The 230,292-nt window shown below is 45.6% G+C and overlaps 2 protein-coding genes, 1 long non-coding RNA gene and 1 pseudogene across 11 annotated transcripts; 1 reads left to right on the forward strand and 3 right to left on the reverse strand.

Moving 5' to 3' along the window:
* Window positions 1-80,422: 80,422 nt before the first annotated feature.
* Window positions 80,423-198,890, reverse strand: LOC136792522 (uncharacterized). Its single transcript, XR_010836431.1, has 4 exons — window positions 198,839-198,890; window positions 196,881-197,007; window positions 82,491-82,653; window positions 80,423-81,470 (listed from the first exon to the last, which is right to left on the reverse strand). It is a non-coding gene; the product is annotated as an uncharacterized lncRNA (long non-coding RNA).
* Window positions 172,866-182,435, reverse strand: TMEM114 (transmembrane protein 114). Its single transcript, XM_059038445.2, is given in 5 exon segments — window positions 172,866-173,169; window positions 174,650-174,731; window positions 174,733-174,785; window positions 181,818-181,898; window positions 182,216-182,435. Coding segments are annotated over 5 exon segments (669 nt in total). The 3' UTR covers window positions 172,866-172,936.
* LOC131741477 (NADH dehydrogenase [ubiquinone] 1 alpha subcomplex subunit 1 pseudogene) lies at window positions 194,033-194,245 on the reverse strand (annotated as a pseudogene).
* Window positions 198,891-198,934: 44 nt separating the features above from the next.
* On the forward strand, window positions 198,935-216,908 carry METTL22 (methyltransferase 22, Kin17 lysine). 9 transcript variants are annotated; one of them, XM_067012623.1, is made up of 12 exons: window positions 198,935-199,034; window positions 200,465-200,610; window positions 202,078-202,244; window positions 203,835-204,203; window positions 208,471-208,511; window positions 208,600-208,744; window positions 211,437-211,508; window positions 212,878-212,931; window positions 213,942-214,022; window positions 214,194-214,296; window positions 215,394-215,562; window positions 216,798-216,908. In XM_067012623.1, the coding sequence occupies exons 3-12, from the start codon at window positions 202,091-202,093 to the stop codon at window positions 216,861-216,863; spliced, it is 1,254 nt and encodes a 417-aa protein (XP_066868724.1). In that variant the 5' UTR covers window positions 198,935-199,034; window positions 200,465-200,610; window positions 202,078-202,090; the 3' UTR covers window positions 216,864-216,908. The 9 variants fall into 9 exon arrangements, with proteins under 9 accessions (XP_066868724.1, XP_066868723.1, XP_066868722.1 ...); XM_067012622.1 differs by lacking the exon at window positions 200,465-200,610; XM_067012621.1 differs by lacking the exon at window positions 200,465-200,610 and having other exon boundaries at window positions 198,939-199,030.
* Window positions 216,909-230,292: the final 13,384 nt, after the last annotated feature.

Raw genomic sequence — 230,292 nt, forward strand, 5'->3', positions numbered from 1 at the left:
GGGACCTCCAAGAAATGGGGTGCCAGGAGCACTCAAATCTCCATCCTAGCAATGCTGAAATTCTTTTGTAGGTGACTTTTCAGCTCCGTATGTGTCATAGAGATGTGTTTGCTTATTTATTTAATGTTTGGGTTCAGAACACATTTCTTGGCCCTTATGTTTGTGTTCAGTGTGGTTCTGGGGATCTGACATGAACACAACACAATCCCTTGCCTCATAGGGTTGTGTTGGATTTTACAAGTATTGGCCTGGGTAAGGCATGTAGTACTGTGTCTGGTTTGCAGTCGGTAGATTTCCTAACTAGCACCCTCTTCTCTCCCTCCTGCAGATTCTGATTGATGGTTCAACCCACCATCTTCATTCATTCATTCACTGCACAGTCTTTATTTGTTTGCTTGCTTTTTGGCCGCAGCGTGCAGCATGCGGGATCTTAGTTCCCCAACCAGGGATTGAACCCATGCCCACTGCAGTGGAAGTGCAGAGTCCTAACCACTGGACTGCCATGGAAGTCCCTGCACAGTCTTTACTGAGCCTTTCTTATGTGCCCATCCCAGAGGCAAGCACTAGGGATACAGTGGGGAACAGAAGCCACTCCAGTGCCTTCCCTCATGGAGGCTCCAGGCTGCTGGGAAAGACAGACATTAAATAATTGTATGAGCAAATGTCCAACTGCCATTGTGACAGGTATCAAGAAGTGTACTCAGTACAGTGGGAACTGGTAAGAAGCCGATATGCCCCAGCCAGAAAGATCAAAGAAGACTTCCCATGAAATAGCATCTGCTAAACCAAGGGTTCAAGAGAGCAGATAGAGGTTACCAGGTCACTGAGGGTGAGAGGAGAAGGTGCATATCTCAGTTAACTTCACAACACTGTAAGGGAGGTCCTTTAGAGATGCAGAAATTGAAACTTAGAGACTTAAGATTAATTTGCCCAAGATCGCACAGGACATAACAGTGAAGCTAAGATCTGGAGCCAGCAAAGGGTCCCATTTCAGATTGTGGCCTCTTTCTGAGGGATATCGCTCACTCTTTCGGGTCCCTTTGACAGTTGTCATCTGACATGCAAAGTAGAAAAAACAGAAAAATGAAAGTAATCAAGACTTTACAGATGGTCCCTTAGACTTAACCCAAGCCTGCACATTGCCGGCATTACCTTTTGAGTTCACACCCAGGAGTAGAAATAACGAGCCGCTGAGTAATCCCTACACCGGGGGGATTTATCCACTGCTGTCTGTGCCTACATAGGAGCAAGCAGAGCGCTCAGTGAAAAAACAAATTGTCCAATAACTGGGGCGGGGGTGGGGGGGCGCTGGGCGTGGTGGGGATGGAGCAGTATTCAACCTTCCCAGAGTGCCTGAGAGATGTCTGACCTTCCAAAGGCCTTGGCTTTGAATATGCTTCAGAGCTTCGCCAGTTCCATTTTCTAAATAAAGGCTAAGGCCAAGTTTGAGCCCCTGGGTTATTTATTAGGCAAAGCGAGGCATTCAAGGTTCCAGTCAGTGAACAAAAAGACTGCAGTGAGGAGCTGTTCCCAATGAGATGTGCTCAAAGGAAGCCTTGTAAAACAGGAGCTTGGCGCTGTAATTGAACAAGTGGCTCCAAGCAGAGCCAAGACATTAGCAGTGAAGGAGAAAGGGCATTAGCACGGGCAACATTATCTTTGCAGAAAAAGGCCCCTGAGATCCCACCCGCATTTATTGCATTTATTTATTTATTTAGCCCCATCCCAACCCCACAAAGATCTGAGTCACTTAGAGAAATGAAATAAAATAAATCCAATTTTAAAAAATCAGAGTAAACATAATAGAAGGAGTAGAAAAGAAAGATACAGTCAGGGACAGAGTTATACACAAAATGCGTGGCCGAAGTTCTGTGCACTTGCTCAAAGTGAGGCTTTCATTTGACTTTGAGCCTCCTGGTAGCCAAAGCAAAGAGGGAAACAGTTTCCAGAAAATTAAAATGTAGCTTCTTGGGTAAGGTGCACATTTCCCTGATACTGAAGCCTGAGAGAAGTTTGTTCTGATGGGAACACTGTTTTATGACCTCAACCACATCCCACAATAAATACATTAACTGGTTTTAAGTCTAGGTTTCATATCTTACAGTGAAATGTCCATCAAAGAGAAATTCAGTACAAATAGTGAGGAGGGGCCAAAGAAAGATGCCAAGTACAAAGCTCCCTGGTCTCCCTTTCGTTAGAATTTAGACTTTACAATATAGAAAACAAGCTTCTAAAACTGGGTCATGTAAAACACTATTATCCCAAGTGGATCCATCCAGGTTAAAATTTATTTGGCAATTGATTTTGGATATTCATGCTAAAGACTCTGAGTAGTCCTCTAGTAAAGAAACCTGCTTAGTTTGCACACACATATATGAGCACTGGACCTTTCTTATTTACATCCCTTGCTACATGCTCTAGGGATGACTAGCTCAACAAGAAAATGCTTATTAAGTGTCTAGTGTCTACCGTTAGTGACTCCCCTATAAGTGCCTATTATGTGTATCATTATTTCATTTCATCCTTAATGGTCCCTGTAAGATGAATGGCATGCCATCCCTTCCACATTTGGAGAATCTAAAAACCAGAAAAGTTAAGATCATTGCCCAGTCATACCACCAGGAAGCAACAGATCCCTAATTTCTCCACTTCCTGTGGTCCTGGCAGAACTGCCAATCACACTCCCTTGGTGTATGACACAGGCCGGCCAATCCTTAATCCCTCCCACAGCTACTGTGATTGGCTCGAGGTTGGGCACATGATCCCAGGCAAGGCCAATCATTATTTTTGTCAGGGATTATGAGGGAAGGGCACTTTCTACTCCCTGGCTGCCGGCAGCCATCTTGCCTACCATGGAGTGATTTCCCCTGCGAAGAATGATGTCAGGCTGACACAAGCAGATTTGTGAAATACGGAGTCAGAGGGAGAAAGTGCCAATAACGTGTTTGAGTTTCAGGATCAGACAGTCTGATTCACCCTTGGACTTCTCACTTGCACAAATCCATACATTTCCTTTTAGCCAGTTTGATTTGGGCTTCCGTCACTTACAACTGAAACCATCTTCAGTGAATACGGCATCCGTGTTTGTTTGTTTTTTAATGAGTGTGTGTGGTGTGTGTGTGTGAAACAAATTTGCACCTGAGCCACACAAAAGAGTGGTGATAAAGTCCATTTTTCTAAATATCAGAACCTATAATGGAACTAGATTCAGAACCTAGGAGAATAGTAATAAGGGTGGGAAAAAAGATATTTAAAGCAGAGTCTGAAATCCCCAAAGAACTCAGTTTAGCCTGGAAATGCTGACATAAGCTGAACCACAAAAGCACAAACAGCCCCACTATAATTAGTTTACCTTTCAGTTTTATCCGAATTCAACTGCTGAGGACTTCGAGCGTTCTGAGAGGAACAAAGTCTCAGCCACCGGTGTCACCACCAGAAGTCCCTGCAGACGTCCTATTGACTTTGCTCAGTTCATTCTGAATAACCTCAGAGCGGCCTAGAAGATTGCTAACCGCTGCCTGGAATTCCTTATGGGGCCCAGACTCTGGATCGCCGTCTTGGGGAGACCAGTCAGCAGGCTCTGAAACATTCCAGGCGCAAGGATGTTTAATGAATACAGAGCACAGAACTAGAGGGGCATTTGTAAATGGAGCCAGGGAGAAGATCTGGGTACAAAGCAAGGCTGAACGCAGTATACTGCTGCTGTTTAATTATATCCAGCTCCTGAGTCCTTTGCTGGTGCAAAGGCACCTGCACATACACACACAAACACACACGCGCACACCCCACAAAGAAGAAAGAAAATCCATGCCAAGCATTCACAATGCAGCTCTGATTGATTAGCTAGCAACCTCCAAAGTCAGTGATGCCAGCAACCCTAGTTTCTGCAAGCTCTCAGCTTCTCTTTCAGGAAAAAGAAAAAAAGAAAAGACAGAGGAGTGCTAGCTCTCCTCTGTCTTTGAAATGGTTATGAAATAAAATTATAGGAAGATAAGAAAACGTCCTAGTCACATATGACAGCATAGGAGAACTGAAGAAAAGACAGTATGCCACCAACCATCAATGCAAACAGCACCCAGTGGAGTTGTGGAGGGCACAACAGTTCACTATGTGTGGAGAGTCTGGATGAGAGTAGAGTCAAGATATTCTGCCTGCCCATTTCCCTATTGCTCCCAATGTTATTTCTGAAAAAAAAAAAAAATTGTGTTTGTATAAAAATCCCTCTCTCATGGCCCCACGTCTTTATCTGCAACATAGGGTGTTGTACCAGAAGCTCTCAAAGGAATTGTCTAACTCCAAGAATTATCAGTTATATCTTTGTGATGGGAAAGATCTATCAAGGTTATCTGGTCCACTACCATGTATTTCAAACTCTTAAGATTAATGTAGTTTATTGGTTAAGGATGTAGACTTTGGTGTCAGACAGAACTGAGATAGAGTCCCATTTCTTCCAATTCCTAGATGTAGGTAATTAAATGAATCATCCCACCTATTTCCTTGTCTGTAAAATTGGGTGATAATAGAATCCCAGATCATAGAGCTATTTATTCCATAAAATACAGCACATAAAGCTATGAGCTCATGGCTGGCCCATGGTTAGCAGTTTTTAAATGTGGCTCTTGTGACCATCAATATTATAATTATGCTCATTTTTCATATGAAGTGATGTGGGTCCCCCGGCTGGTAAGGAAATAGAAAGGGGAGAACGTCTCCCACTTTAGTGTTTCTTAAGCTCATCGTTGTCACAGTGCAACAGCAACAAGGAGGGGAAATAAAATTTCTTCAATGGGAGAGGTGAAATGGTACTGCCTTCATCTCCATCCTCACCCCTGCAGCTCCACAGTGCTGTACATGGAATCTAAAAGAATAAATTCAGAATATATAACTGAATTTTCAGGGCTCTGAGAAGTCCCTGAGTCCTCAAAAATGTTTCCATCGAAAGGAAAGATCTGAAGTGTCACCATGAAGAGTTTCACCATTTAGGTAAAGACTCTGATCTCCATTAAAAGCCAAATATCCATGGGAGAGAGTTGAGTTACTAGGAATGAGAAAAAACCAAAAGGCAGTTTTTGACTGAAGGAGGAAAACTGAAATAGGAGGAAAAGGAGGAAATAAGTAATGCATCACCAAAAGGTGAGAATAAGAGGTAGGAACTCCAACTTTACCCAATTTCCCCCTTACCAAGGGCTGGTATGAAGCTGTAGAGAATACATACTAACGTTCACGTCTTTGGGTCTCGGGCTGAAATTTAGTAAAACTTCTGAGGATTTAGAGAAACCTAATCCTATCCCCCGAGAAAACCAAGTCATTGAAAGGGTAAAAGAACTATCCGAGGTCACGTAGCAAGTTGGGTCGAAGAGCTTACCCCTCCAACTGCCCAACCCTTGGTTCTCTGCACTAAATCGTGCCACCTCCTCACACCATCCTTCCCATAAAGGAGAAGCAAAGGGACAAGCTAGATTAATTCAAGTCTTCTGGTGCTGCAGAGAGTTAGGACTTCAGAGCTATTCCCAAGAAACCCCAACCCTGAAAAGGCAGTTCCAAGGACAAAGGCAATGCTTCCAATGATGGATCCTGCCACGTGGAGGTGGAGTTTGCAGATTCAAGTCCTGATGGATATGTGACCTTAGCCTGGTTATGAAACCTCAATTCCCTCCACTGAGAAACAGCAGTAATGGTCCTCCTTATTTCATAGAATTGCTGGAAGATTCATGAGATGCAACATGAGAAATATTCTGTCAGCCTCTGATGCATTGGATCAATGTCTCTCCTTTCTGTTTTTCCAAAATCCCTTTAGATCTGATTCTTGACCTTATACTTAGAGTAAGCCCACATTCAACACACCCCCATTACCTTTTTTCAATTTTCACCGATATCCAGTGCTCCAAAATTCTGATTAAATGCGGAGACCCACACTTAACTGTATTTTGACAAATGTGTCTATTTATTTTCATTTCTATTCTGCACGATGCGTACCAGTCTGCAACTATCTTCACAATCATATCTTGTGAAGAATACCTGAAGGTACCTTTCTGATTGACTTCCTCAATCTATATGCAGATTTGTGCTAAGCCAGTAAATAATTTGTAACAATTTGCATTGACTTTATGGTTTCTCTAATCCAACCCTGATCATTTGTAAATTGTTTCTATTCATGTGCAGATCAACTGTAATAAGATTGCTAATAAAAGAGTGGTTAATAAAATTTATAATGGGAAGACAAAGCATAATTTAGAGGCGGGTATTTTTGACATAAGGACTTTTCCAGGCTGTAAGCGAAAATAGATTAATATTTGTTTTCATTTTACATTCTAAAGAATACTTCATGGTGAAATGTGGTCTTGAATCTTATTTCTTCCTCCTAGCCTTGACTGCTGGTCTTGAGTGATTGGGTTTTCTCATGTCTTGAAAAACTTTTCCAGTAAGGGCTCAGCCTCTCAGCAACTTCGTTTTAGTGGTTAGAGAGATGAGTGGTTTGTACGCATTTACCTATTCATCTGTTCAGGAAACATTATTTGAGTATCCACTGTGTTGCAGATACCATGACAGGTCATGAAATGCCAACGTGAGTGAACCAGGGCTATCCCATCAATGAACTGACAAACTGCTGACAATCAAGACTTTATATGTATTGTTTACCATTAGGTCCCTGGTGCCTAGGAAAATACCCAATACCTAGTTATGTGACCAATAAATGTTTGTGGAATGAATAGATCTACTGGAAAAGTTAGGCAATAAACCAGGCTAAAGCTATCAAACCTCATCCCATTCACCCATTACTCTGGGATTTTAGGAAGGAAGGCAAAGTCCATTTGGCTGAAAGAATCATAAAATATTTTATAGTCACATGACATGTGTCAGAACATGGGAATCAGGTAAAACCCATACCAAATCTGACTCCACAAGAGAGGTTTTCTTCAAGACTTCTGAATTCTCCTAACTACTATAGCAGCCCTGCAAGATTGGTGCTATTGTTTTATTTTGCGAATGAGAAAACCATGATTCATAAGCTTGAGCAACCATCTAAGGTCACAACTAAAAAGTGGCACATCTGTCAAACCAGAGCTCATGTTTGTGAAGAGCCGTATTTCTTTAGGTGTGTTTAGGGGGATAGAAAGAGAGAGAGGAGAAAGTCCAGGCATGTTATACTAACAGAGATTCTTCCACGTGGATGGAAACATTATGAGGATGGAAGATGCCCCACTTCCTCACAAAAGTCTCTTCTGCTGTACTTTGAACCTGTTTCTTCTTATTTGATCTTTTGTTACCAGGCCTAAAAATTAATGCCCCATCCTCCACCCCAGGAAAAACAGCCCTTCCTGTGTCTGTACCTGTCATCCTAGACTTCTTTTACAAAACCAGCTTAGTTCTTCCTTTTAAATTATCCTCCATCAGTTCCCCAAAAGGAAGGGTGGAATCCCCATGGAGGAGAAGTCAAAGGGTATATTCTTGGAATAGAAAAGCCATTGCCGTCGTGCGCCAGACACATCAAGTACTTCATGGGACTACAGCACGACCAAAGGCTGTGGCGTGGTCCCAAGTGGCAGCTGCCAAAGGCATGTTGTAAGAAGATGACCTCAATTTCCCCTTCGGTCAGTCAGGCCATCTTCCCAGGCCCTGTGTCTAATTCTGTGCACTTCAAATTCACCCCGTTATGCCCCTGGAGCTCAGGGACTCGAGCCCATGGCTTCCATAGCTGTCTTTCTCTTTCAGTGCTTTTCTAGAATAAGGAGTGATTGAGAGTGGGAATTGCAGATCAAAAGGAGACAGTGAAATGTCATCAGCATTACATAATTTGTACTATCACTTGTCAACATTGATCCCCTTAATACTATCCCTTTGGCAGATGAACGAGGCAGGATTTTAGAATACTAAGGAGTGAAAGAGGGGGATAAAAAGACAACCATGTTTGATTACCCTCTGCAGTCCAAAGGATTTGAAAGTCATGACACTGGTTATTACTACAATCTTTGGAGAGATGAACAGAAACTTAATCTATCTAATAAAATTGCCTCGAGAGATAAATTTAATCTAAACTTCCTTTCAGCTATCTCTCAGTATAATCTAATGGATTTTTCTTGGTCTCCATTGCAACACAAGACAGCTGGGTAGAAGATAGACCCACCACGTTAATTAATCCACTTCACTCTTGTCAAATGGACATGGTGTGTGGAACAGAGGTTGGTGCTTCTGAATGTTTTGGGGTCTCATATTTAATAGAACTCAACTGATGGGACTATCACAGCCTTTCAGACCAGGGAGACTGCCAGGGTGCTGGTGAATGTAGCTTGCAAAACTTTTGGAGGAGGATGATCGGGAGAGGGGCGATGGGGAGTCGGGGATAGCCAAATGCATCCATTTAAGAATTTCTGAGCTGTCACTATAGAGAAGGGGGGTGGGAGAACTGGCTGGTCACCATATGCCAGGGGTAGTACTGGACCCTGGGGAAACAATGGTGTATATAACAGACAGCCTGTCCTCACAGAGATTATAGTCTGGCACAGAGACAGTTGATTTAAAAAGCACATTTCCTGGTACAGACTGTATGCTGGTTGACACCTGGCTGGAAGAACAGGTTGGGAAAAGATCTTGCATTGGCTCAGGCACCTGTGTCCCTGCTCAAGAGGAGAGCAGACCTTTCCCAGGAAAAGCTTGATCATGCTAACTTCTCCAAGCCCTGTGAGATACTTTCTTCCCTTGCTTAGGTAATCAGGCCAGAAATCAAAATCAACCAGCATGCACTTGGACCGAGAGTGTGTAACTAGAGGACTAACCAGTCTCAAAATTTATGTAGCAGGGTCCAGTGTGGGCAATTTCCATCAGCCTTTCTTCCCCAGATCCATTTCCTCCCCTGAAGGCTGAAGAGAGGTGATTGGAATGGAACCAAATCTTATTTTAAAGCCTGTAGCCCCCACTGATAGAAATCATGCAGGACTGAGTGACAACAGTTCATGTGCAAAGCAAGTAATTTCCTTGTCCATCCCTGGAGAAGGGGGTCCCCACTGCTTTCTGATGCCTTCTCTAATCTCTGTTTTTAATTTTTTTTCCCTTCTACTGCATGCCTTCCTATATGGGTTAAGGGAATTGATATTTATGCATACTTAATATGAGCCAGACCCTTGCTCAGTGATTTGGGTAATTATGAAGACATTGTCTTTTTTTTTTTTTTTTTTTTTTTTTAGCAGAAGGGATGGAGAGAGAGTCACCATTATTGACATAATTTGATAAGCCTGCTATAGGTTAGATATAAGTGTCTACGGGCTGGCACCAGGTCTAATAAGAGAGAAAGAAGATGCCGTGTTTGATTGGCTTGGCGGGGGGTTGAGGGGCATGGATTTAACACTCCAGGAGCAGGTGAAAAGCAGAGTGCAAAACTAATCACTCTGTAGGGAAGGACTGAAGAAGAACATCTCTCCTGATGACCTCACTAAACAGGGACTTTGGGATGAAGGGAAATATCAAATAGGGAATAAATTGTGTTTTGTGATGTGTGCAATGTCAACACCCCCTCTGGCTCCCGAATAAAACATTCAGAAAAGGCAGCATTACTCTCTAACACATCCTAAAGTAAATTCATTGGGAGAAGTACAATGGGAAGTTGAGGAGTTCATCCAGGTTTTGCCAGCCCCATTTTACAGATAAGACTAAGTGAGGGGAAGCAATTTGCTCAAGATGCTGATTTTTTCACCCAGGTCTGTCGAATTCCTTGTATCACACTACGCCATCTTCTTGAAAATGCACATTTGTTTTTTTTTTTTAAGTTGTCTATTGCTGACTAATAAATGACCCCCAACATAATGGCTGTAAACAACAACATTTATTATCGCACAGCTTCTGAGGGTCAGGAATGCAGGTATGGATTTGCTGGGGCCTCTGCTTCAGGGTCCCTCACAGGCTGTAATCATGATGTGTCAGCTGGGGCTGCAGTCATCTGAAGGCTCGACTGGAGAAAGGTCCACTTCCAAGCCCACTCCTGTGGTTGTTGGCATAGTTCAGCTCCTCACTGGCTGGAGGCTGAAGGCCACCCTTAGTTCTCTGCCAAGTGGGTCTCTCCTACACGGCAGCTCACTTCATTAGCATGCACACTGAGAAGGCAATAGGAGAGAATAGGAACAAGAAGGAAGTCTCAGTCTTTTGGAACCTGATCATAGAAATGACAGCTCATTACTTTTTCTGTGTTCTACTCATTAGAAGAAAGTAATCAGGTCCAGCCCACACACAAGGGGAGAGGACTACACAGTATGAATACCAGGTGGTGGGAATTATTGAGGCCACATTTGAAAGCTACCTGTCATATACACATACAGTGACTCATCCTGTTCTCAGTGTTGTTTTGTTTTACTATTGACGTATAGTTGGTTGACAAGTGTTAGCTTCAGGTGTACAGCAAAGTGATTCAGTTATATACATATATATATATTCTTTTTCAGATTGTTTTCCATTATAGTTTATTACAAGATATTGAATATAGTTCCCTGTGCTACCCAGTAGGTCCTCATTGTTTATCTATTTTATATATAGTAGTGTGTATCTGTTAATCCCAAACTCTTAATTTATCCCTCCCCATCCCCTGCTTTCTCCTTTGGTAACCATAAGTCTGTTTTCTATGTCTGTGGGTCTATTTATGTTTTGTAAATAAGTTCATTTGTATCATTTTTTTTTAGATTCCACATGTGTGGCATATGATGTTTGTCTTTCTCTGTCTGACTTACTTCACTTAGTATAATAATCCCTAAGTCCATTCATGTTGCCATAAATGGCATTATTTCATTCTCTTTTTTGGCTGAGCAATATTCCTTTGTGCATATGTACCACATCTTCTTTATCCATTCATCTGTTTGTGGACGTTCAGGTTGCTTCTATGTCTTGGCTATGCAAATAGTGCTGCAATGAACACTGGGGTGCATGTACCTGCTCTCCGTTTTTATTAAAGTTATGTACAGTCTTGAATCTGGATTATTCCTCTATAAACTGGAGATGAAATGGAATAATATTCATCTAGCCCAATGCCTGGTCCATAATAAGAACTCAAAACGTAATAGCTACCTGCAAGTGGGTTGAACTCATCCCGTTTCACCTTTATGACCCTGTGGCTTTTCCTTTCTGACAGATACTTACCTTACAAATTCCTTTCTTAGACCACTGGCAAGTGATTTTTCCAGATCCCTTGGGTAGCATTTCCTCTGCCCCTTTCCAAAAGTTCTGCCCCTTTCCAAAAGTTATGCCTTTCCAACTGAGATAAACCCATCAGGTGACAAGAGAATGTTTATCTTTAAAGAAAACCTTCTAAGCATATGAAGGCAAATCCATTAGACCAATGTTCCTGCTAATAGATCTCTTGAATCACCTCAACATCCTGAGTCAACATATGATGATTGCCCTTTCCTAGTTTCACCAAGCAAATGGCAAGTTGTTTTTTTAAAATTTATTTTATTGAAGTATAGTTGGTTTACAATGCTGTGTTAGTATCTGCTGTATAGCAAAGTGATTGTTATATATATATTCTTTTCCATTCTGGTTTATCACAGGATATTGAGTATAGTTCCCTGTGTTATACAGTAGGACCATGTTATTGATCCATCCTATATATAATAGTTTGCATCCGCTAATCCCAAACTCCCAATCCATCCCTTCCCCACCCACCTCCCCCTTGGCAAGTTGGTTTTTATCGAACCCTTTCAAAATCTCCAATTTCACCCTCCAGTCTGTTAGCTCCCTTTCAAATACCCACTTTCTGATGTTTTTCTACCTCAACATCCATAAGTGAACATGCTCTGGGTCTTTTGAAGATAAAAACAAACAAACAAACAAAACAAACAAACAAAAAACATTAAAGACAAATATCAAAGCTCACTTTTTCCTTGGAAAACAGGTAGCTGGCTGGGCAGCTGAATTCACTGGGCTCCCAAGATATGGTTTTCTTGAAGGTTTGTCAGAGAAATCCATTTGGCAATAGGGAAGAAGTGGTTGCCAGGCATGAGGACAATTTGGGGTAAATGTGCAGAGGACCACAGGGCAGGAAACTCATGAAGGAAGAGAAGAAGGTCATGCCAATGGAAAATGACCTCTCAGAACAGCCATTCTAGACAAACAGACCCACAAGTACAGGGCTTGCTGATTCATTTATTTATTTAATTGTGCATTTTCCCCTTAAAAAACAGTTCTCATCAGTGCTATTGGCATGGCCTCAAAAGGACTTTCCTATTATCACTTATAAACAAAACCTTTATCACAGGTAGCTCACCTGCTGAATTAAGACAGTGCGTTAAACGGTATATTGCTTCTGTCTGGCAGATCAGCTATTTGTAGGAAGATAATAATACCAAAAGCAACCACAACCATCAGCTACTGTAAATTAACTTAACTGTATGAAATAATGCCTCCCCTTTCGGATTAGCTTTCTGAACGACTTTATCTTAAATTAAAGCTTGCTAGGGGTGAAGAGTAAATCATTTAAATGGTGCCGGGTTTTTCAGGTAATGTCTTCATATATTACTGTAATTTCAATCCACCAAAGCATGCAGATGGCTTTGGTCTCTAGCTGCTTGTCTCCAGGAACCCTCTCCTGCACCGCCATTTTGTAATTACAGTGTGGCTCGGCGCCTGCCGCTGCTAGATTTCCCAGGGTGCACCAGCAGCCAAGGCAATGTATCTTAAAATTATTATTCTTGTGTGGCCCTTGTAACATAAATGTAAATCTTTTATGCTAACGCTGTCAGAGGGTTAGCTCTGGGGCTCCAAGGTGTGCTGATGTAGAAATCACCCTCCATCCATCAACTGTGGACCATTTGGGATCTGGAAAATAACCCACTTTTGGAGGAGGGGAGAGGATTGTAAATTGAATATTACTTTGGAGTCCGAGTGGTACCAAACAAGTCGCTGCCTTTTTTTTTTTTTTTTTTGGAAGGGGAGGGTGTCCTAAAAAGCCATCTGCGTGGAGGAGTCTCATAGCTCACCAGTCCTCTCCTGGGAGGGTGGGAAAGTTTACCACCAATATAGGTTACTGTAATATCACAGTGATGCCTTCTCCAGATTACATTTTGGAAAGAAGATGGTGAGGTAGCATCTTCAGAAAGCTGCCTGGAAATTAACCTTCTTTTTGTGCTCCTGCCTTGGGGAAGACAGTGCTGAGGAGAAGCACCTCTCTCCTCCAAAGAAAGAGAGCTCATTGGTATTTGATCTTCTTGTCTGAGTGTGTCCTCTCTTCTTCCATCCCCTCTAGAAGAGTCCAAAGCTCGGTTCAAGAAACTCAGGTGAGGGAGGGATGGTTCTGCCAGTTGACATGGGAACAGGGAGAAATCAGGTGACAAGGAGACCACAGAGGCAACCAGGAGATCGGAGCTCAATTGCTCATGAGACAGAGTGAGCCCTAAATCCAGAGGATCTAAAGAAGCAGTCAAGAACACGCACCTGGGAGATGAAACTGTGTCAGATAGCAGGGGAAAAAGTAGATCATAAGACCTCAGTAGATAATAATATTAAGAATAATGTAATAGTATTCATAATAATAACAATAGATAACAACAATAGTAATGTAAAAATAGGAAAAATAATAATAGTAGCAGTAATAGTAATAACGATAGTAGTAATAATAAGAGCAACTGTAATAATAATTATAGTAACAATAGCCATACTTACATAAGGATTACTACATGCAAGGCACTGTTCTAAGGGATTTATATACGATATACCCTATCTTTACCAGCCAGTCTTTGAGGCTTTTCTTTACAAACTAATAGGAATGATAGGTAACTCAATCTGGATTAAAGACAGGGCTCATTGCTTGGTAGGCATTTAAATTGGACAGTGGGAAATGAGCCTCATCTACTATCTGGCATGTGGAGGGCAGTAATTAAATGAGTGTTGGGTTGAGTTAGAGGGTGTGTAGCTTGCCTGAGACATTTCCAGAATATGTGTCCCTGGTCGATCTGGTGGACCATGGCTGCAGTGGCCAAATTTCATCAACATGTGATACGCGGGCCTCTCACTGTTGTGGCCTCTCCCGTTGCAGAGCACAGGCTCCGGACGCGCAGGCTCAGCGGCCATGGCTCATGGGCCTAGCTGCTCCGTGGCAAGTGGAATCTTCCTGGACCATGGCACGAACCCGTGTCCCCTGCATCGGCAGGCAGACTCTCAACCACTGCACCACCAGGGAAGCCCCTCATAAGTTTATTGATAAGAATAAAAATAATGGGGCTTCCCTGGTGGCTCAGTGGTTAAGAATCTGCCTGCCAATGCAGGGCACACGGGTTCGAGCCCTGGTCCAGGAAGATACCACATGCTGCAGAGCAGCTAAGCTCATGCGCCACAACTACTGAGCCTGCGCTCTAGAGCTGGCGAGCCACAACCATTGAGCCCACGTGCCACAACTACTGAAGCCCACTTGCCTAGAGTCCATGCTCTACAACAAGAGAAGCCACCGCAATGAGAAGCCTGCTCACCACAACGAAGAGTAGCCCCCATTCACCTCAATTAGAGAAAGCCCACGCGCAGCAATGAAGACCCAACACAGCCAAAAAATAAATAAATAAATAAATAAAATTTATAAAAAATAATAATAATTAATAAATAAATAAAAATAATGGTTCCACCTTAGAGTGCTTTATTCGTGCCAGGCAGCAACAAAGCACATTACATAAATCGTCTCATGTATTCCCCCCAATAACCCTATCGGAGAGATACCATTATTTTCTTTGTTTTACAAATGAGAAACCTGTAGCACAAAGAAATTAAATTACTTGGCCAGAGTGTAAGGGATGAAGCCAGAATTTGAGTCCTAGCAGTTTGAACCTCAGCCTTTTTAATCTATACAACCTTGGATGTAAAGAATAACTGATATGACACTGACATAGGGAGAAAGGGTACCAACATTTGTAGAGTGTCTCCTAATGCCAAGTCTCACTTTAAACTCTATTTATTATTTTAATTCAACCATGTAGAGACTCTACCAGGAAATAGTAAGCATCTTTATTGAAAATGTTTGGGGTTACCTGTTTTACCTTGTCCTCTTACCTGAGAATCTGCCCCCATCACAGACTCTAATATGTACATGATACCCTTGTATTTGTCAGCTTTCTCTAGGTTATGCTTCAGTAACAAAACACCCCCGAATCTCATTGACTTTTGATGACAAAGTTTTATGTCTCACTCGTGTTACAAGTTGGTGGAGGGCCAGCTGTGGCTCTACTTCCTCATCTGAAAGAGCAGCCCTGTCTAGGACATTACTACTCTCATGACAGAGGGAAAAGAGTGAAGCCAGAAGGCACTTAGAACTTCCTCTGAGATGTCCCTCATGTTAATTCATTCATATATCATTAGCTGAAGCGAGTGACATGGCCAAGCTGCTATCAATGAAGTGAAAATAAGAACCGCCCACAGACACTCAGTAAGAAGGAGCTGTAGGAGATGGAGGGTGAGTATTTTATAATAATGCTGCTACTCCCCAGCCCCACCCGTGAGATCTGCCACAGCTGATTAGACTACAGATACATATTCAATGCAAAGAGAGCTCATCCTTGGCTGAGGCCAAGGAGATTCATCTCCTCAGAAATTGGAAGGACACCCAAAGCTGGAACTTGAAGCAGAAAGATCATGATGTAGAGTGTGGAGAATATAAGCAATCAAATATGCCAGCTGATGAGGAAACAGAGAACAGTCATCTTCAGGACAAGGAGCATAAGACAGACACATAGAAAGAAACAGAAAAGGGAGACACCCTGAAGCCCTGGGAGAGAGGGAAGACTTCCTTTCAGTAGGTCTTTAAGTTTCATCTTCAAGTTCTTATAGAGTCATTAGAGCCAATTTAAGTGGGTTTCTTTTCCTTACAAATGAAGCTGAGGACACAGAGAGATTAAATCACTTGCCTATAGCCACACAGCTCTGAAGTGCGAGAGTCAGATTTCAGGTGTACCTCTCTGAAAATGCCTCATGTTTTACATTTATTATGAAAGTTTTTTAGCTCCAAAAAACATAACGAACAGCAAAAATAAATATCCACGCACTTATGACTCAGACTATGAAATAAAATTTCACCAATAAAGCTGAAAACCCTATGTGCCCCTCCTAGACCCTATTTTTCTTTCTCTCAACTACCTCCCCACCTCAAAGGTAAATATTTTTCCAAATTTGGCATTTATCGTCCTCATACATTTATTCATACATTTTCAAAAAGCATTTCAGAAAGCATTAAGGATGCTTCCACGTGTTTTTAAATATTACAAAAATGGTATCAATCTATGCTTTCTTCTAAATTTCTTTCTGACCTTCTAAATGCTTCTAAAGCATCTTTCTCAAAGACAGTGGTACGTGAAGGTCTATCTCAGGATGTGTTCCCCGGAAAACACTCTCAGATTCTCAGGAGGGAGTTTTATTGGGGGTGCCAATCCACACCTTCGGGAGAGTGAGGTGTGGAGAGGGAGGGGCAGTGCATTCATGACAAAGGCCTCGGCTGCTCCCTGGGGAGCTCTGGAGCTGGGGTGGCCCTCAGAGTCATCCCAAATTGAGGCAAAAAGGCCAGACCTTTAATCCCTATTCTGTCCAATTCATACATTTGGGCTGCTCCTGGGAAGATGTAGTGACCTTGGGTGTTAACAGCTTTCTGGGGCCAAAAGCGTTTCCAGGAGAGCATCTTGGCTGGGCCATGTCAGCCACCAATGCTCTCGGCCCCAGGAGAGATGAGAGCATCGGTTCTGAAAAGGTATCTGGGCAGTGCCGCCCACTGGCCATCACAGGTCCTGGTCTTTTCGGGCTCCAGGACTGATCTGCTCTGTGCTACCTCCAGATCCCCCCATCTGGTCTGTTCCTTACCTTCCAAGAGAAGTTGCTGCCTGCTCCTTTTAGATACATCCAGAGATCAGGTGGTAATCCCCTGTCCCAATTATAATGTGCAGGCCTTAGAGGGAATGCCTTGTTCAAGATTTTTAGAGTAACAGGCTATTATTTCTAAGAAGAAAAGATCATCCACTGGATGACCTGGATCATCCAGGTCAGGGGGCCACTGACTTGGAGAGATTTTCTATTTTTCTCCTTCTTTTTAAAGCTTTTGTGACCCGAGGTATCAGAGCTGCAGCGTTATGTAAGAAACTCCAAGCAAAGAGGTTTGAACTTGACTTGAAGTCTTTCTTTAATATTCAGTAAAAAGCTGGAGGTTTATTGGCCGATGGCAGAGATGAATTTCCTGTTATGTGGACCAGAGAGGAGTTTAAAAAAAGATTTTTAGAGCAGCACCCATATTTCTTAAGAGAGGCGAAGAACGGAGCTCACCTAATTTTGCGAAATGGACTTCTAGCATCGGTCTTTTCTCTAGGCCTATCTGAAATTAGAAGGCTGGAACTAAAATCCTGCAGTCTCCCCACAGGGACCATTTCAATTTTCCTCTGAGTAACAGCCCCAGAAGGATCGTCTTCACAGCTTTAAGGTCAAGGTTGGAAGTGGCTGAGTGTGGAAAAGATTGAACACCATGCCACAGGCTTTCAGAGATGTACAAGGCATGCTCTCTGCAGCCAGAGGAGGGAGGAGTAATTCCAGCAGCCTTCTGAATTTAAAAGATCTGCTGCAAAGATGTGGAATGGGGCCGCAGGAAGTATGGCAGAAAGTACTGACAACAGGTGGCTATCAATTTCCAAAGTGTACGCAGCTTAGGGTCAGAGTATTTGAGTTTGAATACTGGCTCTGTGACCCTGAGCAAGTTACTTAACCTCTCTGGGCCTCTGGTTCCTTGTCTATAAAATATAGACACCTATAGTACCTACCCCACAGAGTAAACAGGTAGGTAGATAGGACAATATATGCCAAACTTAGAAACATGCTGGCATAGAATAAGTACTCAAAATGCTATAGTAGTACTACTACTATATTTACCCATTGGAAAGCCCACTAAAACTTACTTGAGCCTGGTGGGCTCTGAACTGATATATCGGGGTAGCCTCAGTGGAATTAGGAAGCAAGGGACTTGGTTCAACTGGGTAAATGTTTATGGAGCCCATGACATACTGGGATCTGAGCTAGGCCCTGGGCATCCACATATGAAGAAAACATAACTCCAGTATTGGAAAAATCTATAGTCCCAAAGAAGGGACGGACACAAAAAGAGCAGTACACAGACCCAACTGCCCCACTTGAAATTATGTTCAAAGCACAGAGGTAGCCCAGGAAGTAATTAAGCCTGCTCAGGAGTGGTCTGCAAAGACATCCTAGAAGGGTGATACTGGAAAAGGGTTTTGAAAGATGAATAGGAGTTTGACAAGGTGAACAAGATGGGGAGAAATGGCAGGCAAGGTGATAGCAAGTGAAAAGGCATGTCTGGGGACTTCCCAGCTGGTCCAGTGGTTAGGACTCCGTGCTTTCACCACAGGGGGCCTGGGTTGGATCCTTGGTCAGGGAACTAAGATCCCACGTGCCCCGCAGTGCAGGCAGAAAAAAAAAAAAAGAAAAAGAAAAACATGGCTGTCTGAAAGAATATAACTCGTGCAGCTGCAAAACATCAAGCTTCCAGCGTGAATGTGGAATCGTGGCAAGAAATTGTAGGCAGAGCGGTAATCAGGGGCGAGAACACGAAGGACCCTGAAGGTCATGATAAGGAGTTTGAACATCCTGCAAACCACAGGAAACTAAGCCTACATGTCACCTCCAGATTCCTCCACTTAGTTCTGTTCCTTGACTTGTCACGTTTGCCAATTCTTCCTTGCTGCACCAGCTCACCCTTTCATTCATCACACTTTAATTGAACATTTTCTGCATGTCAGGGAGAGCGCCATTCACTGGGAAGGCTTCAAAAATAAGTAAGCGGGCAGCTCTGTCCTGGAAAAGCTCAAACTTGAGCAGGAAAGACACAATCACAATGCAACCTGAGCGGTCTCACGATACAGATAAGTGTGGGATATTTCAAGAACAGAGAGGAGAAAGCCTGGGCATGTTAAAAAAAAAAAAAGAGGGACTAGAGAGAAGTGACATTTTCATGGGATCTTGAAGTATGGGCTCTCCATCAGCTGGAGAGCATCAGGGACAACATTCAAGGTCTGGGAAAGAAAGTATTTAACTGTACAGAGACATGAAAAGTTTCAGGATACCTGAAATTATTGGGTGTGAGTGTGGGTACTGCTCTCTGTTTATTGGAGTGGAACATCTCTCCCAGAATCCCCAGATTCCTTTAAGACCCCATTGGCCAGAATTGAGTCACATGTTCATCCCTAAACCAATAATTGGCAGAGGATAATGAGGTTACCGTGATTGGCTTAGATTCCATCATGCACCATCTGCTAGGAATGGAAGCCCACTTTCTCTGAACCTATGCCTGCCCAGACTTAAACCGAATGGAATTTTGTTAACAGAGAGGAAGCGGGGATGACTCTCAGGTAGGCGGCCAGTAGTCTCTACCACAGGGAATAGAAGACATCTCATTTAGGGGGAGCCCAGATAGAGTTGAGAAGAAGACCCAGGACTGCTGCCTGAAGATCACCAATATTTTGAAGTTAGGGAGGGGAAACATCAGCAAAGAAGCCTGAGAACGAATAGCCAATGAAGTAGGGAAATAAATGAACTGGTTGTGGCATCATGGAGATCCAAAGAAGAGGCAGTGTTTAGAAGAACGGATGTAAGAATGTAAATCACAACAAGACATGAAGTTTGAGGCATTTCTGTCTTTCAAGAGGAGTAGGCAGAGGAAACTATAACAGTTGAAGACCTCAGGAGTCATTTTTGACTGGTAGAATTCCAAGTACCAAGGCATCTGGCTGAGAACCCTTCCAATCACAACACGGCACAGCAGTGCCCTCCCTGTAAGCCTGGCTCCGGCTGGAGCTGAGTCCAAGGGATTTCTGTCCCAGAAGGGCTGGCAGTGATCAGCTTCAGGGAAAACGCTTCTCTGGGAGGCGGAGAGTTCTTTATCTTTCCAGAGCAGAAAGAAGACAATCTCTTCTGGCAGTGAGGTGACAGGGTTGTGATGGATTCCCCTCTCCCAGATCAGAATGAAACTAAAGGCTGTCAGCCAACCTGCTGAACACTCAGTCTTCCATCTTTATGGGTCTTGCCGTGACATTATTGCAGGAGTCTTTCAGCAAGTGAAAGGGAGGTCAGCCTGGAAGAATATACGAACAGAGTCTTCCGAGTTCTGAGGGCTCAGAACGTGCATCTGGGCTTGGGAGGTACCATCTTGGACAGACAGACGAACAGAGGAATGGACAGAACTCACCATCAACCCTAGCCAAGACTAGTGCCAACTACGTCCTTAGATCCCTTCCTTGCAAGAGCCAATACATTTTCTTTTGTGGTTGTGTTAGCTGGAGTGGTTTTCTGTCCCCCGTTTCAAAATGATCTGGTCTACTACACTCGCTGGCTTACTCTTTCTGAGCCTTGGTTATTTTCATTCACAAAATGGAAACAAATAGCGTCACTCGTGCCCAGCTTGTAAGGTGGATGTGAAATTGTTTTTGCAAAATGTCAAGTGTTGTAAGGATATGAGTCATTCCTGGATACATGGCCCTCCTTACATGGAGGGCTGCTGAGCTCCTGACCCAGCAAAGTCTGCTCTTCCCTCAATGGTCCTTATTTCTGTAGATGACAGCACCTAGTTGCTCTGGCTAAAAATCATGGAGTCGTTTTCGATGCCTCTTATTGTCCCAAACTCCACATACCATCCCTCAGCAAATTATTTTTATTCTAACTTCAGAATATGTCTCCAAATGTACTTCTCACCTCCTCCACAATGATCCTCATCGTTGGGCAATTACAGAAACAACACTGACCTTTCTGTTTCCACCTTTGCCTCCCAAAATCTCCTCCCCACAGAGCAGCCAAGGCAGGTGGTCCTTCTGAAATGAGAATCAGATCATGGCCCCTCCCTGCTCTCAATCCTCCAATCACTTTCCACTGACCTCCATCAAATAGGGCTCCTTCCCCTGACCTGCTTCCGGGCACCGTTCATGAGCTCACCTCCCACATCTCCCCTTCAGCTCAGCCTGCCCCAGGGACACGGGTCTCTCTGCTTTTCCCAGAACATGCCAAGTAACTTCCTACTCCAGGACCTTTGCACGTTTTCTTTTCTCTGATTAGAGCAATTCTCCCCCCAAATAGCAGCATGGTTCAATCCTTCTGCATTCAGATTTCTGCCTAAGTGGTACCTCCTCAGCAAGAGCTTTCCTGCTCATCCTGTTTAAAGTTACACAGAGACCCTTGGACACCACACACAGCTGCACACTGCTTCCCACATCATGTAAACACTTTGCCCTCCCTTTTTTATTCTTCTTCAAAGTTATCATAACCTAACATTATATGGCGTTTTTATTTGTTTACCTGTTAAGAGCTGTCTCCTTCTCCAGAAAGTAAGAGCAGGGAATTTGTCTCAATTACCACTTTTTCTCCAAATCTTGGATCAATGACCTGAGATATAGTGGGAACTCAAGTATTTGTTGAATGAATGAATGAATGAAGTTAGCTTTAGACTAGCTTTAGAAAGCTAAAACCAATACTGAGGTGTGAGTGTGTGTGTGCATATCTACAACTCTAATTTTTACTAATTTTGCTCAGTTTAACTAACATTCCACTAAGACTGCTATTTCCAGCAGAGGTGAAATCCCGCCCTTCCCAGGGTAACCAAACAGTGTTATGATTTGGGCTGCTTTGTGTTTCTCTCCCTAAGCTGTTGGAGAACACAAGGTATAGATGGTTCCTGAACACTGAAGTATCCCCCAAGCTTTGGAGTTCTCAAGCACAGTGGTGGACCCACTGTTTTCTTTATTGGAAAGATATAAATCCTAACAAAATTCACATGATTCAGAGATCTGCTCTAGGTTTATAGCACTGTGGTCCCACGCAAACACAGGAGTGACTGTAAGTTGAGTATGAATATGTAGGCGAGCAAACCGTGTGCTTAGTAACATCAGCTCCAGGTCAGGAGGAAACCAACAAAAATGTGTGTAGAGTCAAGTGGTTTTACTAGAATAACCAAAGTTAGTCAAGGTACAGGCAGACGTCAGAGGTATTGTGGGTTCCGTTCTAAACCACTGAAATAAAACAACTATTGCAAGAAACTGAGTCACATGACTATGTCGGTTTCCCAGTGCATATAAAAGATATATTTACACTATAGTGTAGTCTATTAAGTGTGCAATAGCATATGTACACACCTCAATTTTAAAATAGCTTATTGCTAAAAAATACCACCATATGAGCCTTCAGCAAGTCGTAGTCCTTTTCAGTAGTAACATCAAAGATCACTGATCACAGATCACAAATGCAAATTTTTAAAAGCTGGAAATATTGCAAGAAATACCAGCTATGACACAGAGACATGAAATGAGCAAATGCCATTGGAAAAAATGGTGCCAATAGACTTGTTCAAGGCAGGGTTGCCACAAACCTTCAATATGTAAAAAAAACTGCAGTATCTGAGAAGTACCATAAAACAATGTGTGCCTGTAAATCATTAATGGCTGTTCCCATTGTTTCCATGGTTCCACTTGTTTCATAAGAAAAAGAATTATTGCTGAAGTCTTTAACGACACCTTTTTCTATGCCAGGCGCACTGTGCTAAACACATTCCTTCCTTGTCATCTAATTTGGGGAGAGAATCCCTTTCTACAGCCAGGAGGGGGGAGTAGGATGATGGCAATCTCCAGTTTCTTGCTGGGCAGCTACTTCCCCAGTTGCCTACCGAGGTACCTTCACCTCATATCCCACAGGCACCCCAGATTCACTTTGCCCTGAATGAACTCACCATCTTACTTCCCAGCCTCTCCTCTTGGGTTGTCCATCCTCAGTGAATGTCATCACCAGGCACCAAAGCATTAAAGGGAGAAAACTGGAAGTCCCCTAGACTCTGCCCTCTCCTCCTCTTTCTAATGCACTGTCTCTCTGGAATGGCTAGAGGCTAAGTCTCCATATCTCTGTTAATTCTACTACCTTTGGGGCCCATCCCTACTGGAGGATTGTATATTCTTGTCCTGTTGCACCCAAGAGTAACAAGACCTGCTTTGGCAAATGGATTATCAGTGGGAGCATTGTGTGTCCCTCAGGCAAAACCTTTAAGAGCCAGTAAGTGACTCACAATGTCCATTTTTCCATCTGCCGCAATAGCTGGAATGTTCCAGGAAGCCTCTCTCTCAGCTTGGATCCTGGAATGAGAGTGGGATGGAGAAGAAACCCAGATAGCCTATGATGGGGGTGCATTTTTAATGAGAAACCAGTCTTGAAAACCATGGAGACTTGAGGGCTTGCTTGTTACCACAGCACAACCTAGCTTATCCTGACTGATACATTTCCTTCATAAATATCTTACTTGGATACCAATGGTTTCCACCTCAACTTCTAAACTTCCAGGTCATCTTCCAAACCTGGGAGACGTGATAGTGATTTCTGTAGTGTGATCACGTCATCCTCTATTTTCTAACTCAGGCATCCACAAACTTTTTCCGTCAAGGGCCATATAGTAAATATTTTAGATTTTGCCAGCCATATGGTCTCTGCCACAACAATTCAATTCTGCTGCTGTAGTGAAAGCAGCCACAGACAATAAATATTTCAGATTATATATAAAAATTTAATATAAACATACCTGTAACCCAACCAGTTAGCTTTTTTAATTATTTTTTTATCTTTTTTAAATTTTTTAAAATTTATTTATTTTATTTATTTATTTTTGGCTGCGTTGGGTCTTCACTGCTGCACATGGTCTTTCTCTAGTTGTGGCGAGCAGGGGCTACCCTTCGTTTCAGTGCACGGGCTTCTCCTTGCAGTGGCTTCTGTTGTTGCAGAGCACAGGCTATAGGCACACGGGCTTCAGTAGTTGTGGCTCATGTGCTCAGCAGTTGTGGCTCTTGGGCTCTAGAGTGCAGGCTCAGTAGTTGTGGTGCATGGGCTTATTTGCTCCACGGCATGTGGAATCTTCCTGGACCAGGGCTCGAACCTGTGTCCCCTGCATTGGTAGGCAGATTCTTAACCACTGTGCCACCAGGGAAGCCCTCTTTTATATATAGTAGTGTGTACCTGTTAATCCCAAACTCCCAATTTAACCCTCCTCCCCCTTTCCCCTTTGGTAACCATAAGTTTGTTTTCTATGTCTGTAATACCACATTCTTCATAAAAACTTTCCCCATGCCAGAGGCCAATTTAGTTGCTCTCATTCTGTGTTTCTATGTGTGCCTTTGCATGTGCCTTTATGGTAGAACTCATTAACTAAGATTCTGAAGTAGGACTTCTCAACCTTAGCACTACTGGCATTTGGGGCCAAATAACTTTTTGTTCTGAGAACTGTCCTGTATACTGTAGGATGTTTAGAAGCAACCTAGGCCTCTACCCGCTAGATAACACACTCTCCCCAGTTGTATCAGCCAAAAATGTCTCCAGATATTGACAAATTCCCTTTGTGCACCCCCACCCAATGAGAACTGCTGCCCTAAATATTTACTTGGGCATTTAAACTCGTAGCCCTTTGAGGACAGGGCTCAATATTCTTCTTTATTCTCATAAACACCAAGCATCCAGGCTGGCATATAGCAGACCTTTAGTAAATATTTGATGCATAGAAAAATGAATAAGACATTGAAAATCATTGACTCCATTAGCATCAATCTGAACAATCTTTTAAAAGATGTAATTCTAGTCATTCTGCTGTTATTTTTTTCTTTACCTTTGCAGGAAAGCCAGTTTTGTAAAATCTGAGCATCATAAAAGGATTTTCTAGTACATGTATTGTTTTATTTATGCTGCTCTCACAAGTGCAATTAACACTGCATCTGTTTTACTAACAGTTCCCTTTGTTTTATGTAGTGCTTTTTATTTTTCTGAATGTGCACAGGCCTGGGCTTTCCACAATCTGCAAGTGGGAAAAAAATCACTGCATGTGGATCGGGGGTGGGAGAAGACAACCAAAAATCTTCTAGAGCCATTTCCCTATTCACTGGCATATCCCAGGCTAAATGTGCTAATTTGTTTACACATCCCATCCGACTTCCTGTAGATCAGAGAAGAGATAAGAGGAAATAATGCTCTTCAGTGAGAGCATGGTATTTGGAGGCTTGTGGAATCTTCCCTTTAATTGATGTTTGGATGGGTCCCACTGGAGTATCTTTCCTTTTCACAGTCAAACGTGCTCAAGTAACATCCACATTAAACCCAGTTGTAAAGATGCATCCAGTGCTCATAGGCTCTAAGGTCCATTTGGTCGAAGGAGATCAAGCTTGAAGATGTAAATATGTTCCTCTCCAATGTCCTAGATTGGTCAAATTGAGGCCAGAACAGATCCCATTTTCCTGGTTTGGATATTAAAGACGAGAGGTGAGTAGTTGAACTAATAATGCAAGTTCTCCCTTTAGGAGAATTAGGATAATAACATTTTAGAGGGACGGAGCAAAGACGAGCAGTGTGGACGGTTGAGCCAGGTCCCTTGGGCTGCTACCCTGACCCTGCCCTTGCCCTTGCCAGTTGGGGGACTTTGGACGTGCTTCTTTTGTTGTTGTTGTTTTTAATTTATTTTATTGAAGTATAGTTGATTTACAATGTTGTGTTCATTTCTGCTGTACAGCAAAGTGATTCAGTTATACATATATAATATATATTCTTTTCCATTATAGTTTATCACAGGATATTGAATGTAGTTCCCTGTGCTATACAGTAGGACCTTGTTGTTTATCCATCCTGTATATAATAGTTTGCATCTGCTGATCCCAAACTCCCAATCCATCCATCCCCCTCCCCCTCACCCCCTCGGCAACCGCAAGTCTGTTCTCTATTGGACATGTTTCTTAACCTCTCTGTAGATGGTTTCCTCTTTGGCAAAAAGGGATAAGAGTAGTACTAACATCCTAGGATTGTTATGAAGATTAAAAGATGAACACATAAAGAGCACTTAGCAAAGTGCATGGTAAACACACAATAAATGCCGTCTACTATGCATAAGATCCCATGGAGCCTGGCACCATGAAAGCAGTCAGTAAATGTTAGCTATTATTATACCAGGAGTTAAAATTGTTCTCTGGAGATCATTTGGTTCACATCTTTCCTTTAAGAGATAAGGGCCCTTAATGCCTACACCAAGAAAAAAAAATTTTTTGAGTGGTCAGAGGTGCTGTGACAACTATCTAACAGATGAAGGGAATGAAGATAAACTTGAACTTCCACGTTTTGAGCACCTACTATGTGCCAAGCTTTCTGCTTTAGTTGTATATTTTCCACCAGAGAATGTAAACTCCGTAAAGGCAGGGACCTTGCCTGATCCATACAGTAGAATGTGGTAACACAATGACAGAGGAAATCACAGGATATTGGGGGGGAATAAATATCGAGGTCCCAGGGATGAAGCACTCATAGAGATGGCAACTGAGTCGAGTCTTAAAGAGAAAGTAGGCAAAAGAGAAAAGGATTGTGTGTATGTGCTGCCCTTTTTTCTTCTTCTTTTTTTCCAAGCCTGAATCACCAAACCCTCCCTCTACCCATACCCTGGGGTGATATATGTGCAAGACACAAACATTAACATTGGAGACCATTTTTCATTAGTATGTCTTTACCTCTGCACTGAGGGGGAAATATATTTATTCCAAGCTTTAACAAAAGCTTGATTCCAAGCCTTGATGAAATGTTACTCATTCCTCCATGAGTAACCTGTGTTGATAATCCTCCCCTAGAGATCAAGCCATGTCTGAGTACAGTGATTGCCATATTCTAAATTTAACTGACCACATAGATGAATTACTTGCAAGCAAAAAAGAACGGCTCCCTTCCTGACCTGGAGAAATGGGATGTTTATGACCTGTTTAAAAAGTCTGCATAAAATACAGCTTCAGAGTCTTGTCTGTGAGTATGCTACCTGGAGTCAAGTGTGTCTTTTAAAATATGACGCATCACTTGCAAGAATGGTTTCTCGGTCTCTTCCCCCCACCAACCTTTGGCCCCCTCAAATCAATTGCTCTCCCATAAATAACAATGTGAGGTGATGGCTTGACCACTACTTTCATTGTGCCCCCACCTGTATGGGATGTCTTCCCTGGTGGATTTTTGTTAAGAAACAAAATACAGCTTTTATTGAGATCAATAAAAGATTAAGGTGACAAAGTGATTTATTGACTACAGAGGAGGCTCATTTTCCCCTCACAACTGCAATAGCTACCGGCAAGGATGTTTTTTTTACCCTGGGTCTTTAGGAAAGTTGGGAGAAGCCAAGGCTCATTTATCAAATCAAAAGAGAAGGATTCAAAACCATAAGGAAACAGACAAAGAAAACACATGAGCAAAAGTTGGCCTTTCATGGGTTACTTCGCTGAAATACCAGGTCATAGAGTGTGAAGGGAAAGAGGAATTACATGGGGTATTATGTAGAACAAAGCTCCGTGGCATATGGGGAGCAATGGGTCAGAACTGCTCAGGCTGAGGTTGGAGCAAAGAAAAAACTGCACATTGGGAGATAAGACACCAGACTGAGAGCATGGAATCCATCATTAATCATGGTTGGGGGCAACCTAGAGATCTAGGAACAGCATGACATCGGGATGGGAGGGTTACCCCCTATGCTTCATTTGGACCAGATTCTTCAGGTTTGCAAATGCCCCAGCGTTCCGCCTCCTCCATCCCTTTTCTCATACTGTCCCTTCTGCCTTGAAAGTCCAAGCACCCGACTCCCTTCCCTTCCTGAAAACTCATGTTCTCATCCTTTAAGGCAAATTCACATACCTCCCCCTCTGCTCCAATCCCCCCAAATAGAATGAGTCTCTCATTACACTCTGATGAGGATAAATGCAAGAAACACCCACGCACTAGAGCCTCTAATATACACCAGGCATAATGCAGAGCACTACACGTGCTGATAATGTCCAGGGAGTCAAGGAGTTGTGTGAATCGCTTTTTAAATCTACATTCCCTGAGCCTCAGCATGGTTGGTATTTAATGAATATATTTTAGCAAATGACTACATGAGCTAATTAAATCCTCAGAACAGTCCAGGAAGGGTAGATATTATGATCCCCATTTTACAGAAAGGGAAACTGTACCATCCAGAACTTCACTCAAAGCTTAAACATGGCTGACTTGCTGCGAGAAGTAGCCCTACCAACCACACCCCACCCTATGCCCCTAATCTAACAGCACAAGGGGAGTAAAAATAAGCTCTGAGACCATAGACAAAGTCAAAATTAGAGGTGTTTATAGTATAGAAGATAACCCTGACTTCAGGGCTGCTTTTAAAGAAAATTAGGTCTAATGCTCCTGTTAATGGAAAATCATCCTATGAAACTCTCTGCCATGTGTGGCCTCTGAGACCCCTGGCACCTTCTCAAGGTGGAGAGTGGGGTAAGGGGTTAAGGATGGGCTTCCAGCTTAGCAGTCATCATGAGTTCTCCATTAACTATATAATGAGTTGATTTTTAAAATTTATTTTATTGCACTATAGTTGATTTACAATGTTGTGTTCATTTCTGCTGTACAGCAAAGTGATTCAGTTATACATGTATATACATATTCTTTTCATATTCTTTTCCATTATGGTTTATCACAGGGTATTGAATATAGTGCCCTGTGCTATACAGTAGGACCTTGTTGTTTATCCATTCTATACATAATAGTTTGCATCTGCTAACCCCAAACTACCAGTCCATTCCGCCCTTACTCTCCCTCCCCTTTGGCAACCACAAGTCTCTCCTCTATGTCTGTGAGTCTGTTTCTGTTTCATAGATACGTTCATTTGTGTCACATTTTAGATTCCACATATAAGTGATATCATATGGTATTTGTCTTTCTCTGACTTACTTCACTTAGTATGATCATCTCTAGGTCCATCCATGTTGCTGCAAATGGCATTATTTCTATAATGAGTCCATTTAAAATTCTGACGTTATGAAACCCAGTAGCGCCACTAGCCTCTAGATCAGCATTGCCATGAACACCCCTCTCAAGAAAACTGAGCTTGCCAAGCATTGATTTTTTTTTTTAATAAGCCAACACAATTTCACTTCTAGGAATCCATCCCACAGATATAGTCGCATTTGTGAGAAAGTATGTAAGCACTGTGTTATTCATTGTAGTCATGTCTGCAAGAGCAAAATATTGGGAACTGCCCAAAAGTCCGTCAGTAGAGGACTGTAAAAGAATATATGTGTGGGCTTCCCTGGTGGTTAAGGATCTGCCTGCCAATGCAGGGGACACAGGTTCGAGCCCTGGTCCCGGAAGATCCCACACGCCGCCGAGCAACTAAGCCTGCAAGCCACAACTACTGAGCCCATGTGCCACAACTACTGAAGCCTCCTCGCCTAGAGCCTGTCCTCCGCAAAAAGAGAAGCCACCGCAATGAGAAGCCCGCGCACCGCAACGAAGAGTAGCCCCCACTCGCCACAACTAGAGAAAGCCTGCACGCAGCAATGAAGACCCAATGCAGCCTAAAATAAAGAATTTTTTTTAAAAAGAATATATGCGTGCTCAGACAATTACATAATAGGCAGACATTAAAAAGATCAAAGCGATTCTTCACATCCTGATGCAAAAGGATTGCCAAGATCTTAAGAAAGAAGGATGAAAACAGTCTGTATATGATGCTGTGACAGATATAGATACATAGGTAGAGGTCAAAGTAGAGACGATAGAGCCAGGGATAGGGATAAGGATAAGGATGGAGAGAGAGACAGAGATAAAGACATACAGACACACAGATGTTTCTCCGTATAGAATACCTCTGGAAGGATTCAGGATACAGGATAATCAGTCATTGCAGTTGCTTTCAGGGAGTGAAAAGACATGTCTAAAGGACAGTAGTAGGAAAGAAAAATTTCCTTCCCCTACCCTTTTAATTTTGTGTTACATGCATGTGTTGCCATATATATGTCATTCAGCCAATCTAAACTAAGTACCTATTATGTGCAAGTGCATGGAAGTAATCAACAGACAACAATCCCTAAGCCCTGCTGGCACGGAGATAGAAAATAAACAAGATAAATAAATTAAATATGTCATCACATATGCCAGTCATACATGTAAGGAGAAAAAAAATAGAACAAAGTTGTGGGCCATGCATTGGTGAAGAGGGGTTGAAACTTGATGGCCAGTTAGTGTTGAGTAAAGAAAGTGAGGAGACAGAGTCAGATGGGTGTAGGGGGAGGCAGTCCATCCAGGAAGAGCTGGGACCACAGTGTGATAGATCGTGTTCCAGGCGTGTCTGAGGATGAGTGAGATCCATGTGGCTCCGGAGCGGGGCAGGGGGCAGGCATGGCTAATGAGGTCAGAAAGGTGCCATGGGTCAGATCATTTGGGTCCTGCAGGAGGGAGTTTGGCTTTTACTTTGGGTGAAATGGGAGCCACGGAGGGCTTGGAGGAGCTAAGTGATGTGACCAGACTTAATGCTTTAGCATCAGTGGTCACTCTGGCTTCTGTGTGGAGAATGGAAAATAGGGGGAACGCCAGGACCAAGATGACCAGTTCAGAGGCTGTTACCAGAAGAGAGATGATGATGGCATCCAACAAGGTGGTGGCCATGGGGTGGAGAGGAGTTGTTGGATTCTGGATGTATCTTGAAGGTAAAGCTGGCAGGATTCGATACTGTACCAGATGGGAGATATCAGAAAAAGAGGCGTCAAAGGTGACACTGAAGTTCTGGACCTGGACCTCGGGAGAGGGTGGGGGAGAGAGAAAGAGGAAGAGAGGGAGGAAGAGGGAGAATGAATGGGTAAACCGACAGCCAATCTGCAAGAACACGGAGGCATCTGGGAAGAAAGTGCTTTGCTGGACCAACAGCCCAAACACTACCCAAAGCTATGAGACAACACTCGGTGATACAGGTCCCAAGAAAGTCAAGGGAGAAGGCCAGCTACAACCCAGGAGCTCGGCCAGATCGCAATCTCTATACTCCCAAGAGGTTAAGAATATGGGCTCTGTACCTAACATGTCTGGGTTCTTTTCCTAGATCTACCATTTGCTAGCTGTGTGACCTCAGACAAATTACTTAACCTCTCTTGGTATCCTTTTTCCTGTCTGTCAAATGGAGAAAATAACAGTAACTGCTTCCTGGGGTTGTGGTCCACGTGAAGTAGTTTAACTCATGTAAAGGGCTGAGCATCACATCTGACTCACCCCGTCAATACCAGTTTTGCTTCTGGGAAAATGGAAATTCTTTTACTTGGGTCATGGGTTTACCTCGGGGATTAAAGGAGGTAATGGGTAGTAAACGCTAGACCTTTGTACTCTATACAGTGTCACTTATACCTAAGTGGAGATTGCTGATGATGGTGATGATGGTGGTGGTGATGATGTCACCATCCTCTTGACCCTTGATAATAGGATGGGAAGATTAAACCATCCAAGGGGCCTCAAAGGGGAAAACCAGGATAACAGCAGAGGGAAAGCTGGTTAACAAAGAGACAGGAACTTGGGCAGCTGAAGGAATAGTGCTGTTTTTCAAGGAGATTTCAGGGCGGGGAGCCACCCGGAGCTGGCAGAAGAATGGATTGTTTCAGCCGCCTCCAAACCCCTTCTTTTGTGGGGACTAGTGTAGGTGTTTGCGAAGGCACCTGTGTGGGGGCCTTGTTAGCAGCAGAAAGAAAAGAGGCATTGATTTCAAAACAGGTAATTCTGCCCCATTAGTGTGTTTTCGGCACACGGCTGAACAGAGCGGAGGGTTGGAGCCTTCCTGAGCGACCCAGCAGGCCAAGCCTCAGACACATCACAAGGATGGCTGCCTGATGCCATAAAGGTCCAAGCCCATCATTCTCCTCAAGCTTGAAAACGAATGGTCTGCTTCTATCCACGGACAAACAGGGATGATGCAAAAAGAGAAAGGATTCAAGTCACATGGATACACACACACAGAACCCATATACCAAGAGAGACCCCCAGAGGCAGCCTATCTCAGTTACAAACAGACACGCAGGCACAGAGAGACACAAAGACATGCAGTGAGACATACAGACACCAAAACACCACGCAAAATGCATCCACAGAGAAACCCATACACACATGCAGGAGACGATGGAGGACACAAATATACAAAAGCGCAAAATACAGACAGACACAGTGAGAAATACAAGATGCAGACATGCATAGACCCATGTGTGTACGTTTGCATGGACGCACGCACACACACACAAATACGCATCACACAGTGCAATGATTAAAAACTGAACTTCAACTAGAAATCAGGATGGAAAGAGTACGAGAGAAGGATGGTGAGAATTCTATGAGTTCGCATGTTCAAAGAGGGTGGATACTCTGCCCTCTCCCTAACATGGGTCCTGTGGATCTCTATCTGCTGCGGTTTGCTCTGCACGTAAGCAGTTCTGATTTAGATGATAGATAGAAACTATTTATACAGTTAAACACGGTAGGGGTCTAAACTCTGTTCCCCGCAGAACACCAGATGTGAATAGATGAACATTTGATAGTCCTCACGCCTGTTTGTGACAAGCTAACAGATAAGAAGCCATCCCACTGAATTCCCAGAAAACTGGAGACCACGAATACAGATAGCGACATGCGGGAAGAGCCAGGATTTATCAAGGCAGATTTCGAAATATTAAAGAGAAGGCAGCTGGCCATGCTTTCCTCGGCAGACTTTGTAGGCAGGATATCAGTTGAAAACCAAGATAAATGAGCCGAGCATATACTGGGGAGTTTTCAGAGCATCGGAACGACCTCATGCAGGCAGTAAACAGGCATCATGTGCACGTCTGGACGTAGGGGTATTTGGAAGTGGGGAGGTCTCACTGTCTCAAATTGTCTCTTCCTTATAGCTGCCTGAAATTCCAGTAGGAAGTTTTCCAAATTCTTTGTTAAAATATAAATGCAAACATGAAAATAGGTTCAATATCACTAGTCATTAGGGAAATGCAAACCAAAACCACGAGGATATGGAGAAATTTGAACCCTTGTGCTTGGCTGGTGGGAATGTAAAATGATGCAGCTGCTGTGGAAAATGGCATGGTGGTTCCTCAAAAAAATTACACATAGAATTACCATATAATCTAGCAATTCTACTCCTGGGAGTATACCCAAAAGAAGTGAAAGCAGTGACTCAAGTATTTGTATGCCCGTGAAAATAGCAGCATTATGCACAGTAGCCAAAAGGTGGAGGTAACCCAAGCGTCCATCGACAGGTGAATGGATAAATAAAATGTGGTCTATACATGCAATGGAGTAGCATTCAGGTTAAAAAGGAAGGAAATTTTGACACATGCTACAACATGGATGAACCTTGAGGACACTAAGCTAAGTGAAAGAATACAACCACAAAAGGACAACTATTGTATGATTCCACTTATATGAGGCACCTTAGAGTGGTCTAAGTCACAGAGGCAGAAAGTAGAAGTGTGGTTGCCAGGAGCTGTGAGTGGGGGATGGGAGTTACTGTTTAATGGGTACAGAGTTTCAGTTTGAGGCGATGAAAAGAGTTCTGGAGATGGATGGCGGTGATGTTTGCATGACAACATGAACCCACTTAAAGCCACAGAACTGTACATTTTTAAATGGTTAATATAGTAAATTTTATGTTGTGTGTATTTTACTACAATAATACATCTCTACCGCAGTATGAGCCAATGCATGAAAATACTTACTCCCTATCAGTGGGATCATAAAGATTAGTTTGCATCCAACAGAAAGTGAGATCTCTTAGAAAGAAAGGAGGGAATTCTTAGAAATGCAATCCCAGAAAAATACCCCCAGCGATAGAGGGTATCTGGATATCTCATTGACTTCCCCCAAACACACCTCCTCTCCCCATCAAAGCTGGCCTGCCCTCTGTCCCAGTACCTGCCAATCATCATCACCTGAGCAAGGTAGCTGAGCCCACAGTTTACACTCTTCTGTTTCCATTGTTTTATCCCAATGAGATCCTAAATCAGGAGGGAACGAAGGAAGAAAACAGCCAACTGAAGAAAGCCCAAATGTCTAAATATTCTAAAGGCATTCTATGGAATAAGTAACACATTGTGCTTTCTTCTTTTTTTTTTTTTTTTTTTTTTTGCACATGACCCCTGTACTGGGGGTTTTACGTATATTACGTATACTCACAGCAGCAGCTAGAGGACTTATCATCTCCATTTTGCAGATAAGGAGACCAAAACAGAGGCCATTTTTAAAATTTGCCCCCAGTCACACAGCCTGTAAGCGGTAGAACCAGGATTCAAAACTAGAAAGTTCACGTCCACAACTCCAAAACCCATGTCGTTATCCAGCTACTGAGTCCCAACAAGAGGGAGCATTCCATGAGACACATGTAGCATTTGTAAAAACCTAAGCATCTCTATATTGGTCCGGGTAAAACAACTCAAGCCCCCTAAAAAAAATCAGTGTCATTTACTTTGTGCTAGAATTATATCAGGGCATCTCCAGTGGGGGAGATTTTGCTCTCCTCCCCAAGGAACAGTTGGCAGTGTCTGGAGAGGGTTGTGGAGTGTGTGCTAATGGCACCTAGTGGGTAGAGGCCAGAGATGCTGCTAAACATTCTAATCCACCCCCCAACAAAGAATCATCTGGCCCCAAATGTCAATGGAGCCGAGGCTGAGAAACCCTGAATTTTATCAAATGCATGTGAGAAGGTTGGTTGTGCCTCTCCCTCCATCTCTGTCTTCACCTGTGCTCCTCACCTGCTTCCTCATTCATCTGCTCAGTTACTTACCCAAAAAGAAAAACACCTACCCCTGCTAATTCCCTGATCATTTATTTAGGAGTTGCAATGTTCTAAGTGCTCCTGAGAGTTTCTGATCCGACACGTGCAGAGTGGGCAGGCACAGAATGATTGCCAACGAGAAGACTATTCCAAAAACGTGGATTGGGAGACACAACTTTCCAGACCACATAAACTATGTAGAAATCGTAATGATAATTGCTCAGTTTTAAAGGTGCAGAGTAGCTTCCCTAAACTCAGGGAATCTCATCAGATTGGCTTGGACACCTAGAACTGATCATCTCATTCATCTCATTCATTAGTATATAAACTCAGAAGTAGACCTGGCCCAGAAAAGAATTTCATTTCTTCTTGGACAGTATTCTAAACAGGACCACTGCTTACTTATGTGTTCAAAGCACCCCATAAATATGCCTCCCTCCCTCCATCTCTTCCTTCTTTCTTTCTCTCCCAGCAGCTCAGGTGAAATATAGTCAACTTGATCAGCCCATGGGGGTGGGTCAGGGAGGCAAGGTGGACAGACTCCAAGGAGAACCCCACGATTCCTACCTTCTTGTATCCACACTCTTGCATAATCCCCTCTCCCTGAGTATGGGCAAGACTGTGACTTGCTTCGAACCAATAGAACATGGCAGAGGTGATGGGCCATCCCTTCCGTAATGATGTTACATCATGCAAGACTGCATCTTGCAAAGCAACTCACTAGGGATTCTTCTTTCTGGCTTGATGACGTAAGTGACCATGTTGGAGAAGTTCGTGTGGCAAGGAACTTTGGGTTAAGAGCTGAGGGTGGGGCTTCCCTGGTGGCGCAGTGGTTGAGAATCCGCCTGCCGATGCAGGGGACATGGGCTCGTGCCCCGGTCCGGGAAGATCCCACGTGCCGCGGAGCGGCTGGGCCCGTGAGCCGTGGCCACTGAGCCTGTGCGTCCGGAGCCTGTGCCCCGCAACGGGAGAAGCCACAACAGTGAGAGGTCCGTGTACCTACCACAAAAACAAAAAAAAAGAGCTGAGGGTGGGTGGCCTCAGAACAACAGCCAGCAAAGAGCAAAACAGAACAAAACAAAAAAACTTAAGCTGCAATATCAACTAACTGAATGCTGCCAACTACACCACTGATGGGGAAATGACCCCTTCTCCAGCTGAGCCTCCAGATGGGAACTCAACCCTGGTTGGGTTGCAGCCTCATGAGTTCGTAAGCAAAGGCCCCATCCCAGTTGTGCCTGGACCCCTGATCCACAGAAGCCATGTGATAATAAATGTGAGTTGCTTTAGGAGGGCTGCCTTAGTAAAGCAGTTCTTCCTGCCCTCTAATCCCTCCCACTAATGCAGAGCCTTCCAGAAACAAGGACATTTTCCTCAGCCCTGAGTGCAGTCAGATGAGAAGTTACAGAACCACCATTCTGTCCGAGCGGCCATGGATTTATGAATGGCTTGCACTTCCATTAAGCTGCGGGAAGGGGCCGGGGTGTCTCTGCTTGTGTTTAGAAGTCCATTTGTTTCCATTCCTTGTCAGCAGTTTGCATAAGTAAGTGGTTTTATTTCCTCTGCGAGAGGAGGGAAAATGCACGAGTTACCACAGCAGTGGAAGATTTGTCAAATAAAGCTTTTAATAATGGGACGGTTTGACAGTTTTATAGTTCTTCAACTTCCTGGCCATTTGAAGGTGGTAGGTTTTCAATAAAAATTAAGTCTTTTTCCAAGAGAAACTCAGTCCCCTGTTATTTTAAAACAACTAGTCCAGGGTGCACTGAAGCACCTTAATTCCACTACCGAAAGTAAATCTCCCTCCTTTTCCGTATTAATAACTCGAGCAATCCATCAGCCTGAGACGGACTCTGAGCTTTTTGCACTAGTATATCCAGGTGGCCTGATGGACCACATCTGTAACGAGACTTGCTGGGTGATCATTAGGCTATTCCTGAAAATAAATGGCCTGGCCTCCTCCACAGCTTACTTAAGTACACCAGGGAGGGGCCAGTGACCTGGACTCCATTCTTTAATTTCCTTGGACTCTTCTAAAGTTCTTCTGGATCAAAAGAAGTGGTTCAGAAATTAGACTCTGATGAGGGAAGTAGCCTGTTGGAAAGGACCCCAAATTTGGAGTCTGAAGACCTCTGTTCTAGAATGAGATCCATCACCCCCCAAGTTGTATGAACATGGGCTCATCACCTGACTCCTCAGACTTTTTTTCCATTTGTCAATTGAGGAGTGGTGAAAGAAGGATGTAAATGGGCTTAGAAGTCAGGATTCTGGGGCTCAAATCCTGGCTCCATAATCTACCAGAGTGATCAGGGAAATATATCCAATCCCTCTGGGCCTGAACTCCCTCCTGTGAAAAATATGATACTAATTTCTGGCAGTTCTTAGAGGCTCAAAAAGTCAAGAAAAATTTTAAGCCCAGTAATCAGAAATTCATAGTAATTATAGGGTCCTTCCTTTGCCAAGGCCTGTTCTTTCTGCCCCCCTCAGAGAGAAGAGCCCATGTCCAATGGACCCTGTGTTGGGTCCAGTGTCTCCATAAAATAAGTGCCATAGCAACTGGCATCTCTGAACATCAAGCAATGCTCCAGACCCAGGACAAACAGCCAAAGGAATGGTTGGCTCCAAAGATAAAGACTCAGCAATGGAAAGGGTTGGGGGAAGGATCATTGTCATTCATTATAAGCCTTGTGTATAATTTGGATTGTTTTGCAATGTGTGTCTACTGCTTTGATTAGAGATATACTTTTATTATAAATACAAAACAAATGAGATAAAGGGTATGCACTTGAAGGCACTAGAGGGATGCTACCTGTTACTTGGGTTCACCCCAGGCCTGGACATTCAAGGGCATCTTTCACCAGGCCTGAGTTTTTCCTTATCTTCTAGGGCTGCCATTGATGACCACACAGCAGTTCCCCAGACCCAGTTTCTAGGAAGCAAATATGTTCACGTCCTGTCCCCTCCAAAGCCCCAAAGGCACCACTCACCATAGGCTCTGTTGCCTCCTGACTTCTACTCTTCGTATTGGAAACTCCAAGACCCATCCTTACTCATCTGTACTTGGTAACACAAGTCTCTGAGCAGACTCCATCAGTGCTGATGTTCCAACCCCGTGAAGACTTCCAGGGACCAAGATATGCTCCCCAGTAATGGTCTCCTACCTACAGCCTGTTGTCCTGAGAGCCTCTTCCCACGGCATGAACACCTTGTGTCCTACGGCATCCAGAGCCCCCAGCTAAATCCCCATCCATTGCCAAGTGCACTATCACAGGTGTAAATTATTGTCATCATTTGCTTCATCATCTCCATCATCACCCTCACTATCAGTTACTCTCCTTAATAAGTCAGAAATCCCAGGAATTCTCTGACAGTCCAGTGGTTAGGACTCTGCGCTCTCACTACGGAGAGGCCAGGTTCAATCCTTGGCTGGGGAACGAAGATCCCACAAGCTATATGGTGCAGCCAAAAAAAAAAAAAATCAGAAATCCACCCCCACTCATAGATACCTGTGTCCTTGCTCAGAAATCACTTATTTTCTTCCTTCAAGTTTAAATAGTTCAGAGTCCTCCATTCCTAGCCCTTGTCTTTCCAGGCTGAACATGCAGCATCTCCACAGTCTAAACTATATTAAAATCATTTTTTACACTTAAGTTTCTGAATCTCATGTCTTTTTTGAAACATGGCGACCCTTTGCCAGTGTCGTTCCGAATTCAGTCACTCCCTCCTCTGAGTGGCCACGATCCCCGCTGGCTGGTCTCCTTCCTGGCCACTTTCCCTCCATCCCCCACGGTCTACAGATGAGTTAGCTCTGCCCAGGGTCTCCGCTCTGGCAGGGGAACCTGCTTGGAACAATATGGCTCCATTACGATCACTCTCTGTCATTCCTTCCTGGAATTTAATTGGATTTTTCTCTTCCCTTTGTTAGTCGAAATCACATAATAAAAATCTCTCCGAGTGCAATCACTTTCCATCGGCACCATTCCAAGGCATGTCATGATGAGGCTTAATAGAAAAGAGGCTCTCTACTAGTCCACAGAGGACATAAATATTTGACTTGCAACCAAGGCTTTATTTATGGGATGGATTAACTCACCTGACTCCCTAGAGAGGAAGCGAAGAGGGGGTTTCCAACTCCCTACTTAACGGTGAAGGTCAATTCATCAGCTGCTTTCACAAAGGAATCCTGCACATGAAATTGTTTTGGGATTCCAGCAGGGCAGAGTTTCATAAAGTGTTGTCCACAAACTAGCTGAATCAGAATTTCCCAGGGTGCCTGATAAAAATTCAGATTCCTACGCCCAGCCTCAGGCCTACAGAGCCCAAATCTCTGGGTGATGGAAACTGAGAGTCTATAATTTTAACAGTAAGGCAGTTGTTCTCAAGTTTTCGCATTCATTGATCAGTTAAGATGCTGGGGGGTGAGGAAGGAGGAGACCCCAAAGTAGATATTTCTGGATGAAATCAAAGAAGAGGAAATATTGGTATCCCATCAGACAGTTGGGTTACAGCACTAGAAGCAGGCGTGAAGACATTTCTTTCCTCCCACATGGAGAACCTGTTCATTTAATTTACCCTTATTACTGCCAAGCCTTCATTACACTCCATATCCTATGCCTTGAGGGTGAATTTGGAAAGAACTTTTCCACTTTGTGGAAGCTTGGTTGGCCTTCTCAAGAGTTGGGCATCAGACTCAGAAGAAGGACTTAATAATTTGTATTTTGTTTGTTTGTTTGTTTTGTTTTTTTTGCGGTACGCGGGCCTCTCACTGTTGTGGCCTCTCCCTTTGTGGAGCAAAGGCTCCGGACGCGCAGGCTCAGCGGCCATGGCTCACGGGCCCAGCCGCTCCACGGCATGTGGGATCCTCCCGGACCGGGGCACGAACCCGCGTCCCCTCCTCGGCAGGCGGGCTCTCAACCACTGCGCCACCAGGGAAGCCCAATAATTTGTGTTTTTAATACATATTTATAGTATATATATGTATGTACACACACCTATATATAAATAAAAACATTGGTTCTGAAATATTTAAGCAATCAATATTGCAGATTGATATTGATGTGCAAAGTCGTTAACTATGCATCATTTCAGTTATTATTCATGTGGATCTAAAGCCAAAATGTACCCTGCATTTTCAAAGATAAGGACCTATTTCAGGAGCAGTCAGATCTAGTGAAGGAAACCACAAGATAGAAAGTTGATGAAAACTCCTCAGGATGAGGCAGAGAGTCCTGAAAGTTTTAAGAAGAAAAAGTTCGTCTTTTTCCATCACTTTGCTATCCTTCAGGATCACCTCCAGACCTGTGCAGGTGTATTCACGGTATAATTTGAGTCCTACAGTATGTTCCCCATCCACAATACGTCCCACCCTGTTGGCTCTGAAATGCTTGACAACATCAGATTCAACTTGGCTTTCACAATTAACAAAATTTGGCTAGAGAATATTTTATTTAGAATATCAAAATCATGCTATAATCCATATCAAGCATGTAGCTTTTTCTTCCATTATTTCCTTAATGATAAATGTCAGGTGTTGGCCGTACTTGGGTACATAACTGAGGGGTAAAAAGTTAGAACTATTTTTATGACTTTTGATGCATACTCTCCTTTACCTTTCCAAAAAGCGTCATACCACTTGTAGTAATTTTCTATCGCTGTTGTGACAAATTACCACAAACTTAGTGGTTTACAACAACATAAATTTATTTTCTTACATTCCTATAGGTTAAAAGTCCAGCATGGGTCTCGATGCACCAAAATCAAGGTGTTGGCAGGGCCATATTCCCTCTGGAGGCTCTAAGAGAGAAATCTGTTGTCTTGCTTTTTTCCCAGCCTCTCAAAGCTACCTGCATCCCTTGGCTCATGGCCACCTCCTGGCCAAAGCCAGTAGGGTAGCATCTTCTGACCCTGTTTCTATCCTCCTCTTCTACCCTCTGACACTCCTCTTCTACCTCTCTCTTCCGACTTTAAGGACATTTGTGATGACATTTGGCCCACCCAGATAACCCAGTATCATCTCTCCATTTTATGTTCAGTTGGTTTGCAAAACTTAATTTCTCCTCCAACCTTAATTCCCCTTTGCCATGGAAGGTAACATATTAACAGGATCGTGAGTATGCCTACCACACCTCTTATGATGTCCATCTATAGTGGGATGCATTCACCAAGAGCTCAGCATCTTTCTTAGCATTACTTTTAGAAACTAGGTACCAAGTAGAACCTTGTCACAGGTGGGGTCCTGAGCAGCAGAGTCTAGGACGGGGATCAGTGGGAAGTACATGTATCAGGGGGTGCTCTAGGGAGCAACACCTGCTGAAAGGTGGGGAAAGAAGCAGGACCTGGACAGAGGGAAACTCGAAGCTGTGATGCGGGCCCAACAAAGGCCTCAGGCAACTCCACTCTGGAACTGGGATGCCCGCCAGGTGTGTCCCAAGCTAGGGGAGGGCAGCGGGCCTTAATATCTGTGCCTCGACGAGGGAGTCCCAGGGAGAGGGTGTCACCTTGGGTGAGGCGGTTTTTTCAGCTGAGATGATCCTCAAAGAGGGCTGACAGCTGAGGGTCACCCCGGGCAGCACCCCCAGCCGCCAGGAGAACAAGGCTTCATGCCAGAGGGGGCGTCTGAGCCAAGCACCTGAGCATCCCTCAAAAATACAGGACGCATCTTAATTAACACTGAATGCAAAACATTGTACCAAATCTCTTCTTGATGAGACCTTGGCCCCTCTCATCAGCCTTTCCATTTCAGCTTCTGGCCCCTGACATCACCTTGGTTCTGTTTGGCGGCTCTCAAGTTACCAAGTGCCACAAACATTTTTCTTTATCAGCTTCCGGCTCGTTTTCCAGAACTTCTTCCACATCCCAGGTTTCCTTCTTTCTGGACAATTTTCCCTTCTCTGGCTAGCCTTCCTCCGCCTTTTGCAATAAAGGCCTATTATCCCACTTGGTTCCTTTTTTTTTATTTTTTATTTTTTTTCAAACTGACACTGAAAGCATAGCCTGCCTTTTCCAAAGCAAGGCAGATGATTTCGAACTACAACTGACGTAGGTTAAGCTCTGCTAAACTCTATGACACGGGGATTATAAATTAAAGGTCAGCCCGTTCCTTCACATGGTTGCTATTGAAAAAACCCTCGAAATGAACTAAATTCAGATGAACTGGCATCTTCTGTCAAGGCTACAGAAGAAACGCCAGTGTTGGAATAAAGTTCTATTTCCAAGAGTGTATTTAGACAGAGCAGGAGTGATTCCGACCCGGAGTCCACTTAAGCAGACATTTGTTCACCCTTCCTGCCTGCAGCCATGGATGGTCATCAGAGGGCCTCACCCCAAACTAGCTGCTCAATCCTGTGGCAGGCAGGGTCTGTTTGACTCAGGGAATTTTGCAAAGCTTCACCAAGAAGTGAGTTTCCATCTCCCCAGGGCTGCAGCTCTCAGAGTGACAAAGGACTGACCCTTAGGTCAACAGCCAAGAATGAGTGCAGCCCTGTCAGCCCCAGAAAACACTAACGAGGGACCTGCCTCTGCTAAAACAAGGGACATTCTGCCACCCTGGGTTAAGCCACTTGACTGACATGCTGCATAGACCCAGCCAGGAATGCATGACTCACAGTTACTCCTATTTGCATATGACACAGCACCAGCAGGTGTGTTATCTCATTTGGGTTAATCCACAGCCCTGTCAGACGGGTAGAGCAGCGATCATTATTTGTACAACAATTTTATTTGTTTCTTTGTGCGAGACAGCAGGTACCCAAGGCCACCATGCTGCACCAGGCTGTCCAGAAGTGGGTAGAGACCCAGGCAGACCGAAAGAACCAGCTCTGACCCTCAGACCATTACAGTTACACTCAGAACCCAGAAGGTGGTGCAAAATAGGCCTTTCCTTCTCCCATCAAGTCTCCTTCAGTCTTAAGCGTCCACCTCTAATGGAACTGCTGTCATCCTGCACCCCTTCCTCTTGGACGAGGCTCTCATTTCCCCCAGTCTGGGCTTTTATCCCACCTGTGCTATGGCATGGAAATTGGTTTTGTTCCTGGAAGCCAACGCAAGCAAAACTCACTTTCCCTGGATCTTCAGTGATCCTAGAAATTTAATAGACAGAACTACAGATTCCCAGGGTCCTACTCCAGAGACTGATTTATGTGATCCAGAATCTCCATAGATCCAGAACTCCTCTCCCCCACCCCACCCCCCAGGAATTCTGATGCAGGTAGTGCGGGTGAAACTAATAGAATCCATATACATCCCATTGGTCTCATCGGTGTGAAACTACAAAATTCAGTAACACCTCGTCTTTCTCCCTTTATTTTAAATGTGCATGTTATTTGAATAGATCTCCAATTACAAAATATATTAACAAATACAAGTACATAGAATAAAATTGAAAAGTTCCCTCACCTTTTCTCTAAACTTGCTCCTCCCCAACGGGAAGTGGTTAAAGGGAGAGCAAAGTATAACTTGACTTTGTAAATCGGGACAGGAGGTCAGATTACCAAGAGCTTTGTAGGTTGTGATGAGGAGTTTGGATTTCATTCTAAATGTGATGAAAGCTTGAGAGAATTTCAATGAGGGGGTATTGTGATCTTCCGAACATTTTTAAAGATTGTTTTAGCTGTTTTGGATAACGGATTCAGAAAAGAGATCCATAAGAGTGAGGCAGAGGACCAGTAAGAAGGCTCTTGAACTAGATAAGTGGTGACCTATTTAACTGTACACAAGCCAAATTCCACTTTTACGATCTATGACATCAGCGAAGTTGGGTGTGCCACCTGCCCTTTAATTTGACTCAAAGTGCTTTGTTGCACAAAGTTCTCAGATTTTTTTTTAACCATGCGATACATTAGATCCCCAGAACTTATACAAAGTTCTCAATTTTTTAAATTGAATCTATTAGTATTTTTCTTGTAATTTCTTCTATGAGTTTCATGCTTGGAAAAATCGTATCTCAAAATGAGATTAATATTTATCTGCATTTGATGCCAATTTTTTTCAGTTTTTACAAGGTTTTTTTTCACATTTACCACTTTAATTCATTTGGAATATATTTGGGAGCATAATATAATTGTGAAGATCTAACTTGCTTTTTTTTCCCTAAACAACTGTTTCTCCTAACAGGAGAAAGTACTTGTTTCCCATTGGCTTATGATGCTTTCTTTGTTGTATTTTTATATGATACGTATGCTCAGGTTTTAGTCGGTAGTATTTCTTTTATTCCATTGATTGTTCCTTGTACCAATACCACCATGTTTAATTATTACAGTTCTATAAAACATTTTAAGACCTGGTCAGGCAAGTACCTTTGTTTTCAAAATGTCATTGGATCTTCATTTTTCTTCTTTCAAAATGTCTTTAGATAATCTCACCCATTAATTCTTCCAGATGGACTTTAGAATGATTTTTGAAAGATCTTTGAAAGTCCCTATAGGATTTTGATTGGGATATTGAGAACCTATATATAAATTTTCAAGTAATTGACACCTTAATAAAATTTAATCTTCTCATTTAAAAACACGATACATTCTTTCAAATATGCCCCTCAGTCAAGTTGGGTCTATCATAGTATTTATTTGACTTCATTATGTGATGCATTACATTTAAGTTAGTTAAAAACATACTTTAACTTTTTTTTTTTTTTTTTTGGCTGCACTGCATGACTTGTGGGATCTTAGTTCCCTGACCAGGGTTCAAACCCGGGCCCTGGCAGTGAAAGTGCCGAGTCCTAACCACTGGACCGCCAGGGAATTCCCAACATATATTTCTTAAATAAGATTTTGCTTGTGAAATATTTAGCATAGTACCTAGAACACAATAAGGATCTAATAATTTTTATTTGTAAATTACTATTATTATTAATATTATTTATCAAAGACTAGAATGAAATGGTATTTGTTGACCTCCTCTGTGTAGGAAAACTATTAGCATGCTTTTCATTCCCATCATGCTTCTTTTTGTTTTCTCCAATACATCGCTTGTCTTTCAATAAGTGTATCAACATTTATAATCAATTTTATTGCCAGTCCTTTTATACCGAAATATTCTCAGTCTTTCATTTTCTGCTTTAATTACTCTCCCAGTTGGCTAGAGTGTATCTTGAAGTATTGTTTTAAAGAAACAGACAGGGCTTCCTCGTGGCGCAGTGGTTAAGAATCTGCCTGCCAGTGCAGGGGACACAGGGTTGAGCCCTGGTCCAGGAAGATCCTACATGCCGCAGAGCAACTAAGCCTGAGCGCCACAGCTACTGAGCCTGCACTCTAGAGCCCGCGAGCCACGGCTACTGAGCCCACATGCCACAATTTCTGAAGCCCACGTGCCCCAGAACCCGTGCTCTGCAACAAGAGAAATCACTGCAATGGGAAGCCTGCACACCACAACAACAAAGAGTAGCCCCCGCTCACCACAGCTAGAGAAAGCCCGCGCGCACCAACGAAGACCCAATGCAGCCAAAAATAAATAAATAAAATAAATTTATCAAAAAAAATAGATTTATTTTTCTAAGCCATTGCATAACCAAAAGTAACCAATTACTTTAACATAAAATATAAAAAGATTTAAAATAAGAAAAATTTTTCAACAATGTTCTGTCATGACAATCAGCATTCACAAAGCAGAGATCAGCCATTGTCATGTAGTCATTATGCTGTGAAGTAGGAGGAAAAGATCATTTCTCCTTCACTGTGTATAGATATCAAGTTTGTCCTGTTCTAGATATCAAAATATGTGTCACCCATAATTATGTATTTCCCAATTTGGCTCCATAAGTCTTAGCATTAGTGGAATGTTCTTGCAGGTTTTGACAACATTTTCAGTATCAGCCTCGGTGGGTTTTTTTTAATATAAATTTATTTATTCTGGGCTGCATTGGGTCTTCATTGCTGTGCGTGGGCTTTCTCTAGTTGCGGCGAGTGGGGCGTACTCTTTGTTGTGATGCGTGGGCTTCTCACTGCGGTGTCAGCTCTTGTTGCAGAGCATGGGTTATAGGCGCACAGGCTTCAGTAGTTGTGGTGCGTGGGCTCAGTAGCTGTGGTGCACGGGCTTAGTTGCTCTGCAGCATGTGGGATCTTCCCAGACCAGGGCTCAAACCCATGTCCCCTGCATTGGCAGGTGGATTCTTAACCACTGCACCACCAGGGAAGCCCCAGCTTTGGTTTTCAGGGCTGTGTGAATTTCCATTTTTGTATGTCTTCTAGCAATTTTTTAATATGAAATTAGAACTGATTGTGTATAATACAATGTTTAAACAGAAGTCCATTGATCACGTTCAGTCTGTTACCATATACTTCTTGGCAGTTTAGGTATGAGCATTGAATTCAGAAAGACCTGGGTTTGTGTGTCAGTTATGAATTTTTTTGTTTTATGGAACAGAAAATCCAAACTAAAGTGTATTAAGCAATAAAGAGAATTCATAGATTCAAGTGACTAAAACATCTACAGGAGGGCTTCGGGTAAGGCTTGTGCTAGTGAGACCAGCAATATCACTAAAGACCTTATATCTCTCAGTCTTTCTTCTCTCTCAGATGCTGTAGTACCCTGTACTGGACACTGCCTCATGGCAGCAAAATGGCCGTAGCAGCATCTACCCTTACACCCTCATACCACATCTTCCTTTCCTTTCCTTCCAGGGAAGGAAAGCAATTTTATGAAGGCTTCTCCAGAAGAGAATAAAAATTTCCCCTGAAGGTTCAAAAAGTATCTCCTTGCATCTCATTGGCTTTTTGGGGATGAGGTGCCCATCCCAAAACCAATCACTGTAGCCAGGAAATGGAATGCATTTGCTTAAACCAATCACAGACAACCCCTAACATTAGAGTCAGTCCCACCCAAAGTGTACAACTGAGAACAGGCAAGATGCTAATTTACCCAAGGGAAAGTCACAAATCTGTGACAGAAAGGGAAATAGATATGGATGAAACAAACAATAAGCGTCCATTTAATCCCTTCCAACTTGTCTATTTTAAGTAACAGAAACCCATTGCATTAGTTATCTACTGCTACATAACAAATTATCCTGAAATTTAGCAGTTCAGGACAACAAGCATTTATTACTTCACAGTTTCTATGGGTCAGAAATCAGGGTCTCTCATGAGGTTGCAGCGTGGGTGTCAATGGGGGGCTGCATTCATCTCAAGGCTGGAAGATACACTTCCAAGATGGCTCATGCCCATGGCTGTTGGCTGGGGGCCTCAGTTACTTAGTGTGTGGCCCTCTCCACAGAGCTGCTTGAGTGTCCTTACAACATGGAAACCTTGACCTAAAGTGTGTGGTCTAAGAAAGAGAAGAGCAAGGAGAAAGCTGCAGTGCTTTTACGACCCAGTCTCCAAAGTACACCATTACTTCCACTTTACTGTATCTGTTAGAAGTGAGTCACTAAATCCATTCCATAGGCAAGGAAAAAAAGAATTAAACTCTACCTCTTGAATGGAGGAGTATCACTTTGTGGATATTTTTAAAACACCAAACCCACCTCAAGCATGCTTGAACCACAAAGGGGATTTGTTGGCTTCAGTGTGGACTGAAGTACTCCATAAACGAAGTCCTGGGAAAGGAAGTGGGGACTGAACACTATACTACTCTGATTCTCTCTCCATCTGTTTCTCATCTTTGTTTGCTCTGATTATCTTTGCCTGTTGGTCTCTTCTTTCCCTAAGGCAGAAGGAACATCTCCACATGCTGAGCAAAATAACCACTGGCATTCAGCTTAGCAATCCTAGAGGGAAAAGACTCCTTCTTCCTCCCAGCATCTGAACCTTAATCCCAGAAACGGATTGTCATTGGACATACTGGGCCAGTGTACGCACCAATCAGCCAAGATTGCCCAGAAGATGATGAGTGTGGCCTACATCACCTGCCCAATCCTCAGGTCCAAAGGCGAGGCTCATTTCCAAAAGAAGGGGACATGGAAACAAAGAACTCTCACTGTCCACTATGACCACTCACTACATATGTGACCTTGAGCAACATACATGAACTTTCTGTGCCCAGCTTCCTCGTCTTCAAAATGAATAATAATGCCTCCCTGTAAGATTGGTTTAATGTTCAGTGAGATGATGCATGTAAAGAGCCTAACTCAGTGACTGACATTCAGTAAATGCTCAAGAAATATAGCTCTTACTGTTACCAAAAGCGGGGGTCTGTCTGCTCACCCCTCAAAAGCCAATAAAGAGGCAAGGTTGGTGGAAAAGAAGGTTAGCTTTATTTCAGAGGCTGGCAACCTGTGAGGCAGGGCAGACTCCATCCAAAGGCTGACTCCCCCGGCCCCCACTGACAACCAGTGAACAAGAGCTTTTAAAGGGGAGTTTCAGGGGTGCACAAGTGAAGGGAGGGGGCTACATGCAGAAACAGCACAGACAGCTCTGACGGTCATCTTGAAATTGGTAATGCAGTGGTCTGATCAGCATCACCTTGATTGTTTTAAGTACAACTGAAGATTAACTTCAGTTCCAGGGTCGCTTTGTTCCCATTTCTTTGAGGCCAGTTCTCGGAATTGTGGCAGCTTATGTTGTGGCTACAGTCTGGTCATCATGTAGTTAACTTCTTCCACCTGGTGAGGGTTTCAGTATCTATAAAACAGCTCCCAGGATATGGCTCAGAATATTATCTATAGCCCTTGAGAGGGAACTAAAAAGTCCTTGACTTTGCTTACTGACTAAACTATTATTATTTAGTCTTGTTGGACTGTTTTCCTTTATTTCTGCATTTTCTCACTTCTCTGATTAAACTTATTCTTTGGCTAAAGTTTTTCCACAGAAACCTAAGGCTAAAGCTTTCCACAGGCAGGTGGAGGACATGGGAGGCAAGGACCATAAGGTTCTGCTCCATTTCAATACCACTCATTATCTATTTCTTGGTCTTGATGCCTTTTGTGAAAACAAGCTCCTAGAAGACATAGATCAAGCCTCCACCACCACCATAATAACATTAGTCTTTATGGGTTTGCCAGAATGGGAGAGGAAAATGTGCCACCCATGGGTTCAACATGGAGTATCAATGTGGTTCATTACAAAAGTGAGCAGGCCTAGTGGAAATCTCTGTGCACTCTTGGAGGCCAGCAGAAACCCGTGGAGACGCTCTCTATAATATATTCTGCTGGTGCTGTTGGTAATAAAATAGCAGATGTTGAACAAGGAGCCTGCCCCTGGCAATATTTGTTAATTGATGTGATGCGTGTTTTTATGGAAGCTTGATCAGGTATTTTATCTCTGGCTATAAGGGAAACCCTAGAATGGGAAGATTCAAAGCATTCTTCTAAAATAACTTTTGGGAAAGTGATTATCAAAAATATTTATCAAAATCCCTACACCAGCAGAGAAATAACTACCTTATTTAGTCCTTAAAAAGATGAAGTAGGTGGCAAAAGAAATGAATTTCTTTCTTTTTTCTTTTTTTATTATTATTTTTTATTATTTATGATTTTTTAAAAAATATTATTTTTATTTTTTATCAAAGTATAGTTGATTTATTTATAATGCCATGTTAGTTTCAGGTGTACAGCACAGTGATTCAGTTATACATATAGGTATATATGTATAAGAATATATGTATATATGTATATTCTTATACATTTTTTTCAGATTCTTTTCCCTTATAGGTTATTATAAAATATTGAGTATAATTCCCTGTGCTATGCAGTAGGTCTTTGTTGGTTATCTATTTTATATATAGTAGTGTATATATGTTGATCCCAAGCTCCTAATTTATCTATCCCCTAACCACCCCCGGAAGTGGAAGCACAGAGTCTTAATCACTGGACCGCCAGAGAAGTCCCATGTTTCTTTAAAAATGAATAGAGAGGGTACTAGGTTCTCATTTTGGATAAGGGTTTTATTTTCACAAGTCTGATGTGATCGCCATAGGTAAACAAAGAATCTCACACACTGAGACATATACACATGGACACAGACACACTCAAGGAATAGTCACGAGCCCACCAAATGGACACAGGAGAGACAAAGAGAAAAGAGAAAACAGACACACATAGAGACATGAGAAGAGATACAGAGATAAACAAATGGAGAGAGACATACACAGCTACAAGCACACTTTTCTTACAAACACATCCACCTGGCCCGTCTGCTCTTCTTGGGAAATAGCTGATTCAGTGCAACAGGGAGCAGCTGAATAACTGACCTTGAAAGATTCCTTGGCCAGAAGGCTTAAATATATGACCACCTCCCCAGGCAAGGAGATATAAAGCCTCATGTCAGGTTCCAACTTGTGGGTCCAGTTAATCCTCAGCTTTGGAAATGGGACAGACAAAATCTACCAACCTGGTCTATCCATCAATCCTCTATGCTCCCTCCTGGCACCAAAACAGTGGGGAAGAATGATCTGTGGTGGCAAACCTGGGGTGTCTTCTTTGTGGCCTCACCTAACTTAACTTGTACGTGGAGTTCTAGTCCCATAACATCATAGCCTCATTTTAGAGATTCGGAAACACGAGAGTCAGACGAGTTAACATCGTGTGATTCATGATGTGTGAGTCAGCCACCCACAAGGTATTTCTACAAAGAAATTGCTAATTGGCCACCAGGAGGGATTAAAGTTTAGGAGCATCCAGCTGTGGGGTCAAGTTGGGTATTTAAACTTTACAGATTGGAATAAATTATGAGTCAAACCTAATTAGCCTCTTAGGCCAAATCAAGTGACTTCTGGTTTAAATCTGCATTGCAACAGAGTCCACGACTGCAAGGGCACCCCGAATCTCCAGTTTTAAAAAGGGGCCCCCAGTTTCCCCAGTTTCTTTACTAAGAATACCTGCGATTATTGAGCTACTCTGCAAATCTATAGTCAGTCTTCAGTAGAGGAAGCAGCAAAGGTCGCGCTTCTGGGAATGAGTGGAGGTCATCTCAGCCTGGTCAGGAGGGTACAGAGGAATTCTAAGTCTGTGCTCTTAAGTTGCAGAGAACAGTAATCTGGTCTATCTCATTGTGCAGATAAGAGGATGAATAAATGATAGTCTTCATACCCATCAAGCAAAGTTTTACAAAAGTTCAGTAAAGAGTCATGATGGAGGGACTTCAGTCAAATGGGAATGTATTGTATTGTAAGTGCTCAGGGTTCTGCTATAGGATCAAAGGGCAGGAATCTAGTGAGGCCACAGGAAGAAGCTGTAAAATGAAAATCCACCAGTGAGGAGGCACCTTCAAGATGGCAGAGGAATAAAATGTGGAGATCACCTTCCTCCCCACAAATACATCAAAACTACAACTACATGTGGAACAACTCCTACAGAACACCTACTGAACGCTGGCAGAAGACCTCAGACCTCCCAAAAGGCAAGAAACTCTGCACATACCTGGGTAGGGCAAAAGAAAAAAGGAAAAACAGAGACAAAAGAATAGGGATGGAACCTGCATGTCTGGGATGGAGCTATGAAGGAGGAAAGGTTTCCACACATTAGGGAGACCCTTCACTGGCAGAGACGGGGACATGGACGAGAGGAAGCTTTGGAGCCACGGAGGAGAGAGCAGCAATAGGGGTGCAGAGGGCAAAGCGGAGAGAATTCCTGCACAGAGGAGTGGTGCCAACCAGCACTCACCAGCCCAAGAGGCTTGTCTGCTCACCCACGGGGACGGGTGGGGGCTGGGAGCTGAGGCTTGGGTTTCGGAAGACAGATCCCAGGGAGAGGACTGGAGTTGGCTGCGTGAACACAGACTGAAGGGGGCTAGTGCACCACAGCTAGCCAGGAGAGAGTCCAGGAAAAAGTCTGGAACTGCCGAAGAGGCAAGAGACCATTGTTTTGGGGTGTGCCAGGAGAGGGGATTCAGAGCACTGCCTAAATTAACTCCAGAGACAGGTGCAAGCTGCGGCTATCAGCACAGACCCCAGAGACAGGCATGAAATGCTAAGGCTGATGCTGAAGCCACCAAGAAGCCCGTGCGCAAGCACAGGTCACTATCCACACCACACCACCCCCGGGAGTCTGTGCAGCCCGCCACTGCCAGGGTCCCATAATCCAGGGACAACTTCCCCAGGAGAACACACAGCACACCTCAGGCTGTTGCAAAGTCACGCCAGCCTCTGCCACCGCAGGCTTGCCCAGCATTACGTACCCCTCCTTCCCCTGGCCTGAGTGAGCCAGAGCCCCCTAATCAGCTGCTGCTTTAACCCCATCCTGTCTGAGCGAAGAAGAGATGCCCTCAGGCAACCTACCAGCAGAGGCGGGGCTAAATCCAAAGCTGAACCCCAAGAGCTGTGGGAACAAAGAAGAGAAAGGGAAATCTCTCCCAGCAGCCTCAGGAGCAGCGGATTAAATCTCCACAATCAACTTGATGTACCCTGCATCTGTGGAATACCTGAATAAACAATGAATCATCCCAAAATTGAGGCGGTGGACTTTGGGAGCAACTGTAGACTTGGGGTTTGCTTTCCACATCTAATTTGTTTCTGGTTTTACATTTATCTTAGTTTAGTATTTAGAGCTTATTATCACTGGTAGATTTGTTATTCATTTGGTTGCTATCTTCCTTTTCTTAAAAAAAATATTTTTTTTCCTTTTTCTCTTTTTGTGAGTGTATGCTTGTGCTTCTTTATGTGATTTTGTCTGTATACTTTTGCTTTTGCCATTTGTCCTAGGGTTCTGACTGTCCTTTTTTTATTTTTTGTTTTTGGAAAGTTTTTAGCACTTGTTATCATTGGTGGATTTACTTTTTGGTTTGGTTGCTCTCTTCTTTCTTTCTCTCTTTCTTTTTTTATTACTTTTTTATTTTTAATAATTTTTTATTTTAATAATGTTATTTCATTTCTTTCTTCCTTCCTTCCTTCCTTCCTTCCTTCCTTCCTTCCTTCCTTCCTTCCTCCTTCCTTCCTTCTTTCCTTCTCTCCCTTTTCTTCTGAGCTATGTGGCTGACAGTGTCTTGGTGCTCTAGCCAGGTGTCAGGCCTGAGCCTCTGAGGTAGGAGAGCTGAGTTCAGGACATTGGTCCACCAGAGACCTCCCAGCCCCATGTAATATCAAACAGCAAAAACTCTCCCAGAGATCTCCATCTCAATGCTAAGACGCAGCTCCACTCAATGACTAGCAAGCTACAGTGCTGGACACGCTATGCCAAACAACTGGCAAGACAGGAACACAACGCCACCATTAGCAGAAATGCTGCCTAAAATCATAATAAGGTCACAGACACCCCAAAACATACCACCTGACGTGGTCCTGCCCACCAGAAAGACAAGATCCAGCCTCATCCACCAGAACACAGGCACCAGTCCCCTCCACCAGGAAGCATACACAACCCACTGAATGAACCTTACCCACTAAGAGCAGACACGAAAAACAATGGGAATAATGAACCTGCAGCCTGCGAAAAGGAGACCCCAAACACTATACGTTAAGGAAAATGAGGAGACAGAGAAATACACAGCAGATGAAGGAGCAAGTAAAAACCCACCAGACCAAACAAATGAAGAGGAAATAGGCAGTCTACTTGAAAAAGAATTCAGAGTAATGAGAGTAAATATGATCCAAAACCTTGGAAATAGAATGGAGAAAATACAAGAAACATTTAACAAGGACCTAGAAGAACTAAAGAGCAAACAAACAATGATGAACAACACAATAAATGAAATTTAAAACTTTCTAGAAGGAATCAATAGCAGAATAACTGAGGCAGAAGAACAGATAAGTGACCTGGAAGATAAAATCATGGAAATAACTACCACAGAGCAGAATAAAGAAAAAAGAATGAAAAGAATTGAGGACAATCTCAGAGACTCTGGGACAACATTAAACGCACCAACATTTGAATTATAGGGGACCCAGAAGAAGAAGAGAAAAAAAAGGTATTGAGAAAATATTTGAAGAGATTATAGCTGAAAACTTCCCTAATACTGGTAAGGAAATAGTCAATCAAGTCCAGGAAGTGCAGAAAGTCCCATACAGGATAAACCAAGGAGAAACATGCTAGACATATATTAATCAAACTATCAAAAATTAAATTCAAAGAAAAAATGTTAAAAGCAGCAAGGGAAAAGCAACAATTAACATACAAAGTAATCCCCATAAGGTTAATAGCTGATCTTTCATCAGAAACTCTGCAAGCCAGAAGGGAGTGGCAGGACATATTTAAAGTAATGAAAGGGAAAAACCTACAACCAGGATTACTCTACCCAGCAAGGATCTCATTCAGATTTGACAGAGAAATTAAAACCTTTACAGACAAGCAAAAGCTAAGAGAATTCAGCACCACCAAACCAGCTTTAAAACAAATGCTAAAGGAACTTCTCTAGGCAGGAAACACAACAGAAGGAAAAGACCTACAATAACAAACCCAAAACAGTCAAGAAAATGGTAATAGGAACATACATATCGATAATTACCTTAAATTTAAATGGATTAAATGCTCCAACCAAAAGACATAGACTGGCTGAATGGATACAAAAACAAGACCCACATATATGCTGTCTACAAGAGACCCACTTCACACCTAGGGACACATACAGACTGAAAGTGAGGGGATGGAAAAAGATATTCCATGCAAATGGAAATCAAAAGAAAACTGGAGTAGCAATTCTCATATCAGACAAAACAGACTTTAAAATAAAGACTATTATAAGAGACAAAGAAGGACACTATGTAATGATCAAGGGATCAATCCAAGAAGAAGATATAACAATTGTAAATATTTATGCACCCAACATAGGAGCACCTCAATATATAAGGCAAATGCTAACAGCCATAAAAGGGGAAATCAACAGTAACACAATAATAGTAGGGGTCTTTAACACCCCACTGTCACCAGTGGACAGATCATCCAAAATGAAAATAAATAAGGAAACACAAGCTTTAAATGATACATTAAACAAGATGGACTTAACTGATATTTGTAGGACATTCCATCCAAAAACAGCAGATTACACTTTCTTCTCAAGTGCTCATGGAACATTCTCCAGAATAGATCATATCTTGGGTCACAAATCAAGCCTTCATAAATTTAAGAAAATTGAAATCATATCAAGTATATTTTCTGACCACAATGCTATGAGACTAGATACCAGTTACAGGAAAAAAATCTGTAAAAAATACAAACACATGGAGGCTAAATAATACACTACTAAATAACCAAAAGATCACTGAAGAAATCAAAGAGGAAATCAAAAAATACCTAGAAACAAATGACAATGGAAACACGACGGCCGAAAACCTATGGGATGCAGCAAAAGCAGTTCTAAAGGGAAGTTTATAGCATTAAAATTCTACCACAAGAAACAAGAAAAATGTCAAATAAACAACCTAACCTTACACCTAAAGCAATTAGAGAAAGAAGAACAAAATACCCCAAAGTTAGCAGAAGGAAAGAAATCATAAAGATCAGATCAGAAATAAATGAAAAACAGATGAAGGAAGCAATAGCAACAATCAATAAAACTAAAAGCTGGTTCTTTGAGAAGATAAACAAAATCGATAAAACATTAGCCAGACAAATCAAGAAAAAAAGGGAGAAAATTCAAATCAATAGAATTAGAAATGAAAAAGGAGAAGTAACAACTGACACTGCAGAAATATAAAGGATCATGAGAGATTACTACAAGCAACTACATGCCAATAAAATGGACAACCTGGAAGAAATGGACAAATTCTTAGAAAAGCACAACCTTCCAAGACTGAACCAGGAAGAAATAGAAAATATAAACAGACCAATCACAAGCACTGAAATTGAAACTTTGATTAAAAACCTTCCAACAAACAAAAGCCCAGGACCAGATGGCTTCACAGGCGAATTCTATCAAACATTTAGAGAAGCACTAACACCTATCCTTCTCAAACTCTTCCAAAATATAGCAGAGGAAGGAACACTCCCAAACTCATTCTATGAGGCCACCATCACCCTGATACCAAAACCAGACAAAGATGTCACCAGGAAAGAAAACCACAGGCCAATATCACTGATGACCATAGATGCAAAAATCCTCAACAAAATACTAGCAAACAGAATCCAACAGCACATTAAAAGGATCACACACCATGATCAAGTGGGGTTTATCCCCGGAATGCAAGGATTCTTCAATATATGCAAATCAATCAATGTGATACACCATATTAACAAATTGAAGAATAAAAACCATATAATCAGCTCAATAGATGCAGAAAAAGCTTTTTACAAAATTCAACACCCATTTATGATAAAAGCCCTCCAGAAAGTAGGCATAGAGGGAACTTATCTCAACATAATAAAGGCCATATATGACAAACCCACAGCCAGCATCATTCTCAATGGTGAAAAACTGAAACCTTTTCCACTAAGATCAGGAACAAGACAAGGTTGCCCACTCTCACCACTCTTATTCAACATAATTTTGGAAGTTTTAGCCACAGCAATCAGAGAAGAAAAAGGAATCCAAATCGGAAAAGAAGTAAAACTGTCACTGTTTGCAGATGACATGATACTATACATAGAGTATCCTAAAGATGCTACCAGAAAACTACTAGAGCTAATCAATGAATTTGGTAAAGTATCAGGATACAAAATTAATGCACAGCAATCTCTTCCATTCCTATACACTAATGATCCAAAATCTGAAAGAGAAATTAAGGAAGCACTCCCATGTACCATTGCAACAGAAAGAATAAAATACCCAAGAATAAACCTACCTAAGGAAACGAAAGACCTGTATGCAGAAACAATAAGACACTGATGAAAGAAATTAAAGATGATACAGACAGATGGAGAGACACACCATGTTCTTGGATTGGAAGAATCAACATTGTGAAAATGACTGTACAACCCAAAGCAATCTACAGATTCAGTGCAATCCCTATCAAGCTACCAATGGCATTTTAAACAGAACTAGAACCAAAAAGTTTCACAATTTGTATCAAAACACAAAAGACCCCGAATAGCCAAAGCAATCTTGAGAAAGAAAAATGGAGCTGGAGAAATCAGGCTCCCTGACTTCAGACTATACTATAAAGCTATAGTAATCAAGACAGTATGGTACTGGCACAAAAACAGAAATATAGATCAAGGAACAGGATAGAAACCCCAGAGATAAACCCATGCACATGTGGTGACCTTATCTTTGATAAAGGAGGCAAGAATATACAATGCACAAATACAATAAGTGAAGTAAGTAAATACTTACTTCAATAAGTGGTGCTGGGAAAACTGGACAGCTACATGTAAAAGAATGAAATTAAAACACTCCCTAATACCATACACAAAAATAAACTCAAAATGGATTAAAGACCTAAATGTAAGGCCAGACACTATAAATAAACTCTTAGAGGAAAACATAGACAGAACACTCCATGACATAAATCACAGCAAGACCTTTTATGACCCACCTCCTAGAGAAATGGAAATAAAAACAAAAATAAACAAATGGGACCTAATGAAACTTCAAAGCTTTTGCACAGCAAAGGAAAACATAAACAAGTCAAAAAGACAGTCCTCAGAGATGTTCTTTCCCTGCACACCTACAGTACACATTACAAACGATAATAATAACAACAATGATGGCAACAACAACCATAATAATAGGTACACCTCAGCCCCTGAGTTTCTATAGACCAGCTTGATAGAGACTGTAGCCTTTTTAAGTCCAACTCCAAATTCCATGTGAAGAGTCCATGATTGGCCTAGCTGGGATCAGGTGAGCCCTCCTGGTCCAATCAGCCACAGCCAGAGGGCTCAGATCACACAGCACCACCACCAGGCTATTGGAATTTGCCCTTGTGATTCTCTGGATGGAGATGGGAAGTTTTCAGAGGAAGAGCAACTTTTGTCAACAGGTAAGACCCACCAAAAGGTGTCTGCTACAAAAATATAGGAGAAGGGGACAGTGAACAAGCTGTTACATAACATTTTTGAGTGTTTCTGTGTATCAGGAATTGTGCCAAGGAAGGACTTAAAATAGGTTACATCAACTCTTTCTTATTTTTTCAACTTATGCATCTAAACGCTTCTTTCCATAGAGGTTCAAAACAAGCCCAAGGGACTCCATGAAGAACAAACATCATTCTATACCTCTCATTTCTCCTTTCCAACACTATGGCTCTCTCCCACCAAAAAAAATATTTACTCTCCCACTTACAAAACTGCCATACTCATAAATGGAGACAAACAATGTCTAAGGGGGATATTATTTATGTTAGCAACAACCAGTCGAGAATGTTCAATTATGTTTATTTTGAGCCTAATCCATCTACCTCTAATTTCCACTCATTTAGCTCAGTCCTATGGAAAACAAGTTGAATCCCTCCTGAACAAATCATCCATTCAGATCTGTATTTGTTTCCTAGGGCTGCCATAACAAAGTACCACAAATTGGGTGGCTTAAACAATGGAAATTTATTTTCTCATAGTTCTTTAGAATAGCAGCCTGAGAGCCAAGTGTCAGCAGGGTTGGTTTCTTCTGAGGCCTCTCTTCCTTGGCTTAGATGGACAGCTTCTCCCTGTGTCCTCACATCACCTTCCCTCTGTACATGTCTGTGTCCAAATCTCCTCTTCTGATAAGGACACCAGTCATATTGGATGAGGGCCCATCTATATGACCTCATTTTATAAGGAACCTGTTTCCAAATACAATCACATTCCGAGGTACTGGGGGGTTAAACCTACAACATATGCATTTGAAGGGATACAATTCAGCCCATCACAAAGTCTCTGAAGACAGCTCCTCTTCTGCCCCCAAGCCTGTAGTCTCACCATTAGAGAGTCATTCCTCACACTAAGACTCTTTGATTTCCAGGGTGTACTTTATTAAGATGTAGGGTAAAAGTGTGTAAGACTTCTCCCATGGGTGGATGTATGCTTTAAGCTAATGCCTCATTGGAAAAGAGCTGGCTGCTATCTTAGATTAAAAAACAAAAACAAAAACACCACTCCAGAGAATGTAACTTGGTGGTTGCCTGGGTTGGAAGAAAGAAAGTGTCATGGAAACAAAATCAGAAATAAAGAAGACGGACTTCGGGCAAATTCCACCTCCTTCCAGCTGTAGCTCTAGAAGCATCTTGTGTGACACAGTTTTGACTCCTTCCACAGCAACTTTGAAGACTTAAGGAGGTGACTCAGAAGGGTGACCAAGTCCTTTCACCTGCTAGGCACATGCCACATGGTGTTTAAGACCTCAGCATCTTCACAACGCTCCTTCACAACAAAAGCAACCTGCATCTGACTGTGACCTTTGTCCCTCGCCAAGGAGGACATACCCAGGTCAAGATTCACCATGTTTCTCCTCAACCGAGTATTCAAGAGTTTTGTCTGTTTTCCTTGGGATCCGGGAAGGTGGTTGAGTTCCAAGTTTAAGCTTCACTCTTCCAAGGAACTTCCACAGGCAAAATTTCAAACTGCTGGGTCCACAGAGAAAGGGTTGGTGGTTGGTGAAGAGCTAATTTAGTACCTGCTGCCAATGCACTCAGCAGTTAAACAGACTAAGTTAATCCTCCTCAGAGCAGCAGTTTTCCACCCTAGCTGCACAATGTATTCACCTTGGGAGCTTTAAAAAAAATGACTGAGTCCCACCCCTAGATTCTGGCTTAATTGGTCTGGGGTGCAGCCTAGGCACCAGGATATTTAAAAGCTCTCCAGGTGGTAGAACTTGCAAGCAAGCTGAGAATAGTCGCCTTAGCAACTCAACATGGTTCTCAACATGTGATTCTCAACATGTGGTCCCAGGACCAGCAGCAGCAACCTCCCCTTGGTGCTTATTTGAAATGTACCTTCTCTGTGTATCCGAGACCTAGTAACTCAGAATCTCTGGAAGTGGGACCCAGCAATCTATTTTCACACACTCTCCAGATCACTGGAGTATATGCTGACACACAGTAAAGTTTAAGAACCACTGTTCTGGTGGTCCTCAGTGCTGGACCACACTCAACTTGTTAACAAACATTGGTCAGGTCCCACTCAGCATCCTCTGACCAGCTCTGCTCACAGCTAAAGTTCCTTTGCTTCACCTCTAAATTCAGCCTCACCTTCATCTTCAGATCTAGTTCTCACCTGAGGTATAGGAAGGATGTCAGGCATCCAGGCTCAATGCTCTTAACATAGGTTTCATCTTCCTGGCACACTTGTTCTGATCTCTTGGTGCCCGTCTCTAAGGGGTGGACCTGGCTTCACAGACCCAGTTCTGATAACCATGTTGTCATTCTTCAGGATAAGAACTTCTTATCTTAATCATCTGCCTCATACCCCCAATTCTCTCTAGAACTGGGGACCCTAATTGTATATACTGATGCCATCATCCCCAGAGACCAATGCGTTCCTCTGAATTTCCTCTGAAATAACTGCTTATGTCTCTCTGCAACTACCTTCCTACATGGACTTCTTTAAAGGAAATAAAGAATTATGTAGGTGTAGATTTATTTTCTAACTTTTGTTTTGACTTTTTTTTTTTTTCGGCCGCACCATGCAACTTGCGGGATGTTATTTCGGTGACCAGGGATCAAACCCAGGGCCCCCGCAGTGACAGCACTGAGTCCTAACCACTTGACCACCAAGGAATTCCTTATTGTCTGACTTTTTAAAGTAACACCTACTCATCATAGAAACTTAGAGAAATCAAAAGGACAAAGAAGAAAACAGAAACCATCTTCCATCCCCCCTTTCTGTAACAACCATGGTTAACATCTTGGTATGTTTACTTCCTTTTTTTTTCCTTCTTGCACTTTATGTTTGTATGTATGTATGATCTACTTTGTTCCAACAGTATATATATGATACAAAGTATATGATACAAAGGGGCATGATACAAGACATAAAGATTTTGAAATATCTTATTGGTCGAATTATTGGTCTCAATGCTTCACTCCTCAGTAGTGGATTATATATACACATCCTTAACATTGTGGGTGGAATATATATCCCTACACACACTCCTTGGCTTTGGAATTGGCCGTGTAACTTGCTTTGGCTAATGGGATGTTAGCAATAGATGATATAAACAGAGGTGAAAAATCTGCTTATTTTGTTGACTCGCCCTTTTATACTCCAGTGATCTGCCATTGCCCCTTCAGCTAGGGCCGCAAAAGGGCAAACATGGAGCAGACTCCTTCCCACACCCAAGCAAACCAGCAGATGCTCGAGCAATAAAAATTCCTTATTATTGTATGCTGTTGAGTTGAGTTTGAGGTAGTTTTTTATGTCATTTTATTGTGGCAACAGTTGATTGATATATAGCCTGTCTCACTTATTCTTCGATACACATGTTTTCACATGGTAACATCCGTGAAGTCAGGATATGTCTTATAATCAATGGTACGCCATAAATTTTTGGCAAAGGTTTTTCTTTTTTAATTTCTTAGTGGTGTGTAAAGGAATGATATTTATTATACTTGATAGTATCCTAGATTTTATGAAAACTAATAGGTGAAAAATCAGTTGTAAATTAATACATATAGTGTTTGACCATTCAAATTCATTTATACACATATATTCTTTGTATATATATCTTACATATGTGTGCATTTTATAGATATATATTTTATGTGTGCCTGTGTGTATACAAGTATGTGTGTATATATATTCATATATGTCACTTCAAAAACTAGAGTACATAAAAATAGATATTAAAGAACTAATTTCTCTTTAGGGTGGGAGTACAGGTGGATAGTAATTTTTGAATCTGAAATTCAAGGCTCTTTATATATGTCTAGATGAAATGAAATGACAGGAGAATTAAACCGCTGAATATACTAATAGGATTATTTAATTGAATGCTAGTTGATCAAGATAGTAGTTGAGACGGTGGGCGCCTGGAACTTACAGAAGAGCATGACAGTGAGAAATTCCCAGTGGTACAGAATTGTCAATGAATTCCGAGAAGAGTGGTGTTTAGCATATTTTGTAATCAACCCCAGCTTATCCAAGCCCTTTTTCACACCACAGCCTTTTTGAGAAGATACACGGAAAGGGGCCAATGTGTCCTTTGGGATGAGAGATCCCTGAAGACAGCATGGGAGAAAATAGAGTGAATTCACTAAATCCCCAGATATCTTTAAAAGGCCCTGGACTGCCCCCAGATTAAGAAGTAGAGATTCAAGCTATGTTCATTGCAAAGGCAAGAGTGTTTCCAGAAATTCTGAAGATATGAAAAGTCTAGGGTAACACATACAGGGAGAAAAAAAGAAAAAAAATAAAAACCTTAAAGGAAATGCTCCAAAACATTGGCAAGAGATGTCACTATCTCTTGATAGTGGGTCCTTTTGTTTCATACTTTTTGATACTTTCCAAGTTTCCATGATGTAGATGTATTGACTTCAGAAGCATAAAAACAAAATATGTTTCTATTAAGTATATGAGAATGAAGAAAATGGTGGGACCGTAAAGTGGGAACAAGAGTGTGATTGAGATGATGTTCTGTTGTGTACCCTGCTCATTTTTCACGGATCAAGAGTAATTCCTCCATTTTATTGCAAATTCTCCACAGTGTTGTTAGTGATGGCTATATAACAGCCTATAAATGAATGAATCATAATTGATTTAATCCTCTATCATTATATAATCGAGGAATAATTGAGATATTTCCATTTTTCATGCTATTAGCGGTAACTGTGCTAAACATTTTTGTATGGAAATCCCATCCATCCCCATCAGCATTTTTACATGCCTGGTCTTCTGATTACCTAAATGTCTTGCCGTTTACTCTTCTCACTTTCTGGAACACTCCATAACCAGTAGCTAAGTATCCTCAGTGCCTTTTGCTTACCCACCTGCTTTCCATCACTGACTCCACATAATACCGTGTTCTGATTCCTGAGCTGGAGTCCCTTCCAGTTCCAGCCCAGCACCAGCCTTCTGGTGCTTCATCTTGAAACAGGACTGCCACCACACTGCTCATTTCTTTTTAAACAGGGCCTCATAAAAACATTTCTAGCAGCTGTGAACTTTCATCATTGGAGCAATAAATGCTGCTGCTGCTGTGATTGATCAAATGTGCAGAGTAATCGTGTCACTTGGGTACTCCCAAGTTCTTAATGATTCTTCTGAAGTCAGCCCCAGTACTTCCCTCTGTCTCTGTCTGTGTCTCTCTCTGTCTCTCTTTTTCTCTCTCTCTCTCTTACTTTGTTTTAAGATCCACATGAATCAGGGACTTTCCTGGTGGTCCAGTGGTAAAGAATCCGCCTTCCAATGCAGGGGACGTGGGTTTGATCCCTGGTCGGGGAACTAAGATTCCCACATGCCGCGGGGCAACTAAGCCCATGCGCCCCAACTAGAGAGCCCGCGTGGAGCAAACTACAGAGCCCACACGCCCACAGAGCCTGCGCTCATACCACAACTAGAAAACCCACATGCCACAACTAGAGAGGAGCCTCAATGAAGATTTGGCGTGCCACAACTAAGACCTGATGCAGCCAAATAATAGCAATAATAATAATAATAATTTTTAAATATATAATGAAAAAGAAAGATCCACATGAATCAGCAGCATTCCCAGTAGGTCACATGGGAGATGGACAAGATTCACTGATTTCCATTCACTTGATGGGGCCTTAATGCCTTAACTAATTCTAGTTTTATGGGGAACTACACACACACACACACACACACACACACACACACACACACACACACACACACACACACAGAGAGAGTAAGTAAACCTTGCTCTAATAATGTTTGAAACCCCATCAGAAAATGTCTCCCAGGACTTCCCTCGTGGTGCAGTGGTTAGGAATCTGCCTGCCAGTGCAGGGGACACAGGTACAAGCCCTGGTCCAGGAAGATCCCACATGCCACAGAGCAACTAAGCCCGTGCTCCACAACTACTGAGCCCACGTGCCACAACTACTGAAGCCCATGCGCCTAGAGCCTATGCTCGCAACAGAGAAGCCACCACAATGAGAAGCCTGAGCACTGCAGTCAACAGTAGCCCCCACTCACCACAACTAGGGAAAGCCTGCACGCAGCAATGAAGACCCAATGCAGCCCCCCAAAATTTTTTTTTATTAAAAGAAATGCCTACCTTTGGCTCCTTAGCTCTGTCTTGGCACAGAAAGGTGCGGTGCCTGGACTGATGGCTTCTGGACTGATATGATGGCATCCTAGACCTGATGAAGTGCTTCTGTGAGCCCCTGGGGAGGTAGATTTCCAAAGTCTTGGGCAGGCAATTTGGGAAAAGATGGGAGCTTACTAATGGCTGGTCCCTTCCCTGACAGCCAATCCTCTCAAGAGTAGGTTTTCAAAGCTTAATCAGACCCCTCCTAGTCCAATGTCTCAGGCACTATTGTCCAGCCTCTCTGGAATCAATTTGTTGACAGCATCCCAACCCCTACTTTCCTGGAAAGGAGCCTCTCCTCCTCATCTGGCATCCATGTGGTTTGGTAGCTCTAACACTGCCATCTCTTGGGTGCCAATGCAGTCAGGTGATTCAAATGCAGCCAATGAGACAACTGCATTCCCTTCCACATAATGATTGATTCAAGGACAGGCACATGACTCAAACCAAGCCAATCTGAGCCCATGAATATCAGTCCTGAGCCCATAGCTAAAACACAAGGAAACCAAAACAAGAAATGGGGATAAGTAAGACTCCTTATTATAGGATTTGAGCACCTAGATTCAGGATACTTAGACTTAAAAATGATGTTAGCCAATATACTCTTTTTTAGCTTAAGGCCATTGAATCGAAGTTCTCTTTTATTTAAAACCAACACGTCTGATGAGCATAAGCAGCGCTTTTGTGTTTATTTGTTTATTTAACAAACATATCAAGCAACTGATATAAACAGGCACTATGAGAGCTCCAGCCATTGATGTGTCACTAACTGAACCCAGTGCAGGAAATCCCAAGATGCCTCTCTGTGAACAGGATTACAAAGAAATTCCAGTGACAGTAGACACAGAGAGGTTTAAGGAGAAAAGCATTATACTGAGGATCAGGAAACAGATGTGTGTCCCAGTTTCTAAAAATATGATCTTGGATAAGTTACTCAGCATTTGTGAACCTTGATTCCCTTGACTATAAAATAGTGGGGGGGGGGAATCATTAGTTCATTGTAAGGACTAAATAAGAAAATGTCTTTGAAGTACTATTACAGTGCCTTGCATGCAGGGCGCTGAGTGTGTAATTTCTCAGTATAACATTAGTCAACCAGTTAGCCCTTCTAAGCCTCCATTTTCTCATCTCTAAAGTGAGGCTTTTTCACCCCATCAGTGGTTTTCAATCCTGGCTGCAAACTAAAACCACCAAGGGAGTTTTAAAATATACAGATGCCCAGGTTCTATGCCCAGAGATACTGATTTAATTGGTCTGAGTAGGGGCTTTTGGCACTGACATCTTTTAAATGCTCCCAGGTGATTCTAATGTGAAAACAGAGTTGAGAACCACTGCAAGAGATGAGGATCACTTTACAAGTTAGCAGTCTAAGGCTTTTATTAAGAAAAGAACAATTTAAGTAATCATTAAAGCTATAAATTTTCCTGCAGAAATATCCCAAGATGATGCCTTTGAAAGTGGGCAATTAACCCTTCAGCAGAAAATGTTTAAAAATTTAAATTCAAACTCGGCAAAGTCAGTCTCTGTTTAAGGAGAAAATTAATTAAAAGAGGAAAATTTTTATCACTCTGAGATAGTTCAGCAAAATCTTTTATTGCCTCTGTCATGCTGTTGGCAGGACTCTTGTCCCTAAGTAAAAAAAATCTCAGGGAAGGGAGATATCAATTTTATTCTGTGAAAATACTTGGAGTTAATGAGTGTGTGTGTTTTTAATAGTTCCCTTGGGAAATGCTATACAGTAAATATAATTGAAAGTGGGAGGTAGAGCTGTTTATTCATCAAGCATCTATTTTAAAAATGCAATTATGAAAAGAATGCTGCAACATGGAACATGATATGGCAACTAAAAATGCAGCATAGTTTTCTAAAGTGTTTTAGAGACCTCTCAAATCATGGGGACTGGTAAAATTACCACATTGATATCTTACTTTGTCCTTGTTATTTGCATGGTCACATACTTATAAAACAGGATGGAATATATCCTCATCTCAAAATAAAATTCTTGTAGGAAAAAATAGATCATATTCTCTAAAAATATGAGCCAAAAAAGACCATAGAGAAATCACATTGGCAGAAATTTTCAAAAACAGTGGGATGAGAACTGAAATATGACATAGTATACAGAGATTTGATTCCAAGTGCTAAAACAAGTTAACTGCATGGCCTTGGGAAATGATTTAGCCTGTAGAGGACATCTGCTTCCAGCAAAGATGAAGTAAAAGGGACCTGATTTACATTCCCCCCCAAACAACAACAGCAACAAATACATATAACAATTTTCAGGACACTGGACATCACGCAACAAAGGACAGTGATCCCTGGAAGATTGGAAACAAACGAGTGAGCCATAGGACTTCCCAAGAAGCTAAGAGATGCTCCAGGCCACAACACAGGACAGGGGAGTCCAGGAGTAGCCCAGTGGACTTCCTGAGTTGAGGAACTAAGTTCCAGGGAGACCAAAGCGGCTAGGATTTGCACAACAGAGTACTGGAGAGTAGAGACCTGCACACAGAGAGAACCCTAAAGATCTGCAAAAGGTCCTCCTTGACTACTCAGCAGGGAACTGGTTGGTACATATGTATGAGGAAACTAGGACAAAGAAAGAGCCATTTGATGGATTAAAAGGGACAGTAGTAGGTGTTCACAAAGGCTAGGAATAATGCCCCTTCCTATAAGCCAGACTGAAAGCCTTGTAATTCAGAGTACTCAGAAGTATCTTGCCTCAAAGGTAGGGAACAATTAGCCCTAGACTAAGCAATTCTCTCATCTCACCTAACAAATCTTAAAAGCAAGACCCAAAAGAATCTAATTGTTTCCAGATAACAACTATATTCCAGATAAAAGCTCAAGGATTATTGATAGGGCTATAAAAATATCCAACAGCCAACAATGTGTGACATCCTATCAAAGGTTACCAGGCATGTAAAGAAGAAAAATAATACAGCCCATGAGAAGAAAAATTCATCAAAACTGACCCAAAACAGGCACAGATGTTAGAATTAGAAGTCAAATACATTAAAATAGTTAATATAAATGTATTTTATACATTCAAAAGGTTAAGTACAAACATACAATAAAATACCCAAACAGGGACTTCCCTGGCGGTCCAGTGGTTAAGACTTCACCTTCCAATGCAGGGGGTGTGGGTTCAATCCCTGGTTGGGGAGCTAAGATCCCACATGCCTCAGGGCCAAAAATCCAAAACATAAAACAGAAGCAATATTGTAACAAATTCAATAAAGACTTTAAAAATAGTCCACATCCAAAAAAAAAAAATCTTAAAAAAAAAAGACCCAAACAAAACTTTGAAAGATGAGAACTACAATGTTTGAAATGAAATGTACACAAGGTAAAAAAAATTCATGAAAAGTTCAACAAAACTGAAGTACAAAAAAGTGAAAGAAGAAGAACATAAACTACCACAAGATACATCATAACCAAATTGCTCAAAACCAGTGATAAATAGAAAAATCTTAAAAGCAGCCAGAGCAAAATGACATGTTACATAAAGAGAAACAAAGATAAGAATGACAACAAGATTTATCTTCAGAAACAATGCAAGCAAAAAGACAGTGGAGCAACATTTTTAAGGTAGTGAAAGAAAAAAAAAAAAAGTCAAGTTAGAATTCTGTACCCAGCAAAAATACTTTTCAAAATGAAGGCAAATGTCTTCAGACATTTTTCTTTTAAGTTGAAAGAACTTATCTCCAGCATTGCTGCACTCCAAGAAATGTTAAAGGAAGTCCTTTCAGAAAGAAGGAAAATGGCATCAGATAGAGACATGGATCTACTCGAAGAAATGTAGAGTACTAGAAGTAAATCTATAAGATTTCCTCTTGTTATTTAAATATTTTTCAAAGATAATTGACTTTTAACAAACTCAAACATGTATTTTGAAGTTTAGAATATATGTATAAGTAAATTATATGATAAATATAACATAAATGCCAGAGAACCCTATACTCTATGTGAAGTAGTATAATATCCCTTGATGAGCGACTGTGATAAATTAAACATATACACTACAAACCCTAAAATAGCCACTAAAATAACAAAACAGTCATAGCAAATCAATCAGCAAGGGAGATAAAATTAAATCATAAAAATTCAATTATCTAAAAGAAGTAAGAAAAAGAGAAAAGGGGAACAAAGAACTGATACAACAAATAGAAAACAGTAGCAAAGTGAAATACTCAAACTAAATTGTATCCAGTCACATTAAACTCAGATGGGTTGAACATCACCAATCAAAAGGCAGAGTTTATCAGATTGGATAAAAAGCAAGACCCAATTATATTCTGCTGACAAAAAAAGAAAAAATAAGGCACTTCAAATATAAAGAAAAAAACAGGTTTCAAGTAAATGGATGGAAAAGAAGATATACCATGATAATACTAGTCCAGAGAAAGCTGGAGTGGCTATATTAATATCAGACAAAGTAGATATTAGAACAAAAAACATGACCAGAGAAAAAGAAAGTCATTTCTTAATGACAAAGGCATCAAATCATCTAGAAGACACAACAGTCCTAAATGTGTATGCACCTAACAGCAGAGTTTCAAAATATGTTAAGCAAAACATGATAGATTGGGAGTTTGAGATTGACACGTACACAGTACTATATTTAAAATAGGTAACAAACAAGGACCTACTGCATAGCACAGGGAACTCTGCTCAGTATTCTGTAATAACATAAATGGGAAAAGAATTTGAAAAAGAATGAATATATGTATATGTATAACTGAATCACTTTGCTATACACCTGAAACTAACACAACATTTTTAACCAACTATGTGCCAATATAAAATAAAATTTTTTGAAAACAACATGATAGAACTTCAAGGATAAATAGACAAATCCACAATTACATTCAGAGACTTAAATACCTCCTTTTCAATAATTGTTAGAACAAATCTCCCCCAAATTCTCTGGCCAGAAGTGCAGAACACACACAAATGAACCAGACGGCGAAAGAGGCCATGTGCTCTCAGGTGATCTCTCCAAACTTCTGCTTCTAAACACCCTGCCTTGCCCGGGGCAGTGTTGCCAAAGTGCAGGTGAAAAGAGCCTATGAAGACATCTCCTCCCATCTTACTACCAGGACCTGCTTCCAGAACAGAAATTAAAGGGAGAAACTCTAAGCTATCAGTGGGTTTAAAAAAGAAAGAAAGAAAGAAAGAAAAGAAAAGAAAAATAAAGATCAAAGTAGCGGTGGTGACTGTACCCCCACACACAGGTGTTTATGACTGTAAATTTTAAAAAATGTCTACAAGGACACATCAAATTCCTAATGCTGGCTATCACTGAGAACGGAGTCAGAACATGTTAGTGTAAGTCTGTATTCCCTCTATAGTAATTATTATAGCTCCCAATTATTAAAGTATTCCCAGCTTCCAGGCAGCATGCTGAATGCTTAACTCACATCACCTTGTTCATCTTCACATACCAATCATACCATAAGGTAGATATTTTACCAATGAAGAAAGTAAGGCTCGGAGGTAAAATGACATTTGAAGATCTCATAGCAGAGAGCAGCACACACTTTAGTGCTGCATAATTCTGAAGACTCATGTTCTTAACCAACGCACAGCACCCTCCAATTCAAAAGAGTGAATGAGACTTAGACTCACAGTGTGCTTAGCACATGCTAGGAGTGATGTATTGAATCCTTCCAACAACCCTGTGAGGTTGGTATTAACTTGGTTCCCCTTTAACAGGCAAGGAAACTAAAGGGCAGAGAGGTTAATTAACTTGCCCATAAGAGATGCATCCAGGATGCAAACCCAGGTTGCCTGGATTCACAATTGGTGCTCTCACTACTAATCTACACCACCTCTAAACTTAAAGGGGTGCCTCTTTTTGCACAAGTCACTAGACTGGGGATAGGAATATAAGCTTGTCCCTTCCTTCAAGGAAATCAACATTTAGAGGAAATCTTATGCTAACAGGATAAGACAAAGTCAGAATACGGCATGGCATGCCCGGTGTGTTAGCTGTGTCTGCTGTGTAAAAACATGTGCAAGAGAAGTCTATAAAGTGTTCATATACTTCCATCCATGGGCAGCAACTCCACTTCTAGCACATGATTTCCTGAAGAAATCACCAGAAATGTGATCAAAACGCATGTGTAAAAGCGGCACTATTTACAGTAACCAAGACATGGAAACAACCTAAATGTCTATTGACAGATGAATGGATAAAGAAGATGTGGTATATGTACACAAGGGAACACTACTCAGCAATTTAAAAAAAGAACAAAATAATGCTATTTGCAGCAACATGGATGCAACTAGAGATGATCATACTAAGTGAAGTAAGTCAGACAGAGAAAGGCAAATACCATATGATATCACTTATATGTGGAATTTAAAATATGACACAGGTGTACCAAAAAAAAAAATATATGACACAGGTGAACCTATCTACAAAACAGAAATAGACCCACAGACATAGAGGACAGACTTCTGTTTGCCAAGGTGGAGGCCAGTGGGGAAGGAAAGGATTGGGAGTTTAAGATTAGCAGATGCAAACTATTATATAGAGAATGGATCAACAACAAGGTCCTACTGGATAGCACAGGGAACTATATTCAATATCCTGTGATAAACCATAAAGGAAAAGAATATAGGACTTCCCTTGTGGCACAGTGGTTAAGAATCCGCCTGCCAATGCAGGGGACACGGGTTCGAGCCCTGGTCCGGGAAGATCCCACATGCCGTGGAGCAACTAAGCCTGTGCGCCACAACTACTGAGCCCACGTGCCTATAGCCCGTGCTCTGCAGCAAGAGAAGCCACCACAATGAGAAGCTCCCCCACCATGGGGATGTTGAATTAATTGTGACACATGTATTTGAAGGGATAGTGTGCCATCACTAAAAGAATATGTTGTAATATTTAATGCTTTTTAAAATATCTTTTAAAGCTTTTAATCACAAGGAGAAATGCTCGTGATATGGTATTAAGCAAAATAAGAAAAAAAAAGAATTGGCAGGTCTAGCACTGTCTCAGTCATGTAAAATAATAATTAATACTAATTATAACAATAATAATAATGTGAGAAAATAGGCAAGGAGTTAATAGTGATTGCTTCTAGCTAGTGACTTATGAATGACTTCTGTTCCTGCCTTTTTGTTTCTGTGCTTTCAAATTCTTAGAAAGTCATCATATGTTACTTTTATAGTCAGGAAAAGGTGAGCCTAAAATTATGTGTGGGAGAAAAAGCTAGAAAAAAATACAGAAAAATATTAGCAGTTGTTATAATGGTGATGGGTGCGTGGTATTTTTTGTTCCTTTTTCAAACTTTATGTACAGCAATTTGTCACTTTTGTAATGAAAAGATATATTAGAGTAAAAACTGGTTAATACCAGCATTATTTATAACAGTGAAAAGCTGAAAACAACATAAATATTCAGCTGAAGATTGGTCAAATAAATTACCTGCACAGATGTTACCTGTGTAAGAGAGTATTATGCAGCCACTGGAAATAATGTTTGCAATGGGATTTTAATGGTGGACAGAAATGCTTATGGCATGTGTTTAAGCCAAAATTTTGCATCAAAGACACCTCCCAATTTTGTTACTACTACTACTAATAATAATAATAATAAGGAAAATAATAAGACAAATGCACTTAAGTATTACCAGTTGTTATCTATTGGTTATAAATTATTTTCATTTTACTTGCTGTGCATTTCCCTCTTGCCATCATATATAATGAACATATGTAGCTTATGTTTTTTTTAACTTTTTTTTAATGGAAGAAGAAAAAGCTGGACTCATTTGAGTCTTTCAAACCAATCACTGTTACCTTAGTTGGCATTACTGTGTCTTCTCTCCCAGGGACAATGGTTTTGATACTCTGATTTTAGTTCGGGATCGAAATGGCTTTGGTCCCTGGATAAGAAACTCCAGGCCTTGGCTAATAGGTAGGGGAAAAGCTTTAGGTAATAGATTAGGAGACCCCTACCAAAATTATGCACTCAGAGAATTCAGCCCACCTGCGTTCAAAGCATAGCTCTGTGTAACCCTCAGCTCTTCCCTTAACTTTTCAGAGACTTGATCACCCAGTGGCTCATTTATACAACACAAATTTATTGGGTACTGTGATCAACTGCAACGATGACCCCTTCCTATAGGCCCACTCTTTACTATGTAATTTTGCAATGTCTTCTCACTTTGCCCTTGACCCTGGGCTCAGCCATGAAACTTGCTTTGGTCAGTTGGATGTCAGCAAACAAGATGCAATGCAGAGGCTTGAAATGGGCGTGTGCCTCTGGCATCACCATGAGAACACACCCAGGGTAGCCTATTGGAGGAAGAGAGACACGTGGAGCAGAGTCACATTAATAAAGCCAGCCTAGATCAGCCTATGCCCAGCACTGATCCCCAGCAAAAATCACAGAGCCACCTAGCCAACTCCTAGTTGACCTCCAGATGTCTGAGAACTAAATCCTTTTTTTGGTATAAGCTGAGTTTGGGGAGTTTTTTTGTGCAGGATTATTGTGTCAATGCAGGTACCATTACATGCTAGCTACTTCTCCAGGCACTGATCACAAAGTTATAAAAGGATAATACCTGAAAGGCCTATCATGAAAGGTTTTTTATGACTAAATAATAGAATGCATGTAAAGTGCTTATCTATTAATAAATGCAGGCTGCTATTGTGTTTAGTCACATGGCTACAGATCAAATGCTCATATCCAGAATGGCTGATGTGTGAAGAAGAGGTGTCACTTGGCTGGATCCTGACTGCTGCAGTAGAAACCTTGGCATGCATGTCCATCATAATCACTGCTACCTTCAGAAGCAAGATATACCATATTTTAATGTAGACGTTCTAGTGCCAAAAAAGGGGGAAGACATGACAGGCAGGTAAAATTACAGATACCCACAATGGGAGGTAAAGATAATGAGGCAGGCACAGCTAGCTGATCCCCTAAATCTGTTCTCCCCTTTTTCATTTCCTGGATGAAATAGATAGACCATATTTTCCAACCTCTCTTGCAGATAGGATGGTGATTGATGGCTAGGTCATGTAATAGAAGCAGGAATAATGAAGGCCCTTCTGAGCCCAGGCTTTTAAGAAGTGATGTGTAACTTCTCCATGCTGTCTTGCCCCTTCCATCAGCTGGATGAAGATGATCATTAGGTCCTAAAGGACAGAGGAGCTACAAGGTAGAAGCAGCTTCAGCCTCCACTTCTAGAAGAGCTGCCCTTCAACTTGAATACCCACCAAGGACTACTACAGAACAGGCCCAGGCTTCCATTGTGTGGTTCCATCACATGTCTGGAGCTATTTGTTACTTCAGTCTAGCCTACCCTAACTCATCCAAGTAGTAATATGTGAACTGTACATAGGGCTCAACTCATGAAAGGTTAAAAAGTCAAGCCTAGGGGAAGAGATTAAGTGCTCATTAAATGTTGGTTGAATGACTAAACGCTTATGATGCTGAGCAGATCGAACAAAATCGAAGATGAAGGCAAACTTCATTCCCTCCACGCTCCCAAAAGATGCTGAAGAGGATCTTGAGTGATGCTTCTGAATCTCTGCTTTTGCTGTACTGTCTTTGATAAGAGCCTCCCTCAAGTCAGCTCAGATGCACATGGCCACCCCGGGGCCTGGGGATTTATTTCAGAAAAGAATCTGTGAGGACGTACCTGCTTCATTAGGCGCTCATCCATGTGGAAGATGGGCCGAAGAAAGATGTACTTCCCAATCTCTCCAGAGAAAGAACCCAAGCGGTTTTGATGGATATCCCCATAGTCCATGTCTGCAGCTTTTAAACACTTGACTTAACAACTTCCTTTAATTTCACTGAACATAAGTTATTGATCCTCATCTCTGTTGCCTGGAAGCCCCAATCCTGATTGTTAATTGAGCTATTGATTTTGGCTCACATTAACCGTTCCTGAAGGGGTGAATCCTGGGTAACGTGGGCAGGTGGGCAAGCGAGGCAGAGGAGGTGAGGGCTCTGCTGGGAAGTGATTTTAATTAGTAATAATAGCTTCATACTTAGCCGGCTGGTTTGTAATATGCATGGTGACATCCCTATAGATCAAGAGACAGACCAGCAGTGGTCCTTCTATAGGAAAATTAAATTGGGTCAATTATCTGACTGTTGGGTGATTTCAGATTGCTACTGAACTCAAAATGAATGCCTTGCCATGTGCATCGAAGCCATAGCTCAGCCCCCAAAGCTTACTCAAGTTTGGAAGTATAATTAATCAGGTTGGCCTCTCCCCTGCTTTTCCGACATACCATTTTAATGCTCAGAAATTTCCAGCAAACAAAGAAAATGGCCATGAATAGGGGAATGGTTATATAAAAGCATTTACATCTCTGCCATGGAATTATTATGAAGTCATTTGTTGATACCCATTTACTGGGCAGAGCAGATTCCACAGTCTAAGTATTGTAAGTAAAAAATGTCATGTTCTAGAAAGGAGTAGATAACATGAACACATTTTTATAAAATAAGCAATTACCAACAACCATATACATGATTTATGGGCCAGGAAAAAAAGTATGAAGGATCCACAACCGATCCTAATATTAGCTAACATTGAGGTGGGCATGTGGTGGGCAGGGAGAGCACACATGTATTTTTTTTAGATTTAATACTTATTTACATAATGCTTATTATGTGCCAGGCATGATTTTAAGTGTTTTATAAATATTAACTCATAGAATCCCTGACAACTACCTGATACGTGTTCTGTTATTATCCCCACTCTACAGATGGGAAAACTGAGGAACAGAGAACTAAGTAATCACTAGGGCAGGCTGACTGAGTGGTAGAGCTGAAATTTGCCCCCAGAGTCTGGGCTCACAAGCACGATGTCTGTATAAAAGGGGATAGTGGGACTCCAGGTAATTTTTACTTTGTTCATGTACTCTTATGTATTATTGAAATATTTTACGATAAACGTGAACTGTTTATTCTGTTGAAAAGAAATAAAATATTCAGCCCCCTTCAATCAGACCAGTGGCCTAATTTGATCATTTAACAAGCATTTGCTGAGTTCCTACTTTGTGCCAATCAGTATGCTGAGAAATTCACATGCGTTATTTAATTTACAGAATGTTTCTGTGCTGTCTTATTATTGCCTATATTTCGCAGATGTGGAAATGAGCGCATAGAGAAGAAGTAGCTTGCCCGAGTCAATGCAAGATTGTAGTAAAGAGGGAAATGAACCCATAACTTCCTAGACTAGTGTCATGACATAGAAATAGAACATGAGTCAAAGGTGTAATTTCAAACATTCTCGTAGCCACATTTTAAAAGTGGAAAAGAAATAGGTGAAATTCAAATCAATAAATTTTACCCACTATATGCAAAATATTGTCATTTCAACATGTAGTATTTTAAAAATTAATAATGAAATAGTGTACAACCTTTTTTACTAAGTCTTAGAAATGTAGTGTGTATTTTACACCAACAGAACCTCTCAATGTAGACACAAAATTTTCACTGGAAATGACCAATCTGTACTTAGATTTAATAAATTTTACCATTGAAATGATAGATTCACAAGATGTTGCAAGCACACTTGCAAGTTTTGTTTTGTTTTGTTTTTTATTTTTTTCATTTGGCTGCATTGGGTCTTCATTGCTGCACACGGGGTTTCTCTAGTTTCTGTGAGCGGGGGCTACTCTTTGTTGTAGTGCACGGGCTTCTCATTGCAGTGGCTTCTCTTGTTGCGGAGCACAGGCTCTAGGCGCACGGACTTCAGTAGTTGTGGCTCACGGGCTTCAGTAGTTGTGGCTCACGGGCTGTAGAGTGCAGGCTCAGTAGTTGTGGTGCACAGGCTTAGTTGCTCCATGGCATGTGGACTCTTCCCAGACCAGGGCTCGAACCCGTGTCCCCTGCATTGGCAGGCGGATTATTAACCACTGCACCACCAGGGAAGTCGTTGAAAGTTTTTTAATAACTGAGTTGTGTATCGGTTTTTAAATTAAATTTTAAATTAAGTAAAATTAAAACTTCCATTCCTCAGTCACACTAGCCACATTGTAAACGCTCAAGAGCCATATGTGGCTAGTGGCTACCTTATTGGACAGAGCAGATCTAGACTATAAGCATCACATAGGCAGGGACCCTCTTGTCTTCTTCACCCAGCAGGGACCATAAAATATAGTAGGTGCTCAATAAATACTGGGGAAATGGAAGAAAGAGACAGTTTAAACCAACATATCATAACTTGGCTTGCTCTTCTTTTTTTAAATTATAGCCAATTCAGTTGGTATACTAAAAAAGAGAAAACCCAAGAAGATGAATGCATTAGTGTTTATGGAGCATCTACTCAGAGTCAAGGACTATGTCCTCTGCAGTTGATCTCATCTCCAAATCCAAATCGTACCTCCACCACTTGCTAGCTGCAGACCTTCCTTAGCCTCTCTTAGGGTGGGGATGGTGATAACTCCTTCCTCAGGGCATTAATATGGGGACTGATGCAAAATTCCCCACACAGAGCCTGGCACATTGCAGACACTCAACAGAGAGAATTCAGTTCCTTAGAGAGGTGGAAAAATAAACCTACACTTGCCTCAATTTTTATCTTCTTTAGACTGGTGTCTCTCAGTCTTTTTCTTTCATTATCACCTCCCTAAAAAGTCTTTTTTAGACTTTTTTTTTTCCCCTAACCAACACCCTCCCTGAAATTTTAACACCACAGATATACTGTATATCTGTGCATGTACCGTAGGATCTCTGCACTTTATGCATAGAAAGAACAAGATATTTCACCACACGAAGACCAATTTGTCCCCGGATGGGCGCCATATCACCCCCATCAAGAATGTGTAATTAAAACCAGTGGTTCTCAACTGAGGCCTTTTGGCAATTCTGGAGACACTTTTGGTTGTCATGATTGGAGGTGTGGGTGCCACTGCCATCTAGTGGGTGGAGGCCAGAGATGCAGCTAAACATTCTACAGTGCACAGGACAGGCACCCACAGCAAAGAATGCTCTGGTCCCAAATGCAAATAGTATGAAGGCTGCAAAACCCCAGCTTTAGGCCAATTCGTACTGCACAGATGAGGGACCTATCCCGTGGCTACTTGTCATGGCCACTGGGGTCATCACCAGACAGGCAGCATGGACACAAAATAGTCGTCCTCCCCATAATCCTTCACTGAAATAAAATGGGGAGTTGGTAGGGGGAGACCAACAGCCCAGACCCCTTTCTCACATCCAAGCCCCTAGCTGTAGCTCAGCAGGGAACAGAGTCTGTTTGACAAGTGTAAGCTTCTTGTCAGTGCTGTGAATGGTTTCAAAGCCTCTCCAAATTGGAGGTGTTGTCTGAAGGAGAAACATCCCAGCTTGGCGGGGGTGGGGGTCAGGCAGCCCCAGTCAGTGAGATTCAAACACTTGGCTCCTTCCTGGAGAGAAGGCTGGCCTTGCAAGGGCCGGCAGCTTTGGTTGAAGAGGGAACAACGTTGATTTCTGAAGACTGTCAAGCGAGAGCTACTTTGGGCTGAGTTGTAGGGAACTGGAGATCTATAAACCTTTTTATGTGTGGGGAGAAAGAAGCCAGCATTGTTTCTAATGAGTTTCCCAGGTAGGGGGAGACGAGCCGAGGCTGAGTGACAGTCAGGCAAGGAGCAAGTTTTCTTTTTATTAACAGGCTCATAAAGCTACTTTAAAATAAATTAAAGCTAGAAAAATATCCTTGGATCTACTGCCGGAACGAAAACGTGATGGAGGCTGTGCTGATCGGCCTGGCTGTGACAATGCAGGGACATCCTCCTGCAAGATCAGCTGGATGTCCAGAGGCTACAAAGCACACCCCAGGGTGAGCTGCTCTTGAGCTTTGGCCCCTCGTAATTAACACAGGCAGCCTGCAGCCTCAGGTGCGCCTTAAGACAGGAGCCTATCCACAGATCCTGACTGCGCAGTCTGGGGGAGGGCACCTCTGAGGGTTCCCTCTTCCCATTCAACCAGGCAATGAGATGGAGACCTGTAAATCACCATGACAACTCCCCTTCCCCCTCCTCCAGCCCTGGTACCCACCCTGAGATGCCTGGATAATCTAGATGCAAGCCCTAGATCCTGGCACCGAACTGATGCTTCCACCATTTTTCTTGCCTTTCCTCTACTCTTCCTCCTCCCCATCCACTGGTTTCCTTTGTCTTTTCTTTCTGACTTTTTTTCCTCCTTCCTTCTCTTCTCCCTTTCCTTCTGCTCAAAGAATCCCTATTGCCACTGCGTAGGGTAAGACAGTCCTCTTCTCTCATGTGGACACACATAACCACGTCACTCCACCATATGTAACCCTCAGTGGTTCCCCATTAAGGTCAACCAAGCCCCCCGGCATGGAAAACATGATAGCTTGACCCCTGCCAACTGTGCAGTCTCACCCTCTAATACTACCATTATAAACACACACACACACACGCATACACTCCCCTCTCTGCCATTCCCAAGCACAACATATCATTATGAGCCTCTACTCCTAAGCTAACATTTAACAAATGACTCCCTCTATGCTGGAAGCTTTGGATTGATTAACTCTTTGAATTCTCACACAAATCCAATGAGGCTAGTTCTGTTACCATCCCCATTTTCCTGATGCAGAAAAGGAGGTGTAAAGAAATTAAAGTGATTGTCAAAGATGACATCATGCTAGAAATGAGACTTGAACGGGGGCAGAGCCAGCCGTCTAAACACAGTGGCCCTGCTGCCTCCACACCTGTGTCCCTGGACCTGCCTTATTCTCCTTTGAAAACCCTAACTCCTTCTCTAGGTGAAAGGCCATTTGCATTTTCGGTATAAGCACACTTGGATGTGTGTGTGTCCTGAAACCGTTTCCTTTTTTATTTTATTTAGCATGTTTACTGAATGCCAAAAACTGTGATAGACACTGGTGATCCAATTGTGAATAGAAGCCACCCCCAAAAATAAGCCCCTGGGTTTGAAGTTTTGTGAAGCCAGGCACCAAATCTGTCTTGTTTGCTGTGTCCCTGCAGCCCAGCGTAGCTCTTGCTACAGAGTAGGTGTTCAAAATCCATTTGATTTTTTTTTTAATGGAAGAATGAATGAATGAGGGCAAAGTCAGAGGGAGGTGGCCTCTCCTTACTGAGATTCCATCTTAAATATAACCACAAGGACAGATTCTCAGAGGGATTGTCCCGTAGCCACATCCATTACTCCTGTGGATGACATCATTCATTCATTCAACAAACGTTTGTTGGGCTCCTGCTACACACGATGCCTTCTAAGGGAGGGGAGAGTGCATGTGTATAGAGGGAGGGAGGAATATATGAAGGTGGATAGGTTCTGATCCCAGTGGATCTGAAATACCAACTCAGAGTGTTTTCCATTGTGTTGTTAATGGCAGAAGAGCTATACGAAGGCACTTACTGCCTGAACTTCTATTTCTCCAGGAAGCATGAAGAATAGATTCTAGTTATAGGCTGAAGGAGATGGGGGGACAGTAAGAGGCCAGTGTGACAGCCCCAGTTCGAGGGACCGGATCTAGGGCAGTGGAGGTGAGTATGGAGAGAAGGGAACGGTAGATGAAGTCACTACTGATGTCCACCGACGGACGTGGTACGTGACTGATGGTAAGTCAAAGTGACCTTCTCAGAATACGCCTCCACTGCCCCAGGGGACACTTCTCCCACCTGTGCTCATCAGCAGGAAGGGTGACACGCGCATGCGTGTCCATCTCAGACAAGGAATCCTCCAGCGCTCTGTATTCCAGGAACCAATATCAAGAGTTTTTCTTGTGCCTGCAAAGTCCTGCACCATCTGCCCTGCCTGCCTCTCTGACGGGGTCTTCTACCACCCCCCTGCCCCCTCCCCGTTCTTGCCGTGCCCGAGCCTCCCCAGCCTCCCTTCTGCTCCTCAGACACTGCAAGGACAGTCTCACCTCATGGATTTTACCCCTTATCCTCCTCCTGCCTTAAATGCAGTTTTCAAATTCCTTCCAAACTGCTTTCTTCCCATGATCCCCGTCTCAGCTGAAATTTCACCTCTGTAGAGAAGCTTCCCTTGAGGTACCCCTACACACACCCCCAGAGACCTGGAGAGAGAGAAAGAGAAGACGGAGGTGGGAGACCGTTCTGTATCTGATACTATGGGAAACCCTTGGATGCTTTAAGACCAAACATCCTACATCTTAGAAGTACCAAGCGCAGAATGTGATTTCCATGTAAATGACCCAGATGAGCAAAGCACCTACTCACCCCAAGAAACATCTACCTGGGGAAAGAAATGTTGTTTACACGAACAATACCAGATGTTGGACCCAGAATGCCCTGCCTTGACATTTGAAGGCTACCAAGGGAGATACAGGGACAGGCAAAGCCAAAGGAGCGGAACTGAGTTCATTTAGAAGTGACTTTACATATTAGGTTAATTCCAGGTATAATTCAAGAGTCTGATGGGGGATGGAGGAATAATGGAAAGAAAGGAGTCCTTTAAAAGTGCTGAAGAGAGAGCAAGACCCATCATTCCATCTACAAGTAATGGTAGTTGAAATTGGTTGGCCCTGATTTGAATAATCTTGATGGCATCGTTATTTCTAATTGTGATTAGTGGTCGTAATGTGCTAATAAATAAGACTCAAGACAAGGTACAACCTTGCCTTGTCCCACAAACGGTTTGGAATCAGGCCTGTGCTCTGGACAGGAGGAAACACAACCTGGAGAGGCGCTGAAAGATGATTTTGGGGAGCTTTTGAGGCAGAAGGCTTAGGAGTAAATTTCCTCCACTCCTAGGTCAAGCAGTTCCACACAAAAATAAGGAAACATTGGGCTGGCTTCTCCTTATGGTAGCTCTTTGGTTGAAGAAGGTCACTCATGAATCCCAAGCACTTCATAGGAAAGTGTCGCTCTGAACATCTTTTCCCTGGTTTTGTTACCTAGTCCAAGCTCGCTCTACTAGACGCAGGACAGGACAATGAATCTGAGACAAGGTGTTGAAGCAAGCAATACGAATTTTATTCGGAAAGCTGGCAGACTAAAGTCTCAAAATAACCATTTTATCAGGGTTTGGATGCCAGTTTCTTTTATAGCACAGACAGGGGGAGGAGATGAAGTAAAGTAAAAACGCGTTAAGTTTTGCAAATAATCCCCTGGAACTGCCAGCCTCGGGGAGGGGATGTGTTAATTTCTCCTCTCTTGCAGCCATGCACACGTGGACAGGGTCGGGAGGTTTCCCTGAACAAAGGCACTTCAACATTCAGGCCGAGGGGCAGGGTTCCCCGAGGCAGACCATTAAGGATAGACAGTATCCTTTTAGTGAACAAATGCTGCAGAAAGCAAAGGGTAAAGTAAAAGAAACAGATCCAGCGTGTAGTCAGATTTGGCTCTTCCCTGTTACAGTTTGTTAATATCATCCAGCCCTGGAGCAAGGCGCGAACACAGTGGCCCACTGGAAGTTTCTTCTCTAGGTTCTGGTGGTGAAGCAGGTAAGAGACCAACCCCAGTACCAAGACGGCAAGCAAGCCAAGCCTCCAGGATCAGTATTGTGTGGGTAAAAAGCTGCCTGAGGGGCGGGTGTTAGTTTCCTAAGGCTACCATTACAAAGTAACACAAACTATGTGGCTTCAAACAACAGAAATGTATCCTTTCACAGTTCTGGAAGCCAGAAGTCTGATATCCAGGTGTCAGCAGGGTCATGCTCTCTTTCTAGCTTCGAGTGGTTGCAGGCTGTCCTTGGCCTTCCATGGCTTGAAGCTGCAAAACTCCCATCTCTGCTGCCGTTGTCACTTGGCATCCTCCTCTCTGTATGTGTCTGTCTCTGTGTCTCTTCTCTCCTTATAAGGACACCAGTCATGTTAGATTAAGGGTCCACCCTACTCCAACTTGACTTCATCCTAATTTATATCTTAATTACATCCCAAAAGACCCCTTTTCTAAAGGAGGTCACGTTCACAGGTACGAGGGATTAGACTTCAACATAGCTTTTGGAGAAGACATAATTCAGCACACAACAGGAAGTAGATTGTTATGGTGAAGGAAAAAGCCTGGTTGCAGAAAAAGAAGTCAAGAGAGGAAGGGAGGGATGGGGAGGGAGGAAGGAAGGAAAAAAGGAAGGAAGGGAGGGAGAAAAAGATATTACAACATGGATGGGAGTTTAATTTATATAAGATTTTGTGGACATTTACTACTTTGACAGTACATCTATTTCCACCCAGTAAATTATTCAGGGATTCGAAGTTGGCAAGCCCTGTGGGTTTCTGTCTTCCCAGCCCTACCCTAAAATCCCAGGTCAGAGTCACTGGCAGTGATGGGAGGCAGGCTGCCTTAATTCACCCCAATCAGGGCTCAGAGAGGTTAAGTGGTTCCACCAAGGTCACATGGCTAGCATATGGCAGAGCCAAGATTTTAATCCAAGGACGTGCTCTTTCAGTGACGCTACAATACTGTTCTAAATGTTTATTTCAATGAATAAATGGGTGAATGAATGAATGAGTGAGTGAGTGAAGGAAGGAACTATCCAGTCACGCATATAGTAGCCTCCAGGGCTTCCTGGAGATGTTCTGGCGTCTGGAAAAACACAGAAAGACTGTCTCACTCACCCATACATTCCAGGGCTTGGCAGAAATACAATCACAGTGCTCCAAGCTAGGATCCAATCTCATCAAATGTCAAGCCACCTGATTAAAAACAGTCCTTCTGTCCTATCTTCTTCTTCCCCAAACAGATGCCGGGGCTCAGCCTTGCCCTGCGACTTATCTAATCTGCCTCTTGTCATTCACCCACCTTGGCTGGTCCACAGTAGTATTCTACATTTAGGACCAGAGAAACTTGTGCTGCCATCAAAGGAAAAGACTATGAATAAATGGGCTAAGATGTATAATACAGCAGCCCATGTGATAATAGAGCCGGCTGTCAAAAGATAATGCTATTAATAATAGCAGAAGTCTTTATATTTATTGAAATAGTATTACTATTTATTTGGCTAATTGTATTTGTTTGCTAGGGCTGCTATAACAAAGTACCACAGAGTACATGGCTTAAACCACAAAAATCTATTTTCTCACAGTTCTGGATGCTGGAAGTCCGAGATCAAGGTGTTGGCAGGATTGGTTCTTTCTGGAGGCCATGAAGGAAGGATTTGTTCCGGGCCTCTCTCCTTGGCTTGTAGATGGCTGTCTTCTCCCTGTGTCTTTCCTCTGTGTCTGTGTCCAAATTTCCTCTTATTTCCTTATAAGTAAGGACACCAGTCAGATTAGATGAGGGCCCATCCGAATGCCCTCATTTTAATTTAATCACCATCTGTAAAGACCACCCTCTCCAAATAGTCACATCTGAGTTACTGGGGGTGTTAGGACTTCAACATATGAATGGGGGGGGCAACACTATTCAATTCATCCGTATACCGCAGTTGTTTCTACTGGCAATATGGGGACCTCAGGCAAAGATTTCAAAATCAAGTTCTGGACTTCCCTGGTGGCGCAGTGGTTAACAAATCCGCCTGCCAATGCAGGAGACACGGGTTCGAACCCTGGTCCGGGAAGATCCCACATGCCGTGGAGCAACTAAGCCCGTGCGCCACAACTACCGAGCCTGCGCCCTAGAGCCCGCGAGCCACAACTACTGAGCCTGCGCTCTAGAGCCTGTGCTCCACAACAAAAGAAGCCACCACAATGAGAAGCCCGTGCACCACAACGAAGAGTAGCCCCCGTTCTCTGCAACTAGAGAAAGCCCGTGCACAGCAACCAAGACCCAGTGCAGCCAAAAATAAATAAATTAAATAAATAAATTTAAAATCAAGTTCTAAGAAAAAATTCCAATGACTCAACAAACTTCAGCTTCATTCGTTGGAATCCCTGGGGCCTCTCTGGGCTCAGATTCCCCTATAGAAAAGTAAAGAATTTGGGGATGGATTGGGAGTTTGGGATTAGCAGATGCAAACCATTTTTTTTTAACGTCTTTATTGGAGTATAATTGTTCTACAGTGTTGCATTAGTTTCTGCTATATAACAAAATGAGTCAGCAAGTCAATGCCACTCTCTCACTTTGTCCCAGCTTACCCTTCTCCCTCCCTGTGTCCTCAAGTCCATTCTCTACATCTTCATCTTTATTCCTGTCCTGCCTCTAGGTTCTTCAGAACCCTTTTTTTTCATTTCTTTTCTTTTTTTTTTTTAGATTCCATGTATATGTGTTAGCATACGGTATTTGTTTTTCTCTTTCTGACTTACTTCACTCTGTATGACAGATTCTAGGTCCATTCACCTCACTACAAGTAACTCAATTTCGTTTCTTTATATGGCTGAGTAATATTCCATTATATATATATATGTGCCACATCTTCTTTATCCATTTGTCTGTCGATGGACACTTAGATTGATTCCATGTCCTGGCTATTGTAAATAGAGCTGCAATGAACATTGTGATACATGACTCTTTTTGAATTATGGTTTTCTCAGGGTATAATCCCACCATATGCCCAGTGGTGGGGTTGCTAGGTCGTATGGTAGTTCTATTTTTAGTTTTTTAAGGAACCTCCATACTGTTCTCCATAGGGGCTGTATCAATTTACATTCCCACCAACAGTGCAATAGTGTTCCCTTTTCTCCACACCCTCTCCAGCATTTATTGTTTGTAGATTTTTGATGTCCCCAAGTGTATGTTCAAAGTCAGGAGAATGTGATGGAGGATTCTGGCTACGGGAGAGTCAGCTGGACTTTGAAGGATGGGTAAAATTTAGGCAAGCAGAAAGAAGGAAGAAATGTGTACCAAATGGAACCAGAATATAAACAAAGGTTTGGAGTAGAAAGTCCACTTTTCCCTCTGCTTCTGCAATTCTAGCATGCACATTCTCTACTCCTAGATGTGCCCAAGGAAATACTCATCATTTTGAGTGCACCATTCAGGCTCTGCTTTGGAATCCTGAGCCCTAAGAGACACAAGGGTACCACGTCCTGTTGTGAGGCACCTCTCCATCTTTCAAGTATGTGTTTCCTATTCCCGTGTGTCTGTTCTTGCCGATTATCATACTAAGCTAAAGAAGGGGAGTTAACAGGAAGTGTCAGAGAGTTTTATAAAATTACCATGTCAACTCTTTTCCTGTCAGTGTGCATAAAGGAAGAAGACAAGAAAATGATATTGTCATTTAATAGTTCACTTTAGATCTTCATCTCTTATCACTCGTCATTACTCCATATTAATTACCTTGTATTGGCAATCTCTGGCAGTCAGTTACTCCATAATGGATCTTGCTGAGATCCTAGCTGGATGGCTTTCATTAGGAAACAATTTGAACCAAATTTAACTTGAGCAGATTAACTGGGACCACCCCCCACCTCCAGCCAAGGTGCAGGCAGCAAGGGACAGGTGGGGAAAACGTGGGCTTTGAAGACACATACACGTGAATCCTGGTGTAGCCCCTACCCCGTCCTATTGCACTGAATGTATCATATCACCTCTTTGAATCTCAGCTTCTTAATTTGCAAAATGGGGTATCACAGCACTCTTTGGAGCATTGTTGTAGGGTTGGAAATGTATGGCAAATATTTGACATGATCTTTGTCACAGAGCTGTTGCCAATAAATGACACTGATCAGTATTTTTAAGTAGTATAAATGGAATGAGAGAAGATTCCATGGACTTGGCCACCTCTTCCTTCAAAATACTGCCTAATGCTCTCATGTTTCCCATCAGGAGGAAAGAGAAGGGCTGGGTTCAATTCAGTTCAGCAAGCAATCATTAGGTGCCTACTAAGAACCAGGTGTGCCATCCACTCTGGACATGAGAGTAACCTGGGTTCTCAAATATGACCTCTGAATATGCCAAGATCTTTGAGGATGCCATGAGCCCTCCGGCCAAGGAAGCTCCTTCTGCTCCCTCCATCCAAGTGGTCTTTCTCTATCCTCACCCTGTTAACCCATGGGAAGGCATCATTCCCTCTAAGCTCAGTTCAAATGTGCCTGCCTCTTCCAGGAAGACTTCCCAGACCCTCCGGGGGCAGCGCCTGCCACGCGTTCTTAGAGCTCTTGTCACAGTTGTAATTTACAAATAGATGGATTGAGCAAGGGATGGCTCTTCCTTCCCAAAGACCACAAGCTCCAGGAAGGTAGGACCTCATATGTTCTCTTCATTGTTAAATCCCCAATGCCTGTCCCACTGACAGAAGGGAAGGTGATAGAGCCCACTGAGAGGAGTCAAAAACATAAAAGGCACAAAATGATGTAACACACCTGAGCGCCCAAGTCAGAGGCAGCTCTAACTTCTGCTTTCTCATCAACTGACCTTTCTTTGGGGGAGGTGCCGGCAACCCCAGAGTCCTATGGAAGGAGCTTTCTCTCGCTGTTCTACCCACTCCCTCCCTCACTAGGAGGGAGGCTTCATGACATCAGACCCTTTATTTCTCTTTTTCATTGTCTTAACCCCCAGTGCCCAGCACCAGACCTGGTACTTAGTAGTGTGCAAAAAATATACTGGAGGGATGGATAGATGGATGGATGGATGGATGGATGGATGGATGGATGGATGGATGGATGGATTACAAGACATTGATCACTGGGTAAATGGCAAATCCCACCACTTTCAACCAAACAAGTCTTATTATAAACTGTGCCCTAGCCTAGATGTGGTCCTTAGGAATTTGGGGGGCTTCTTTCTCCCCTGCCTTGGGTGAAGATTTGCCTGCCCTAAGGAATACCCTACATCATAAAACCCATTGTCTTCCAGATATACAAACCCAGAGGGCAGACAGAACCTCAGAATTCACCTTCATGAGCTCCTTCACATTGCAGATGGGGTGACTGAGGCTTGGCCCAGAGCCACATGAGACAGGATGGTAGAAGGAGACTGGATTAGACATCTGAGCACATGGGGACAGACCTTGGCTATAGCGCTGAGGCACTGTGTGATCCTGGTCAAATATTTCACTTCTCTGAGCATAAGGTGCCTAAGCTATAAAATGGGGATGACAGCACCTACCTGAAAGGGTGGTGAAAATGAAATGGAATCAGGTCTCTGGAAATATTTGAAACCTCTGAAGTCTGTTCATTTGCAATGCAAGCTGGCGCCCGTAGAAAGAGGGCAAGGAAAGACCAAAGAGAGGCAGACCACTCCAGATTGGTAGATGGCAGTAAGCAAGGGAACTTGCATCCGAGGCTTATCTTGGGTGGCTGCAGAGCGAGTAGATCTCAGCATCTGACCACCAGAATTTTAACAGCTTATAGAGAGACCTCAATGGGATTCAGTCACTATCCTGTCCAGGTGGTCTCAACACCTCGCTCTCTCAAGGATGCATCATTGGAAGAGCTTCCACTGTGGGAACAGTGGGCGGAGTGTAAATTCCAAGGACAGCGGAGGCGGTGAGGACCCTCCGATTGCCCGGGTCCAGTTTGTGGGTCAACCCATGGCCACGTCCTCTCAATGACCTCCTCCAACATTTTTTCATATTTGTGGTATTGCATCAGCACAAAGACTTTTAGAAGGAGTCCTGGAGGTAGTTTCAACTTTGCTCTGGTTCAACAAACATATAGTAGACCCCTGCAAAGTTCCAAGCTCTGGCTTTGCCACCTTGACCACAAACAAGAGCACAAACAAGAGCAATAGTCAAGCTCCCATGTATTGATCTCCTGAAATGTTGTGCCTTGTGCTATCAGTGCATTGTCCCCTTCTCCTCAAACAGCCCTATTAACTGTGTTCAATTACTTATCCCTATTTACAGATGAGAAAATTATACCCTAGAGAGTTAAAGGGACTTTCCCAAGCCCACACAGATAAGTGGAGGAGCCAGAATTGACTCCTGATCTCACTGAATCAAGTCCATGCTCTTATCCAGCATAAAATAAAATTTAAAAAGAACAAAACATTTTTTTAATGAGCCAATGAATTTTTAAAACACTCCATATATTCTTTCTTTTCTTTTTTCTTTTTTTTTTTTTGGCCACTCTGTGTGGCTTTCAGGATCTTAGATCCCCGACCAGGGATTGAACCCATGCCCTCGGCAATGAAAGCATGGAGTCCTAACCACTGGACCGCCAGGGAATTCTCAAAACACTCTATATATTCAAATGGCCAATAAGCATGGGAAAAGTGCTCAACATCAAAAGTCATCAGGGAAAACACACTTAAACTAAATGAAATACCACTTCACACCCACAGAATGGCTAAATTAAAAAAAAAAAAAAAAACTCACAACACCACGTCTTAATGAAATTGTGGAGCAACTGGAACTCTTATATGTGGCTTTAAAAATACATTGCTTAGGGCTTCCCTGGTGGCACAGTGGTTGCGAGTCCGCCTGCCGATGCAGGGGACACGGGTTTGTGCCCCAGTCCGGGAAGATTCCACATGCTGCAGAGCAGCTAGGCTCGTGAGCCATGGCCGCTGACCCTGCGCGTCCAGAGCCTGTGCTCCGCAACAGGAGAGGCCGCAGCAATGAGAGGCCCACATACCGCAAAAAAAAAAAAAAAAAAATACACTGCTTATACAACTCCTGTGGGGAGAAAAAAAGTCTAGCGGTTTCTTAGAAAACTAAACATATATTGACCCCACGATCCAACAACTCCATCCCCAAATATTTACACAGGATCAAGAAAACATACATTCACAAAAGGACTTGTGCAAAAAATTTTTCATAGCAGCTTTATTTTTAATAGCTGATAACTAGAAACATACCAGATGTCTCTCAATAGGAGAATGTTATCAGCAAACTGTGGTATATCTATGCAAATAGAATACTACTCAGCAAGAAAAGGGAATAACCTGCTGATACATGCAGCAACACAGATGGCTCTTAAAAGCATACACTGAGTGAAGTGATCATAGACAAAACAGTACACAGTGTATGATTCCATTCCTGTGAAATCTTAGAACAGAAAGAACTATTGAGGACAGAAAAATCAGAACAGTATTTGCCTCCAGTGGGGAAATTACCAGGAAGAGGCTTGAGGGAACCCTCTGGGGTGATGATAATACTCTATACTGTGATAAGGTTTTGAGTTACATGTAGGTGTATGCATTTATCAAGGTTTGCCATTAGGCAAATTTAAGCATTTCACTGTTTGATAACCTTGTACCAAAAGAAAAATCTGTAAGCCAAAAAATTGGGAAAAATATAATATAACCAATACCATTAAAGACTGACTACTCAGAGGGAGCTAGTATTTTTATGGTTCTTTCCATGCTGTGATATAGACATCAAAAGAACTATCCCAAAATATCTCCCACCACAAACCTACAGGAATGACTACAATTCCAGGATTGAAAATTCATCCATTTGCAGCAGTAAGTCATAAAGTCAGGAATAAAACTATCTGGAGACAGAGATCTCCCTCCTGGCCATCACGTTGTACTGCCTCAGGGGCTATACATCACCCCCACACACACCCCCACCCAGCCACCTTCTTTCTCTTCTGAGTTCTGGGTCTGGCTCACAAGAACTTCCCTGGCACACACAGCCACCTTGCCCTCTGGGTGCCCAGCCCACACCCCCAGCACCTGCTAATTATAAGAAACAGCATATGGCAGGCAGACTGGCTGCAGACCCCACCGGCTCTCCTGACGTGCAGCCCAACCTTGGAGGCAGGTTGCACGCTGAGCTGCTGGGATCAAAGAGGTGTCATTAGAAAATGATCCATATCCCTCAGCCTTAATGAGGACTCACGCAGGAGGGCTTCCAATTACCCAATCGATGGCTGCAGGGCTGCTCCCTGCCAGCAGCCTCTTGCTTTGCTTTCTCTTCTTTAGCAACATTAGCAAGAGTGTTGGTTGCACACTTTCTCTCCTTTCCATGGCCTCCCCAAGCCAGGGAGGAAATCAGACCATCTCAGAAAGTCCCCTGGTTCAGATTGATGAATCCTACACAGCTGAGATTGAAGACAGAAAACTCCAGATGGAAGCCATGCCTAGAGAGAGGGGCCAGCTCTGTGAGGTGACATGTGACCTGGGACTGAAGGATGGGAAGGGACTGGTCATTCAAAGACTGGGAAAAGAGTAATGTAAAAGAAGGAGGGCCCTGGGTGTCCACCAAAACCCATCAACTTGTGCAATAGCAATAGAGTCGTATCAGAGATGTGCCTGCCCAGGGCTCACACGCTACATTTGACAGCCCTTCGGAAAAAGGGTGGAAGATCTCCCCAAAAGAGTGAAAGTGGAAATGTGCATGCTCTGTGTGCCTGTGTGCAACTTTCAACCTTGCATAAACCCTTGCATGTGTGACCTTCCTGTATTTATGATTTATTACTTACTGGGAATGACAATACGGCCCCAGGAGGTGGCACAGACACTAATAAGTGCAAAGAATTTGAGACCACGAATAACCGTGTGATCCAAGCCACCTGTCTGCCTGGAACATTCCCTTTGGACTCAATCAGCAGAAAGAATTCAACTCCCTTGTTCTTTAAGCCTCTGAAGTCAAGGGGCGCTCTTTGTAATACCAGTTCAACCTACTCCAGGTAACACTGTTCGGCAAATATTTTAACCTCCATGTATTTCAGTTTCTTCATCTACCAGGAAGAATTCCTTCCTCCTGCAGATGAAAAATGTCACCTGCCATATCAGTAAACAAAGGATGTTGCGGCCATCAAGCCCTCAGCCACTGCAGCTGCCCCCAGATATGCACCCAGTGGGGATTCAGGATAGTGGCCCTAGATACTTAAGGTTTATATGGAAGGAATGATTTCAGTGAGCCCAGACTCTTGCATCTTCCCATACATAGAAAAGCCTAAATTCATTAACTTGAGATGTCTGGTTTTCTTTAATTAACAGTGATCTCTTGATGTCCAGACCACCTGGTCTTTGTTGCAAAACTCCTCTATATCCCTGCTCCTCCCTTATCTCTTCCGAGCAGGCCCTCAGACCTATCTAAGAGGCTGTCTTTCGGGTTTAAGTCCTCAGTTTTGTCTGCCAAATAAAATGTAATTCTCAACTTTTAGGTTGTACATTTCTTTTCCCAGTTGACACTCCCAAGGCTCTTAGGAGAACTAAGGGAGTTGATATCAACAAGAGGCCCAGCACTAATCGAGGGGCATATCCCCCCCTCCACCACCCTGGCCCAAGCAACCTACACGCAGGCCTCCAGTCTCCGATTAACCCCTTCCCCACCTCCCACCCCAAGACCTGCCCCCTGGCTGCTTCCTCCTACTGATTACAGGAGAGAGCGGGCCTGCCATCTCACACAGGACTCTGCATCTCTGCTGTCACCTAGTCTTGGCCTGGCCACAGCAGCAGCCAGAAAATGGATCTTTTTGTTCCAGCACAGCTGTCCCCCAAGGCTCAGAACTCTGTTGATTTCACTTTATCACTGCTTTCCGGAAGCCAAGTGGCCTTCACATAACTTTTGAAGGACTTCCTTACAAGGGGCTTTGTGAGTTCAGCCTAGTGCAGGCAAAATTATAATGTGCGGAGTGGGGAGAATCACTGCCCACGGACGCACACAGGAAGGTCCCTACAAGAACATCTCTTCCAGTCCCTTGGTAATACAAATGGAGAAACTGAGGTCCAGAGATGAGGACGCTTGTTCAAGGTCACACAGGAAGGTCGGCAGTCTGGGAGCAGAAGCCGTCAAAATCAGATGTAGCCACAATTGTTTTATTTTAGGGGCTCTGACAAATACCCTACAAGGGACAACTCCCTACAAGACAAGTAAGAGTTGGGCTGACGAGAAACATGTCCCCTGATTTAAAGCAGAGAATTAACCCTCGTGATTTGGGGTGGAGTGTCGGGGAGGGCGGGGTGGTGGTAATCACCTCCTGTGTATCTAAGATCCAAGCTCAAAAATTGCTAGAGGGCTTCCCTGGGCTTCCCTGATGGCGCACTGGTTGAAAGTCCGCCTGCCGATGCAGGGGATGTGGGTTCATGCCCCGGTCTGGGAAGATCCCACATGCTGCGGAGCAGCTGGGCCCGTGAGCCATGGCCACTGAGCCTGTGTGTCTGGAGCCTGTGCCCCGTAACGGGAGAGGCCACGACAGTGAGAGGCACGCATACCGCAAGAAAAAAAAAATTGCTAGAAAGTGACACTTGAGGTCCAGATGATTCATTCATTTAAAAGATATTTTTGAGCGCCTATGTGCCAGCCACTGTGCAGAGCAGAGGAGATTTATTGGAGAGCAAAACCAGAGACAGCCTCAACCTCATGGAGCCCTTGGGTAACAGGAGGGGAAAGCAAAGAATCAAATGATTAATTATAAGATTGTGATTTTGCAAAGTACTTCCAAGGGAAAGTATACAGCACAGAGAGAAATTATGAAAAGAAAAATTGACCTAATGTTGGAGGCAGGGAAGGCTTCCCTTAGGAAGTTTGTTGACGCTTGGTCATATTCCTAACCATAATCAGCTGTGCCTGGATCAGACGTGCATGCTGCAGCAGGCCAGTTCTCAGTGCAAATCCTCTTCAAGTAGTGACTTTCACACTAAAGTATGAGTGACTGATACCCAGACCATGTGAGAAGCGGCTAGAGGAACTGGGAGTGCTTCCGGAAAAGAGGAAACTCAGTGATGCACTGTCAATGATTTCAAACATGTGAAAGATGAGGAGAAGAGTCAGACTTCTTACTGGGGGGGGCGTGAAAGTTACAGGGAGATCAATTTCAACAGCATAGCCTCAGAGCTATGTAACAAGAGACTTCTTCATAAGGTAGTGAGCTCCTCATCACTGGTGATATTTAAGCGGAGACTAGATGGCCACTTACTGAGACTGTTTGATTCAATGTTTCCTTGGACCCTTTAGACTCTTAAAACTTGTTATTCTATCATTACACTCTTAGCACTAAGTTCAGAACTAAATCCTTAATCTTCAAAAATTTGGGGAGAGTTGCTCTCGTCTGATTCAGAAATAAATATAAATTCCTGATACTCCTGGTATCTGAACTATCTCCCAAAGTCAGGCTCTTGCAAAAGAGGTATGAACCGCTGCCTCTAGGATGAAAGGTGACCATCAAAAAGCCTGAATCCCAAGTATATGGCTATTCAACGCCACGGAGCATGAGGTCTCCACTGCTGCAATTATTTCTTTGGCATCTTAGCCAATGAACGATTCATGCGGTCAAGTCCAATCTTCTCTTCTTAAATACCACTCCATGGTATGCAAAATACTTAAACTTACTCTTTCCTCCTTTCTTTTTTTAAAAATTTATTTATTTTATTTATGTTTTATTTTTGGCTGTGTTGGATCTTCGTTGCTGCACGCGGGCTTTCTCTAGTTGCAGTGAGCGGGGGCTATTCTTCATTGAGGTGTGTGGGCTTATTATGGTGGCTTCTCTTGTTGCGGAGCATGGGCTCTAGGCACGCGGGCTTCAGTAGTTGTGGCATGCAAGCTCAGTAGTTGTGGCTCACAGGCTTAGCTGCTCCACGGCACGTGGGATCTTCCTGGACCAGGGCTTGAACCTGTGTCCCCTGCCTTGGCAGGCGGATTCTTGACCACTGCACCTCCTGGGAACTCTCTCCTCCTTTCTTTTTTTTTCTTCCTTTGCTCTCCGTCATTCCAGAAAAGATTTAAGGTGAATGCGCCTAAACTCATGAAATAGGAAGTTATTAATTCTAGTTAATGATTATAAATTCATAAAATGTGATACGGAGGAGACATTGCAAATAAAATGCAGGAGAGGCTAATCAAGTCATCCAAATCTTTAGAACTTTGTTGTTCAATAACTATTTATTGAATGCCTACTAGATCCACAGCATCACTGGTTGATAGATTCTGTTTTCATCCAATGTATAGTTAATTGAGCACCTATTATATGGATAAAAATCAAGGTAATATCTGTTACTGTTTCAAGTTCCTCACCCTCCTTTGCTGTGGTCCTAGGGGCCTGCAAATTAGGGCAGAGCTGCCTTGGCAGTGAAATTCAGGTGCCGTTATTGTCCAGCTGACCAACTCACTGAAGATAGATAACATTCTCAGCCAAGCTTGATGCAGAGTGTGTGGTTTTCACAAAGATTCTGTCACCTCCAAAATTACAGTAATTTCCTACTGTAATTAATTCAACAACCTTTCCCACCCTCCCCTGGAACTACCCACATCCACGTAGAATTACACGGTGGGGAGAAGAAAGGAAACTTTAGCAGTATAGAAGGAAAAAAGGCAGCTAATCCCTCCCCCTACTTTCCTGGGAAGCCCTACCTCATTCTTTATTTTTCTTTCATTGGAGTATAGTTTCTGCTGTACAACAAAGTGAATCAGCTGTATGTATACCTATATCCCCTTCTTCTTGGACCTCCCTCCCCCCCCACCCCCCACCCACCCATCTAGGTCATCACAAAGCACGGAGCTGAACTCCCTGCACTATACAGCAGCTTCTCACTAGCTATCTGTTTTACACATGGTTGTGTATATATGTCAATCCCAATCTCCCAATTCATCCCATCCCCCCCAACCCCGAGTCCACATATCCGTTCTCTACATCTGCGTCCCTTTTCCTCCCCTGCAAATACGTTCATCTGTGCCATTTTTCTAGATTCCACATATATGTGTTAAGCCAGAATCGTTCTGAGTTCTACATCTTGTATACCAAATTGGAAAACTTAGAGATGCTTCACCCTGCCCACCTATAGTCTTACTGTAAAATCTGTAACCAGCTAGGCCCAAGGTCTAGCGACCTATTAGTTACTAAGATACTCTAACTCAATTCATTAGGCAGCCAAGAAACAAAGGAAAGGCATTATGTACATGTTCAGCCCTTCAAAGCCAAGAGAGAGACTTCCCTGGTGGTGCAGTGGATAGGACCCCCTGCTCCCAATGCAGGGGGGCTCAGTTTCGATCCCTGGTCAGGGAACTAGATCCCACATGCATACCGCAACTAAAAGTTCACATGCCACAACTAAGGAGACCCCTGCCACTACTAAGACCCAGTACAACCAAATAAATAAATAAGTAAATAAATAGCAAAGCCAAGACACCCAAAGATAATGTCAGCTTTCTCTCCAGCAGCAAATACGGAACAGAGCTGGGTTTGAATAGTTTGAGCTCCTTCAAATTTCATATGAGAACATTACATGATTCCTAATATTTTCTGCATCCGTGTTTTCGCCGTGTTGTGAAGGACACTCAGAGAGCTTACATAACTCTGCAGATGGGCAAGAGGCAAGGAGTGGATTTCAACTCACTTTTTCCTGTGATAGGTTTCTCCCTTGAGTCTCCATCTTTGGCTTTGGAGGCTGAAGTTCAGGGAGGTTAAATGACCCCAGTGTTCTGCAGAGCTGGAAAACAGTGCCAATGATAGGATGGCAAGTGCTTTTTCCACTACACGACACTAGACCATCCTTAATTGTTTGAATGGTTAGGTGCCTGGCCTGAACCCTGGTCCTTGTGGATGTTTTAGATTGATTTTTGGATTCTTGGTCTTGGGGCTCTTACCGCATTGGCTAGGCTTGTTGCTTTAATTAGTTCCTCTCCCATGGTCTTGGGATAAATTTCCAGCTCCAACTTGACCCTATGGAGTCCCACTGGCCAGGTCAGTCTCCTCCTCCTCCATAAAGGGGAAGTTTGGGCACGGGTCAGCTTTTAGCAGGTAATTCACTTCTTCACCTTGGGGTAAACTCTGCATTTGGCAAGCCCACACTCAACAAATGAGCTTCTGAGCTCGGGGAAAATACCAAATAAGTAAAAGTCTTGCCATTAAACCGGACAGGAAGACTCGTAATTAAAAACCACCGTTATGCCATTTTGACAGAAACACTCCAGCCGTCATTAAATGAAAACAGAATTCCTTCAGGGAGAAATTATTTCTTGTTTGATTTCTGTCAGAATGGCTTTGACTTTGCGGATCCATCTACAAAATGGTGTCTCCGGGCCCTGCGTCTGCAGTGGTGCTCAAACAAAGAAGTCGTTTGCTTCAAACATGTGAAACCTGATTAAAGATTCATTTCAGATTAACTTGCCCCTGTTTATTTCTCTTTTGTAATCTTTAGTATTACTTGAAGCGGGGGCGGAGGGGGGGGAGATAGAAAGAAAGAATGCAAATCTCCCTGGATCCACACATAAATCTTCATAGTAGCCACTGAAAAATATCATTAATTCCCCCTGAATATTCCAGCCATGCAAAGTAACAGACACTTACGCAACAGCAATTTACTGGGAAATCAAGCCAATCTATTTTTTGATGTTGTTTTACTCAAGTGAGAGGGGAAAAATTACTGGTGAGATGGATGGGAAAGAGAAAGAATGTAATGTTCACAAGTCCTGATGTTCTGTCTTCAAGGTCATGCTAGAACAGGGTAAGAGGAAAGGAAATTAACCTCTGAGTGCCCGCATGGTGCACTGAATTTTGTAGAATTGGTCTTAGCTGGGCAAAGCTGGGCTTCAGAGTGCTTCTGGTGGGTGGAGGAGGAAGATAGTGCCACCCATTTTCAACTCCAGAGATAAGGAGCCAGTTGGAAGAGGGTCCCAGACAACAGAGGGATTCGGGAATATTTCAGACATATCTGATGAGTGAGGGTGCACCAGGGGTCATGTTATAGGAAGGAATAGAGGCTCCTGGGAAGACACTCTAAAGAGAAGACAGAGGCTAGTATTGCAAGTCAGATTCAACTGCAAGGCATGAGCATCAAAAGGAAGGATAATACTTGGGCTTCCCTGCTGGCGCAGTGGTTGAGAATCCGCCTATCAATGCAGGGGACACGGGTTAGAGCCCTGGTCTGGGAAGATCCAACATGCTGCGGAGCAACTAAGCCCGTGCACCACAACTACTGAGCCTGTGCCCTAGAGCCCAAGAGCCACAACTACTGAGCCCACATGCCACAGCTACTGAAGCCCACGTGCCCTAGAGCCCGTGCTCCATAAGAGAAGCCACCACAATGAGAAGCCCGCGCACCACAACGAAGAGTAGCCCCCGCTCGCCACAACTAGAGAAAGCCTGTGCACAGCAATGAAGACCCAACGCAGCCAAAAATAAAATTAATTAATCAATTAATTTTTTAAAAAAGGAAGGAGAATTCTAGCTACTGAGGGGGAGAAGATGTGCACTTTCTGTGGCTTCAAGAAGAAAAACAAATATTGTATATTAATGCATATATGTGGAATCTGAAAAGATTAGTGTAGACGATCTTATATACAAAGCAGAAATAGAGACACAGACATAGAGAACAAACATATGAATACCAAGAGGGAAAGGGGAGGGTGGGATGAATTGGGAGATTGGGACTGACATATATACACTATTGATACTACGTATAAAATAGATCACTAATGAGAACCTACTGTATAGCACAGGGATCTCTTCTCAATGTTCTGTGGTGACCTAAATGAGAAGGAAATCCAAAAGAGAGGGGATATATGTACACGTATAGTTGCTCTACAGTATAAACTAACACAATATTGTAAAGAAACTATACTCCAATAAAAAATATAAAGAAAGAAAGAAAGAAAGAAAATGACTGGAAATGTGGGCATCGCTCAGTGCGGTAGTACTTTTGAGTCTCAAGCAACTTAGTCGTGTGATACCCCAACCAAGCAGTTGTCACATTTCCTGAGATACCATCTAAGTCTCCGGCATAGAGAGACAATCCACCAACGTTGGATGTGTCTGGGCTCTAGTGCCACAGCACCTGAGCACCAGTGATGAGATGGGAGCAGAGCCCCACCCCATCTGTGTGGCCTCTCAGTGAACTCTTGGGCCAGAAGCAATGTATGAATTCCTGGTCCAGCGAGGCATGGAAGAGTGTGGAAAAGTTTATTACCAAACCTTGTGACACTTGGAGCTCAAGCAACTAACTGTGTGACCACCTATCTTGGCGCGGCACAGAGGAGTATCCTCCCTCTCACATTTCAAGACTTACAACTCGGATCCTTCACATCGGGATTCAGAAGGGGCATTTCTGGTTTCAGCAGCCTTGAGGAGTGACAGAGGGCCCACCCTTCTGAAACCCAGACGTTGGAAATCTATCACTGAGAACATGGGCCATTTGAAGGAGCAGCATCCTGTCACGCTTGACGTGGGCTGGCAGAGAGATAAAAACAAGTCTGGTTTTTGGACCCACGTGGATACCATAAGGATTCATGAATTTCTTGGGGGAGGGTAGGTCTGCATAGTCAAGAACTCAAATTTTAATTTTAATGTCATTTCATTTGGTACCTACAAATGGATGAAGCCCAAAACATGCATCTTACTACACTTAATACTTAGAAAAACCTGAGAAGAAAGGTATTATTGATTTCTAATTTAAATTTAATTTTTAATTTGGAATTTTTATTTAAAATAAGGGAGGCTCAGGTACAGTTTCAGCTGGGTTCCATGATCTGCCCGGTTTCATTTAGCTAGGCACGGAGGCAAGACTCACATTCCACATTCTATGCCCTTTCTCTACTTCCATATGTCTGTGCTATTTTTTAAAGTATAAAAGAAGGGCAGTGCTATTGGGGCAGAATTCAGAAAGGAGGGTCACAGATGATGGATACAACTGGGGAGGGGGACATTGGTACCCAGGCTGCCTGAGGGGTTGAACAACCTTAAATGAAGAGATGAAAACTTGTTCTGGAGGACAACTGATGCTGCAGATGATGGAGACTAGAACTTATTGCTGTGATAAGGCCATTGCAACACAGAGAGGTAAAGTAACTTTCCCAAAGTCACACAGCTAGTATATGATGGGACCACGATATAAATCCAGACCACACATATCTTCAAAGCCCATGTTCTTGAGTGTTATGGTACACTGTCTCTCAGCTGGCTGCCTGAGGTTCTTTGAACTAAGATGGAAGGCAGGAAGGAACTAAGGATATTATAGGGAAGGGAGGGCCAGAGTTTAGTGGTGGGAGTGACTGTGGCTATACACAATATCAAACCCCACCATCCTCCCCATCACTTCTCTGTCTCCTCCAAATGGAACCCTCCTACACTGTTGGTGGGAATGTAAATTGGTACAGCCACTTTAGAGAATAGTACAGAGGTTCCTCTAAAAATAGAGTACCATATGATCCAGCAATCCCACTGCTGGGCATATACCCAGACAAAACTATAATTCAAAAAGATACATGCACCCTTATGTTCATAGCAGTGCTATCTACAATAGCCAAGACATGGAAGCAACCTAAGTGCCCATCGACAGATAAATGGATAAAGAAGATATGGTATATATATATATATATATATACAATGGAATACTAACTCAGCCATTAAAAAAGAATGAAATAATTCCATTTGCAACAATATGGATGAACCTAAAGATGATCATACTAAGTGAAGTAAGTCAGACAGAGAAAGGCAAATACCATAAGATATCGCTTATATGTGGAATCTAAAATATGATATAAATGAACTTAATTACAAAACAGAAACAGACTCATAGACATAGAAAACAAACTTATGGTTACCAAAGGATGGGGGGAGGGATAAATTAGGAGTCTGAGAGTAACAGATACACACTATTATATACAAAATAGATAAACAACAAGGACCTACTTATAGCACAGGGAACTATATTCAGTATCTTGTGATAACCTATAATGGAAAAGAATCTGAAAAAGGATAGATAGAGAGATAGATAGACAGATAGATAGAACTGAATCACTTTGCTGTACACCTGAAACTAACAACATTGTAAGTCAACTATACTTCAATAAGGAACTGGCCAAGAGATATGCAAAGATCCGAGAGACTTAGATGTCACAGAAGCCAAGGGTCCTGGTATTTCAAGGAGGAGACAGAATCAACAGTAGCAGACCCATGGACAAGGTCAAGCGCGGTAAACAAACTGGACCTAACAAGATGTCATTGAGCCTCATGAGGAGCATCCCTGGAGCCCTGAGAGGAGAAGTCTAGTTACAATGGGTTGAGAGGGAATAGAGGTGAGATGGGAGAGAAAAAGTGTAGACAACTTTCAAAGATATTGTATGAAAAATAGAAAAGAGAGTGGATAAAAGGTCAGGCAAGGAGAAGCCAATGAAAGGAGACATTGACAAGGCAGAAACAAAAGGAAGGGAGAAACTGCGAAGCTAGGAGAAGATGATGTATCTTATGGAAGAGATCCCTCATTTACTCAGCCTGGAGGAAAGGAGGGGATGATGGGTAAATACCCCTGCAGGAAGCTGGGGAAGGGAGAACCTGGTGACCTCCATTTTTTCCATGAATTTCAAAGTCAGAATAAGTTAAATATTGCTGTAAGAAAAAGAAATGCACCAGTACCTCAAAGGCTTGAGACAACAAAGTTTAGCTCTCACTCATACTGGGTGAGAGCTGGGTCAGTGGAGACTGGGTCAGTGGGGTGTTCTCATCGTGGTCACTTGAGGACGCAGACTGATGGGGTCTGAACTCTACCACACCTAAACCATTGCCACAGCAGTGAGAAGGGAATGTGTTAATTCTACACCTGGTCTTAAAGCTGCTACTCACATTTCATTGGCCGAAGCAAGCCACATGAGCAAGCCTAACCTCAGGGTGAGTAGAGCTGTGCAACCTTAGCATCTATCCACAAAGAGAAGAGCTAGAAATATTTGGTAAAGGGCATAAATGGTTATTATGATGAGGTGTGATCTCTATGAAGAGTTAGGGAAGTTGAATGAGATTTGGAAGAGTCTTTAAGGGAATTAGAAGAGAGATGATTTACAACAAATGAACAGATCGATACCTTGCCTTGAGAGCCCAGCTGAGTTTGACATCCATAATTTGCAGTGGTGCCAATTTCACTAGTTGCATGACCTTTAGCAAAACCCATCTCCTTTCTGAAGCCCTGTCTTTTGATCTGTAAAACAGGAGCGTTGGAGCAAATGGCTTTTCAGTTTCCCTACCAAATTCCAAGATTCATCATTTGCGCAGTGAATCTGAAGATACTGAAATTCCACACAGCATAACAGCCCCACCCGATTCCCACAACAGGTCTTGTTAAGGAGTAGAGTGTTCAAGATGCCCTTGGTGGTACCCACATGCTGCATCTGCATTTGCATCACAGGGTCCTGCTGTATTTAATGGGTAGAGTAGAACCAGTCCTTTCCCACTTGAACAGGTGTACTGTGGGTCCAGAGGTCAATGGACTTGATTTTTTTTTTTTTCTGTTCCCACGGCTAGTCCAGTTCTCTGCTTCCAATTCACTGCTGGTGAATGGACTCCTGCCATGGCGGTGGATGGAGGCAGAGGAAGGAAGGAGGGAGGGAGGAAGCGGGGAGGCATTAATAGAACAGAGGCAGGCAATGATGAATTAAGGGAGCGGCCATTAATTTTTCATTCTGACAGATTATCGTCTGTCAGAAGGCAGAGGAGATGGCCCCTGTGCCCAGAGAGGGACACTTGCTCTTTGTAATACAGGCTTCTGCATTCTTTTTCTGGAGTTAGGTAGTGGGCACCCAAAGAATGAAAAATTTATGACAATCTGTAATTTACATGCTAGAAGATAAATAATGAACTAAATCCTGTCATTAAATTGGCCCTTCATAAATCTGATTTTGCAACAACATTTAGTATAAATTGATTTTTTTTTTTTGGTAGGGTGGGAGTAGGGAAACTATTTTAAATACTTTGGATATAAATAGATTGTCCTGGGCATTGTATCACCCAGGACCTCAAGATACAGTGGTCTTATTAATGTGGCTTTACATTAAGACTGGCATTAGTTAAGGGAGGATGTCACTGAGGCATTCTGCAAACCAACACTGATTCTGTAAAGCTTTTAAGTATGATGAATGGAAACTTGAAATGCCAGCATGGCAGTGCGGCTAGCCAGCTTCCATAGAAGGAAACCTGGAATGGTTGACTTTGGGGGACACTATAAAGATGCCTTCCCTGGATGCTGATTAAGGACATGATGGCAAAAGGTATCACACTTTAATCCCTCCATATCCTCATTTGTAAAGTGAGGATAGTAGTTATTTAAAGGAGTCAATGTGATAATATACGTAAAACAAACATGGACTAGTAGATGTCATTAAGGGATACCTGGTGTCATTAGAGTGCTGACATACAATGGATTATGTAATAGTAAGCAATTATCGAGCACCTACTGTGTTCCTGACCCTGTCTTAAGCCCTTTATATGCATTAATCCCATTGATCCTCACATCCTTTGTGTGAGGTAGGTATTGCATTTTCTCAATTTTCCTGTTGAGGAAACTGAAGTGTGGAGGGAATAAGTAACTTACCGAAGCAAGTTGGCAGCTACTAAATGGTAGAGAGGAGGAGTCGAGATTATTCATGGGCTGAATTATTTTGGATATGCCTACCATGGTCCAAGCATATTCCAGGAGTGGAGATAAACCGATGGATAAAACAGGAAAAAAAAATTCCTGTATTCACAGAGCTTATATTCTAGTAGAAGGAATGAAGACAATAAACAAAATAAACAATGCCATATGCAACCTATAAGGAGGTGATAAGCGTTCAGGAGAAAAACAAAGCCCAGAATGGGAAGCAGGGCGGGGCGGGGCAGGGGTGGGGGGCAGGGGCCAGGGATACTACAGGTTTAGCGTTTGTCATTTTTAATAGATTAGAACCCAGGGCATCTGATTCCAAAACTGTAGCTCTTAATCACTTTACTACATTGTTAGGGGAAAGACCATGGGTTTGAGAATCAGAGCTATACTTTGACTCCCATCTCTACTTTGTACTCTCCTTGAGAGATTGGCTTAATCTCTCCAAGCCTCCTCTTCTCAGTCTGCAAAATGAAAATATCACCTGCGATGGGGCTGTTGAGAGGATTCGGAATGATGGAGATGAAGGCAAGACCACGTGGTCTTGTAACGCCTCTGTTTCCTTATCGGTACCATGGAGATCACAGCAACACTACCACTTAACTTTGCTATGCAGAGTAAATGTGATCATCTATATCAAAGCAAATAAAAAAGAATTTCTAGGCAGCCCCAGGGGCCTACCTGAGTTTGGCATCCATTAATTTTTGTGACCAACTATCACACATTGTGTGACCTTGAGCAAGACTGTTTTCTCGTATATCAGATATCGGAGCTGGATCAGATGGCCATGAGATGATGTAAAAAAAACTTGATGCAGCAGCATAAACAAAGCATGGAACATTCTGCCTGGCACGTGGTAATAAGTAATAATAACAGCCAGTTCTGAAGAGCTTTCTATGCACTGAGAGCTGGGCTAACCTCTTGGCAAGGACTGTCTTCTCTAGACCTCATCATAACCCCAAGAGGGGGAAGATAACATCATGCCCACTTTACAAATTTGCAAACAGGGTTGTTGAGTTTAAGAACTTTGCTCCACATTCACCCTGCTATCAAGTGGCAAAATTGTGTATGGGGACTTAGTCTCCTTCTCCAGAGTGATTTCCTTGCCTGAGACATTTGGCGTCATGAAGAGAGTGAGTGGGACATAGTAGGTGCTCATTAAATGTTCGTTGACTAAGCCAGCCTTTCTTCCATGACCCAGGACACCTATGTAGAAAGCTGGATCTGCTCCCAAAGGGATCAGTCTTTTCTTAACCCCCACTCACAGAAGCCCTCAAATTATACTTTATTGCCTGACATAAAATATTCCAGTGGAATTTACAAGATTGCTAATGCAGGATTCCATTAATGTCTGAACACAGCACCTCCTCTCTCTAATTCATGACAAATTCATCTTAGTGATTCACCATAAAAGGTTGGTGAGTGGAGATGACAGAATTCAGCACCTCCCTTGCCTCCTGGGTATAGAGAGAAATCGGGGTAGGGGGGTGCTCTAGAAGCCTCTGTAGAATTACAGAAGATTGGAGCCAGATGGTACCTGCCAGAATTTTTTAGGACTTGGCTGTAGCTCAAGCACATGCAGGTTTTTAACCTGCCGGAATTGATAGAGAACAAATTGCACGGTGGAATGGCTCCATGGGAATCACTTGGTCTGGCATATTATTGTAGAGATGGAAAACTGAAGTTCAAGGACAAAGTGATTTACCCCAGGGGGCCTTTCTACCATAATAGCCCGCACTGCACAATGTGGGGTTCTGCCAGCTGCTAAATACATCTATCCTAATTACACATTCTGGAACTGGGGATAATCACAGGATGGGCCTGGGGACCTACTGGACCCACTGTGAGACAGACTCCTTGACCACGTGACTTTCAGAGCCCCCTACTCTGACTGGAGGGCCCAGTGACATTCTGGTTCTCCTGAAATCAAAGTCATTTCAGAGTCAGGGTCCAGTGGTCCCCAAAAGATTTGTTTCTTTTTCCCCAATGCACAGCAACCCTGGTAAAAGGCCTTAGGTCTTTTGTGGTCAGGATGGGAGAAAGATTCACAGTATAAATTTTCAGCAGTGTACTGGGTCCTCCCCGGAGACCACCTGGCCTTCCCTTCATCTGAGGGGCTCTGGGTCTGTAAACTTGTTCAAGGCTAGGAATTGATTGAAGGAATGTGATTCTGTGTTTTTATGATTCGAGTTCAACTGGTGTCTACTTGACCTAGAACTTTTCTGCTTGTACAGATCAAGTAAGAATTTAGTAGGCTTCCTGCCTAGTTCACTTCCAGGAACACCACAATTAACTGGCCAACACCATGGGTCTCTGTGAGCTGGAGCATCCTGATTTCTGCTTTGACCCTGCTGCACAGGAGGTTAACCCTGCCCACCTTGGCTTTGGTGGCTGAGTGTGCTGCCATTTGGCCCCTGACACACCAAGATCCAACTACTCCCACTGCACTGAAGTTTTCCAACTGGGTGGCTGTGTCTCCCTCCTTAAACTCTGGACCACAGAGAGGAGCCATCACAGAGCTCTTCAGGGATACTGGGGCTCCCCTCACAAATTTATTTTTTTTTAATATTGGTAAAAGGTCTGTCCTCAACACATATCATATAGTATCGCTTATATATGGAATCTAGAAAAATGGTACAGATGAACTTATTTGCAAAGCAGAAATAGAGACACAGATGTAGAGAACAAAAGTATGGATACCAAGGGGGAAAGGGGGGTGGGGTGAATTGGGAGATTGAGATTGACATCTATAAAGTACTATATATAAAAGAGATAATGAAGCCAAAAATAAATAAATAAATTTATTTAAAAAAAAAAAAAAAAAGAGAGATAACTAATGAGAACCTACTGCATAGCACAGGGAACTCAACTCAATACTCTGTAATGACCTGTATAGGAATAGAATCTAAAAAAGAGTTGGTATATGTATATGTATCACTGATTCACTTTGCTGTGCAGCAGAAATTAACACAACATTGTAAAGCAACTATACTCCAATAAGAATTAATTTAAAAAAAAAAAAAAAAGTCTGTCCTCTGGGCCCTCTCAGTGTGGGTGAGTAGGTCTTAAATGACAAATCTCCTGTAACCTTCCAATCTCCCTAAGCCTCTAGATCCAAAAGAGATGGGACATTTCCAATTCGCTCATCTTCTGATCCACATTCCAACCAAACAAACTGTTAGAGTCTTTTCATACTCTCTGAGCTACGACACTCAATGCAGAATCTCTGTTTCCTGGGCCATCAATCAGTTTGACCTGATCCGACTTTATCTTCCCGCCACCATTCTCCCACACCCTTAATCCCCCCGCCCTACACATCCTCGCCAGATTTCTGCTCCTATAAGCGAGAATACTCAAGTTGTTCTTTTGAAGTGCAACACACCTCTTCATGGGTCACAATGCAAACCTTACCTTTAGGGACCCGTTGGGATTTGCAACTAGGTATAGGTCTAGAAGCCCAGAGAGGTGGGGGCAAGGGGAGGTCCTGAGGAGAATCAGCACGGTCTTGCATGGCAGCTGCCTCAGGGGAGGTCAGTAGCATCTTCCCAGGCAATGCAGGGTTAACACCTTCAGAGGGGCGTGGAAAGGTCTTCCCCCTATAGGTGGGGAGGCTGCTGCCACAGAGGGTGAGGAGACCTCTTTCACTGGCAAAAAGGACTTCATCAGAATTTAAGGCTCAATGTCCCCAACCCCATCCGGGTCTTCGCACATGTCCCCATCCTAACTTATAAGATCCCATTCTTTTCCAATCAATTCCCTCACTTTAACAGTAGACACCCTGGGAGGCTGGGAATTCAACTGGCTTTATAATTCAGCCAATTACAGGATTAGGTCCTATATTTGATTTTCAGCAATTTCAGCCCTGCCGCTACAGGAGATAAGGCTCTCCCTCAGGACATACCTAGAAGCTCTCCGGTCATTTATGTGGGCTTGAGCTGGGAATTGGAATCCCTGAGCTCATCCTTTTCTCTCACCACTTCATCCAGCAACATTAGGAGAAACCAAGCAATGTCATTATATTCCTTAGTTTTCCAGAAACATTCAAAAGAGTCATGTACAGAGTTACTTAGTTCCTTACTTCTTATAAGTGGTTGATTAGGCACAGCCAGTGCAGATATTGTGTGTCTCTATCAGCAGTTCACACCGTGGACTAGCCACGCTTTCTTTACTACTGGAATAGAAAGAGTCAGTAGCATCTTTAAAACTAATCAGATTAAAGAGCCCACTCCAGCAAATCCAGAATCAACTCAGAAAACTCATCCTTAAAATCCTGTTCCTCTAGGACCACTTTCAGTACCAGAATCTGTATCAGTCAGGGTTCTCCAGAGAAACAGAACCAAAAGGATATTATAGAGAGATATGGAAGAGGAAATCTGTTTGGGGAATTGGCTCACACTGCTATGGAGTCATCTACAAGCTGAAGATCCAGAAAAGTCCATGGTATAATTCAGTCCAAGTCTCAAGGCCTGAGAACCAGGAGAGCCAATGGGTATCACACCCAGTCCAAAGCCAAAAGCCTGATACTAGGAGAGAGGGGAGGCCACTAGCATAAGTCCTGGAGTCTGGAGGCCCAACAGCCAGGAGCCCCAGTGTCCAAGGGCAGGAAAAGATGAGTGTCCAGCTCAAGAAGAGAGAAGATAGTTCAGCCTTTCTCCACCTGTTTGCTCTATTCAGGCCCTCAGTGGACTGGACAGTGCCTACCTGAATTGGTGAGAGTATATCTTCTTTACTCAGTCTACTGAATCAAATGCTAATCTCTTCCAGAAACACCCCCCAGAAAGACACACCCAGGAACACTGTTTTACCATCTCTCTGGGTGTCCCATAGTCAAGATGACACATAAAATTGACCATCACAGCTAGCCATGAGTCCTTCCTCATCTCTTTCCTCTACAGCTCCTGACACTGAGACATAGTCCCTTCCAAGAGTCAGAAGCACAATGGTGGCTGGAAGACTGGAGCTGTTTCCTAGGTAACCCCCCACCCAAAAGAAACTGATCAGCCCCCATGTGGCATCCTAGGATCCTGCTCAGCTTACCTGCCAAAGGAAAGAGGTGCCTATGTCAAGGTCAGGAGGAGCAGAATTTTACTTCCCTCCACGATCTCACCCGGGGCCATGGCTCCGTATGCCCTGCACACTTGTCACTCCTAAATGTGTACATCCCAGTTAGACTGTCCCTTGACCTACAGACTCAACCAGCCAACTGCCTCTTGACAGTACTACTTAGAGGTCTTTTAGGTATCTCAAGTTCAACATGTCCAAAATCAAACTCCTTAACCTTGTTTCTGGTGTCTTTTTTCCTTTATGGCAGCTGAGCTTCTTTTTTTTTTTTAGTAAAAACTTTTGTCATACTGAGTGAAGTAAATCAGACAGAGAAAGAGAAATATTGTATGATATCCCTTATATGCAGAATCTATTTTAAAAAATGATACAAATGTATTTACAAAATAGAAACAGACTTAGAGAACAAACTTATGGTTACCAGGGGGGGAAGGTAGGGGGAAGGGATAGTTAGGGAGTTTGGGACTGACATGTACACACTGCTATATTTAAAACGGATAACCAACAAGGACCTACTGTATAGCATGGGGAACTCTGGTCAATGTTACGTGGCAGCCTGGATGGGAGGGGAGTTTGGGGCAGAAAGGATATATGTGTATGTATGGCTGAGTCCCCCTGCTGTGTGCCTGAAACTGTCACAGCATTGTTAATCAGCTATACTCCAATATAAAATAAAAAGTTAAAAAAAAAAAATCAAACTCCTGATTTACCCCTTCCAAAAAAAATTGCTCACAAATAAGTTTTTTTTCTAATTCCCAAGGAGGTAATTTATAGCTGGATTATTCTATAAATCAATGTGTTTCCTGGCAACCTGCCATTACCCATCCTGGCCACCAAGGAGGAAAAACTCAGTGCCTGACATTCGGGAGTATCACTGAGGTTTCTAGGAGACTCCCAGGGTATCCGGGAGATGAGTATTTTCCTACCCACCCGTCCCTGGTGAAGCCTGGACCAGGATAGATAAAAGAACCCACTGTATGATCTGCCCTCAGGTCTCATTCCTCAGAGGTAATCAGCCCTGAGCGCTCTCTGAAGTAAAAAGAACCAATTTCTGTTTCAACAGTGAGAGGTTTTACCTAAAAGGGCCAATTAAACCTTGCGAGATTATTTGCAGATAGACTTTGGAGGAGGGCGTCAGGTTCCGTTCCTGTTGTTGTGTTTATTTCTTTGGGGATTTCTTTTTTTTTTAGGCTTCATTACTCACCGGAATTTAACTCTAATGAAAATAAAATAAATATCACAGAGCTTCCCTGGAAACTACTGATAGCCTTTGTTTTGGAGAAAGGTTAGAGGATTTCTCTCTAAGGATTGAGCCTTTAGAAATTCTGCCCCATGTCAGAAACTTTCTCCCATACTCTCTCTCCCAGAAACTTTGTGTAAATCTTGGGAAGTGACCCTCATTGGTCCTTTTAGTTAACGCCTACCCTTTGGGTCAATCATTGTTGCCAGAGGATGGGGCTGTCTGATTGGTCAGTCACTTGCTCATAATGGTAGTCTGTTACTAGAAAAAGAATAGGAAATCGCTACTAGCTTCTACTACCACCCTTCTACTATTGGATTCCTTTGATGATGATGATGGTGATGATGATGATGGTGATGATGATGGTGATGATGATTATAGCTACCATTTATTGCCCATGTGCCAAACTCCGTGCAAGCACTTTTCATGTGTGAGCTCATTTAGACCTCATAGCAATCCTCTGACGTAGGTACCATTTACAGATGAACAAACCAAGGCTTAGAGAAGCGAAAAGACTTACCCCAAGTCACACTGCTGGGAAGGAGAACAGTTTGAAAATGACTTCTTTAATACTTGCATTAGTTATCTATCGCTAGATAGCAAATTACCCCCAAATCTTAGCATCTTAAGACAACAAACATTTATTATCTCACAGTTTCTGTAGGTCAGGAATCCAGGCCTGGCTCAGCTGGGTGCCTCTGCCTTTAGGTCTCTCAGAGTCTGTAATCAAGCTGTGAGCCAGGACTGTAGTCTGATCTGCAGGGTCAAATGGAGGAGGACCCACTTCCAAGTTCAAGCTCATCCATGTGATTATTGGCAGGACTCAGTTCCATGTGAGCTGCTGGACTAGGGGCCTCAGTTTCTCACTGATGGTTGGCCGGAAGCCTTCCTTAGTTCCTTGCCATGGGCCCTCTCTCTGGGGAAGCTCTCAACATGGCAGCTGGCTTCATCAGAGCAGAAAGCTAGAGGGAAAGAGAGTGTCCAAGATGGAATTTATCATCGTCTTGTGACCTAATCTCCAAAGTGGCATCCTATACGTTTTCCTTATTCTGTTGGTTAGAAGTAAATCACTAGGGCTTCCCTGGTGGCGCAGTGGTTGAGAGTCTGCCTGCCGATGCAGGGGATGCGGGTTCGTGCCCCGGTCCGCGAAGATCCCACATGCCGTGGAGCGGCTGGGCCCGTGAGCCGTGGCCACTGAGCCTGTGCGTCTGGAGCCTGTGCTCCGCAGTGGGAGAGGCCACGACAGTGAGAGGCCCGCGTACCAAAAAAAAAGAAGAAGTAAATCACTAGGGTGAGTGGATTACACTGGGGCTGTCTCAGAGGCTGCCTTCTGCAGTACTGTCCTTTTGGATAAGCAGACCGCTTTCATGTACCAACCATTTAGTATTGTAGAGGGGTCTTCTCCTTCAACTCTCAAATTCACTTGCAGGATTTGTTGTTTTGCCCCATCCTCACGGGATCTCCTGATATGTTCATTTCCAAGTCTAGCCAGAGTCTTCCTTGGCTGCACTTTTTTTCTCCTCACATCTCTCCACCACTCCTGAAACCTGGGAACCTGAGAGGCATCACGTACTGTAATTATCTGGGAGCAGCTAATCCAATCCCCTCATTTTGCAAATAAGAGCGTGGAGGGACAGACAAGGGAAGGGCCTTCCAGGGATCCCCCAGGAAGCCAGAGGCAAGGCTGGGACTTTGAACCTCATATGCGCCCAATATGCTGCACATCCCAACACACCAGGATCCTTGCTGGGAAATCAATCCAAACCAGGCACTTGAACTCTAGGGAGATTGCCGACATTTCATCAACATACAAATGAGGGAAACATTTAGGCAGTGCTTCTCCCTTTCTCCCCATTCCCTTTCTTCACAGGGGGCTGACTTCATTCCCTCCTGGGAGCAGGGAAGGACTTACTTGTTAACTGAGCAGTGAACAAGCCTTTTTGTGAGAAAATCTAAGGAGGTTTCACACTGTGTCTGATGTGGTTTCTAGGTACACAATGCCCTCTAGTCCTGAGTCAGGGTAGTTCCAAGAGGAAAGATTTTGAAAACAATAGGGAATCATGAAATATACAAAATCCAATGTCAAGTAATTATTCCTGGACTCCTAGGGGTCCAAGAACTCCCAAAATCCCAGGTGAATTATTGTATACTGTAAAATTTTCTAAAAAAAAGAGTCTATAGCTCCCATTGAATATTAAGAGAGTAACCATAGCTATGTCACTAAACAAAAAGATTGGGACCCACTGATCTGGACTTTCAGAGTATCTGTAACACCTTCGCTAGTTTAAAAGAAATATCCAAAATAGCAATCAGAGCATGTGCTTTTTAGACGTAAACCACAAAGACGCTGAGGATTTAATATCACATATCTTCCCTGTTCATCCCATTATTTCCTACAGATTGTGATTTGGAAGCTAGTATTTCGGGGTTCTTTTTAGTTCAATAGATGTTTGCTCAATGCCTGTCCTTTTCTAAGTTCTGGCAATACAGAAATGAACCACGGTGGACACTGGTTAACTTTTGCCATACTATATAGATTCCCCCATTCTTTTGGCAACACCATCCCAGTTTCCTTCTGCAAACCAGCCACTTTCCTGTTCCTAAACCATGGGGGTCCATCTAAATCCCCCTTAGCACAAGGATGGATGTGCGGTCTAATCCCAGCTATTCAGTGCACCCCATCCTCTTGCCCATGAAGATGGTTTCAGAACTAAACCTTGGAGCTGAGCTGGGTCTCACAGGAAAGAGGACCACACTTTCACTCACCACTGGAGTTGACCTGAAAGGATGGAGGATAAATCTGTAGTAAGGACTGAGAAAAGGGAGCCAAAATATGGAAAGAGAGAACTGAGCCCTAGGTGTGGAGCCACATGTGAAAGTTGCTCAGTCTTTAGACGGTTTTTTGTTCGTTTTGTTTTTTCTCTAATGAGAGTGAAACTGGCTTTGTATCCCTTACAACAAAAAGAATCTTAATAGATAGCCCGCCCTTGAGGATCTCACAGTCCAACAAAGTAATTTGTTAATAACGCAAAATATTGTACAAGTGCCCTAGTAAAATAAACAGACACACACACACTGTATATATATATATATATATAACATATAATATATATAATAAGTTCTTAACAAGTAAGACGATACAGACAATATTCGCATCCCCAGTAGAAGTAGTTTGAACTCTGCCTTGATAGAATAGAAGGATTTGGGTAGGAAGCCATGAATCAGGAGGAAAGACACTCACAAGAAAGAACATTGGGATCCAGGAACACTTACTGGAGTATGTCCACACTTCCACCAGGTTGTCATGGGAAGGGTCAAGAATCCTCCTAGAAGCAGCCACATAGCACAGGGAGATCAGCTCGGTGCTTTGTGACCACCTAGAGGGATGGGATAGGGAGGGTGGGAGGGAGATGCAAGAGGGAGGAGATATGGGGATATAGGTACATGTATAGCTGATTCACTTTGTTATAAAGCAGAAAGTAACACACCATTGTAAAGCAATTATACTCCAACAAAAATGTTTAAAAAGGGCTTCCCTGGTGGCGCAGTGGTTGAGAATCTGCCTGCCAATGCAGGGGACACAGGTTCGAGCCCTGGTCTGGAAAGATCCCACATGCTGCAGAGCAACTAGGCCCGTGAGCCACAACTACTGAGCCTGCGCGTCTGGAGCCTGTGCTCCGCAACAAGAGAGGCCGCGATAGTGAGAGGCCTGCATACCGCGATGAAGAGTGGCCCCCGCTGAGCATAACTAGAGAAAGCCCTCGCGCAGAAACAAGGACCCAACGCAGCCAAAAATAAAATAAATAAATAAAAATAAATTTTTTAAAAAAGAATGTTAAAAAAAAAAAAAGAATCCTCCTAGAAATTGTGACTTTCCATATGTCATTGAGCCACCACAGACCTCAGCTTCTTGGACCACAAAATTATCTCACATTTATTGCTTCTGCAATTTTTTTTATTAAGGTATAATTCACATACCATAAAATGGACCCTTTCAAAGTCTACAATTCAGTGGTTTTTTAGTACATTCACAAAGTTGTGCTGCCATCATTGTTATCTAATTCCAGAACATTTTGCATCACCCCATAAAGAAACCGTGTACCCTTCAGTAGTCATTCTCCATTCCCTCCTTCTCCCAACCCCTGGCAACCACTAATACACTTTCTAGGTCTATGAATTTGACTATTATAAATGGAATCATAAAATATGTGGCCTCTTGTGACTTCTTGCATTTAGCATAATGTATTCAAGCTTCCTCCATATTGTGACATATATCAGTACTTCATTCCTTTTTATGGCTGAATAATACTCCATCCTATTTATAGACCACGTTTTGTTTATCCATTCATTAATGGACATTTGGGTTGTTCCCACCTTTGGGCTATTGTGAATAATGCTGCCATGAACTTTCACGTACAAGTTTTTTTGTGAACATGTGTTTTCATTTCCCTTGGGTGTATTTGTAGGCGTGGAATGTCTGGATCCTGAGGCAGTTCTATGTTTAACCTTTCGAGGAACAGCCAGACTGTTTTCCAAAGCAACTGTACCTGTTCACATTTCCACCAGCAACATAGGAAGTTTCCAATTTCTCCACATCCTTGCCAACACTTGTTATAGTCTGTCATTCTTATTACAGCCATCCTAGTGAGTGTGAAGTGGTGTCTCACTGTGGTTTCGATTTGCCTTTCCCTGAGGACAAACACATTTCCTTTTAATGAACAAGTTATGGTACATGTGTCCCTTCAGCCTGATTGTTGGAAACTACCCCCACTTAAAGTGGTCTCTAGTTATGAATTTCTTGTAGTGCCACCTTAGCACACAAACCAGCCTATCAGCTGCAGTTACCAAGTTGAGCATGGCTATTCCTTCTCTCCCTTTGCAGATTGCACTGGTCTGCACCCACTGCCCACAAACCCACATAGGAAGACTTCACTGCAGCCACTACCCAATGTCCATGCTGAGAATTCCCTCTCCATCAGCCTTTGTGACTTGCAATCCTGCTGGGCTCAGGAGGAGGGGGACAGAGTGTCGCTCTGTTCCATTAGGAGGCAGAAAATCACATTTCTCCAATTCTTGGGCCAAACCCAGCTCTGCACAGAGTCTGAAAATGCTCTAAAGAAATGTTCCCAGGAATTCCCTGGTGGTCCAGTGGTTAGGACTCAGCACTTTCACTGCCATGGGCCCAGGTTTGATCCCTGGTTGGGGAACTAAGATCCCACAAGCTGCACCCAAAACAAAAGGGGGAAATGTTCCCTAGCCTTTGATCATCTCTCCTCTAATGAAAGGTGTTTATAGAGCCAGATAAGGAATGGAATCTACCCAGTTGACCATTCTCCAATACTCTTATAGCCCTCTTCCCAAAATTCATCCTTCTTCTTCTAGTTCAATGTTACACATGTTAACATAATTGATTAAGAGTGTCTGCTGAAGAGCTAGATTGAGACAAACCCTGAACCTGAGCCTATTGATTAGTGATGTCTGTCATCAGCAGGGAATGGAAAGCTGTGGCAACCATGTCATGTGTTCCCCATCTATACTCTAATCATTCCTTGAGCAGACATGGACCAAACACCTGGACACCAGGAAGACATATCCAGCTCATGAAGCATCTAAGGAGAGGTTGTAAAACTAAAATATGGTTTATCACAGAGATATGAACACAGTACTACAGCAGGACAGTGAAGGAAGCAAGGAACTATGTCTGCACAATAACAGAAGACTGTAGAATAAATGGAACTTGAACTTGATCTTAGAGAGAAAAGGAGTTTTCCAGGTGAAAGAAAGGGGAAAATATAGCTAAGCCAGACAGGATAACATGCATAAAGGAGAAAAAGTTTTTTTCTGGAATTTGGTTAAAAATTAAAATGTTAATTGGCTGAAACACATAATATATCAGGTCTTATGGGAGGGGGCAAAGCTACAAAGTTCATCCGGCAATGGCAAATCCAATTCTTTTTAAAAATTGATACAGCCACTATGGAGAACAGTATGGAGATTCCTTAAAAAACTAAAAATAGAACTACCATATTACCCAACAATCCCACTCCTGGGCATCTACCCAGAGAAAACCATAATTCAAAAAGACACATGCACCCCAATGTTCATTGCAGCACTATTTACAATAACCAGGACATGGAAGCAACCTAAATGTCCATCAACAGAGGAATGGATAAAGAAGATGTGGTACATATATTCAATGGAATATTACTCAACCATAAAAAGGAACAAAATTGGGTCATTTGTAGAGACATGGATGGACCTTGAGACTGTCATACAGAGTGAAGTAAATCAGAAAGAATAAAACAAATATCATATATTAACACATATATGTGGAATCTGAAAAAATTAGACAATCTTATTTACAAAGCAGAAATAGAGACACATGGACCTTGAGACTGTCATACAGAGTGAAGTAAATCAGAAAGAATAAAACAAATATCATATATTAACACATATATGTGAAATCTGAAAAAATTAGACAATCTTATTTACAAAGCAGAAATAGAGACACAAATGTAGAGAACAAACGTACAGATACCAAGGGGAAAAGTGGGGATGGGCAAATTGGGAGATTGAGATTGACATATATACACTATTGATACTATGCATAAAATAGATAACTAATGAGAACCTACTGTATAGCACAGGGAACTCTACTCAATACTCTGTGGTGACCTAAATGGGAAAGAAATCCCATTTAGGGGATATATGTATTTGTATACCTGATTCATTTTGCTGTACAGCAGAAAGTAATACACAAAAAAAGTTTTAAAAACTGAAACACAACCACAACCAAAAAAAAAAAACAAGAGTAAGAGAGAGCACACAAACATGTTTGGGAGAGACAGATGAAGAGACCAGAGGAATGAACTAATGAAAAACAAACTTGGAAAATACAGGGGGGAAAAAAAAGCCTGAAAACTCGCTTATCAAAAAACAAAACAAAACAAAACAAAACAACAATAAAAAAGGTCATCTGGGTGCTAAGACCTACCCTCCATGTCTTACAGCTTTCTGAATCCTTAGACCCTTGTAATGATGGCAGCCACAGAGTAGGTACTCAGCAAATGTAGCAAATGAATGGATGCTGGTTTTCTTGGTTCTCTCTCTCTCTGTCTCTCTCCCTCATTGGCCAGGTACATATAAAGTATCCTATTTAACTCGCACAACAACCCTACACGTCTTTCTCATCCTCTCTACTTTATAAACGAGAAACTGAGGCTCTCAGAGCATTCACATTTTAGAGTTCATGTTGTAACTCAGGCCTTTTCAACAATTACCTTACGCCTTCAACCCAAGGATGGACTCTTACCCTAAGAATCGAATTGCAGGTCTATGGAAAACATGTGAATGGAATGGAAATGCGTAAATCCTAGGGACGTCTCATAGGGTCTAACCACAGGGCTATATAAATGATATTAACAGCTGTGTCCTTAGGGCTCCGCTAAAATCAAAAGTGAAGCTGTTTATTTTTTAAATAAATCCAAATAAATAAAGAAGAATGGTTGTTCCACTGTCCGCCGGTGCCGTGTTGGCCTGTGTGGAGTGTCAGTGTGGAGATGGATTTTGATGTGGGGAAGAGTTAAGCCTTGAGTTATCATCAGAATTAGGGTGCCTTATTGGTTCACATCATCCAATCTTTCCCAGCCATTATGGTTTTGCCGAAACATTAAACTGCTTTAAACTTTCATTTTCCTCTTAAAACTAAATTAGTTTCTAGGAAATTGTATTTTCCCAGCTCTAGCACCAGCCTCAGGGAGAGGGAGTAACGGTACAGCACACAGATAAACAACAATCACAGCCTAATTACTAAGTGGTAAGAGCAGTGTTTCTTGAGTTACATTTGCTTTAGTTTCTGGGGTCCTGGAGGGAGGCATCTCTCCAGTAGATTTGCTCAGGAAGCTTTGTATTATTTATGTGGTGGTCTTCCTGCATCTCTGGCTACGGAAATCAGAAGAGAAAAGGAATTTATGAAGCACCTACTATATGCCTGCACTATTAGGTTCTAAAATGTATTACTCAATCCTCACTACTGGTATTATGAGAGTCCCATCTTATAGATTAAGATCCTTGAGGTTAAGGCCAATGGCTTAGGACCTATTTCTATGCCAGAAAATATGCAGGGATCTTAAAAAAGAAAAAAAAACAAACCTGTAGCAGAAGTCTATACTTCTCTATGAGGCACCTCCCTTCTTTAGGGAAATAACCTCCTTTTATTCCAACCACACATACACTCCCCAAGAACCATCACGTGATTAAAGCTGAGCCAATCACAGGATCTCAAACAGTCACGTGATTAAAGCTGAGCCAATGGCAGGACCTTACCACCCTGGCCACAGTGATTGATCCAAGCAAGGGGCAGGAACAAAATGAAAGCCAAACCAATCACACTACTCCCCCAGGATATTTCTACCTGGGGCTGGAGGTAGAGTTCTGGCCTCCCTGATGGAGAATCTACCAAAATGTAACATGGAGACAGATGAAACCCATTCTCAGAAAGAAGAAAAAAACAAAAGAAAAAGGTTAGCAGGCATAGAGGGGAAAGCTGAGAATTGGAAGGAGAAAGAAACCCTCTCTCCCTGGCTGTATTCCCATCCTGTCCATAGTTTGGTTACGCAAGCCCATAACCCACCACCACCTTCTGCCCCCCTCCAGTTCAGTCAAGATGGGTTTCAGGACTTCCCTGGTGGTCCAGTGGTTAAGACTCCACGCTTCCACTGCAGGGAACGCAGCTTCGATCCCTTGTCAGGAAACTAAGATCCCATATGACATGCAGTGTGGCCAAAAAGTTAAAAAAAAAAGGGGGGGGGGGTGTTCTGTCGTTTGCAAACAAGAGTCCTGATGACAACCTCAATGGCATATCTAACCTTTATTGGACCTACTATGTATATGCGGGCACTGATCTAAGTGCTTCAATGGTGTTAAATTCAAACAACTTAATGAGGTAGGTAGCAATGGTTCTCCCATTTTACACTTAAGGAAACTGAGGCACAGAGATATTAGTTCAACTTGTCCAAGGTCACAAAGCTAGAGCTTCAAAAATGACAGATGTGGAACATGGAGGGTTTTCTTCTATCAATGCTTACATGCAAAGTTTGGGGTAGGGACTGAGAATCCCATGTCACAGATGGGGAAAACAAGTCTCAGAGTTTAAGTAGGAGTCTCAATGTTGTGGAGCCAGGATTTGGACCGGACTCCAGAGCTAACACGCTTAATCTCTACCCTCAATTAACTCAAGATAAAATCTTCCTGTCAGATCTGCTCAGATGCTTCTTCAGTTCACGGCCCTTCACTGATCTCTTTTTATTTCTACAAATGGAAATATCTTTACTGTGTTTTCTTTTTCTGCTGAATCTAAAGATGATACATGCTACCCGATGTTACTCTCATCACTGGCACCCCAGCCCACAGAGGATGAGAGCTGAAACTTCCTGTTATACAACTGTTCCAAACTTCCAGGGCTGATTGCCCCTGGCCGAAGGAGCCCCAGACCGATCAGAGTGTTTGATGCCACCAGAGCGTGTCAGGGTTGCCTAGGCATTTGCTAGTCCCTTTTAATTTTTTGTTTTGCGTTACGCGGGCCTCTCACTGTTGTGGCCTCTCCCGTTGCGGAGCACAGGCTCCGGACGCACAGGCTCAGCGGCCATGGCTCACGGGCCCAGCCGCTCCACAGCATGTGGGATCCTCCCGGACCGGGGCACGAACCCGTGTCCCCTGCATCGGCAGGCGGACTCTCAACCACTGCACCACCAGGGAAGCCCTAGTCCCTGTTAATTTTGAGAGCAAGCGAGAGAGTCTGGATGTGTGAAACAGAGGGGAAGCAAGACAAGGAAAGAGAAAGGCAAGGTGAGATGAAGTAGTGCTTCAGCAAAGCAGCAGTAGAGAGAAAGCCAATACCATGAGTGTTCTTTCCCCCACTGGGTTCCTGAAGGACAGGACATGTGGGGATGCTCTTGAAAATGAGAATTTGACCAAGGTGACCTTGCACACAAAGATGCTTCATTCACCGAGGAATCCAAGACTGTTCCTGACAGGGCATGGCAGTGGGCTTGGTTTAAGAAGAATTCCTTATCCTCCCATCAAACCTTGTCTCTCGATGATGTTGATTCCTATGAACAAATATGGAAAAATCTCCAAGATGGCATCCCCTTTATGGGAAAAGAATGACGCAAATTTCATGCATACACACACACCACACCCTCTTCTCTCAAAGTAACAATCCTTAATCCCGTTGTGGGAATCCTCTCAGGCTACTGTGTGGTCACAGTGTCAACTCAGGCCATGGTTTGTCCACCAGGAGGTAGGTTCAAAGAAAGCATGAGGGTCACATCAGAGGCTGCCGTGAAGTGCCGGGATGCCAGGGTGCAGCTGTGGGGAGTCAGCGTGTCCTGACATGAAGGAGCTGCTGGACACACCAAGCTGTCACGGGGCCATGAGTGGGTTGGTACAAACTCATGTTATGTCACCAGGTGTCTGTCTTTAAGGGAATCTAGAGCTCTTGGGCCACGGTTGGAAGGGAGCGGAATTGGCCAGCCAGGACAGTGGATCAAGATTCTGGACCGGGTTTCCCTGGTGGCGCAGTGGTTGAGAGTCCGCCTGCCGATGCAGGGGACACGGGTTCGTGCCCCGGTCCGGGAGGATCCCACATGCGGCGGAGCGGATGGGCCCGTGAGCCATGGCTGCTGAGCCTGCGCGTCTGGAGCCTGTGCTCTGCGATGGGAGAGGCCACAACAGTGAGAGGCCCGCGTACCGCAAAAAAAAAAAAAAAAAAGATTCTGGACCACGGACAGGATGCCCGTGAGACCGCATTGCTCCCTGAAGAGCATCTTCAGGCTGTGGGCAGGCTTTCCATGAGTGTTCAAACATCTTCCCATTCAGCTTAAGTTCTGGATGCATAATAAGTTTTAAAAGGCTTGAAAATGGAGTTGGCTTGCCTTCTTTTCTCAAGTTGAATGTCACAATTAAAGTCACCAAGAAAAGCTCATACACATTTCTCCCTGTACATCTGCTGTATGTATGTGTGGTTTGCCCACGCACCTGCATCTCTGTACGTGAGTGTCTGTTTCTCTCCTTTGGCATCTCTGTGCCTCTTTCAATTGTCCTCGGGGCTCTGGCCTGAGAGATGGCTCTCTCATCTTTCTCTCTTTTTTTTTTTATTCCTCCCCTTAATTCTTCTCCCATCTATGTCACTCCACATCTGTCTCCTGTCTTACATGTGTCTTTGATCTTCATCTCATTCTTCCATTTTCTGCCAAAGGAGAGCAAGAGAGAAAAGAGAGCGCCCTGACTGTCTCCGGCTTCCCTTTCTTCTCTCTCCATCAGCCCCAGAACCTGGGCTCCCATCGCAGCTCTGCCCACGCAATACCCTGCAGCCAGAACTCCAGGACCGAGTCAGCCCCAAGCACAAGGGAAGCACATCCAAACTGCTGATGGATTCCGTAGGACCGTCACTAATTTTAAGGAAGCTGCAGTGTTCCCAGGGATGGTCTTTGATTCTTCCCCATAATAGCAGAGACCATCAGCTTCTCCACTTCCCCATATGAGTGCCATGGACCAGCTTACAGTCAGCAGTTTTATTGTTAACTTTCTCCATAAAGACACTCTTCCACTGTTTGGGAAAGAGGCTGGGAGAAAAGAAGAAAATAATCATTGTGTACCCAACTCTTGTCAGCTGTAGATTCTTTCCTCCTGTTTTATGTATCTAGTCATAATCTTACACACATAAATTTAAGCACCACTGCATTGTTAGCATTTTGCAAAGAGAAATTTTCTAATACAACACCGCCAACTTACTTGAAAGAAGAGCTGGCGTTGGTATTTACAGCTCATGGGCCCGGGTTTGCTTATAACACTCCTGGTGAACCGGGTGACAGATGCCATTGGTTTTCCTTTATTCCATTCCTCATCTGTGTAACATGCAGGCTGATTATAAACATGCTGCTTCTGTGACAGGGACAAAGACCCACTCTTGGTCTCTTGTTAGGGAAGACAGCAATGATATTGGGGGAAAATATCGGAATTTGGAGCCCCCCAGAGTTGGGATTACATCCTTACTTCTTCACTTAATGTCTTGGTTACTTTGGGCAAATCACTTAACCCTGCTGAGTTGTACCAATGATTCCTTAAGTGCAAAATAAAGATAATGATCCTATTTCTCAGGCTGTCGGAAGGATGGCATGAAATGTTCTATATACATGTCCCCAGTACATATATTGTACATACACTGTGCATATATTCTACCAGGCAATCAATGTCCATTCTTCTCTTCCTTCTAGATCAGGGCATAGGGTCTGTCAAATTAAGTTATTCAATCAATGCTTGAAAGAGTACTTGGGGGTTTGGGTGGGCTGTGGATGGATGGGATCAGCCTCCCTGCTTCTGGCAGTGAGTAAGGCTCCATGGAGGCCTCCAAACTAAGATTTTAAGAACCCCTTCCCTCTTCCTGATTCCAAAGTCTTTCCAGCTCAGGCATTTTACAATTTTAGGGCTCAAAGAGCGGACTTCTAGACAGGGTCTTATATGAGTCAGGACTCTCTTGATGACAAAAGCCCATATCAAATTGCCTTAAACAATAAACGATAATACTGGATTACATTACTGGCTATTCAAGGGACAGCCACCTTCAGGCATAGCTAGATCCAGGGGTTAGTAATGGCTCTTGTTGGAGTTTGTTCTCTCTGACTTGTAGTTCTGTTTTCCTCTGAATTGGCTTTAAGATGGCTCTTTTCACAAGGTGGGTCTTATATTCCTGCATTCCAATGGTTTTAATTTAAAACAGAAATTGGCAATGGGCCAAATCCAGTAGCTGGCCTATTTTTGTAAATAAAGTTTTATTGGAACACAGCCATGCCCATCCATTTTTGTATCATCTATGGCTACTTTTTCACTATAATAGCAGCATTGAGTAGTTGCAACAGGGATGGTATAAGTCTAAATACTGAACACCTGCATCTTAACAGAAAACACTTGTCACCCTCTGATCTGGAAGGAGATTCCTACCTTTGCCCTGTGCAGGTATAAACTCCCAAGGATCACACTTAGGTCCTGGTCCTCTCCCTGCATCACTCGCTGCAGCCAGGGATGGAGAAAGCTCTGGCTGGCCAGCCTTCATCACGGGCCTGCCTGGTGGCCGGGGGTGGAAGTGGAACAGGGCACCTTGATTGAAAGCCCCACTGAGGCCACAGGAAGTGGGATGGGGTCTCCTCTCCTGGGGAAGAGCCAAGTATGTTACCCGAAGAAGAGGGAAGTCATGCTGGGCAGGCAAAGGCCAGGGAGCCCATTACAAAGATGTGAGTAAATCAAAATAGGTGTTGAGCCTGAGGTAATAGGTACAGATGGAAGATTCCCTGCCTTTCGAAATCACGTCCCTAACAATTCACTTTGATAGTAGTTTGAGTTAATGAGCAGATGTTTCTTTTCTGGAAGAAGGACTACCATAGATTCCTGTGATCAAGACATTCTAGGTCTGTCCCATTCTCACCACTGATGACTCAGCAGAGGAAAGAGAAAACAAAATAAAACACTATTGATCCTTCGGTTCAAGATATTGCCAAGGGCAGAGGCTGAATTGCTCAAGCCTCTTAAACCAGAGCTATAATCTGAAGCTGAAATGACCCTTCAGACACTGCCAGCAGCCCCTCAGCTCTGGTTAAAGGGCTAGAGAAGCTAGCGTTTTACCCAGTGGGGCTATGAAACTAGCCAAACAATTTAGACCAGGAATGTAAATACATGACCAGCCACTTCCCCCTCCTGCCATGAGCATGGAAGACATAGCTAATCGATCACAGAGTTCTTCATCCTATGATCAACAAACACAGCAGGCATGCACTCACCACCATTTGGTAGTAGAGTTAAATTTATTTATCTTTCCCGGTTAGCCACGCCTCACATTCCTTGTCTGGCCACAAAGAGTGCCTCCGCCCTTCTAAACTCCTGCCCATCCCCTCGACCCCCAAACCATGTTTCTCCATCAACACCCAGACATAACAGTATTTTGTTCAGAAACACTAAATGATGAACCAAATGTCCATCAACAGATATGGATAAACACAATGTGTTTTACACATACAATGGGATATTATTAAGCTTTAAAAAGGAAGGAAATTCTAACACATGCTACAACATGGATGAACCTTAAAAACTTTACATTGGGTAAAGTAAGCCAGACATGAAAGGACAGATATTGTATGATCCCACTTACATGAGTTACATGGAATAGTCAAATTCAGTGAGACAGAAAGTAGTTTGCAGGGCCTTGGGGAGAGGGGATGGGGAGTTAATGTTTAGGGGATACAGAGTTTCAGTTTGGGAAGATGGAACAGTTCTGGCAATGAATGGTGGTGATGGTTGGGCAGTAATGTGAATGTACTTAAATGCCACCAAACTGTATGCTTTCAAATGGCTTAAGAAATAAATTTTATGTTTCATATTTTAAAAAGTAAATGGCTTTGCATTACCAGCATGATATTTAGGTTCTTCACTGTTTCCATCCATAATTCCAGCTTTATTTCCCCTATTTTTCATATTTTCAATGCTCCTACCACAGGTTACTTTCCCAAGATGTCTTCCGCGTTTGTTTTTATCACCACCCCTAACTCAACTCCCCGGCCTGTGGAAGGGACTATGGTAGTTGTATTTCTTTTTGCCCAGAACATTCATCCATCCCCACCTTTTCCTTCCTTTCAGGGTCCCTCTTTCATTCTAGGTGACTTCAATATCCTGCAAATCCTACTCTAAATCCACCCTTCTTCTTTCAAACTTACTTGATTTCTTTGAGGCAAATTTCATCTCTTTTCATGCCTTCCCACCATCTGTTTTCCTTGATCTCAGGTTCACTGTGCCCCAGTCTTTCTCCTCCACCTTTTCAACTTGATAACGCAGAGTCACACCGAGTCCAGATGTGCATGACCCTTGAGAAACACGTCCCTGTCATCCCCGCAAAGCCAGGACATCTGTTCTCAAACATTCTTGTGCATCAGCTCACCTGGGAGTTTGTATCAAATGCAGATTGTGGCCCCACCCCAGAGATTCTGGTTCCGTTTCTCTAAGGCAGGTGGTCCACGGGCCACACTTTGAGAAACACAGGAGTAAGCTGCAATATATACCTAGGTGTAACATTTCTTTACATTTCACTCCATCTTTATTTCCTGACCAATCAATTGCTTAGTTTTCTGCAGTCGCTAATAGATACTGTCATTTTGGTAGCTTATCTTTCAACAAGTAGCATAATAAAGAAACTTTCCCAGGTGTTGTCTATTTCCACTCCATTAGTCACACCAGAGCTATTTTAACCACTGCCGTGATAAACCACAAATAGGTACCACCCTCCATATGATGAGAGGTACCTAATTTGTAGGCACAGTCCAGAGGAGGCAACACCCCGCCTCCATTCACTCATCCAACTACTATCTACCAGTTTAGTTTTAGTTTAGTTTTAGCCATCCCAGCACTGTGCCATGCAAATGTGTCCTGGGAATTCAGACAAACAGAAGACTAAATAATCTATCAATTAGAAAAGCCAAACTGGTAATCTGAGAAGCTAACTAATAGCAGTTGATAAAGCAGCTGTCCAGAGAGACAGAAAAGAGGAAGAATACCTCTAATCCACTAATTAACCGTGATCTTTCTTATTGCTCATTGCCTGCCTCTCCAAAACCCTTAATTCCACAAACTCAAGCTTTTGTCTTTGAACCAATCATGGCAACCAAAGGAGTGAAATATGCCAGGTCTTGATCACATTTCTTTTTTTTTTCTTTTTTTTTTTTTTTAGAGGCTTCTCTTTTATTTATTTTTGCTGTGTTGGGTCTTCGTTTCTGTGCAAGGGCTTTCTCCAGTTGTGGCAAGCACGGGCCACTCTTCATCGCGGTGCGCGGGCCTCTCACTATCACGGCCTCTCTTGTTGCGGGGCACAGGCTCCAGACGCGCAGGCTCAGTAGTTGTGGCTCACGGGCCTAGTTGCTCCGCGGCACGTGGGATCCTCCCAGACCAGGGCTCGAACCCGCGTCCCCTGCATTAGCAGGCAGATTCCCAACCACTGCGCCACCAGGGAAGCCCACATTTCTTTTTTAAAAAATTTCAAGTATACAATACATTATTATTGTACATTAGGTTTCCAGAATGTATTCATCTTATAACTGAGAGTTTGTACCCTTCGGTCAATATTCGCCCTTTTCTCCCATCCCCAGTCTCTAGTAAGCACCATTATACTCTCTGAGTTCTCTACGAGTTCTAGTTTTTTAGATTCCACATGTAAGTGGATCATGCAGTATTTGTCTTTCTGTGTCTGGCTTACTTCACCTAACCTAATGTCCTCCAGGTTCATCCACGTTGTTGCAAATGGTAGGACTCTTTATTATGACTGAATAATGTTTCACTGTATATGTAATACCACATTTTCTTTATCCATTCATCCATCAACTGATGTTTAGGTTGTTTCCATATCTTGGCTATGAATATGCTGCAAAGAACATGGGAGTGCAGATACCTCTTCAAGACACTGATTTCGTTTCCTTTGGCTCTATACCCAGAGTGGGATTGCTGGATCATATGGTAGTTCTATATTTGATTTTTTGAAGACCTCCATACTGTTCTCCATAGTGGCTGCATCAATTTACATCCACACCAGCCGTGACAAAGATTCCCTTTTCTCCACACCCTTGCCAATCCTTGTCAAACTTTTAACTTGTTGCTGACATCCTCCTAACAGAATGGGAGAAAATACTTGCAGACCATGTATCTGATAAGGGGTTAGTATCCAAAATATATAAGAAACTCATACAACTTAACAGCAAAAGAAAAAAAACAAATAACCTGATTTTAAAATGGGTAAAGGACCTGAACAGACATTTTTCCAAAGAAGACATACAAATGACCAACAGTTACATGAAAAGACGCTCAACATCACTAATGAATAGGGAGAGGCAAGTAAAAATCACAAGCTATCACCTTGCACTTGCCTGGATCGTATTTCATTCCTAGTGCTAGAAAGGGGATATTGGGACAGTCCTAACTCAACCATAAAGGCTGGGAGCTAGGCAGGGGGAGTTCCCCAAAGGAAGATGCCTTGCTATAATCAGAAGAAGGTGAAGGTTAATGCTAATCCTACCAGATGCTCTTTTCAGGGCTCTCTCTCCATTCCCAAATCCAGCTGGGTAACCCCATCGCTCCCAGGGACCATGAGTCCATCTGGGACCCCCATCCCCACCCCCAGTCTTTGCCCACCAGCTTCCTGGGGCTCCACAACCTGTCCCTGAAACCTGCCCACACGTGGCATGACAGGCTGAGGAACTGGGAACCGGCTACTGGTGATGGAAGAGGCAGACAGTCTCTGCTTGTTCCCATAACAAATGGGCGCCTGTCAGAGAGGAACTTAGGAAAAGACACGGCCGGCCCCTGAAGATCTCTCGCTTGTAGACTTTAAAAGTTTCCGCTGCACCCTGGTATGACTATTAATTAATATTATTATTATCTTTCACTGAGATGGATGGGAATACTAATGGCTCCTCTCCCACCAGTCTCTCCATAGTCATACTTATCTTTAGACAAATAACAATCTAAGGACGAATGATGGACTCTCGACATTTAGCCCTTTTTTTTTTTTGGTGGTACGCGGGCCTCTCACTTCTGTGGCCTCTCCCGTTGCGGAGCACAGGCTCCGGACGCGCAGGCTCAGCAGCCATGGCTCACGGGCCCAGCCGCTCCGCGGCATGTGGGATCTTCCCGGACCGGGGCACGAACCCGCGTCCCCTGCATCGGCAGGCGGACTCTCAACCACTGCGCCACCAGGGAAGCCCTAGCACTCTTTTTGTAAAAGCAAGAGAGCAATGAGGCTGCACTTCTACAGTTGAGCCCCCTGTGCCAACCTGCCTGCCACCATCCCGGGACCCTCTGCTCTGAACTGTCCTCCCCGCTGCCCTCAGAGGCCCCACCCTCTTCTTCCTGTCCCTCTTTCCCCATCCTCTCCCTCCTGTGGCCATACCACTGGTTCCTCGGTTTAGGGGCAGAGAAAGGGAGAGGTCGCGTTGAAATGAAGCGTGGCACAGTGGAAGACAAGGGGTCTTTGGAGTCAAACACACAAGTCCCCAGTGCTATTGCTGTTCTTCCTTAGCTGTGTGACCATGAGAAGTCACCTGTCCCTCAAAGCTGCCTCAGTTTTGTGGAAATAAGAAAGACCGCCCAAATAAGAAGACATGCTGTTGCCATGTATGGTCTGGCCATCATCCGTCTGTCTATTCAATCTCCCAGTTTCCTCGCTGGTAAAATGGAGAAGAAAATAAACCCTAAGTCAAAGATGATAGGGGAAATAGTAGTAAGACATGATCTAAAAGTCACTTGAAGGAAACCCTCCCGCACTGTCAGTGGGAATGTAATTTGGTACGGCCCACTACGGAGAACAGTATGGTGGTTCCTTAAAAAACTAAAAATAGGGCTTCCCTGGTGGTGCAGTGGTTGACAGTCCGCCTGCCGATGCAGGGGACACGGGTTCGTGCCCCGGAACGGGAAGATCCCACGTGCCTGGAGTGGCTGGGCCCGTGAGCCATGGCCGCTGAGCCTGCGCGTCCGGAGCCTGTGCTCTGCAACAGGAGAGGCCACAGCATTGAGAGGCCCGCGTACCGCAAAAATAAAAAATAAAAAAAATAAAAATAAGAGTTACCATATGATCCAGCAATCCCACTCCTGGGCCTATATCCAGAAAAGATGAAAACTCTAACAGGCACACCAAGAGCAACACTATTTACAGTAGCCAAGACAGGGAAGCAACCTAAATGTCCATCGACAGAGGAATGGAAGATGTGTTCTATATATACAATGGAATATTACTCGGCCATAAAAAAGAATGAAATAACGCCATTTGCAGCAACATGGATAGACCTAGAGATTATTATACTAAGTGAAGTAAGTCAGACAGAGAAAGACAAATATCATATGATATCACATATATATGTGGAATCTAAAAAAATGATACAAATGAACTTATTTACAAAACAGAAATAGATCCACAGACATAGAAACAAACTTATGGTTACTCAAGGGGAAAGGAAGGGAGGGATTAAATTAGGAGCTTGGGATTAACAGATACACACTACTATATGTAAAATAGATAAACAGGGACCTACTATATAGCACAGGGAACTATATCCAACATCTTGTAAGAACCTATAATGGAAAAGAATCTGAAACAAATATATATATATGTAAAACTGAATCACTTTGCTTATACCTAGAACATTGTGAATCAATTATACTTCAATTTTTTTAAAAAAAATCACTTGACTTCATGCCTGGCATTCATTCATACATTCCACAAATGTTTTTCAAGCACCTTTTCTTGGCGATGGGGATATATATTGCAGTGGGCAAACAGGAAAGGTCCCTAATCCCATGGAACTCACATTTTAGTGGCAATATGCAGCTTACAATGCAGCAAGCAATAAATAAACAAAATACTTTCAGACGGTGATAAAAGCCATGAAGAAAAGCAAAGAGGGACTGGGAGAGTGGGTCACTGGGAAGTGGGGTAGGCTGGTACTTTAAAAGGGTGGTCAGGAAAGACCTCTTAATAAAGATGATATTCAGACCTGAAGGAGCCAGCCACTCAATGACCTGGAGGAGAGGCATCAGACCGGGGAACAGAGAGCATTTGCGAGGAGTGTGATGAAGTCCAGGGTGGCTGGAAGGGGGTGAGCCCAGGGGAGAGATGCAGATATTGCCTCAGAGAAGCAGGCACGAGTCAGCTCACAGAGAGGACTTTGGCTTTTATTTTGAAAGCAAAGAAAAGTCAAGAGGGCTTCCCTGGTGGTGCAGTGGTTGGGAATCTGCCTGCCAATGCAGCGGACACGGGTTCGAGCCCTGGTCCAGGAGGATCCCACATGCCGCGGAGCAGCTAAGCCCGTGCGCCACAACTACTGAGCCTGCGCTCTAGAGCCCACGAGCCACAACTACTGAAGCCCAAGCGCCTAGAGCCAGTGCTCCGCAACAAGAGAAGCCACCACAATGAAAGCCCGTGCACCACAACGAAGAGTAGCCCCCGCTCGCCGCAACTAGAGACGGCCCATGCACAGCAATGCAAGACCCAACGCAGCCAAAAATGAATAAATAAATTAAAAAAAAAAAAAAAGTCACCAGAGGGTTGAAGCAGGGTGATGTCACGTAACCGGATTTGCATTTCTAATGGATCATCCAGAGTTAAGAAACTGCCCTGGTGGTTTGAACAAGAGATGGGTGGCTTGGACCAAAGCAGCAGCAGAGAGGGAGGGAAATGATCTGACCCAGTGTATATTGGAGGCAGAGCCAGCAGACCCTGCTGACGAGCGGGACTTGGGGAAAGGGAGGGACAAGAGAGGATGGTTCCTGGGTACAGTGAATGGAGAAGGAGCCGTAATTAATACCTTAATTGCTATTAATCATCAGTTGCTGTGAAGAGGCGGGAGTGAGGAGAGAAGTGTGGCTGGAGGAGGGGGAGAGAGATACGCCTCCAGCCTGCTTCGAAAATACATGAAAACTTCCTCTGTGGTCCAGAGTTCTCCGTACACACAGGCCCCTGCTTTTCTGCCCTCTCCCTTCTGATCCTGACACAACCCCTCCCTTCCCTTCCACGGGAAGGAGGAGGAGACGGGTTTCCGTGGCCAAACTTTCCTAATTACCTTCACAGCGGCTCTCAGGTCCCTGGACGACTCTCCTGAAAAAGAGAAATCGCCTCTAGATGTGGGCCCCAAGCAGGGAGCAGGCCTGCGATTGGCCCAAGATAATTGGGCTGTTGTCTGGGTCTCCGGAACGGGCTGTTTGGGAACATTAGCTGAGGCCACTGGCATCTTGCTGGGCTGGGGCATGCAGAGAGGCAGAATGAACGAAGCAGGGGGGTGTCCTGGTCATCAGAAACTCCGCTGGGGCCTGGGGTTGCCTCGGGTCCCCTGGGGGTGGAAGTGGGGGGAGGACTGAGCCACCAGCATTGCTGGGAGCTGCGTCATCCTCCCTGGTTTCTTCTCCCAAGAGCTGTCTTCCCCTTCAGACTTGCTTCTCCATTGGCTCTTAAGGGGTGTAGTAGACAGAGCATTGTGTTCTCAGAAGCCCTAAAAGAGTTGGGACTCCCCACCCTGCTGCTGGATCCAATTCACTCACCTGAACCTCCGTTTTCTAATCTGTAAAACAGAGATAAGGATGCTACCTGACTGGTATTGTTCAAGGATTAAGGGAAATGATGTATGTGAAAGTGTTGAGAAGAGTCTCTGGAATGTCCCATAAGTATTGTTCCTTCCATCCTCTACTTTCAATGGAGCCACTCTTAAAACGCCTTCTTTGCCCTGATGCCCAGCTCAAACCACACGAACCCCCAGACTCTCCCTGGATTCCTCAGTGAGGTTTCTCTCCTCTGCCCCATGCACCCTACCATGTCCTTGTCCACACCTTCCATATTGCCTCTCAGCTCCTACTGAAGCCCCCTGATGGGTGATTAACAAGGTCCCTGGTAGAACAATAGCTAATGTCATTCTGTGTTTACAGGGCACCAGGCACTGCACTGGGCATTTCCCATGTGTTACCCCAGGAGACAAGAACTATTACCATCCCCTGTGTCAGAGATAAGCAAACATATGCTCAGGAAGGCTGAAATGCTCTCCCAAGTTTGCCTTTAGTAAATGAGAGAGCTGGGCTTCAAACCCCTGGCTTATCTGACCACACATCCCACATCATGGCCCCCACGCTGCACCTGGACTTGCTCACCTCCATTTTCTCGTTCAAGGTTTATAATAACCCAGGTAAGGAGGAATTATTCTCTCTCTTCTCTATCAGACCCATTTCACAGATGAAAAACATCAAGGCCCAGGAGGATAGAGTAACCGACTCAATACCGAGAGCCACTAAGTAGTAGGTAAAAGATAAACTTACCTCGATTGATGGGGGTTTTTTTCTATTTATATTTCTTTTTATTTTGACTGAACCATTTGAAAATAAGTTGCAATTATCACATTTCACCTGTAAGTACTATGAACAGGAATAAGAACATTTGCCCACAAAAATACAAGGAATTTACCATTGATATGATAATATTAACTAATAGAAAGTTCATATCAAAATTTCCTTAAAAGATCCCAAGCTGTCCTTTGTAGTTCTTTTTTGTTTTAAAAATGAAGTGTAATTTCTATACCATAACAATAACCCATTATAAGTAGACAATCTCATGCTTTTTAGTAAATTTTAGAGCTGATTGATGGGTTTTAACCTAATGGGCATGGAGATGAAGTAAGGACACAGCATCACAACACAGCCTTTTTCCATCAACACAACCTCTCCCTTAAAGGACAAAACTCTAGTTGTCCTGAAACCTCATTGCTGGATATAAACTTGAAGTTGAAGCCTCATTTCTAACTCTGGAATTAACTCACTCCCAACTGGATTTGGGATGGAAGAATTAACAACTGTTGGTTATTTTCCCAATACTTGTCACATGTTCACTGAAGGGCAAAGGTGTTGAGATGGCAGGGGAAGACACCTTCTCTGGGGTCGGCAGTGAAGACCCCAGAAGAAAAAGAAGAGCTTTCTAGGCTGTCATTCAAAGCATCATTCCGTCCTCTTGCACGAATGCTGTTTCCTACCCCAGATCTTGGGATGCCAAGTTGGCCCTACAGACATCAGAAAGGCAGGAGGCAAGATATCATAGCTGTTAAGAGCACATCTTGGCTCTCAGTCGGGGCTGGGATGGAGCCCAGCTCTGTCTCTCCCTCACAATGTAACCTTGGACAAGTGGCTTTACCTCTGTGTGGTGAGGATTTAATGAAACTGTGGGTGAAAAGTCTTTAGCCAGCTTCTAAAGCTTAGTAAGAACTCAAGAAGCAGAGGCTTCAGAAGCCAAGCGCTCCAGTACAGAGAGGAAGTGCCCAACAAAGAACGGGAGGGCCTTGGAGAAACATGTTGCCTTCTTCCCAGTGAGATGGCAGTGAGGGTGGGATGAAGCAAGTCCTGGTGTTGACCCTGGACAGCATCAGCTCAATGACAAGTGCTCTCAGCTTCACTCTCATTAAAGGGCTCTTATGAGGATAAAATAAAGCCCCACCTGTAAAGTATACAGCCTAGAGCAGCGTGTTCAATACGCCTTGGGCATCTTTCCTTTCGGCTGCATCAATTGCCTTGCATCCAGCAATGAGTACAAGAGATCTGCCATCACCCTCCAGAAAGCCAGGGCCCTTTGTTCCTTGGTGTTCTCTCTCCTCTCCGCAGCCCTATCCATCCTCCCCGGGTGTCCCAAGGCACCACCCACACCCAAGTCCTGACCGCCATCCATTTCCCACCAAACTCACAGGGCTCCTTTGAAATTCAGTGTTCCCTCTCTCCTGTTGGCTCATTTCCTCCTTATTAAATCCAGCTCTGCCACCCTCTCCCGAGAGCAGTCTCAGAGGCCCCTGCAAGTCAAAGATGAGAACGTTGTCAAGGTCGCCTAATTGCACTCTGGGGAGCCTGGCATGGAGTCTCATCCCTGGCTCGCTCCTTACTGACCTGTAGTAAGTAACTCGTAGATTTCTCCCAGAGTCCCTGCTCCTGTAGAGTCTGGAGAAAGGCTGCCTCTCCACCCTGGAAGTCAGGCGGATCCTCCAAACTGTTTGCCTCCCACTTGAAGAGCCCAATGTGCTTTCTCAACCCATTCATGGTGTCTCCAACATGGACATGTTTGAATGGGTTTGCAGCTCACCTCTCAACCAACCAGAACACCCAATGATCTAAAATGTCCTCACATCATGCTCACCAGAGAACACCTACATCCTCACGCACTGCAGCTGGCCTAGACATTAACATATTTCGGAAAAAATGGGTTCAATGCAAATCCAAGTTTCAGCAGGAAGGTCATCCCAGCAGGGATGCCTGACAAGAGATGAATAAGGTGTTTCCCCTGGAAGTGAGTCTGAATCACGAGTCACCGTGAAAATCAGAAGACAGAACCAAAGTGGTGGTATCCAACTGTTCATCTGAGAGCAAAGTGGGCTCCAAACAAAAGCAGTCTGAGCTGGAGGATTGGGGACACGTCAGAAAAGAGTCCACGGTGGGTCACGTGAACAGCTTTGGGAGATGTTTAGGTAGGGAGCAGCACCCATCACCCACCATGTCACTCTGTGTTACTCCGTGGCATCACATTGGTAGCCTGAGATCAGCCATGGTGGGAGTACTTACACCCCAGTAATTGACAAACTCTACACATTAGAGTTTAGTTTCACTGTGCTTTGGTTTGGTTTGGGGGTTTGGGTTTTGCAGAAAGCTGGTTGTTAAAGGTTACCAGCACACCAGTGGTAGCGTGGCAGGGTAGTAGGGTGGTTAAGCTCACAGGAGTTGTAACCAGACAGACTGGGAAATCTGAGTATGTTATTTAACCTTGCTGAGCCTCGATTTTGTAATCGTAAAAAGTGTTGCGTCACCTTAAAGGGATTCATCAGATTAAATGCCCTCCTCGTACAAAGCACTCACCTGTGTCAGGCACACAGGAATGCCTCTCTAATAATTATATCACAATAGCCATGCTCCTGGTGCCACTGCAAGAAGGTTAAAGACTTCTTTTCCTGCAATCCCTTCCCTGGTCATGCTTGACCACCTTAAAGGAGAGAGGCAGCTCAGAAGCCAAAGAAAGCTGAACATATATAGATGGTTTCAGAAGTGCCAAAGTCAAGAAGAAAATGTCTACTTCTCATCTCTGCCAACTTACTTCTTGGGTGTTTGTTTAAAAAAAAAATAGAATTCAGAAAGCCAAGTCATTCTAGGAGGATTTTTCAATAATTGCCTTTTTTTCCTTCAGATGTTCAGAGATGATTTCTGCCACCATCGAGATATAGATAAAAAGGAAGTCGAGTGTTTCAGTGCCGAGCCCAGCCTGCCTTGGGAGCAGGGAGGTTATAACGAGAAGATAGCTGTCTCCAAGCAAAGCTAATCCGTCGTTTTCATGTCCAACCTTTACAAATCGTGCCCGTGTGGTGGAGTTTGAATCACTCTCTCTGAAAACAAATGCAAAACCTTTCAAGTTCATTCAAAGTCATTACGACACTTTCCAGAACGGAATCCATTACCGTAACCTCCGTGGGTGTGTAAAATATGAAATTACCAGCACCCTCACAGAGCCAGAGAATGGGCAAATTAGCAGAAATTGATTATGGGAGCTTTGGGAGCAGCCCCTGTTGTATTAAGTGTCTTGATGACGAACAGCAATAGATTGTTTGTGAAGTGTTGTTGGATGAAATTGTCTTCTCCACTTATGATGCTCTGCCTTGGTGATGGCAGATTTTGCCATCTAACAAACTGACGTGGGGGTTGAGCTTACTGTGTTGAGACTGATGAAAACAAGACAATGCAATTGTTCTGATAGGTCCAATATCCATTTTGTGTGACAATCAGGATGAGAATGTGGTCACTCCAAATGAGCTCACCGTGGTTTCTCCTCCCTCGACACCAGGGGTCATACTTCTAGAGCAGACTATAATTTAGACTTTTTTGTCCTTTTCATCACTCCCTTCTCACACCCTATTCCCTGCTTCTCTTCCCACTTTATTATCTTACGGATCCACTTCCAAGCCAAGTTTGTTAGCAGGCAGGATCAAGGTAACCTAAAAGATAAGCCATCCCAGTGTAATCCTTTCTTCTAGCTCCTGTTTTCTTGGTTTATACTTTGATTTGTCTCAAAGCAAGATGGACTTCGCTGGGAATGGAGAAGGAAAAACAACAGCAGGACAAAACCTTTCCAAGATTAGCATACTGAGACCTCTAGGGCTGTTTTCCTGGCTCACAATAATGTAACTTCTGGAAAGGGGTGCAGGTCTGTGACCTCCCCTTCTGCCAACCCAGCCGTAACTGAATGACCCCAGGCATGAGCACCTGAGCAAAGCTGGGCAAACTGGATTCCCTTCTGGGACGTTGACATTTGGAAGGCTAAGATTTAAGGGCTGTATGTCACTGAACCTGAGTCATGGCAGTCCAAAGAGAAGCATCATGGACTCTTGAGCTTATGTCACATGGGGCACACCTGGCTGTTGCCTTTTTTTGGTTTTTTTTGGTTGGGCCATGCAGCTTGCAGATTCTTAGTTCCCCAACCAGGGATCGAACCCGGGCCCCTGGCAGTGAAAGTGCCAAGTCCTAACCACTGGGCCGCCAGGAAACTCCCAGTTCTTGCCTTTATTGATTCTTGGTTACCCACTACTTTCTGGGGTTCCTTTTGCTACCCTCATTCCTTCTCAATAAAGCCCCACTTTTTTAAACGTAAGTTTGCCAGAGTCCATTTCTATTGCTTGCAAACCAAATAACTTTAATATAGTAAAATTCAGAGAAGGTAAAAGCAATCAAACTGGGCTGAGCAATACGGCCAGTGATTTCCACGCTGCTTATGTGGTGAGTGGAAAAGAGTCTGGGCTTTGAAGTCAGACCCAGGTTTGAATTCTAGCTCAGCTGCCTGTTGGCTGAATAGCTTAGAGTCGGTTCCCTCATGTCTCTGTGCCTTGATTTCCTCCTCTGTAAAATGAGGATAAAACTGCTAAACTCTCAGGGCTATTTTTTAATGTTTATTTTTTTTATTGAAGTATAGTTGAATTATAATGTTTTAGGTGTATAGCAAAGTGGTTCAGTTATACATATATTTTTCTTCAGGTTCTTTTCCATTATGGGTTATTACAAGCTATTGAATGTAGTTCCCTGTGCTATACGGTAGGCCCTGTTGTTTATCTCGTTTATATATAGTAGTGTGTATATGTTAATCCCAAATTCCAAATCTATCCCTTCCCCTCCTTTCCCCTTTGATAATCATAAGTTTGTTTTCTATGTCTGTGAGTCTATTTCTGTATTGTAAATAAGTTTGTTTGTATCATTTTTTTAGATTCCACATATAAGTGATACCGTGATATTTGTCTTTCCTGTCTGACTTACTTCACTTAGTATGATAATCTCTAGGTCCATCCATGTTGCTGCAAATGCCACTGTTTCATTCTTTTTCATAGCTGAGTAATATTCCTTTGTGTGTATGTACCACATCTTCTTTTTCCATTCATCTGTCGATGGACCTTTAAGTTGCTTACATCTTGGGGCCATTTTTTTTTTTTTTTTTTTTGGCATTGCCGCACAGTATGCAGGATCTTAGTTCACTAACCAGGGATTGAACCCATGCCCCCTGCAGTGGAAGTGTGTAGTTTTAACCACTGGACTGCCAGGGAAGTCCCCTCGGGGCCATTTTGAAGAGTACACAAGACACCATGTGTAAAGCACAGCATGGGCGTATAGTAGGTAATCAACAGTTACTCTTCAAATGGGAATCCTGAGACAGAGTCAGCATTGCCCTCCCAGGTCATGCTGGAGCCAGAAATGGTCACATGGCTGCAGGGAAGAGGTTGGTGTAACCTGGATCTACCTAACTTACTTAAACCTACTTAAAGGTGCAGGAAAATGGTACCTAACAGAACCCCCTCTTAGAAAGGCTAGGGGCTTCCCTGGTGGCGCAGTGGTTGAGAATCCGCCTGCCGATGCAGGGGACACGGGTTCGTGCCCCGGTCCGGGAAGATCCCACATGCCGCTGAGCGGCTGGGCCCGTGAGCCATGGCCGCTGAGCCTGGGCGTCCGGAGCCTGTGCTCCGCAATGGGAGAGGCCACAACAGTGAGAGGCCCGCAAAAAAAAAAAAAAAAAAAAAGAAAGGCTAGTCCTCCAGAGAATGGCATGAGCAACACTGAGGAAGCTGGTGTGTTCCCCAACCATCAAGGCTTCTGTATAGAAGGACATTTGGACACCTTCAAGCAGGAGCCAAAAGCAGAAGGGAGAATTAGGATGATGAATCACAGATCACTACATACATTTGAAGCCACCACATGATCCCCTGAAACCTACATTTCTAGCCTCCCCATCACTCCGACTTCCATCATACCCTCCAATTCAGCCACATCAGAGAGACACTCCCTATTCCCTGGTATATAAGAAAAGCTGATGGCTCTGAGTTGAGTTAGTTTCCCACTAACCCACAGACATTCTCCCATCGACACTTCCAACTTGGGACATGAAGACATTATGTGAAAGAAGCCAGACACAAAGAGATAAATATTGTACAATTCTGTTTGTATGAAATGTCCAGAATAGGCAAATCTGGAGACACAGAAAGTAGAATTGTGGTTGCCCGAGCTGGTGGGAGGAGGAAATGGGTTCCTCTCTGGGGTGATGAAAATGTTCTGGAATTAGATAGTGATGATACTTGCATAACTTTGTGAATGTACTAAAAACCACGGAAGTGTACACTTTAAAAGGGTGAATTTGGTGATATACGGATTATATCCCAACCCTAAAAAAGAGGAAAATAGTGGAAAATGGAAAAGAAGAGGGAAGAAAAAATGGAGGAAAGAAAGGGTTGGACTTAGGCTCTTAGGAGTTGGATTTAAGTCTTAGGAAGAGTCAGAGATGCTAAGTGTGGTGGTTAAGAGCCTGAATTCTGAAGTCCAGCTGCCCGGGTTCAATTCCCAGCTCTTCTGCTTACCAGCTGTGCCTTTAGGGCAGGTCATCTCACCTCTTTTGGCCTCACTCCCCCGGAGGTAATATAGGAACGATTTGGGGATTGTTGGGAGGATAAAACTAGATAATCCACGCAAGGTACTTAGCATAGTACGTGGCACATACTCAGGGCTCAGTAAATATGTGTTAGTTTCCTTAGGAAGGGAGGAAATCATTTGAGTTGAAGGGAGAGGAGAATTGCGGTAGAGGAAAAGGAGAGGGAAGTTGAGGAGTTGGGAGAGCAGGAGGGGAGGAGGTTGGGGCTCTCTCTGAGGGTAGGAAAAGTCTGGGGAAGAAGCTTGCTCGGAGAAACAGGCTGGTGCCCTTGAGAGAGATCAGGGTGGTCCCAGCCCAGAAACTGCAGTCAGATCACTTCCCTTCCCACCCCTGCTTGAGCGAAGTGCTCAGAATCCACCCCACCAGCAAGGACCACAGCCCTCCAATGTCAGCTTGTTTCCCTGTCTGCCAGTTGCCCCAGCGAAGCAGGAACACAGGATGTCTGTCCTCTCCCTCTTCTAAGGCAAAGCCGGGGTGGAGGTGGGAACAGGAGAAGGTGGCAATGTTTACTGAGCTCTCACCATCCCGGATGCCTTAGCATGCATGGCCTTGGGGTGCAGTTACCCCCAGATCGACTCTGTGATGCTCCCACCGTCTTGGGTGCCTTAGCGTGCATGACATCTTAGCAATCAGGGTCCCCAGATCAACCTTGTGATGCAGGGATGGCCGCCCTCATTCTACAGAGGAGAAAACCGGGGCTCAGAAAGATGAAAGAACTTCATCGAGTCCTTCACTCATCCATTCAATCCATTCAGCAATATCCACTGAGCACCTGCCTCGTGCCAGATGACATCTCCAGGGCTGTGGATACAGCAGGGCAAAGACAAGAGTAATTTACATTCTCCTGGAGGACAAGAGACAATAAATCACTGAACACAATGATTACAGATTGTGCCAACTGTGGGGAAGGAAAGAGGGGCGCACAAGTGAGCGGCGAGACAGGAGCACCGCTTCCACTAGGGTGGCCTCTCGGAGGAGGTGACATGAGAGGGTGGGATATGAAAGAGGAAATAGAGCCAGGGTGTCCAGATCGTGGCAAAGAGCATTCTTGCAAGTACAAAGGCCCTGGGACAGAACTAGCTCACCTTGCATGATAACAGCTTGCACAATACAAAAGCCAGTGCTGTGTTTAACTCTAGCAGGTACACAAACGGCGCTTAATAAATGTCATCACTCGCTGTTCATCCCAAAGGCCCTTGCAGCTTCCGAACCCATGAAACCAAGTGATCCTCCAAAGCAGCAAACGTCTTCTCTCTGTGTGTACCCTCAGTGCCAGGCATAGAGTGGAGGCCTTTTACCAAACGACTTACTAAGGAGACTGTGTCATTGGCTATTCTGTACTTGCTAAGCGAGGATGCACCGGAAATCAGAAACGCCTGGCTTGGATGTCAGGGAGACCCAAATTCAAATCCCAACTCTGCCTGTTAGTGCCTGTGTGATTTGGGGCTCAATTTTTATCCAAGACTCAGTGCCCTCACCTTGAAATGGGCATGAAATAGACACTTCCCCATGGGTTCCTTGTGAGCACAAAATGAGATAATGTATTGTTAATCCCAAACAAGATGCCTGGTCTGTGGTAAGATTTTTTTTTTTTTCAATCATGAGATTTTTCTGGTTTTAGCCAATCCACACTGAGCTGTTTACTCTGAGCCTGCACTAATTCCCTCTCTTATGTTGTCTTTTAATCCTCATATGAGACCATTAAGGGAGGTACTGTTTTTGCCCCACTTTACGGAAAAGGAAACTACGCCCAGAGAGGTTAAGGAACTTGCCTAAAGTCACACAGCTGTAAACAGCTAATAAGCAGAATCTGACTCCAAATCTACTGCATTACCCTGCCTCTGCCCTATAAGGGGTGGGGGGGTGGGGGGGGTTGTCTGTGAGCTATTTTTTAGCAACTTATTATCTTCCCCTCCCTATCACCTCCATGATATCTGCCAAGCCACTTGTTTCCTGATAGTTTCTGATACGAATTTGCTTACCCAAAATGCACCCACATATACACACACACACTTTCTCTCATGAAGGAATCCATAATTTCAGATAATGCAAGAAGATGCGACTGCCTTGACTCCCCAGTCTCCCCTCCTCTGCAGACGACCCCATGCTGTTCTAGTTAATAGGCCCTGCCGCCCCTTCTGACCTGCTCCCCCAAACCTAGCAAGTTCTCCCAAAGCATCCAATCATTGCCTCCCCCCTTCCCTGCCTCTTGCACCGCAGGGAGCGCCTCGAGGAAGCTGGAGCAGGAAGATGATGCTTCCGTCAAAGGGAGCAGGACAGGCTTTCCGCGGATCAGAGGGGAATGACTTGCTGCTGCTTGCTCTGTTAACATAATGAGGGGATAATCTGGTATTTAAATCACAGCCCAAGTGGTAAATCTGCATTGTCAGCCTTCAACGTGATTTACAAAATAATTTAAAAATGCATGAACCTTCTTCTTGATAAAGTATGGGGGTGCTAAGTTAGCTTCTAAATATTTTATCACCCAAGGTGAGCTGTTTGCCTTCTGGCCATCACATATGGAGCCAGCAAGGGGGGCGAGAGGTGTGTGAGCTTCTAAAGACCCTCCCACATCAAGTTTACGGCCATCAAGTGAGGATCCGGGAGGGTGTGGGTGGTTTATGTTGCCTCTGGTCCTTTTTTAGCCAACTTCCTGGGAAATGGCTGCTTGCAGGTGTCCCCAGCAGACTCAAATGCCCTTCGCTCATTACGACTGAGCAAGAAGAGATCATTGACTTTTTTTTTTTTTTTTTTTTTTTTTTTTGCGGTATGCGGGCCTCTCACTGTTGTGGCCTCTCCCGCTGCGGAGCACAGGCTCCGGACGCACAGGCCTAGCGGCCATGGCTCACGGGCTTAGTTGCTCCGCGGCATGTGGGATCTTCCCGGACCAGGGCACGAACCCGTGTCTCCTGCATCGGCAGGCGGATTCTCAACCACTGCGCCACCAGGGAAGCCCGAGATCATTGACTTTGAGTGTCTCCCCGGCAAGGGTCTCTGGAAGGCTAAGGGGAACCTGCAGGGTGGGCTGAGAGTGACACTCAGATGAGCAAAGAGCAGCCTCTTCATCATCTTCACTACCTGGAAGAGATTGCAGCTGGCCAGGGTGAGAAGCAAGGACAAAGACTCGTTCAATCTGGGAAGAGAAGAAATGCTATACTTGAAGAAGGGTTGTTGTTGGGTTTTTAAATATTTATTTATTTATTTGGCTGCATCAGGTCTTAGTTGCGGCACACGGAGTCTTTAGTTGCGGCACGCATGCGGGATCTAGTTCCCTGACCAGGGAAAGAACCCCGGGCCCCCTGCATTGGGAGTGAGGAGTCTTAGCCACTGGACCACCAGGGAAGTCCCAAAAGGGTTGTTTTGCTTTGTTTTGTTTTTTCATATCACTAACTTCTTATTCAAACGGACGATCATGTCCACATCCCTGGAGCTAAATGTTGAGTACTGCTGTCCCAAACTGATTCTGAGCAGGACTCCCAAAAGCCACAGTGGGACTCGAGTGAGAGCTCTCATAAGCAAACAGGGTAAGGGGCGTCCCGGGAGAAAGAGAACCAGGCGTGGCTTTCTTGACATAAGAGAAGCCATTTTGGGCCTAAGCCATTTTATGATCTGAGCCTGGTTACATTGCTTGCCCTTGAACAGGTCTCAGTAATTAATGATCTTAAGGGAACAAAAGGATTCAAGAACAAAGGAAAAGCAATTAAGAAACAATAGTTCCCCCAAAAGTCAGAGTCCTAATTCATCCTAATTCATCCTCAAGGGAAATATATTACAATCTGATACTTGTCTTTCATTTCTGCAGAAACTAAGGCCCCCACCTGGGTAGAGGATGGTAACTACACCCTGAGACCCCAGGTTGGTCAGAAACTAAGGGATGATGTTGACCTTTTCTGACCCTGGTGACTCCAGTCAACTAAAGCTTGGACTCTTGTCAACCTCTGCCCCAGTTCTATGCTAAATTCTCCTCTGCTCAAGCCCCTTCATGAATATGCATGTACCTTAGCTTAAAACTTCCCCAATTTTGCTGATGGGGAGACAGTGCTTTGGGAAAGATCCCTGGTGTTCTCCTTACATGCTGCCAGTAATAAATCCTTTCTTCTTCCGATCTTTGGCTTGGTTGTGTCTTTTTGCTCAGCAGCCACCGAGAGGTGAACCCAGTTTTCAGGTAACACCCTGTCACATGGACATCAACCCATCACTGGACCTGGCTCCTCCCTGTTACTGGAGGAGGAGAAGTGGTGGCTGAACAATGAGCAGGGGAGTAACCGAATCAGAATATCTGGGAAGAGGAGCCCAGGAACCAGCATTTATAATCAACTTCTGCCGTGGTTCTCATGCACACTAAAATTTTAGAACTTCTGGGTTATCCTAGAGGTTCTGAACCCTATCTGAACATTAGAGTTTGTAAAGGGGGAGTTTTAAGAAGTACTGATGTTCCAGATCATACCCCTGGAAATCCTGATTTAATCGATGTACCATGTGGCTTGGACATGAAGAACTTTAAAAGCTCTCCCAGGTGATTCTGAGATGCAGCCAAGGTTGACCACCACAGAACCAGAGGAACTTTAGGCTCTTGGATTTCCATGAATTCGTGTCTGCACTCAACTTGAACTTCTCTAAGCGATGGCATGCTCACCACTTCACCTGGTAGTTCATTCCTTGACTGACTGTCTAATTGTAACACCTTATTCCTCCAACTGAACTGAAACTTCACTCCACACCAATTCCACATGCTGGTCCTACCTGCCTTGAGATCAGGTCATCCCAAAAGACAAACTCTAGAGTTGATGAAATTTGCATTCCCTGAAATTGGTGAAATTGCATTCCCTTTGCCCTGTTACATCCTTATTTCTTCTCCAGGGCCCTCACCTCTTTCCCTCCCTCTAATCCCACCTGGAAGTCAGTGCCCTAATCTCTCCCCCTCCATGAAAACACTCTCAAGAAGGTGTCTGAGATGAGTCAGTTGCACCTTAGAATGAAGGAGTCGATGGAGGAGGGAGTGTTAGACGTCAGAGACTTGGGTCCAGCTGGCTCTGCCCATGTAGCACCTTGGATAAGACCCATTCACTCTCTGGGTTTCAGAGTTTTCACGCCTAAAACTAGGGGAATTCATCTAGATTCATTTTTAGCTCCCACAATCCAATCTGGGAAAGGAATGGGAAAGGTAGGAATAATAGTTGATGTAGTCAACCCATGGAAGGAGAATGATGGGGGTTGGAGAAGACATGGAAGGAGACAGGAAGTGAGGGAAGAAAGGTAAGAGGTTAGGAAGGAAGGGGAATAGAGTCAAACAAGAGAGGGAGGATGGGAGGGAGAGAGAGAGAAGCAGAAAATGGGGGAAGGAAGGAAGGAACAGAGGAAGGAGGGAGGGAGAGAGGGAAAGAGGGAAGGTAGAATGGAAGGGTGGGCCACAGGAGTCTTTTGAGAACTTTCTAAGGCATCAAACAAAATATTTTGAAAATGGAGACAACACTACTCTTTATATAGTTACTTATTACGCGGTGCTGGTGTGCTGTTTGAATCACAAATTGCATGCTAATGGCCTAATTCATAACCCATTGACATTCTTTATGAGTCCTTAGCATTCAGAAATGAAGAATTTGTGTTCAAAATATAATCTGCATTGCAAAATTCAACAATTTAGTTTCTCATATGCATTAATGCTTAAAACCACAACACATAACTTATCCCATTCCAACTCCCTCCTTAGGACACTGAGAAAATAAGTGTTTCAGTGGGGATCTCAAGTCCTGCTTGTTAGGGCCAAGTTTGGAACTGCTCTGAGAGTCATCACCAGGGGCAGCCATGCAGGTTTTCCTTAAGGAGTGGGCGCTGAAGGAGTCTGCACAGTAAGAAAAAAGAACTAGAAGAGCCTCTCAAGCACATGTTTATTTCAACTTCCCAATCGCAGGAACCCCACCTGAAACTTCAATTCCTGCTGAAAGAGATGTACAGTTTCCAGAGAAATGGTCGGTGGAAAATCCAGCAAAATAATCGATGTAACATTTAGTTGAATGGTCTGTGCTACCCACAGAAATATTATCCAGGGATTCCCTGGTGGCACAGTGGATAAGGTTTCACATTCCCAATGCAGGGGGCCCAGGATCGATCCCTGGTCTGGGAACAAAATCCCACATGCGTGCCGCAACTAAGAGTTCGCATGCCACAACTAAGGAGCCCTTGAACCACAACTAAGGAGCCCACCTGCCACAACTAAGACCCGACACAACCAAACAAATAAATAAATATTTTTTTTTAAAAAAGAAATATTGTCCAATCAGATGTTTAATGGAAAACACCATAGAATACTCTGCAAACTAAAACTAGGCACATTCTCTTGGCAAATATCTTTGCTGTGACTTAGGGACCCTGCCTCATCTATCTGAAGGATGAAGTTGGATTCATAGCCTGCCCAGCTATTTTTGTTTCCTGGTACAAGATAAGCACTGAGAATTGTTGAAAGAAACGAGGAATCGATAGTTTATGGAAGAGCTGATGAGAATGCTTACCTGGCCCAGTGTCCCCTTAAGAACAGGTCTTCAGGGATATATCTGGTGTTGATCTCCAACACACCTATCTTGGTTTGATAGGTTATATTGCAATGTGCTAGGGTAAATCTTTTGAAGCAATATGTAGGCTCTTGGTTTGAACCAGAAACTTTCAGAACCAAGACCTGAGTGTCAGGACAATGAAACTGAACACATATAATTCCCAGAGTCAGAAGTTCTACGTTTTAGTTCTCAAAATAAAACCTCCAACTTGCCGTGTGGATTTGTGTAATTCGTGCTCTCTCTCTGAACCTTGTAAATAGGGAGGTTTGGTTCCTAAAAACTCTTCCAACCCTGAAACTTCTAGGACTTCAAGATGTGACCCTAGTACCATGCCCCAAATTGGACATTTGTCACTCTTGTCTGGATATGTCTGCCTGAGAGCTGGTTATCCAAGCCTTAGAAGGTCAAAGACCAAAGACCTTACTAGAATGTAAAATGGTCCCTTAAAAGGAACCATATGCCTGTCATTCAATGCTGTATTCCCAGCACCCAGCCTGCACGTCATCAGTGCTCGAGAAATAACCACTCATTCATTCAACAGATGTGCTCTGAACACTGACAATGTGATGGTCTACATCCTAGGCAGTAAGGATACAGTGATGAACAACATAAATCAAGTCGTTACCTCTGTGGGGCTTACGTTAGAGTGGAAGAGACAGACAATAAACAAGTAAAGCACACATAAAACAAACAAACAAGTTCAAATAGTGGTAAGAGCCGATAAAATAAGGTAATGGGATGGAGAGTGATGGAGATGGGCTATTTAGATTGGGTGCTCAGCACATCCTCTCTGACAGTGGAGGGAACATATGAGTTGAGATCTAGACCAAAAGGAGGCAGCCATGGGAAGATGCTGAAGCAGAGCATTCTGGGAAGAGGGAGTAGCAAGAGCAAAGGTCCTGAGGCAGAAACATGCTCTGTGTGTTCAGAGAAGATGAACAAAGGCCTGAGGGGAGGGAATATTGTGAGTGAGGGACAGTGAGTAAGGAAGGTGGTCAGAAGAGCAGTGAGAGTGGATTATGTAGAGCCTCCCAGGCCCTTGGTCAAGAGTTAGGAATTTATTCTAAATGTGACAGGAAACTCTGGAATGTATTAAGTAGGTGAGTGGCTTTATCTGGTCCTTAGCTCTAAAGATCCCACTGGATGCTTCATGGAAAACTGAATTGTTGAATGAATGGGGTACAAAGTACCTACTCTGTGCACCTTGGAAGAGCGTCAGCCTGGGAGGGTGATGCCCATCCATGAGAAGGACGTGGTCCAGCATTTCAGAAAGCCAGGGTGACGCCTGCTGCAGTGGCATCTGGCTGGGAAAGCCACTGAAACCACCTGGTACCCAGTACCTCTCTGTGAAGCCTGAAGTGGCTCTCATTCCAAAATCCACTCAACCTCCTCCTCCTCCCAAAGCTGCAAACTCTGCAGCTTTGTCATAAGAGCAAGTCATTCGTCAGCAAATCTAAAATATTTATTGTGCATATTTTAAAGGCCCAAGTGCTACATCATTGAGCTGTGCCCAGATGGGGACAAGCCTTCGCAGTGCCGATGACTGGGATGAGGACGTGCCGGACAAAATTGCAGACAATTAATCTGTGCAAATGGAACTCTTCAAAGGGGACTCAAGGACTCACTTAAGCACCAGAGACAAACCAGCCCATAATGATCACCATTAAAATTTAATACAATTTGCTTATTTTGAAAAAATGAAATTCCTCATATCCCTTATGGCTATCACTTACCCTACTGGGAAAATGTGAGAGACAGTAGGACTGCTCTGAGGGCGAATCTTGAACCAAGTTCTAGAAAGGGGGTCTCTCCAAAGGCATCCATGTTGGTAGACGTTCAACCATCACTGTTTTCCTTTGGGAGAGTTTGGATAATATGCATAAGTCCTTGGTGGACATGTTGGAGGAAGAGAAGCTGGTGGCAAGATGAGCGAGGTGGTGGTTGTTATTGACCTCGAACAAACTCTAGTTTCCTCTAAGTCTCGGGACTCTTATTTATAAAATGGGGGTGAGAGGGAAATTTATTCTGTGGGGTGGTGGTGAGGACTGAACAAGATGGCGCATGCAATACGTTGAGTATTGTGCTTGGCACATGGTCTCATTGGATCCACTTACATCATCATCTCATCGCCATTGTTGGTTGGGCCACCATTGTTATGGCTGAACTACTCACATACCAGCTGTGGGGCTTTGGGCAAATCTCCTAATCTTCCCATAGAATGGGATGATGTGGGCTTCCCTGGTGGCGCAGTGGTTTAGAGTCCGCCTGCCGATGCAGGGGACACGGGTTCATGCCCCGGTCCGGGAGGATCCCACGTGCCGCGGAGTGGCTGGGCCCGTGAGCCATGGCCACTGAGCCTGCGCTGTCCGCTCCGCAACGGGAGAGGCCACAACAGTGAGAGGCCCGCGTACCGCAAAAAAAAAACAAAAAAATAGGGGATGATGCTTATCTCTTCCCTGTGGAGTTCTTGGGACGATTAGACAAGGTAGTGCATGCCTAACACTTAGCACCGAGTTGCAAGTCCAGTGAAGAGCTGTTTCCATCGTTATCACCATCTTCATCATGTTCAGTGATTGACTTCATCATCCGGTCAGGAATCATCTTGGAATTGAGGCTGGTGCTAAGATGCTGTTGGAGGGAAACTAGGCACTAGGAAGTCTCACCATCCGGGTATCTGCTCTGCCTAATCCCTGAGCCTCTCCATGCCTCAGTGTCCCCAGTCAGTATATTGGAGATCACACTGGACCCACACTCTTCATTAGCACTGTTTTCAAATAAAATGCAATTATAGATACTAAGGCATTAGGGAGGTTTAAAAAACAGCTCTCTATAAATATAAGGTGTGGATGGTTATTGTTTATTAAGTAGAGAGGAAATTTTTTGTTATTGTTTTGAGTCCTCCAGCCCTGAGATAGCAGACATACATACACTAATATGTATAAAATGGATAACTAATAAGAACCTGCTGTATAAAAAAATTAATAAAATTCAAAAATTCGAAAAAAAAAAAAGATAAATCAGAGCAACGTCAAGTCAGAGTGAAACATGGGTTTCCAGGATCCAGGGTACCGAGTTTCATCGGGACTTTTTTTTTTTTTCTTTTTGCAATCTTTGCTGAAAGACATTTGAAGTGAAGTTAATCATTGAAACGTTAATGAATAACTGCAGTTTGGGGTCCATAGCACAATCATAATTGCCAGTTTATTACTTTTTTTAATATATTTGCCAAGTATTAATAATATTGAAATAATGCAAGAAGATCATGGAAAATCAATGAAATATATCATTTGTCAAGGAAAAAGGATTTCCAAACTGTAGGCACTGCTCTTATGAGTTCTGTGATGAACGCAGCAGGGTACCAAATCCTTCATCGTGGAGACATCACCTGCAAATTTTGGTTCCTGCAGAATTCTCATCAGGTCAAATCAAGGTGAAGCTACAGAAGGCTCCTAGTGTAGACAGCCCTGCCATCTCTTATGTGCTTCTTCGGGGTGTATGGAGCATGGTGCTGTAGAAAGTCCCCGAGCTAGGAATAATAATACCCTGGTTTTAGCCCCAGCTGTTTTGTTTGATCTTGGACAAGTCCCTTCCCTGCTCAAGTCCTCCTGGTCCTCAATATAAAGTGAAAAGCAAAAACAGGAAAAAAAGATAAAGGGGTTGGAATAGATCCTGGATCCCAATTCTGTCACCTCTACGAACCCATTTTATTATTTTTCTCCCTCAGGGACTGCCTGTTTTGAAAGCTCTTCATATACTAATTTGAACCTAACTCAATTCAGCAAGGCTTGTCTTCTACCCCAGGAGCAGTGTAGGGAATATACATCCTCATCTGTCAAGTAGGCAGGTTGATTTGGGCAGAGGTATCTCAGCACTGGTGAACCTTGGCTAGCGATGGGGACAGTCACAACTAATTTATTACTAAAATCAGCTAAAGTAGTGAAGTCTGCAACTGAGTCTCTAAAACAAATGGGAGTGGATTCGAAGGTCCCTCTGACAAAGCCATTCTTGCTTCTTTACGTACAGACACATTTCCTTTTATCTGCTGCATGTCTAAGGCATTCACCTTATGACGGGCGGGCACCCAGCTAAGGAAATGAGCCCCAGGAAAGAAGTGGGCTCACAGCTGAGGTTCTGGGGCCCACCACCATTGCTGGTCTGTGTCTTCCATCCTCAGCCTATAGTAAAAGGCAGTGCAGTGGGTCTGGAGGGTGGGATCTCGGCCACAGGAAGCCTGGAGAACAGAGCACTGAGCCAAAGAGAGTTATTCTACAGCCTTAAGATCTCATGGAGTTTGCCTCATAGTTTGGACTTCCTTGGGGCCTGTTGTTTTCTTCTTGTTTTCTATTTCTCCCTTTGGGAGTGGAATGTCGGTCCTACGCCTGTCCCAGCATCGTATTTTAGAAGCACATCATATGTTGGGTTTCACGGGTTCACAGCTGGAGAGCAGTTTGCCTCAGGATGACTCATACCTGGTGTCTCACTCATTTCTGATTGAGATGATACTTAGATGAGACTTTGGATTTTAGACTTGAGAGTTGATGCTGGAATGAGTTAAGATTTGCGAGCTGTTGGGATGTAATGAATATATTTTGCATGTGAGAAAACATGAACTGTGGGGACCAGGGGTGGAATGCTATAGACTGCATGTTTGTAGCCCCCCCCCCCAAATTCATATGTGAACTCCTAACCCCCCAAGGTGATGGTATTAGGAGGCGGGGCCTTGGGAAGCGATTAGGTCATGAGGGTGGGGCCTTCATGAATGCAATGAGTTCTCTTATAAAAGAGACCCTAGAGAACTCCCTCACCCCTTCTGCCATGTGAAGACACAGAGAGAAAACAGCCATCTATAAACCAGGAAACAGACCCTCATCAGACACCAAATCTGCTGGCACCTTGATCTTGGACTTCCCAGCCTCCAGAACTGTGAGAAATAAATTTCTGTTGTTTATATGCCACTCAGTCTTTGGTATTTTTGATATAGCAACCCAAATGGACTAAAACACTGATTCTAATATTTTAATGAACATTCTTCCCAATTTATATAGATATCCATATATATATATATGTATTCTGTTTTATATAAACACGATAATATATGTGCTCAACTACAGTCTGGTTTTTTTTCCCCGGTTCTATTCTGTGCCAGGAACTTCTACACATTACAGCAAAGCCCTGCAGAAGTTTTCCATTGTACTTATTTGCTATTAATAATTCACCACTGACATCCACACAGCTATCAAAAAGTAGCTGTAAAAAGAACAAGAAAGCTTTTGTGCGTACTGATAGGGAACAGTCAAGATCGGTTGTGAAGTGTAAAAAGCAAGGTTAGAACCGTGTTTACTTTGCTCCCATTTGTGTAAAAACAAAGAAAGAAAGAAAAAGTAAGGTGGAGTAGGAATAATAGATAAACATATTTGCTCTGGAGAACCCAAAGAGCTGGTGGTGCTGGTTGTTTCTAGAAGAAGCCCCGGGCAGGGGCCTGAGGCTGGAGAGAGACATCTCATTGCAGACCCAACTCTATCTTTGGAATTTGGGGCTGTATGATTGTATTAACCCAGACAAAACACGTGTGTGTTGTGTTTTTATGTTTTATATACTTCCCTGTGCATGAGTTAAGATTTGGGGTCTGTTGGGATGTAATGAATGTATTTTGCATATGAGAAAGACATGAATTTGGGAGGGCCAGGGGCAGAATGCTACAGACTAAATGTTTGTAGCCCCCTAAAAATCCACCCAATTCTTACTGACCTCTCAATGTGTAAAAATATATCATTTTATATGACACAAATGAACATATCTACCAGACAGAAACAGACTCACAGACATAGAAAACAGACTTGTGGCTGGCAAGGCAGGGGGTAGGGGGGTGGTTAATGGACTGAGAGTCTGGGATTAGCAGATACAAGCTTTTACATACAGGATGGGTAAACAACAAGGTCCTGCTGTATAGCACAGGGAATTACATTCAATATCCTGTGAGAAGCCATAATGGAAAAGAAAAATAAATGAATTTTAAAACTTTTTTTCTATTTCTACCTATTCTCCATGTTCATCCTCATCAACTTCTACCATCTTCAAAAGATGATGATCGTGTTGTTGACTATAATTATTCAAAATAAATATTTTAAAAGCAGCAAAAAATATATATATATCATTTTAACATAATAGCGAAATTTGTGTTATATTTAAATTATATCATTTATACTGTATATATTTGACTTTAAAAAATAGTTCATCATTGTATCCCCAGTTCCCAGCCAAGTACCTAGAATATAGTGAAGGGCTCAATAAATATTTATCGAATGATTTAATGCCTGAATAGATAAATATGTTGATTATTAAAACACCGTATTTGTGAGTTGAGGGGGGTTTTTTTGTAGTTACTTCCATTCTCTCTCAATTTGGAGGTTTTTGTCACCGTCTGGGTGTCACTATGTGAACAAATATATGGGGGTGAACAAAAGTTTGAGAATCCCTGAGCCAATTTTGCTCAGGATGCTTCTGGCTGATACGATCCAGAATTCCGAGATAAGATCTGGAACACACGAGAATCGGGAGTCGGTTCCCTCTGGGAAGGGAATCAAGGAGTGGGTGGCTGGGAGAAGAGGATGGGGTGAGGTCGGTGTGGGGCAGCTCTGTCCAGTGCCCGAGCCTCCCCAAGTCTGTGAGATGGAGAGAGAAGAAGCCCTTACAGGGACAAAGCATCCACAGGGCCCTTGGGCAGATGTTCTGGGTAAATACATCTCATGTTGGAACTCTGCTTCCAGATTCTCCGTCTCGCTAGGAGCAAGAGAACATACTCAGTGGGGAGCAGGAGCTCTGGGGTCCAATCACCTCTGCAGAGATCCCAGTCTCATCACACACCTGCTGGGTATTGTTACCTTAGCCTCAGTCTCCTGGTCGGTAAAATGTGGGTGATAATGAATGCATCGAACTCACCAGATTGCTATAAGTCTTGAAGGAGATCGTGTAAGTCAAATGGGGCTAAAAAAAAAAAAATCTCAGCTATCATTCCTGTTATAGTAACATCCATTTCATGCAATGTTAGGGGGGAGCCTTAGGAGTAGCAGGTCTGGAAGAGCCAAGAGCAGTGAGATTCAATTCACTGATTCACTCAGTTTTTTTTTTAATTGAAGTAGAGTTGATTTACAATGTTGTGTTAGTTTCAGGTATACAGCAAAGTGATTAGGTTTTTTACATATATATATATATATATGTTTATTTTTTTTTATTTTTTTATTTTTTTGGTGGTACGCGGGCCTCTCACTGCTTTGGCCTCTCCCGTTGCGGAGCACAGGCTCCGGACGCACAGGCCCAGCGGCCATGGCTCACGGGCCCAGCCGCTCTGCGGCATGTGGGATCTTCCCGGACTGGGGCACGAACCCGTGTCCCCCGCATCGGCAGGCAGATTCTCAACCACTGCGCCACCAGGGAAGCCCATATATATATGTTTTTAAAGATTCTTTTCCCATATAGTTTTATCGCTGCCAGCACGACTGAGGGCTCGAATTCAGGCAGCAAGGGGATGAGGAAAAAGTTGAAGAGGAAAGAGTGAGGACGGGAGGGACACCAGGAGCCATTGCAAACAAGTGTCAATTTTATTGTTTATATGCACAGCTTTTATAAAATGCAGATACAGGGAGTTCAGGGAGTTAAAGCATACTAGGTTCTGTTTAAGATTAGGTTAGTTTCTTTCTCGTGGGAACAGTCTGTCCTTCATCCTGCTAACTTCTTGATAACAATATTTTTGCCTTCTCTGTTTGTACCCAAAGTTTCTGTTATGACTGGGCATATTGTTCTTGACCTTGTGATAAACATTAGCAAAAAGGGGCTTTCATCCGTCCAGAATGGGCTTCACCTGCACCTGTCATGCACTGATCACCTCGGGGAAAATGTGGGTGGAGAAGTCCCAAGAGCGTAGGCTCAACCTTATTGAGACATGCATGAATGCCTGCCTCTATTTGGGGAGCCTGTGCTCAGTTGGTCATTTTCCTCCAGGCCGAATACCCTTAAAGGGCGTGGCGCGCTCCACATAGTTTATTACAAAATATTGAGTATAGTTCCCTGTGCTATACAGTAGGACCTTGTCGGTTGTCTGTTTTATATATAGTAGTGTGTATCTGTTAATCCCAAACTCTTCATTTATCCCTCCCCACACCTCTCCCCTTTAGTAACCGTAAGTTTGTTTTCTATGTCTGTGGGTCTATTTCTGTTTTGTATATAAATTCATTTGTATCCTTTTTTTAGATTCCACATATAAGTGATATCATATAACATTTGTCTTTCTTTCTGGCTTACTTCACTTAGTATGATAATCTCTAGGTCCATCCATGTTGCTGCAAATGGCGTTGTTTCATTCCTTTTTATGGCTGAGTAATAGTCCATTGTATAAAATTCACCCAGTTCTTACTGACCATTCACGATGCCTCAGCATTGCACTAGGTACCAGGAACAAGTGACAAGCGAAGGTGGACAGAGTTCCTGCCCCCTTGGTCCTTACAGTCTGGCGACAGAGATGGGCATGAACCAAAGGATAAGCAAAATCAATGGAAAAGTGCGACAGTGACAAGTGCTACAGGAGAGAGGTGTACAATGCCACAGGAGCTGATATTGGGAGGTTTGATCTCACAGGAGTCAGGGAAGGCTTCCCTGTGAGTGATGTTTAAACCAAGATCTGAAGGTTGACTAAGGATTATTTAAGTGGAAAAGGGAAGCAGCAGGTGCAAGGTGCCTGTGGCTGGAGGATGCACAAAGAACCGAAAGAAGTCCAAAGTTGCTGGAGAGAAGATACAAAGAGGATTGTGGGGGGAGGTGAGGCCAGGAGCTAAGTATGGGCCAGGCCATGGCAGAATCTAATGACACCAAATATGATGGCAGCAATCATATATTAATCACTTGCTGTATGCCAAGCACCATGCCAGTCATGTCACATTATCTCATCTAAACTCGTAATAATAACATAAAAGTGGTGTTACTATTATCTCCCCTCTACCAGCGAGGAAACAGGCTAAAGAAAAGTGCTGTGGGGGACTTCCCCGGTGGCACAGTGGTTAAGAATCCGCCTGCCAGTGCAGGGGACATGGGTCCTGGGCCGGGAAGATCCCACATGCCGCGGAGCAACTAAGCCCATGCACCACAGCTACTGAGCCTGCGCTCTAGAGCCCACGAGCCACAACTACTGAGCCTGTGAGCCTAGAGGCTGTGCTCCACAACAAGAGAAGCCGCAGCAATAAGCCCGCACACTGCAACGAAGAGAAGCCCCCACCCAAGCAACTAGAGAAAGCCCGAGCACAGCAATGAAGACGCAGGGCAGCCAATAAATAGATAAATAAATTTATTATTTTTTTTCAAAAAAAGGCTTTAAAAAAAAAAGGTGCTGTGGTTACCAAGAACTTGAACCAGTTATGTCTAGTGCCAAAGCCCTTGCAGCCTTGGACTCAGAAGGCCATACAATTTGTCACCCAAACAAGAAGAGCAGTCCTTATCAATAATGCCAAGAATGCAGGCATAAACCAGCACCGTCCCAGGCCATACTAGAAAACAACTCAAGAGAAAGAACATGAAAGGAACAATGACGTCCATTAAAAGACCAGAGACCATTAAGCTGAGCTTGGGCTTCAGGGAGGGAAAAGTTCTCAGTGTAACCAGAAGATGGATTTCTTGAACCATTTCCTCCCTCTGCTACAACAGGAAACCCCCTTTCTACCCCAGTCCCACATCTGAAATATATTTGACATTTCAAAAAATCATTGTCACTTTTATTAATGTTTTAACATACAAATTTTAAATGTGACAGATGAGTGAGAAAAAGCAGTCTGTTTCAATGACAACTTCATACTCTCCAGCAATAAATCATAGACCAAAGAGAACCCGACATGGGTCACACTATTTCTTGCCTGTCTGTGTAGGGGTTACTGGCGTTTGCCAACGTTAACTTTGCAGAAGGATTCCACTTGGGAACTGAGAATCCCTTGTCCGAGGGCTTCCCTGGTGGCGCAGTGGTTGAGAATCCGCCTGCCGATGCAGGAGACACGGGTTCGTGCCCCGGTCCGGGAAGATCCCACATGCCGCGGAGCGACTGAGCCCGTGAGCCATGGCCGCTGGGCCTGTGCGTCCGGAGCCTGTGCTCCTCAACGGGAGAGGCCACAACAGTGAGAGGCCCGCATACCGCAAAAAAAAAAAAAAAAAAAAAAAGAATCCCTTGTCCGAGGAGGATGGGAAGCCGGCCCCCTCTCACCTCCTCCACCGGGGTGCCCCTGCTCCAGACTCTGTTCCAACTTTAGGGCCCATTCCCAAACTTTTTTCATCCAGAACCTCCACTGATATTTTATTTTCACTCTTGTGAAGTCTTGCAAGACATGCTTTATCCTATCCTTGGTTGGCAACAAACCAATTCCATCTATTCTATGTTTTTTAAGAAACCCAGAGAAGGAGCTGCTAGGGTCTCCCCTGGTCATCCAAGCTAGCTTTTAATCCCAAGGTCGGTTCCTTCCTTCAACACCGTCTTAGGAAACCTTCACATCTGGTCTGCGGTTTACAAAGAATTGAGTCAATTCACTGTGATCTGGATTCGCTCTTGGAAAACTTTAAGTATGCAAGAATAATTTGGAGGTAGTGGTGTGGTTGCAAATGCAGATTCCTGGACCAGGATCTTATAAATGCTGATCCCATGGGTTGGGGGAGCGGGGACCAGGAGTGTGCTTCGGACACAAGCATCCCATGTGAGTCTAACAAAGGCAGTTTGTTAGACCACGCTTTCAGAAGTACCAGGCTGAACAAGCCTTTGTGGGAGCATGAAGCCTGGGGTGGTGGGTGCTTTGGGGAAACTGGAATATTTCCAGCCAGAACCACCTGGGTATCAGCTCTCCGATCCTCCTGGCTCTTCCCCACATCTTCCTTCTACACCAGAGTTTAGCAAACCTCGTCTTCTGAGGCCAGATTGAAATGCCAGAATGTATGGAGATTAATCACAGAATACTACAAACTGCAGCTCATCATCTCCCCTATATTTGACATAATTACCCTACAAGCAACATGAAAATGTTACACTATAATAACTCCCAGCCAGAAGAAAAAGCAGTGTTGCTGATAACATGAAAATAGAGAAGACAGAATAGAGCCCTTCGAAAACTTTTAATTAATTTTTCCCCCTTTCAGCGTAATTGATGTCAATTCAGGCTTCAGTGTTTTCAAAGCGCCCGGCCTCAGAGCAAAGGAATTTAGGGCTGGTGCGGGTTGACTGCAGAGCAAAGCTGGGCCCTCCTGCATTTCTGCATCTTTTTTTATTATTTTTTTTTAAGTACAGTTGATTTACAATGTTGTGTTAATTTCTGCTGTACAGCAAAGTAATTCAGTTATATATATATATATATTCTTTTTCATATTCTTTTCCATTCTGGTTTAACACAGGGTATTGAATATAGTGCCCTGTGCTATACAGTAGTGTTGTTTATGCATCCTATATATAATAGTTTGCATCTGCTAATCCCAAACTCCCAATCCATCCCTCCCCTACTCCCTCCCCCTTGGCAATAACAATTCTGTCCTCTATGTCTATATGAGACCGTTTCTGTTTCATAGATAAGTTCATTTGTGTCATATTTTAGATCCCACATATAAGTGATACCATATGGTATTTATCTTTCTCTGTCTGACTTACTTCACTTAGTATGGTCATCTCTAGGTCCATCCATATTGCTGCAAATAGCATTATTCCATTCTTTTTTATGGCTGAGTGATATGCCATTGTATATATATGTACTACATCTTCTTTATCCATTCATCTGTCAATGGACATTTAGGTTGTTTCCACATCTTGGCTACTGTAAATAATGTTGCTGTGAACATAGGTGCCTGCATCTGTGTGTGTGTGTGTGTGTGTGTGTGTGTGTGTGTGTGTGTGTGTGGTACGCGGGCCTCTCACTGCTGTGGCCCCTCCCGTTGCGGAGCACAGGCTCTGGACGCGCAGGCTCAGCGGCCATGGCTCACGGGCCCAGCCGCTCCGCGGCATGTGGGATCTTCCCAGACCGGGGCACGAACCCGTGTCCCCTGCATCGGCAGGCGGACTCTCAACCACTGCGCCACCAGGGAAGCCCGGGTCTGCATCTTTTAAACATGTAACAGACTGCATCACTTCCCTGTTTAAAATTCTTTCACAGTTCCCATTTCCTGCCCGACAGAACACAAAGACCCAGGTTCTTTTGGTATCCTTCAGGAGCCTTCATGGTCAGGCACGTGCTTTCTACCTTGCCAATTTCACCTCTTGCCCCTCCCCCACGTGCCCCAATCTTCCCAAATCACTTGCAATTTCTCCAATGTACCATTCTTAGTCCATTTGAGCCAATATAACAAAGCACAACAGACTAGGTGGCTTATAAAGAACAGAAATTTATTTCTCACAGTTCTGGAGGCTGGAAGTAGAAGACCAGGGCACCAACCTGGTTGGGTTCTCGTGAGAGTTCCCTTCTGGGCTGCAGACGGCTGTCTTCTCATTGTGTACTCACATGGCAGAAGGAGTGTAAGAGAGCTTCCTGGGGTGTCCTTATAAAGGCACTAATCCCGGTCATTAAGGCTCCACCTCCATGATCTAATTACCCACAAAGCCCCACCTCCTCATACCGCCACATTGGGGTCAGGATTTCAACATATGAATTTGGGGGGAGGCGGGGGCCACTGCACCTTCATTCCTCCAAATATTTGCACTGGACATCCATCCCCACTCCCTCCCCACCCACTTCTTCATCTGGCCAACCCAACTCATCCTTCAAAGCTCAGACAGCATCTCCCTCCTCACCTGCAGCTGAGATTTCCACCTTGGGTTCCCAAAGCCTCCAGGTGTCTCCTCTAACCCAGAGCTTATCACACTCGCACTGTTCTATGAGTCACTTTCTCTCTCTCCTCCACTAGAAAGTGAACGTGTCTTATTTAACTCTGTAACCCAGCATCTACAGTGTCTAGGATAGAAGATGCCTCAGAGAATATTGGAAGAATGAATGAATAAATTATTTATGACTACTAATCTCACACGCTGTTGATGCCCATTGTATAGGAAACTCTACAAATTCCTGGCAAGAAACCACTCATCTCTCATGATGAACTACTTTGAAGCATTGATCAAACCAACTTCTAGCGCTCGCTTCAGCAGCACATATACTAGAATTGTAACGATACAGAGAAGATTAGCATGGGAAATGAAACTGAGTTATTTGTAGTGAGGTGGAAGGACCTAGAATCTGTCATACAGAGTGAAGTAAGTCAGAAAGAGAAAAACAAATACCGTATGCTAACACATATATATGAAATCTAAAACAACAAAAAAAATAGGTTCTGAAGAACCTAGGGGCAGGACAGGAATAAAGATGCAGATGTAGAGAATGGACTTGAGTACACGGGGAGGGGGAAGGGTAAGGTGGGATGAAGTGAGAGAGTGGCATGGACATATATACACTACCAAATGTAAAATAGATAGCTAGTGGGAAGCAGCCGCATAGCACAGGGAGATCAGCTCTGTGCTTTGTGACCACCTAGAGGGGTGGGATAAGGAGGGTGGGAGGGAGACGCAAGAGGGAAGAGATATGGGGATATATGTATACGTATAGCTGATTCACTTTGATATAAAGCAGAAACTAACACACCCTTGTAAAGCAATTATACTCCAATAAAGATGTTTTTAAAAAAAAGCCAACACAAATAAAAGCCAAAGTCTTAACAGTGGAAAAAAACTTATATAACCCATTATTTCCCTTTTTTATTGAAGTATAGTTGATTTACAATATTGTGTTAGTTTCAGGTATACAGCAAAGTGATTCAGTTATAAATAAATTTTTTCTCAGATTCTTTTCCACCATAGGTCATTACAAGATATTGAACAGAGTTCCTGTGTTACACAGTAAATCCTTGTTATCTATTTTATATACAGTGGTGTGTATCTGTTAATCCCATACTCCTCATTTATTCCTCCCCCCATTATTTCCCTTTTTGCCTAGGCTGCCAGGAAGCTCAAAGTTAAATGCCATACTTAATCATCCCAATGGTTCTAGTCTAGATTTTGCTGATTAATTTTCTCTTTTCCTCTCTGTGATTTTATTATTGTTACTCTTTTCTACTTCCACTGGCCCTATTTTCTCATTTTATTCATCATTGGTATTGCAAACATCTTCATATAGTTGGGCTGAAAAGAATAAGTAAAGGAAATACCCTCTGATGCATGCTTTATGTCTGACTTAACAGATAAGCACACCTTTTAGATAAATAACAAGCATAATTTGTCTAAGCAGTAACCAAATAGTAAATGTCTGTTAAGCATTAACTGTGAGACAGGCAGTAAGCTAAGCCCTTTGCATCCAAAGAAGAAAAACACATGGTCCCCTGACTGAAGGAGTTCATTGTCTACTGGGAAGCAGATGTGATTACAGTCCAGTACGGGTACCTGCCATGACAGAAGTTTGTCCTGGGTGCCATAGGAGTAGGGAAGGCAAAGCATGAGGCTTCCTGGGGAAGTTGGGGAGAGGTTTTCTAGAAAAAGTAATGTTGTGTAGGGTCTTAACGGATACATAGGAGTTCATCAGTTTGCTTTGAGAAAGTGAAGTGATATTGTTGGAGGACCACATATGGAATGGGGGTGGGAGGTCGGTAGATGACTAGCCTGTTAAGACAAGGAAGGCTAGATCATGAAACACACAGAGGCAGACCTTGCTGCCAAGTTTAAATTTTATCCTACAGGCCACTGGTCTATAATAACTGTTTTGCATACGGGGACCCCATTTCAATGTTCAGAAATTTCATGGCAGTAGTTTCACTGCAAATTGTCTGAGAAAACACATCACAGCAAAAGTTATGGTAAGTTCAGTGATGCATTTAAATTAATTTGTACTTTGTTCAGCCCAATCAAATCTATAGACGTTTGAAAAATAGCTGCACCCAGCAAAACATAAGCTGTTCTCCTCGTAGCTATAAATAAAATATGACTGTGTCTATTGCACGCGGTCACCCTTCTCCCCAGCATCTTACATCGTGATGCTCAGCATTGAAGTACTACAGTCTCTGCGTTCTGTCTTTCCACTGTGGTACCAACTCATGGACTGTTTTTATCAGATGCTTCTCTCTTTTATTTAATTAGGCCCATTCTGCACCTTTTCTCTTCTCTATAACTGTTTTTCACTTTCTTCAATATTCTTTATTGATAATCTGTTGTTGTCAAGTTACACTCTGATGCGTTCATCCAAATTGGTGGTCCTCAAACTTTCATGCTCATCAGCATCACCCAGAGGTTAAAACACAGATTGCTGGGCCCCACCCCAGAGTTACTAATTCAGTGGACTGGGACCTGAGAATGGCATTCTAACAAATTCCCAGGTGATAACCGATGCTGCCGGCCCAGGGACCGTTGATTTACATTATCTCTCTTCTACTTTATTATCAGTCTGTCTATGGTTTCATGGATTTCTTACATATTTTTACTCTCTTAAAATTTTCAAACCCTTGATTTCACAAACCAGCGGTCCCCAGCCTTTTTGGCACCAGGGACCGGTTTCGTGGAAGACAATTATTCCACAGACGGGGGGTGGGGGGGAATGGTTCAGGCAGTAATGCGAGCGACGACGGGGAGCGGCGGGGAGAGGCAGATGAAACTTCCCTCGCTCGCCTGCTGCTCACCTCCTGCTGCTCAGCCCTGTTCCTAACAGGCCACAGACAGGTACTGGTCCACGGCCCAGGGGTGGGGACCCCTGCCATAAACAAATGCTCAAAAAATACGAAATAATTAGCTTAAGAAATAAATGTCAGGCAATGCGTACAATCCCTATAACAGTTTTACATCTGCTTGATGTCTACGATGGATGGTACATATTCCTAAGAATTATAGGAATTCTGAACTCATTTCAAACTAAGTAAATAAATGCCTCTAATTTGCACTACCTCTACCTGTCACCTGTCAGTATATGTAAACACTTACCAATTAAGAGCCAAACCTTTTGTGTGATCACTCTATGTTTATATATTCATTATGAGAAACTGAATACACAAACGGACAAGGGCCGGAGCATATATATTTTTTTAATTTAATTTTATTTTTTTTCACATTTCCTTCATTTGCTTTTATTTTTTTTTTTATTTATTTTTTTTAACATCTTTATTGGAGTATAATTGTTTTACAATAGTGTGTTAGTTTTTCCTTTACAACAAACTGAATCAGTTATACATATACACATGTTCCCATATCTCTTCCCTCTTACATCACCCCGGAGCATATTTAAAATAGATTTCTAACCCACAATCTGCAGCAACCAGCCCAGGAAGGTTAACTACACTAACCAGGCCAGGAAGCCAGCCTGCTCTCTATAGCTACATATATTCCATAGGTCAGACTGTAGGAAGTTAGACCATTATCTCTACCAACCAGTCCAGGAAGCCAAAATTGGCCCGAAATGGTCAGGACTTGATTAATAACTGACAGCTTTCCTAATTGTTGTTAGTCCCAGCACGGGACTAACCAGAGAATGGCTCATATATACCCCTAACCAGCCACATAAGATGCCCCACTTCTAGGTAGCTCATCCCCAACTCCCCATATGCCAATAGCCTCCAGTCAGGGCATATCTGAAGACTCTCCCTTTTTCTCCTCCAAACCTTTTCCTCTCCTCTGCCTGCCTTTGAGCCCCTGCCAAAACACAAGGGAGTCAGCCACCATCACTCGCGTCTTGGCTACCTCTGAATAAATAGCCTTTGCTTGTGCTCGTTTGGTCGGTCTTTGTTTATTTCCTCAGTTAGCTGGAGGAACCAGAGGAAAGCCCCAGCCAACGGAACCTTGGGGAGGGGTCTCTAAGCATTTCGTAAAAAGATTTACACGTGTAAGGCCCATTAGGATATTATATACAATGGCTGCTGTGCGTATGTGCTCTCGGGCCTTTCTCCGTAGTTATGTTGAAGGACTCTGTGGCCCTGGTGATGGCAGCCATGGCTGTAGGCAGGTGGGACCCCTCTAGGCATTTCTGAGCTGAGACGTGTATGATCTGTGTGTTAAAATCATCATCCCAGCAGCAGTGCAGAGGATGAGGAATAAGGAAGGACAGGAAGAGTCTATCAGGGTTTCTTTAAAGAGATTGAACAAGAACTCTAGACCAGATCCTGTCTCCATGCACCTTTCCTGGTCCTGAACTGAATTCGCATTGCCCTTGGAGAGCCAGGGTTTCATTCCTGATCACAAAGGACGGGGTCATTGGCTTCCCAGGCAGGGCCTTGTGTGGCCTCCGTGTGAAGCTGCGTGCAGTCCCAGGCCACAGTCATGGTTTGTTTTATTTTCCCCTGGCTGCGACGTGCGGGATCTTAGTTCCCACACCAGGGATTGAACCCAGGCCCTGGAAGTGACGGCGCTGAGTCCTAACCATTGCACCGCAGGGGAATTCCCAAGGTCATGGTTATTTAATTAGCACAGTAGATTTTCATCAGGAAGCCCAGGGGCGTATTCACAGCTGAGAATCCCCTCTTAATTGCTGGGTGTGGGAGGTCCATCATTCCTTTGATGGGCCCGTGGCTTTGCTCTTTTGCCCTCCAACATCTGGCCTTGCTGGGGCTGTGGAAATGATTCCAGGCTAGGTGATAGGCATCCCAGGAATGAGACTCTGGCCAGAATATTTGGCCAGACTTCTTAAATTTCATGAGGATGGGAAATGCACATTCCACACTCTCGGAGCTGCTGCAAGCAAGAACCCCAGAAAACCCCGATCTTCCAATAAATTAAGTCGGACACCCCGAGTTTGATCCAAGCCTCGGTGCTTAGCAACGGTGGGCACCTGACGGCACAAGTGCCTTACCCTCTGCATCCCTCCACTTCCCTGTTTGTAAAACGGGTGCAAGTTGAACATCTGCCTCTCAGAGCAAAATGGTGCAAGTGAAGGGCTTGGTGGCCTGACCCACAACAAAGGCCAACAATTATGCCACATACATCTCGAGCTCCAGGTGGCACTTTATAGCACCCCGCAGTAGAGGTCAGCAATTTCCAAGTGCAAGCCCCTTGGGCCCATGCAGATCTACAGCAGCACTTCATGACCTTTTATACATCACCACCTCTCCAAAGAGTCTTTTAGACTTTTTTTTTCTTAATTGCCACCCCACCCGTGAAATTTTAATAGCACAGATACGCTGTATATCCATTTATGGACTGTGGTCCTTTGGAGGGCCAAAAAAACATGAATTTTTTTCACCTCCAAGAGCCAATTTTCTCAATAGGGGTGAAATCTTATATGCATCTTTTATTCTCTTCCCTGCCCAGAGGGAAGTGACCTAAGATTCATTGTGTATATACGTGTGCAAAGCATATACACACACATAATTGATGATGGTAGCTTTACATTAACTGATTGGTATGACAATGTGAAATATTTACATTTTACATACAGGAGGAACTAGTGTTAAAAGAAATAAAGCACCTCCTAATTTTTTTTAAAAAGAGCCAATTTTCACTCACATTAAGAATGCATGATCTCAGGGCTTCCCTGGTGGCACAGTGGTTAGAATCCGCCTGCCAATGCAGGGAACACTGCAGGGTTCGAGCCCTGGTCCGGGAAGATCCCACATGCCGCAGAGCAACTAAGCCCATGTGCCACAACTACTGAGCCCATGTGCCACAACTACTGAAGCCCTTGCGCCTAGAGCCTGTGCACCGCAACAAAGAGTAGCCCCCGCTCGCCACAGCTAGAGAAAGCCCACATGCAGCAATGAAGACCCAACACAGCCAAAAATAAATAAATAAATAAATAAACTTATAGAACAAACAAAAGAAATGCATGACCTCAAAGAGAGTGAACTGAGAAAAGTAAGACACTCCACACATATTCAGTTTGAAGTACAAGTACAACCTCTGATTCCAAAATATTTCCCTTCCAGTGCATGCATTGCATACATGCACGCATGTGTTTGTGTGTGTTAGTGAGGGAGACATGGTAGTGACGGGAAATGGTAGTGATTGTCCTTTTTGTATGTGGTTTTGTGTGTGTCTGTGTGTTTGGGGGGTTGTTTAATTGATGGACTGACTTGGCAAGATAAAAAATGGGTAGGAAAAAACCTTAGTCCTGGGCTTCCCTGGTGGCGTAGTGGCTGAGAGTCCGCCTGCCGATGCAGGGGATGCGGGTTCGTGGCCCGGTCCGGGCAGATCCCACATGCCGCGGAGCGGCTGGGCCCGTGAGCCATGGCCACTGAGCCTGCGCATCCGGAGCCTGTGCTCCGCAACGGGAGCGGCCATAACAGTGAGAAGCCCACGTACCACAAAAAAAAAAAAAAAAAAAAAAACCAAAACCTTAGTCCTCCAAATTTTTTTCCTGTGCAGTGAGATCTGAAGTCTGGGTCCCTCTCATCACTCTACCTGTCAGGGCTCTGAAGGCTCACCTTCCTCCCATCCCCCACATTCACATGTGCTCATGGCGTATTCATAGCCCTGTGGTCCTGGCTGGACCCACTGGAGAGAGCGCCCCCCCCCCACCCTGGGGAGGAGCCACAGGAGAAGACGGTGGACTCAGCATCCCTGGGCTCAGCTATCCTCCATCCTACCATGTGCTTGGCATATGGAGGTACAAAGGTGGACAGTTCATGGCTCTGACACTCAAGGTGGCCACAGTTGAACAAAGGTGACTGATCTCTCCCACCTTCCTGCTCCCTCACTCTTTTGTCAGCCCCCAAACTCATCTTCCCAGTTGCCAAAGCAAAGAAACTCCATAAGTGACAAGATTCCCAGTTTCCTTGGATAAAAACCTACTAACGGTTGAAGAAGAACATTGCCTTTTTGTCTCTGAGGCATGAGAGAAATTCTTCTTGCAGAAGTTGTAAAGGATAGCCCAGCTGACATTACGGGGGCATTTAAATCAACGCCCTTAAATCATATTTAACATCCTTAGGCGATATCCTGTGATAAACCATAATGGAAAAAATATGAAAAAGAATATATATATGTATAACTGAGTCACTTTGCTGTACAGAAGAAATTAACACAACATTGTAAATCAACTATACTTCAATAAATTTTTTTTTTTTTAAAAGCATCTTTAGGGATGTTTTGGAGAGGAGCCTCCCTATTCAAGCCCATGTGCCATTCAGTGAAAACAATGGTCCCAATTGCCAAAAGCTGGAAAGCCCTCTCATGTCCTTCAGTGATTGACTGGAACAGTGAACTGTACCACATCGATGCTGTGGAAAACTACTAAGGGACAGAAAGGACAGAGCTATGGATGCAGGCCACACCCTGGGTGCATCTCATAGGCACTATGCTGAGAGAAGATGGGCCAGTCTCAAGAAGTTACATACTGAGGAATTCCCTGGTAGCACAGTGGTTAAGAATCCACCTGCCAATGCAGGGGACACGGGTTCAAGCCCTGGTCCAGGGCGATCCCACATGCCACGGAGCAACTAAGCCTGTGCACCACAACTACTGAGCCTGCGCTCTAGAGCCCGCGAGCCACAACTACTGGAGCCCACGTGCCTAGACCCCATGCTCCGCAACAATAGAAGCCACTGCAATGAGAAGCCCACGCACTGCAACAAAAACCCAACACAGCCCAGAATAAATAAATAAATTTATTTAAAAAAAGAAAAAGAATAACAACTCTGAACTACTCAACAGCAACGCTAGAATCCAGAATACAAGAGACAAAAAAAAGAAGAATGATTCCACTCATGTCATAGTCCCTAAATGACAAAACTCTGGCAATGGAAAACGGGATCCCACATGGGATGGAAGGGGTGGGGAGTGCAATTCTAAACAGGTAGCACGAGGGTCCTGTTTAGGGTGATGGTAAAGTTCTGCATCTTAATTACAGTGGCGGTAACAGGAATCTATATGTAGGAGGAAACTGCATAGAACTACACGCATGCACACACACACACATACACACAGAAATGAGGTCTGTCCTCACCTTAGCATTGCACCAATTTCCTGATGTTAACATTGTACTACAGGTACACAGGGTGTCACCCCTGGGGTTCAAGGAACTCTGTGTACTAGTTTTGCAATTTCCTGTGAGTCTATAATTATTTCAAAATACCAGGTAAAAACAACAACAACTAAAGACGATGGCCATTATCTAGGCGTTCTCCCGAGTTCTCCAACCCCGAAACACCTGCCTCCAGCTTAAAAGTGAATCCTCGCTGGGTCAACACAACACCCCTGCCCTTCCTGCAGCCCCCCAAGTCAAGGCTGACGCAGCTCTCAGCTCGCAGCTCTCAGACGGCTGTGCTGTGATTCCAATGCGTCTTTGATCCCTCACTTTTGGTCTCTCACCACTTAAACTGCCTTTGTTTCATGCTCCCTGAGTGATCATCTTTCATGCAGGCCCTTTGATGACTTAGTTCTGGTCAGTCACTAATCCGGCCGAGCTTCCTGCTTCCCACCAGGCTTTCTTCTGCCTTCTCATCATTTCCTTTGTTGCTGGCCCTTTGCTGGGCTGAGAGGCCACGGTGAAAATGCCAGGGGAGTGCAGGACCTCTGACCACCGCTGTTGCATCCCTCTGGTCTAAGAAACACTAGGCTGACCCCAGGGCTTTGGCTCAGGGATCCTGCTTTCCAAACCGTGACCTGTGATTTAATCCGTATCATTTCATACTTTGAAAATTGGAGTCCTAGAAAAATCTGGCAACAGGTGGTCCCCACTGCAGGTACCTGCGACCAGAGAACTCATTCAGGAGAATGAAAAAGGCCATGGAGTGTAGAATCAGGAGGTAGGGATTCAAGTAGTCGCATCACCGTTTGCCAACAAGGCTTTACCTCTCCTGGAGACAGAAATGACTGTACTGTACCTAGGGCTTAGGTAGTTTGCCCCCCTCTTTGGTGTTGTTGGGTGCAGGGGGCATGCACAGTACCCTGCTTTTGCTCCCAACACCCTGTTTTTGCTCCCAGCTCTTCAGAAGTGGCAGTTAGGCTTTTTGGTCTTTTTGTATCTTGTTGTCCATACTTTGCCCCAACTGGGCATGCACGCAGTTATTTTTAGTCCCTTACAGTTTCTTTGTATTTTCTTGCTCAAGGAGACCTTTGTGCAGGTGCAAGCACTGTAGCAAAGTGTCCCAGGTCCCAGGTCCCAGCCTGTCTCAAGATGTATGGAAAGGCTTTGAGGAGACACAGAGGGGTGCTCTGCCTGCTCGGCTATACCCCCTGTTGCTCCAATTCCAGCCCCTGCATGAGAAAGACCAAACCAGAACCAGCTGCTGAGCACTTTCTGAATTCCTGACCCTCAAAGACCACAAAGGATAAAAAATGATGGTTGCTGGTTTTAGCCACTGCTTTTCTGGTGACTTGTTATGAAGCAACAAAGGAGACAGGCAGGGATGGTGCTCAAGAGCACAGATGCTGATCAGTCAGCCTCCACCCATCCCCCCCCACCTCTTACCAGGGGTGCAGCTTGGGCAATGATCTCCCCTCCCTAAGCCTCAGTCTCCTCATTGTGGAAGAGAAAATAACAGCACCTGCCTCACAGGTATCTTAAGACTGAAGAAGATAATGTGTACTCAGCAGGTGGTAAGCACTTGATAGTGTAGCTGTGGTTATTATTCTGATGTTTAAAACAATACTGTTATAGTGCCTGTATTAATCTCCCAGGACCACCATGACAAAGTACCCCAAACTGGGCAGCTAAAAACAACAGAAATTTATTCTCTCAAAGTTCTAGAGGCCAGAAGTCCAAGATCAAGATGTCGGGAGGGTCATGCTCCCTCTAAAGACTGCAGGGTAGGATCCTTCCTGCCTCTTCTAGTTTCTGGAGGCTCCAGATGTTCCTCGGCGTATGGCAGCATTCCTCCATTCTATGCCTCTGTCTTCACCTGGCCTCCTCTCTGTGTGTCTGTGTCTTCCAATGGCCTTCTTATAAAGACACCAGTCATTGGGTTTAGAGGCTACCCTAATCCAGTGTGATCTCAATTTAACTAATTACAGCTGCAACGACCCTCTTTCTTTTTTAAAAAATATTTATTTATTTAGCTGCACCGGGTCTTAGTTGCGGCAGGCATGTGGGATCTAGTTCCCCAACCAGGGATCGAACCCAGGCCCCCCGCACTGGGAGCACAGAGTCTCAGCCACTGGACCAGCAGGGAGGTCCAAAGATCCTCTTTCTACTGACGGTCACAGGTACTGGAATCACGACTCCAATATATCTTTTGGAGTATACCCTTGAACCCACAGCAGGCCCATTTTTAGGTAGGCAAGTACAGCGCGCTTAGCACACACCTCACCTCAAAGGGCCTCATGGGTAAAAGGTGAAGATCAGATGCGGATATCAGACCATCCAGGTCTGACACCAGCTGGTTCCGTGGTGCAGATTGAGGACCAAGTCCCAGGCAAAGAGAAAAACAAACAGCTGGTTCCGGGGATTACAGGTGAGGCCTCAGCTCACCTCTCGGGCTTCCCGAGGCTGCTGCTTCCAGGCAAGGACTCAACAATCCAGAGAGGTGCAGGAGGGAGCAAACCCCACAAAGAAGCAGGGAGGCAGGGGATGGGGGAGTCAGCTCTCCCAACGCATAAATATTTTATTAGTCATCACAGCCTTGTTCCTCCTCCGGGTCTCCGAGTATTTACGTTAAATTGAGCATTTCTAACTGAGGAAATAGAAATGAACATGGAACAAATGCCGATGTTCTGAGAGGACCCCCGTGTCCTCCTAAGAGGGAGAGGTCTCCCCGCCCTGCGGTTGCAATCCTAGCAACTTACTGCGGTTGCTGATGAAAGGGCAGGAACCCTCAGGTGCAGCAGCACTGTGACCACAATAGGTGCCACCAGGAGGTCCTCAGACCCCAAGGATGGTGGACGAGGAGGCAGAAGCACACAGCTCGGCTCAGTGATCAGAACACCGGGTTTGGGTCTTGGTCCTGGCCCGTGACCTTGGACGCATCCTTGGCCTCCCTGAGCCTCTGGAGGAGCGTCCGTCGGTGGAAACCATGGTGGACGCCCCCTCCCTGCAGGACAGCAGCAAGGGTCAGACAGGAGCCAGGAGCTTGGGAAACTCTAAAGTGCTCCCAGGTGTAAGAAAGGCATGCGTGCCGGGTGACCCACCCTAAATGGTGTTCCCAGGAGGCTTCCAGAAGAGGCCAAAGCAGGTCACTCGTGGCTGAGCACAGAGGAGACGCCTCCTGGGGACAGTCAGGGACATCTGAGCAGCGGTGAGGTGATGTCCTCCCTCTCCATCTGTCAGTCCTACTGTGACAAGCTCACACCTGTAGGGTAGGTGAGAAATTGGGGCTCAAGCAGGAGAAGGAACTTTCCCAAGGCACACGTCTGGGAAGCAGAAGAGCAAGTGCTCTGGAGCACGGCTGCCTGAGCCCACCCGCCACCTTCTCCCTGAACCACACTTCCTGCGCTGCCAGCCCCAGCCCCACCTAACAAAGTCTCTTGTCCCCTGGGCTGGGCCCCTGCGTTTGAGAGAGGGTGGTGGGATAGCTGTGCCACCAGAGAGCCTGCAGGACAGGGGATGCCATTCTCCTAAGAGGGACTTCCTAGACCCCAAAATCACATTCACACCTGATATTTCATGGGACCTGGTGAAAACAATAAGTTTTGCTCACTGGTGCGTCCCCAGTACCTGGCAGAGGACTTGAAACAGAAAGGCTCTCAGGAGACATGTGTGGGATTTAATTGGATGAAACGGGCTTGGGGAGGACCACCCGTGGGCCCATTTTACAGACAAGAAGACTGAGGCCCAGAGGGAGACAGGAACGTCCCCAAAGCCACAACACTGAGCAGGAAGAGGTGCATCCGTCTGTTCCCCGCCTTCCTCGGACCTCTCCACCTCGATTTTGCACCACTCCCCAGTCTCAGCTGGGCCAAGGCATGATCCTGGGGGTCTCACAGCCCCTGCTGGAGAAGAGTCTCATATCCACCAGGGCAGAGGTTTGGGCAGCCGTGATGGTGAGAGACTAGGACGAGCATCTTCCCTTCCCAGACACCTTAGAGAAACACCTTCCTCCTGGGGCCTGACCCTGCCCGGCTCCTCCTTCAGGCGGGCCTAGCGGAAGGAGAGGGCAAAGTGCTTGCAAAGCCGGGTTCTGTCTGCAGCCTCTGAAAAGACCCACAGCACCCACGGCTGATTGTAACAAGATGCAGAATAAAATTTACGCCCCCACCCAAGAGAATCACAGAAGAGGTGAGATGCGGGTGGCAACGCATAGTGCAAAAGATCAGAAGTTCGGCATGGATGACACTGGCTTTGAACTCAGACTCTGCGCGGAGGACCATGCAGCCGCGGGTGTTCCCAGCCTCAGCCCAGGGCCCGGGGCGCTGGCCTCCTAGGGATGCTGTAAGAATCGAACCCCATGGCACGGGTGAGGAGCGCCTGTTGTGTAGTAGGTGCATGATAAATGCTGTTTGCTTCTCTGCACCTTCTCGTCCCAGTCTTCCTCCTTCTTCTGTCACTTTTTCCTCCTCTTTCCCCTCCCCCATACTGTAGTCCCTGCATCCCAAGAGGCCCTCAAATCCCAGATGGGGAACCTCCCGAGAGCCAGGTGACCATCCCCCTCCCCCAGGGGGCAGGGAGGAAGCAGGGATCCAGGGTCGTAGGTGGAAGGAGGGCTGGGAGTCTGCGCTGCCCTGGGGGCTGCGCAACACGCCCCGCCCCCGGACCCCCGTTGCCTGCCAGCCCGGAACAAGCTCACAGTCCCCTTTGTGTCACCCACCCCCTGGATCTGAGGATCTCTCCTGCACCCTGATTCCTTTGCATTCGGTTTTTCTTTTTTTTTCTTGGGTTTTTTTTTTTTTTTTTTTTTTGGCGGTACGCGGGCCTCTCACTGTTGTGGCCTCTCCCGTTGCGGAGCACAGGCTCCGGATGCGCAGGCTCAGCGGCCATGGCTCACGGGCCCAGGCGCTCCGCGCGCGGCATGTGGGATCTTCCCGGACCACGGCACGAACCCGTGTCCCCTGCATCGACAGGCGGACTCTCAACCACTGCGCCACCAGGGAAGCCCCTCAGAACAGTTCTTGACACATAACAGGTGTTTGGTAAATATTTATTTAATGAATGAGATTCTTTTCAGCCGCGTTGTCAGTTCCTTTAGAACACACGTGCTTTCTCTTGTTATTATTCCTTTCGTTCCCCTAGCAGGGTTTTTCACCTTCGGCACTTTGACGTGTGGGGCTAGACGATTCTTTGTGGTGGGAGCATCCTGTGCACTGTGGAAGGTGAGCAGCACCCCTGGCCTCCACCCACTAGATGCCAGTAGCACTCGTCCCCAGTAATGACAACCAAAAATGTCTCCAGACATTCCCAAAAGCCCCAGGTGGAGAGGGAGCGGCGAATCTCCCCAGTTGAGAAACCCTGCCCTGCAGTATGCAGTATTTAACCCGCTGCTGGGCACTGAGGAGGCGGAAAGAAAACAAATGTCCCTGGACTGTTTGGAATATCAAGTCCAGCCTCAGTTCCACCATGTGACCAGCAGGTGGCAGCAAAGACCGCTCTCTCACTAGCACGGTTGCTCTCGCTTTGTGAAAGTTTTTTTCTGTCCTCAGCTGGTTTTGCAACCACTTTCACGCGGTGCCATGGAGCTTTGTGAGCCATCCACTCAGTTTGCGCTTTTCCGGACTAGAGAGAAAGAGAAGCAACAGCAACATCCTGAACCCAAGAGCAGACAGGGTCGGCAGAAGTGGGAAGGAAATCATCTTGGAATCAGGCAAATGTGAATTTCAGTCCTAGTTGCACCCTTTCTCTCCCTAATTTAGTCCACCTGTGCCTCAGTTCCCTGACCTGTACCCTGCCTCGGTCATCTCCAGTCATCACCAACAACCATATGTTTCACCTGCCTGTCTCTCCTCAACCGTGTGGCGGCTCAGAGAGCAAGGGCTTGCTCTGGTGGGTCACTGCCCCTAGTTCCTGGCATGAAATGGCCTGTCCTCGGGGGTTTGTTGAACGACTGATTGATTGATGAGCTCATTGAGCAATGCAGGTAAGGGATGACTTAATGGGTTTCAGCTGTGATGATGTCGTGCCATGCTGAGGATGATGACATCATGGCGATGGTCATGTTATGATGAGGCTGTCATAGTTTAAAGTAATGATGTCATGGTCAGGAGGATGATGTCATGGTGAGAGTAAGGGTGTCATGGTGGGGTGAGGTCATGGTAAGGATGATGACATCATGTGGTTGATAATGGTGTTCTCATGGTCCACACCAGTGGTCCCCAAACCTCTTGCCATCAGCCCTGCCCAGGCAGTTTCTTGTCTTTTCTTTTTTGAATTTATTGTATTTATTTATTTATTGGCTGCGTCGGGTCTTAGTTGTGATACACTGGATCTTTCGTTGTGGCTCGCAGGCTTCTCTCTAGTTGTGGCGTGCTGGTTTTCTCTCTCTAGTTGTGGCGCGTGGGCTCCAGAGTGCGTGGGCTCTATCGTTTGCAGCACGCAGGCTCTCTAGTTGAGGCGCGTGAGCTCAGTAGTTGTGGTGTGTGGGCTTAGTTGCCCCGTGGCATGTGGAATCTTATTTCCCCGACCAGGGATCAAACCCGCGTCCCTGCATTGGAAGGTGGATTCTTTACCACTGGACCACCAGGGAAGCCCCTCGGGCAGTTTCTTAAACCTGAGGCTCCCCAGTCCCTCCCCACATCTCATGACTCAGCATCTTACAGGAACAGGTTCTAAAGCTTAGCTGATGTTGGAATCATCTGAAGAGGCCTTAAAAATGGTCGGTGCCTGGACTCCCTCCCTAGAGACAATCTGAGCAGGGATTCGGCCCCAGCATCAGGGGGTTTAAGATTCCCTCGTGATTCTAACATGCAGGAAGGTGACAACCAGCCCTGCCACTTAACAGACTCCCAGGTCAGTGTGATACAAAGGGTGATCCCAGACCAGGAGCGTCTGAATCACCTGGGAACTGGGGAGAACTGTGAATTGTGGGACCCCACCCAGACCCACTGACTCAGAGACTCTGGCCAGATGGGTTTGGACGTGCGGCCACTTTGGGGCCCCCATCCCCATGGGCCGAAATATCAGGCTAAAAGAGGGATGGCATTTTCTGGGGGAGGGACAAAGTGTTACGATTAGTCCCCAAAGATCACCCTATCAATTGACCAACTCCGTGGGAAACTTTCAACTCCATATTCTAGACCAAACTTCCACCCCACTTGATAAAAACGCTGGGTCAAAACTAGAGTGATTTTCACCCCAGAGGAGCCAAGTCTTCTCTGAAGAGGGCTCAATACCAACAGGGCCGAGGAGATAGGTGCACCCCTCACTCAGACTCGCTGCAGCCACGCCAAGAAAACATCTTCCTCTGGCCACACAACTGCTATGGGGTGTCATTATTTCACAGAAGGGCTGCAATATGTCACCAGGACCCGGCCTGTGATAGTACAGACCTCCCATGCTAGTACGGAAGCGAGTCACAATCCCTGCTGCTTTCAAGGAGACCAGTGTGTGTTTCCGCGGTGTGAATCCTCCCCATAAAAGCTGGTTAGAGGTGCAGGATCGCCAGCCCCGCACCCAACCTACTGAATCAGAGGCTGCGTTTTCAGAAGATCTCCATGAATTTGAGATGCGCTAGTATGAACCAGATGCCAGGCCGCTCTCCTTCTTAAGGTTTCTGTTGTTGTTCCCCCAAATGCAGCCTCTTATGGAGCTGAGACCATCACCACAGGAAATCCCACCTGTGTTTTATAAAGTTACACACAGGCATCTGTCCGGGTTCTAAGCCATTCTGGTGCTTATCTCAACCCAGGCTGTACTTTGGGAAAAAAACGGAGCAGTTCTGGAAGCTAATGGTGCTTGGGCCCCCAACCCCAGAGGCTGTGATTTCGTGGCCTGAGGTGACACCTGGGCATTTTTTAAATTCCCCGGGTGACTGCAGTGGGGTGTTAGGGTCGAGATCTGCTGATCCCCATGCATAGGCCTTATTCAGGGGACGTCAGAGGACTTAGCAGATGACACTGGTTATGTGTTTCCCAGTGTGTTTAAATCTCACCAGCCTTGGACGTTACACCTGGGAACTGGGCTCCATCAACACTTTGATGTGGAAACTATCTCTATCACAGGCTTGGGGTGTCCTGAGCTCACATTTAGCGTTTGGAATGAAGGCTAAGTGCGAAGCTGATGGTCCAGGAGATGCTCGTTGTGTTTGGAGGACTATTGTTTCCCACTAACTGTGAGTGCGGATAATTCTCTCCTCCCTGGTGAGCTTGCCAATGAGTGCTCCTTGGGCATCACAAGTTTGCTTATTGCCCTTCCTGCTAATTGTGGGCTTCCTGATCCTTCCTCTCCTCCCAGGAGGACCTCCTGGCATCTGTGAAGTGACACATGAATGGGACCACTGACCACCTGAATGTCCAAGAGGGGCTTTCATCTCTGGGATGACTGTGTTATGTTTCAAAAGCGAGTCGCTGACCACGGAGAATCCTTGCATTAACTGAGCCTTTTCTGCTTGAGCCTCAGGACTCTAGACCAGGTGAGCACGAGCCCGGTTGGGGTCAGGGAGGACACGTCCACCTCCTGGTTGCTGCGAAGCCCAGATCTCTGCTGTCTTCCCTCCAATTTCCCACGGTGTCTCCTGTCTGGTTCCAGGTCTCGGGAAGCATGAAGCCCGGTGTCTGAGACCCAGCATCCTCCACACACAGGATCCACGTCGCAGCCAGCCGGCATGAACCTGGTCAGAAAAGCTGTGATAAAGAACATGCCTCTAGCTTGCTGTGTATTTTTGCAACACTTACCTAACCTCTCTGGTCCTCCATTTCCTTAACAAAGAAGAGAAACCCATCCAAAGGGCAGGAGTGAGGATGAAGTGAAGCCAGAGGAGACTCACGGAAGTTGCAATCGGTAAGTTCTGTACACGATGAAGGGGGTGCTTTTGTTTTTTCATGGGTTTGGCATTCAGCCTCCTCCAGCCCACACGAGACACACGTGCCTGGACAGAGCACACACCATGCCAGGCAGCACTCAGATAACAGCCAGGGCTGGAGCCCAGTACACAGCGGCTCTCAGGTGGTGGCCTTGGAGGAGGAGGAAGCCGCTGCCCACCGAGATGGGTCCATGAGGCCCCCAGGCCAAGCCCCTCCCTCCCACCACGACCAGGCATCGCGGCTCAGATGGCCTGGTCCTGCCTCTGTCTCAGGCTGAGCACGCGGGCTGCTGCCAGGAAGGCCACCCCGGTGAGCAGCTCAGCGATGAAGCTGATCCAGCCCAGGGCCAGGGACCAGCCAAAGCGGATGTCAACCTGGTCCAGCAGGGCCTTCTCCTCCAGGAGAAACAGCGCCTCCCGGAAGGCGGTGGCTGAATACGCGATGTAGACGCTGATGCCCGCGAGGGTCACCAGGGCTAAAGGGGTTGCAAAGGGAGGAGATCAGACCCCCATCCCCGGGTACTGCCCTCCTTCCCACTGCCGGCCCCTCTGCCCGTGCCCCCTCCTCCCTTCCCCTCCCTTCCTGCCACTGCTAACTCCCACCCATCCCCGCGTCTCAGCTCCTGGCGATCCCTGGACCCCCCCTGAGCCAGTCAAACCCACCGTGGGGTTTCACAGCATCACATGGCCCTCCATCACTGCCCAGGTCAGAATGTGTTTGTGAAACGACTTAACTAATGCCTGTCTGCCCCAATGTGAGCTCCAGAGACTCCACCCTGGCTGCCCAGCACCCAGAACAGCACCCTGCACACGGCAGTGCTCCATCCATACGTTATTAGAACACACTGTCCAGTCCCACAGCCACTGGCCCCACGTGGCTCTTTAAACTTTTATTAATTTAAATGAACACCTCAGCTCCACATTGGCACCTGCCACATGCCGAGTGCTCGTTGCCTGTTTCGTGGCAAATTAGGGAATTTCTCCATCAGGAGAGTTCTCCTGGAAGGTGCTGTTTGGAGAATTAGACACTGGGCAAACTATCAATGCCAATATTAATAATAATAGCAGGTGGGTGGAGGGGATCGGAGCCTCACCGTATTCTCACCTCTAGGCATTACTTTTCTTTATTTCCCTCCATGGATTCTGAGTGTGTGTGTCATTACTGTTCTTGTTCTTTTTTAAGGTCCATTTCAAATGCACCAGAAGCAGGGAGGCCAGAAAACAACCAGCTGTGATTTGGGGTTTGTTTTTTTTTTAATTTATTTATTTTTTGGCTGTGTTGGGTCTTCGTTGCTGCATGCGGGCTTTCTCTAGTTGTGGCAAGCGGGGGCTACTCTTCATTGCGGTGCGCAGGCTTCTCACTGCGGTGGCTTCTCCTGTTGTGGAGCACGGGGCTCTAGGCATGCGGGCTTCAGTAGTTGTGGCACACGGGCTCAGTAGTTGTGGCTCACGGGCTCTAGAGCGCAGGCTCAGTAGTTATGGCGCACGGGCTTAGTTGCTCCGCGGCATGTGGGATCTTCCCAGACCAGGGCTTGAACCCATGTCCCCTGCATTGGCAGGTGGATTCTTAACCACTGCGCCACCAGGGAAGTCCTGTGATTTTGGTTTGAATCAATCGAAGCAACGCCTGTCAGGATGGCAGGAGCACATGAAAGACTGAGGGTGGCCAGAGAGAGGGTCTCCCTCCAGCCCATGGCCCTAACGCTGACGCTCTCATAACACGCTTCTTTTGTGAAATAATGATTCTCAGAATCTGCTCTCACCCTTATGCTTCTCTCTTGGGAACACAGACCCAGGGACCCTGGGTGGGAAACTAATGATCCCTTCCAGCTAGGACATCACAGGGGGGGGAACCAAGCCCCAGAAGCGATGGGACCCCCCCCCCAACCCTTCCCTTCTGGGGAATCGGGCACAGCTCCTCCTGGAACCTGGACCCCGTGCAGGGTGGGCACCTACCTCCAAAGAGGAAGAGGGTCCCCGTGAGCAGGAGGAGGAGGGGGCCTCGCAGGAGGAAGCTCAGAAACCCTGTCATCCCCCCCAAAAATCAGCAGGATCAGGCTGAGGCAGCAGAATCACAATGTCCCATGCATAGCTTAGGGGGGACAGGAGGACAGCAGGTTACTAACATCCTTCTGTTAATCAACAAACATTCACTGAGCGCCTCCTGTGAGCCAGCACCCAAACGCTGGGGGGAGTCAACACCACTGCTGCTAATAATAATGATGATAATAATATTATTAATAGCAACAGTTATCGAGGCTCGGCTATGCCAGACTTTGTGCTGTACGAGTATCAGCTCAAGTAATTCTCACACACCCTGCGAGGGAAATATTGTTCTTGTTCGTTCGCTTATTCACTCAGCACATGTGTATTGAGTGCATGCTTTGTGCCAGGCTCTGTCCCCGGCACAGCGGATTCAGCGGCAAATCCACCAGGACTCCTGCCCTCGTCGGGCTGTGTGGATTCAAGCAAGTGAACAAATAAGTGACAAAGTTGAGAGGTGGTGACAAACTCCTGGGGAGGGGCGTAGCAGAGGAGGGGCCGGGGCAGTGGCTCCACTGAAGAAGTGACTTTGGAGCAAAGACCGGAAGGAGGCGAGGGAGGCAGCTGTGCACAAGGAAGGGCCAGAGGGAGGGACCGAGGGAGGAGCGGGGGCGGAGTCTGAGATGCGAGGGCGTGTGCCTGCTGGAGCTGAGGCTGGGGAAAGCCGGCGAGGGCAGCGGGGAGTTAGGGAGGGCAAGGCAGTGGAGGAGGAAAGCAGAGCTAACAGCAGCTCACGTGGGGCTCTTGAGCCATCGGGAAGATTTTGTACTTCTCTCTGAATGAGATGGAGGCCACCAGACAGTTTGGGGTGGAAGAAACTAAAATTTAACTTCTGTTTCTAAAGGTCGCTCTGGCGACTATATTGAGAGTGGACAGCAGAGGGCGTAGTGGGTTGAAAGGCGGCTCCGAAGTTCACATCCAGCAGGAACCTGTGAATGTGACCTCATTAGGGACAAGAGTCGTTGCCGATGGAACGAAGTCCAGAGTCTCCAGATGAGCTCATCCCAGGTGAGACCCAATGACTTTATTTATTTATTTATTTATTTATTTTTAACACCTTTATTGGAGTATAATTGCTTTACAATGGTGTGTTAGTTTCTGCTTTATAACAAAGTGAATCAGCTATACATATACATATATCCCTATATCTCTTCCCTCTTGCGTCTCCCTCCCTCCCACCCTCCCTAACCCACCCCTCTAGGTGGTCACAAAGCACCGATCTGATCTCCCTGTGCTATGCAGCTGCTTCCCATAGCTATCTGTTTTACATTTGGTAGTGTATATAAGTCCATGCCACTCTCTCACTTCATCCCAGCTTACCCTTCTCCCTCCCCGTGTCCTCAAGCCCATTCTCTATGTCTGTGTCTTTATTCCTGTTCTGCCCCTAGGTTCTTCAGAACCCCTTTTTTTTCTTTTCTATAGATGAGATAGTTGTTTTAATTTCCTAGAGCTGACATAACAAATTACTACAAACTAGGTGTCTTAATAGCAGGAGGAATTTATTCTCTCACGGTTCTGGAGGCTAAGTCCAAAATCAAGGTGTCAGCAGGACCGCGCTCCCTTCAGACTCCAGGGGAGAATCCTTCCTTGCCTCTTTCAGCTTCTGGCAATTGCCAGCAATCCTTGGCTCGTGGCAGCATCCCTGTCCACCACCATCTTCTTATGACCTTCTTTTCTCTCCTCTATGATTCTCCTTTTTTTACGAGGACACTTGTCACAGGATTTAGGTTAATCCACAATGATCTCATCTCGAGAGCCTTAACTCAATTACACCTGCGAAGTTACTCTTCCCAAATGAGGTCCCATTCACAGGTACCGAGGGTTAGGATGTGGACACATCTTTTTTTTTGGGGGGGGGGGTGATACCTTTCAATCCACTACAGTGTTTACAGTAGTAGCTCAAGACGTGAGAGCTGAGATTACCGTCTAGAGTTAATAATACTAATAAAGTTGGAGATCAGGAAGATAACTAACATGCAGCCCCGTCCTCAAGGAAGCTATGTTCTGATGACAATAGACTCGAAAATTTACAAAAAATCCACTTCCTTACCAGGCATAATAGGACTGACTATATCTGAGCATTTCTTGGAGTCTCCAAGTCATATTGACAAGGTTTGAAAATAAAGATAGTGACACTTTGCCCTCTGGGAAATGGTTCCTGAGACTTCCTTCTTTTGCCAGAGCTTCTGATGTTTCTGGAGAATATTTCTCTGCTCTCTTTAAGAGAAGGACTGTTACTTCGCTAACCACCCTGCGGCTTCCTGACCTCGCAAGCATTCTGGAAGGCTGCTTTCCCCATCGAGCTATTCTTTGAACAGCGCAATAATGGATCATTCACACACTTATCCTTGGCATGAACGTCTTGGCATTTTTCTGGGTTTGCTTTTCCTTTGCAACAAAGCACTTCTGAGTCGAAAAGATCTCTTGCACCTGAGTACATATTTGCTCTTGATGGAAAAAATGACCTGTCAACATTATTTGTGTTATTACTTCTTACATGGTAATCTTAGTTCTCACGTGTTGAGTTCCTACTGTAGGCAGTGGAGGATAGCAGAACTCTGAACCCAAGAAACAGACTAGGAACTTTTCCCGTGGTCTGCCGTGGCCTCCGGTCTTGGCACACTCACGTTATACTGGAATTACCCTCGGTGTAGCATCATTCTAAAAGAATAGAAACTGCCTGGGTTCAAATCCCAGATCAACCAGTTACCGTGCAAACTTTGGTAACTTACCTAACCTCTCTGTGCCTCGGTTTCCTCATTTGAAAAGTGAGGAGTATAATAACAGTACCTGCCTCATGGGTCTGTTGTGAAGATTAAATGGGTTGAAACATGTAAAGACCTCAGGACAGGGTCTGGCACAGAGCACCTGTTCTGTAATCACTGTTATTTTTATTGCCCTTCAACCACTCCACTGAAAGTGGTCCCCACCTCCTTTTATTACATGCCCTTGTTTTATTTCCTTTGTTACACCTACTACTGTTTGAAGCCATTTTATGTTAATTTATTCACTGGTCCATGTGTTTATTATCTGTCTCCTGCACTAGACACTAAGCGTATGTGGCAAGGACCCCACCTGTCTCATCATGTTTTATCCCCAGCACTAAGCGAAGGCATTTGCAATGATTAGCTCCATTTTACAGATGAGAAGCCTGAGGTTCAGGGAGACAATATGACTTAGAGCAGAAGGAGGAGACAATAACTGACCTCCTGCTTTGGGTGATACCCTACACTGGATGCTTTCTTTCCGTGATCTCATTTCATCTCAAAACAGCCCCTTTATTTTTTTAATTTATTATTTTATTGAAGTATAGTTGAATTACAATGTTGTGTTAATTACTGCTATACAGCAGAGTGACTCAGTTATACATATATATACATTCTTTTTCATATTCTTTTCCATCCACAGGATATTGAATATAGTTCCCTGTGCTATACAGTAGGACCTTGCTGTTTATAAAACAGCCCATTTATGGAAGCAGGTGACTGGCCAGAAGTCACACAGCTGGGAAGAAAGATGGCCCTTACCTATGATGTGGCTGACCCCACCCCCCACATCTGGCTGGGAGAGGCACATGACTCAGCTCAGCCAATCAGCACATTCCTTCCCTTTGTCCACACTGATTGGCTCAGACCTGGGCACGTGATCCAATCTAGTCCAGTCAGAGACCTACCTGGAGGTTTTGCAGAATGACTGGGCAACAGTCTCCATCTGCTTAGGTTGCTGATTCTGGAGAGGATTTAGTTGAAAGCAGAACCCAAACAGAAGCAAAGCCCAGAGACGAGAAAAAGAAATTGAGTTTAGCTCTGGATCCCAGGGGGCTTGAGCTTTTCAGTTTCGTGGACCAGGAATTCCTTTACTGTTTCAACTAGTATGATTTGAGTTTCCATCACTTACCATCAAAAGACTCCTGGCTGATACAGCTAGCCTGGTTGATTCTAGACTGTGGCTCTTTTATGTAAACTGTGCTGAATTTGAAGACCCCCCCCCCCCCCCGCCACCAAAACAAGTTCCAGTCTCTAGCCAGGGAACCAAACCCATGACATCCCCAGAGCTAATCAGGAAGATAAAACATCCAAGCAAGGTGGATTTTTATTGGGTAATGAAGTAGGCTACCTGCTTGGATTTTCTTGGAGGAAAAACCAATGGTTCTTCCCATACACCCCCAAGGGGATTTGTCTAGGAGGCTGACTCACAGAACATGTTGCTTGTCACCTGGCCTCTCTCCTCTATGGGCTCTGCATAAAGGGAATGAAACGTCTTCATATAATAAAAGAACTTGGACAACAAAACTCTTTCTGGGGATAAAGATTCTGTGAAAAAGCTCTCTCTGGGGGTGATTTGCAGTGAGCACAAGGTCTGAAGCAGCAGCCTCCTCTCTGTAATGTTACAATGGTAGTAAGAGCAGCTAACACTTACACGGCAGACTTAAAGGAGCCAGACACTGCATGAGGCTCTTTAAATACAATCTCTCACTTCATCCTTGAATTAGCCTTATGAGGAGACATGACAGTTATCTTCATTTTTCCCATGGGTGAACTGAGGCTCCGAGAGGTAAGGAATTTGCCCAAGGCCATGTGCCTAGTTGGTGGTGAAGCAGGGGGTCAGACCTAGGGCCAAGGGAACAGATGAAGAGACTGTGGATGTGAATTTTGCCTGTTTCTCAAAACCCAGGACAACACAGGGTTGGTTCATTATCAAGTTTCAGGAAGAGGCCAGACCAGTGGTGATTGTGATTAGCCATCCAATTTACTCACTGATGTGATAAGCAGGCTGAATGCCAGCACCCAGCCCAGCAAAGGGCCATAGATGTGACTGCATCTAAAAGAGGCTGGGGGGGACTTCCCTGGTGGTGCAGTGGTTGAGAATCCGCCTGCCAATGCAGGGGAAACGGGTTAGAGCCCTGGTCCGGGAAGATCTCACATGCCGCGGAGCAACTAAGCCCGCGCGCCACAACTGCTGAAGCCCTCGTGCCTAGAGCCCATGCTCCACAACAAGAAGAGCCAACGCGATGAGAAGCCCATGCACCGCAACAAAGAGTAGCCCCCACTCGCCGCGACTAGAGAAAGCCCACGCTCAGCAACGAAGACACGACACTGCCAAAAATAAATAAATAAAATAAAAATGATAATAAATAAAAAATAAAATAAGCTGCACAGGAACAACTTTAAAGTCCAAAGAGACACCAACTTTGTTTTAAGGCTGTAGTAGCTTGATACACCATCTCCTTGCTACCTTCTCTGTGGACCACAGCACTACATTCAGAAGCCTAACTGTTAGCCAACACAGGAGTTTTTGAACGGGAATTCTTGATTATTCTTGAAATGCTCTGAGAACACCCAAAGTTCCTCCTAGCGCAGCTTGGGGCTGAGGACAGAGTTCGTGAGACCACTTCCTTTCCTCCAGCCCCCTCATATTCCAAGCATCCAGGGGATATCTCCTTCGATGGAACTTCATTCAGTGGTGTGCTAGAGCTGGATTATATCAGAGAGTCAGCTGTTAAGTTTTCAGCAGTATGAGGAGCCAGTTGACATCATGTTGACAGCCTGAAACTGACCACAGTGGGAATATTTACACCACAGAGATTGGCAAATGCCACAAATCAAGACTCTCCCCTCCCGCAGACAGCCAATTGTTAAATATTTTCCAGCCCACCACTGGACTTTAGAGAAACAGTCTGGTTCATTCATATACTCATTCAGTCATTCAACAAATTTGGATTGAGTTCCACCTCTAAATAAGAGAGTTTGCATTCACTCTCATGCCTGCTCTGCAAACCTTGGCTCATGGGCTACTCTATACCAGGCTCTGTGCTAAACACAGGGAATCCAGCAGTGGCAAGAAAGACGTGGTCCCTGCCCTCATGGAGCTCAGGGTCTAAAAAAATGTCACACAACCTGTAGCACGAGTAGGAGCTGACCAAGTCAAGCTGGAAGGATGGGAGCAGGGAGACTCCAATTGGAGACAATGGCATGTGCAAAGTTCCTGTGGCAGGAGGAAACTTAGCACCCCTCCAGGAACTGGCCCAAGGCCAGCATAGCCGGAGAGCAAAGAGCAAAGGGGAGAGTGGGGTTGGAGAGGGACCCTGGCAGCCCTTGTGGGCCATGCTAGGGACTTGTCTTCATTCTAAGAGTCACATCCCCAAGCCTCACTCAGTAAGTCTATCAAAAGCTGCACATACTTTTCAAGGTCTGTGGAACTCAGTCCTCATTTCCTCATCATGTCCTTTCTGTGGCACCTCTCTGGGCCTCAGTTTCCTCTTTGGAAAAATAAAGATTAAGACAGAGATGACAAACGACTTCATAGGGAGGCTGTGGAGCTTAAATGAGGACACAGATGGAGAGCGTTCAGCTCCATGTCTGGCCAGCTGCGAGCCTCAGTGAATTGAACTATGACTTTGATTTCCCTCCTTCCTCCACTGTTTGTTCAGCCCGTTTGCTTTCTCAAATTATATCCTCCCACCTTTCCAGAGTTCCAATCAACGTGCCAGGCACTGGGAGATCAGCCAGGAACAACAGACACATGGTCCCTGGCGAGAGGGAGCGGTCCTCTGCCTCCTGGTTGCCTCTCCTGAATCATTCAACAAATATTTACTGCATCCCTGCGACTGCCAAGCGCTGGTTCTCAACACCAAGGATGCAGAGAAGGCTGACAAGGGGGTGAGCCAGTTAGCTCCCCGGGCTGGTTTAGGTGTCTCTTCGGGCTCCCAGTCACCCTCCCTCGTGCTGCTTGTCACCTGAAATGTAACTGTGCACTTCCACCTCGGTCTCACCAGCTAGTCTGTGCGCCCCCTGAGTGCCCTTGGCCTGGGGCTTTGGCAGCAGCACGGTGCCTGGCGCACAGAAAGCCTTCAGCCAACGTTTGTTGAATGAATCCTCAACCACACGTTACAGGTGGAGCAAGTGGACCCCGCCTCCTACTCCTAACCGCGTTCCCCTCTCCCGCCGGTGCCAGAGGCCGCCCCGACCGCCCTCTCCAACGCAGCGCCAACGCCCCCCACCCCACCCCGCCTGCTGTTTGGACAAAAGCTCCCAAACTGGTGTCCAGCCCCGGGTCCTCCCCCATCCCACCCTCCCCGGACTCAGAAGTTGTCGGCTCGAGTCGCTGAAGGTCACGTTCTCCTGCCAGAAGGGGTTTATCAGCGGCGCGCACGGGCTCTGGACTGGATGGGGCAGAGGACTCTGTGGGCGGGGGCCCCGGGGTTCGGACCCCGGACCGAGGCTTCGCCCCGACGCCCGCTCTGGGTGCCCCACTCTGGAGGGCGGGCGCGGAGCCCGAGCAGCCGCAGGCTGAGCGGAGCGCCTCTCGGAACGACGAAGGCAGCCCCAGAAGCCCTGCCCACCTTCCCTTTCGACCCCAGATACCGCGTTTCGCGCCCCGGGGCTTGGGGAGCGGATGCGCTCCAAGCCACAAGTCCCGGGCGAGCCCGGCGCCGTGCAGGGCCGGCGGTGGCGGCCACCGCCCCGGGTACATCCTTACCCCGGCAGGTCCGCCAGAGGCCGGAGTGCGAGCTCAGAGGTTCGAGCTGGCTGCGGTTGGCGGCCCCTGCCGGGTCCCACGCCCCCGGGCCGCTCCGCTCCAGCCGCTCCGTGTCAATGATGTGTCAGAAGTCCGTGCCGATGGCGGCCCCCAGGAGCACAAAGCTGAGCGCCCCGGTCAGCGCCGCCGCGCCGGCCAGCGCGCCCAGGTGCACCCGCATCGCCGAGCCGGGACCCCCCGCGCCACCTCCCGCGTGCCTGAGCTCGGAGCCGGAAAGCCGGCCTCCGGACCTCGATCCCTCCCTCCGACCCTGGCTCCACCCCTCAGCCCCTCACCTGCGCCCCGGGACCTACCCCACTACGCCCTGCCTCTGCCTTTCCTCCCCAAGCCCAGCTCCTCTCCTCGCACCACCGACTCAACTTCCTACTTCCGGCCCGGTGCGCCAGGAGTCTGCCCTCCGCAGCCCTTCCCACCGCTCACGGCGCCCGGGCGCCCAGCACAGTGAGAAGGGCTGGGTGGGCTGGGAGGGAGGGCGGCCTTCCCGCAAACTGGGGCAGTAAGAAGGTCTTCAATAGCCTCTCCCTCCAGCTTCAACCACCGTTCCTCCAAAATCCACCTTCAGTTGATTTTTCTAGGCTGGCTACAGAGGAAGAAGACAGATCAGGGTTTTTTTAAATAAAAGCTCTTTAACAGATTACCAACAAGCTCCTACTGTATAGCACAGGGAACTCTGCTCAATATTCTGTAATAACCTAAATGAGGAAAGAATTTGAAAAAGAATAGACACATGTATATGTATAATTGAATCACTTTGCTGTGCACCTGAAACTAACACAACATTGTAAATCAACTATTGTCCAATATAAAATTTTTAAAAAAATTTTTTAAGTTCTTTAAAGCAATGGGCCACGTCTTCTGAGTCCATCATCTCCACCACCAAAGTCTTCATAATCATCACTGCCACCACCAGCACCAGCACCACCAGCACCACCATCATCACCATCACCATCCTCTTCTTTATCATCACCATCACCCTTATCAATTCCACCACCTTTGTCACCACCATAAAACCTTTCATTATTTCAAGAAAGACTTCCTGAGTGCCTACGATGTGCCAGACACTATAGTTTATATTAAAAATATAGCCATAAACAATCCAAACACAGCCCCTACCCTTAAGAAATGTGTGGTGTAGGCTTCCCAGCTTTTTCAAAGCCAGGAATGCAGAGGAAAAAAAATCATACTTGTATGGCACACCGGGATAAATAGAAGCTTCTAGAAGCTAGAGATGACCAGCCTCAGGGGCTGCAGCTACCAAAGGCCCCTGGAGGCTGCCCTTTATGGCTGAGAGACCAAAATCTTGGTGCTCCTGTGACACGTTCTTAAGGAAATACTGTGCCAACTCCCAAAAGTTGATGAATTGGGGAGAGAATCCTTCAACAAAGCTTGCTTTGAACAGGGTACTCTGAGAGAAAGTAAAAGAGGGGCGGTCTCATTGGGATTCGGAATCCAGGAAGTGACACAGATGATGAGACACAAAGAATGTAAAGGCATTTCACGCCTAGGGGATGGCTTATACAAAGGGTTTGGTACATTTTAGAAAAACGCCAAGAGTAATCAGGCTGGAACATAGTGAGAGAGGAGTAAGTAGAGGGAAATGAGACTGGGGGAATAGGTTGGGGCCAGGTCATGCATGTCTTGGGGTCACAATAAAGAGTTTGGTTTCTAGTCTAGGCTTCTGACCAGTTTTGAGAAGAGTAGTGAAATGCTGTGATTTACATTTTTAAAATCTCACTCTCCGTACAGGTTTTAGTGTGGAACAGAGACTTTAAGGGGACAGGAAAGGAAGCAAGGAGGCCAGTTAGGAGCAACATAGAAGTAGAAGCAGCAAGAGATGCTTGGATGCTTAGGCTATGGTGGGGGCAGCAGTGAGGAGGGAGGGAAGTAAATAGATTTTTTTTTTTAATTGAGAGGGGTAGAACTGATAGGACTTGGTGATAGACTGAGGCTGAGAACCATTCTTTTCCTTGTTACTTTATTCTCTCTTACCAACACCATCTTAATCTTCATCATTGGCATCCTCATCTCCATTATCAGCAGCATCAGCACACTGAACAGAGCCATCATCAGCAAGAACACATCCTCCCCTTGATTTTATACACCATTCTACTCCATCACCCCTTCAACCACCATCTTGATTAAGATTGATCTCTCCCATTACCATCCCCACTGATGGTTTTGCCTTCAACTCCATCACCTTATTACTGTTATCTTCCATTGCATCATCATCCAACCCGTCCTCCACTGTTCCATCTACATTAGGGAGCCTACATGAAGGTAAAATTCAATGAGGCTGGTCCCAAGACCCCTAATAATGTCTTTAACGTTTAATCTCTTCTCTCTCCCTTTCTTTCCATCTCTCAAGTGTTTTTCCTCTCTTGGCTTCATTCTTATTCAGACTCTCACTTGTTGGACCCCAGGAGCTACCTTTCACCGCTTAGCAACCCCAACAAAAAGAACAAAACTCTTTCTCAGTGGTGCAAGCCAGATTTCCAGAATCGAAGCCCATATCCCCGTCTCTGAACCAATCTCTATGAGTGATAGGGATAGAAGGCTCTGATTCGCCAAGCCTGGATCGCCTGCCTGCTCCTGGAACCGAGGCAGGGTGAACTGGACCCATCTTAACCATTTGAGTTTAAGCAGTGTCATGGCTGCCAGATGTACCAAATAAAAGCACAGTGTGCCTGGTTAAATTTGAATTTCAAATAAATAATAAAAATTTAGTATAAATATATTCCACGCAATATTTGGGACACACTTATACTTTTTAAATTGTTATTGTTGTTGTTTAATCTGAAGTTCAATTTTAACTGAGTGTCCTGTCTTGTATCTGGCAAACATAGCTGGCTCCCCAAAGGAAAACCAAGGTGCTATGGCCAGAACCAAGAGAAGGGGTGATGGCAGGGTGGATGGTGCCCGTCCACCCAGCATATGCATTTTCCTTCACTAGGTCCCACGTCTCTCGTCTACGTAAGGAGAGCTTCTTCCTGGCCCCTTTGCAAAGACAACCTTGTAAGCTTTGATCATTCTATTTTTCCTGAGGATTTTGATATAATGTACCTGAATCATGCTCGGTCACTCTAAAAAGCACAGAGGGGCTTCCCTGGTGGCGCAGTGGTTGAGAGTCCGCCTGTCGATGCAGGGGACACCGGTTCGTGCCCCGGTGCGGGAAGATCCCACATGCTGCGGAGCGGCTGGGCCCGTGAGCCATGGCCGCTGAGCCTGCGCGTCCGGAGCCTGTGCTCCGCAACGGGAGAGGCCACAACAGTGAGAGGCCCACATACCGCAAAAAAATAATAATAATAATAAAAATAAAATAAAAAGCACAGAGAGTAATGTTTTTCAATGAATCTGGGGAGGGGTGGAGCACATCAAACATCATATGCTATCATTACTCAGCCAGTCAACTGAAGAGGCAGGATAAAACCTGAAGGCTCTTGAGGCAGAATCCAAACAAAGCACAGCATTTAGGATTCAAGCCACACCAGGCGCCATGCTGGGTACCGGACTGGTGGAGAAAGGGCATTGAACAGGGATTCCAGAGGCTGGTTTTGAGTCTTAAATCAGCATCTTACAGGCTGTGTGAGCCCAGAGAAATTGCCTCTCTTCTCTGAGCCTCAGTTTTCTCGGCTGTAAAATGGGGGCACTCATACGTACCAAACTCAGAAGGGCACCATGAGGTGTAATGATGGTGGGTATAAAAGTACTTTGTGACCTATGCAGAGTCATACCACCATAATTATTAGCATATGTGGAAAACGCTTTGAGAAGAGGGGAGGAGTGCATTTCAAACATGCAAAGAAGAAATACTTAAAAGAAAGAGGAGGGCATCAGCACCTGCGCTGCCTCATACTGAGAAGCAGGAATTTGCTTTTAAGCACCACGGACAGCAATCTGCTGGCAGCCGGGAGGCAGAGCCAGAAATGGGGGCATACATGGAGCCAAACAGATACTGACTGAGCACATCCTGGGGCCAGGCACACTGGAGAATACAAAGATTCATGTGGTCTTGACCTTCAAATAACTTAATCTCTTCAAGTCATCAACATTCCTAGACTGATACAGCTGGGGCAAGGCCCCAAGCCTTCTGATACTTGAAAAGTGGGGAGAATCAAAGGGAAAATGTTTTCTTTTCCAACAATTGTTGAATTTCTGCTGTGCGTTCACATATGCCTTCTAATTTTCTCACTAGACTACCACCCTCAAAGAGAAGAGTTACTGCAATGTCCTATGCATTGTTACATTCCAAGTGCCCAGCACGGTGCCTGGTATACAGCAGATACTCAGTAGTTTTTTTTTTGTTTTTTTTTTTTTTTTTTTTGCGGTATGCGGGCCTCTCACTGTTGTGGCCTCTCCCGTTGCGGAGCACAGGCTCCGGACGCGCAGGCCTAGCGGCCATGGCTCACGGGCTTAGTTGCTCCGCGGCATGTGGGATCTTCCCGGACCAGGGCACGAACCCGTTTCTCCTGCATCGGCAGGCGGATTCTCAACCACTGCGCCACCAGGGAAGCCCACTCAGTAGTTTTTGAATGGATGTGTGAAGGAATTCTTATAAAATCCTATTTTACTCTTAAAAGGAAAAAAAACAAAAAAGAGGAAGGCAGAAGGGAGGGAGGATGTCAGGATACCGAGAAGAAAGGTTACCTTCCATTATGAAGCATCGAGTATCAAGGGAAAGCTGACATTTTTTTAATCAGTGAGATCTGGATTTGTTCAACTCTGCAGCCCTGAGGCCCTGCTTGCCTCGCCAGCCTCACAAACCCAGGCTTCAAACACGTGAAGTTTGTTCCTGCCTCTGAGCATCCGCACATGCTGTTCCCTTTAACTGAAATACTCTTATCCCCACCTTTTGTTTTCTTTTTCTTTCTTTCTTTTTTTTTGGCGGGGGGGGGGGGTGGTGGTCTCAATTTAAAATTTAGTTCTTTGGAAAGGGCTTAGCCAACCCCCAATTTAGGTTGAAAGCTCTTAGGATACGATGATTTACGATGAGTCAGGTGTGGTTAAGGTCCACTGTATCTCCTTAGGCTCTCAACTGCTCAGCGGCACGCCTACAACATCTACCACACACACCTGTGACTCTCCACATACGGACTTTTCTCCCAAGTGAAAAGGCTGGAATTACTGGAGAGTGAAGGCCCCCAGGAACACTGAGCACTGATGAAGTTGGAGGATAAACAGCCCTAGCTCCCTCACCCCTTTGGGGAGGGAAAGGCTCTGAAGCCTGTTCTACTCTGTCCCCCAGAGTTTCCAAGGGGGAGTGAACCCCAGCTGCCCACTGCAATGACATCTTCAATTGATTTCCTTTCTTCTTCGTCTTAATTCCCCACTCTTGTACCAGTGTGTCCTACGATCACCCCCCCAATACAATTACTGGCTCTCAAATCCTTATATCAGAGTCTCCTTTGAAAGAAACCCAACCTAAAACGCATGCTATCTTAGCACTGAGACTCTCCCCGTAGTAATTAATGATTATCGAGTGACGAAGCCATTTGCTACTTGTCCGTCTGCTCCTTTGGACATTCAAGCGGGATGGTGGTTACCAGAGGGTGGCTCATCCTACACCATTCTGATCCCCCTCCCCCTTCTCATTTCTAGGTACCTTCCAGCCAGTGGTGGCCACGTAACGCAGTTCTGACCAATGAGGTAGAAGCAAGAGTCTGTTGGGAAGGGCTCCCCAATTTAACAAAGGCCAGGCCCTGGGAGGAGAAGGCTTTTGGTCCACTTGTAATACAGACGTGAGGTCTGGAATGACAACCGCCATCTTACAACCATGAGTTTAACCCTCCTGGTGGGAGTTAAAAACAAAAAGAGTCTGAATCTCTGATAGCATCGTTGAACAGCTGCCCCATCCTTGAATTGCGTACCTCAGAAGTTCTTGTTAGGGCTTCCCTGGTGGCGCAGTGGTTAAGAATCTGCCTGCCAATGCAGGGGACACGGGTTTGAGCCCTGGTCTAGGAAGATCCCACATGCCGCGGAGCAACTAAGCCCGTGAGCCACAACTACTGAGCCTGCGCGTCTGGAGCCTGTGCTCCACAAAGGGAGAGGCCGTGACAGTGAGAGGCCCGCGCACCGCGATGAAGAGTGGCCCCCGCTCGCCGCAACTGGAGAAAGCCCTGGCACAGAAACGAAGACCCAACATAGCCAAAAGTAAATAAATAAATTAAAAAAAAAAAAGAAGTTCTTGTTAGAAGATAAAAATAGGCCCCTATCAGTTTAAGCTACCATCTTAGGGTTGTCTGTGTTTGCAACTGAATGCCTTGCGAACTGTGGCAGACACAGACTGTGTCGGTCCTACCCAATGCATATCATTGGCCTTTAGGTTACTGCATGATACACAGCAGATGTGTAATGAAGATTTGTTGATTCAATAAATGAAGAGCCTTCCCAAAAGTCTCTTCTTGCAAGCACAGAGCTTATCTTGCATGGCAAACTCGTAAGGAACCAACTCAAGGCTTTAGACATATAGCCAGGATATCGGTTCAGTTATTAAGATCGCCACACTAGAGACAAATGGCCTCTGTTTATTAAATCTCATGAGGTCATGATGTTCTACTGGTCAGCTGGACTCCGTGGACTTGACCCATGCATAACCGTTTAAGTGCAAAGCCTCCATCTGTCCATTGGAAACCTCTAGAAGGGCTAGCTGCCACTCTTCATTACCTATATGATGTAATTAGCTTAGGATGAAAAGGGATCGATAACCCATTGGTCTAATTTTCCCATTACACACCTGGCGTGATGCCAAGAGATGAAGGCTGAGTTGCCCTTTTTTCATTTCAGGGAATCTCTTCCCAAATTGGAATAAAGATCCCTCAAGCCGGAGAGAAGCCGCTTCCAGGAGCAATGTGGTAGGGAAAGAGCTAGGACCATGAGCCAGTGCACCTGGATTCCAGCACCACTAGCCTGCTGAGAGATCTGAACTGATTGCTTCCCTTCTCTGAGCCTCGGTTTTCTCATCGGTAAAAGGGGCTCATAGAAGTCCTCTTCTGGGAATCTATTCCTGCCACAGTTTACATGCTGCATAGTTACAATGTGGCAGGCATCATAGAATTTTTTTTTTTTTTTTTTTTTTTTTGCAGTACGCGGGCCTCTCACTGTTGTGGCCTCTCCCATTGCAGAGCACAGGCTCCGGACACGCAGGCTCAGAGGCCGTGGCTCACGGGCCCAGCCGCTCCACGGCATGTGGGATCTTCCCAGACCGGGGCACGAACCCGCGTCCCCTGCATCGGCAGGCGGACTCTCAACCACTGCGCCACCAGGGAAGCCCCTTGTCCTCTTTTTATGAGGACACTTGTCATTGGATTCAGGGTCCACCCAAAATCCAAGATGATTATGTCTACAGAGACCGTATTTCCAAATAAGGTCATATTTGGAGGTTTCAGGTGGATATGAATTTTTGGAGGATGCTTTTCAGATCACTACAGACCCTTAATTGTGTGATTTTAACACAATTAAAAGGGCATCTGCATGGGCTTCCCTGGTGGCACAGTGGTTGAGAGTCCGCCTGCCGATGCAGGGGACGCGGGTTCGTGCCCCGGTCCGGGAAGATCCCGCATGCCGTGGAGCGGCTGGGCCCGTGAGCCACGGCCTCTGAGCCTGCGTGTCCGGAGCCTGTGCTCCGCAATGGGAGAGGCCACAACAGTGAGAGGCCCGCGTACCGCAAAAAAAAAAAAAAAAAAAAAAAAAAAAAAAACGGGCATCTGCAGTCCTATGAGGGCCACAGCAGGCTGTGGGAGATATGAGAATTGGCTGGGTTATCCTTAAACAATTCATAAGAACAGCAGCCGAGATACTTCACCGCGTCCCTTTTTTCCACACATCCAGGCCCAACATCTAATAGGAAGCACCAGAGGCTTTCTCTAGGGTCACTCTGCTCACCCAAAGCCAACCAGAAAAGCCAAGAAATTAGCAGCCCTAACCAATGACTGCGGGAGCTGATGTATAAATGCCCCAGCACCCTCACCCTTTGGGTGAGACAACTCAGAGGCATGTGTTTTACACTGGTTCCAAGAGTTCCCCAATAAGACTAAACTCCAGGAAACTGGAACCTTCATACTCAGCTGGAGTTGGAATATAAAATTATGCAGCCACTTTGGAAAACAGTTTGACTGTTCCTTAAAAGATTAAACATAGTCACCAAAAGACCCAGCAATTCCATTCCTCGGTAGGTAGCCAAGAGACATGAAAATGTATGTCCACACAAAAACTTTACATGAATGTTCATAGCACCATTACTTATAACAGCCAAAAAGCAGAAACAACCCAAATGTCCATCCACTAATGAATGAATAAATAAATGTGGTCTCTCCATACCATGGAATGTTATTTTGCCATTAAAAAGGAATGAAGTACTTATAATAACTACAAATGGGGTATAACCTTTAAAAATTGTGAATCACTATACCATACACATAACTTACATAAAATTGTACATCAAGTATACTTCAATTAAAAAAATATTCTCAACCAAAGACATATGTTTAATCAGACTGGAGTTTACCAACTCATGTTTTAAAAAATTACACTGGCAACTTAGAATAAATTAATTTGACATTTGACAATTGATAAGACATCTCACAAAAAATAAAAAAGGAACGAAGTACTAATACATGCTACAACACGGGTAAACCTTGAAAACATGCTCAGTGAAAGAAGCCAAACACAAAAGAGTGCATTTTGTAGGATTCCATTTATATGAAATACCCCAAAGAGGCAAATCCACAGACAGAAAGTGGTTTGGCATTTGCCATGGGAGAGGGCAATGGAGAGTGAAAGGAAACAGGACACTATGGTCCTTCCCCCACCCCCATATACTCCTGCCTTTGGTCTGTGGAAAAACTTTAGCCGAAGAATAAGTTTAATCAGAGAGGTGAGAGAATGAAGAAGCAAAGAAAAGCAGTCAAACAGGATGAAACGATAATAGTTCAGTCAGTAAGCAAAGTCAAGGACATTTAGTTCCCTCTCAAGGGCTACAGATAATATTCTGAGCCATATCCTGTGAGCTGTCTTATAGATACTGAAACCTCCACCAGGTAGAAGAAGTTAACTACATGATGACCAGGTTGTAGCCATGACATAAGCTGCCACAATCCCGAGAATTGGCCTCAAGGAAATGGGAACAAACCGACCCAGGAACTGACGGTTAACTATACCTAAAACCATCAATATGGTGCTGGTCAGACCACCAATGATCAATTTCAAGATGACTGTCAGAGCTGACTGTGCTCTTTCTGCGTGTAGCACCCTCCCTCTACCTATGAAAGCTCTTGCCCCCTGGTTGTCAGTGGCGGGGGGAGTTGGCCTTTGGACAGGAGTCTGCACCTCCCCTCAGTTGCCAGCCTCCAAAATAAAGCAAACTTTACTTTCCACCAACTTTGCCTCTTTATTGGCTTTGGAGTGGCGAGCAGCCAGACCCCACTTTCAGTTACAGGAGGATGCTGACGGGCACAGTGTTTGTTTTGGGGGTGACGAACATATTCTGGAATTAGACAGTGGTGATGGCTGTACAATGTTGTGAATATACGAAATCCACCAATTTGTACACTTTAAAATAGTGAATTTGACAGTATGTAGATTATATCTTAGTTCATTCAGGCTGCTATAACCGCATACTACAGCCTGGGCAGCTTATAAACAGAAATTTATTTCTCATAGCTCTGGAGGCTGGAAGTCTGAGATCAGGGTGGCAGTGTGGTCAGGTCAGTGTGGCCTGTGTGACTATCTTGTACCTCAACTGTCTTTTTCCCAAGGGTTTAACATCCATTGATGATTCTTATCTGGATCAGTCAGCATTAAGGTGACTTTAAAGAGTAATTTTCTATTTCTATTCATCCTTCCTTCTACAGTTTCTCACTGCAGTTTTCCATCCACCACCCTTTTAAAAAGTCTTTTAGTATCATTATGAACTCATGGATTTTTTAACTGAAATAAAATCCACCATTCTAAAGTGAACAATTCAGCGGCATTTAGTACATTTACAGTGTTGTACAACCACCCCCTCTATCTAGTTTCAAGCCATTTTCATCACTCCCAAAGGAGACCCCGCACCCATTAAGCAGTCACTCCCCATTTTTCCCTCTCCCCAGGCCCTGGCAACCACTGGTCTGCTTATCATCTCTATGGATTTGCCTTTTCTGGATGTTTCATTATACGTGGAATCATGCAATACGTGTGTGGTCTTTTGTGTCTGGCACATTTCACCGAGTATCATATTTTCAATGTCCATCCATGTTGTAACATGTATCAGTACTTTCTTCCTTTTTTTTTTTTTTTTTTTAGCGGTACGCGGGCCTCTCACTGCTGTGGCCTCTCCCGTTGCGGAGCACAGGCTCCGGACGCGCAGGCTCAGCGGCCATGGCTCACGGGCCCAGCCGCTCCACAGCATGTGGGATCCTCCCGGACCGGGACACGAACCCGTGTCCCCTGCATCGGCAGGAGTACTTTCAACCACTGCGCCACCAGGGAAGCCCTTCCTTCCATTTTAAGGCTGGCTAATTTCCCCCTGTATGGATAGACCATTTTATTTATCCATTTTTCAGTTGATGGACATTTAGGTTGTTTCTTTTTGCTACTATGAATAGTGATTTATGAACATTCGTGTACAAGCACTGGCCTGAATGTTTGTGTCACCCCAAGAGGGCCTTCACCACAACCTGACCACGCTGGTACCCTGAACTCAGACTTCCATCCTCCAGAATTGTGAGTATTTCTGTTGTTTATAAATCACCTACGCTATGGTATGCTGTTATAGCAGTTTCAATGGACTAAGACACATTTGTTTTGAGTACCTGTTTACATACATTGCTTTTATTCAATGTGTCATGCTTTATTCTTGCCAATAAATATTCATTTAAAGGCTCATATTGTCCCACATTTGACCAGTGCAAGCCCCTGTGCACTTTCATTTTTCAATAAATTTCTAACCATAGAAGTGATATATGTTGCAGCCCTTTAAAAATTAAAACAAGGGCTTCCCTGGTGGCGCAGTGGTTGGGAGTCCGCCTGCCGATGCAGGGGACGCGGGTTCGTGCCCAGGTCTGGGAGGATCCCACATGCCGTGGAGCGGCTGGGCCGGTGAGCCATGGCCGCTGAGCCTGCGCATCCGCAACGGGAGAAGCCACGACAGTGAGAGGCCCGCGTAACGCAAAAAAAAAAAAAAAAATTAAAACAAAGTCCTCTCAAACCTACCTTCATCCCAGCCCCTGGTCTGAGAAGGTATCTTTCCAGATTTTTTCTGTGTATTTACATAATATGCACATATCCTGAGAAAACATATAATTTTTTGAGTGTTTTCTGTTACTTAACTAATATTATACAGTATGTATGGCATCATAATTGGCTTAAAATTTTTTTTTATTTTAATTTTAACTGGAGTATAGTTGATTTACAATGTTGTGTTCGTTTCAGGTGTACAGCCAAGTGATTCACTTATACATATACATATATTCATTCTTTCTTAGATTCTTTTCTCATATAGGTTATCACAGAATATTGAGTAGAGTTCCCTGTGCTATACAGTAGGTCCTTGTTGGTTATCTGTCTTACATATAGTTGTGTGTGTGTGTCCATCCCAAGTTCCTGATTTATGTAACTGGCTTTTAAAATTATTTATTAAAAAAAAAAAAAATTTACTTTTTTGTTTTATTTTTATTACAGAGTACAAAATACACTGCATGCTACACAATACACTGCATAACCTTCTAGCAGCGGTAGATGAGCATAACTGAGTTATTTTTCATCAATCAGGAAAATGCTTCCTTAATCAATGTTCTCCAGACCCTTTGGCACATAGTAACGATCAACTCCAGAGACGCGCCTATCTCTTTCCACCAAGTTCCACAGATATGAATACCGGGCAACCCTTTTTTCCTTGCCCCCGTTAATGAACCTGTGGATGCGTGCAGTGGCCATTCCCGGGATGAACGAGCACGCGGCCATGACAGCAACCCCGGGGAGAATCTTGAACCACATCGTGACACCATCACCAAGGCCAAACACTTCCTTCCAGGCCCCTTAAAGGTGACCTGGCTTAACTGGCTTATTTTAAATCTAACAATATGACTTGGTAAAATTAGTGAAATTGGTGCGTTCTTTAAGATGAAGAGATATGCTCAGATCAGCTCAAGAAGTTCAGGAAAGTCGTGCCTGGAACTTTCCACGTTCTATTTCATTCTCACAACAATGCTTCAAGGTAGGTGTTATTATCAGTACTCGAGAAATTAGAAAATTAAGTTTCAAAGAAGTAAAGTAACTTCCCCGAGTACCTAGCATGTGAAAAACTCTCCACAATCACGCATCAAATGAGTGACTATGATTACTGAGTGGCCGAGCTGGGATTTGAACCCAGCTCCATCGCACGCGAGGGTCAGCTTGGTTCCTTTCTACGCGGTACCAGGAACCAGAGGGACAATCACTGTGCATTTGTAGCAGCTGCTGTTAGAGGCTGGTGAGATGTGGGGGTGGGGGAGGTGTAGAATTATAATCACCTACTCCCAGCAGATCCAGGGAAAGAGCTTTCTCCCCAGAAGGACAAAATCTTCCAGGGCTGGCTGGGAAAATGCATCAAGCATGTAGTAAACGCACGACCTTTGGAAACGGGGCTGCTCTGAATACCCGGGCTAATAATGATCACTTGATAGCGATTTCCTGCAAGCTGGTTTCTTATCACACATCTGGCAGGCCATCCGCTTTCCTCTGTTGCATACATGATTTGTCATTAGCCCAGGCAGTGGGGGTGATGTACACTCCGGCATATGGGAGTTAGCGCAGTAACCCTTGCATCGCCAAGCCTGGGGGGAGACTCTCAAAGGAAAAGATGTGCCTGGGATGCTAGAAACGGCTTTTCACTCTAAGGCCCCATCCAACGCTGGGACATTTCAGAGACCTGAGTCTGCATCCCAGCTCTGCCACACAGCAGCTGGCATTTTGAGCAAAGCACCTCACCTGTCTGAGCCTCAGGGGTGGTTGTGTATGTAACTGAGACTCAGGAACGCGGGGGACCCTCTCCCCCTAATCTGCAAAGCTCTGCGAAGAAGGGCAGCTTTCCTTCCCCCTTATTCTGAGCATCTACTGCTGTGTTGCAAACTACCCCCAAATTTAGTGGCATAGACCATAATAACACTTTTGTTATGTTTATGGATTCTATGGGTCAGGAATTCGGACAGAGCACAGCGGGGCTGGCTTGTCTCTGCACTATGATGTCTGGGAGTCTCAGCCAGGAGGACCCCCCATAGCTGAGGTGACTCACAGAGCTGGGGGCTGAAAAACTAGGTCTGGAGCATCCCTTCTAAGGTATTTTTCTATTATGGGTCAAATTATTTTCCCCCAAAAGATGTGTTCAAGTCCCAAACCTGTGAATGTGACCTTATTTGGAAATAGGGTCTTTGCAGGGTAAGATGAGGTCATACTGGTTTAGGTGGGCCCTAATCCAATGACTGGTGTCCTTAGAAGAGGAGGAGACTTGGACATAGACACAGAGGGAAGATGGCCATGTGAAGATGGAGACAAATGTGTCACTGGAATGACTCATCTACAAGTCAGGGGTCACCAGGAGTCACCAGAAGCTAGGAGAAAGGCAAGAAAGGTATTACAGACTGCATGTGCCCCCCCAAATTCATATATGGAAGCCCTAACCCCTAGTGTGGCTGTATTTGGAGATGGGGCCTCTAAGAAAGTCATTAAGGTTAAATGAGGTCATAAGGATGGGGTCCTGATCTGATAGGATTAGTGTCCTTATAAGAGACACTAGAGAGCTTACTCCCTCTCTATTCATGTACTCAAAGAAGAGGCCATGTGAGGATACAGTGAGAAGGTGGCTGTCTGTAACCCAAGGGGCGATCCCCTCACCACAACCTGGCCATGCTGGCACCTTGATCTCAGACTTCCAGCCTCCAGAACTGTGAGAAAATAAATTTCAGTTGTTTAAGCCCCTCAATCTATGATAGTTTGTTACAGCAGCTCAAGCTAATACAGAAGGATCCTTCCTGAGAGCCTTTGGAGAGAACCCAGCTCTGATGACACCTTGATTTTGAACTTCTGGCCTCCAGGACTGTGAGAAAATAAATTCATTTTGTTTTAAGCCACCAAACTTGTGGTAATTTGACACAGCAGCCATAAGAATCTTAATACAGTTCCATCATTCACATTTGCAGGGCCTGGCTGAATGGTGAACAATGGATTCAGCTGGACCTATTGACCAGAGGGTCTCCACCTGCCCGCCCCCTCCGACATGTCTGGGGCGTTTACCACCTGAATGAACTAGTATAAGCAATAATATAGCTGACCTGTGAACAACGCAGGGGTTTGGGGCACTGGACCTCTGCAGAATTGAAAATCCAAATATAGGACCTACTGTATAGCACAGGGAACTCTGCTCAATATTCTATAAGAACCTAAATGGGAAAATAATTTGAAAAAGAAAAAAAAGAAAATTCAAATATAACTTTACAGCCTGCAGATTCAACAAACCACAGATTGCATAGTACCACAGTACCTAGTGAAAAAAATCCTCCTATAAATTGACCCATGATGAGCAATTCAAACTCATGTTGTTCAAGGGTCAACTGTAATAGTTTATAGGTGCTCTTGTCATTTCTTGAGTACTCACAGCATGCCGAGGATGATGCTAATTGCTCTACAAGCATTATTCTCTTTTCCTTTGTGGATACGGAGAAATCCAGCATAAGTTGCTGATGGGAACCAGCAGCTGCTCCTGCCTCCAAGGCACTCACAACCTGTTGGGGGAATCACAGGTGCTCTGATGGAGACAGTAGAGAGGACTGGAAGGGCCCAGAGACTTATAGTCGTGAGCTGGAGGAGGGGGAATCAGGGAAGGCTTCCTGGAGGAGGTGACCCCCAAGTAGGTTTGCCACTCTGCCATAACTTAGTGTAGAGACCTCATAGCACATCTGTTTTAGGCCTCATGAATGATGGAAGGTACAAAGTATCAGGAACCAAGGACTGCCCAGTTTCCTGCTTAAGGAGGGTCCCGGAAACTGCTCCATAACACTTCCCCTTACATCCCATTGGCTTAATCCCTTTAGTTTAACCCCATGTCCTTGTTATTGCAAGGGAGGCTGGGAAATAGTCTTTAATTTGAGGGAGGCGTGTGCCCAGCAAAAATATTATACAACTATAGGAGGAGAGGAGAATGGATAGTGTCCATGCCTCAGGGAGGAAAGGTTAACAGGGTCCAAGTGGAGAGTTCGAACTTGATGCTGAGGATGACAGGAAGCCTGGGATGACGTGAATTACCTCAACATCTCAGTGAGGAGCTGCCCAGAACCCCAGCAGCTCTCAGTCCAGCTCCCTAACACAACCGGGCAGCCCAAAGATGGGTAGTGACATCACGTCTGCTTTTGTCCACCCTCTCTGCACACCCCATGAGCACACATTCCTCTTTCCTTTCTTCTTTCATTCGACAAATTGAACTTTTTGAGCAGCTCCCATGCACCAGGGAATGCCTGGGTCGGGAGAGGTGGCTTTTTCCTTTTTTGGCCAGGGCGTGGGGATTGCGGGATCTTCGTTCCCTGACCAGGGATCGAACCTGGGCCCCCAGCAGTGGAAGTGCAGAGTCCAAACCACTAGACCACCAGGGAATTCCCTGAGAAGCAGTTATTTTAAACAGGATGGTCTGGGAAGATCTCACTGAGAAGAGAAGAGGATGATGCCTGAGCACAGGCCAGAAGGAGGTGAGGGAATGGAACAAGGCAGGTGTGTGTCCTGGAGAGAAGACTCTCGGGTGAATAGGAGGGAGCAGAGTCGGGTATGAGATGGGGAGGGGATGACTGTGAGAATACTGACTTCCTTCTGTCCAAGGTGGGGGCCTCCAAGGGTTTGAACAGAGGAGGGACGTAATCTGACTTTTGTTTTTAAAAGATGGCTCTGCCTGCTTTATTCTCACAAGCTTTTAGACAAAAAACCCAGAGGTGTCTACACCACCTTCCTCGGTGCCCTCCTAGCACCCAGACATCCCCTGGGAACAACCCAAGCAAGACTAGAACGGGGTCCCAAGACGCCCAGCCTGCTCCCCCTGTACCGTCCTGGGGAGTTCAGGAAACAATCTGTTTCCTTTAAAAACACTTATTTATGTTGCTTGCTCAGCCCCTCATGTTTTATCCATGAAACTGATGTTGACCCTCCGTATGTGCATGTAAAATGTGTGCACCTTTTACATCTGTGGTCCTATGTGCTTGGAAGCTTACGTGAAGTCCAACAGTTGTATCAGATTTCATTTCCTATTAGACGCTAATTAACCTGAGGCTCTTCATTCGCCTGGTGTTGGAGGCTTGACGAGTGGATGAATGAATGAAACGAGTACCAGCTATTATATTAATTAATGAGTACTAAGAGCAGGGATAACGATAATTAGTATATAGCTAGTATGCTGGTTAACAGCGCAGGCTCTAGAGCCCTATTACCCGGGTTCGAATCCAAGCCTTGCCACTTAGTTGGGTGACCTGGGGCGACCTAACGGCCCCCCTCTCGCAGACCCGTCCCACCCAGGCCGGCCACCCCATCAAACCCGAGCAGGTGAGAGCAAAGCTGTGCAGGCGCGAAACTCACCTCCTCACAGCGGAACCAGTCTGCCAGCGACGCTGGCACGCGTGCGCGATTCGGCAGGTAGGCGTGGTCACTGGTGACGAGGAGGGACGCACGCGCAGGGGTGGTGCCGCGCCTGCGCAGGCTGCCTGCAAATGGCGGACGCTTGCGCACCGTGTTGAGGGTTTCGGTTGGGACTTCAGGCAGCGGCAGGCGGTGGGTAAGCCCGTGGGAGAGGCGGCGGCACGCGGAAGGGTGCAGGGAGCCTCCTGGCACCGAGCCTAGCCTTTAAGTGCGGGCTCCCACGGGCCTGAAGCCTAAGTCCCCACTCAGCCTCAGTTTCCCCTTCTAAGCTAGGGTGTGGGGAGAAGGAGTCTATGCCTTCCTCTGGGTTTCCGTTCGGGATCCACGCACCCCCCTCGGTTTTGGATTAGGAAGGGAGGGTGATGCCCGAGCTGTGACTGCAGTTTGAGAGGGCTATGCATAGCTCGCCAGCTGGAGTTAAGGGACGCGGCAAGACAGAACGAAGAGCCCCGAGGGCCGAGGACCCTGGAGCCCCTGACTACGGCTCCGCGCCGCGGCCAGGGCCAAGTCTTTGCCCCACAAACCCGGGCCTCGGTTCCAGAATCGCGCCTACTTCCTGATTGTTGATGACCTTGTCACACCTGGCAGAGAGAAAGCCTGGGAGGCGGGGAGGCATTTCAACCCCCAGATCCCAGCAAACTGTTTCTAGTGGGCACTCCTGACAGGGTTAGGATGACAGCGTCTGCGTCTGGCCCCCACAGCCTTAGAGGAGCCAAGGACACTTGTCAGCTGCCCAAAGGAGGAAGCAGAGGTCCCATCTGCAGTCGGGGTGTCCTTTTCCTCCTCCGCAGTGAGAAGAGGGGACTGAAGCCCATCCAGCCCCAGCATTCCCAGACAGAGACTATGAGTCAGCTATTCCTAAACAGAGAAACTATTGCCTTATTACATCCTCCAGCGCATCATTTAATAATTATTCTTATCAACACTATAGTGGTATTTCCTATTGTCATTTATTGAGCACTTACTATGTCCTGAACCCTGAAAGTGATCATTGTCTCATTTAATCCTCACACAGATGCTAAGACAGGTATAAAGTGCCTCTGCATTCCCAGAGATCTGGTTCTAGGAAAAGCCCCTTAAAGGGAATCCACTTAACCTAGTACTCCACTGTAGAGTGCGTTTCTTGGGAGACCTGTGCAGGTTGGATTTTAAAATTGAAATTTCAACTAGAAATTAATACGGGTTTGGCTTTTCTCTGTATTTAAGAAAATTTGGTATGTGGTTGCAATATTTTACCCCAGGACCTCTTTCAGTCCCGGGAGAGCCACATCTGTCTTTAAAACGAGTGGTCATGGTAGGTCTAAGCTGTATTTATACTGGATCCTCTTCCTGGATCCATCCTAATTTTTGCAGTCCTCATTGGTTGAGGACTTTTGCCTGAGGGTCGAGCATTTCTTCTCCATTGCCCTCTTTGACACCATGAAATCCTGCATCCATTTGCCAGATTCACAGGCTCTTCACAAGCCACTTGCTTTGTGCTGGCTTATAGTGTTAGGAAAACCAGCAAGGGGCGACTCTTTTATAAAAATGTTTGTGTTGGTACAACTTTTGCTTCCCCGTGGAAAGTACTTAAATGTAGGCACTCCAGTTATGTGGACTCAGATTGTGGACAGCCTGGGTTATGAAGATCCCATTTTCCAGTTGAAGAAATGGAGGCCTGAGAGGTCTCATGACATGCGTGGGGCACACACGTAGTGCACACACCTACCCAGGTAGGAACGGTTCCTGTAGTAGGTCAGGGATTGTGGGCAGGTTTGGGTCAAGCATCTGAAACCAAGGTTTTATTAACAATTGCTGCGGACCAAGGGCTCTGCTCAGCACTTAACACCCTTCCCCCACATATCTCCCCCCATCCCCCCACCTACTGCCAACCCTGCAAGGCAAGAATGTAGCTGCGGAAACGGGTCCAGAGAGGTGGAGTAATTTTCTCAAGGTCATGTAGCAAGGAGGTAGGAGACTGGGTTTATACCTGCTCTGCCCAGCATCACAGCTCAAGCCTCTGTCTGCACGCGGCTGCTGCTGTTTAATGCTTTTTGATGAGGTGGAACATTTGGATGGAGGGAAAGCCTTCCTGTTTTTGACTACCTTGCCTCCAGCATAGTTTTCCAAATTTTAGTTATTGCTGTGTCGCCTTCATAATTTTTCCATATCTGTATATCACCTGTACAGTGATTCCCTTAGTTGCTTTTCCTTTAAATCCACTCACTTTTTTTTTTTAAGTTAAAAAGGTTTAAAAACAAATGATATATGGGCACCTGGGGCCAACTTCTAGAAGAAAAAGATTATAGGGAAAACAACTTCTAAATGCAAAGCATAAATTGTGATTGAATACTGGTTTAGGAAAAACTAGCTGCAAAAGACGTTTGGCTGTCAAATGGAGAAAATTGATCATGAACTGAGTTTTAAATGGTATAAGGGAATCGTTAATTGTTTTAGGTCTGCTAATGGTCTTATGGTTATGTAGGAGCATGTTCTTAGGAGACAGATGCTGAAGAATTATTTAGGGGGTAAATGGTGTGATGTCTAGAAGGTGCTCAGTTCAGGGGAGAAAAAACCTAGATAGATGGATTGATTGATCATGTGAAAAAGCATTAATGATCATTGAATCTAAGCAGTGGGTATATGGCTGTTTATTATGCTATGCCCTCAACTTGCTATTTGAAAATTTTCATAATAAAAAAATTGGAGGGCTTCCCTGGTGGTGTAGTGGTTGAGAATCCACCTAATGATGCAGGGGACACGGGTTTGTGCCCTGGTCCGGGAAGATCCCACATGCTGCGAAGCGGCTGGGCCCGTGAGCCATGGCCAGTGAGCCTGCGCGTCCGGAGCCTGTGCTCCGCAACGGGAGAGGCCACAACAGTGAGAGGCCCGCGTACCACAAAAAAAAAAAAAAAAAAAAAAAAAAAGGAAAAAATTTAAAAGGGAAGGAAAACTTTATCAGTATAAATAGAAATGTAGATCTCTTGCCATAAATAAACGATTACTATGAAAATGAACACAGTGCAAAACAAAATAGCAGTTCTAGTTGGATTCTGTTCCCTTGCCAAGGCTCTGAGACTTTCTCCTTCAGGAAGAATTAAGAGAGGATTGAAAAGGGAGTTCTCTGCCACCTGGCTGGGGTCGTTTATACTGTTCCCCTCTGGGACCTGCTGTCCTGAGGACTTGCTCTCGCCTCTCAGGTGCTGCTGTCCCATGGTTGATGGGGAGCCCAGGCCATGGTTGCCGTCTTCCGCCCCGGCCATGGACGAGATCACCTTCAAAAGCGACACCGTGCTGTCAGACGTCCACCTCCACACCCCGAACCAGAGACATCTCATGGTGCGGCTGAGTGGCGTGGGGCAGCCCGGTAAGGTCCCTGCACCCCAGGGAGCCCATTGTGTTTCCTGCTTTCTCACAGAAAAGATTGGGAAGACCGAATTGTTTAGCTTATCCTCACACCACTTCTTAAGTGCCCTTGTTTCACTGAGCAAACCCCTGTGCTTTCCCAAACACCTGCTCTGTGCCAGACCTGCACGCGATGCCCGGAACGCAGAGGGAATGAGTCCAGCTCTGCCTTGGGGGAGCCCACGGGCCAGTGGGGGAATCAGGGCCCAGGGACTCCCCCAGCCCACTGCCCCTACCCCCGGCTGACTCCTCCCACCAGGGCTCCCTGGTTTTTCTCCTGCACACACTCCCTCACTCCTCTCCCCAGCAGCCCAGGGGTCCTTTGAAAACTGCAAACCACACCACTGCCCTGATTTAGACCCTCCAGTGGCTTCCCTGGCTCTTAGAAGGAAATCAGAGCCCTCACCCTGGCCTGCGAGGCCCAGTCCCACCGGCCCCTGCCCGTGTGTCCACACTTCTCTCTCCCGCCCTCGCTGCTCAGCGGCCACTTTCTGCTCCTTTCCGCCCCTCACACACTGCCTGTACCTTCCTCTCTGAGCACCTTTGTTCTTGCTTTTCACTCTGCCTAGAATGTTCTTCCCTCCCTGGCCACCCTCCCCAGCTCCGATCGCTCTGTTGTATTTGCTTGTTGTTCTGGTGCAGTTCATAGCTCCCCTTTCCCTCATGTCCCAGTTTGGATTCCAGGATTCAGGAAACTGAGGCTCAGAACAGATAAGTGAGTTGCCCCAGGGTCAGACAGTCGGGGGACGTGGAGGACTCTGGCCCAGGACACCCCCTGCCTCCAGCCCAACTCTCCTGGCACCCATACTCTTACCAAAGCCTGTCCCAGTGACTTTCTGGCCACCAGGTGGCGAGGGACACAGTATCCTTGTCCTCACTTCCAACCTTAAGGCTGAACAGTGCAGTGAGGAGGGCAGAGGCGTAGGGGTTGAGTAGACTGGATTTGAATCCTGCCTCAGCCACACCCACAGCTGTGTGACCCTGGTCAGCTCACGTAACCTCTGAGCCTCAGCCTCCACATCTGTAAAACAGAGTGACACTGGGACTTCCCTAGTGGTCTGGTGGTTAAGACACTGCACTTCCAGTACGGGAGGCATGGGTCCCATCCCTGGTCAAGAACCAAAATCCTGTAAGCTGTGTGGCACAGCCAAAAAGATTTTTAAATAAAAACTAAATAAATAGAGTGACGCTGCTACTTCCATAGCCACTGTAAGGGGTAAATGAGGTCTTGTGAGCCGAGCGCCTGCAGTGTAGGTGCTCATCAGGGGGGCTGCTCTGGAGGCTGCAGCGTCACGGCCGAAGCAAACAGACCTTTTCTGCTGGTTTTTATGATATTTCCACCTGGCCTTTCTTTTTTTCTTTTCCATTATGGTTTATTTACTGGATATTGAATATAGTTCCCTGTGCTATACAGTAGGTCCTTGTCCTTTTTTTTTTTTTTTTTTTTTTCACCTGGCCTTTAAAACTCTTCCCAGGTGGGAATCGAGGAAGGGAAATAGAAAAGGAGACAGTTTGGAAATATTCTGCTTTTGTGTTTTGTCTTGCCTTTCAGTCTTCCTGTCCCAGTTCAAGCTTCTGTGGAACCAAGCCTCTCAGACATACTCAGGGGCTGAAGGTGGCAATCACAGAGCCCATCACACAGAGGTGATTCCTCCCGCCATGTCGCCTCCGGGGAGCGGCTGCAGCAGCGAAGGAGTCTCCTTCCAGGCTGGGGTTGATGCCACCAGCCAAGAGGGGGTGGCAGCTCAGCTGGACGAGGATGGGGATTTGGACGTTGTGAGAAGACCACGGGCTGCCTCTCCCTCCAAGCCCTCGGGGCCTCCGAGAGACAAGGTACATCCCATGATTCTAACACAGGAGGAAGATGACGTCCTGGGAGACGAAGCACGAGAGAGTGGCCCCTACGACGTCATCAAAATAGGTAAATAAAGGGCTGCTCACCTGCCGCCAGGCGGTCGGGGCACAAGGCTGCTGAGCGTGGGCCCATCCAGGCATCTCAGGGCAGGACAGGTTAGCAGAACCGGCGTCCAGACACTGGGAGCCAGTAGTGCCGCTACCAGCAGGGGAGCTTGCCAAAGTGCTGTCCGGTCACCCTCCTGCCCCAGACTCTTCAGTGGCTCCCCACTGCCCTCAGGACACAGTCCACATGCTCAGCATAGCTCCGGGGCCCCTGTGTGAGGTGGCTCCACCCTCCTCTCCAGCCTCAACTCACACCAGTCTCACCCGCTCACCCTCCATGCGCTTTCTCCCTGCGCACTTCTGCGCCTCCTTCCCAGAGGGCTTGCTCCCTAACACATTCCTGATTGTACAAGTCCCAGCTTGGCCGTCACCTGCTCCGGAAGCTTCACTGCTGCTGCCTCCTGCATCAGTACTCTGATCCTACGTAGCATGCCAGGGTGTGGGTCAGGGTTGTTTGTGGAAGATTCGGCCCGCAGGAGCCCGCAGCAGGAGCCATGGCAGAATCTGGAGCTGGAGCAGGGCAGAGGGGGAGGGAGGGGGAGGGAGATCCAGAGTTTACCTGGAGGAGTGTGTGGGCCCATCAGATGGGCTGGGAGCTGGGAGCTAGAAGCTGGGGGCGTGGGGGGTGGGAGGAGGCAGGGATGCAGTGGCAGGAGAGGCGGGGCGGAAGGAGGTTTCAGCAGGCACTCAGGCAGGGCCCAGAGCATCAATGCCTGGGCGTAGGGGCAGGCAGAGGGCTTTGGTGACTCGGGGATTTTGATCTCTGGAAATGCCAGGAGTGGAGAGCAGCCAGGGCAGGAAGGAAGCCAGCGACGATGAGGCACCTGTTGTGATTTGATGTTCACCTTCATCACCTCACATAGTCTTCTCAGCCTCTCTGAGGGGTCCTACAAATGAGGAAGTGACGAGCCCAAGGCCGTGCAGTTTGGGGGCAGGGAGGAAGGTTCTGAGTCCACGTGATCCATCTCCACAGCCAGAGCTGTGGCCATCCCCAGCACTGCTCTGATGTGAGTCTGTTCACTGCGATGCAGGGTCCTGGATGGTGCCTGAGGTCCCAGGTAAAGGCCTCCCCCAGCACTGGCCTGGGTTATGCACATGGGGTCCACTGGGCGCTCTCAGAAACCCAGACAGAACAGCAGCTCTGATAGCCATGCGGTCATCCGTTCAGCAGACAGTTACCGAGTGCCTGCTGGGTACCAGGCAGGCTGGTTCTAGACCACCCTGGTGGGGGCCCTACTCTGTTTTCTGTGGATTACCTCTGGTCCTCATGGCCTTTCCAGGGATGAGTATTCCCATTTCACAGAGGAGGGAACTGAGGCTCAGAGAGCTTGAGGAACTTGCCCAAGATCACAAAGCTAGTCAGTGGCAGAGCCTTGACTCACACTCAGGTCCGCCCGACACCACAGCACATGTTTCTTACCAATGTCACGTGATCAGAACATTGTAAAGTTTTATTCTTGGGGGTCGACGACTGCTCCTTTCCCTCAGCCCTCACTTAACTGGCCTCCCTGAAGAGGGGAGCAGCAGACCTCGCAGGGAGCTGTTTGGCCTCCAGGGCGCATGTTTAATGTTCCGGGAATTTCCCATCCTGCAAGCTGAGAACAAAGTCCCACGGGGCAGGGTAGGGTCCGTGTGCCGCCAGCTCCACTTCAGTGCCTGGAAGTTCACCCTCCTTTTCAGCTCACTGTCACTTGGTCCCTACCTGCCCTGAGAGAGGAGAATAGAAAGGTCATTGAATACCTGAGCTTAAGCAGTAACTCCTAATTATTCCATCCTCAGCTGTACACTCACATCTGTAAAATGTGACACAGGGGAAAGGGTCCTTCCTGGTCTCAGGATCCTGTAGAGCTCCTTCACCCCTCACAAGCCAGGGCACCCCGGACAAGTATCCTGCCCACCCAGAGCCTCAAGTTTTTGGACCTATGAAAGGGGGTCGGGGAAGCTGCCCTCCCTGGGTTTTGGTGGTGATTTAATAAATACTGCCTCGTAAGTGCTCTTGCAGGGCCTGGTGCAGAGCAGGTGCTAAGCAGGTGTCCCTCCCCTGGCCACTCTGTTCCTCCCATTCGTAAGCCCAGCCTTTTTTTAAGGTTATAGACCCATTTGAGAAACTGATTAAAATAAAATTCCCTTAGGGGGAGGAGAATGTGTTTTCCAGACTACTTCAGGGGATTGTCAAAAATCTAAAGCTTAGGGCTTCCCTGGTGGCGCAGTGGTTGAGAGTCTGCCTGCCGATGCAGGGGACACGGGTTCGTGCCCCAGTCTGGGAAGATCCCACATGCCCCGGAGCGGTTGGTCCCATGAGCCATGGCCGCTGAGCCTGTGCGTCCGGAGCCTGCGCTCTGCAACAGGAGAACAGGAGAGGCCACGGCGGTGAGAGGCCCACGTACCGCAAAAAAAAAAAAAAAAAAAAAATCTAAAGTTTATCCATGGACCTGCTAGGAATCCACAGACCCAAGGTTCAAAGTAAATTATGATCATTTTCCCCACTTTATAGATAAACTGGGATGCAAAGAGAACTCAGAAGAGGCAGGGCTAGAACTTGGGCTCTCGCATCCCGAGTCACATGCCTTTTCCATCGGCCTGTGACTTGGGCAAGCACTTTAACCTCTCAGAGTTCAGTTTTCTTGTCAGAAAAATGGATATAATTTCTGGTTGTGAGGAACTGAGAGAGATGGCACATGTAGAGTTCTTAACACAGTGCTTGGTGCATAGTAGGTGCTCAAAAAACGTGAGCTGCTGTCAGCTTTCATTCCAGGGGACTGATCTGAGTATGGAGGAGGGAGACGGGCTGAGGAGGAGAGTCTGGGTTCCTGCAGGTCTAGAGACAGTCCTGGTAGGGGCAGGGTACAGCTCAGATACTAAGACTGTCTGTCTAACCCCATTTGCTAACCCTGGAGTTTCTCGTGTGTTCCTCAGGCTGGGCTTTTATGTTCTTAAGACGCCACTGGAATTGATTAAATATAAAGTGTGACTTTCCCCTGCGGCAGGAGCTCCCTGCCCTTGACCCTGGTTAGGGAGGCCATTGAGCCCATGAATGAGGTGATGTTATTTCTGTATCTTGTAAAGGAGCAAACTGTGGCTCTGGTGCTAAGTTCAATGACTCATGCCACCGGCCAGACTGCGTGACTGAGCCTGGCTCACACGCAGGTCTTCCTGAGCTCGGTGCATGTTCTCACTCAAGGGAAGCTGAACACCTCTTAAATGCAGCTGGAGGCAAAACTTAAGTCCACGGGCCCCCTCGGAGAAAAGACCAGGTATAGATGACCTAGATCCCCGTGGGAGGGTGCCCCTGGCTCAGCCAGGCAAACTGGAAGGAGACAAAGAAAGATGGGAGGAGGGGAGACGCGAGCCCCAGCCAGGGGCCAGTGGGCCAGGGACAGTGCGCCGTGGGGCTGCAGAGACTGGGCAGGATGGGGGGAGCTGACACTGAGGGTCCGGAGCAGGGCTGGAAAGCGAGGAGGCCTCTTCTCACACACGTGCACACGTACTCACACACAGACACAGACACATACCCCTTCAGCCTTGCTGTCCCCCCGCCCCCGCCCCACTCCCTGCTCCTGGTTTGATGTGAGCCTGGGGTTTGATGTGAACTAGTCTGACGAGCCTGTGAAGCTTCCCTGCCGTGCGTGTGTCATGGTGTTTTGATGGCCGTCACCATCTTGCTTAAAGATACAAGAGCCAGTTCTTATTTAACAGGAAAAACGTTTGCCGTCATTCCCTTTTCTCCTAGATCTCATAGATCTGTTCTCCACCTCCCCGCAACAACCAGCACCAGATTTTGTCCTAATGTATTTTGTGCTTGAGAATACTTCCTAACATACTTATTTTTCATCTAAAAAGGATATAATCTGAAACTTATTTTGTTAACTTCTAGTGTGGTTCTGAGTATAAGAAAATATTTTGGAATGAGTTGTGATTATTATTCTCATACAGTTGATCAAAAGAACATAAATATATTATGATCGTAACATGCTGTTACTGAACATAAAAAAGTGGAGTGTGGGGTATGTGTGTTTGATTAAGTTGGGCCAAGTCCTCCTGTGACCCGAGTCTCTGGGCTGCGGGCAGAGAGACCCAGGGATCTGAATGAGAGTGACACTCACACGCCCCCTCCTGACTGTAGCCTGGCCTGTGTTTCTGCTGCCTGCCCCGCACCCTGTCTGTCTCTGTTCTGTCCATCCCTGTTTTCACGGTGGCCCTTTCTCTCTCTCGGTTTCTGTCCCGTCCAGAGCACACCATGGCTACCCCCCTGGAGGATGTTGGCAAGCAGGTGGGTAGATCCCGTCTGCTTCCCACGGCCCTGAAGGGTCTCTCGGGAGCCACAGGCCACCTTTGTTCCTGGTCCCTCTCCTCTCCAGGTGTGGCGGGGCGCCCTGCTCCTGGCGGACTACATCCTGTCCCAGCGGGACCTCTTCCAGGGTCGCACGGTGTTGGAGCTCGGGGCGGGCACCGGGCTGGCCAGTATCCTCGCAGCCACCGTGGCGCAGACTGTCTACTGTACAGGTAACGCCCCGACGTCTCAGGCTGGGGGGGAGTAGGCTCTTCACAGAGCGTGTGCTGACTAGATACAAAGTGAGGAGGGAAACTGGACACCAGACCTTGGCTGCTCTTGACTTTGCCCTCCTCTTTCGCTGCTTTTCTCCACCATTTGCTGTTTTCTCAGCAACGTGAAGATGACCCGGCAGGACCGGCGGGTGCAGGACCGGTGGGTGCAGGACCGGTGGTTCTGCTGGTACCTCTGTTCACACCCCTCAAAAGAGTAAACATCTCAGAAAGCCATGAGGGATATGCCTCTCATACGGCTTAAAAACAAGCTTCTTATTGTTTTTCTGATTATGGAAATCTTGCCTATTCTCCGTGGAAAATTTGTAGAACAGCAAATAACATTTCCTCGTAATTTTACATTCCCCATATAACTTCAACAATATGCAGTTCATTGCATGCCCACTACATGCCAGACACAGTTCCAGATGCGAGAGACCCAGGAGTGAATGAAACAGATCAAGTCGCTGCACTCAGGGAGCTTTAGAATCTATTTTTTAATGTTCGTATTTTTAATGACCAGGTAATATTTTGTCCCTTTTTTTTTTTAACCATTCTTATATTACTCGTCATTTTGGCTGTTTTCATATGTTGTGTTTTGTTTTGTTTGCATTTGTCTGTTGCACTGCAACAAATACCTTTGTGCATCATTGTCTGATAATCCTTAAACTAGATTCCTCGAAGTAGGTGGGACCTTTCTTAAGCTTTTGATACTTATGGTCAAATGATTGCTTTTAAATTTTTTATTTTGAAATAATATTAGGTTCACATAGAAGTTGCCAAAATAGTATAGAAAGTGCCATGTATCCTTCACCCAGCTCCCCCAGTGGTAACACCTTCTGTACCATAGTTTGGGGATCACACCAGCAAATTGACACAGTGCAGTACTGTCAGTTACACTCCAGATTTGCCGATGTGCTTTTTTAGGGAGAGTATACCAGTTTATAAGAAAGTACAATAGTATCTTATCAGGTAATTATTGTTAGTGTCATTATGTTTTAAATCTTCGATATCTGCTAGGCAGGAAGTGGTGCTGCTGACGTGCTTTGCATTTTGTAGATTCCTAGTTGACATTTTTGTGGCGCAGTCTTTTGCTTCTGAGCTAGGAAAGGGGAAGCTAGGGGTGGCCTGGGAGTCGGGCGTACTTTACAGATACCCTGTGTAAGCCACCCTGTTTACTCCGCCTTGACAATTCAATGTAAATCGCCAGTGAACTTCTCAAGAGTCAAGCTGTAAAGCAACACACCAGGGCTGTGCTCGTGCCTAGCGCATGACAACAGCATCTAATCAAATTATCTCACCCTTGATAGAGATTTACTGGAGAGGAAGAGAGCTTGCATCCTGTCAGCACATTCCAGTTAGTAGAGCCTTTTCATGAGCATCAGCGCCTTTAACCTCACAGTGACCCTGGGCAGTCACCGGGGAGCCTGTCACCATCCCCTCCATCCAAGTGGGCAGGGTAAGGCTGAGGTCAGGTGGCTGGGTGAAGGTCACATACATGGCCGCTGGCTCACAGCATGGTGCCTCTCATCATGTGGGGGGCTCAGGCTGTTTTCTGTGGAGCAGGGTTCTGTGGGCTCCCTCGGGGGCTGGCCAAGGGGTGGAGGGCGGGGGCAGCCCCAGGTCTCTGGGTCTCCCACCCCCGCTCAGCCATCGCTGCTCCTCTCATATGTGCTTGGCGTGTTAGAATCCCGCACAAGATCTGTTTTGACAAAAAGTACCATAAAGGCTTAAAAACTGCTGACCCTGTCCTGTGTTGTCAGGCACATACATCAGTATTCTCTTTACCCAGTGGCCCAGGAGAAGGGACAGGTGTGGCCCTTCGGTGAGCAGAGCCCCCCACACACACACCCCAGCTCTGCATGGTCCCTGGGGTGGAAACGATGGTCCAGTCCCGGGAGGTCTGCAGTGGGCAGGCGAATGCCATTCACGAGACCCCCTGTGCCCTCCACATGCACACTCTCCTAATAGGAAGTTAATTTTGGCAAAGCGCTGCCCCCACTGCCGTCAAGGATACACTGTGCTACAACTCACGTCTGCTCAAGTGACAGGAACCCCCATCTCATAAGAGCATCAGGTGGCTCGGGAGATGTGATGGCGGGACGGTGAGGCAGGCACCAGGGTGCTTGCCTCCAGCCTGCTTGAATGTGCTCTGTCTCCACCGATCACATCCAAACGCCCTCCTGGCTCCAGTCAGTTTTCTGGGGTGTCAAAGAGCGAGCCTTGTTGGAGTCAGAGACACCTGGGTTCAAATCCCAGCCCTGCCTCTGCCCAGCCATGTGACTGCCTGAGTCGCTTTGCCTGTGATAGGACTGTGACACGGCTCAGGGTCATTAGAAATATGGAGGGTGGATTCGGGAAGTGTGTGCATGTGTCATGTGCTCTAAGGATGCTGGGAGTTCTCACCTTCCCTGGAATGCAGAGTCTGTCCCCACCAGGACAGTCTTCTCTGATTTAAGGCAGAGATCATTAGAAAGAGCCTTAAGGTGAACATATTTCGTTTTAGTGTAAAACACACAGGAGAAACTTGCGTTTCAATTTTGCACATTTCTGCAGCCGTGCTGTTGGTACCAGCTCTCTGTCCAGACAGAAGCACAGAGATAAAAGTGTCGTCACAACTGGCACCTTATGGCTTGCCCTCCTGTCTTTCCAGATGTCGGCGCAGATCTCTTGGCCATGTGCCAGCGAAACATTGCCCTTAACAGCCACCTGACTGCCACTGGAGGTGAGGCCCAGTAGGTCCCCGCGGGGAGGGAGGTTTCCCTGTTTTGCAGGTGAGACAGACACCCAGAACCACGATACTGGGAGGCGGGGTTCTCCCTGCGTCCCTGGACACCCCAGTGAATGGAGGGAGCGGACGTCTTGGCTTCGTGTCACTTCAGATGCTTGACGGCTCTGTCCTCACCTCATCTCTTCCCACTCCCACAGCCATGTCCTACCTCCGCTCTCTCCTCCCTGCAGGTCGCAGGGCCCTACCTGGTCTCCCCAGCTCCTGTCTGACCTGCCCAAGCATCCAGAGTGACCTTTCTAAGATGCACCTGACCCCTTCACTCCCCGCTGAGCATCTTCCGGGGGTGAAGTCCGAGCTCTTCCTCTGGCTCCAGACCTCCTGGTCTGGCCCTGGCCGGCTATTCCTGCCTCCTGTCCTGGCAGCCCCGCTGTCCAGCACTGCATCCAGCGAGCCACAGGCTCACTTCACATGCTCTGCCCTCTGCCCAGAGCTCCCCAGGCCCTGTCGGCCTGACCATCAAGACTCCTGGCCCGCCGCAGGAGTAAGCTGCCATGACGGAGGAGCTGCCTGCCCAGGCCTCCTGCTCCGAGCGATCTGGGGCACTCTTCTGGACCCGGACCGGGTCATATGGCCCCACGGGCTTCAGAGCCTTCAGAGGTTTCTCATTGCTCTCGGAGTAGAGACCCAACTCCTTGGCTTGTCCGGACCCCGTGGGGTCTGGCCCTTGCCCGTCGGCAGCCCCTTCCCCACAGCGGCTCCCTCCGCTCTAGCCATCCTGGCCTTGCTGGAGGTTCCGTCCCCTTGGGGGCTTTGCTCTGCTCTCTCCTCCTGCCTGTTTCCTCTCCCTCTTCCTAATCATGCTCAGACCTCCAGGCAAGATCACAGTCCCCTTACAGACTCTCCTTACACCTTGAACCATGGTATTTTGACATTTGTTTGTGGGACTAGTTGATGGGCATCTGCCGCTCCACTAGACCACACGCTCCGTGAGGTCAGGGCCCTGTCTGATCCCCTGTGTCATGTTTGTTGACTGCCCAGGGCACAGCAGGCCATCAGCAGGCCTGGAAGGAAGGAGCAGGTGTGAAGTGCCTTCTCCTCAAAGCCTTCCCTGACACCCATCGACACGAGAGCCCTCTCCTCCCGTGCACCTGGCACGTCCTTTTCATATCAGTGTCTGCTCCCTGCCGGTCTCCTAGGACTGGGACGTCCCTCATGAATCTCTGTTCCCTGGGCCGACACCGGGCCTGATGCTTAGCACTCACAAAATGTGGGATGGATGGATCTTGGTGTGTAGTGGGAAGTTTTATCTTCTTTACTAACTGTGTTCAGAGTTTGGGGAGTTCCGCTTGTGTTTGTTTTACAGGCGGTGTGATTAAGGTTAAGGAACTGGACTGGCTGAAAGACGATCTCTGCACAGGTGCGTGGCCTCTTCTCTCGTGTCCCAGTTGATTCACTGTTTCCTTGTGCTGCCCCCAGGCCATCAGCCCTGTGGCCTTGACCACCCAGCAGAGTCCTAGCTCCATTGGCTGATGAGTGACCGCGGCCATTCTTGGTGCTGCATGCCAGGCACCCTACTCTCATTCTGTCATTCAGACTCACAGTATCACTGTCCAGTAGGTCCTATAGTCCGTAATTCCAGGGAAGACTGATGCTCAGAGAGGTTCATTGCCTGCCCAGGGTCACAGGTACCTAGCAGGTCAGGGTGTGAACCCAAGTCTGGGACTCCAGGGCCGAGACCGTTTGCCTGCCAGGAAGCAGCCTCCTGCTTAGCACCCGTCCTCTGCCTGCAGCAGGGAGTCGGCCCCAGGGGTTCAGGGACTGCTGGGTGGGGGAGATGTCTAAATTTCTTATGCAGACTGTTTCAGACCTGCACCATTGCTCTTTCTTTGTACAAGAACTTTTCTTTTCCTTGTCAGATGTCAGGTGAGGAAAATCATTGTTGAGTGCCCGTCACCTAGCAAGCACCTAGAACACTTGAGGTCCTTTGGTCTCCCCGACAGTCCTATGAGGGACTGTCTGGGCAGTCTGGGCAGACTTAATGGGCATTGTTATGCCCATTCTAGTGCAAACACTGTAGCCCAGAGAGGTGAAGCACCTTTCTTGGGGTCACACAGCAAGTCCACGGGGGCAGGAATGCCATGGGCAGAGGTGGAGATCGTTTTCTGCACAGGCTACTGGCCGAGTCATCAGTTCAGGCCCACATGGATAAGGTAGCCGCCCCGGCAGAAAGGGCGGGTTTTCCTCCTGCCCTGAAGTTTTCCACGTGTGTGGCGGAGGCGCTGGGATTCAGGGCTGCCTGGTGGTGCCCACTGCACCGAGCTTACCCGACCCCGTTTCTTCTCCTGAAGCTTCTTTCAGCCTATCTTGGTGAGAGCTGGTGGCCCACAGAGAAAGGGCTGAGCCCAAGGTGTTCTTACCCTTTCACAGATCCCGAGGTCCCCTTCAGCTGGTCGGAGGAGGACATCTCCGACCTGTACAGCCACACCACCATCCTGCTCGCGGCTGAAGGTGAGGGCGCCTCCGCGGCACAGCCGGTGTCACCGCATGTCGTCACGGGCCAGCTCCCACCACGGTTCTGTGCCACTTTCATTCTGAGTACTGTGACTGTTCATGTTGATCAAAGTGGGGCCCACTGAGGAATCATTTTCTCTGATACTTGCCTGTTTTCCTTCCCCACAGTGTTTTACGATGATGACCTAACTGATGCTCTGTTTAAAACACTGTGCCGACTGGCTCACAAGTTGAAGAACGCCTCCACCGCCATCTTCTCTGTGGAAAAGAGGTGAGCTCCTCGCAGGGCCAGACTCTCACCTTCCAGATGTGTCCTCATTGGTGTCGTCCTCATCACTTGCTTATCCAGCACCTGCTGTGGCCGGGCCTGCTGGTCCTTTACACACGTGCCCTCGTTTAATCCACTCACCAACGCCGTGTGCAGGCACTGCCATCCCCATCGCACATCCGACGGGAGGAGGGCTGAGGCGTCAGGGACCCGTCCAGGCCATGGCTTGGCAGTGAGTGCGTCAGAGCCCAGACACATGTCCGCTCCGCACCCCGGGCCTCTGCCCTTGCCCTGACACAGTCAGAGCCCCTCCAGGGTGTTTCCACCCGGATGTCCTAAAACATTAGGGCTCTTGTTGATGGAGTGACCATGCTGTGATAGACTCAGTGCTGGGCCCCCTACACATATTTTCCTCTAATTCTTGTGATAGCCCACAGCTTTTCTGAAGGCAATTTAGAATATATAGCAAAAACCATAAAACCAAACACACTGATTTTTTTTTTATTGGAGTATAATTGCTTTACAATGTTGCATTAGTTTCTGCTGTACAGCAAAGTGAATCAGCTATATGTATACATATATCCCTTCCCTCTTGGGCCTCCCTCCCCCCCCATCCCCCCATCTAGGTCATCACAGAGCACCGAGCTGAGCTCCCTGTGCTATACTGCAGGTTCCCACTAGCTGTCTATTTTACATGTGCGAACACACTGATTGACCCAGCAGTTCAGCATCTGGAACCGGCCCTGAGGAAGCGATCCCAGCCATGCACAGAGCCGTCCAGATGGACACATCTGTTGCAGCGTTGTTTACACCGATGACATCCAGGAGCCCCTTCAGGGTCCATGTGACCAGTGGCAACGTATGGACCCGATCACTCCGGTGTGATCTTGGGCACGTGCCTCCCCCTCTCTGAGCCCCAGTCCCCGCCGGAGCGGAGGCCGTAGCTGGCCCCACCTCCCAGGCTCTCCTGCAGATGCCGGAAGGCCGCGCACTGGCGCCCAGCACGCAGGAGGCGCTCAGTTAAAATCCAGCGCCGTGACGGGAGGGAGCAGCAGAACCTCTGGTGGTGACAGGCAGTGTGTGTCGCGGCTTGTGCACAGGCTGAACTTCACGCTGCGCCACCTGGACGTCACGTGCGAGGCCTACGACCACTTCCGCTCATGCCTGCGGCGACTGGAGGGGCTGACCGGTGGGCGCCTGCGCTTCGTGGTGGAGCCGGTGGACGTCTCCTTCCCGCAGCTCTTGGTCTACGAGCGCATCCAGCAGCTGGTAGGTGCGCCCGCCCACCCAAGGGCAGCTTGCTCTGACGTGAGGCTGTCTGCTGGAGGAGGCCGTGAGCCAGCCTCCAGGTCCAGCCTGGTCCGCGCTCTCCCCGCTGACCCCGACGCTGGGCTCTCTCCAGGTCCAGGAGGGCCTGCCTGGGCAACGGTCACCTGGCCTTAGAGCACTTCCTCTCGCCGCGGGCAGTGCAGACTCCAGGGGAAGTGGGGGCGGGGAGGGGGGTGCATTGCATGTGGGTTGCTCTTGACTGGGCTGAAGATCTTGATGTGGGAGCCCCAGTGCCAACGGCCACGTCTTCACTGTCAAAGTGTGTGGCCTCGTGGCCTAGGCGGGCTTGCCTGATGGCCGATGGCCCGTCTGACGGGGCAAGTGGAGTCCCGTCACATAGGCCTCTGAGCAGTAACCCCGATGACATGCTCTAGGTGCCTGCCGTCTCAGTGAGAGACAAGGTGAGTCCCGGCCAGGAAAGGGCAGGGCTGGGGTTAATCACTTCCTATTACAGTTTTAAAACCAGCACTAGGGGGAAATCTGGAAAGTCAGAAGACCCTTTAAAATCCCTTAAACTTCGTAGGAGCTGGATTCGTATAAGTCCCAAGGTCTTTCGTTCTCTTGGCCTCTTGTCTGCGGCCGCCCTTTGTCAGGGTCTTTGGAGACCCGGCCTGGCTCTTAGGAGGAGGGGCCTGCTCAGCGCGCTCTCCGGTCCCTTCCCCCAACAAGCGCGGCATTGCGTTCGTTCGTGTGTGCGGTTCCATGGGCGAGGAGGGCCTTCCCTTCGTCGCTCCGCGGCCTCTGAGCTTCCCAGGCCCCTCCTGCTAGTGAGGGTGCCAGGCTCCCACTAAGAACTTGGCGTGTTTTGTACCTTCTCCACCTGCCAACATTAAGAGGAGCATCACGTAGCCAAGAAATCAGCCCCTCTCAAAATCCAGCAGCCGTGCTACACGGCTCCCAGAACGGAGAAGGTGTGCAACTTGTGGCCATCCTGGTCCCTCTGACAGTGCGGCAGCCTCATGCCTCTCAGATCAGTGCCAGGACTCAGCACCCCGCTCCCCCTCCGCGGAGCAGCCCAGAGGGGAGGAGAGGCTCCCCGCGCTCGCAGTAGCCAGCACGCTGCCCCCTTTCCGCCTCTTGTTTGGGGCTTCCCTTCTGCTGATTACGTCCCTTTATGAAATGGTGAAGTCTCATTTGCACATCTCGGAATCTCCCCCTCTCTCTGTTTGCTGCAGGAGCTCTGGAAGGTCTTTGTGGAACCAGTAACGGTACCCATAGTGTCGGCAGACACAGCTTCTTGACTGTTCTTGTGATGTTTCTGATAAAATTGAAAGCTCACAAAGTAATGTGCTTGAGATGTTATTGTTTAAAAAATACGGCAAGTGGGCCTTGTGTGACCCAATACGGTTTTCTGCTTCCCAGCAGCAGCCAGAGAACGTTACTGCCCTAGGCTGGGAGTCCATTTGGTCGCATGTGGGTTTTATGCTGCCGGCTTGGAGTAGGTGTTGCAGGGTGTTTGAGAGCTGCTTGGTCAAGTTGGGCGGTGTTCTCAGCTTGGTTCCGCTGGAGCTGATAACCTTACCCAGGTGCTTCCCTTGGGGCAGGGGCCCCAGGCTGCACCCATAATCTTTTATGTTCTCTTCTTCTAACTGCTTACAAATGAGTTTAATACCATCTTAACAGTTGCCATAGTACCACCCCGCAAAATGGGGCACAGAAGCCTCCTTGCCTTCCGTGCTGCATGTGCCCTGTCCCTGTCCCTCTGCTGGGGGCCCCTTCAGAGGAGGAGGCAGGAGCTCCCAGACTGGATGCCTCTGGCAGTGGCCCTTGTTTTATGTTTTAACCCTTTGTAACCAAAATCGGGTATTCATAGAACAAACATAAAAGCCGCTCCTTTGGGTCCTGCAGCTGCCTAGGGCCGGGGTCCACGCAGCCACCTGCCTCGAGGGCATGTCCCTTCCTCAGCCTGGCCTTGTTCCCCCTGTCCCCTCAGTCTCTCCACCATGCGCCACCTGTGCACGTGTTTGTCTGTCTTTCTGGTTTTTGATCTCTTTGTCTGCGCCTCTGCTGTATCTCACCCCCTCCTTCTTGCTCCCCCCCTTTACCTTGTCTCTTTGTGCCCCTCCCACCACATCTCCCTCCTTCTCCTTCTTTCCAGTTAGGGTTCCTCCCACCTTCCCTGAAGCTCCATTTCCCCTGTCTCGCTGCTGCTGCCCGTGTTCCACCAGGGCCCGGCATGCCCCTTCCCCTGCTGCCCCTCCAGCTGCAGCTCAGCTACTCCTGCCCACGTCGCTTCTCCCAAGCACAGGTCCGATTGCCAGGCCCGTCGTGCCCCCTGCCCCTGGTCATTGGCTTATCCTGACACCATGGGCTAGGCTTTTGCAGGTCTCCGTTCATTTCATTTTCCCAACAACTCTAGGAAGTCAGCAGCCTGGTTAGACCCATTGAACCGTTGAGAAGACTAAGGCTCCAAAAGGGAAAAATCTGCATGGGATCAGGGACCCTGTTTGTCTTATATACCAATGTATTCCTGGCACATGATACTGGCCCAGAGTAGGTACTCGGCACATATCGTTGAATGAATCGTTAGTAGGAATTACTGCTTAGGATGGTGGTTGTCAGTTATGGGCAGTTTTGCTTCCAGGGACATATGGCAAAATTTGGAAACATTTTGGGTGGTCACTGCCCGAGGAGATGGGTGCCACTGGCCAAGGAAGCTGCTAAACATCCTGTCCTGCACGGGAGCCCCCCCCAACAAAGAATGGTCCAACCCAAAATGTCATTGGTGCCAAGGTGGAGGAACCGTGACCTGGAAGAAGAGAATTAGCTACTTTAGGAAAGAAAAATGGGCCCTAGCCGTACCTGCCATGAAAGCAGTGCAGGAGAATGAGTCCCAGCCCTTCCCTCTGGGAGTGGAAGGAAGTCTACACACATCATCTCTAAATCTTAACAAAGACCCCGAGAGGAGGAAGTATCCCCATTTTAAATGTGAGAAATCTGGGACTTCCCTAGTGGTCCAACGGTTAAGACTCCATGCTTCCATTGCAGGGGGCACGGGTTCGATCCCTGGTCAGGGAACTAATATTCTGCATGCCACGTGGTGTGGGCAAAATAGATAGATAGATAAATAAATAAATGTGAGGAATCTGAAGTTCAGAGAGGTTAAACAATTTGCCCACCCTCACACAGCTGCCAAGTGACAGAGTCAGGCTCCCAGCCCGGGCCTGTGCTCTTCCCACGTCCCCACAGTGCGGTGCCTGGACCGGCAGCGCCGGCGGCAGTGGCACCACCTGGGAGCTTGTTATACATGTAGCAGCAACACAAGCCCAGACCGGAGTCAGATCTGCATTCTGACGAGACCCCGGGTGATTTGTGAACACAGTGGTTTGAGATGCATAGCCTTTGAGCTACTTACTCCCACTTTCCAAGGTTCCGACACACACAAAAAAATCCCTGATAGACCGTAATCAGGCAGAGTTGCAGATCACAATCGGATTTATTAATAATGAGTCTTCAAGATAGAACATCCCCCCTCCCCCGCAGACAGAGCCCCAGCTGGTGATGTATCAACATTACTGGTGACATTTTCCTAGTGCTCCTGGGGACAGGCCTATAAACGTAATTGACAGCAAACGATAGTTTGTCACGCCTTTCACCTGGCACGTTAGGGCAAGTGCTTTTATGTCCAAACCACTTGGCCTGAAAGCTTCCTCTAAGTGGAACCTGGAATTAATCTTGATTCACTATAATTCAAGGCATCATCAGATTTTCACTTCTCAGAGTGGAAATGCATCCTTATCGCTGTGTTTTAAGGCTTTGCTTGAGCTTCTGTAAGTGCTTGTTTGGCAGTGCTATTTCAGAATCATCAAACCATCAAGGTGTTCTGCTAGAGAATTAACCCAGTCTATTGGACTCAAATTTTTTTTTTACATATTCTAACATTTTCAGAGGATATATGGCCCAGGGATGGAACTTGGTGGTTCAAGCCTACATGGGCAAGATTTGGTAAAACCAACAAATAGTAATGCTGTGGGCCCAGTGCGTCTCAGATTCTATGCACGTGAATCACCCAGGGTTGTTTTTTGTTGGGTTTTTTTTTTTTTGGCTGCATTGGGTCTTTGTTGCTGCGTGCGGGCTTTCTCTAGTTGCGGCAAGCGGGTGCTACTCTTCGTTGCGGTGCATGGGCTTCTCATCGCGGTGGCTTCTCTTGTCACAGAACACGGACTCTAGGCGCGCAGGCTTCAGTAGCTGTGGCTCGCAGGCTCTAGAGCGCAGGCTCAGTAGTTGTGGCACACGGGCTTAGTTGTTCCACAGTGTGTGGGATCTTCCTGGACTAGGGCTCGAACCCGTGTCCCCTGCATCGGCAAGCGGATTCTTAACCACTGCACCACCAGGGAAGCCCCTCACCCAGGGTTTTGACAGATGCAGATTCTGACTCAGTCCCGGGTGGGGCTCGATGCTGCAATTTACCAGGCTCCCAGGTGCTGCTGGTGCTGCTGGTGCAGGGACCACATTGTGAAGAGCAAGACTGTAATGTGTCATCCCTGGTTAAGGGCACAAACTTTGGGGTTGGGCAGACCTGGGTTCAATCCTGGCTCTGCCACAGACCAGCCAGATGACCTTGGACAAACGACCTAGTTTCTCTGAGCCTCAGCTTCCTCGTCTGTAAAATGGTAAGTCTCCCCCTCTTCATGGAGTCATTGTGAAGATGATATTAGATAATCTGAATAAGATGCATCAGGGAAATTTTTGTAGATTGCAGGTATTGTCCTAATGTAGAGTTGTTTGGTTTGGAAGCATCTTCAATTTGTACACCGTGGCCTGGGTGATTTATAAGGTCTGGTTGTCTATCATTGTCACCTGCTAGAGGAATCACTGAGAGCCGTCTCTACCTCTCTGTGTACGTAAAACGGATCCTGGGAATTCCCAGGCAGTCCAGTGGTTAAGACTGCAGTGGTTAACTCACTGCTGTGGCCCGGGTTCAATCGCTGGTCGGGGAACTAAGATCTCACAAGCCACACTGTGCAGCCGGGAAAAAAAAAAAAAAAAAAAAAACAGATCCTGTGTGTTACCTATCCTGCCACAATAGCTGGGCAGAGAGCAAATTTGAAAAGTCATACTGAACAGGCCTGCCTTCAACTCCGGGCTCCGTGTTACACACAAAGGTTACTTTGGAGGACCTGAGTGGCCCTCAGAGGAATAGGCAAGTCACCCTCAACACCACTGGTCGGGGAGACCACTGCCTGGGGAAACGATCTCAGGGTCCAGGTATCTCATACAGGGTGGAGCTAGAAGTGGGATGTCATGTCTGCCCCATCCAAGGTGAAACACTAGTGCATGGCGCTGACCCTAAGTTGGCAGGCAGATCCTGGCCCTCCATGACTCTGATGTAAAGCATCCTGGTAGGAGCCCCAGCTTGCCATGTCTCTGCATCAGGGTGACCCCTAGGCCTCTGGGCTCTGGGCTGCAGCAGCCATACTGGGTACCTGGGCGCTGGTCCTCCCGATGGGATGACGACACTGTGCGTGCTATGTTCCCTGCCCTGCAGTCTTCTAGAAAGCTACGCAAGTGTGGTATTAGGTCTTGGGAATGTGACTGCAAGGTCGAGCCCACCTCGGCCACTCGGGCAGCGCACCGGCTGAGGTGCTGAGCAGGTGGTCACACTGCGGACAGTGGAAGAAGGCAGGGGTTCACCTCTGGTCCCAGCTAGAACCCAGGACACTCCCAGACTGTGCCATTTCGGGGTGGCAGCCCCATGCCCCAAAGCAGGTGTCAGCCAGGACTTGCTGACCCCACACTGCTGAGCGGTTCTGCTGGACAACACTGGGACAGCCAACCGGTGGTTCTGAAATCCATGAACTATTACGTGATGTTACAGTCTCTCTACCAACAGACTGAGAAATCAACCTGATGGTTTTGTGCATTTTAAACCCTCTATTAAAACCACAGGGACTTCCCTGGTGGTGCAGTGGGTAAGACTCCACGCTTTCAATGCAGGGGGCCCGAGTTCAATCTTGGTCGGGTAACTAGATCCCGCATGCATGCTGCAAGTAAAAGATCCCTCATGCTGCAACTTAAGACCCAGCGCAGCCAAAATAAATAAATAAATAAATAAATATTTTTAAAATAAATAAAAATAAAACCACAAAGGGGCAGTGTCAGCCCCGCAGACCAAAAAAAAAAAAAACACAAACGCTGTGGGCTTGGGTGATGGAAGATGCCCTGGATGCTTGGGGGCAGCCTGGACCTCTGTCCCCACCTGGACACTCTTCTCGTCAAAACAATCTGGCATCCAGTGAATGTGAGTTCTGTGCTGATAGGAAAAAAATCGATGGGATGATTGGAAAGAGCATAAGAATCAGAGGAAGAAACAGTACCACCATTGGTGATGAAACCCATGGGAAATAAAGCTAAATGAAATGCAGTAGACAAATGAATAGAAACACCAATCTCTATTGATTGATAGATGCCTGGTCAAAATGGGTCTTGAATTGGTTGTCCATGGGGACCACTAGGTGATTTTAAGCAGCATAGTTGTAATGATTAAAATCTCACTTTATTCTTAAGCTGCTGTGTGTAGTAAAACCTTAATTAACTAGAACTCAATTCATTAAACCTGCTTCCCCATCACTTCCAAGGCTCAAGCCACTGAAGAAGGATCATAGCACATCAACACCCTCCCCTAAGCACCTGGGCAGTGAGGAACCACCTAGAAAGATGATGACCTCAGGGGAGGAGAAAGCCTTGCTTCAAAACCAGGCCTGATTATGATGCTGCTGTAGGGGACCTGGAGTATCAAGGTAGTAAAAGCCAACTGTTCTGAACACTTTGCAGGTGTTAGCTCGGTAAATCCCCCGGCATGCACATGAGGCAGGTAATATCAACCCCACTTTATGGCTGGGGGAACTAAGGCATAGGAGCAGGCCAGGTAACCCTCCCAAGGTCACATAGGTGGTAAGCAATGGAGCCAGAAATTGAACCCAGGCAGTCCGGACCTACAGTCTGAACACACCCACAGGCCATCCACCCCTCCAAGTAATCTGCCCACCATGGCACTGCTTAAAAATGGCAGCTCTAAGGTATGTGTTTCCACGTGGAAAGTTACACACTGCACCACAGGCTTGAGGAAGGAGTTGATAAGAGACTTTGCCGTTTCTACTGTGCACACCTACACCTGACCTTTGAACAACACGGGTATGAACTGCCTGGGTCCACTTATTCTCGGATATTTTTCTATAGTAAACACTATAGAACCTCACAGTCCATGGTTGGTTGAACACGTGGATGCAGAGGGACCACGGATACCGAGTGCCAACTAGAAATTAATTATACTTGGATTAATTCCCACATTGTTCAAGGGTCAACTGTATTTTGTTTTTACAACCAGCGTGGGGTATTTTTGTGTTTTTCTTTTTTACTGCAAATAAAGATAAAAGAAAACCAAGCTCACTCACGTGCTGCGCACACAAATGCTACCTCCACCAAGAGACACATTTGAATGCAAATGAGTCAAACCATGCTTTTGGAATGTGGCTCAGTAACCAATCTGGGAAAATAAAATCAATTTTAACCCAAAGGCTCTAGAAAGACTTGGAGAAACAGTTACCCGTGTGGAGGCCAAATCATGTCTCAGGTGGCTCTGGGGCTGCAAGACCCTGTGCTCCGTCCTCCTCCAGCTGAGACCCAGATGACAATGACACAGAACGAGAGGACTCGGAGCCAATTAATAAAGCTCCACATTGTCCAATTTTCCTGGTCGGGAATTTGGCATATCTGAGCCCGGGAGAGCATGGCCACCGTCTGCACTAAAGGCTGGAGCCGCGCCATAGATTTTATCCACGTTTCTAGCCCATTACTTTTTCAAGGAGAGCCCTCACGGACATGGCAGCAAACTGAAGGTGGGTGTAAATCCAGCCACCACAGGGGGAGTGATCAGACCTCTGAGCCTGTGCCCAGCGGCTGGAGAACTCTAATATAAGCAAGGCCATCTGTAGAGAGCACAGAGGTTGCATCAGTTATCTATTCACTGCATGACAAAATACCCCCAAAATTTAGAGGCTTAAAACACAAACATTTATCCTCCTACAGTTTCTATGGTCAGGAATCTGCGTTTGGCTTAACTGGGTGCCTCTGTCCCAAGCTCTCTCACAAGGGGTTCAGTGTCTTTGCTCTATAGGACATTAACCAAATTTATGTCTAAAACAGTGGCAACTTCATCTCACCATTTTCCCAACTTACTCTGAAAATCTCTGGTTTTCGTATCCTCTTTTGAACCAGCTCATCCTGCTTAGTCCCTCTTTAGTGAATTAAACAAGGTTCTGCAGCGTGCTCGCTATCAATTTGAAGAGTTACCTTTTAATGGTTTGAGAATTATAACGTCGCTGGGGTTGATAAGCGCTACGAAGAAAAGGAAAGCTGTCTAGAGCGTTAACGATGGGGGAGGTGATGGGGCGGGTCCTGAACACAGAGGAGCGGCAGTGCAGAGGAAGGAACGGAGGAATGAGTGAATGAGTGAACCGCAAGGGAACCAGAGGTCTTCGGCCTTCTTGCTCTGCCCCAACCGGAGGTGAAGACGGGGGTTGGAGTTTCTTCTCGGAGCCTGCAGGTCCTTTTCCCCTCCCACCTCTCCTCCAGGCTGGCTCCCCGGAGGACTCTCGCCGCGAGGTGGCGCGCCAGCCTCATGAATCGACAGCGGGACCTGCAGCGAGGAATCTAGGGCATAGTCATCTGTCCCCTTGGCCACTGGCAGCCGCTCCCAAGTGGACCCTGGGAGTCACGAGGGACTCTCTACCCAACCTGCGCTACATTATCCGATGGCACATTAGTTCTGAGAGTGGCCAGGACCTAGTTAGCCCCACACTCTAATTCAGATCAAACCCACGTTTATTAAGCACTTAACTACTGCTCTCATTTATCAGCACATCAACCCTGAACCCATTTTAGAGGTGGGTAAGCTGAGGCCCAAAGAGCACACGTAGGCTGTCCGAGGTCCCAGGACTCGGAAGTAACAAGGGTGGGATCTAAGCCCGGGTCTGCCTGGCTCTAGTCAGCGTTCTTACAACTACCCCCTGCCCAGGGTGGGGACTGTTTGTCTGGAGGCAAGCAGGAGCCCTGTGGATCAGAGAGTTTGCTATGCTCTTTTGCTGGGATAGATCCAAGGGTTTGATATGCGAGGACTGAGACACCATTCTGCCTTAGGCTTTAGGAAGCAGTGCACATTGGAGCCATACAGGACCATTTCTTCGGGGGCAGCAACGTCTGGATCAGGAGTTAAGCTCAGAAATGGGTTGCATGGGCAATTGTGGAGTTTCCAGCTTCTAGCTTACCAAGCAGAGAGCCTGGAGGTAATGGTTTGGGTGCTGGGGCCAGGGACAAAAGGAACTGAGCTTTCCCCATACACCCTCTTCCACTGAAGGCTCCTGAAAGGCAATAAAGCTTGGTGGTTAGAGCATGGCACTAGGTGTCTGAACTGGGCTCAAGGCAGCCCTAACACTCACTTCTCCAAGCCTCGGCATTTGTGTCTGTAAAAGGTTGTACTTGATAATGCGTATAAAACACATGGCACATAACCTGGTTCAGGAGAGATGCAAGAGATGGTGGTCATCATCATTATCAATTTCATCACCACCGCCATCAGCATCATCACCGTCGCTATTATTAATTGTTCACTGTTGCATTTCTATTAACTGCCTGTCTCAGCGGGGGATGGAAACTCCCCAAGCAGCCGCCTTGCTCAACAGTTAATGATGGTAAAACAATCTCAACTTGCCTAAGTGTTATTTGACTGACAGGATGGGTTATTTTGGGGAGAAAAAAAAATCATAGGAGCTCTTGAGTGCACCATCCCTGAAAGGTTTCCATGACAATGCACACCTGGATGTTCCAGGGAGAAGGCAGTCATGTGGCGAGGAGTGAGAACTAAAATCGAGAGATGGGGAGGGGGGGTCCCCCCACTCCTATTTTTCTGGCTGTGTTTATACAGTAGGACTCTTTACATAGGTTCTCTCTTTTAAACCTCACCACAATCCCATGGGGGTAAGTACTATTATTTTACAGATGAAGAAACTTCGACTCAGGTTAAAACTTGCCCAAGGTTGGTCTTATCAGACTAGAGAAGTTATACTAGAGCAGGGTTTCTCAGCCGTGGCACTGTTGACTTTTTGGGCCAGGTAACTCTTTGTTGGGGCCCGTCCTGTGCACTATTAGATGTTTAGCAGCATCTCTGGCCTCCATTCAATTGATGCCAGCACCTCCCTCCTCCCCTGGTCATGAAAACCCAAATTGGCTCCAGACAATGGCCAGGTGTCCCAGCTGGTCACCCCCAGGCTAGGTTAATAGTCATTCCTTACACGTGTAGGGCACTCTACATGTATAATGCTCTTTCACAGGACCTGTCTCATAGGATCACATGTAATCATTAACTCTGAGGTCCTTAATGGTGAGGATCCTGGGATCCTGGGACGCAGGGTGTGAGCCCAGTGGCTGAACTAGGGGAGGGACCTGGGAATCAGGGCGAAACTCAACCGTCTAACCTCCTTGCTGAGCAGACACATCTTGCAGTACCACCCCTTTTTATGGGCAGGGAAACAGAGGGTCAGAGAGGAGGGGTAGCCCCCAAGGATCCCGGGGCCTGTGAGCAGCAGTGCTGGGTGAGTGGTTTCCACTGTAGCCTCTAAGGACTCCAGATCCCAAAGGTCACATTTGTTCAATAGGCTTGCCCAGCTCAGCTTGCTGTGCTGTATCACAGACTTGAGGATGGACTGAAGCAGCCTAGAGTCACGGGCACCCCACTCAGGACCCAACGTGGCAGACGTCAGGCCCTCGGTCACACATAGGAACGTGGCATGGGGGGAGGGCTGTCACCTGCCTGCGGTTACAGAGGAGAGTGGAGGATATTTCAGTGAAAGTAGCTTTGGTTCAGTGGTCCTCATAAAGAGTATGGGACCTTACGTGATGCGAACACTGATTTCCCAAGCTGTATGCACAAGCTACCACATTTAATCCTCTCAACACCCAGCGAGGAGAAATCATCATCCCCACTTAGAAAGCTGAGGCTCAGAGAGGGCCAGTGATAAGCTCAAGGTCACACAGCTGGGAAGTAACAACTGGTCTGGGGCTGGAACCCTGGTGAATGCTGGTAAGGAGAGGCCCAGGAGCTGGCATGTCATCTGGTAACTTCCAGGCAAGGCTCCTCCCTCCACTGCCTGTGAATTCAGCAGGAGAATGAGTATTTGTGTGTACTTCATGTCTGCAAACTCCCAGGGACCCCCAAGATTCGTTTTCATGAAGATCTTTTCTGTGGGAAATGTATTTGAAATATCAGTCAACCAAGTGTCCGCTTCCCACAAACCCTGGATTTTTTTTTTTTAATTATTTTTGGCTGCGTTGCTGCACATGGGCTTTCTCTAGTTGCGGTGAGCAGTGCGGGGGCAGGTGGTGCTACTCTTCGTTGCGGTGCGCGGGCTTCTCATTGCGGTGGCTTCTCTTGTTGTGGAGCACGGGCTCTAGGCGCGCAGGCTTCCTTAGTTGTGGCACGCGGGCTCAGTAGTTGTGGCTCTAGAGCGCAGGCTCAGTAGTTGTGGTGAATGGGCTTGGTTGCTACATGGCATGTGGGATCTTCCTGGACCGGGGATCAAACCCACGTTGCCTGCGTTGGCAGATGGACTCTTAACCACTGCGCCACCAGGGAAGCCTGGATCTTTATGGCATGTTCCATTCAGGAAGAATAAAAAGTAAAAATGATATTTCCTCTACTTTGTTTCAGTACAGTTAGACACATACTGAGCCCTGCTCTGTGCTCGGTAAGCCACGCCAGCTCTCCCGCGTTCCCCAGGGGAATGCTGCTCTGCTCGCCCATAGAAACCTTTTTATCATCCACCTTTCCTTCTCTATCTCACCACCCCACCCTGTACTGGGGTCTCCTGGATTCACTTCCCAGATAAAGCACTCAAATCCTGGTTCCAGGAGGAGCCCACACTGACTGTGATGATTTGATGATGTTCATAATAATGGCTAATATTGTGGAGTGCTTACTGTATGCCAACCATTCCACTATGTGCTCTGCAGACATTTCTCCCACTGAACACTCAGGGGACCCCAATCATGCAGGCATCATCATCATCCCCATTTCACAGATGTGGAACTGAGGCTGGGAGAACTTAAGTTGTCTATGTAAAGTCATACCCCTCTTAACTGTCACAGCCAGGATATGAACCCAGATCTCTGTTGAGATTGGCTGGGACCTGGGACCTGGGACCCTTAACCAGAGTGCTTAAACTTGCAGAAGCAACTAAGAATAACTGCATGCATGCACAGTTGGGGCAATTAGGAACAATAAGGTACAAAAAGGCCACAGACCAACTGTCATTTCTGAGGTGCTGGGTGCAAAAGCAGCATACTACCCATGATCCCTGCTCACAGCACCACTAAGGAGGTGGGCAGACCACCTAAGGCCACACCCCTCTGGCCCAACCCACCGATCCACCCCTACCCTCACCTCATTTACGAAACCAGCTCCCGGGGCTTCCCGGGTGGCGCAGTGGTTGGGAGTGCGCCTGCCAGTGCAGGGAACACGGGTTTGAGCCCTGTTCCGGGAAGATCCCACATGCCGCGGAGCAACTAAGCCCGTGCGCCACTGCTACTGAGCCTGCGCTCTAGAGCCCGTACTCCGCAACAAGATAAGCCACCGCAGTGAGAAGCCCGCACACCGCAATGAAGACCGAACGCAGCCAAATGAATACATACATACGTACATACATAAGAATTTCACACACAAAAAAAGAAACCAGCTCCCTCCTCAGGGAGGAGGCAAGGGCACATGTTCCTTGAGGGTTTTTTGCTCCCTTGTGCTTCAGTCCCAAGAAAGCCTGGCCTGAATTTCTCTTCTGACCTTTTATCAATTTCTATTGATTAAAGAGTCCAAGGACCCGAGTCAGTATGAAGGGGAGGATGAGGGGGAGAAATGACTTCGGAATTGCTGGCCCTGAGGGAAGTTTGTTTGCACTTTGGGTTTTCTCCTCATTAGGGAGTTGTCAGGGCCAAGTATCAATAGAGCGCCTACTGCATGCCAGGTACTGTCCTCAAAGACCTCAGGAAAGACCTAAATGCTTAGCTATTTTCTCCAGCAGTGGAGGTTAGCGGGGAGCCACACCCCTCCATCTGACCCTCCCCCCCGACATGCCCTTGTTAGTATCCAACAAGAAGAATTGGGATGAATAGGAGGAGGTCTCCAGCCACAGGAGGAAGGGACCCCTTACACAGTAAGTTCCTTCCATATCCTGGGAACTACATAAACATCACCTAGTACTAGGTTTCTCAGCTTCCGCACTGTTGACATTTGAGCAGGATGATTGTTCTCAAGGGCTGCCTTGTGCATTTCCTGCCTCAGGGAAGCTCTGCAGGGCATGGGGGGGTGGACTAGGGAATGACACAGTCCCCCTGATGTTTCAGTGTGTCGGGAGCTACCAGGGTAACTGCACTGTCGTGTCTCTTTCGGGCTGGCAGCTCTGAGGGGCCCAGACATCGCAAAGACAGCAGAATAAAGCATGTCTGTGACATATCAGATGTGGCAACTGCTTCTGTTGGTTGTGGCACACCTACCCATGCTGTCCCCGTTTTACATGTCCTTCAGGTAAAGAAACTTGCAGGCAGCCCTGGGTCTTCCAGGAGCCCAGCACAAGGAAAAAAATGCATGGGAATCAGTGCAAGGAAATCCCATCCAGGCTTGCTGTTAGCATTCAGGCGTCCACTTGTGTCCCAGCCTTCCAGGCGACCTCTGGCCATCATGGCTGATGTACCTGCTCCCACCCTGGGAACATCATCCTTTGTTTGCTTCTAAGAGTTTTATAGTTTTAAGACATATTTAGGTCTTTGATCCATTATGAGTTAATTTTTTATATGGTGTGAAGTAAAGGTCCAACTTCATTCTTTTACATGTGGCTCTTGTGGTAGATACTTTAATTACCCAGTTTACAGATGAAAACACAGAGGCTGAGAAGGGGTAAATGACTTGTCCAGGGTCACATGGCCACTGGAAGGTGAAACTGGAAACCAATATCAAGTCCCAAACTGGTCCCCTTTCCCTCATACCCAAATGCCCTCTATGGCACCCCTTTATTAGTTTGTGAGCAGGGAGTATGGAAAGCACAGACCTGAGAAATAAGGCACACACTTTAATCTGTCTCTCGGCAAGTTCTTCCTCGTCTCTGAGCCTCAGTTTCGTTTTCTGTACAATGAGCTGCTGATTGCTGAGGGTCTTTCCTGCTCAGCGTCCCAAGAGCCTCAGGCTTCATTGCCTTCATTTTTCCTCTCAGGAGGTGCAGTGGGAACCCTCACAGGCAGAGCTGCTTTTCTGGCAGGAGTTCCCATCCTGGGCCTCAGCCAGCCTCTGGAAGACATTCTCAGCATCCCCTGGAAGACACCTGCAGCCCCAAGCAGGACCACAGGAAAGCCGTGTAGCTGAGGAAAATGCAAGCAAAGCTCATGTGAGCAGGGCTTTCTCTACCTGCTGACAGTTTTCTTCACAAGTGTCACAGTGAAGCTATTTGAAAACCAGCTTGCAAAGCCCCTTGCTCTAAATATCCCTCTCACACCCTCCTTGAACCAGAAACAACGCAGCACCTCCTTGGATGCCCAGCACCAGGGCCTAACCCACAGTGGATGCTCCATACATAGACGAATGAATGAATGAACAGACGAAGATGACTCCACACACTTTGTCTCCCCTGACTG

This window comes from Kogia breviceps, chromosome 14, assembly GCF_026419965.1.
Source record: "Kogia breviceps isolate mKogBre1 chromosome 14, mKogBre1 haplotype 1, whole genome shotgun sequence".
In the NCBI taxonomy this organism is placed as follows: Eukaryota; Metazoa; Chordata; class Mammalia; order Artiodactyla; family Physeteridae; genus Kogia; species Kogia breviceps.

What these genes read in the sequence shown, in the direction of transcription:
- METTL22 (XM_059038430.2), top strand. Translation starts at nt 201,884, where the DNA reads ATGAAAATGAACACAGTGCAAAACAAAATAGCAGTTCTAGTTGGATTC. An exon ending in CTACGACGTCATCAAAATAG is followed by an intron (nt 204,204 to 208,470) that starts GTAAATAAAGGG and finishes TGTCCCGTCCAG; the next exon opens with AGCACACCATGGCTACCCCC. An exon ending in ATCTTCTCTGTGGAAAAGAG is followed by an intron (nt 214,297 to 215,393) that starts GTGAGCTCCTCG and finishes GCTTGTGCACAG; the next exon opens with GCTGAACTTCACGCTGCGCC.